This window comes from Artemia franciscana, chromosome 12, assembly GCF_032884065.1.
Source record: "Artemia franciscana chromosome 12, ASM3288406v1, whole genome shotgun sequence".
In the NCBI taxonomy this organism is placed as follows: Eukaryota; Metazoa; Arthropoda; class Branchiopoda; order Anostraca; family Artemiidae; genus Artemia; species Artemia franciscana.
Window position 1 is genome coordinate 17,450,964 of NC_088874.1, and position 202,530 is coordinate 17,653,493.

At 35.3% G+C, this 202,530-nt stretch overlaps 4 protein-coding genes across 9 annotated transcripts in view; 1 reads left to right on the top strand and 3 right to left on the bottom strand.

Moving 5' to 3' along the window:
• The first annotated feature begins 3,359 nt into the window (after positions 1-3,359).
• On the top strand, positions 3,360-59,632 carry LOC136033776 (RNA-binding protein 39-like). 3 transcript variants are annotated; one of them, XM_065714674.1, is made up of 12 exons: positions 3,360-3,428; positions 21,282-21,361; positions 29,214-29,302; positions 36,241-36,564; positions 39,196-39,291; positions 42,928-43,051; positions 46,810-46,902; positions 49,944-50,222; positions 52,892-53,096; positions 55,100-55,253; positions 57,357-57,541; positions 59,409-59,632. In XM_065714674.1, exons 2-12 carry the CDS (start codon positions 21,311-21,313, stop codon positions 59,510-59,512), a joined length of 1,704 nt encoding a protein of 567 aa, XP_065570746.1. In that variant the 5' UTR covers positions 3,360-3,428; positions 21,282-21,310; the 3' UTR covers positions 59,513-59,632. The 3 variants fall into 3 exon arrangements, with proteins under 3 accessions (XP_065570746.1, XP_065570747.1, XP_065570748.1); XM_065714675.1 differs by lacking the exon at positions 46,810-46,902 and adding an exon at positions 47,171-47,263; XM_065714676.1 differs by lacking the exon at positions 3,360-3,428 and adding an exon at positions 28,713-28,772.
• Positions 59,633-63,199: 3,567 nt separating this feature from the next.
• On the bottom strand, positions 63,200-81,026 carry LOC136033777 (G patch domain-containing protein 11-like). Its single transcript, XM_065714677.1, has 2 exons — positions 80,869-81,026; positions 63,200-64,188 (listed from the first exon to the last, which is right to left on the bottom strand). The coding sequence occupies exon 2, from the start codon at positions 64,185-64,187 to the stop codon at positions 63,312-63,314; it is 876 nt and encodes a 291-aa protein (XP_065570749.1). The 5' UTR covers position 64,188; positions 80,869-81,026; the 3' UTR covers positions 63,200-63,311.
• A 20,856-nt stretch (positions 81,027-101,882) lies between these two features.
• Positions 101,883-138,577, bottom strand: LOC136033779 (E3 ubiquitin-protein ligase TRIM71-like). Of its 3 annotated transcripts, none has more exons than XM_065714678.1 (5): positions 138,480-138,575; positions 131,280-131,362; positions 121,729-123,079; positions 120,382-120,591; positions 101,883-111,277 (listed from the first exon to the last, which is right to left on the bottom strand). In XM_065714678.1, the coding sequence occupies exons 3-5, from the start codon at positions 123,076-123,078 to the stop codon at positions 110,564-110,566; spliced, it is 2,274 nt and encodes a 757-aa protein (XP_065570750.1). In that variant the 5' UTR covers position 123,079; positions 131,280-131,362; positions 138,480-138,575; the 3' UTR covers positions 101,883-110,563. The 3 variants fall into 3 exon arrangements, with proteins under 3 accessions (XP_065570750.1, XP_065570752.1, XP_065570751.1); XM_065714680.1 differs by having other exon boundaries at positions 138,390-138,517; XM_065714679.1 differs by lacking the exon at positions 131,280-131,362 and having other exon boundaries at positions 138,480-138,577.
• A 34,616-nt stretch (positions 138,578-173,193) lies between these two features.
• Positions 173,194-202,530, bottom strand: part of LOC136033780 (ubiquitin-conjugating enzyme E2 C-like) — a 50,767-nt gene continuing 21,430 nt past the window's right edge. The window contains exons 2-4 of one of the 2 annotated variants that reach the window (XM_065714681.1): positions 189,040-189,184; positions 186,331-186,477; positions 173,194-173,462 (exon numbers count right to left, since the gene is read on the bottom strand). In XM_065714681.1, the coding sequence (XP_065570753.1) occupies positions 173,307-173,462; positions 186,331-186,477; positions 189,040-189,184 (448 nt within the window). In that variant the 3' untranslated portion in view covers positions 173,194-173,306. Of the gene's footprint in view, positions 173,463-186,330; positions 186,478-189,039; positions 189,185-199,308; positions 199,555-202,530 lie in introns of those variants that run through there. The other variant, XM_065714682.1, reaches the window with a different exon arrangement.

Below are 202,530 nucleotides of genomic sequence, written 5' to 3' on the forward strand. Positions count from 1 at the left end.
GAATACTTCTTGAAGACTCTAATGAATGGCTGACTAAAATTATAATGGCTTTAATAGATTTTTAAGTCTTTCCACGCTGTCTGTAGATATTCAATGTGAAAAAAAGTGCGTTACTATGGCTTTCCTAATAAAATTTTATAATTATGATGGAGTAACATGATGAACAAGTGCGTGCTGTTTGGATTGACGATGAGGACCAGACGGAATGGTTCAAAGTCACCTCAGGCGTTTTTTCTTTCTTTTTAATGGAGACATGATTTATTCACAAAAAATAAAAAACATAAATCCCAGTAACCGGGGTTTGTATTAGCATTCCAAAAAAACTTGCACCCACTTACATCAATTCTTTCGGGTCCCCACTTCACAACAAAACAAAATGTAAAACATGTAAATAATATATTACTACTTGAAAAAATATACAATTCATAAATTTTCAGGCAATAGTGTCTCAACTTTTCTAGGAAACAATTCCAAAAAAAAGGAAAGGTGAGAAGATAGGGGCAGCTGGCGTGAAACCATGACAGCAAAGTGATTGGACACATCATTTACAAGAAAACGCGGAGTATCGATCTTAAAATTCCGCTTTATATTCACAAAAATATAATCAGTAAGCGTCGCACTAGTTACTGTTATCCTTATATAAATATTAATTAGACGGGAACTAACAATGACTCAACATACTATCATAAAAAAACGATAATCTACATCATCCTTATTTAAATTAACATTCAATTCTCCCATAATCACACATGGATAAATTGAAACCGGCAGCTTTTCCAATTGCTCCTCACACAATTCCAAAAAAAAAGAAAGGTGGGAAGATAGGGGTTTATATAAAAATCAGTAAATAAATACTAGACCACATCAACTTTAGTACAAGCACAATGCTCTCAAACACCATTTCACAAAAACAGACAAATCCTCCCTTATATTTACATCCAGGTGTAACCTCACATAAGCACCCGATCCACCATACCTCCGCTGATTCCTATTTCTACTGAAAAAATTATAATCATTGATACTAAGCCGTACTTCGTTTGAAGAATTCGACCACGTCTCAATCAATCCTAAAATTTGAATATGCCTACCATTTTGAACTAACTCAGACAAACCTAAATAAGAGCTTTTTAGCTACAATTAAAAGGAAACATAATCAATTCACTCTTACTTTGAATACTTTGCCCACAAATCAACTCAATAGCAAACACACACTTCTATGACTCAATCCTCCCAGTATTATTCTCATTAACAAACCATTCTCTCCGCCCAACATCTAACCTAGCATAGAAATCAACAGGGTTTCTCTCAAGTAGTTCAATTTTTCCCTAATACCCATAACCACTTTCACTACACTAACATCTTGGCAAACAAAGTGCACTCCTAGACATTGCAATCTCCAAACCGAAAACAATTTCATTTCACAATCAGACAACTATTCCTTATATTCAGATTCCCAAGAACCGTATATATAACCATTATTAGATCACAACCTATTCAGAATTGTTGCCCCAGATCTAAATCATATCACTAATCAATTACAACTAAATTTCACAAAAATAAAAATAACTTATTACTTTCTTTTAACTCCACCAAAAAACATTTTTTTTTTATTTTCAAGTTTTCATATCATTCCCAGCTGCACCGTAGCTACGTATTAATCTTAGCAGTGTACTTAGCTTCGGTACCTCATCAAGGAACAATATATCCAGCAATGCATGTTGGTTATATTTAACACATAAATTGGGTGGGACAGATTTCGTGATCCATGCTTCAAGACCTTGTATTTCACTTGGCCGCAATTTATCTTGGAATGCAAACAAATTCGTACGGGTTTCACGCACAGATAATGGAACATCACCAGTTAAGTAAATGTTCGACTGATTTACCGAAGTTCAATCATGAAACTCCCATTTCAAGTCTGTGTGAAACGACATCTTCAAAAAGGGTTTTCGCATCATTACTATTCTTAGCCGAAACATTTAAAATTAGTATATTCTTATCGGTCTCCTTACTTTCAACTTTCATAAGCATTTGCCTCATAGGTGTTTGACTGGGATGCATTCCGTCCCCAGAAACACATCTGACCAACATTTTAAGAGAATTATTTTGTTAATTATTGTTGAAAGATCCAGTAATCATGTCTTTGGGGAGGTCAAAAGTCCTCAGAGCAATTCGTTTATTGTTTACATCTTATTATATACATATATAAATGTAATGTCTGTCCGTCCGTTACACTGTCTTCTATAAAAAAAACTAAAAAAATAAAGAAGAAAAAAGGTATAAAACTAAAAACAAACTAAAAAGAAAAAAATAAGAACTGAAAAACTAAAAAAAGAAAAATAAACACATTTAAAAAAGAAAAAAACTAAAAAAATGAAAAAAAGAAAAAACCTCAAAGAAAAAAGGAAAAACTACAAAAAAGAAAATAAAATAAAAAGAAAAAAATAAAAAAAGAAAAAACTTAAAAAAAAACTAAAAAAGAAAAGAAAAATGTGAAGTAAATCAAAACCCGCTATGTACATGTACATTGTCAAAAGAGTACATCTCAAGAGCTGATTTGGGTATTAGCTGATTTGGGTATTAAGTTTGAACTTTCATTGAATACTTAAAGTGGAAGAACATATGACCAAAAGACAATATGTGCAGGATGCTAGATCCTGATACCACTATTACTGCTACAATTACTACAAATACTACTATTACTTCACCTACGACTTCTATTCCAAATGCTTGTAAGGCTAAGAGCATTGAGATGAAAATCTCAAGAAAAATATGAACAGACAGGTTATCAAAAGGGCGTTTCCTGTGGTATTCGGACTTATTGTTTATTATGGAAGATTGCTGGTTTTGTTTTCTTGGATGATATTGGAAGAGACATCATCCCTGAGGAAGTTTTTTGGTCAAGTACGGCTTTTTGTAGATTAGTCTCCAACTCATCAGTTGAGCGCCCGCATTCCCAAATAGTGACACCATTACTGAACTCCCTTTTCGATATTTTTGTACCTGAAAGCTCCCTAAAGTAAAAGCTATGTGATACAAATTTGAAGTTCTTTGCCAATAGCTTAGGAAGATATTTTTTCTTTTCTAAGGATTATTTATGGCTACAATTTCGGTGAATATTTATTTTAAAGACAGATTCTTGGATAGAATGTCGCTAGCTCTTGTTTTATTCTTTAAAAAGTTGTATAAAACCCAAAAGCTACTTTTGGTCTCCCACAGTATAGAAAATATCAAAAGAAATGTTTCAATAAAAACTATTACTAATGGGAAGATCATATTTATCTACAAAGAAATCAGTTGAGAAACTTCTTTAGCGAAAAACAAATGAAACCTAGATGGCGATAATGTTGTTGCTTTTTTCTTCATTTTTATCATATAACAGACATTTTGCAAGAAAACAAATAAGATAGTAAGGTTGTTAAAAAGGTAGTTTTATTTTTAATAACCTAATTCAGCCTCATAGCGATAACAAACAGTGTGTTATGTCAACATATAAATATATAGCAAAAGCCTAGGTCAACGTTGATATTACCTGAACAATTGTTTAGGGTCATCAAAATATTGTTGATAGATGCATTCTGACTTTTGCAACATCTTTTCTCTCTTGCAAAACTACTGCAAACTCGCCGTTATGGATTTATTCTGGCCCAAGTATTCTTGTATTCAAATACAACCTATAGAATAGCAATCATTTCTGTTTTTGTCGATTGGATATTTGAAATCACAAATCTGTAATAGTTTTGAAACAAATTTGGGCTATATATTTGCACGTTAGGGGGGTGGGTATAGCATAGCACATATTAAATACATGAATTAACAATTGATGTATCTAGTATATGCCATGCTTAAAAATGTGCAAATATATAATTACCTTGCCAGCAAGATAAGGTGGTAGATCCTCCTGTAGTTCTCACTGGTGGTGAGTGATGTAATTATGTTGGCTTAGCTTCCCAGTCCCTGTTGACTCCAGCTTTGAAGGAGTAGGGAGTCTCAGCTTGGATGGTAAACTTGGATAGGCTATTCTAGAGGGGGACTACTCAAATGGAAAAAAAGCCATGTTGTTCCCTTCTCCAACATCCAGGCAGGTGAAGCTTAAGACTGTGACCTCTTGAATTGTTAGCCAGTGAGGGGGTGAAGATCTGGTTCAGGTGACTGGAATTGAAAATTTTGCTTGCCATGATCACATCTCCTCTATATCTTTGATATGTGAGGGTTGGAAGTCTCAGAGATCCTAGGCAATCCTGGTAAGGGACATTATTTAAGCCACAGACCAGTTTGGTTGCTCTCCTTTGTACACTTTCAAGGGCTCTTGCATCCATTTTATTTTGGGGAAAGGCCAAACTCAAGGTGGGGACAGACAAGGGATTTATAAATTTTTGTAACTACACATGACTTTCTGGTTACAAAAGAGTACTTAACAAGTCCAAGAGCTCAATTAGCTTTTGCAACCTGAGCCTGAGTGTTGCTATCGAATTTGAAATTTTTATCCACAATGATGCCTAGGTCTCTCTCCTCAGCAACTGCTTCCAACTGGTCACACCCTATAGGGTAGGGATGGCAGGGGTTATTGTGCCCTAAGTGCAGTACCTTGCATTTTGTTGCATTGAATTGTAGGGCCCAAGTTGATGACCAGGAGGATAGCCTGTCAAGGTCTAGCTGAATGCAGGCTCTTTCTTCTTCAGTTTTAGCAGGCCCAATGAACTTACAGTCATCAGCATATAATGTTAAAAGGTTGTATAGATAAGTTGTACAGTCATTAATATATATGCTAAACAACGTTGTCCCAGGGATGGTTCCCTGTGGGATGCCACTTATAACCAGGGAAGTGGAGGAGAAAACTAGATTGCCATTATCAGTTTAGATCATGACACATTGAGATCTACCAGTTGGGAATGCTCCAATCCAATCAATCACATCCTCATGCACCTGGTAAGCTTCAGCAACAGGTATGAGTGTGTTGCTATCAAATTTTAAATTTTTATCCACAATGATGCCTAGGTCTCTCTCCTCAGCAACTGCTTCCAACTGGTCACACCCTATAGGGTAGGGATGGCGGGGGTTATTGTGCCCTAAGTGCAGTACCTTGCATTTTGTTGCATTGAATTGTAGGGCCCAAGTTGATGACCAGGAGGATAGCCTGTCAAGGTCTAGCTGAATGCAGGCTCTTTCTTCTTCAGTTTTAGCAGGCCCAATGAACTTACAGTCATCAGCATATAATGTTAAAAGGTTGTATAGATAAGTTGTACAGTCATTAATATATATGCTAAACAACGTTGTCCCAGGGATGGTTCCCTGTGGGATGCCACTTATAACCAGGGAAGTGGAGGAGAAAACTAGATTGCCATTATCAGTTTAGATCATGACACATTGAGATCTACCAGTTGGGAATGCTCCAATCCAATCAATCACATCCTCATGCACCTGGTAAGCTTCAGCAACAGGTATGAGTGTTCAACCTTGTCAAAGACTTTGGCTTGGTTGAGTAAGATAATGTCAACCAGTTTACCCATATCCAAAATTTTAGTTGCATGATCATATGACTGAATAAAGTTGGTGTCAATTGACCTGCCCCTGTGAACTCCATGTTGTCTATTGCTAATAAGTGTATATTCTTCTAAATAATTTATTAGAGCATGGTTAATGATACCTTTCATGATCTTGCAAATGGCTGAGGTTAGACTTATTGGTTGATAATTTCCTAGGTTATCCTTGTCACCTTTCTTAAAAATTGGTATAATATTTGCTGTTCTCCAGTCATTTGGTACTGACTTTTTGGCCGGGGACATGTTAAATATTCTTGCAAGGGGGAGGGAAATGTGAGCAGCAGATTCTATCAAAAGCCAAGGGTGGAGATTATCAGGTCCAGCAGCTTTGTTGGAGTTTAAACTTCTTAGTATTTCAAATACACCTTCTTGAGTAATGATTACAGGAGACATTGGGTTATGTACTGTTACAGGAGGTATGGTTGGGAGTGTAATGTCAGGTGGCTTAGAGTTGAAGTTTGTGCAAAAGCTGGCATTCATGCAATCATCAATTTCTTTTGGGTCAGTAGTACTGGAGCCATCTGATTTTTTAGCCTGTTGGTGCATTGACGGGAAGGGTTGTTGGCTGTAACATAATGCCAGAATTTTTGGGGTTTTTCTTTGACTCATTTGCAATAGATTCTTCATGGTCTTGGATAACTTTTTTTGTCATGTTTCTCAGCTTCTTTTGGAGCATGGTGTATTTGTTGTGATGGTTGTCACACTTGCATTTTAGGTATTTATTCCACACTCTATTTTTCTTTCTGATAATTTTCTTAATATTCCTGGGAAGGTATGGAAGAGTCTTTGGTTTATCTGACCAATTAACCTTTGCATGCTTCCTACATGCACCTAGTAAAGTAGACTTAAAATGATTCCAACTAGATTCAACATCTGGCTCATCTGATAATCCCTCATCCCAATTTATATTAGCTATTTCTTCACAGATCAAAGTGTAATTGGTAAAAGTTCTCTTAAGTTTACCATCATGAATATGGTTAATATTAATGTCATTCATTATGCATATGTGATCACTTGCACCAATAGCTGGAAGGTAACAAGTGGAAGTAATCCTCTCAGGATCATTTGTAATAAGGAAGTCTAGTAATGATGGTTGTTGTGAATGTCTAAATCTAGTTGGTTGCATTATTATCTGAGTTAGGAAGTTGTCAGCACCAACAAACTTCTGGCATATTAAAATCACAATAAAGCACAAGTGATGAATTTAGATTACATAACATCTGTAATAGGTTAGAAACTGCTTGGTTAGATACTAGTTGATTTGGAGCTGATGGGCTACAGTAAAGCACACCAATATTCACAGTTTTGAGTCCAATTAGAAGTCTAACTAATACATGTTCCACCCAAGCATTAGTAGGTTGAGAAATAGAAAAATCAATTTTATCTACCTTAATTCCAAGCCTAGTGTAGATAGTTCTTTGATACATGTTACTATCTAGGTTGCTGAGGAGTAAGTATCCAGGGATTTGAATATGTACATCATCCAATTGGGTCAACGAGTTCTTAGGACACACCTCACAAACACAGAAAACATCTACTTCCTTTAAAGTAACACTTTTAGTTCTGAGAGTTTTGGCACTAAAGAATCAATGTTTGTATATAATATTTGTAGTTGTGTCTGTTTTCTTTGGTCAGCTGGGCTGTTGCTAGTTCTGGCTTTGTAACTCTGATATGCATTTTCGTCCCCCAAGCTAGCAGTGATGTAGTTGGTCTCAGACAAATCAGATGCAACACTTGATGGAGAGACAGAGCTCAAAACCGAAGCCACGGAAACAAGGGTTGAACTTACAGAAGTCTTTCTGGCTGGGCTTGATGCACTATTTACAAGGGATATGGGTAAGTCTAGTGAACCATTGAGAGAGGGGGGGAGGACTCCCTCCCCCTGGGGGATCATGTTTTTTGACATGATGTGCCATCACAGATGACAAGGTTTTTTTCACCAGCTGCTGCAGGCCTCTTTATCTCTTCAACTAGTTCTTTCCTTCTCTGGTGGTCTTCATTGGATGCATCAGCAAAGAAGGAGATACTCCCCCTCCTCGCTCTTTAGGCCCTCAATATATCCATTTTTATTTTGTAATCATTTATAGAAAAAAGGATTGGGTTGGGTCTGTCTAGGGTGCTTGTATTCTTACCATTAGGTAGACATTTCAAGCTAGTAATAGCCCTGACATTAATTGAGAATTCATCTTTCAAGTAAGTTGAGATGAACTGAGCATTGTTGGTTTGCAGAGGAATGTTATAGGCAATCAGATTAAGTTGTCTTCTGTTTCTGTCTTGCTCTTGTCTCACTATTTTGTGGACGTCTGTTTTGAGATGGGTGGTTATAGAATTTTCCACAAGTTTCTGCACATCATCTATGGAAACCTTTTGATTGTATAGCTGTCTCTAGTGTTTCCACCTGAGCCCTCACAGTGTCCAAAGAAGTCTGCATATCAGATCTGAAACCAGCAAACATGTCATGCATTTCACTACAATGGGAGTTGAGTGCTTTTCACTATATTTGGAACATCAGGTCTACTGGAACCTGTTTTACATAATGGACATGTCCAAATACTTCCAAGTCTTTCATTCATTCATTTTGCAGAAAATGTTGTATTTGGCTGTATTTGTTCCTAGACATGTTGCACAGAGCAACACAATAGCGTTCTGTAATTTTAAATACAGATAGTGCTCTATTATTTTAAATACAGATAGTGCTCTATTATCTTAAGCACAGATAGCGCTCTGTTATTTTGAGTACAGGAAAAGAATAGTGCTCTGTAATGGATGTCAATTCACCACTATCATCATCACATAAAAAAAACAGATCCTGAGAGTTCAGCTTCTATGACAAAATACTGCATTGACTAAACAAAAATTCAAGTAATTTATATATTGTTCTTTTCAGTAACTTCTTCTGAAACGACTGGTAATACTTGTGTTTAGATATATGAATTCAGTCCTTAATATTTTTGTTTTTAATATGCTGCACTTAATTTTCAACCACCATAATGGTGAGTTTGTGGTAGTTTTGCAAGAGAGGAAAGATGTTCCTAAAGTCAATTATCTATTAACAATAGTATCATGATCCAAAACAATTGTTCAGGTAATATCAACATTGACCAAAGCCTATTACAGTTTGGACTATATGAAATTCTTAAGCTGGCCCATAGGTTAAATTTAAAGAAGGGCAAAACTTTTGGAATTGATGCTGGACAATGCTATTTAATAGCCTACATCAATCAAAACTAGAGTTGTGGTAGAATATTTCTCTGCCAAACAATTGTTCCTTAGGGAATTGTTTGGACACTTTTTAATAGGCCTATGATGATCCATATTAGGCCTATGCCCTCACTGATTTGTCTTCAATATAATTTGATCTAGCCTATATGTAGATCATTTGGTAAATATTGAGCAGTTTATACTATTGACCTATAAACAAAGTGAACATACCACAAGATGTCATCTTTGTGCTCTTTCTGAATATAATAAGCCTTGAAAGCAATAATTTCTTTGTATGTTTGTTGGCACAAAAAGGGTTAAAGGATATAGATCTATGAGTAGTCCACCACATAAAGACATGTTAAGAAAACAATTCAGTAAAATTATGACAGTTCATATAACTGGCTTACCAATGAAGTGAATATACCATTTGATGCCTTTTTTATGTTCTTTATGAATATAAAAATTGCTTCTACTATAAATTCAAATCTAAGTGGTTTCCGAGCTCTTCAAAATGACAGGTTTTCAAAAAAATTTGACAGTTAGTGGACATCATTTTCAAAAAAATTATGCTACCTTTTCTCAGTCCTAAAATTATTTGTAATAGGGTTAGGTTAGGTTAAAAAGTGCTTAAATTTAAATGTTCAATAGAAGCAATTATTATATTTTTAAAGAACATGAAGAAAGGCATCAAGAGGTATGTTCACTTTATTGGTAAGTCAGTTATATGAACTGTCATAAATTTACCAACAATTCTTTCCTCATAATATGCACAATAATCCTAGTTAATATATTTTGATGGCTTTTTTATGTTGTTTATGAATATAAAAATTGCTTCTACTATAAATTCAAATCGAAGTAGTTTTAGAGCTCTTGAAAATGATAGGTTTTCAAAAAAATTTGACAGTTAGTGAACTTACCACTCAATGCCTTTTTATGTTCTTTATGAATATAATAATTCCTTTTATATAAAAATTCAAGCACTTTTTGAGCTTTAAAAAGTGACAAAAATACTAATAATATATTTTGCTGCAGGAAAACCTTTATCTTCACTTCTTTCCTTGTTTTTCTATTTTTCTAAGAACTTCATAAATTTCTTAGAACCTATATATTAACAAACATACATATACATTAACATTTATATTACATATATATTAACACCCCCCTAGTGTGCAAATTTATATCCAGAATTGCATTTTGAATCTAGATATAACCTTCATTTGCATCACAAATGAACTTTAACCCCACCCCTAAACATATCTAAATCAGGGTATATATTTGCACATCATACAGTTAATACCTAAATGTTGGGCTGGTTCTTTGTAAATGTATAGCAATTCATATTATTGACTTGTCAATAAAGTGAGCATACCACTTGTTCCCTTTTTTTATGCTCTTAACAAATATAATAATTGCATCTATCACAAATTCAAGCACTTTTTGACCTAACCTTATTATAAATAATTTTGACACTGAGAAAATGTGGTGTTATTTTATTTAAAATTGCTGAGAAAACATCATCCCCAAGGGGCACCAGAAGAGCATAGAATTAGAAATTTCTGCACGCTTCTCCTCAAACCTAATCTATTCAATGCCTCCCTCTTTACACCCTCCCAAGAAGTTCCCATTTCCTTTAAATCTTTATTTATGAAATCCTCTCAACCCAGACAAGGACAACATGCTTTCTATGTAACCCCAGACAGTTGGCCAAAAAGGACAATCTTTGGCAATCTGTCATCCTTCATCAGTAGAATGTGGCCTAACCATCTCAAACTTTCTTTCATTATAGCCCTAGAAAGCAGGATTGGACCACATTTTCTGTACAACCTACTGTTTGAAATATGGTCAGTCAGCTGGATACCCAGAACAATCTGTAGGCAATTTCTCTGGAAAACATCTAGTAAATTTCATTTACTTTTCAGATCACCCATGCTTCAGAGCCATATTTGACCATTGTCAGAACTGTAGCTTCCAATATTCTAATCTTGCTTTGTGGACTTATCTTCCTATTCTTCCAAACTTTTTTTTTAACTTTGAAAAAACAACCTGAGCCTTAGCTATTCTACTTTTAACATCTTCACTACTCCCACCATCTTTACTAATAATACTAACAAGGTAAGTGAAGTTGCCAACCTGATCAATCTTTTCATTAACTAACATCATCTTCATTTATTCCTAGCCTTAGTGACTTAGTCTTCTTAACATTAATTTTCAAGCCTTTTCTAGCACCCTGAACTCACAAGACCTCTAAAAATTCATTTATTTTGCTCACACTTTCATCTAATATGCTTAAATCATCAGCATAATCTAAGTCCAGGAGCATTTTTCCTCCCATTTGATTATGTGGTCTCCATTAGCTTTCTCCATGGTCTCCCAAAAGTTTCTCCATTAGCCTTTCCTGTACTCCTTATGATGAAATCCACCAAAATCATCTGTATAAAGGGGGAAAGAACACAACCTTGCATAACTCCTGATTTAATACAAAACCAGTTGCTAATCTCATTTCCTACCTTAATCACAGCAGTATTATTCTCATACATCACATAAATCACTTTAATGTATTTTTCTGGTATTCCATATAAGGACAAGTCCTTTGCTAACACTCTTCTATCAACAGAATCAAAAGTTCACTCATAATTGATCATCATATTATTTATCAAAATACATACATACATACGTACAATTGATAAAACTGAGGACTAAAGGTGTTTGATAAATCAGACACTTCTCAAATATTAACCTAAGAGCAAAAACACATCCTCTACCTTTTCTAAAATTATACTGTTCTTCTCTCAAAACTTTGTCTTGAGCATCTTTCAGTCTAAAAAGTGTTATATTACTAAGTTAAGACCAGACTAATGCCTCAATAATTAAAACACTCACTCTAGTCACCTTTCTTACACAGTGGTTTAATTAAGGCTCTCCTAAAATCATTAAGTACTTCCCCTTTTTCAAAATCATATTTATAATCTTCTGTAGCTTATCCTTAACCTCAGAGCTGCCGTACTTAAGAAACTCATTTATCATACTATCAGCACCTGTACACTTGTTATTTTTTAATCCTTTTAGCACTGTTGCTAATTCTTCCTCTTAAAACAAATCTTCCTTCACATCAAAGGTATCACAAACTTTTTTATTTTCATCTATATCTTTTCCTGCAACTGTATCTTGGTTTAGCACATTCTCAAAATGTTCTGCCCATCTTTCTTTAACTTTTCCTTATCACTAATTGTGGCCCCATTCCTATCTTTAACTAGGACTGGGACCATCTAGCTGCATCTTCCAAATTATCCGCACTTTTATCCATGGCCTCCACTTCACATCTCCTTAGTCCATATTTTAATGCTTTCTCCACTTTCTTTACATTTCTATTGTTTGTATATGGTCTATTACTCAGATAATTCTTGAACAAACCCCTTATACTCTCTATTAAACATAAAGCTTTTTCACTAATATTCCAAGTTGCAGTCTTAGCACTCTTCTCTAAGACACCATCAGCAACTTCACAAATCGTTTTTTTCTAAAATTATTTTGTCCATCTTGCACATTGTCAAATTTAAACTCTAGTTTAGCATACAACTGTTCCTGGAAGTTTTTTGTCAAATTTTCATCCTGGAGTCTATCAACATCATAACTTTCTGGGAGGTAGTTACCCTTCCAAAATTTCAGCTTTAAATTAACTTTAGACACTGCTAGATGGTGATCTTTACTTTTAACATCAAAAACAGCTCTAAATTATTATAAATTGGGCCTAAGGAAATATCTCCTGTGTCTATATGTTTTTTTTTATCTCAATTGCCTCTTTAAAAGATTTTGGTAGGCCATTTATGGTAGATATTAAAGTTGCCTCTTCAAAAAGAGCTAAATGGTCAGGATTTTCATATATATTCTGAGCCAGAGCTGAATCAAAGTTGTCATTTTTATTTTCCAATCTCAGGGACTTTTACATGATTACATGAACATATTTTTAGAACCCTGTCGACTAAAGAAATTACCCCCCCCCTCTTTTTATACAAGGAGGGTGATTTGACAAGAAATGTAGATACCAATCACTATGGGTTGGCTTTCAATATATAGAAAATTGAAGGCTAGGAATATTTTTTATAATTAAAACATCCAAGGAAGGGAGCTTTTTTGAATCTTCCAGTTCTATTGTAAATTGAAGATTCAAATCAAATGTGCTAAAAAATCTTTTAGAGTCCTGACCATGTTCCCAAGCAGCAAGAATATCATCAACAAACCGAAACCAGAGAGTTTGTTTTAAGGGGAAAATATTCCAAGCAGACTGTTCTATGAAATCCATGTAAAAATTTTCCAAAAAAAGAAGACAAAACAGTTCCCATGGGTAGTCCCTTACCTGAAGGAAGAATTTTTCTTGAAACATAAAATATAAAGAGAACTTGTTCCAAAATCATAAAAGCGTCGTTATTGTGTCAATTTCCAAGGTTTACAATCTGACCAAGTAGAATTTTCCTCTAATTTTCTTTGTAAGGCCTGTTCATATTTATGGACATTGCATGAAATTGAATCAAACCTAGATAAGATAGTTTTTCTCTGTTATACTATGATTTTTCAGCCTCTCAACAAGATCTATGGAATTTTTTATATAAGATTTCTGTGTTGTTAGAAGAGACTTGAAAATTGTAGCTAAGAATTATTATACACCTGTAGCTGGAGAGCTATAACATGCTACAATAGGATGTAACAGAGTATCCTTCTGGGTAGAGTATCCTCATGAATTTTGGGTAGACCATAAAATTTTGGGGCTGAACAACCTTTGAAATGCCAGCTAGACTCCACACTGGTAATAATTTCTGATGTATTTACGTGTGTCAGAGCCATTGCAAATTTAGGTTTTGATAGAATACTTAGCTCCTTGGGTGTGAAAACCTTGGAGGATAGATTTTCCAAAGGAGAGCCATGACAAAATCTAGGAAGGAAAATCCGACATACCTTTTGAAATAGACATACCTTTATTGGTAAAATATCCTGAATTCAAATATAACATTTATTTGTGCTGCAAACATACTTATTTAATGCGAATTTGATGTTCATTTTTGTGGCTTTGTGAACATTTCCAACACTCCCCCCTCCCCCTAATCATCCCATATAGTCCTAGGCAATATAGGAGAACTAACATAACCATTGATGAATTCTTTCTAAGAAAAGTTTAGAATAAATATCTTCTTGTCATATTTCTTTCTTTTCCAATTATTATTCATGTTTTAGAATCAATTTTCATTAATAAAATTCTTACCAGCTATATGAAATCAAAATAAAATGGTGCTGCTTTCTTCTGGTTCTTAAGATGCATTACATGAATTTCAAGTAGCAATAAAAATGGTCTGCTGGTTGGCAAAAAGGCTGTCAACAAAAGTTGCTAAAATAGAAAAGTCAAACAACTGGCTTAGTATGATCCTTGGCTTGTGCCTTTAGTTAATCCTTTGCTCTGATGGCTCAGTGTACTTTTTCTTTCAGTAAAATCCAGCTAAATACCTTGCCATGTGGGTATTTATTCTACCATTTTTTGTAATGTCTGAATGCACACAACATGATCAATCAATGCTAACCAGAGGTTAGATTTCTAACCAGAGGGTAGATCCACTAATTAACTAAGTAATTCACTAGTTGGTAAATGTGTCTGATATTATTCAATGTATTATAAGCCCTTCGGGCTGGGACAGATCCAATCATTTTAGAAGTGTTTCTTCTAACTGGTCCAGCAAAGGAACAAAAAAAAAATCATTTGGTTTCCAACTCTAGTCCCCCTAAAACCCAGTATCAGTCTATAAGTCATCTATTCATAAGTCATCATTCTCTATTGTATTTTGTTTTTACCTATTTTTGACTTGTCTATTTCAACCACTATCCATGAATCTCCTAAATACTCACTATTTCACAATATCCTGGTAAAAATTAGACCAATATATTTGAAGTTCAGCCCCCTCATATATATTCCCCCTTTTGAGATATTGCACTAAAATTGTTGTTTCCACTATTTCCTGTATAGAAAGCTTCAATTCACTGCACCAGTTTTCTATCCAAGTGGATTGCTTAAATAAGCATTCTATTTTTATTTTTTGTGTGTATTTTTTATTAGAGTAGGTTGTAAAAGTTCTTTGGCATCTAAATACATTTTCAACTTTGGCAAAATAGTATTTGTTTTGAGTGTTGAACTGTATACAGTATCTGGAAGTATATTATTAGTAAGAAAAACAAAAACAAAAAGCAAATCTATTCTCACACCCAGTAAGTTAATTTTTGAAGCTCCCAGCTACAAAAAAATTATATGACGAGTCCTATATTTCATCACTATCTCTTCACTCAATGAAGAGTTTAACAAATGTCACAATGTTTTGAGTGATTTCTAAAGTGCTAATAGTGCATCCATTTTTTAAAGATTACTTAAATATAATAGATTAAAACATGAGATGTTGGACATTTGTCAAATGTGGTGTTGAATCACTTTCCCATGAATGCTGTAAATTTTGTCCTTTGTCGGTGGTACTTTGTCCTGAATGTGGCTACTGACTTTTGGGCTTGACCCTGGGGCTTGAATAATGACGGTTGGGGGTGGGCTTTTTGACGGGGTTGATAACGCGTTTGGAGATGATGTGGAACTCAACTGCGGTACCCCATTTGAGTTGGTATGCTGATATTGTTCTAGATCTGTGTCATCTGGGGACATTCTCAGGTATTTTCGGTTTCGACGATGTGCTTTCATATCTTGAGTTTGTACGACGCACGATCTTGGCAGTTCGTGTTTGTGCAACACGACAGCTGGTTCCCATGATTTTTTTGGGTCTGTGCTTCCACAGATTGCCCTTGTTTCAGTTCTTGAAGGTCCTTTGAGTGATGATTGTAGTACTTTTGCTGCCTTAGTTGGCACTCCAGGCGACTTTCAACGAATTCACATTTGGGAACTATTTTGGGAGTGAGATACTCAAGGGTACAGGGTATTGTTGATTGCAAGTTCCTACTCATTAATAGCTGGGCAGGAGACGCCATTCCATCTACTGGGGTATTTCTGTACTCAAGAAGGGCATTGCTCATTTCGCTTCTGCAAAATGGGGTCTTCTTTATCTTGTTTTTTTGCTATCCCAACGGCTTTCTCTGCCAATCTGTTTGACTGGGCATGATAGGGACAAGACATTCCATGCTCGAATGACCACCTGTTAGTAAAGTCTTGAAATATAAGGGAGTTGAAATGTGGACCATTGTCTGAAGTAATGATGCAAGGGATCCCATGCCTTGCGAAATGGTCTTTTAGAAGGGATATGACTTGATGGCATGAGGCAGCTGTCCCTATTTGATCAACTTCGAAAAATCGACTGTAATAGTCAACCATAACGAGGAAGTGACTTCCTTCCAGATAGAACATATCTATTCCAACATGTTCCCATGGGTGGTTAGGTATACCATGAGGCTTGAGAGATTCTTTCTGATTGTTCCTTTGATATGCTTGGCATGCTGGGCAATGTTTGATATATTTTTTGATACTTTCAGTCATCCCTGGCCAATAAACGATTGTTCTAGCCCTTTGCTTCGTCTTTTCAATACCGAGACGGGAAGCATGCATGCTGTGCAAGATGTGCAAGATTGGGGATTACTAAGCGATCTCCTTTTAGAATGGTTCCATCAATCACAGTGAGTTCATGCTTGGAGCTGAAGTATTGTGCAATGAGGGAAGGTGTTTGAGCTTTTGTTGATGGCCATCCTGATTTGATTGTGTCTGCAAGACATGCTAGGATAGGGTCTAAGAGTGTTTCTTTCTTCAATTGCAATAGCCTTGCAGGACTGATGGGAATGAGGCTCATGACGGAGTGGACATATGATTCAATTTCTTTTTGTAGACTTTCATCTTGGCTTTGAAGGTATAGGCGGGACAGTGTGTCTGGGACTGGGATCTCTTTACCAGGCCGGAAAATGACTAAGATCATATGGCTGAATCTGGAGCAACATTCTTTGGAGACGAGGAGAAGATTTTTGCATTGGTTGATTAATAAGCGTTTCAAGTGGTTTGTGGTCAGTGACTATGACAAAGCTATGGCTATACAGGTACTGATGGAAGTGACGGATTCCAAAAACGATGGCGTAAAGTTCTTTTTTGATCTGAGAGTATTTCTGCTCTGTTGTATTCAATGAGCAGGAGGAAAACGAAATGATGTTCTCGTTCTGAATAAGGACTACTCCAAGGCCTGATTTGGAAGCATCAACTTGTAGCTCTAGGTTACCAACTGAGGGATTAAAAGGGGATATGGTGCTAATTATTGATTTTTTGATGGTATCGAACGCGTTGTCATGTACTTCTTCCCATACGAACTTCTGCTGTTTTGATAGAGTTCATAGTGGTTCGTTCTGGGATGATAGATTTGGGATGTAACAGGACAGGCAGTTTAGCATCCCTAATAATGTCTGAAGTTCCTCGCGGTTGCGTGGTGGGGGCATTTCCTTCAGTGCGTTAACTTTGTTCTTATCAGGATGGATGCCATCCTTAGAGATCACATGACCAAATTAAGGTATTGATTCGGACTTGAGTATGCATTTTGCTTTGTTCAATTTTACGGTCCATTCACTGGCTCTGGTGAGTGCAGCTCGTGTGTTCACATCAAGTTCAGTTTCGGATTTTCCTGAGATTATGATATCGTCAACTATGACTGAGAATTCGGGTACCCCCTCAAACGCTTCTTCCATTCGCCTCTGGAATTCATCTTGAGCGGAAATCAGGCCAAAGGGCATCCTCCTGAATTTAAATCTCCCGATTGGTGTCGCAAATGTTGTGAGCTCTGATGATTCTTCATCAAGAACTAGAGACAAGTACCCATGCATTGCATCAAGTTTTGTGAAGAGTTTTGCTCCTTCATGCTTTTGAATAGCCTCATTAAAGGTTGGCATAGGATGGTGTGACCTTTTTATAGCTTTATTCAGGTCATGCGGGTCAATACAGATCGGAAGTGACTTGTCTGGTTTCTCGACAATAACAACAGAATTAACCCAGTCTGTAGGGTGAGTGACCTTTTTGATGACACCTAGGCGTTCCATACGCTCTAGTTCTTCCTTGAACCTTGGTAGGACTGCAACAGGGATGCGTTTCGTTGGTTGGACTGTTGGTTGTGCTCCTTCTTTCAGAACAATCTTGCATTCACCTCTCAATTTCCCAATTCCATCAAAGAGATCTGCAAATTCAGTAAACAGGTCGTCTGATGACTCGTTGAGAGTAAAGATGCATTTTATCAGCTGCAACTTACAACTAGCAACAAACCCCAAGATTGGTGTGGGTGCTTCTTCTACTATGAAAAAGGTAAGTAGCTCACTGTTACCATTTCTATGGGAGCAAAAGAGCTGGCAAGTACCAAGTACTGGGATCTTCTGTCCACAGAAACTGGTAAGGATTTGGCGGGTAGGGTGGATCCATGGGGTAGGCTTGATGTTGTTCAGTAGAGATTTTGTGAGGATGTTGGCTTGAGCCCCAGTATCTACCTTGAATCTGATGCTGATTTGTTGGTCGATGTGCAGGACTGAGTAGGGTTGGTCATCTGCATTTTCTATTGACACCTCGTGAATAAAGAGTTCATCATCACTGCACCTCACATCATTTGGGTCTGCTCTGTTTGACTCGATCGCGTTGATAGGTTTCTTTCAACTTCTGCATACTTTTGCGAAATGGTTCATTTTGTTGCACATTTGTGCATGGATGAATAATCCCCACCACACAAATAGCAATCTTGTCTTCTCGCCATGTTGGGTCTGGCAGGTCCTTTGGATTGTTTGTTATACTGGACGAAGTCGATTTCCTGCTTGATTTGTATTTCGTGGTTGGATGTCGCTGCTGTTGACATCGAATTTAGTTGTGCCTGGGTTTCTGTGTGGGCTCAAGCAGTAAGGATTGCTTGGGGAAGAGTTAGTGTTGGTCCCATCTGCAGTAGTTTTTCACGTACCTTTGGTGACTTAACTCCACAGATAAGTCTATTTCGTACCATTTCATCACGGATTGCAGCACTGTACTCGCAATCACGAACCAAAAGTTTTAGATCTGTCACATACTGTTCCACAGTTTCAATGTCGTTCTGATCCCGTTTGTGTAAAACGTAACGTGAGAAGATTGGATTTGCAGATGGACTAAAGTATTCATCGAACTTTTGCGTATACACTGCAATACGGTTTTTTTCAGCCTTGGTGAGAGACCAGGTGCTGAAGATGTCCCGTCCTTTCTCACCAAGCCATATTAGTAAAAATGCACATTGAACAGTCTCTGTCTTTCCACTCAAGGGGTCTACAAACATGAGTGTTGCATGGCTTTTGAATCTATTCCAAGCTTCCTTGAGGTTGTCTGCTTCCCAATTGAGTTCAGGGTATGGGACAGTGGGTTCCATTTTTCTGACACCATGTAGAAATTTCTGTCTCGTCAATTGTTAAGCAGTATATTAGAAACCCAGGTTACAACAATCTGCAAAGTAAAGCATAATATAAGCACAAGCGTAGCGTAGCAAAACATAAGCATATGCACAACATAACAAGCAGGAGGATGTTACACAAAGGGAATTGTTAATTGGCCAAATATCTGTTAAGTACCTTGGGATTATTATTGACGAACTTTATCATTTAAGTGCCATGTAAAAGCTATACGTAGAATATTATCGCGGAATTTATGGATTATCTGTAAACTAAAACATTTATTTCCTTCAAATGTGATATGGTTATTATATTTTTCTCTGATTCATCTATATATTTTGTATTGCTCGTCTGTATGGCTTGGGAAATTCCCCTCAATACTTTGCCCAATCCGCGTACTGCAGAATGATGCCATTAGATCACTTTGTGGAATAGGGAACCGGGATTTGTTCAGGTCAGTGTACAGTATGACAAATATAATGCCTGCAGCTGGATTGCGTGATTTTTATACACTGGTTTTTATGTATAAGTACCATTATGGGTGCGTTCCAGAATGTTTTACAGGAATTTTTCGGGATAGATCTAATATTCATGATCACAGAACTCAAACAAGTGGAAATATTGAGGTTCCTCACCTAGTTTCAAGTAGGACTGCTTTTTCAATTATTTCTAGAGGGGTTAAGCTATGGAGTAAGCTTTTTCCAAGTATCAAAGCATTGCCCATTAATCAATTTAAGACCATGTTGCGTGTGGAGTTTCTTGGTAGGTATACCTTTGAATTAGATTGAGATTGATTGACTTAATATTAGAAATAATTGTTTATTGTTTTTTTTTGCTTTGGGATCATGATGTTATGTTGTTTGATTGTGTATGAATTATTTATGTAATTTTTTTTTCTTGGTAGACGGTTTCACCTTTCTGCTCATTTTACATTAACTCAGTTTTTGTTTTCTCTCTTCTATTTTTTGTTCTTTTTTGCTAGTAACACACCCTCGCAAGCAACGCTTTTGGTGTGCTACTGATTGATTTTGTCTGTGTTATTTCTTTTGGTTAATAAATTAATACTACTTAAAAAAAAGATGCAGCAGTATTACTGACTCCTGGCATGATTTTAAAAATGATACTGCAAATTTCCATTTGGTGCCTCATACAGTGATTAAACTAGGAAAATAGCTTCTTTTTTATAGATGTACAACTGTACAGTGACCATTTTGACATATTGTATTTGAAACAGAAATCACGCTAATTATTGATGAAAAACTGTTGGTAAAAATGACCATCCAGTTGGTAAAATCAGTTTTGGATGTTGAGTTCGTTTCCACTTGCAGGCCTGTAGTGAAACCAAATTCAGGTCTTCTTGTGTAGAAGCTTGGATTGTTTCTTGAAGCATGCCACTGTCAACTTCTGTATCTTCTGAGAAGAATTCTTCCCCATTGTCCCCAAATACCTTAACGCTGCTTTCTACATAAATATTTATTTACCTTAAATTGCAGCTTGGAGTAAGTTAAGGATTTTATTCCTTGCTATGCTCTCTGATGACATTTATAGGAATGATTTCCCTGTTTGGCTACTTCTTACTTCCTAGTTGAGGATTCAGCTACCTCTCAGTTGAACAGAAACCCTTGATGTAGTCACTCTTAGTCAGTTTTGCACTCAAATATGTGAGTTGATTCATTAGATACCCTTTCTTCTGTAAGCTGGTTCTGTAGGTTGTCAACTTTCTGGCTGAAGAAATGGTCTCTTTCTCTTGTGGAACAGTGGTTCTTTGTAAGTTTCCTTAAATGTCATTAGTCATGTAATCATATCGTAAGTCAATGCAAGGGGTGGGCAAAAAGAGCAGGAATGGATTTTTAAATGTAAATTTATGGTCAAGAATCATGGCTCCATGTTTTCTTTGAGGTATTTGCAATAAGGTATTTGCCTTCTGAAAAAATATCAGCAGACTTAGTTTTGGGCCAATTGTTTTGGCAGAACCTTGGTATGGGCTCCATTCTCTGTAGAAAAAAAAAATACTTTCATTAATAAATATAACAATCTATAAGATGTTTATGCTCCTTTTTCTTCCAATCAGTCATTTTGGATGTCTTAGCACCATGTTTTTTGGCCTTTTTTTCTCCAGTTTTATTATTATTTGTATTTTTAAGGTAAAAAAGAAGTTTATCAGCTGAATCACAATGGGTGAAGATTTGGATGTAGATGCAATGCTGGATGCTGCACTGAGAAAGGTAAGTGTGTGCACCTTTCTTTATTTAACATGTAGATAATTCAGGGTACATTTCAGTATGCATGGGCTATTTATCCAATGAGAAAGATTGGTTGGATGAAGGTCAGAGTGACTTTAAACCCCTTGAAAAGCAGGGTTAGCAAAAATAAAATTATTAGTGTTTGATTGGGTGCTTTTCTACTGGCAGTTCACATTAAAGTGTTCAGGGTGAACATGTTGGTTCTTAGTAATCCATTTGTTTTTTTCAGCTAACATATTGCTGATTAGGCAAGATTTGTTATCTATGGAATATTACTTCTGGGAAAATTAGGGTTGGTTGGAAAAGTATCCTTTGTGATACTGAAATGTGTTCTGGGAATTTATTATCTTGTCTGTCTGGTTATCAAAATTAATCTATTACTTTTTGTTATTTCAACTGTCGTTTATTTTTCATTCATTTTGTCATTTTTTTTTTGTTAATTTCTAACATGTAAATTCTCCTGTTTCAAATTGAAATTTTCCTAATAACATTTAGTTGTTTTACAATCACAGTTTATTTTTTCACACCAGTTTTTGTAGCAATCCTTCTGTTATCTTAACTTAAACCAACAAAAATTCCAACTTTATGTAGAAGCTAGAATTGAAAAGCCCAACTGACTTGACTGTAAACTGTTTTCTTAATTCTGTCTAAAAAGGTAGAACAGTTCTTCTTTCTTTTTTAATTACTTGTGATCATGCTCATTGTCAGACATAGACTATTTTTAATTGGTGACCTATTGTTTCCTTAAGTATCTAAAATGTTCCAAGAAGTAGTTTTGTCCTATAATAAATACATTCTGACTGAAAATTAGTGGCATTGTTTGGCCCTCAATATCTATTGGGATTCATTTAAATAGTTAGCAAAAAGTACATGTCAGTATTCCCCCTCCCTCAGACAAGTTGTTAAATATTAAATCACACTTTTCAACAGACATGTCTGTTAAACCTCAGTGCTTCATTGTCATTAGCTTGAATTTCACAGGTACTTAGCTTTTAGGATCTATCTATTATTTTTCTTATAAGAATATTTATTATATGAATTGTTTCATTCTTGGCCCTTATACATACTTCTTATGCAGGGTTGAATTGAGAATGCAACAGCAATACTTGAAGCTCATTGGACTCAGATGCTCGCCAGATCCTGAATTTTACTCCTTTCCTTTAGGTTTTGCTCTGCCCTTCTGGTCATATACATGATGACAATTGCTGCAGACTAGTTTTAAGAACATGGGTCATAAAAAAATGCAAGAGAAATAAGATTCAAAACGTGAATATAAAAATAGTTACAGATAGAAAATTGACAGCTAATATGTGCCAATGCATTGCTGGAGTTTGGTACAAGATTATTATAAAAATTAAAGATCCTTCTATATTTTTACACTTCATTGAGAAAAATAATAAGATTTTTGAGTTGTTTTAAATTAATCTTATGTCACTGTCATGACTTTTATGCTGTTCATAAAACGCATCCAACCTAAATAAACCTTAAACTGTAAAAATTAATTTGGATATTCAAATTGACTGCAATTTGAATAATATAGTTGGTTGTTGAAGTCGACTTAAAAGTTTTGCAATCTATTTCGGTCCTCCTCTTTTTTGGTTTGTTAGAGTAATTACAAATGGAATGTATTCCATGTAGTCACTGCATAGTACAAATACCATCCTTATTTTCTGAGAATTAGAAGCCTGGGCTTAAAATTGGAAAATCTTTTATTTATTATTATTATTAATATTAAGCTTTAAGGATATACCAATAAATTTATTCATTGTATGCTTTCTACTCCAAGGTTGAAATTTTAGTTTTTGTTTTTTAATCAGTTTTATTGGGATGTTTATTGTACTTTTTTTTAGCATCCATAGATCAATTTTTAATATGCATATGGTATCTTAACATTGCAATCAAATTGACACATAGGTATTTTTAATTGGTCTTTAGTCTTGTAAGCCTTGGTTCTTAATGATTGGTATCCTAAAATGTATGATCAAAGCCAGCAAACCGCACATCAGATTGTAGTTTGGTTTATTTAGCTCATTCTTAACAAAACAAGCAAATTTACGTCTCTAAATAGAAGCTCCAAGCACAGAGAAGTAGGTATCTGGGTAGACCTAAACTATATTCAAGACTTGGTCAAATGCTTCTGCATGCTATTGTTGCTCTTGTGTGTCTCCTGGAAGACCCTGGCTGGTTCTTAGTCAGCTAGCCAATATGGGAGAGATTTGGCTTTATTTTACGGTTTTGAGATAATAGGTCAAGGGCTTGGAGACAAAGAGTCAAAATGATTTAGTAAACTTTAACATTAACCAAGGTTTGGTTCAATGTCCCTTCAAAAATTCTATCAGTTGAGTTATCAAATTTGCAGTTCTACTTGGAAGTCTGCATATGTTTGGAGAATGGTTGGAATAAAATTATGAAACAAGCAGCCCTATCTTGCTATTTCTGGATAAATCAAAAGACTTGGTAGCATGCTCTTGTAGGCCTTGCTTTTATCTGACCAATGAAAAATATGCCTTTGAAAAAATAAATATTTGCTAAATATGCACTGAATTTCTAATGGAAGGTTAAAAGGGATTTTAGAAGGGTTGACCTGTAAGTTTCAATTCTTTCAGTTTTTCAAAACAACTAGTAATAAAATTACGCATCCAACTTGGAAAGTAAAACTATTCTAGCAAGGGGATGTGGGTTTGCTAAATATACAGAGAAGTTTAAGACAGGTTAACTCTGAGTTTTGATTTCAAGATGCTTTTTGGCGTCCTCTTTATTTTTCCTTAAATTATCGGTATGACTGCTACACGGTTATTTTGATATGCGTATTTAATTTTTTATTATACTTCTTTTACGCTATTATCCTTGTTTTTACACATCATCAAATCTAAGTTTGATCTTTGAATTATTTGTCAGTTTGCAATATTATTCACTCTCAATTTTGAAAGAGATCCAACAACTCCTAAAGAAGCTGCTGGTTGGAAACTTGCAGTAATAGTAAAACCTGGGTCATTAATCCGGCGTTGACCAAAGAAACAGCTCGACCAAGCACGAAACAGGGAAGAATAAAGTAATAGCCAAGCGATTTTCTCAATTGATTTTTAGAGTAATTTTTTCTATTAATTTCAGTTGATTCGTGTTGGAACAATTTATTTTGTTTATTTATGACCCAGACAGAAAAAAAACACCTAAAGATGGAGTAACGATAAGAACAAAAAAAAATGTATGCCCAATGACAAAAAAAATCGAATATGACCATGTTGAGGCAGTGAATATAAGTTATATCCGAGAGTTTTGTATGCTGTATTTCCAACTTGGAACTTCTTTCAGAAACATAAGACTTATTAACCAAAAATTGGTTTTTGTCCATGATATATCTTTCTTTGATATCAAAGAAAGCTGCAAAATTTTACATAATCTGTTCGTATTACCTGCCTCAAGAACAGAAAAATGACCTGAAGTAAAGAGGACCGAGTGGTCACAAAAAATGGTGCAGAGTTTGACCTGATGACATCTATTTTTGGCTTGCAATAATCTCCAAATAACTAATCTCGATATTTTTATCAACACTGACAAGTGTGCCGATGCAGACTCAAAAGAAGATTGGTAATCGAGGTACCAAGACACCAGATACAATCTACGGGAGGGAAAATGAAATTCTTACAGTTGAGAAAGAAACTCAGAACTATCTTTGGTAGCAAAAAGCCATCAGAAAAAGCAGGAGAAACAGTATAAATCTTTTTGGAAACAACATATTTGGAATAACTAATCAGAAGCAGGTCGTCAGTTTATGCAAGATAAGAAACATCGGCAAAACCAGCAAGGCCAGGAACTTTAGCCAGAACACTGGAAATGCCAATATTAAAAGGGTAGGGGATAAGACCTATCTCTTACTCCCCTTTGTATCTTTATAGTAACACCTGGTGCAACATTAAGTTGAAGAATAGACTTTGAATGACAGAATTTTAGAAGCTTTATACGAGGCTTATTCAATGAGGAATGGTACAAGCCGCTATAGTTAAGAAAAGATCTGTTTATTCACTTCAAAACAGGCTACTTTTCAACACAGTCCCCAGAAATATTTATACACTTTTCCCATCCATGTTCTTTGGTTTGACTTCGAAGCTGATTTTTCATCTGATTTTTAAATTCTTCAATGGCTGGAAATATTTTTCCCGTGAACCCTTTTTAGAAGGGTCTAAACCAAACGAATATGCCAGGCAAGGTCAGAGCTGTAGGAATTACTTGAAACCGTTTTAGCAGTTCCACTTGTGGTGAGCTATAGCTCTACTGAGCTACAGCAACTTGTCTCGTTAATGATTGAATAAACCTCTTAATTGCAACATTAACTTCAAAATTATGAAGAGAATAAAGGAGCTGACTAGACCATTCGGAAGATCTAGGGCATGAAAATAAAAACCATTCTCCTTTGAAGAATCGTCGAGGAGACAAGAAGATAAAATCATGTGCGCATACTGACTACTCACCTCAGACCAGAAGCTAAAATGGCTCTCACTCAAATTTTTATTCCTAGTTAGAAGTTAGAAGGATATACTCTAAAATCTTGCTAATATTGTATGAAACAATAGTTCAGTATGAAGAACATTCGAATAATGATTTACAGTGTTCTAGAACTAACGAAGCTGATTCACACAGAAACTCACAGGTACGCACAAAGTACTGAAACGCATCTGAAAAGAAGTTTACTGTATTGGTTATAGATTATAGAAGCTATAGTTCGTTCAAAATTCAAATTCTACGACTACGAGCTAGGAAGAAGTTGAAAACTTGATGGATCCCAGAACTGTTGCTTTTTCAAATATACTGGTAGAGCTGACAAACAACATCTTATCCCCTGTCCATTACCTTTTCACTCAGCAATCTCAAGCAATTTGATTTAATTTTTTCAAATTATCAAAAAAGAAAAGGCAAAAATAATTGAAAGTCTTAAAGTGACCGCTAAATTTCTGGTGGCATTAGACAATCCAACAAAATTGTAAAAAAAAAAAATACAATAAAAGAGCTACCACTATGATGTTAGCCCCAATTCTCACTGGCTCTATAAGGAGAGGCATCTCTCGATTTATTGCGATTAAAATAATCTTATTGTTTCTCTTTCTTATTCAGAAACTTTCAGAGAAAAATCCAGGTTGAAATTGCTTAAATTATGGCTGTTTTTTTGCGATTTCTTGGCATAGAAATAATATTGTGTAATAATTACCATATTTGAGTTAAAACCTATTGTCAATGCTCCTAAAGAAAATATGTCATATCAAGGATATTGTGAGTAAAACTAACTAAATTGGAGAACAATTAACCTATATAACGATATAAGTTCTGTCAATGATATGTTTTCTTTGTATCTTTCTAGTTTTCAATGGCCTTCAACAATTACAATGGATTTATTTTTGTTCCAATGTCATTTCAGGACTATACGAGCTATTTCCTCTGATTCCTTTTCATGAATTCGAGGCTCATAACACGAAAGTGGGCTCTTTCACCTCTTTTATAATGCGGCTGTGACACTACTTCCTATTTATTTGTCAATGAACTAAAGCAAAACTCTTTGGCATTGTTAAAGCTAAATAAAAGTGTGAAACGAATATGGCACTCTGAATCCAGAGTCCACGCATCCATGAGGAGCATGTAAAAATAATCCAGGAGACTGGTGAATTCTGATAGCGTTTGGTCTTGTTAACTATACTCCAATGTAGTTCATCCACGTAATCTTGATAATGCCCCTACAAAGGGTTGGCAGCATTCACTTCAATTGTAACGAAGTCCGTGGAAGAAGATGGTTATGAATATTATGATCTATGTTAAAAGCTGCAAAACATGTGTAATGATGACATGAATGCTTGAAATATGAACTATGATACTTTTTAGAGGCAATTAAATCAATCTGCAGTTTTTAAACCTTTTAACAACAAGTAAGAAAAACCAAACATATTTAGCTTTGAAAACAAGCAGAAATATTGAATCACATCTAGTCACTTAAAAGAATACCAGATTTGCAAAACAAATTAATAATTTATCAGAATTTAAAGCAAAGAAATAAGTAAAGCCGTGCCAGATAAAAAGCGATTGCTTAAACACAAACAAAATACGGAGAGTATTCGAAAGAATCATTCTAGTTAGGTGAATTCCAGGAATATTTATCATGGTGACTAGTGGTTTACCAGTTGTTTGAGTCACTTTTTATTGTCCAAAAGGGGGGAGGGGCTTAGTAAAGAAGAAATATTCCTGTGTACATGAGTATAAAGGTAAGACGATGTCTTCCTCCAAAGGAGCTTTCTTAAGAAAAGCTTAAAGGCTCTTGACCTGAAGCTACGTCTTATTCCTATTTTCAGCAAACCCCCTCCCTCCCTAGAAAGTCTTCTGATAGTTAAGACTCGGAATTGTGTGCAGATATAATCTGTGATTAATATTGTTATTAATATATTACATATATTATATAATATCGTGGAAATTTGCTAATTTTTTATGTATACTTTTGCTCATTCCTTTAGGCCGATTGTTTTTTTTTTCTTTGTTATTGCCTATTATAGATAATAAGGGGTTTAATTCTAACGGGGGTAGAATTTCTATTAATGGGGTTTAATTTCTAAGTTTACCCCTTCTTTGCTGTTTAAGTTATTCTTATATTAATGTACTTGTTAAACTAAAGTCCAAAAATTATGTTTCTTGAACTTTAGAATCGTTTATACTGCCTCTATTGATAATATAATAAAGGCTACTTTTTAGTTGTTTATCCAAGATTAAAGCTGGGACCGAAATATTAACAATTTCAATGCTCGAATTCTTCCTGAAGGATATATTTTTTAAACGAAAAATCTATTAGAAAGCCTCTCTTTAGGCTATTTCGGTAAACTTCACAGAGCTATGTTTTCGTGTCGAAACATAATGAAAGCTGGAAAAGCTCATAATTGTTCACAGCAATGTCCATAAAAAAAAGAAAACTTGAGATGGATATGAGTTTGAATAGAAAGAATCCAACCAATTTTTTTTCTGACAAGAGAAACCTGGCATAAATTCAACATTTAATGACAGGATAGCTTCTCTTGAACAAGGATTTTTTTTTTTCATTTTTCTGGCCAGTGTTTAATAAAGGCTATTTAAAATATTACACTACAGTTGGTTATACGTCATTGCTCGGCAGAAAAAAAAAATAACGAATGGATGAACTGTAAAGTCTTTGATGTGTGTAAAATTACAACTATATAAACAGCCTTACCAAGCTATATGATATTCTTTTACAGTTAATTGGGTTCTTTTTTTAGTTGCTGCTGTTTTGGTCAATCCTGTCTGCCTCTATTTTTGTCCTTTTTCTAATGTTTATTTCTTATTATAGGTAGCCTATTTTTACTATGTTCAAAAATTCCGAATTACGCCGGAAGGCTACAAACTTTAGGTAAATCTGCTTGTTTGTGTTTATCAGCGATTTGGGGGTTTTCTACCGGCTCGTATGACCTTCTTTAAATAAACTCGAGAAAATTGGTAGCAATGAGTCGAATTACAATTTACTTTTGGCGGGCTCAGTTGATCTAAAACTTGGAAGGAAGAATATGACATTTTAAGGCATGGGCAATATAGAAATATTGAATGAGAAATTCAAAAATGCTTCTTCTAATAATTAACATGGAGATCCTCATAATTCGCAATTTGGCTCATTTATGCCCGCTTTTTGAATCTCATATTGGGTTCTGCGGTTGATCAATTTTCTGCTGTAAGAATTATACTCTACCGTATGTTCATTCTTTTATTCATAGTTGATTTGTTATTCATTTTTTGCCTTCTTTTTCTTCCTTGAATTATCTACTTTCGTCTTTATTGGATGTGCTTTCTACCATAGGATGAGGATTCCCCATATACGAAGTCTGAGAAAATGAGGAATGGAGATTCTGCTCGGAGAGATTCCGATCGCGGGAGATCAACAGATAGGTAAGTGATTTTGTGTTGTATTAAGGTCCTAGTAACAAGATGCACACTGGTCAAGTCTGTATCAATAGTTGACGGGAATAAAATAGAAAGTCGTTTTCATGCTTTTTTTTATAAAATTTTCGAGTCCGTCACTATTAATGCTTAGGGGAAAGAAAATAAGTAAAGCCCAGTCTTCATTGGACTTTTTCACTCGTTGTCCAATTGGCGTCAATACCGATGATCAACCAATAATAGGCTGAACTACCCTATTTGGGCGCTGAATGTGGAAAAAAGGCAAACCTAGACAGTAGGGCCCGACCGATATCATCAGGAGGATATGAGGGGCAGTGTCATTACCGAGAAAGAAATATCGGTTATCGACTGATGTATTCTTTTTATGCGCAACTTGTCCAGAATATGGCACCAGCTTTCCTCTGGTAATTTTGCTTGTTTAGTTATTAGGGATGGACCCACCAGCTAAGTCTCACTGGTGGAGATAGGAGCAGAGATGAGTTAAATTATATTTGTTGTCAATACACACCTGGTGCAGCAATGTTGTAAATGTATGACGACTTCAGGAACCCACGTCTTCTGCCAAAACAATCAAAAAAATACAATAAACCATATGGTTTGTGTTTAATGAATTTTCACTTCCGTGTGTGAAAGATCCAAGATTCAATCGGTTAAAACCATTTGTTTTAAGGTGGGGAGGGGCGGGGGGAGATTCTTATGCGTCGCCGCCGCGTGCCAACACCCTGGAAAATTTACCTATTCACCTTGGAAATTTAGCTTATGTGTCCGCATTTGTCGGCAAATGCGTGGACGATGTTGTCGACACATTCGTTAAATTCCTCCTCCAAATCTTAAAACTCAAGCTGTACCCCTGTATCCAGTTTGCCTAGCATAGATTCGTTAGTAAGAGACCATATCATATGAATATAGAATGAAGTTTTCACATTAATACGTTAATGATAAAAATTCAAATTCCCGGTATTGAAATTTGGATTTAAATAATAAATTTCAGTACACTTCATTCAATCAGATTTTCACGTATTTGTATTTATGTAACTATATCGGCTTCTTTGATTAAATTTTGTCTTATTTGTCACTTCCGCAAATATCTGCCATTTCTTTTGTGTGTTCAGAAGCTACTGGTCAGAAAAGGTAAAGAAAATAAACAATTCTTGCAAATGGCCTAAATATTGAAATCAAAAATGAATTTTGAGGCTGTTCTTTGGTATGTAATAGACCAGGGACAGACATCTAAGTACGAACATGGGCAGAGAATGGGGGGGGGGGGTTAAACTGTAGGTAAAGTTGTTTTTTCCAGAGGGGAATTTATCGGCAAATTGTATCGGTATCCTTACCGGACCCAAAATATCTTTATTGGTCGGGCCCCAATAGATAGTGCACAACTGAATAGCAAAATTTATTTGTTCCATACTCTAGGCTAAACTGGAATTAAAAACCTTTAGTGCCACAAAAATTATACGTGTTTGTATTAGTTGGGACTAAGTCAGTGTGCAGGACATCAATGAAAAGGAAAAGAATGAGGAGAAGAAAAAGTTCATGCAATTATGCTTCACAAATATACTAAAAATATACGTTTTATTTATATATATCTATATAAATATATTTAGCAGATATATTAAAGATACTTTCTTGTACAGTTGAGTCTTTTATCAGTAATTCGATTCAAAACAAAAAAAAAGGTATAAAAGATTTTATAATTGACATTTTAATTGAGTCTATATGAGCTTTGTGGTTTTACAGAGTAGTGGTCGATGACATGGTTTTTCTTCCTTTTTTTGATTTTGACAAAATTCAGTTCTTCTTATCAGTTGTGCAGCTTTTAATTATACAAATGCCAAGACTAGCAATCTTCCCGTTCCTTCAGTTCATCTTGTTACTAGTCCAGGGTCTCCTTCGATTCCGAATTGATAGCTTCGGCATTGTTTAATTGCTGGTCATACTTTTCCAGAATATCACCTAATTCTAGATTTTTCATCTTAACAAGCTGCCTCAGAAATGAGCGCTCCTTTTTGGTGTTAGCTAAAGAGCTTTCCATAGTCTCGAGCTTCCAGGACTATCGTTCTTCTCCTGGAACGTTTGACTTAGAGACTATTTAGCTGAATCTTCCTTTTTGTTTTATTGATTTATTAATTTATTATTGTTTGGAATTTGATAGTAATTATAGGAGGCCGTGTGTTTGAAATTTGAAGTTAGGCTAAAACCTAGCACAGTCCAGGCTAAATTAACGTCGTTAACATAAGAACCCCAATGGCCTTTGTAATTTTTACGCCTAGATATTGAGGCTTTTAGGATTATGGTGTGGGGTAGTGTCGGGCATACTGGTTTATTCTATTTATTTATTTATTAATACATTAAACGGTAAGCAATAATGCTTGTCGCTATAGATACAAAACAAGAAATAAGCTAATTTAGTGACACTTATAAATGTTAGAACAAGAAATAAAAGAAAAAAAATCTCACGAGAAAATATCTTCTGTCTCCGTGTAGGTAGGGATATATAAAAAATTGCTGTGTTACAAAAATCAATCTAAAGTATATGTATTTTTTACGGCCCACCTCTATGGCGAAGATCTCCGTGAATCAAAGAAGATTCATATATGGTACTTCGAAAGGTGTCGTGTTGCACGACACACATTTTTTAAGAGGAGTTAACTTGAAAATTGTGTTGTGTGTTGTTTTTTTTTCTTTTTTATCAACATTAAGGATCAATGTCGTTCAAGGACGATTTTAAGGCATCCAAAATACAGCAAAAAAGTATTGACGCTAAGGGTTTTATTTCTCTCTTCTTTTGCTAGTGAGAAAAGGAAATATAACGCTTGTCATTAAGAAACAGACCTTATCGAAACGTATCTTAAAAACCAAATAGGATACGGGGAAAGTAATCGAATTTGTGGGATTCTGCTATAAGTCTTGGCTTAGTAAAAAACATCATCAAGCATCCAGCCATCGCAAAGAAAATTAAAGGATATCATTGTGTTATCTTTTTATTAGCGTCAAGTTCACACGATGGTTCACTAGAAAACTATAAACAAGCCAACCAGTTTTTAGTATAAGTTAAGTTTCGCTTTATAGTTTTTAAAGCCAAAAGTAGATAAATGATCATATAGTTAGAATTTGCTAGAACATCATTGAAAAGTGTAGAGCCTCATATTTATATAGATTCGCGGGAAGTGTCTAATCTGCAAAATAAAAACACCTTTCTCACAGACTATTCTTTTTTTTGCCATATAGTAAATGGCCAACCTCTTTCTGTTTTATTTATATAGATATAATGCTGAGCAAAGTAAAAGCAGTTTAAACTTAGCACTGAGTAATGTCTCTCCAATTGAAACAAGGTTCAGGTTCGTGTTTCCTGTGGAACATGCGATGTTGCAACAAGCTTACTGTTGTAACTTATACCTAAAGGGCAAGATATTTACATCATTGGATTCATTAGTTTAGGTTTTATCCATTCACCAAGCTTGAATTTTGATATTGTTTAAAGCACGTTTCCATGTGTTAGATTGTGCAAATGTGCAGTGCCATGCTTAATGCTGTTTACCGGTTCCATATTGGTATTTTGCAGAAGATATGAGACGGTATTACCGGAAAACCGATTACCAAGATCAATTTATCGAAATAGTCGGTGACGTAACTTTTATCCCTTCCATTTACTATCAAAATGACTAAGAGCTATTGAGTTTCGTATTTGCACTTTATGCCGAAGATTACAAACATTTAAAAGATTTGAGAAGACATAAGGCAAAGTTTGTTTTTGGATTTAAGTGATAAATTTAATTACCTTTGGATTTTTGATCAGTGACTAAGAGATATTGAGTTTTATATTTGCACTTTACATGAAAGATTGTAAATATTTTAAATTGTATGAGATGACATCATGGAAAAGCCCTGTACCAAGGTTATTTTATGAAAATAGTCGATTTCATTGTTTTTTCGGTTAACATTGGTATTTACTATCAAGGGCCATTGTTGTTTTAATCCAATTTTCATGAGTTTAAGAATAACATTTCATATGGTGATGAAATATGATCGATTAACTGTTTTTGTACTGCGTCATAGAATTGTTTTTATCCTTTTTTTTTTTAGCTAAACATGTAATTCAAGTTATTACTTTCGTCAAAAAGAAAAATTTGAAGCCTTGACATATCCAAAGAATGGTACGGTTATCGTGCTTAAGTTTTTGCCAGTTGCTTCTTGGGTATAGTTTTAAAAATATGTAATGTTTAATATTACTGTAACATCAGTGATTTGGCGAGTTTGGTGCTTCTGGACGTGCTAGGACGATGAAATTGGTAGGCGTATCAGGGAGCTGCACAAATTGACTTGATAAAGTCGTGTTCCCAGATTCGGCCATCTGGAGGGCTAAAGGGATAGGAAAAATTAGAAAAATGAGGTATTTATAACTTGCGAGTGGGTGATCGGATCTTAATGAATTTTGATATTTAGAAGGACATGGTGACTCAGAGCTCTTATTTTAAATCCTGACCGGCATTAAGCCTCTGATTTTCCTTTTAAATCAATCTATTGATTCTTAGAATTTTGTTAGAGCTCATACCAAATGAGCTCTTGGCTCTTAGCTCTTCTTGCCTCGTCACAAGTGCCATATGAGCTCTTAGCTCTTGTTTATTCTACTTTTTACATCTTCTCTGCACCCACCGTCTATACTAATAATACTACCTAGGTAAATCAATTAATTTATTTATTTTAAAAAACATTCTCAGTTACCTAGCTTCGACTCAAAAGCATAGCTTTTGTGAGCCGAAAGACAAAACAAAGAAGAAAAAAAATTAAAAAGCAAACGAACAAGCAGAGAGAGCAAGTAAATACCAAAAAAGGTGAAAATAAAGACGGTAATGTAAAAAACAAAAGTGAACAAACACAATGAATAAATCAAGGAGACACTAAATCAAAATTAATTTGAAAATTAATATGGGAGGGGAAGTTTAATGTGTTGTAAGGATTTATATTTTAAGGGGTGGGAAGCTCTCGAGAAACTGTGGTAAATTTAACTCCATTCATTATTTTATTCAAAAAAATGAAAATGAAGATGGTATTGTAAAAATGAAAGAAGACAAACTAAGTGAATAAATCATAGAGACCATAAATCACAATAATTTTGAAAATTAACATGGGAGGATAATTTCAAAATGTTGTCAGTTTTTATTTTAAGAGACGAGAAGCTCTCGAGATTTTTTAAAGTTTCGGGAAGGGAATTCCAAAGCATGATAAAACTGAAAATGGGGGATTCGCGAGCAAAGCTGGTGTTCCGGCGGGGTTGGAGAAATAGGTTTGAGTGTGGGTGGAGGTGACGTCCAGGATTCACAGAGGAGCAAGGAGTGTAAAAGTACGAGAGGTTATCAGGTAAAACTGTGATGGGCAGTGTGTGCAAGTCTTAGGTTAGCAAGCTTATTCAGATTTGCAACTTCAGTCAATCCATAGTTGTATATAGATCAGAGGTAGGATACCTTCGAGGAAGTCTGAAACTAGCTTTTATGGTTTTATTTCGTGCTATTTCTATGGTTTTAGATTAGAGATGCTTTTATTGCCGCAAACATTGCAACAATAATTAATATACGGTAGGATACATCATTAGCAGAATTTCATAGTGAAGAAGCTATTAGCTTCGTAGAGGACAGCTATTTGACGTAAGGGAACAGAAGTGACATAACTGACGTGTTGCTTGAACGTGAGGCCAGAGTTCAGTAAACGCTAAGGAATTTCATCATCTCTGTCTTGGGAAGTTTTTTATTATTAATAAAAAAAAAAGTTAAGGTCGTATTGGGTTGTCTTGTGATTATTCTGGAAGAGAACGAACGAACTCAGCGAAGATTACAAAGTGTATGAGAGGGTCACCATCCCGTACAAGATCATTAATGAACTGCAGGAACAGAAGTGGACTAAGGACAGACCCTTGGGGCGCGCCTGATAGGACCGGCGATTGGGTTGAATGTGCATTCTCTGGAACAACGCACTGTTTCCTTTGCGATAGATATGACACAAACCAATTATGAGGAAGCCCAAAGATATTGAAATTGTGTTAACAAAGACGATTGTAGACTAAGCGCTCAAGAACTTATGAAATGACTGGTAGGATAGAGATAGGTCGGTAGTTGCTAATTAGACTCTTTTTTCCTTTTTTATGCAGTGGGATTACCTTAGCAGTTTTAAAGATAGATTTGAATATGTCACTTGACAAGGAGAGATTAATAGTATAGGTTAGTAGGGGAGCAAGTACCAGAGCTGTGGCTGTCAGTACATCATTACAGAGGCCCATAGTATCTTCCGACTTAGAATTCTTTAGATTCAAAAGGAGAGAAGAAACTTCCAGTTCGGTGCAAGGAGCAAGGAATAAAGAGTTACGATTTTTCATATCGTGTGTGCTTACAAGGGTGAAGCTTACGTGTGTGCTTACAGGTAATTGAGGTTGTCCACTTGATCGATCTTTTCTATACCCAATATCACCTTTTGACCTTCACTTATTCATAGTCTTAGCAGCTTAGTCTTCTTGATGTTAATCTCAAACCTATTCTTGCTCCTTGAACTGGCAAAACCTCTATAAGTTCATTCATTTTGCTCACACTTTCATCTAGGATGCTTAAACCATCAGCATAATCTATACCACACATAAAACTAGTTTCGGACATTTTCTTAGAGAATGGCATAAACCTTTTTCTAAAAATATGAAGGTTATCTTATTTTCGCGTATTTTTTGGCTATTTTCAACTTATATTTCAATTAATATTTCATGATAAAGACAATTGCAAGCAAATTTCAAAAATGTTGATCGGTAAAGCAAAATGGATGAACAAAGCAAAATTATATAATAGCCAAGAATTACTGTCTTGATTTTGAAGACCATATCCAAAGGACTGCAGAAAAAGAACTTAGCAACAACAATCTTAAAATTAATTCTGTTTTCATTTCAGTCGTGATGCTGACTTAAACCGAAGTCGAGACCGAGATAGAAGCAGAGATCGAGGCAAGAGTAAGGACAAAGATCGTGATCGAGACAGAAGACGGGAAAGTTCTAGAGACAGGAAAAGACGGTCACGAAGCCGAGATCGACGAAGATCTCGATCCCGCGATAAAGTAAAAACGCGTTCAAGAAGTCGTGACCGAAAAAGGCGTTCTAGAAGTCGCGATAGAAAGAGGTCAAGAAGCCGTGACAGAAAACCAATACCAGGAGGTCGAGATAGGAGACGATCCCGAAGTCGTGATCGAAAGCTACGATCTAAAAGCCGAGAAAGAAGGTTTTGTCTTTTACATTCTTACTTTTCCATCAATTAAACGGTGTTAATTTTTCACACTAACATCATGACTCAATTATTATTATCATAAGTGTAAACAAAAGGTAGGATCCCCCTACTCAGATAAAAAAAATGCTTTGCCGTAATGTTTCATTCGTCTCTAATTATTTAGCATATTTAAGCTATTACAGGAATATTTGTGATAATAATAACAACTTACTTAAACCCTCTGTACAAAACATGAATGCACTTAATGGAGTATACAAAAAGGGAAGAAAAAAGCGGAAGAATATAAATCGAATTTCCTTGTCCTCAGGGAATGTGGGGAAATTCCATAATGGACACAAAGAAGACAAGTGTGACAAAAAAATTGTAAAATGAAACACGTATATATTACGTATATATAAAAACCACGCTGTTGGTTTTTATTCTCTGATTTTACATCTCTGATTTTTGCTACTCTCTAAAATCATTTTACCACCAGCTAACCCCCTCCCTCCCCACCACAGAGATGAAGAGAAACTCTTCATCTATTCTTGACTTTCCATCGTTCCCTGGGGTTTCCTGCTAGCAAAGCAAAATGTGAACAAAATCAAAAGAGTAGTCCCATCTGGGATCAAACCAGATCTGCTAGACACTGTATCATAGTTATTTTTGCAACGTATACTATCTCATCTTGGTGCTTATATTTTACAATGATTAACAAATCTAGGACCCCATGCATGGAATTGTTTACCTACGACTTTGAGAAACATTGATAATTTTCTTGAATTTCGGCGGGAATTAAAGCTATTTTGCCTTAATATTTATGGTTTTGATAGTTGAGTGGAGCCAAGATGTTGGTTTTGTTCTAGGCGATACTGGTCAAGTGATTTTAGTTTCTTTTGTTTTGTCTTTTTTGAAGTGTAATTCCGTGTCGATTGAATTGCAGGGTAATTGAATTTTTTTTTCTTTTCTTTTCCTTTTCTTTTCTTCTTCTTTTCGTATTGTTTTTATTTGTATGTGTATTGGAGTTGTAAGCCCAAACAAGCTTTGCTTCGGGCCATTTGCTTGTTTTGTTTTGTTATTTATATTAATAAACCCATCTTTCTCTCTCTCTCAAAAAAAGAAGATTGGTTTGAATACTAAACCAAAGGAATAAAAATGACGAATGCCTCAAGTACAATAAAACAGTTCAGTATATAGGCTATTATCAAACTTAAGCAGGAAGAGTAAAGCTTACGGGTGTTCGATAAAAACTCGTTATAAAATAGATTTATATTTATCGTCAAAATCCTCTATTGCCTCTAAGTATCAAAAAAGTGACTCGCATAAATTCTTGCTAATATGATCGTTTATAGATTTTTGATACTCCTATGATCGAGTCATCGTTGACGTTTAAGACGCCCGCATTCCGAAACGCATGCATGCAGGAAAGACGCCCGCATGCATGCAGGAAAAAACATATTATCCTAAATTTAATAACGAATCCTTCCCTACTCCCTTAGGACAATCAGTCGTTATCTCAATAGTGAAATAACATCAGAAAACCCTTGATGCGTTTAAGCCGATTACAACTTAATTATGTGCAATGGACTCTATCCCCGTTGCCAATAAGACCTATTCAATATATAGAAAAAAAATTTCGTTGATGAATATACAATTATAGCTGAAATTAGCAGATCTGGAAAAAGGGTTTTTTGAATTAAATGAGAACCATTACAGAGTTAGACATGACAAAAGTATTGAAAACAAAATTATTTAACTACCCCTAACAGAAAATTAGCTCAATTCATTTATTTTACTTAATTCACGGACGACTTATTTCGTTCATTGTAGCGTTTCTAATGTGTGAACCATTTTTTTTTGCTCATGTTTTCAAGCTCTGAAAACGTTTTTAAGTTTATTTATTAAATTGGCTTAAAAAAGAAAACGATGCGGGGCTGCTAAATATTAACAGACCTCGTAAATCCTAAAAACTACAAATAAAAACCCTCAGGCTTAGCCACATCCTGCTTGTTGACCTGCCATATTTCATGTTTTTCGGAAACGACTGTTTTGAAAAGGAAGGGAGAAAATAAAATAAATAAAATGTTTTAGCATGGTATCATTACTAAGACCTTGCGGAAATCAGGATTTTAAAAATACAACCATAAAATTTTTAAAAAAGCTCGAACCTAAAATTTCGTTGGATTTCAATATTTACTTCTTTCATATATTGTTTGTGACAGTTCGAGGCAAAATTTTATAAATTCATAAATTAAATTAAAATTTGAGAAATTCACAAAACAAAAGATAGAAAATATAATTAAGTATTAAGTATGTAACTGTACCTAGGGCAACTACTATACATTCTAAGAAAAAAAATCTCAAAAATGGTTTGAAAATGTCATCGTCTAGTTTATTGGGTGAATAAAAGGAATCCTTGTTTTATTAGAATCCAAATTTGATCTCCATGAATTCATTTAGAAAATGTCTATGGTATAGGTTCCCTTTAAATTTTAATAAAGAAGCAATAAAAAAAATAAAGCAAATGATTCTTAAACTAAAACTAGAAATCTATAAAATGACAGTCTGACAGGAATTAAGTCAGAAATGCTGGTTTTCCTTCAATCTTCTTCAGCACTTCTTAGCATAATACTATCTTTTATGCAGGGAAAGACGGAGAACAAAAAGCCGATCAAGGAGTAGAGGAAAATTTGAGGGTTTCGGTCGGACTTCTCGAGCTGCAAGATCCCCTTCACCTACTGGGTATGTCTTCTTTTTTATTTCCCCATTGTCTAGATAACTGACCAGTGTGCAAGTTTTATGTTTCAATTAGTATATATATATATATATATATATATATATATATATATATATATATATATATATATATATATATATATATATATATATATATATATATATATATATATCATGAAAAGAGGAATCACCAATGCAAAAGCACAAACACAAAAAAAAAGAGAGACAGAAGGAGAAAAGGAAGACTGTTTTCCTAAATTAGTGATTAATATAGACCAGCACTTGAATGAGGCCTTAACCCTACTCATCCATACAATCACATAGGTCAAACAGCATAGCCATACACAATCAACCATAATCCATGGACAGGCAGTCATGTCGTCAATAAGTATAAGTCGTCATTTACCAAACAATAGAAAAAATAATATAGACAAATAATTCAGAGGCAACACCCAACACAAGGGCTCATCAGGAGAATACACTGGCCTATATAGGGTTTCGCCACTTTAAATTCTCTACCCAGCACAGTGTTGTGGCTACCACAGAATATCCATGGCATCCCCGTGTCAGGTATCACCCCCAAAATACATGCCTATGAAAGAAAAAAAAAACAGCAAATGTAAAACAACCAAGTAAAACCAAAACAAGCTTATCTTGTTAATATATCCCTCTTTTTAGCAACAATAGGTAAACTAAATATTATAAATTTTACCAAATCACAAATATTAACACATTGCAAAAAACTTGAATAAACTAAACAATTATAGAATTCATCTTTACCATGTGGCTAATTCTTAAGAAAATCCGCTCAATTAGAAACACAATTCAAAATAAATGGCGCTGCGACAACATTTCTCGAACCTCTGAAATTAGTTGAAAATTTCTTTAAGTATTTCTAGATAATTCTTTTGATATTTATTTAGAAGTTCGTTATAATGAAAACTAAATTTTTTAAATTGCCAAGTTAATTTATTTGCAGAAAAACCTCTTGATATCAATTTTTGGCTTAAGATTTTACATCTATTTTTAAAATCAATATAATTACTACAAATCCTTGCATAACGAAGTAACTGTGAGAAAAACGCTGAATATGTGATATTTGAGTGTATATTACTTTCAGGGAATGGGAAACTAATCACTTCAAAATCAAAATCATCCGTTTTATTATACATTTTAAAACTTAATTTATTATTATCACAAATATTAATATTTAAATCTAAGAAATGATCTTCATGACCAGCGCCATGACTAGGCTCAAGAATAAGCTCTGATGGATATATATTTTTAGAAATATAAATGAAATCCTTACAATTTAAAACCAAAATATCATCTAAATATCTTTTATTATTTGACAAAGCATGTTTTAAATTAATTGGATTATTCTTATCCATCATATATTTATATTCTAGTTGATTTAAAAACAAGTCAGCTATAAATGGGCTGGCATTCCCCCCCCATGGGAATTCCCACAATTTGCTTGTACAAATCACCCCCAAATCTTATATAAGTATTGTATAAAACAAATTCTAATAACTCAAAAATCATATCCAAGCTGTAACATCTCAAGTTAACTGTAGTATTAAAGCAATTTGTCCAAATAGCTTTTTTATTATAAATGTCTATTTTTAAGAACCTTTTACTAGATAAGAGGAAAGATTTCTTGATAACAGATTTTTATATAATATATATATATATATATATATATATATATATATATATATATATATATATATATATATATATATATATATATATATATGCACGAAAATGCGTAAAACTACCCAATATTTCCTATTTTCTGATAGTTTTCATTCTGAAATTGACTCTTTTTGAGCTATTTATGGTAAATTAGTGGCTATTGGAACAGGTAAATAGTTTTTTAGTTATAAAACCGGTAGCAATTTGTAATTAATATCAATTTGGTTGACGTTCTTTTTTTTCCAATAAATCGTCATTGTCATACCTGAAGGTTGCAACTGAAGTTTCTAAATTTGAGATATGATTGACAAAAATCGTTTACTAAGCCCTTGTCAAAGCAGGATCATCAGCGTAATGTAGACCAAAAGGGTCAGAATGGGATTGGAAATGCACTGCCCTGCTTAATACCCCTTTAAGCTGCTCAGCAAGAGATTTTTAGCTATTATTTTAGAAGTTAGGGCAAACTGCCAGTGCAGTTGTTGATGATCAAATAATATGGCCTAGAAACTTTGTGAATCTGAAAGATTTAGGAAAAGGGACCTAGCTTTTAATGGAGATTAGGAATTTATTTTGATGCGGCTGGTCTTTTTTAGCTTGACAATGCCTGCACAGAAGGAGAAAATGGGAGGGACCTGTCCCCACCTAAGAGTGATCCAAACGACCCCTTCCTCTATTTGTTGGAGCATTTTGGACAAATCAAATACCCAGCTTTAGATTCTTCCTCCCTTCCCCAGTGGCGGCTCTGGCCTTTCTTGTGCCGAGGGCAAAATCTTAATTAGAGTCCCTCCCTTTCTCCCAAAACTTTTCAGACTAATTTTAGCAAAATTTTCATACATTAAGAAAGTTTCGCCAACTGCACCCTCTACTTTATTTTTAATAAAAACAAAATTTCAAAAATTACAGAATGATTAATCGTTAGATTATTTGTCTGAAATTTCGCACCCCTAAAATTTCTGTGATCGGTGCAAGTGCCTCCTCTGTCCCCCCTAAAACCGCCCTCCCCCATCTTTCCTTTATGTTGATGGGCTTGAAGGATTAGTCTGAATTTTTGTGTTTCTCCTACTATGAGGAAAGATATTTATTGTTTTGCTTCTCAACAGAAAGAAAAAGTTTGTCAGTGTCCCTTAACCCGTTGACATCTTCTTGGAATTATTTTTATTTTATTTTAAGAGTTTCATAGTCATTACCAATTAGTTTTAAAAAGCTGTAAGTATTGCTCGTTCTTCATTAGCTGCTGCAAATCTGTAACTACAAAACATTTAAGTTACGTATGGGTAGGCCTATATCATGTTGGGATGTAATAGCAGGAATAAGGGATTAACAATTTAAATAGAAAAAAAAAGTCTAGTGGACTTGTTTTCACTTTTTTTTTGTCCATACGTGCTGTTTCTGTTTTGGCCAAATATCAAATTAAGAATTAGGAGTGGCCATAGTAAACAATCCAGGAATCTCGTATTCAATAAAAAAAAAAAACAATAAATATCAAAAGTGCTCATCTAGATAGATCCCAATCCATTTTATCAAAGAAAAAAAAATTGCAACAAGCTGAAAATTTATGTCTGTTACAATATCTGCTGTGTAAAGAATTTGATATCTTAGGAATGGAGAACAATTTTACCTCTGATACTGCATTTTGATTCTCAATGTTCTATTCTTGTAATATTAACACTGCATTGTTTTTCCAGGCCAAGACACACTTTTACTAGTTTGTCGGAATTTACCATTACAAATTCAAGGGTTGTAAATTCCTTGAAAGAAACGCTAAAATGACCTTAGCTATGATATAAAAAAAGGTCCAGATTTAAAGCTGACTTAAATAACATTCCCATTGATAAGATACGATGATTTCTAACGGCAAAAAAATATTTTGTCAAGCCTCTAAGCTTTGGGGGAATGTAATAATTAATCAACTTACTGAAATGCCCTTTTCTTTTTTTCTTTTAGACTTCTTGGACCTAACGAGGATTTAACACCAGAGGAAAGAGATATGCGAACAGTTTTGTGTCTACAATTAGCTGCAAGAGTTCGGCCCCGTGACCTCGAGGGCTTCTTTTCCTCCGTTGGAAAGGTATTTCTATATTTTTCTTCCTTTTTCGTCCGCCTTCTGTTTGAATTTTTTAAATGTCGCCATAACCAAAACCAATGAGTATATCTTACCCCCCCCCCCCTACAGAATGGGTGGTTGGACTCTTACGAGTCATGCAGTGGGTTTTTGTATATTTGGTGTATTTGCCCATACTCATTTCACAAAAGATAGAGGGGACATAATTGAAACCAAGAAATGTTGTGGCTGAACTTGCATAAGAATTATTTGTTTTTATTTTATGCACGAAAATAAAGCAATAGACTAAATCTTACCACTGTAGTTAATATCATACTTTTGTCATTTTCTATAACTATAAATAAGAAGTTTGCCACAAACAGCTTTGAAAGTTTGATTTTCCTCTACTGTAAAAGAACAGAGGCGTTAGCTAGATCTATCTTTTCTTTGTTTACTATTAGTTTAAAGTTGTCTAAATTGATAATTCAATTTAGTTTTTTTTTGCGCTATGCACGCAATTGGCCACCTTCTCTCAATGCACTGTCAAGTGAGAGTTTCTTAAACAATCCAGATGTATAAGATATAGTATAAGCATCCAGCACTTAAATTCTTCAGTTTTTAGCTGAAACTAATAAAAAAAAGTTTAAGAAACCCTCGGAAAATATCTGTCGAGTCAAAACAAGCTTACCTAAATCAAGTCGTGCACAAGCTCCCTAATTTGACTAACTCTGCTCCACAACATCGTTTTAATTGCTGCGAGCCAATTCAGCTGACTTCCTGATGCGTCTAAATATTTTGATTTAAATGAAGTTTTTTTTTAATATAATTTATTGATTATATTCAGTTTTTATACTTAAAAGCGCGACGAAATATTACTTTCTCTCTTATAAAGAAACTACGAAGAAATTATGCACAAGTAATAAATTATATAGAAAAATTGGCATTTTGACTTATGAGGAAACTAGGATACAAATAACACAGGAAAAATTTCTAGACACGATCCAGTCTGTTGTGGTGACATCTATCTCTGAGAACCATAGTGAATAATAATAATAATAAAATAAATGTTGTTACAGAAAAAAGTGACAGCAAATATTTTTGCTGTCACTAACTGGCACTTGTTAAATTTAGAATGTTCCATACAATATCAAAAAACGGAGAGAACGAGGAGAAACAGCCCTTTCACCAGTGAAACCTCCGTTCAACCGTCTTTAGTGCAGAATGAAAATACAAATAAAAGTACACAGGACAGTATAGAAAACCAAACCTTAAAACAAACACAAAAACTAAAAGAAAAGACCCTTTTAATGTAGGGATGAAAGGGTAACTGAATAAAAAATAAGATAGTAAATGACATTTCAAACTTTAATTTTATGTTAAGCTTTTTAAAGGCTAATCGCTTACTAACATGGTATTAATAGTGATAAGCTGCTTAGACGCCGAGAGAGATCTAGATTCCGACAGTGTATGGGTAATTTGAGTATTTTTCGTGTTATGAAGATAGCTGTTAGGCTTATAAAAGACAAAATATGGCGTATAAGGGCCTTGAGCAAGTTACTTTGCAGCTGAAGGAAATCTAAAAATTCAATGGAAAGTGCACAAAAGGAATTAACAGCTTAGTTGTTGAATCTGATTAGAATTTTACGTTTTTTCATAACCTTTTGAAAATGGTTTCAAAAAACAGGAAAGAGTTCACGTCTGTAAAAAGGGGAAAATTGCGAAATTAAATATTGAAACGAGACTGTGAGAATGGACCAAGGAAAAATATATTTGAGCTGCCTTAGAGCATGAAGACTCCTGAATTTCTTCATTAAACGAATATAGTGCTTAAAAGATGAGTTTTCATTAAGAAGAATCTCTAAGAGTCCCAACAACATTCTTCTTGCAGAACGATCATTCTTCCCCGGCACTATTTTACCGCAAATAAAATATGCTAGAAGAAGCACACCCTGTCCATCTCTGGTTTCGGCCCTGTTCTCAGAGTGTATGTCCAGGTGAATATGTAATAACAATTTCAGGAAGATGTTGTTTTTAGCAGCACGTAACAGTTATTTTCATCATTAAAGTTTTGTAGCTTCCTACATCTCTTTTCGCCAAGAAACCGGTGAAGATTTGCTATTGATATTCATCTTGCTCTTTCATGTGTGTTCTGGGAGAGAGGGGAATATATTGGGCATATCTAAAGCACTTTCGCTACTTAATTCAATGCTGCGCTCATCCACCTTTCTGGTCTCTCTTTGGGATCAATTTATATTGACGTAATGTATTTCCAACTACCAGGAGAAAAGTCTCCAAATTTGAGTGCCCCTCAAATTTTTGATTTGTGATTAAAATGTAATCACTCTCTATCAGAGTTTCTCCTGTTTTTAAATCAAAATTTAAAACTAATTTGTTATTATCTGATTCTTGGTGGTCACCATTCATTACAACTGCAAACCGAACGCTTAAAAAATTTCTGTCACAAAAATAAAACATAGCAACGACTCTTAAACAATTCTTTAGCTTTTTTTTTTTGGGTAGGTTGCTGGAAATCTGAATGATGAACTAAATCCTTATTTACACGTTGAAGATTTTCTCGGCCATTTTAAGGAAAGTCTCTTGTTTGTTTAATCATATATTTTTTTGGTTTCCAGATTTAACTTTTGCAACTACTAAATATCATCCAGTATACTATTGTTGTCCAAATAACTTGTAATAATATTACTACTAACAACCCCACGAAGCCGTCTGAGCCCAATACAGCTACATAAACTCCTCCATCCCAATCTATTCAAAGCCTCCCTCTTTATACCCTCCCAGGAAGTTCCCATTTCCCATAAATTTTTCCCTACGAAATCCTACCACTCCAGCTGAGGACGACCTGCTTTTCGCTTAACCCTAGACGGTTGGCAAAAAAGTATAATCTTTGACAATCTGTTATCTTTCGTCCGCAGAACGTGCCCTAGCCATCTCAATCTTTCTCTCACTATATACCTCGAAAGCGGGATTGAACTATACTTTTCGCACAGCCTACTAATTGAAATATGGTGAGTCAGTCGGGTACCCAAAACAATCCGTAGGCAATTTCTGTGGAAAACATCTAGCGAATCTTTCTCTGTTTATCGGAGAGCCCACGCTTCAGAAACATACTTGACCGCTGTCATCACTGTCGCTTTCAATATTCTAATCTTGATTCGCAGACTTTTCTTCCTATTCTTTCAAACTTCTTAAAAGTAAAAACCTTGTCAATGTTTTCAGGCCTCGTTTGGTTTTTCTCTTGTTCCTGACTGCATAGCTCTTGCGGCCGCTCATGTTGCTTAATTGCTTAATACTCTATTTAATTCTTATATTTACTAATTTTCGTTCAAAGTCCTCATTAATCCATATTATTTAGGACACAAAATTGCTCACTTATGGTTTAGGCATCTCATTTATTTGCCACAGCCAAACCAACCAAAGTTATTAATCCTACGACAGTCCTTCAAGGTGATCCCCCCTCTACAGTGTTTCAAGAGGAACCTTCCTCGATTCCCTCAAGATGAATGCTTCCATATACCTTTTCAGAAGATGCCGTGGAAGTAACAAAAAGTAAATATGTAGAAAGCAGACGCGTGTTATTTATATGTATCAATATTTTTCCAAAGAAAGTAAAAACTTTGTCATATGTATTCAGGCCTCAGAAGTTTTTTGCTTGTTCCTGACTGCATAGCTCGCGCGGCTGCTCATATTTCTTTTAATTCTAGTCGATTGAACTTTCTAATATTGTATTTATCTTTTGTAATTTTATTTAATTCATGGTTTTGTAGGTCCGCGATGTTCGGTTGATAATGCACAACAAAACGAAGCAGTTCAAAGGGGTGGCCTATGTTGAATTCGTAGAAGAAGAGTCAGTGCCTCTGGTAAGAGCAGTACGATTATGTCTTTGCCGCTGAGAGGCTGACAAATGATTAGTTAGTGTTGAGGCCCGAACGCTTATTTTTCGGCCTCCATTAGAATTAGAGGCACACTAATCACCAGAGTTGTCATTTTTCGGTATTTCCAATTTTTGATAAAATGAATAGCAATGATAACCGCGTTTTCAAGTCGTACTGCCGCTAGAGGGCTGTCGTCTTCTGCGCCATGAATCTTTTCAATTGAATTGTGTGTCTCTAATTCTAATATTTCTAGGTTAGAGATGTTCGCTTGATTATGTGTAACAAGACAAGAAAGTTCAAAGGAATTTGCTACGTAGAATTCGTCGACCCTGACAGTGTCCCTTTGGTAAGGCAGCCGGGTTTTTTCTCATTCTAGAATATCGTAATTGATCAGCAATATTAACAATGCTCCAATCAATCTTCCTTAGTTCTCATTGAATTTTAAAGAAGAAAGGATTCATGCTTTTTCTCTTTTTTTTCTTTTTGTGATTAACTTTCCTGAATGGCATTTGGCTATTTAAGTCGAAAGTTTGTGCCAGTTTTCGGTGTCAAGATATTTATTAAGTTTGTAAATCCGTCTTAAGACTACACTGGCTTTACATGATGTTTAATTACAAAAATAGAAAAACGCAAAAAATGAATTTATCAAATTCTAGGGGAGGGACAATTTTGTCGCTCTTTTTTTAATGTCAGAGTCATTTTTTTGCCAAAATATCTAAGAAGCTGCTTCTCAAACTCTATGGGATAGCATATCTCTTGGGCATGTCTGCGCCCATTAAAAATACTTTCATCAATCCGTGGTCACAAAGAAGCTTTTTTTGAAGCTTTGAAGGAGCTACAAAAGACGGAAGAAAGAACAAGGCGGAGGTGCTTGCCTAAGAGTCTAATTCATGTAATATAGGAAGAAATGCTATTTTGAAATTTGCTGTGCAGTATTATTTAGATTGTGAAATAGGCTTAAAAGATGTCTCAAAAGCATGCAGAGAAATTTCCTAATTTGAAGCAAGTTTAGTACTCTTTAGGATAAGTCGGTGTAATATAATTTTGTGGTTTGGTGAAGGGATTGACCTGAAATTACTTAACACGAAGATATAAGTATGTTTTTCTTTTCTGTGATAGCTAGAGTTATACAGTGCTAGAAAAATCGCATGTTTAGTAAGTAAGGAAGTATGTCGGTACTAGAGCCTTAAGGTCCAAACAGGCGCTACTGATTTCTTGGCCCCTTCAGTTAGGAAGTGCAATGGGGGGCTGGGGGCCAGCCATCCTGTGCTTTCGCACGAATTCGCATCCCCTTCCTGCTTACCTTTACCCAGATTTCTCCAGGCATTTAAAGCTGGGCCGACTCTGGCACCGCTGAGAAGAGTCACGCCGCTATTTCACGTATGTTTCATGAAAATCGCATGTATCACGGGGAGCATAAAGCATATTGAATTAAAATAAAGAAAAATCCAACTTATTTTTTAAGGGAGTGCATGAGAGAACTGCAACTTAACTTTCTTTAACTTTAACTTTCTTTTAAGAGGCTATTTCCCTGTATTTTCTTAGTTTTAAATAAAATATTGAGTTAGTACATAAAAGTGTGTTCCTAAATCGAGGTATAAACTTCATAGTCCAGAAACGCAAGTTTTGGATTTGTTAGTATTTTTTATTCAGCATCATCATTTAAGGTTTGAAAAAAAGAGAAAGAGAAATATCATATTTAAGGGAAAGCGTTCTCGCAAAAGTTAATTTATAAGTCGCTTCCTATTTAAAAGCCTTGCAATGTGTTAATCAGTCGATTTTTTTTTTTCAAATAGAAAATTACTATGAAAAAACACTTAATATGAGGTTTTATTTAAATTCCAATGTATGCACCACCATTCAGCTACTGCTTCTCAAGTGTCACGAGGATCGCATCAACTGACTTTCTGAGGACTCCTGTCGTATCGCAAAACTGGCATCTATGAATGTGCCCGTAAATGGGGTAAAAATAAGATGCTAAAAAAAATTGAATTGAATATATCTGTATAGCTTTATGTAAATGAAAAAAAAAACAAAAAAAAAAAAAAAACAACTGAGGTGTTGAAAAATCCTTAGTGATAAACTCCCTCCGTGGGCACAATTTTGTGGTAATTCAGGAGAAGAAATCCTTCTGGTAGTTGCTTCATTGAGATTAATTTTACATTAAAGTTCGATCTTTGATAAATGTTGGTTTAATTTAAACGAACATTAGTTTAAACGTTTTTTCGTTTAATTCAATATCCATCTACATGACAATGTTATCATAATTTGATCTGTGTATATAAACCAAATTTTTCTCACAAGTTCCCATGATGCCTTAGTGTCACTCTTGTATTTCCTGTTCTTATTTAAAGAAAATGTTCATTCCATTGTCAACTTGTATTTGTTTTCCAGGCTCAACAAGCTATGTTCTGACTGAGACAATTAGTCTCCCATCTTTCTGCTGAGATCAAAAACTAATGTTTTAATTAATTGCTGTTTCGGTAGCTAAAGCACAAAAATTACTCTATTTTCTGATTTTTATATGCAAAAAGGGCACTATTCAGGCTAAGGATAATGAACGGAAGAGTGCTACGTTCTTTATTGGCTTAAAAGCAGTTCCTCTCCCGTTTACGTATAACAGTTCAAAAATACACCTTGATTATATTTATTCAGGTCAAATTTAGCTAAGATACTGGACATGCACAACTTTTCAAACCAGTTCGAACTGTGTTGGAAAGATATTTTTTTAAGATAGCCCCAAAAGTTACATCTTTTTTTTAAATTAGAAATGTCTGTGTGTATTGTTTAACCTTAACTGCTGTTTTTACTTTTTGTATTAATGTTTTGTCTAAAAATTGCCATGGCTTTTCATTTAAATTCATGGCCAGCAGAAGAAGCAGTAGGATTATTTTATTCATTCTCAACAAAAGTTAAATTATTCATGTCTATCGAGTGACTTGCATGCAATACTACCTTGGCTTAATAGTTTCTGAAGCTCTCTAAAAGAGGTATGCGTTGTAATTTTTCTTTTTCTTTTTTTTTAGGCTATTGGACTTTCTGGACAGAAACTTTTGGGTATTCCAATCATTGTACAACCTACTCAAGCGGAGAAAAATCGACAAGGAACTGGAAGTTTACCTATTATAATGCCTGGTTTGGGGCGAACTCAAGTTGGCCCAATGAAGTTGTATGTTGGCTCTCTTCATTTTAATATTACCGAAGAAATGTTGAGAAATATTTTTGAACCGTTTGGAAAAATTGACTCTGTACAATTGGCAATTGATCCAGAGACGGGAAGATCAAAGGGCTATGGCTTTATTACGGTAATTTCTCTTTTTTGCAGGCGGGTCACAGTGGGGTGTCAAGGTTTTACAGGTGGTGTGACTGACAAAAAATGGGTGCTTCCATGGTGGTTGAGCCCTTTTCTTGATGGGTCAATCTTTTATCCTTTTAATGTAAATTTTTGTATTAATATCAGAAAAAACTCAAACTAGACTTCTTTGAGACTCGGATCCTGAGATTTTGCGATATATTGCTCTTTTTTTTAATATGAGAAAGTAGAAGAACTTAACTTCATGTTAGTAACCCTGAACATTTGGGAAGCTTGGCTCATAATGTACTAAAAAGCAGAGGTGTGCTGTAGTAAGTATTTTGGTGGTAAGTTCTAATAAAACAGAATTAGTTTTACCGCCAAGTGACGTTGCTACGTCAATATGGGCTGGTATGGTCTGATTGAAAGTAAGATTCTCTGAAGGAAGTGTCTTCCAAGGAAGTGTCTCAGACAAATGATATTTCCGAGAACTTCTCTAAACAATATGCAAGTGGAAAATATTCACTAGGAAAAAAACAAGAAGCTTTTGTTTATTTAAAAAAAAATTAAAGCCAAATCCAAGAGGCAAGTGAATACTGTATTCTCCCACGTTGCGAAATCCAGTTGGTTACTGTCCAACAATCTTTTTATGTTGTTTTTTAAATAGTCTCATGACTTTCTACTTTTTCTTGAAGGTCACCACCAATTACAATTATTAATAGGAACTCGCTTAAAGATTTATTCTAATGATTGTAGGGTGTTTTTTTAATGCTTATTTTTAGTAGATATGATACTTTATCACTATAAAAGTCGATTTTTTTTTTACTGTAGCACCAAAAATCGCTGTGTAGCATGCAAATTTGGGCAATTTTAGGTGTTTAGGAACTCACCGTGCTGGCAACCGTGCTCGTAGTAGCTGTTTTACAGAGCAGTTCATAAAGACAAAAATACCTTCAATGTGGCTGGTATACCTCCCTGAAGGTGACACTGCTGAAAGATCAAATATAACTGTCCTATGTAATTTACTGGGTTTTGCACTGCAATGACCTCAACTGGAAAACTCTGGCTTAATAAGAGATGATACTCTTTTTTCTTAATGCAAGTTATTAGCCCAAAAAGGGTAGCTTATATATATTTTTTTTTAATTACTTCTTGAAGGATTAAATTTTTATTTTTTGAAATTCTTTAATTCAAAATAATATCATCTGAATAAGAATATTACACTTGCATCCGAAGTGTGTCAGACCATAGATGCAGAATAATAAATTATCTACAGGAGAAATCTTTGTATAATGTTGAGGTAATCTGACTTTAAGTATTTTACCTGACTGACGCATGTATAATCTTTGAATAGTTCACTGTATTGTAATTTAAACAACTATTTTATGGTAGTGAAATTAAAAGTCGTAAGACTATCACAACCATAAAGCAGGATAGTGATCTTAGGCTATAAATTAAAACTCTAAAATTTTCTTCTCTATATTCATCTTCTTCATTTTGCCAGTATAGTTATAAAGGTGTATTTGTTGTAGTAGTTTTTCCCAAAATTTGACATAATTTGACCAGATGCCTTCACAATGACATTTTTACCAATTCCGTGATTTTGCTAGTGCCAATTTGAGCCAATCAGAAATTTTTAACGAATCAGAAAACTGTGAAAAATGTAATTAGCGCAGGATAAAATATCAGTATTAGTAAAATTTCATTTTCAATATGCCTTACTAAATATCACTTATATTGTTTGGTTTCTTGCAATTCTGCTATCTTTTAATATTGTAGTAATAAGCAGCTTAAAAAAGCTGCTTGCAGAATCTGAAGAAGGATAAAAACTGAAAACTTAAAAAATATTTATGTCCACGGTTCTGCATCCAATCCTAACAAGAATAAAAGCTTTTGACACGATAGGTCAACTATTTGTTTCATCAAACTACCATGTTTTTATTTCTCTGATTACAAAAGGCAGATTATAAGATCATCAGAGAACCAAGGCCTAGGCCTCTGGGTGGGGGTCTACATTCTATGGTAAAGGTGAGTGGATAAAAAGACGCTTGGAAGAATATTAACAAATTTGTATATTAGCTAGGTGATGGGGCGGGGTTGGGATTTCCTGCGCATGAAATCTTCCAAGATCTTATTTTTCAGGTGTTCTATTTGTGGCGTAATAAAACTTTCATACCCTTCAAGAGGTATATAATAAGTAAACAGTTTGATAAGAAGACCGGCACTGTTTGTATTTGTACTAATCTAATTTCTTATGCAATGGATTTCCTAGCAGCACCGATGACGAACCTTCCCTTTCTTTGTTACTTTTTGGCTTTCATTCACGCCTCGATGCAAAAAGCAGAAACAAAAGCAGAGTAAATAAGTGAGTCGTGGTTTGATTATTTACAATTTAGCATAGTAAATTAGAGACAATAATAACTATTTTTGAATATTCAATATTCATTTAATTTTTTTGGTTCCATTTCTTGCAAGCTTTTTTTCTTTCTAACTGTCTTCTGTTCAGTTGAATTTTTTGGTGGGGGAGGGGGAGAGGGTAATAGAAGGATATTTTCGGTACAATCTATGATTTTTTTTAAATATATTAGAATGTTTATAAGCCACAACAGAGTCGCCCAGAAATCTATGAGAATACACATGACCAGCTGAAATTTTTCGTATTTATTTTTTCTTTTTTTTTAGTTTTTGCATGTGGAAGATGCAAAACGTGCCATTGAGCAATTGAACGGGTTTGAACTTGCCGGACGACCAATGAAAGTTGGCCATGTTAGTGAAAGACCAGAAGGTATGTACCCAGCAGCCTCTTTGGATAGTGATGATATGGACCGAGCTGGAATTGAGCTGGGAGCTACGGGAAGACTGCATTTAATGGCCAAACTAGCTCAAGGTTGGCATTTTTTTTTTCTAATTTGTATTGTAGCTATTGCTCCTGACTCTCACAGACTGGTTGATTCAACTGGTCGAATCAACTAGTTGATTTGATGAAATATGCTTCTTGAAAACTCCCAACAATAGCTGCTATTGATGTTCTAAACGTGAATAAAACATTGTTCTTGAAAGTTTGATGATCAACTATGCATTCTTGAGGGCGCCATAAAAAAAATCGTAGCGTAGTCTGGATGTTCATCCCTACTACGCTACTGTCATTCACTTTCGATTTTTAGTTGTAGTATATTCTACTATTGGACATTTTTAGCTTAAAGCTTTTTTATGACAAGTTCTATAATTAAATTTTCTTATGACTGGTCTAAGTTCTAAAACCTAAATTTACAGTGCATAGTGTCGATTAAATTGTAAAACGTATTAATGTATTTATTAATAATGTATTAGCAATCCCAAGGCTGCCATTTCTCATTATTCTTCAAAGCCCATTGAATTTAGAATTGAAAAATCTAAGCCCAAGTTCGGTAATAAAAAATTCAAATAATTATTTCATTTGTTTGGTTGTTCTCACCAAGAACCATTGACAGTAAACCAGTAATTGGTCACCAGGTTTAAAAAAAATGAACTCTATCCCGAAACTACAAATTATTGTAATCAACAAGTTATCAAATTTTGTCCTGGGGAAATGATAAAATATACAGTATGCTGCTTATTCTAGAGAGGGATATAATAAACAGCAAACAACACTTTCAAACAAGTTTGAAAGTGTTCAACCCAACCATTTTGTAGAGACTAGCTGGTTTGTGGCTTAATCGTGCCCTTCTTTATGATTATTTCTATTGAGGCAATTATATAAGGGTCTTTTTTTCACTACAGGAAGCACCAGTGGAGGAAATTTTTAAATTATGGCCACAGGCCTCCCGATTTATCCCTCTGCACTTATTGTGGTTGTGGTTTAGGATATCCGTCCTTACTACACTTTGTGTAGTACTGGGTTTAAACTTGTAAAATCAGTATTTCTCTTAAATTGCTCGGACGCTTCTGACGTTGATGAGAGAAAGTAAACACTTATTATGGATGAATAATCTTCATAATTTTTAGCCAACCAATCAAACGTCCCCATATTTTAAGGTAAGTTTAGTTGACCAATCAAATGGTTTTACGGTCCATTCTCGAGCCGTCAAGATACCCCTTATGCTAAATTGAAGTGAAAATAGAAACGCAGATCATATTGCGTATTGCAGAATTAAGTGAATTTTGCGTGTGTCAGAAACGTTTTGAGTTGAAATATGAAAAGTGCATTATGCACCGAACTTTTTTCGATTGGGTGAACACTTAAAATCCAAATGCTTAGTAGTCTAACCGAAGGTTTCTCAATGGGGACTTAGAAACCCATGGTAAAAGGTGAGGAATTCTTGCATAACTTTGAGCTAATAGTTTTTGCAAGAAGGGCGGGGATTGGCTACTTAAGACGTGATTATCAAACTAACGTCAGGAATATGGGGTGTCGGTGTTGATTATATTCTCGTTGGTTATAAATTGATTAAGGTGATCATCTTAAATAACGCAACATTTGACGGGGGAGTTTAAAATCAACGAGTTTTACATATTTTAAATCAGCACAAAAATTTCAAGGCCGGCCAGATTGGATTATGATAGGCTAGACCTAGTTTTGGATAAAGGTGCATTCTTGAGCTTCATTCCCTTATCTTGACAACTTTTCTAGATTATGTCGATCCACCAAGATTTGATCAAAAAATTGGTAACACGATATACACATATTTGTGACATTACAATTGATTAATACCATCTGAGAAAATCCTATTTTCCTTATATGCCTACTACTATTTTTAATCCAATATCTCCCTTCCTCTTTGAAATTTATTAATCCCATTTGTTAGTCAAAGTGTTGCCCTCTACAAAACAAGAAAATTATGGAATTGTCTATGGAGTTGTTAGTTTTGTTTGATTGGGACTTGTTCAAAACACTTGATTATTTCACTATAGGAACTGGTCTTGAGCTACCTCCTGCTGCAGCGACTGCATTGAGCATGAGTATGAACACGAATACCACCAACACTATGGCTCAGTCTGCGGCAGCAGCCGCGCCACCAATTGCCACCCAATGCTTTATGCTGTCGAATATGTTCACGCCTGGGGCGTAAGTATTTTTCTTTATAGTGTTAGAAATTAGTGAGAGGCAAGATGGCCTTACTAGTCATCTATTTATGACCATGTAGGCTGGCTTTGACTTAAAGGAAGTGGTTAGTTTTGTGTATATCCTTAAACATTAGAGTGAGTTAGTTCTTGAAATCAAATTCTAAGTAAAATCGTGTTGCTTACGAGCATCAACTAAAAGAAGTAGAGACCCTGTTAAGCTGGTAAGATCTTGTGTGCTGCCGCTTGATCTAGTCAGAATTAGTACATATAGACTTACTAGATACCAAAAACTCGTTTTCTTTCCTTAAACAAAAGTATCTCAATTATCATTTTATTTATTCACTAGAATTTCTGAGCTTCTTTGGACTCAAGACACAGGTTTTGTTTTAGGTCTTTGCACGCTGAGATTTATCGAGAAATAGTTGTCTATTAGAAAACAAGAAAACTTTGTCGAAATTTCAGGTGCTTTCTAATATCCCAGAACTATTAGCATATTTTTAATTTTTTGTTCGGATCGCAAATTGTCTGATTAAAATTTATTTACTTTCTGTAAAACTAAAGAAGTCACTATGAAGTTCTGAAATATCATTAATATTAAGCCAGGATCTGTAGTAACTAGCTTTTCAATTAAAGAAAAACATGAGGACTGCATTTTTGGTCTCTATCTTCAAACGAAAAGGTATTGTGGTTTAATAAAATTATATGTGTTTAAATAAGACCCTGTTATTCTTTGTCAAACCGAATTTGACGTGCCAAAAAAAAAATTATTTAGGAGTGGAACGGTCCAGGAAATAAAATTTTCAGCTGGGACTTGAGAAAATGAAATGCCATTTTGTCAAATGTCGAAGTTTGACAATGAAATGTTATAATTACTATGAAATGACAGAGTAATCACTTTTGGTCTCTTCTAATTCTAATTATGTTTTATGTTCCCCCTTGTATAGCTTGTCCCCTTGGCTTTGCCTATGGGTATAGATGCCCATAGGACCCAGGACAGGCCTTTGCTCCTCACTACCCTGAAATCCCGAAATAATTTCATATCCCTCCCTTCCGTCAGTAAATCAAAAAATTTGTCCCACCTTTTCCCTGAAGCAAAAAACTGTGTACGTGCCTGTCTTTGGGGGCTCTCGCGCAGAGATATCGCTAGTTCAAATTTTGTCAGAGGTTCAACAGTTGTCTAAATTTTTGTAGAATTATTGTCCAGTAAAGTTGCTGTTAAATTTGTTTAGAATGAAATAAAGAAAAATTATTATCATAGTCAAATAGCAAGGGCCCCAAATAGGAAAGAAGAAGAAAGATCTGCTTTAATACTTTTTGTATCACGGTACTAATCTTTGATTTCAATTTAGCGGCATGTCGGATTAGAGTGTAAAATCCATTCTAGTGGTGTATGAAAATTAAGATTGAAGTGAAACAAGAACAATCTATTGTAAACTTCTGTTCATTTTTGTTATGCTAATTCGTTTGTAGCTGCAAAGAAAAAAGAATAATCAAATAAGTACTTTACAGGTTTTGGTTGATTCTTCTGTAAAAGTTTCGAAAGTAATGGTGTATGTTTGTAATTTATTTGTAGCAAGGGGGTTTAGAGGGAGAAGGTCCCTTTTCCTTTTATTCAATCCCAATAGGAAAGCTCCTGCTAAATAGTAAAATGAAATAAATGTCCTGAACAAGCCGCTTTTTGGCTTCCTGATAGTTATGTAAATGGTTACAATGCCATATTTGTTGTATTTGTGTGATTAAGAGATATTATTATGTAAAAGTGTGATGTAATTGGAAATATTGCGGCTACGAGAAGTAGATAGTCTGGTCATCATGCTGAGAAGCGAATGGGTCGTCACAATATCCCAAAATGTCTAAGAAGGTTTACATTCACTTAAGGAATTTATCTACCCCTCCCCCTCCTCTTCTTCGCCTCTCAGTCTTATTTAAATTAAGTTTTCTCTCTTTCTCGGAACTGTCTTCATATGTTACAGGTGTAAGCTTTATTAAATGTTGCCATAAAAACGACGAACTTTTTTCCGGTTAAATAAACCATAGGCCTAGTCTTTGTGTATCTATATATTATTGAAATATAAAACATTTAATATCGATTTTTTGCTTGTAGTGATGCCAACCCTGATTGGGATCAGGAAATTCGTGATGATGTTATCGAAGAATGTAATAAACATGGTGGCGTTGTCCATATCTTTGTAGATAAAGCTTCGCCTCAAGGCAATGTTTACGTGAAATGTACCAACATCAGTGCTGCAGCAGCCTCTGTCAGTGCTTTACACGGACGATGGTTTGGTGGTAAGTTGTTTTCCTGTCTGTTTCATTCTGATAAGAATACCAATAGATAGATTGATTCCGCAAAGCTTTTGTTTCTTCGAGGTGCATTTCTTCCTTTGAGCGGAAATCCCCATTCTAGTGATGAACAGGCACCAGTTAAAAACTGAAACTAGACTCAATTTCAGAGTGCTTAAGATGTAGAATAGCTGCTGGCCGGCCGCGTGGCCAAATTGAATTCATAAAGTAATTAATAGAAACATCTATAGAGACCTAACAAAGGCTCTAAATGTTTCTTTGGCTGTCTAATGCCTTTGTGACAAAGGAACATTCTCCCAAGAGTCTAAGAGTGGTGCCATCTACTGCCAAACACGTCCTGTTTTGGATTTTGATTGAGCTCGCCATATTTTATGCGTTTAAACTGGGGAAGAGGAATGGTATCCAGTGTCTTTCCTATAATTTGGTAGTTGTTATCATGTGCTTACCACAACAGCTGAAAGTTTTCCTGCACAAAGAAAATCAACTTGAAAACCCAGAGACATGCAATTGTTTCTTTACGCTGAAGAACATTAAAAGAGGAACTGATCAAAGTATAACACAGTAGGCCAGGAATGTGCATTGGTTTCAATATGGCATATTGAGGCCACTCTAAGGTTTAAATTGTAACGATGCCCCTTCCAGCACCTCCACCCTACCACCGCCAACTTCTTAGTAGAAAGTTAGGTAGATTGCAACGTGCCTGAGACGATATCATGCTATATTTTTCGACACCTTATTTGAACTGAAATAATGCAAGGATTTTCAATCTGCGTTCAGAGGGTCAAAGTGGATCCATGTTTGACCTTATTTGAACCGCGATGGTGCAAGGATTTTCAGTCTATATGGCTGGAAGATCAAAATTAACCCATGACTTATTAACCCATGGCTTTTCCAACAACCAGCCTCTCCACCGCCAGTTTTTAGTAAAAAGGCAAATCCCGATAAAGCTGCTGTGAACAAAAGACTGATATTTCTATCGCTAACTACAATTGCAAACCGTAGTATTTTTGAAGAGGAATCATAGGTCTTCGTCATAGCTACTATTACCAGTGATCTCACTTACAGCTTTAATTTTTTTCAAAACATGTTCAATTTTTTTAGTGGAAGGGGGTGGATTTGAAGCCATCACTTTATCCTTGGCAGTAACGTCGACTGGGAGGGGACGTTTTTATGGCAGGAGACTTCCAATTCAGTCCCGGAAATAGCTAAATTATGAATGTCTCTCCGTAAATATCCTGCTTTTCTTTTATTTGCCTATGTTTTTCAAATTTTGGGCCCATGTGAAAATGGCCAGCCCTTGTCCCGTTTGAATTATTTCTCAGTGCCCATAACTATGATTGGGAAGGGTTAGAGAACTTCCAGCCAGAAAAATCACGTCTAATATATAATTGCCACAACTGCGATTTTTTAATGGCTAAACTCTCTTCTACCCCCCCCCCCCCCCCAAAAAAAAAGAATGGATATATATTATGCCATTTGATGAACCACTCTGTATGTACGCTTGTTTCTGTCTTGTTTTTTTTTAAGATTTTTTTTTTTTTTTTAAGCTGTGTAATATGAAAAAATTGTCCGAATGTTTGGTAGACTTTATCAACCAAAAAAAAGTGACTAACCGGTTAAAAAATGCCTTGCATGTTACGGATAGTGACATAAGGAGAGCCAAATTTAAATTAAATTTAAAGAGCTTTTTCTCTGAAGAAATCTTTTTCTCCTGCTTTCCATTAAAAATCTCCAATCTTGCTGAGCCAAATTCTATTTTTTATAAGCCATGAACTGGGGAGGAGGGACAACTTAGCTAAACTAATATTATCTAACAGGTTGTGTTTTCTCATGGCTGATATCTCTTTTTTAGGTCGAGTAATTACAGCTGCTTACGTTCCTGTTATTAACTATCATAGTCTTTTCCCAGATTCGATGGCTGGCGTCACTCCTCTGAAGACAAGACGACAGTATTGAAGTCACTTTTTTTTATAAAGTCGTGTTTTGAATTATCTTTTAGAATATAAGTTAATATACCATCAGTTACACGTGCTTGTTCTCCCTTTTTTTTCAAATACATGGATTTACTTTAGTAAACACTACAAGCATTCAATTTGAACTTGTCTATAGGGATCATTTGGTTTTAAAAGCTGTTAGTCTAAGTCGAGTCTATATTACCTTAAAATTATGCTGAGGATGGAGCTCATTAAGCTTTTATAGCTCCATTAAATATTTAACAAATTAAGGCCTCTCCTAGAAGTTATCGCAGAATAAAAAAAAATAAAAAATTATACGGGAACCTTATCGATAACCGAAGTCTATCTTTGAATATAAAATTTTGCTTTGGTTGTATTTACTTCCCTTTCCAATTAGACATATTGACTTTAGAGCTGGCAGGCACGGACAAGCAACCGTCAAGGGGTCGCTCATCTTAAACTGTTAATATCGTAAAATTACAGGCAAAGCACGTGCTTTTTTGTTTTTTCTTTAAGAATTCTTGGTGACAATTATCTTTCGCCGTTAGTGGAAATACTTCCAGTTTAGAAAAGTACATAGGAACTTATTTCGGAGAAGATACGATGCTGCAGATGAAGCTCATATTCCAGCAACATAAAAAAAACCTACGAAACAGATGAGTTAGACAGGGACCTCCACCCCTCCTGCCTTTCTTGTGTAATGATTGCGTCAGCGTCTGTATATGCAACTTAGAAGTACTAAGCATAGAGTAGCCTATGCCTTTACGATTAGGAGATGAGCTATTCGTCCTTGAAAATTATCACAGAACAAAACAAATTAGGAATCTATTTAGAATGACACCACAAGAAACCTTTTCAGCAGTTTTGCATCATTATCATTTATATCATTATAATTAATATCATTATATAATTATTATAATATTAATATCATTTATAATTGCCTACTGGGCCTGTGTTTGCAGCCATCAAAAAACCAACATTGGCGCTATCTGGGCCAAAACTGATGGCTGGGAATTCACAAAATGGTATAAAAACAGAATGCCGAAAGAGGAGACACGCCGACGACAGAATGAATCAGATGGCGTACAATACTCCGACAATACTTTGAACCAAACTTAACGATGAAGCTTTCCACAAATTCTTCATTATCGTTTCCCAGAAAACTAATGGTACGAAATACTTTTAAAATTCCAACTGATTGGATTTCAAATAAACTGAACTTTGTTGAAACAGTTGTAATCTTTTTTGCAGAATAGTTTAGTTGCTATTATACTGGACTACGGGTGGCCTATTATTATTTTTAGATTTTAGTAAATAGCAGACCATAATTTTTTTTTTTTTTTTTGAAGATTAATGCAAATTTCATAAGCATTCGAAAAATCTAAATTGAATGGATTGTGGAAAGGTCTATTCTTTATTCTGTTAACAGTTTACATGAAACGAAAAAGACTTTCGATGCGAGCATCTCTAGGAATGAAAATAATGCGACATGACTGTGTACCACTGTAATTTTCCTTATTGTTCAAGGTAGGGGTGAGATACTGTCAAGGGATTGTTATTCATGAAAAATGGTAAAATAAATCCTGTACTTTTTATTCCAATTGGATATTACTGCTTAGTTGTGTCTCAAGAATAATTACTATTTTTGTTAAGTGTGAAATATTTAGTATTTGACAACATTTTTTTTTGGGGGGGCTGTTATTGGTTGTGACAAAGAGTATGAGTAAATTACAAAAGTAGAAATTAGTGCTAGTATCAACAAACACACTCAACGTCATCTAGCTTTGGTGATGCTTGGCATTTTTTTCCGTGTAAAAATAAGGATACTTAATTCAGTATGTGCAGTAAACTTAGTGTAGTAATAAGTGTCAAAGTGTAAAGGCTAGATCGTAACATGATTATAAGCACTGTATAAAACTTATCAAAATAATTAGATTAATTTAGAACCATGTCTTGAGTTTCTAGTGCAGGTTTACAGTATCAATTTGTAGTATAAATGCATCTAATAACTATTAAGTGAGACAAACTATAACCCGAAATTTACTAGAAAGATATTGTAATGTTATACAACGGCACTTATCTTGTTTGGCTCCACCCTCTTCTCCCACCTAACATTTCTGTCAATAGTAACAAGAAAAACTATCTAGTGACACTCAGTTTTTTTAGGCCTGTCTTTAGGTAAGTTTCCTCCTTTAAATTTTAACTATTAGCACTGAAAAAAGAAGAAGAAAATAGCATAATATGAGAACCTAGGGCCTATGCTTCTGACTGGAAGGAAGGTACTCAAAGCCTGGGATGCTAGACGAACAGCTGGCAAAGAAAGCTCTTCGGCTATTTCATTATGTGTGTTTAATCACTATGTGAATCCAATTACCAACGCCTAAATGAGTCCTATTTTTACAAAGAATTGGGAGTATGTGGTAGCTTTCATTTCATATCTTACATTTAGTTTTATCTTTGTTTTCCAGTAAAACCCTATTAGCCCTTTCACGCCTGAATTATCAAACAGGGTTGATAGAATTCATACAACGTTTCGAAAAACTTTTTTAAGATTCGAATGAGATAAAACCACAAAAGAAAAAAATTCTTCTTACTTTAGGAATGAAATAGTACTCTGGTGCCATGTGGGACCACCCAGCAGTAATGCTTGACTATTTACTCTACTATTCTACGCAGACGTTTCTTGAGAAAAATAACCCTTTGTCACATTTTGTATGTTTTATACTGTTGTGGGTATTGGTACACTATTGGTAGTGAATCTTCTTTATTTGCAAGTTAGGGTAGTGGCAGCTCTCAGGTCTAACAGCAGATAAAAAGTCTAATCTTCGATTCTCAGAGGCTGAAGCAATTTTATTTTCTTAGAAGTGTCCCTACTCTCTTTTGATGGTCAGGCATCAACGGTCAATCCACAGGGCAAGGGAAACAAACTGGGGCAAATTTAGAAATAACTACTTTCTAGCCTGCTTGCACACTCACTAGCATAGTGGGCTTTCCCAATGCTAAGAGTCGCAATGTAGAAAAGGTTTCAAGCATACCATTTCTTTATCTTGAAGTCAATCCTCTTAGTTCCAGAAGGATATTGTATGAGTCTACTCTACCCAAAACCTATTGTATTCTTTCATTTTAAAGAGTACATAAAGCTGACGATTGCGTCAGGGGCAAGGAATAAATAGCATGAGACTCCTTAGACTATCCACAGTGTGTTTGTTTAGAAATAAGACTGAAAGGTCTCTTATTTTTGCAGTAATTAGGGGTTGCACCAACGCCACTCATGGAGGGTGATTTGCTAAAGAAGGTGTGAACTTTGACACTTCCAAGTCAGTATAAAAATGTCAAATAAGTGTCTGATAAAAAAAAATATACAGGTTAATAAGAAGCTTTTTGGCTTCCCTTGGGTACAGTGGATCACCCTGTAATATGGATTTGTTGATAAAAAAAAGAATATAAATTATGTTTGGTTTTGAACAGAAGTGTCCATCCTGAAATGTTTTTGATTGTTAATTCGAAATTTACTAAACACAGTTTACTCATCATCCATAGACTTCTAAAAGATATAAATGAAATGTAAAAGTTTATATTGGACTGTGAATTTGATATCTTTCACCCTAATTTTCTTGGATCAAGAATGCATATGCTTTTTTGCAAAACTAATTATGTAACCAACTTCTAAGTTCCGTTTGCAATACTATCAACTTGGATCGTTTAAATATTTAAAAAAAATAACAAACTTTTAGGACGATTTCTGAATACGAAAAAAGCATCTCAAATGAATACAACAAAAAAACTGTTCACGAGTGTATTTAGTGGTCTTCTCGCTTACTACCTGGGCAACAACTTTGCAGCTCATTTAGATCCTGGTATTTAACACCACACCAAACACAGTAAGAATAAACAAGTCTCAGATATTGCCTCAATAGTTCAAGTTTTTCTGACACAGAAAGTTCTACTCTTTGAATTTCTTCAGTATATTCTAGCTCATCCTCCTCAAATTCTTCATCTGATTGCAAGAACTTGCGTTTTCTTTGTCGAAGAGGCAAAAACTGTTCATCTTCAATATAATCATCATCAATATCGACACAAGAAGTGCTTCTCCAAAACCATTTCTCTGCAGGATATGTTACATAATGCTCTGTATCTAGTTTCTCACATGCTGCCTGACTCTTAGCTAAATCACTTGCATCAAGTTTAATATTCATTTTTTCACGCTGCTGAGCTCTAAATTCTTCGATGCTTATTTGCGTATCAGCTTTAACCTCACAGCGTGCCTTTTTTATTGCCTCCTTCTGCTCTTTCACACGTCGAACTACTTCATCCCTTCCCAACCCACTTCGACCTGCTTTTATTTCAATTGGAATAGGTTCGACCCTCCCTTCACCTGATTTTCCAAGTCCTGCTCCAGGTTTATACCCCATTTTCTGTAACATAGCAAACCCCTTGCTTTCAGAGCTAATAGCAGTTTCAAGAGCTGTTGTCCTTGCAGTCCTTTCTAACTCTATTTTTGCTTTCTTTGAGAATGTCTCTCTTTGATTTTTTATCATTTCTTTGTGTTTCATCTCAAGAGCAACTTTTCTTCGTCTACTCTGGTCAGTTATCAATCCTGGTCGTAAAGCTTTTGACTCCTCACATTGTTTCAATAAGTCATCAGACATGTAGTCCAATTCCTCTTCAGAAGGCATCCTGAATAAAAACGAAACTTAATGATCAACTAATTTAAAGAGCAGTTAAATCAAATTCAGGTCACCTCACTTAAAATTACCAATCATTGATCAAGAAAATTAAAATAAATGGAACTAAACCAAGGTGAACCATGAAAATAGGGATATTTGTACAGTATTTGATTAGATTTTTTAATCTAATAGCCGAAAGTATCCCATGAATGATAAAAAAAAGGCCTCACTCAGTTGGAATAAATTTCAGTGTCAATTTTTTTTTCTCCGTCTCTCTTACTTACAATAATAATTTCCAACTGACTATTTGAAGTATCATGTCCCATTTTCCCAAACTGTAAGCCAGTAAACCGAAAAACAAGCATAATATGTCTAAACTCAAGCTTAAAAGTTGGCAGGGAGATAATTGGGGGACAGGGGCTGAACCTATTTAGTGACTCAATTAAATATGTTAAAAATGTATGCACACTTTTGATTACCATGGGTGAAACACGGCCATCTTTCTGCTAACAAGCTGGAGACAAAAGAAGCATAGGTATCTGAAAGGCCTGAGGTCTGCTTTTGGTTCTCCATACAGAAGTTATAATCACTTACAACTATATATATATATATATATATATATATATATATATATATATATATATATATATATATATATATATATATATATATATATATATATATATATATATATATATATATATATATATATATATATATATATATATATATATATATATATATATATATATATATATATATATATATATATATATATATATATATATATATATATATATATATATATATATATATATATATATATTCGTTTACCATTTCCAATAGTTTCAAACACAGATGTAGTTTATGATCATATTTGTTGTTATGATTATATAATTTTGTATGTTAATAATAAAAAAAAGAAAGTTTTTTTTTCAACTGAAAGCTTGAAGCAACATTAAAGCTAAAACAAACAGAATTACCCCCCCCCCCCCTGAAAATTTCTTTTGGAGGATTCTGCCTGGAAAATTTTCCTTAGTATACTTTCATTTGAAAAAAGGTCTTTTATTTAGTTTATTATTGTTTTTCAAGTGAAGCAGGAAATCCCTCTATGTGAAAAATTTCGCCCAGAAATCCCCCCCTCACAGAAAATGTCCCCATAGAGTCTTCCTTCTAATGCTAATTCCCCCATTGAGATTTCCCCTCCAGAAAATTCCCCCCCCCCCACGGAAAATCCCCAGAGAATTCAGATCCACTGAAAATTCTCCAGGACATATCTATGTGTAAAAATGAGTCACCAAAGATAAGGTAAGACAATTAAAAGAAATTTCATATATGAATTCTAGCCAATTCTCCCCATGTAAAATTCGTCAGGAAAGTACGAAAAAATGTCTGTATACTTCCCAATAACAAACACTATTTGCAAACAATGGGCCAATTCCACAGCTTCCAGCCCTTTCTCCCAGGCTCTGGGGGGTCATGTCATCCCCAAGATCACAGTAATTGGACCTTCCAACAATGCTGAACAAATGGCTGTCTTAAAATTTTGATTGGACAACAATGGAGAAAAAAAGGGTGATGGAGGGGGGGGGGCTATTTCCCTTCTAATCTTTTCAATCTTCAAAAGGGCGCTAGGAATTTCAATTTTCTTTCAAATTAGCCTTCTCCTGATGTTCAAGGACCATTAGTATGAAACCATCACCTAAGGGAAAAAAAAGTCTAACAGGCACCATGATCTTTCTTCTGGCAAAAAATAGAAAATACCATATTTTAGAAGATGGGTGCTTGAAACATCCACTGTAGGACTCTCTGATATGCTGAATCTAACGGTCGGATTTTCAATAGGATTCTCTGACTTTTGGGGTATGCTTCCCACTTTTTTAAATCCAGAAAATTTTTTCAGGATCATAGATTTTGATGGGTAAAATTAAATTTAATTAATTCTACATATTTGGAATCAGCATTACAAGATAATTCTTTTGATGTATCTTTGTATAACAGATTTTTTTTTAGTGTTGGTTACTATTGGACTGAGTTGCTTGCTACATGCAGTTTGTTAGCACAAACTGTTTGATAAACCTTATTATTAATACAATACAAATTGTCTAACACTCAATTCAGCCTAATTCTATCTTCTATTGGATTTTTGTGAGTTCACCTCAGTTAATGCTGTTAACTCAAGAACAAGCCTATTTCTCCCAAGGATTTTGCACCAATGATATACGGCATTATGATTAAATGATATAACTCAAAAATAATTAAGATTCTACTGGTACTACTACTAACAACTCACCACAGCACCAAGCCACCTGAAGCCACCACAGCTACGCATGCACATCCTCCATCCCAATCTATTCCAAGTCTCCCTTTTTACACCCTCCCAGGAAGTTCCCATTTCCTTTAAATCTTTTTTCATGATGTCCTCCCACCATAGACAAGGATTACCTGCTTTCTGTTTAGCCCTAGATAGTTGGCTGAAAAGGACAATCTTTGGCAATCTGTCATCCTTCATCTGCACAATGTGCCCTGGGCATCTCAACCTTTCTTTCATTATTATCCCTAGAAAGCAGGATTGAACTAGTTTTCATACAAGCTACTGTTTGGAATATGGTCAGTCAGCTGGGTACCCAGGAGAATCCTACCTTTAGTGACTTAGCCTTCTTAACATTAATTTCCACACTTATTCTAGCACTCTGAACTCGAAAAACCTCTAAAAGTTCATTGATTTTGCTCACACTTTCATCCAGGATACTTAAATCATCAGCACAATCAAATTCCAGGAGAGTTTTTCCTCCCCATTGCCTTTCCTGTGCTCCTTAAGACAAAGTCCATCAAAATGATCCATATAAAGGGGGACAGAACACAACCCTGCTTAACTCCTGATTTAATACAAACCAGCTGCTAACCTCGTTTCCTACTTTACCCATACCAGTGTTATTCTCATACATAGCACTAATCACTTTAATGTACTTGTCTGGTATATGTTTCAAGGATAAGACTGTTGCTGAAGCTCCTCTATCAACTGAATTGAGCACTTGCACATAATCCATAAAACTGAGGACCAAATGTGATTGACAACTCGGGCACTTCTTAATTACTAGCCTAAGAGTGAAAATCAACACATCTTCTACCTTTTCTAAAACTGCTCTGTTCTTCTCTTAGAACTTTGTCTACTCATCTCTCAGTCTAAAAAGTATTATATTACCAAGTAATTTGTTACCTACAGAGACCAAACTAATCCCTCAATAATTGCCACACTCACTCTTATCTCCTTTCTTATACAGTGGTTTAATTAAGGTTTTCCTAGAATTGTTAGGTACTTCCCCTTTTTCAAAATCATATTCATAATCTTTGGTGAGTAATTCCAATCCAACCTCAGAGCATCCATATTTAAGAAACTCATTTACCACACTATCAGCACCTTGAGCCTTATTCTTTTTTTATCCTTTTAGTACTGTTGCTAATTCTTCCTCACAATACAAATCTTCCTTCACATCCAAGGTATCAGTACTGTTGTTGCCTTTAATACTGCTACTAAGTCTTCTTCACAAAACAAATCTTCCTTCACATCCAAGGTATAACAAACTTTTACATCTTCCCCTATATACTTTGCTGCAACTCTATCTTGGTTTAGCACATTCTCAAAATGTTCTGCCTATCTTAATCACCTTAATCCCTCTGAGAGCTTTAAGGTCTTCCAGACCTGTAGTGTCTTTAACGCTTTCCTTATCACCAATTGTGGCCCTGTTCCTATCTTTAACTGGGACAAGTCTGGAGTAAATCACACATTTTGCACATATTTCACAAATACCTCAAATGGTGTTTGATACCCACTAAAATTGGTACTAAAGTGTTTTGAGCCAGCTGATTAGAAAGCTAGCACACACAATACAGAAGTTCACAGCAGGGTTGCCAACTACCAACATCTAAAAAGAGTGCAAATCAAGGTAAAAAACAGTGCATTTTACACAAAAAGTGTGCAAATTGGCAACTTGTGTCCCTTGGGTTAAACACACTTCTGACAAAGTTTCCGACTACTGATGTTTAAAGCAAATGAAAACTGACACCCGAAAAGAGTGATTTTCACTCCTCTGTATCCCTTTTGAGGTAAAAAGAGTGCATTTCACACAAAAAGTGTGCAAGTTGGCAACCCTGGTCCCCAATCACAGTAGACAAACTACATATTTCATAAATGGTAGACATTATAAAGCTTGTTGAATATAAAATATGACACTAAATGACAAAATGCCTTCTCAGAACATACCTAACCCCTTCCCAAGATAGAAAAAGTAGCTAAACTAGAATTTTACCACTAATTTTTATATCTGATTAGTTTTATAATAATTTTTTAACTTCAAATCAAAATCCAAAAACCATAGACAAGGTAAGAATCTACCTCTTGCAGCCCTATTAAAGGCTCAAAAAAGAATTTGGCCCACCAGCAATTATTGTATTACAAAAGAGCATAAAAAAGGCATTAAGTGACACATTTACTTTCTTCCTAGCTAAATTACATAAAAGTGTAACTTTATAGCCTATCAGTTTCCTATCCTAGGCTACCTTGTATAAATTTTTGTAAATCTAATTTTATCTGACTGTATTAGATAGGGCCATAATACAACCACAGTAGGATTAATTATCATAGCTAATTTCTATTCTATAATCCTACCATGAAATCTATACTTTCCAAGATAAAAAGAAAACAGCAAAATTCTAGTTAGCTACTTGCTGTTATCTTGGAAAGGGGTTACGTTTGGAAAATAAAAAATTCAATAATGAATCCAAGGCCAAAAACATAATCTGGGAAAGTAGGTTATTGTCAAGCTTTTATGTCAACCCTTTTTTTTATTCCTAAGTCTTAGAAACTTGCCTACTTGATGGGTATATGCCTATTGAAATTTTAACAAAACAACATTTTACTTTAATTTTCAGTGATCACTTTCTTTTTCTCTGGTTTTAGTCCTGAATAATTTAATTCCTGTTATTTGAGAAGAATTTTGAGCTGTGTTAATGAGTTCTTTCTAAATTTAGGAAATGTATTTGCAGATCTTTGAAACCTCATAAAATGGGATTGAGCAATGTTGTAAAGCTAAAAACAATTCTTTTATACTTGATTCAAGCAGAAGATCTGTTTTCAAGGTCTTGTTTTCATAACACAAAGATTTACAAAGGTCATCAAAGGCCACTGCCCTCTAGAGGGAAAAGGAGTAGAGGTAGGTACTTCAAAATACCTTCTCAGGACATATCTAACCCCTTTCCAAGATAGCAAAAAGTAGCTAAACAACAATGTTATCAAGTTCACCACTTTTTATTTCTGATTAGTTTTATAATATTTTTTTTTTTTTTACTTTGCATCAGAATTTAAAATCCATAGACAAGTCAAGAAGTTACCTCTTGCAGCCCCATTAAAGGCTCAGATAAATTTGCCCTTTAAAGGCTCAAATAATTTTTTTATCCTATTATATTACAAAAGAGCAAAAAAGGCATTAAGTGATGCATTTACTTTCTTCCTAGCTAAATTAAATAAAAGAGTAACTTCACCCAAAAAGTGAATAGGCTAAAGGATGGGCTGTTTCCTATCCTATGCTACCTTGTACATTTTTTAAATCTAATTTTATCCTACTGTATTAGATATCAAGGATACACTTGCAACAGGATTAATTATCATAGTTGAACAGTTAATGAAAAGGTGTATTTCCTCCTTTTCTTTATCAAGGCTAGTTTATGTCCTATAACCCAACCAGGAACTCTATACTTTCCAAAATAGAAAAAAAGTAGAATTTGAGTTTAGCTACTTGTTTCTTTCTTGGAAAGGGGTTAGGTTAAAAAAAAATGAGACTTTCAATAATGAATTCAGGGCCAAAAACATACTCTGGGAAGGTAGGCTATTGCCAAGCTTCTATGTCAACCATCTTCTGATTTTTGTAAATTTGCAGTTGGCAAATTTGCCTACTTAATGGGTATTGAAATTTTGACAAAATAATATCTTCCCTTAATTTTCAGTTATTACTTTCTTTTTCTCTGGTTTTAGTTCTGAAGAATGCAATTCTTGTTATTTAAGTAGAATTTTGGGTAAATTTGCTTTGGCCATACAATATAGCTAGGATGAAAGTGAAAATGTTATTTGTTAACTTTTTTATGCTCTTTTATATTTCAACAATTGCCTCTTGGGCTAATTGCATCTTTAGCCCTGAAAAGGGTCCCCAAAGGCATTTCATTTTTGTAACCACACAGAGAAGTTATCAATACTAGTTAAGGTTTTAAAAAGTGATTAAAACATCACTAGTTTATAAATTGGTTGCGCGCCATTGTGGTTGTGTCCTTGTGTCCCACCTGTGAATGTAGATAGATTTATATATGTGTTTCAAACTACGTAAAAATTTCGAATATACACGTTTCCAATTGCCAGCAATTGATCTGAAAATGTTTGACCAGAGTCATCGTTTTGCAATCGAACACGCATATTTGTAGTTAATTTTAATATTTTTACGTGTGGCCATAAATTAGAATTTTTCAGGCAAGCATTCATTTTGTCTGCAGTAGTTAAACTACGTAAAAATTGCGAATATACAACATTCTTGACTTTCCCATTGTCTGTGCATATACAAAGCCGTATGTACTAATAATGACGTCATATGCAAACGCTCTTTTTACAAACAAACAAACATGCATACACACAACTCGTTTTTATATAGATAGATAGATAGATAGATACAATACAAATTAACTGCGTGAAGCTTGCGAGTGTACAGCATTCTTCGCTGTCCAGTTGTCGCTGCATGTAAATGGATTGTCAGGTTTACCGACCCTCGAACATGCAGCGTACAATTGTCCATGGGAAAAACAATCAGTATTAAGATCTATACCACATTTTTCTAATGATTGACCTTGAGCTTTGTTAATGGTGATTGCAAATGCTAATCGAATTGGGAATTGCAATCTTTTAAATTGAAAAGGCAGATCCGTTGGAATCGTGGGAATGCGAGGAATAAGAACAGCCTCACCCTCAAAAGGCCCTGTCAAGATTGTGGCCTCAATTAGGTTTTCCATTGTTTTTTTTACGGCAAGTCGCGTGCCATTGCAAAGCTTTGGTGGGTTGATATTTCTTAAAAGTATTATTTGGTACGCCTATTTTTAGTTGTAGCACGTGTGGTGGAAACCCTGAAAGATCTATGGAATTTAAAAATTCAGATGGATAATTAACCGCTTCATTTGGTTCCAAAACTGTGTCGACTGACTTGTAAAGGACTGCCTGGTCTCGAATCTTGGTCAAAACAATATTGTTGATTTCGTGGACGTCTATATTTTTGGGTGCGAGAATCGCTCTTTCACTTAGCCATTTATTATTTTTATAATTTTTTGGAATATTCGGAAATACTTTTTCAATCAATTCATTTTTGGACGTCACTAAATTACAGAAATCAGCAGGTAGTTGTATACGTCCTGAAATTGAGTCTATGGTATCATAAATGTCTTTTTGTTCCGACGTTAACTTGGAAATGTTATTTTGTACATACGACAATAGATCACTCGTACTGTAACTTTGTTCACGATCCAATTCTACACATGTCGAAACAGCAGCGATACGGTTAGGTTAAGGCATTCCCAAATCCTGAAGAGGTTTGTTTGCCATACGTACGCACAAATCTTCTATAATAACTAAAGTGTAGTTATAAATTTCTGATGTAGAATCAAAAGTCATATCTGACGTCTCTAACTGTTTTCGATGGAGTATATCTTCGGACATTTTTGATTTATATTTTTCCCATAACTCTGTAGGAGCTGATGGAGAGCAAGTTGTTAAAATGATGCCAAACAATGCACGAATTTGACTTGGGGTTGACGTTTCGCACGCGTCATTGATGCAGTTATCCCAGTGTTGTTCATTCTCCAATAAATTCAGAGCTTGGCATGCACTACGGTAAGTGTCATGTCTAGTACCGTTTACAGTTCTCAAATACTCAAAGGATGTCGGACCGGGTACATTCACCAAAAGCAGGCGTAGAAAGAAGCATTCATGTTGATTGGGGTGAACGGTGTAGAGTCTTCCTATCGTGGTATCTTTGAAGATGGTAGGTTGGCCGTCGACTGACTGGCTTCACTATGAAATACATATCGCCGAACCTTTGTTTTTTTTACTAAAATCTGGTAGGCATTAATGACCTTATCCAAGTTAAAATCCCAAACCCAATCATCATCGCTATCATTTTCAGTTTTGATATGTTTTGACTCTCGCTGTCCAGGTGGATCTTCATCTAACTGCACGGTTTTGCGTTCTTTAGCCTCAAGCCTGTTTCCTTGCTGTTCTTTTGATTCCTCGGCACGCTTTCTTTTCTGACTTTCTCTATCAGCAGCAAGTTTTTTGGCATAGACTCTTTGAGCATCTTCATCGGCTTTTGCCATTGTAACTTCATCAGTCATTTTAAACTTAAACATTAATAGATTTCTACGTGAACATATATGTCTTAAATATCTTTAATGACGTCACCGTCATAGCAAAAATGACGACAACTAACTTCATGACGTCAGCCGACACAGAAACATGACGTCACCTGATCCACAGACAGACACACAGACAGACAACTTATTTTTATATATATAGATAGATAGAAGATATATATATGAATTAAAATCAACTTGGTGGACTGTGATGAAAGAGTTGAGAGCCATGACTAATTGGAGAAAAAGCCAAGACAGATAGTTTGAGTGACAGGTGACTCTGGCATAAGTTCTTTTCAGAATTGTATAAAAATGATATCATTTCACTTGTTGATAAGATAGTCTATCATCCATCCATCCTAGGGCAAAACTAAGGTAGTTAGTCAAGGAATATGGGTAATTCAAATAGTCTAGGAGTTTCTATGAGACATTTGAAGGCATTTAGAGATCCTAGATAAAAGGTTTTCAAAGTTTATGACTGACCATGTCCACAGGACTTTGAAGGCAACTGTGATTGTTCTTATTTTTTTTTTTTTTTTTTTTTAGCTTTGCCTACTGGGAAAACCCACTGGAATTGCGATGGGGATAACCAAGAATTTTGGGTTGATTCATGAGGGAGAATCCCTACTGGACTCACTGGCGAACAAGTGACCTAAGCCTAATAGGCCCACCCGCTTAGAGTCCAAGGCGAGCTACCGAATTTTAGGATTGATACATGACCGACATGTTCCCTGGACTTGCAGGCGAACGGAGAGATCTATAGTTTTCCTACTCTTTGGGTAATTGACGGAAGTAACTACGTCTCTCTATTAGACAGACCTAGCCTATACCAATTCAGGGTATATATTTGCACGTTAGTGAGTATATGTGTATGTATGTGTATATGTGTGTATGTGTATATGTATGTGTGTATGTATATGTATGTATATGTATGTATATATATATATATATATATATATATATATATATATGTATATATGTAAGTCCTATAGATAGGTAGGGTAGCTCCATAGGAGGCTTAGGCCAAGTAGGACCTTGTCCCAGTGGGGCCCATAATAGAAACTGGGAAACCCTCCCCTGGGGGTCATAATTTCAGGTGGAGGAGGAAGAAGGCCCCTCAAATGTACACTCAGCAGGGCCAACTGCCGTGTTCACGCGTCAGATGAGTTACAAACCTTCTCCCAGTAATGGGTTAAATTGCATGGTGAAGCAGAACACCATCGTGGGAGGATCCTCTATAGGAGGACAACTGCGGCAGGGCGTAAGATCCAGATTTATGGACAACGGCCTCTGTAAAGGGCTGCCTCGACCCTTTCGGGGTACCTGCAAGACTGGGAAACTTGCGGTCAATTTTTCCCACTTGAGGAGTGGCGCCCCTCGAGGAAATTATAGCCTAGTAAACAACACAGCACTCGTACGGGATTCTGATTATTGGATAATTTTCTGGGCTTGGTTTGTTTTGATGGGCGTTTTCGGGCTGAAAAACTTCTTCCTAGCTAATTTATCTACTATGGGCTGCCTCCCCGTAGTAGCATAATATTTGTAGGCATGAATATATAATGAGTCGGAGGTAATAGGCTTGGGACTGTCTGTGCAGGATTTCGACTCTTGTTGATAGAAGAGCATCGCCAAGTGCTGAAAACCATGTTGTGACCAAGATGGGCCCAGGATTGCACAAAGCCTCCAACTTACTGGAGGTCCCAGGGACTTCTTGCTGTCCGGTTCTAAGCCGGCTTAAGCGCTTCGGTGTAGACTTGAGAAGATATGTTGGTCCCCATCCTGCACTGGTATCCGGGATCACTGCTTTTCTTGAGGCCAAAATAATTTCAAAGATTTAAAGAACATGAAAATTGGAACTTGGAATGTTACGACGTTAAAAAATGACTATCGCATCGACATTTTGACTGACGAATTCAGACGGTTTGAACTGGATTTATTAGGAGTTTCAGAAACTCATATCCCAGGGGTAGGAAGCATGAAATTAGGTGACATAGAATTTGTTTACTCAGGAAGGAAGGATGGGGTACATAGACAGGGAGTAGGGCTCATGATGAATAAGGAAGCTGCTAAGTCTTGTTTAGGATGGGAAGGTATTAATAATAGAATACTAATTGCTCATTTTATGACTAAAAAGTTTAGGGTATCAGTTATAGTAGTATATGCCCCCATTGAACCAACTGATGGAGATACTAGTGACTCAGATGAATTTTACTTACAGTTACAGGAGCAAATAGACAGGGTACCAGGTAGAAATATGGTGTTTTTGCTAGGAGATTTTAATGCCCAGGTTGGTAGAAATAGGGATAGATGGTATCCTAGCCTAGGTAATTTTGGTGTAGGAAAAGAAAACAGTAATGGCTATAGGCTTTTGCAATTTTGTAGGTATAACAACCTAGTTATAACCAATACGGTGTTTGGTCACAAAATGGCCCATAAGTTGACATGGTATTCACGTGATGGTAAGACAGCAAACCTTATTGATTATGTTATTGTAAACAGAAGACTAGCAGGATCAATACAAGATACTAGGGTGTATAGGAGTGCCGTTATTGATGTTAAAAGTAAAGATCACCATCTAGTAGTGTCTAAGGTTAATTTAAAGCTGAAATTTCGGAAGAGTAACTCCCTCCCGGGAAGTTATGATGTTGGTAGACTTCAGGATGAAAATCTGAGAAAAAAATTCCAGGAACAGTTGAGTACTAAACTTGAGGGTTTAAAATTTGACAATGTGGAAGATGGATGGAATAATTTCAGAAAAACAATTTGTGAAGTTGCTGATGGTGTCCTAGGGAAGAGTGCTAAGACAGCAACTAGGAATATTAGTGAAAAAGCTTTAGGTTTAATAGAGAGTAGAAGGGGTTTGTATAAGAATTATCTGAGCGATAGGTCGTATGAAAACAAAAGGAATGTAAAGAAAGTGGAGAAAGCATTAAAATATGAACTAAGGAGATGTGAAATGGAGGCGATGGATAAAATTGCTGAGGATCTGGAAGATGCGGCTAGACGGCATAATAGTAAAATATTATACTGGCATGTTAATAAATTGAAAGGGAGTAGCCGATCCGGACTAGTCCCAGTTAAAGATAGAAATGGGGTCACAATTAGTGATAAGGAAAAAGTTAAAGAAAGATGGGTGGAACATTTTGAGAATGTGCTAAACCGAGATACAGTTGCAGGAAAAGATATAGATGAAAATGAAAAAGTTTGTGATACCTTGGATGTGAAGGAAGATTTGTTTAGTGAGGAAGAATTAGCGACAGTACTAGAAGGATTAAAAAATAATAAGGCCCCAGGTGCTGATAGTATGATTAATGAGTTCCTTAAATATGGTGGCTCTGAGGTTAGGAATAAGCTACTGAAGATTATGAACATGATTTTTGAAAAAGGGGAAGTACCCAATGATTTTAGGAAAACCTTAATTAAACCACTGTATAAGAAAGGTGACAAGAGTGAATGTCGGAATTATCGAGGCATTAGTCTGGTCTCTGTAGGTAGCAAATTACTGAGTAATATGATACTTTTTAGACTGAGACATGCTGTAGACAAAGTTTTAAGGGAAGAACAATGCGGTTTTAGAAAAGGTAGAGGATGTGTCGACCATGTTTTCACTCTTAGGTTAATAATTGAGAAGTCCCTTCGTTGTCAAACACCTTTGGTCCTTAGTTTTATCGATTATGAGCAAGCTTTCGATTCTGTTGATAGAACAGCGTTAACAAAGGTCTTATCGTTATATGGTATACCAGAAAAATACATTAAAGTGATTTGCGCTATGTACGAGAATAATACTGCTGCGGTTAAGGTAGGAAATGAGGTTAGCAACTGGTTTTGTATTAAATCAGGAGTTAAGCAGGGTTGTGTTCTATCCCCCTTTATATGGATCATTTTGATGGACTTCGTCTTAAGGAGCACAGGAAAGGCAATTGGAGACCATGGAATCAAATGGGGAGGAAGAACGCTCCTGGACTTAGATTATGCTGATGATTTAAGCATATTAGATGAAAGTGTGAGCAAAATGAATGAATTTTTAGAGGTTTTACGAGTTCAGGGTGCTAAAATAGGCTTGAAAATTAATGTTAAGAAGACTAAGTCACTAAGGTTAGGAATAAGTGAAGATGAACAGGTGACCTTAGGTAACGAAAAGATTGATCAGGTTGGGAGCTTCAGTTACCTTGGTAGTATTATTAGTAAAGATGGTGGGAGCAGTGAAGATGTTAAAAGTAGAATAGCTAAAGCTCAGGGTGTTTTTTCACAGTTAAAAAAAGTTTGGAAGAATAGAAAGATAAGCCTACAAACCAAGATTAGAATATTGGAAGCTACAGTGATGACAGTGGTCAAATATGGCTCTGAAGCATGGACACTCCGAAAAGCAGATGAAAATTTACTAGATGTTTTCCAGAGAAATTGCCTACGGATTGTTCTGGGTACCCGGCTGACTGACCGTATTTCAAACAGTAGGTTGTACGAAAAGTGTGGTTCAATCCCGCTTTCTGGGGCTATAATGAAAGAAAGGTTGAGATGGCTAGGCCACGTTCTACGGATGAAGGATGACAGATTACCGAAGATTGTCCTTTTTGGCCAACCATCTGGGGCTACACGGAAAGCAGGTCGTCCTTGTCTGGGTTGGGAGGATGTCATAAATAAGGATTTAAAGGAAATGGGAACTTCCTGGGAGGGTGTAAAGAGGGAGGCTTTAAATAGATTAGGTTGGAGGAGGAGCGTGCGTAGCTGTGTTGGCCTCAGGCGGCTTGGTGCTGCAGTGAGTTATTAGTAGTAGTAGTAGTAGTTTATAAATAAGTTGTTCTAGAGTAATACATTCCAAAAATACTTATTTATAACAATTAAAGGTAAAATTCTAGTTTAGTCACTTTTGGCTATCTTGGAAAGGGGTTAGGTTAGGAGAATGAAACTTTCAGGGGTGGGTCTACAGGCTAAAGTATATCCTGGGGAGGTATTTCAAAGTACCCACCTCCACTCCTTCTCTCTCTAGAGGGCCCTGAAAGTTGCCTACATGACAGGTCTACACCTATTAAAATTTTGACAAAACAACATTTTACCTTAATTTTCAATTACCAGTTGTGTTTTCTCTGCCTTTAGTTCTCAAAATGCAATTCCTGTTATTTGAGTAGAATTCTGAGCCATATCAATGTTTTTTTTTCAAAATTTAGGAAATGCATTTGCATATATTTAAAACATTATAAATTGGGATTGAGCCAAGTTATAAAGCTGAAAACAATTTTGTTATACTTCATTCAAGCAGAAGATCAAGGTTTCACTTTTATAAAACACATATTTCTATAGGTCATCAAGGGTCAGGACCCTCTAGAGGGAGAGGGGGTGGAGATAGGTACTTCAAAAGGTCAATGTTGGTATTACTGGAACAATTTTTGGGGTCTGGTCCAAATATTCTTGTATTTATACATATAGAATTGCAATCATTTCTGTTTGATTGATTGGAAATTTGAAATTGCTAACGTTTTAATTTTGTGATTCAAAACTTTCCCATCAACAATAAAGAATATATTCTAATCTATGGTATATACTTACACATTAGGTGAGGGTGGGGGTAAAGTTCATGGTACATTTATGATGGGCTATACAATTTAGCTAGGATCAAAGTGAAAACATCATTTGATGCTTTTTTATGCTCTTTCATAATCCATATTAAATATATATTGATCCCTTTAGGGACTCAAGATTTAACTAGCCCCAGAAGCAATTGTTGAATTATGAAAGAGCCTAAAAAAAGGCAACAAATGACATTTTCAATTTCATCCAAGCTAATTTAGGTCAATGTTGATATTACCTGAACAATTGTTCAGGTAATATGTTGATATTACTTGAATAATTGTTTTGGGTCCTGAAACTATTGTTAATAGATGTATTTTGACTTTTGAACATCTTTTCTCTCTTACAAAACTACTGCAAACTCACCATTATGGAGTTATTCCAGCCAAAATATTCTTGTATTTATACATATAGAATTGCAATCATTTCTGTTTTGATTGATTGGAAATTTGAAATTGCTAACGTTTTAAGACTGAAAATTGCTCTGTGGCTTTTAGAGACCATTTTTTGTCAGGTTAGATTGAGTTTGCAGTAGTTTTGCAAGAGAGAAAAGATGTTCAAAAAGTCAAAATGCATCTATTAACAATAGTTTCATGACCAAAAAAATTGTTCTGGTAATACCAAAATCGACCCTTCAAAATACCTTCCTGTGACATACTTTAGCCTTTAGACCCATCCCTGAAAGTTTCATTTTCCTAACCTAACCCCTTTCTGAGATAGCCAAAAGTCACTAAACTAAAATTTTGCCCAATTAAAGCCTCATTTAGACTGTTGCACCACTGAAATATAAACCATATTTCTACCATTTCAATTTAAGTGTGCATTTTCTAAATGCTGTCAACTAAAAATAGTACTGAATTTTGTGAAACAAAACTTGGCCACCAACAATAAAGAATTTATTTTAATCTAGAGTATATACTTACACATTAGGTGGGGGTAGGAGTAAAGTTCATGGTAAATTTATGATGGGCTATATAATTTAGCTAGGATCAAAGTGAAAACATCATTTGATGCTTTTTTATGCTCTTTCATAATCTATATTAAATATATTTTGATCCCTTTAGGGACTCAAAGATGTAACTAGCCCCAGAAGCAATTGTTGAATCATGAAAGAGAATTAAAAAAGGCAACAAATGACATTTTCAATTTCATCCTAGCTAATTTAGGTCAATGTTGATATTCCCTGAACAATTGTTATGGGTCATGAAACTATTGTTAATAGATGCATTTTGACTTTTTGAACATCTTTTCTCTCTTTTAAAACTACCAAAAACTCACAGTTATGGAGTTATTATATATTTGCACATTAGGGGGGGGGGGAGAGGTAAAGCATAGCATATATTAAATACAGCAATGGTTAGTTTACATATTTAATATATGCTATGCTTTACCCCACTCCCTTAATGTGCACATATATAGCCTAAATTTGTTTCTAAACTATTACAGAATTGTAATTTCAAATATCTGATTAACAAAACCAGAAATGATAGCAATTCTATATGTATAAATACAAGAATATTTGGGCTGGAATAACTCCATGATGGTGAGTTTGAGGTAGTTTTTCATGAGAGAAAAGATGTTCAAAAAGTCAAAATGTATCTATTAACAATAGTTTCATGACCCAAAACAATCATTCAGGTAATGTCAACATTGACCCTAATTTATATAGCCAGCTGCAAGCTTACCAAATTTTGAGCCATATCAATGGGTTTGTTCTAAATTTAGAAAATGTATTTGCAGATCTTTGAATGCTCTTAATTTCAATTTGAGCAAAGTTGTGAAGCTAAAATTTTTTTGGTAAAATTCTAGTTAATTGACTTCTAGCTATCTCAGAAAGGGTTTAGGTTAGGAAAATTAAACTTTCAGGGATGAATCTACAGACTAAAGTATGTCCTGGGAAGGTATTTTGAAGCAACTACCTCTACTCCTTCTCCCTCTAGAGGGTCCTGACCTTTGATGACCTTTAAAAATATGTGTGTTATAAAAGTGAAACCTTGCAAAATAGATCTTCTGCTTAATTGAAGTACAATAAGATTGTTTTCAGTTTCATAACTTTGCTCAATTCCATTTTATAAGATTTTACAGATATGCAAATACATTGCCTAAATTTTGAGAGAAAAAACATTGATATGGCTCAAAATTCTACTCAAATAACAGGAATATCATTTTCAGAACTAAAGGCAGAGAAAAAGCAACTAGTAACTGAAAATTAAAGTAAAATATTGTTCTGTCAAAATTTCAATAGGTATAGTCCTGTCATGTAGGCAAATTTCAGGGCCCTCTAGAGGGAGGAGTGGAGATGGGTACTTTAAAATACCTTCCTGAGACATACTTTAGCTTGTAGACCCATCCCTGGAAGTTTCATTTTCCTAGCTTAAACCCTTTCCGAGATAGCAGGAAGTCAATTAACTAGAATTTTACCATTTTTTTGTACCTCATTTAAGTAGAAGATCAATTTAGCATATATCACTGATCACTAGAGGGAGAAGGATCGGAGATGGGCACTTCAAAATAAATTCCTAGGGCATACTTTAGTCTGTAGATCCATGCCTGAAAGTTTCATTTTCCAAACTTGACCCCTTTCCGAGATAGCGAAAAGAAGCTAAACTAAAATCTTATCAGAAATCATAATCCAGAGTTTTTATCGAAAAAACATGGGAGCAAAGACATTAAAAGCTCTATTTACCCTTTATTAGCTCAAATGCCCAGAATTCCACTAATAAGCTTAAGAAAACTCTACTTCTTTTCTTAGGGTGCGTTTGTTTACTTGACCGATTACTAATCTAATTAATCCAAGCGTTTTTTGAGACACATATGACGTCAGAGGTTAGTCGGATTATCCCCTCAAACGCTCAGCATTACTTGTCCGTGGGCTGGCACTTTATAACCCCCAAATAAAAAGATTATTTGACGATTGTGACGTCAATGCTGTATATTTTTTTAAATGGATAAACATGTGAAATCGTTAAGTCTAGAGAAAAGACAAGGAAACTGTAAATAATAGAAATAATCTTAGCTTTTCAGTGACCCGTAAGTAATATTATGCATATTCCTTAGTATCTAAAGGGTTTCTGGTGTTCTAGGCCTGTCTTGCATAGGCTAAGCTTCATAAGGAGTCAGAAGAAAAGTTTTTTTTGTAATTAAAAAGGTTGATTCTTAGGGAGGCAGCTATCTCATTGGTGAGTTACTCAAATGTTATTATATCAAACAGGCCTAGTTTCTAAACCATCCTATAATTTTTAGTTGAAAAAAATTTAGAATGATTAGGCCAATACATATAGCCTCTTATATAGTCTATATTTGTTGAGATTGCTATTTAAACTGGATTTTTAAGATAAAGTAGGGGTAAAATCTTACTTTAGCTACTTTTGGCTATCTTTGAAAGAGGTTAGGCTAGGAAAATGAAACTTTCAGGGATGTGTCTACAGGCTAAAGTATGTCACAGGAAGGTATTTTGAAATACCTACTTCTACTTCTTTTCCCTCTAAAGGGTCCTGAAATTTTTGGGTGCCTTATTTTTTGGTTATCAGTTTGTTTTTCTCTGGCCTTAGACAACCCCTGTTGATTGAGCAGAACTTTAAGCCATAACACTGTTTTTTTTCTAATTCTAGAAATAATCTTTTATGCCACCTCATTATAGGTTAAATATATGGCTTATATTATTTATTCTCCATGAATTTTTGTTTTATTTGATTTCATTGATGTCAGTTGCTTTCTGTTTAAAATACATTTATTTTTTTACATCAAGCTTCTTCTTTTGTGAAAAAAATTGAACTGTTTTTCTTTTTATATAGGCCTATTGTATAAAATGTAAAGGAATACCTGGCCATTCATTTCACAGATTCAACTGAAAGTATTTGAGGCATCTTACATCAAAATTCATTTGACACATTTTAATGTTTTTTTTTAGATGACTAGGACACCATTAAAGTTTTGCATTTGCTTTGCTAAAAATTGTCTTAAAAAGTGCCAAGTTTAGAGAGTTATGTTAATATTTTTCTTGCTGATGAGTATAATTGTTTTTAAAATTCCTTCTGTTTAAAGCATTTTAGAGAGATTCTGAGCCAAGCATGGGTATATTGTTGTTACAAATGATTTTTCTCAAATGGGCTTTTGGAAAACAAGTAGAACATATAATTTCTCTTTTTTTATTATTTCAAGACCAGAATATCACAAAACTAAGCATTAATATTGCTGATTGTACCTTAAGTAAATACAATCCCTGATGGAGTTTTGTTGATACCTGTTTAAAAATTTATTTTTCTTAATGAAATACATATTGTTTGTGGGACAGCAATGAGCAATTATGACTTGAGTTGTTTTTTTTTTAATATTTTCTTTTTTCCAAATAATTTTTGTTCTCTGGTGACATTTGTGTTCCTTCCTAAGTGGCTGGCACTCTAGGTTGAGAATCCTTTATCCAAAGGGCACAGGTTTAATTTCTGGCATTAGCAGTTTATTTGGTTTGGGACAAAGGTCAGTGATGTAACTCTGTAAGTTCAGCCAGAATTGGCCCAAACTTAACAGGTTACCTAGAGAAATCTGGGGTCAGTAAGTAGGAAGGACATGCAAAAGCATAGGATGACTGGCCCCTAGCTTCCTATTGCACTTCCTGTCTAAAGGATTACCTGGTCCTTTACTAGGCTTCTGACTTAGCCATAGGAGCTTTCTTTTAAACCCATTAAATATAAGTACAAAGGAAGAAATGCCAGTAAGGTGGTCCTTCCTTTTCAATGAATTTTTGATGTACAGACAACAGTGTAGGTCATAAGAATTGGCTGGTGAATGTTTTGCAAGGTTTAAAAATTTAGGGCAATTGCTCAGGTTGGCAACTGAGCACAAAAGTAAAATTTTGTGAATGGTTTTTCTTTGTGAATGTTATATTTATGTCATGTTCAGAATTTTAAAGTTAATCTTCATTGTTTTGTTTTAATTTCCATGGCCCTAGGACTTTAGTGTATTAAAACCTACCTATGTCCATCCAATTTCTTTTAAACAGAGAGGAGTTCTATGTTTCCTAGCTTCATTAAATTTATATGCAATTTTGAGACCAGGGTTATAAAGTAGGTCAAAACTTGCAAGTGGAACTATGATATGACTAATTAATTTGTAAGAAATGTATATCAATTTAAAGATTTAAAAAATTATATAGAAAACAAACAAGACAAATAAATAAAAGTATCCCTTTACAACCATTTAATTAAGTGTAACAAATGTAGATCATCCCTAAGATTGAAATGAACAAAGCTTCAATTATGAATCTGTTTTCTTTAAACAGACTGAAGGGACAAACCTCCAAGCTATGACAAATTCACTCTCACTTTTGATCTTTTTCCTTTTCAATAGGAACTTTCTTCGGATTTTTTCAACCAAGTAAAAACAGCAGGGACATGATCAGGTATAAGTGACCTTCCACTAAGCCTACATACCCAGGGGAAAATTGTGCAGCTATACTAATAATTGGTAAATTTTTTGTTGTTCATATGTTTGATTTACAAATAAAGTGAACATACTCCTTGATGCCTTTTTATATTTTTTATAAACATAATAAGTGCTTCAAGTACAAGTTTTTGAGCTCTTGAAAATGACCAAAGTATACTCAAATAGTTTTTGGGTATAAGAAAGCTTAAAACATTGGTCTCAAACTTACTGTTTCATTATTAATCCATTTTTTACATGTTGTATAATCTATGAGCACTGATTTTCCACAATTAAGTTGGATTAATAAATTTTACAATATTATGCTGTATTTCTTCTTCTTTGATGCCAAATTTTCAATTAAGGTATGTGTTTTTGGTCATTTTTGACAAAATAATGTAATGTTTTTCACTGCCAAAATTTGTTAGGTTAAGTAAGGTCAAAAAGTGCTTAAACTTGAACTAGCAAAATAAGCAATTACTATATTTGTAAAGAACATACAAAAAGGCATCAAGTGGTATATTCACTTTATTTGTAAATCAAAATATGAACAACAAGAAATTCACCTCTAACATGCCTAATTTGCAAACATATAGCCCAAATTATATATTTCCAATGTTTTCTGCCACCTTTTACTTGTTTTTCCAGTTCTTGTTTTGCCACAGTTGCCTCAATTAACAGGTACTAGGGTTGAGGGATAGATTGGCAGAATCAATAGAAAATATGTAATTTCAGCTATAGATTTCCATATTAGGAGGGTTGGGGCTAAAGTAGAGCAGGGCTGCATGTAGAAAGCTATAATTATTATGTAAATTACAAAGAATCATCTTCTTTTAACAGGTTTTCTTCTATAGGTCCTTCTCTTGGCTTATACCACATTAAGCATTATATAACCAAAGAAGAATAAGTAGCAAAAAGCTATATATACATAAGCACATGTTATTTAACAATGACTTCTCTAGTGCTTAACTATGACCCCTTAGTAATATTAACAAGAAACAAGGGTAAAACTGGTGCAAACAGTATTACTGGCTTTCATATAAAGTGAATATACCACTTGATGCCTTCTTTTATGCTCTTTACAAATATAATAATTGCTTCTACTGCAAATTCAGATTTAAGCACTTTTTCACCTCTTGACCTCTTAAAAATGACCTATAAATGGAGTCATTACAAATCTGTAATAGTTTAGAAACAAATTTGGGCTATATATTTGCACATCAGGGGGGTGGGGGTAAAGCATAGCATATATTATATATGTAAACTAACCATTGCTGTTTTTTTTTTTTTTAATGTGTTTGTGCACATCAAATTTTAATGAAAAGAGAAATTACCAGTGCAACAGCACACACATAAAAAAATTCAAGCAATGGTTAGTTTACATATTTAATATATGCTACACTTTACCCCCATCCCCTGACGTGCAAATATATAGCCCAAATTTGTTTCTAAATTATTACAGATTTGTAATGACCCCATATATAGGTCATTTTTAAGAGGTCAAAAAGTGCTTAAATCTGAACTTGCGGTAGAAGCGATTATTATATTTGTAAACAGCATTAAAAAAGGCATCAAGTGGTATATTCACCTTATATGAAAGCCAGTAATACTGTTTGTACCAGTTTTACCCAATGGTAAAACTGGTGCAAACATAAATAGGTAACAGAAAAAGTGAAATTTAGTGTAAATGACAATCAGGAACTGGATACTGGATCAAGGGGGCCAAAAACAGGGCTATATAATTGGAGTTCAAAGAACGTGATGATTTTTTAGTGAAAAGAAAAACACTTCCCTGGCTAATTTAGGACTTTGAATTAATTAGCCTACCAAAATTTTCCTATCCTATGCAATTGAAATAGTTTTCCCTTTTCAGAGCATTAAGACAATTTATCACAATAAAAAATATCCAACACATCTTGAATGGAATGACTTAAAAAGGCAAATGACAACCACAATTTGAAATCTTACAATTAAACTTCTGGCCACACAAATTGTATTAGGCTACCCAGCTCTGAAATAATTGCTGAAGGTGTATTTGCCTGTAAAATTAAAAACAGGCCCAAAGTCCCAGCCTCTTCCTTGTCAGAACTTCACATATCATTAAAACAATAATTACACGTGACCAATGTTGTTATTATTTGCAATTAATCTTGCTGTTTTAACTGACACGTGGCCAGACAAGTATTTGTTGCTATCTTTTAGGGGTTAAACCTCGATTAGTAAAAATCCCATTGGACAAGTAAACAAACGCACATTGCTTTCACGGTGTGTTGCCACACTTAATAAAATTTTACTAAATTTAGCAAAAACGGACCCGAGCTAGTAAATTTAGTAAATCAAGGTCAAATTTTGTAAATTTTTGACTGTCTTTGAAATTAAGTAGGTTTCTTAGTAAATTTGCCAGAAATATGAAAAAAAAATGTTTTATGATTTTTGTACCAAGTTTCTTTCTGTTGGACAAAATTTGAACATTTTTATCTGACTGAATTAATATTTTTTATTCTATGGGTTAATTTTCAGTCCCTTCCGTCTCTTCATCAACATCAGTATATCGCACGAAGCTTTGAAAATCTGACAACCAGCCAATCTCGTTTTTATTGAGGAATCAAATTTGCAGTCAATAGTTTATTTTTAATGACAGTTTTGAATACAGTGATAGATATGTTCAAACCACAAGGGTGCACTGTCAGTTTTTGCTCAAAAGTGGTTAAAAACTGAACAAAGAAGGATGTACAGCACCCACTGGGGTGATAAGTCCTCATGGGGGAGGAAAATCTGACCCATGAAGCATTTTATGTTTTTTCAAATGGGTGGGCAGAAGCCACAAACTATTGAGTCCTCCAGACAAATTTTAACTGATTTTTCTAATGGCTGTTTCCTGCCAATGTAAGTAAAACATACACTAGGCCTGTTATTTTGATGTGCATGGAAAAAGGGTCCTAACATAGGGTATCAAAATAGCCTATAGTGAAGGTGCCACTTGATAAAAGTTTTCTTATTTTCAGATCCTCTGTCGTCATGGCACGTTTGTTTTATGAAATCTGAAAGCGGTTCCCAGTCATATTGAACCTGTTGATTGCAATTATTCTTAGGAATAGGTAGCTCCAAGGGGGGTTTGACCCTTAAAAATGACTTGAATGGTTAGAAAATACTACCTGGAGAGTTTTCTATACATTTTTTTTCAGGTTTGCAATGCTACCTGTTACATGGCTCTTGCAAGGCATGCAGTTTTAAGAAGAAAAAGAAATTATTGACAATAAATAATAAGTTTTTGACTTATTGCACAATAATTCGTATGGGAAACATTTATTATATACTCAAAGAAAAGGTGCCTCACCTGTTAACCTTAGGCTGTTCTGGTCACTCCTTGGCACTGTGCTCTTCTCACGCTTCAAAACTCTTATCTGAAAGCGTGGAAGGCTTTATTAGAGACCTATTCAACTATATTGGTTTTATTACAAAACCGGTCAAGGAGTATGAACAGTTTCAAGAGCTTACACATGTTGCCAAAGACAGGCTGCTGTCCATCAGTGCAACACGATGACTGTCTCTTGAAGCAGCGGTTTACAGGATTTTAGATCAGTCGAGCGCCTTGGTTTTGTTTCCGCGTAACCAATCTAACAACGCTGACACTGATAGTGCTAGTCGAGAGAAGGCACAGTCGATTTACATTTTGTTTTCTGTCTTTCACACTGAAGAAGAACGATGTGCTCAATCTTTAGTTTCAGAGCAGAGCAGTTCGGATTCACAGTATTCTGAATAGCACCAAAACTATATTTACCTCGCTATTGAAGCGCTTTGTGAAGCCCAGTGTGATAGAAAGGACTGCACATGAAGAAGCTTTGGAAACTCTTCCTGGAAGATCAGACATTGCAGAGCATAGGTTTTCCTCTGAGAGAATTGAAGCACGGGCAAAACACTGGGTGTCATTTATTACAGTTGTTTTTTGCTGAAACTTGCAGAATTCTGAAAAAAATTGCAGGTCATATTATGTAGAGCTTTGCAGGCAGATCGCCAAGAGGTTTGACAAAGAAAATGAAACGCTCAAGAACCTCGAGTGCAACAATCCTGTTGTTGCTTTGAGTGGTTCAGTCAGAACACTGATACTACTCATGGTTCGATTACCAAATTGGTTGGGAAATACTGATAAGAAACTAAAGGGAAAGAGACATTCTTGATGTGCAGTGGTCAGAATTAGAGTCTAGGACAGACTTTGCGAAAAATAGACTTGGTGACTGGACATATCGTGTTCCAGGCTCTGCGGTGGAGATGAAGACAACAATTTTAAATTGTCAAAGCTTGCATTATGGTTAGTTTGCAAAACAAGATGCGGTAAAGTGGGCAAATTTTGAAAAAAAAACCGGAAAAGCGTGGGAAAAGCTGAATGAACTGAAATACCGGCTGAACCCTGTTGATAGTGATGTTAATTCAGCATACTACCCAGTAGGTGTATCCACTTTAAGGACTCACTTCGTTGACCTTAAGTGCCATGCAAAGGGAATTAAATACAAAACAGAGATGAGAAGAATATTGTCACCAGACAGAACGCTAGAGGATAATGGAATGTTGTAGTCCTATACAGTTAACATATATCTATATGTTCCTTTTTCAGCAATTCTGGTTGAATATAATTGGCTTAGGATTACTGCCCGCATATTTGATTCTTTACAGGTAGTTATTTATATTCGCTATTATTATTATATGTGATTTCTTTGAGGAAATAGGGATCCAAGCAAAGAAATGCGCAGTGTTGGGCGTTGATTGAGCGAGCAATATGGTTGGCATTCATAATTTTTTATATACACGACTCTGTTAAAAGATGGGAAACCCAGATCTTGTGCTATTTAAATGTATTTGCTAATCCCTTCATCTTTGTATATGAAAAGTTGGATTAGAGATACTGTCATCTTTTTACTATATGCTTCTGCACCAGAAAGTTTACGCCCTACTAAGTTAGGGAGATAAAATTGGAACATTGTACAGCTCTCGTCCACTCGCTGTCTTTCATGAAATAGAGCGGTAGAAAAGATGCTAAGTTCTTATCTTTAACTATCCTCACATTTTGAGCGAGCAAGTATCACTGAACGATTTTACACGGCCGATTTACAGTCCTGAACGGCATGCACGAAGATGAAGCAAATAAGCAATACTTGCGATTTTTGAAGCTGATTCTAAGCAAATTTCAGAAAAACAACTTGGTTTTTCAAAACACTTCAGCTAAAAATTTCATCTTCTACAAGAAGTCAAACTTTTTATCCTCATCTTATTGAGACGAATCTTGCATTAAAACGGCGTCTCAATCAATTTCAGTCTAGAAGCTTGCCTTGATTAAATTTATCTGCCTATCGCTGAAGTTGATTTTGGATTTAAATTCTAAACTACCCTTAACAACTCATCAAAGTCGAGTTTGGGAAAAGACATGATTCTGCAAAGGTGCCATTGCCTTCTGAAAGTCGTGGCTTCCGAGACGCTGCAAAAATTTCTCCATAACCTCACGATCTTAAAAAAATATTAAAGTCTTATCTCCTCAAATTTGTCCGAATGCTGCTGTGAGGCTACGCTTTCAACAGCTGCCACTTTCTCTTCTTGAAGATCGTGACCTTGGTGAACTGGAAAATCAGTGTCGAAACTTGCTTCAGATGGAACGGGTGGAAGTATTCCAAGGCAAGATCCTAGTAAACACAGAATCATTCTGGTTTGGCTTTAGCAACTACAAAGACATGCTGAATTGCAGGTCTTTATTCCACAAGACTCAATAAGCTCTCTTAGTCCTAAGCTTATCGATCATTAACACCTTCGTCAAAAAAGTGTTTTCTGTTATAAATGTTGTCAAGCACAGAATTTGAAACACGATGCATCTGAAATGCTTAATTCTATCATGACTATCTGACTTTGGCAGAAATGCCAGGGAAAGGGCTGCAGGGACCTTGATGCTGCACCCGCTCTGCTGAACAGACTTACGAATGACATGTATAATGACATTAAAAAACAACCGACAAGAATAAAAATGAAGACGAAATTCTCAAGAAAACTTTGGGTGATATGGAAAAAAGATTGCCGTTTCCTAGAAGTTAAATTTATATCTTGTTTTTTTTTTTTTTTGCCTAACTTTGGTAAAGATTTTGAATGCTAGTCAAAGATAAATATCATAGTTGATTAAAAAATGTACAAAGCTGATTCAAAGTTTATTAAAAGGAAAACACAAATAAAATAACAAACGGTTCCGTTAAAGGACCTTGCCATGCCAAAAAAAACTTTTGTCTCATATGTATATCTTTGGCTTCTTGTTCGTGACCATGAAAAAACCTCAGAATATTGCCTTTGGCCAGCAATTTTAAAAATAGTTTCAATTGTAACAGCCAGTCTAATTTCTTATCTTTTACCCAGTTTTTATTGTTGTTCTAATTTATACTCTAAAAGTTCGAAAATATTTCGTTGTCGTAAATAATTCAGTAACTAATCGTAACTCAGTTTGAGAATTTACATCTGATTGAAGCTTAGAATTGCAAATTCACAAAAACATTGCATAAGGAAGAAGAATTTGGCGTCATTTACCTAAATAACATTTTGGAGAGGGGACCTTCAAGGTTTATGCTTCTCTTTTGTTCTTCAAATATTTCTTTTTTGTTCACCATCAGAAAATCCCATCCAATAGTTATCTTTGTCAGTTGTACATTCAACTTCCTCGTTGTGTATAATTTAATCTGTATTGTAAAATCCCCGTCCAGAGTACGTATATCTTTTTTTAGTCGTTTAATCACAACTCCCAGGGTTAATAGGAAATTATTTTGTATACTATTCAAAAAAAAATGTAAACTACCACTTTAGATAATCACAAGTTTTTTTTAGATATATTCTCTAGTTCTCGCTTTTATTTAATTCTCTGGTGTACCAGAGAACTGATAAAAATATCCTTCTTGTCAACCTAGAGAATGAGCGCAGAAAATTTTGACGACAAAAGTGCATGTAAGCTGTTGAAGAATGCTTTCGTGCTTCAGATTTTGGAATTTGGTGCGGAAATCAGTCAAAGAAGCCTGAATTTTGCCAATTCTCAGTTCAAGCTTTATGAAAGGCAAAATGCAAACAAATCGCTTCCATCTGGTAACAATGTATCTGACTTAGTCATTTTTATAATTTTTTTTCTACTCAGGCCTGCACTACCAAATATTTCTAGAGTTTCTAAGCCAAAACTGCTAGAATTTCGATCTCCAACCAAGAAATATGCAGCGAAAATGCATCGATGGTGCACTTTCGCTTTCCTTGCTTCGTAATCTCACGTCAGGTAGTTGGCCCCTCTGTATACCATCACCCACTTTGCGCATAATTTTTGTGAGCTGCACAAAATCCAAAGCGCAACTTACAAAATCCAATGCGCAATCAGCTCAGAAAGCGCAAATGCGTCCCATCTGGCCAAACTAGCCTTACCCCTGGTTCCCACTGCTGTGATTCGCGCAAAATCCTGTGACATGCGACAAATGACACAAATCGTGCGACAAACGACGCAAAACCATCCGTTTTGCTGCAATGTCGGATGTGTTGAATAATTTCAACTCATACGACAAATCGCTCCTTAAATATTCTCCTTAGCATATTTTCGTTTGAAAAATAATTTCAGTTCTAATCATTTTCCGATCACTTCGGAAATTCCCCTTTCGTCGAAATTTTCCCTCAGAAATCCAAGCCTGCTGAAATTTTTCCGAGAAATATCTACACACAAAATTGAGTTGGCAAAGAGAAAATATGACAAATAAAAAGAATTTTGTATAAGAAGCCTGTCCAATCCCCCCAGTGTAGTTTCTCCTAGGATATACCCCCGGAAATTTCCCTCCCCAGAGACAATTCTTCCCAAGAACCCCATCCTAATTTCAAAATAAACCCCCTCCAGTCGTAAAATGCCTTTATACTTCCCAATAACAAATATTATACGTAAAAATTGGGCAGATTTTACAACCTAAAGAACTATCCTCAGGGGCTGTAGGGGACTTGCTATCACCAAAGGCATGGTTTTTGGACCTTCAACAATGCCGAATAGAATGGCTATCTCAAAACCTTGATCGGACGATTGGGGAAAAAGGGGCGTAGGAGGAAGGCTAGTTGCCCTTCAATCTTTTTGGTCACTTGAAAGGAACACTAAAACTTTTAATTTACGTTCGAAAGAGCCCCTCTCCGTATATCTTAGAATCATTTGGTCGACATTATAACCACTGGAAAAAAAAGAAACAAAAATACAAATACGCATCCATGATGTTTCTTTTGGCAGAAAAAAGAAGAAAAAACAGAATTCCACATTTTTAAGAAAGGAGCTTGAAACTTCTACAGTTTGGTTTTCACATTAGTTCAATCTTAAGATTCTCATTAGATTTTTATCACATAAGATTTTAAATTTTATCACATTAGATTCACATTAGATTTTTATTAAGATTCTTTAAATTTTAAGGGCGTTTTCTCCCATTTTCAAAAATCTAAAATTAGTCTTAATGAATCGCAATGATTTGGAATCAGAATAATATGCCAATTCTTTTGATGTATCTATGCATGTCAAAATTCCGTTTTTCAAAGTTTCGGGCACTATTGAGCCGAGTCACTTCTTGCTTATAATTTGTTACCACAAACTGTCTGAAAGTAAATGTTTTCGAAGACCACACTGCCTTTCCATGACGTATAAATAACAATTTTATTGTGAAAATACTCCCAATAAAATTGATCGCTTATTGTTTATCGAACTTACTACTTTCGCATTGGTTTGACCTATTTAATTTTTCATCTTTATTCGCCAAAGTTCAAGAGTCTGCAACAAAATAAGAAAAACATGGGCTTGGCTACTAGAATTCAAGAGCATTGAAACTTTTTTATTACAAGAAACCCAAAACAACCAGGTAGATTCTCCTTAAGATACTTTCATTTAAAAAAGACCAATTTCTAATCGTTTCTCCAATTATTCCAATTATAAAAAGAAAGTAAGACAAAAAAATCGTATTGGAACTCAAATCCCCTCCAGTGTAAAATTTTCCCGTGGAAAGTTCAGCCCTCCCCCAAAATTCCTTCCCATGAAAACTCATCCCAAGCACAATATCCCTTCCCCCAGAAATTGTCTGTATAGTTCCCAATAACAAATACAATTCGTAGATAATGGGCAAATTTTATACCTTAGACCTGTTTTTAGGGCTAAGGAGAGTCATGTTATGTCCAAAGGCATAGTTTTTGGACCTTTCAACAATGCTGAACAAAATGGCTTTCTTAAAATTTGGCATTGGTTCTAGGGTTCAAGAATATACTGTCAACTTACGGCTTACTAGAAATATTCTAAACTTAGAATCGTTTATCTGAGCAGAAGTTTTCACCTGCATTAAAAAAAAAGATCGAAGGTATTCTTCCTTTAGTTCTTAGCGTGCAAAATTCGGAGCAAATTGAAACCGTCGCTGCCCTTTCAATACTATCATAGATTCTAGCAGTTCAAACCTTTTGTTAATACATGGCATTGTGAGGTCGTTTTATGAAAGAAGAAAAAGTTTAGGGAAAAACAGACTTAGTAATCCTCTACCAATTCCAAATATTATACCGCTTCACGGCATATTGAATCACTTGAAAGACGGAAGTTGATGGTCCTTAATCCAAGATTTTAAAAAAACCATTACGAATTTCAATTAATGACTTAAACGATCTTATCCCCCCCCCCTCAATAGCTCTCTCTTCACGCTGAAGTTTCTTAGCACTTTAAAAAGTTTCTTATCATAGGCAGCGCCATAGTGCTGCCTGCGTAAACGGCGATGTGTGCAACAGTGATGTTCTTTTTTTGTTAGACCCGGGCAGTTCGTGAAGAAGTTATCGTAGAGACTTCGAAAGGGGGTCATCCAATTGGGAATTGAAAAGTCAGTCGAAAATGATTGAAGGGCAACCAGCCATCCTCCTACACCCATCATTTCCCCAAACACATCCATTCGAAATTTTGAGATAAATATTTTATTCAACATAGTTGAAAGACCAGGAAATTATGTTTTTAGGGATTGAAATCCCCCACTCCTCACAACAACGGTTGTAAGTTATGTCCTGGAGGCCTATAAGGCTTTTATAGAAAGGGTGGGCGTATAAACTTCGGAGGGGGCTCATTGGAATGGTAATCATAAGTTCTAGAACCCTTTTTAAGATTCAAAGTGATCACAGGGAAGACCCCCCTGCCGCACATGTCATATTTTCCTGAAATACATCGGATAACTGAGATCACATAACAAGACCTTTGGGGTTGGCACAACCCCCTCAGAGTCTAGGGGCAAGGGTGGCTAGTTATGCTTTGGGGGCATATAATTTTCTTTTATGGAAGAAGTGGTCTTGTGAACTTTAAAGGAAGCTCATTTAATTAGAAATGTATAGTTCTAGTTCCCTTTATAGTGTCAAAAGTGATAGGGGACAACTAACCCCCTTCCTCCCTGAAATTCTCTTTTCCCCAAACGCATCCGATCGAAATTGTGATATAGCCGTTTTCTTAACAATAGTTCAAAGAGCATATAGCAATGTCTTCGTAGTGGAAACAACCCCCCGGAGCCAGGGGCAATGGTTGTAAGTTTTGGCCCGGATAATTTAAGCTTTTTGTGGAAAGGATGGTCGCATAAACTTTGGATCGGATTTGGTCGCATAAACTTTGGATTAGAAATCGGAAGTTCTAAAGTTCTTTTTAAAAGCCAAAAGTGAATGGAGGTCAACCATTCTCCCCAAGCATATCCGTCCCCAAAACACATTGGTTCAAAATTTTAAGAGAGCTACTTTGTTCTGCATTGTTGAAAGATCCAGTAATTATGCCTTTGGGGACATCAACCTTCCCACTGTCTTCAAGGAGATTTCGTTTATTGTTTACATATAGTATATCTTAGTGAGAAAGGTATTTATTGTGAACTTCACTTTCCAAAAAGACCAAGGGCATTTAGGTGACCCCTTCAGAGAACATTGAACTAAATAAAAAAGAAAGTATCACTGCTACATTTACTACTACTACTACTACTAGTTCTATTGCAACTACTTGTAAGGCTAACAGAACTGAGATGAAAATTCCAAGAAGTATATGAAGAATCAGTTTATCAAAAGGACATTTCAGCAATGTCATAGCACTGACTAGTTGTATTAAGTTGAAACTTCCAGGACTTGATGAGAGGGATGCTCAATTGACCAAAAGGCATTACGTTAATACTAGTGCTACTTCTAAGACTACTGCTATTACAATTAATACTTCTACTAGTAATACCAATACTACTATTGTGACTACTATTACAACTATGCCTAAGAGTATGAAAGTGAAATTTTCAAGGATTTTCTTCTTTTTTGGGGGGAGGGGGAAGGAGATGGGAACTTAATCATTACGCATATACAGGTTGTCAAAAGGGCGTAACAGCAATATCTTAGCAACAGTTTGGTGGGTGAAGTTGAAACTAACAGGGATTGTTGTGGGGAATGTTGAACTAACCAAAAGAAATATTTGCATCCTAATGCTACTGCTTCTACTCTGGGGAATATCTAAAGCAAAATTTTGGGGGAGGTCCACTGTGAAAAGGGCACCAAAGAGCAAAATCTTGGGAGGAATCCAATGTGATGAAAGTGCCAATTATTGACCAAATTGACAAATTTATTCTAAAAAAGTGAAAAAAACAAGGAATGAGGGTGCCGGAAAAAATCTTGGGTGGGGGCGTTGTCTCCCCCCTGGATCCACCACTGCTTGCACTCATGCTACTTCTGCTACTGCTAAAAAAGCTAAGGCTAATACTGTTAGTTCTACTGCTATTGCTACTGCTACTGTTATTAAAACTGAGAGCATTAAAGTGAAAAATTTGAAATGTATTGAAACTGTATGGAACTAAACTGAATCCTAACATGCCTCCACAAGTTGTCAAGAGGACATATCAGAAATGCTTCAGAAACGGTTGATTGTATTAAGTGAAAACTTTCGGTGTGTGTTGAATAAACCGGAGGTGCTATGCGCATGCTGCTACTATTGCTAGTACGTAAGCTAAGAGTATTAAGATGAAGCTCTTAAGGAATATTTAAGGCGGATGATGAACTAAATCAAAATAAACTATGAGCATGCCAATTTTCAAAAAGGTGACAAAGCGGTATTTAAAGAACAGCATGCATTATAAGTTAGACCTTTAAAGGTAAGTTGTGGCCGATTTTGAGCCAGCCAAAAGGCATTATGGTATGTGCATACTATTAATGCTTCCACTACAGTTACTGTAATTTTAGGGAATGCATAGGGAGACTATCAATTAAGGGAAAAACTATATACATGCAGGTTTTCAAAAGGGCATGTAAACAAAATCATAAGGACATGTAATATAGGGTGTCGCTCTATAATAGCTTGAAATATCATTGAAAATTTTGAAGGAGTTAATTCAATTCATATTTGAAAGTTCTAGGGACCCTTTTAAGCGCAAAAAAAGATTAGAGGGCCTGCAGACCCTCTATCAAGCTCATTCATTTTACAGTAGTTAGGGGGTTTCGGTTTTAAGCGGGGCCCTATATCTTCGAATCCCGATTCTGACACTTTTTTTAAAAACTTCTTCAAGATGCAAGTACTTTACGTAATAGGGGGTGTTTTCTCCAAGATGCAGGCGTTTGCCACGTAATATGGATTTTTTTATTTTATTGTTACGTAATCTCGCATGACTTGTTAGATTTATTTAGGATGATGTAATCTAGAGACCCCCCGTTTGTAACTGAGGACGATACACAAGTGGATGTTACGTAATGGCGACGCACATGTAAGTGTTACGTAATGACAGCGCGTGCGTGGGATGTTACGTAATACTTTACGATATTTTTTCTTCAAGATTTTATTTTCTTTGAGGATTATTTTTCTTCAAGGTGTTTTTTTTTTCTTCAATATTTTTTCTCTTGGAGATTTTCTTTTCTTCGAGACGTCTTTTTAGGGGACCTTTATAACCCAAAGATTTTTTCCGCTTTTGGAATCGAATGTAAGGCCCCAATGGAGCGACGCCTTGGACATCTGAACCAGCAAACTAATCAATCAATCGATAAATCAATTTATTCAACCAATAAATTTTATGACAAAAACACTTCAATATAGACTCCCCCGTAAGGCTCTAAGGCCACGAAACTATTCCTATTATTTTGATTTGGAGAATACTTTCTAGTAGAAATGATTTGCTAAAGCTCTGGACACCGTGTTTCCAATCCGTTCCCCTCGAGAGCGCCCAAGTATTCCAATGCTCTTGATTATTGGTCTATTGGACACACCTGTTTGTTAACATTCTGGGATTCTTCAGAGTTGTTCTTAGCATTTTTAGTAATAGAGTCTTTTACTCTATTAGAACTTGAATGCACTATCAGAGGTGAATATGGTACACCAATATGGTACACCTTCACACACGATCAAAAGTCTATCTTTTCCTCTTTAGTGCACATAATTTTACAGTTACATTAGAGGAAATCTTGAACGAGCATTCCTATGTACATAGGCCACAAGATGCATAAATTGCATTAGTGAAATATATTGAAGATTTATCCTGGAACAAGGAATCTAAAGGACAAAGACTTTTCATGGTAAATACATGTTTTATTGATAAACAAATTTAAAAACATTATTAAAATACATTATTTTTAGGGTACTGGTGGGGATTTCACAGGTGGGAATTTCGCCCCGTCATCATCACGGGCATTTTCTGATATTTTAATGCCCCCCCCCCCAAGATTTTTTTATTGGAACAGAGGGAATATACCATTTCATTATTATATCGTGACTCTCGATGGCAATTCCCAGAATGTGACACTAAATGGCTTGATGGCACCCTCTGGCGTGCATTTTCACACCTAAGGCATTTATTTACAAAAACATCCATTTACACTAGAATCGATCATTTAAACTTCAAACAAAATTCCCAATAGCGTTTCTTCTGAGGACTCCAAGTAACTGACGCCAGCATGGCACAACGTGCCCTCGATGGTACCCTCTGGAATCCGTTATAATCACTTGAGCATTTTCTGAAGTTTGAACATCCCGATAGATATTTTTATTTGAACAATGGGAACATAGCACTTCATTATTATATCATGATACTTTATGGTAATTCCCAGCCTGTGACAATAAATGGCTTGCATAGGGCACCCTCTGGCGTGCATTATCGCAACTAAGGCATTTTCCTACAAAAATATCTGTATACACTAGAATCGGTCAATTAAACTCTGGAGAATTCCCGAAGGCGTTTCTTCTGATGGCTCCTGGCAACTCAAGCCTCTGGTACCCGTCATCATCACTTGAGCGTTTTCTGACGTTTGAATATCTCGATATATACTTTTTATCTGAACAATGGGAACATAGCATTTCATTATTATACCGTAAGACTCTATGGCAATACCCAGCCTGTGACACTCAATGACTGGCATTTTTCGGACATTTTTCAGCAAAAATATCAGAATACTCTAGAATCGATCATTTAAACTTAAAGAAAAATTCTCAATAGCGTTTCTTCTGATGACTCCTGTCAATTCAATCCAGCGTGGCACAACATGGCCCCCCTATGACTCTCTCTGGTACCCGTAATCTGCACTTGAGTGTTTTCTGACTTTTGAATATCCTGATAGATATTTTTTTTTAATTTGAACAATGGGAACATAGCATTTCATTTTTATATCGTGATAATCTATGACAGTTCCTAGCCTGTGACACTCAATGGCTGGCATATGGCGCCTATTAACATTCCTACTTCTGACAGTCCTTGTACACTCACTTCCAGTTCCACTTTCCTCACTTCTGACACCGATTCCACACTTTCGATTCCGTCAGTTCTGGAGCCGCCATTTCTGCATCGGATTCCACTTTTCCAATTCCACTACGACTTCCGTTGGTTCAATGATTTTTTATGCGGTTGGCCCTGTGGTAATCTACGGTTGGTCATTGACATTAGCTAGTTTATTGTACTTTTTAAACAGTACTATTTGTATGTTCAAAGGATAAACACTTATATCTTATTTTTATAAGGTGAGTATGGAATATTTCGATTAAATGTGTGTTAATGATAAGGTTATCAGAAGGCGCCATCGAGGGGCCGCGTTGTGCCACGCTGGCTTTATTTGCCAGGAGTGATCAGAAGAAACACTATTGGGAATTTTCCTTTAAATTTAAATGATTGATTCTAGTATATACGGATATTATTGCAGAAAAATGCCTTAGGTGTAAAAATGCACGCCAAAGGATGACATATGTCAGCCATTAGTGTCACAGGCTGGAAATTGCCAATGAGTATCACGATATAAAAACAAAATGTTATGTTCCTGTTGTTCAATTAAAAAATATCTATAAGGATTGTCAAACGGCAGAAAACCCTCAATTGATGATGATGCGTAGAATAGGGTGCCATCAGGGGGGCAACGTTGTGCCACGCTGGCGTCAATTGCTAGGAGTCATAAGAAGAAACGCTACTGGGAATTTTCCTTTAAGTTTGAATGATCAATTCTAGTGTAAACAGATATTTTTGTAAGAAAACGCCTGAAAAGGCTTTAGGTGTGATAATACACACCAGAGGGTGCCATATGCCAGCCACTGTCACAGGCTAGGAATTGCCGTAGAGTGTCACAATATAATAGTGAAACGGTTTGTTCCCGCTGCTCAAACAAAAAATATCTATCGAAGTATTCAAACGTCAGAAAACGCTTCAGTGATGATGACAGGGGGGGGGGGGAAATAACCCCTCCCCACCTGTATAATATTGATTTCAGTGCCCTAAGAATAATCTGCTTTAATAATTTTGTAAATTTGTGTATTAATAAAACCTGTATGTACAATGAAGTCTTTGTCCTTTAGATTCCTTGTTCCAGGATGAATCTTTAGTATATCTTACTAATGCAGTTTATCCATCTTGTACCGTGTGTACATAGGTATACTGGTTCAAGATTGCCTTTAATATAACCGATAAATTTTGCGTAGCGAAGAGGAAAAGATAGACTTTTGATCATATGTGAAGGAGTACCATATTCTAGTAATGAGAATACTCTTGGTTTTATTTCACATCTCATAGCGTATTAAGTTCCAATAGAGTAAAAGACTTTATTAATAAAAAATGCTAAGAACAATCTAAGGTACTCCCTAATAATACCCTGTAAATCATTGCTTAATATATAGGTGTGTCTAATAGACCAATAATCAGTACCATTTGGATACTTGCAAGTTCTCGAGGGGAATGGATTGGAAGCACGCGATCCGTAGCATTAGCGAATCATTTCCACTTGAAAGTATTTTTCAAATCAAAATAATAGGAACAGTTTGGTGGTCCAGATGTCCAAGGCACCGTTCCATTGGGGAAATCTCTGTTCTTATATTCGATTCCTAAAGCGGACAAAAATCTTTGTATTATAAGTCCCCTGAGGAAAATAGTATCGATGAAAAAGAATCTTAAGACAAAAATCTTGAAGAAAAAAGAAAACGCCTTGAAGAAAAAAAACACCTATTAAAGTATTACGTAACATCCCATGTGTTCGCTCTCATTACGTAACACTCACGTGTGCACCGCCATTACGTAACGCCCACGTATGTTGTCCTTCGTTACTAGCTCGGTTTCCCTACGGACCACTGAGATTTAGTGTGCCACGTGAGGTTACGTCATCCTTAATAACTCTAAAAAGTCACGTAAAATTACATAACGGTCAGTCCTTATTACCTAACCAACGCCCAAATCTTAAACAAAACACACCATATTATTTAACAAGAAAGTTTATATTAAAGAAGTTTTAAAATAAGTGTTGGAAAACTTATTTTGTGAAAAAAGTATTTTAAAATCAATTCTACTTAAACGGCCGTTTTGTTTTAAGAGTCATTCCTTTAAGAGTTAGAACAAGAAGCCAAACTTCTGCGTAGAGCAAAGTATTGAAGAGGAGGCAGCCCTCCTCTTATACGAGAAAATTTCTATTCGTTTCAAGCTATAATGTTGCACTTACTTTCAGCTGATTTTTTTTTATGTAATTTCCTTTCGTTGTTCGAATAACACCAGAAAATCCCTCCCCCACTTCTAGGGAAAATTCACTTCGAGAAAATTTTTTCCATTTCTCCAAAAATTCCTGGAAATGCTTGTATGTTTAAAATTAATCTCACCGAGCAAAGTTCTTTCCTCTGGAACTAAAACGTAAGACAAAGAGAAATAAATTCCTATCAGGATTCAAACCTAAAACAGCACCTCCTTAAAAATGAATAAGTCGTTCATTTTTTATTTACAGACTATGCAAAAAGTAAAGCATACAAATGCCCCTGAAAACTTCATCCGGACAATTCCGACCTCGCTGAAAATTACCCCCAGGAAATTTCTTCCGACAATTCAGCTTGAAAAATTCTTCGTAGTCTAATTTCATCTGAAAAAAGACTTCTTATCAAATTTCTGATCGTTTTGAAATCATGCAGGATATACCCTTCAGTGGAAATTTCCCCCCCGAAAATCACAATTTTTATCAGATAACTGAGGAAATAAAGGGGCATCTGAAGTGGAACAGACCACTCCTTCCTTTTTGGTCACTAAAAAGAGCTCTAAAAATTTGAATATTCGTTCAGATAAGCCGTCTTCCAATCTCCTAAAACCATTGGTTTGACAAGATCATCTCTTGAACAAAAACAAATATACATATTCGTGATCGTTCTTCTTCTTAAAAAAAATTCTAAGCTTGAAACCTTTGTAGTAGGGGTCTCTTGAGACGCTGAACTTAATATTATGATTTTACATTAGGATACATTGACTTTTGGTCCATCCTCCCCCCTTTGAAAATCACGGAAACTTTTCTAAGGATTGTAGCTTTTAATAGGTAACACTAAACTTAATGAATCTTATATATTTAGAATCAGGATACAAAGCAAATTCTTCTGATGCATGTATTGCTATCAAAATTCATTTCTTTAGAGTTTTGTTACTGTTTGTTCGAACCGTTCCATACTTACAGTTCGTTACCACTAACTGTTTGATAATCTTAACAGATGAATAATATAGATTTTTATCAGCAAGGATACTTCTGTTTATGGCAGCATGCAAAACATGAAGAAAAAACAGTTTTTCCTGGGAAACCACTAATTTTTTTTTTACAAACTTTCACTGGCTGTTTTCTGCTCCCTTTCACGATTCCCGTGCTCAGGAATAATTTCAAGTTTGCATCTCTTACCCCTTTGGAACCGCAGACCCCTGATCACGAAAAAAAAAGATGCGAAAGTAGCAGTGTTGGAACGCAGCACAATTTCTCTTACTAGATTTCGGTGGTTAAAAGTCCCAGGATATTATTTTCGTTGACACCTAAAACAACTAAAAACAATTCCTATACCTTTTTTTTATTTTCAACACAAATGAAGATAACATTGACTTGAAAAAGATATATGCAAGACGAGGTAGTCATACAGTTGAAGTTATCCTAAACTTTGCTATGATAACAAAAATCTTGAATACAATCAAAGGAACACAATAGTCTTAAGCTCATAGCATACAAGAATCAAATAAAAGCAGTTACCCAACTAAAAACCCATGACATTAACAGTTAAAAAAAATTTTTAGACAAAAGATGACCGATAAAAATAAAAGTATCGAAGCCTAAAAATTTTAATGACAGCAAGACACTAGCTCTGAAACCTACACCAAAGCTGATGAATAAACAATGTTATGAAGAATTACATCTGCTTTGCACAAATTCTTGAAGAAACTTGATAAAAAAAGAAAGAAAAAGATGCTCGTATTTTTCTTTTCTTCAAAGAACAAAAGCCTTTTATTCGTCGAAATTCATTCATAGAAACTATCTTGGCCAATTTCAAAACCTTGTTCGCCGTTTTGATAATTAAAAATTACGCTAAACCTAAAATTGTACTTTTTAAATCAATTCAACCGTTTTAGGAATGGCAAAACTGACAGTAGACAGCTAAATAGAGAATTAAGTTTGAACACTCTGAATGCATGAGTCCAGCAAACAGGTCATTTTTCAACATGGAGCGAATCTATCAAAACAGAGAAAACAATTCAGGCTTTAGATAATCACATCGCCACTAGCAAACCAACGCTAGAATATACTTATGCACTAGCTAATCGTGTTCACTTATTATAAGTTAGGCGCCTATAGATGTAAAGAAAACTGAACATAAGCGAAATAAAGTAGGAAACTAATAAACTAGAATAAACTAAGCCTTTGTTCATACAGATGACAATGAAATAGTTTTCGTAACAAACTTTCGTAGACACGAAATATTTTTCAAAATACATTGCAAAAAGCAACACGGACTATTTATAACTACAAAAATTTGATTGGGTGCTGTTGCAACATCCGATGAGAGAACAGTAAAATAACTGACGAGATTATAACTACTAGATGCTACAAAAATTAAAACGAAGAATGACACATCTTTACCCCCTGAATTTTATCGTTACATATGGTTCAAAATCCAATGGGTGGAAAAAACCATCAAGTATGTGCCAAGTGCAGCTTCCAAAGGCCGAGGTATTGACAGGAAAGTAAATACGCCTTTCTCAATTTGGTTCCATCAAATTTGCGGCTAAACTGTTCAAAATTAGTACGTGAAAACGAATGCAGAACTATTTTAGAACCATGAGATTGGACATAGGCTGCAAAATTCCGAAAATGAAAACTTAAATATGCCTAATTATATCAAATAGGAGCGATGAACAAAAACATGCAGGTCTTTAGAATCTGTGTGAACCAAGGGTAAGAACTTTTTTTTTAATTCCGCTATGGAGCTCTGATGTTTGCCCTACATGCTCAACTTGAATATGTTCTTTGGTGACAATCAACAAGCTCAGCAACCAGCTTAAATCAATTCCAATTGCACAAATATATTAGCAACAAAAATTCTTCTTAGTAGTGACAAAAATATATACGAAGTCTTAGCTGTTCTTCTTAAAAAGCTGAAAGCGCCCGTTATTTTCGAATATAAGAAACACCAAACAAATATCACAACTACGTCTTTCATAATAACTCTCATCCCCTTCCATAAATCAAATCTAAGTCTTTAGGTATACAGGATTATTTCTTTAAATTCGAAACTAATAACAGTTGCATGAATCCTGTAAAAATAATAATAAAAAAGTGGGAGGGGAAGAACGTGCTTCAGAGAGAGCTGGGATCGGTCCATACACTGAGTCCTGCAACGCTTTTCCTTGCACATTCTTTAATCAATTGCACCCCCAGAAATGAAAGACCGATGAACCCATACCTTCACTCCTGCATCATGCTCCGACCTGACAGGCACTAACTAGAATTCAAAATAAAATAACTTGAGGCCCATTTACCAAGAGGTTTTACTAATACCAAGATTTAACTAGCACTGGTTTGATCCAATCAGATTTCCATTAGAATTTTGATTGGCTCAAATTGGTACTAGCAAAAACACAGTGAACATACTAACATCAAGCTACTAAAAGAATTCTAGTGAAATTCTTTAAAGTATTTTTTCTGGGGACTCCACTTCCTGAAAAGCGTTCAATAGGAAGTGCTGGGCTGCCAGCCTCCTTAGCTTCCCTGGTTGAAAATCCTGTCTTTTTACTTGCCAATTTACGGATTCATAAGAAATAGAACGCAACTTTTTATTCTGACCTGTGCAGATTTTTATCACTATTATCTAAATAATCCAGACATATCTTTTTGTACAGAATGCATAAATATTGGCTTTTAAGATGTTAGAAAATACTTAGAATCTTGACAAAAAAAGAAAAGAAAAATAACACCAAGCGAGCATTGGATTGACAGAATAAAATAAATAAAAACATTAAATTTCGATCAAGAATCGATATTACAAATACACAACTAAAATAGAGGATGGGGAACACCCGATATATACCCGTATATTTTTACATCCTCGACAAAAACAACGAATAGAAACAAAAATACTTTTTGAAGTTTGATTTTACATTACATAAGGAACACCTCTAATTTAGGGCAACGCGTGTTTTCAACGATGCAGTAAAAACGATCTCAATGCTCGACTCTTAGAGTCTAAATAACGCCACAACTATTGATAGTGATAAATATAACAACAAAGGGGAGGTCTTTCCCAAAAGTTAAAATTAACATTTTCTTGTCCTTCATTTTGAAAATCCTAACTTAAGTCATTTCTTCTGACACTAATCCAAGCACTTTCTGTCTATTTTAGTCTCTTGGAAATGATCTTCGAAATACGATTCTAAACAAAGGTAATGATTATAATAACAATTTTAATAATGACTAATAAGAATGACGTAAATATGCTTTTTAAATCATGTTTGTTTTTCCAACCTTTATCACCCTTTATTCCTCATAAAAAAAAATTATTAAAATGTCTAAAACAATTAAAAAACTACTCGATACTATGCCAGAAGAGCGACAATTATTAACAAGAAAAACTTAATCTATGTGGATAATGTAAATAGCTTTGAAAAAAAAAAGCTTATTCCCACTAATTTTGCTATGAATTAGATAACGGGTTGAGTGGATCGCTCAGTTGAAGTGCTTCTTACTACTACTGCTACTAACAACTCACCGTAGTACCAAGCCACCTAAGGCCAAAACGACTACGCACGCTCTTTCTCCATCTAAATCTATTCAAAGCTTCCCTCTTTACATCCTCCTAAGGAGTTCCCATTTCCCTAAATCTTCCTTTATGACATTCTACCGCCCCAACCGCCAACAACCTGTTTTCTATTTAGCCCTTGGAGTTAAGATTTCTTTAACGTAGCTTTTACTATTAGAAGAACTTGTATAGATTATAAAAGAAATTTAGTCATTTATAAATTATTTACTACCAATGTGCAGATGCACTTATAAACCTACTAAAATTTTATTCCGAAGTTTAGCGAACATGTGAGCAGTCTAAACAGATATCAATTGAAAAGGAACGGTAAGCATTAGTAAAAGTATTAAACTAGCCTTTAAAGGATTTACTTAATTCAAAAGCACCATTCTTCCAGTCTCTTTACAACCTTTGGCGTTTAGCGTGACATATTTTCCTGAGTCCCAAGGTTAACTAGTTTCAATTGCAAACTGGTGTCTACTTCATCGATAATTATACCCTAAACTACAGAAAAGTTTTTCAATAGCTATTTTATGGTTCTTGATTTTATAGTATTTGTAAATACCTATTACGATATCCAAAATAACAATTTAGGTGCATAATACATTTTTCAAAAGAAGACGAAGAAATTTATTTCAACTCATTAATTCATTATTAGTATTTTAGTATAAGTTTTACTGAGCAGATCGAAACAAAAGTTCAAATGGAATACCCCAAAAGCATCATGATAATCAAAATTTAAAACCAATTCAAGTGGCTTTCTTTAATTGTTATGGTTAGAATCCCACAGGGATACCAATTGTCAGCTTTAGTCTTACCATCATTTCGATGAAAATGATCAAAATTCATACAACTCATACGTATATCCAAAACTGGCAGTGTGGGGAGGGAGAATATATAAGTAGCAGAACTGTAGTAAATCAATAAAAAACAAGTTTTAACTCAAAATAAACAAAGTAGCATATATGTCTGTATAATCGACTATAACGTCTAAACTGGCTAACCGAGAGGAAAATGCAATAAAAAAGTGGCTCTTCGAAAGCAGTAAGAAAGGGATTCCAATCTACCAAGAAACGTCTACGGTATGGTTGTCCCCTGATGCTTTTAATCTATGCTTGAGAAAAACTTAGAGGAAACTGCTAAAACGAAAATTATTTCCGAAAGAAAGATTTAATATTACAAAACCCTAAACAAAAAGGCTATTGGTACTCAACCCCCCCCCCCCGAAGTACAGGGATGTGCACAAAAACCGTATACTGTAAAAATTCATAATCTTACTACTATTAGAGTTACAAAGACATGATACTTCAATTTCTACTTTTTTCAATCGATAAAAAACGGAAAAAAACAACAACACCGAGGGGGATGCTTTTTTCATGCCTTAAAGACTCTTCTACATCTAGTTTTAATTAAACTAAACAATATATATATATATATATATATATATATATATATATATATATATATATATATATATATATATATATGCATTAATGTAATAGTTACTGAAACAAATACAAACCTTAAAGGTTCGAACAGTAGACATTAGGAAGTATCTGCATTGAGGTAGTTCATATAAATTGACCAAAACGTTAGGTAAACACAGCGAAAAAACACAGCACATAGCAAACGTAAGACGTTACATTATAAAATACACTTTGTACTCCAAGCAAATCTTTTTAGATAGATGGCATTCTTAACTGGTTTGAAACCACAGATACGTCACTGGATTTTTTTTGTGACAAGCACTTCTAAAATGCACGCCGACAACACGACTTTCAAGACCGGGTTAAAATTTAAATCTGAATATGCTTTTTAGCACATAGGATATCTTGATTATAGAAAGAAAAGCTTTAGCACTGTTACGAGCCAAAATACAAATTCTGAGGATCTCAATCCCCAGTTTTAGAAGAAACATCTTTCGAATCGCCCGTTGAAATTTTCCAATTCAAGCAGCATCTAAGTTGAGATTTATCTTTTCCCTTTTAAATTATGGGATAATTTGTCATACGAAGGTGATTTGTAATTTGGCTCATTATAATAAAAGACTTTCATGTCTAAACACTTTCTGGATTTCTCATAAGAAGACATCATCCTTCCAAACAAGAAGATAGCGTCCATTCTTCAATTCTCTAGTCCAATTAACAGAAACAGAGATATCATTTAATAGCCGAACGCCATTATTTCATCATAGTAGATATTGACATTCTAAACTGAACAAACTAAAACAACATCATTCTAGTCTACAACTATTTTCAGTCTACTTTGGACTTCCGTTCAATGTAATGTGTCCTCTTGACATCGATTTTTACTGGTAAAGGAAACATTAGTATCGCATCCAGAATCCAATGTTAGCGCATTACTGTAGGCCATTTTGTTCCTGAGCCCTCAGTAGAGGAAGAACAGCAAATCAAAATATTAATTCAGCAGTTCACAATATCGAACATTTAAAGGCAGCATATAACAAAACAGTAAACAACTAAACGAAATAAAATAAAAAACGAAGACAAACGACAAAACACTTGCTAGAGTCAATGCCGTTTCTAGGGGTGAAGGTTGGGGGGGGGGGGGCAACGGGTCAGGTGTCGCAGCTAGGGGGCTGGAGAATTACCCACTTTGATCAAATTTTTTACATTAATTTGGCTTTTTTGCTTGTTTTTGCCAGATTATATTTGAGGGTTGCTATAATTAATTTTTCCCCAAGCACCACCAGCCCTAGGAACGGCTCTGCCTCGAGTAAGGAATTTTACCCATACTCTTTGTAAGATACCATCACATTTAAAGTTAAACGAAGCTGCAATTAAAAATTTACACGTAATGAAACACATCAAAAGTAAATTCAAATCTAAAGTGCACAAGGAACACAGATTTGTAACGTAGTAGCAGTTGAACATGAAAAATAAAATATACCTGAGATATAATGAGCAATTGACAAGGTTTACCTACTAAGCTACCATTAAATGAAATACGTAGTATTTGTCTGCATTGAAAGAACTGTAATATGAAGGATCTGGAAACACTTTGATCAGCATTGTCACTTCAATAAAAAACTAGGCCATGGTAGTTTCTTTTGGCTCGTCACTGCCCAAGCACATGTAAATACAACGAATCACACAGACACTGACATTATATACTGTTTGACAAGGCCACAATCTCCTAAGGAATTGAGTGGTTCAAATGTCAGATGGATTTGCTTCATAGAAATTAGTACCGGATTGACGATGATATATAGACAACTTTGATCATAATTCGTCAATTATCTGGTTAAAAAGAATAAGCAAATATTTTTTTCCGAACCACTGAATCCTCATAGTTTTTAAGCCTTGTAGTATTACAGAGAGTATCTACAAAAAATTGCAGGATCAATGATGGACATACGATTGAAAGAAGCAGATGAGGTAGACAATTTCGTAGGGGAAAATTAAACAATAAGGATTATTCATTTGTAAAAGTTGAAATTTTAAGGACGAGCGAAGTTAAAAAAAAAGGTAAAGCGAAAGCGAATAAAAAGACGGATTCTTGTCATTTAACCAATAATGCCAAGCAAAAAAAAAAGAAAAGAAAAAAAAAACTAAAAATTCTTCTACAGACAAGTCGACAACACAAAGAGCAAATCCAATATTCTGAATCAATTATGTCACGACTAATTCTATAATGTCACCAGAGAACAGGGTGTAAGGTAAAAAACTTTTCAATATTTTCTATTTGACAGCTACATTGACTGCATCCATCATGCAAGGGATTCAAGTTCAAAAAAGGATGTGTTGATAACTTTAGTGTCAGCCTACAGAAAACATATAGAGGAAGGAAAAAAAATGAGAAGATATTCACAAAATCTGCATTTAATGAGATTTTGTTACTATCTCTTGGAATTTTTTGCACCAAATTATTCTGACCATCTTTTTTTTTAGCAATCATTGAATTCTAGGAGCTGATTAAGAATTAGTCGAATGACAAAGGAGGAAAAATCCTCTCTGTTAATAAAAACTAGCAACTTTGATTAAATAGGACAACCCTATTTTTATATTTTAGGGTGTAACTTAACTGTGGATAAATTATGAAGCAAATCTCAATCTTATTCAATCTTACGCAAATCATAGTCCATCTCAATCGTACTTGCCTAAACAAATATTATACTTTTTATTCTCGAACAGAATGGTAACAAGTTGAGATGGAGGATGCACTTTACGACAAATTAATACAGGATTAAAGGAGAATAAAGAAAATAATTATTTCATGCATTCTATCGTGATTCTAGAATAATTCTGGGACAAGGATCAAGATGAGCTCTAAGAGTTAAAAATGAAAAGACCAAAATATACAGAATCCCTAAACTGATCAACTGGTTTATAACTATATCTTAGACCATTGCAGCCATTTAGGGTAAGATTTGGTCTTCTCCAATTTTGACAGGACGTGGCTTTAAATTATAATCGGAGAAATTTGCTCCATGTCTTCCTTTTACTTCACAACTTTAAGGTTGTCCTTACAAGGTCTAAATAATAAAGTAAGTTATATGTCGATTATCTGTTCCTAGGGTAAGGTGGAGCATTTTTTTTTGTTTTTACTGCGCAGGCGTTCTTATTGTACTACCTAAATTAAACACCAAATAAACAACAAAATTGAGATTATTTCCTTTTTCAAGTAAAGCAAAATTAAAATTAAGCATTGAAAGCGAATTGTTGGCGTGGAAAGCAAAACATTTTACTTCAGGGTAATGTTTATCATTTAATTATTTAAAAATCCTTCTCTTGAATGAATCCCCTACCTTTACTTCCAGATATGGTATCATTGGTTTGAACTATGGAAATTAAGACAAAGAGTTTGAAGTAAAAGAAGTAAATGACTAATAAATAATAAATAAAAGGATAACTTTTTTCTGTCAAAACGAAAAAGTTTCTTCAATAATAAATTTTTACAAGATGTCTCCTTTTTTGGGAATGGGAAAAGGTGGTTCAGTCACCAATTTATGTACCAAACAAGTACAATTTTTCCTTTCAAGAAAATTGTATTTTTCCCCTCTGCAACATCCAAGAAACACTATTGAAACCTGATCTATAGAGAAACTTTTTTTTAAGCATAACAGACCAATATGCAAATGTTATCGAAATATAGGATATTATTTTTCTAAACTTCAGTTTTTACGGTGATTTTCTTATATTTGCAGATTAAACAATACCATCTCGTTTTCAAATTTAGGCAAATGATTCTTTTTCATGATTTCCCCATTTCAGATAAATGTGTTAGAGAATGCTTTATATATCCAATTTTAGGAAGAATCAATAAATGGTGAGTCATTTAAGGGTAAAACTTACCACAAATACCACTCCGGTATATAAAAAAAAAACAAATAACATAGTCAACATGGTTATAAAGAGAGAGGAACAATGAACCCGCATTAACAAGCAAATATAATGAGGTAGATAGTTGCAAGTTTTGAGGTGTTTGCTCAGAATATTTGAATACGATTATTACCGAAGTCAACAACCACGATACCCCCCTCTGGTGTAATACATAGACCAGAGGGCCGATCCATTTGACCAGGCGCAGAGCCATAGAGCCCAAATTTAGACAAAAAGTTTCCATTGGGCAGGAATACTTGTATTCGATGGTTGCGAGAATCAGCTACAATTATATGCCCTTCCGCATCTACGACAACCCCTTGTGGTCGAAGGAATTGTCCGTTTCCTGAGCCCTCGCTACCTAAAAAGCGAGCACTTTGGAAATCACTATTTATTACTAGTAAACGGTGATTATTGAAATCAGTAACAACAATATTTCCTTCATGATTGAAGCATACTCCACGGGGAGAATCAAAGTGTTTCCAGAGTGTACCTTCAAACCCGTATTTGTTTAAAAAAGTGCCATCGCCGGCAAACAGTTGTACTCTATGGTTACGAGTATCAGATACTAAAATGTGACCTTCACTACTAACTGCGATGTCCCATGGGTAGTTAAACTGCCCATTTTTACTCCCCTTCTCTCCAAACTTGAGTAGAAAAGTACCATCGAAAGAAAATATTTGCACTCTATGGTTATCTTTGTCAGTCACGATTATTCTGCCTATTTGATCAACAGCCACACCAGCCGGCCGATCAAATTGCCCAGCACGATTACCAGATGATCCAAACTTATGATGAAAACTTCCGTCCGGATTAAATACCTAAAACAGGAATTTACAAATAGCGTAAGTACAACACTAAAAAGGGTCACCTGGCTACACAATTAACATAACTTCAACAAAAGTTTCACAATAAATAAAAGCGTCTTAGATGGCTCGCGAAGTTTCTTTTTTTTGACAAAAGCGACTTCAATTCCCACAACTGCAGACAGAGAAGGCTACAGATTAACATCACCAAGACCAGCTCAAAGAAGCCCTGAACAATTTAACGCATTTTTTCTAACAATATTTTTTTCTAACTCCACAACCTTTCTGTAAAAACCCAATGATATATCTAAAGAGGCAATGCTCTCAAAGTCATTGTTTCGACATCCCCCAGGACTGGACATGTACAAACCCCGGTGATAACTACATTTTTTCTTGTTAAATGTACTTATTCTTATCTTTTTAAACATTAATTTTCAAAATAAAAATAAACATGCAAATTACATAATCTACGAGGTATCATGAAAGAAACCATTTTGTAGACATGGATGCATAAAGAATTAAGACATTGAGAAATGTTTTACAAGAGTTGTTAATAATAACGGTTTCAGTGCACATCTTCCTTTGTTTTATAAAGTCATATGTCAGTTTAATTTTTGATCAAATACCACTTTTGAAAATTATTCAGCAAAGAGGAAATCATAGATCAACACTTTAGAAAGACCACATAGTAAAGGCATAAATAAACTGAAAGAAGAAAAGAAGCGAAAGTAGCACCCATTCATCGAAAATCTCGGAAGACACTCAGCAGGATCCCACTTCCACTTTCCACGCATGAGCAAATGTTATATTCAAAGAAGTGGTATTATTTATAAAGAAATATTAACAACCTTCTCTCTATTTAAAGAAGTAATATTATTTATAAGTACTTTCTGAGACCACACTGCATAATCATGACTAAACAAAAAAAAGGTAAAGGAGAAACAAGGATAATAATAGCCAGTGAAAAAATAAAAAATAAAAGAGGACATTGCAAATATTTCGATCAAGGCCTCCGCTTGACCATCTTCAGTACAGAAGAATAAAAAAAAATACCAAGGCGTATATATTTGGTTTAAGAGGTATTGTGGAGAATCCAGATTTACTTCGAGGAGAGGTGGTTAAGAACCTTCTTTACCTTACTCCATATTCGTCGAACTAAAAAAAAAAAAAAAAAATCAGGAAACACAATTTCTCAAAAATTGAACAAAAGACCCAGACATGATTATCACAAGGGGTGACAAAGAGAAGAAAATTTGATAAAATTTCATATAATAAAAAGTTACGAATATTTTATCCGACACTCACACTTATAAGCCTATAGATTCAGACCCTACCAACAAGTTCACCCATGAAGTACGAAAACAGCCAGGAATTTTGTAAACTGAAAGACTCATCACACCACAAATGTATAAAATATTTCATCAAGCAAACGCAATTTAGAAACAATAAAGAAATTTTCTCTAGACAGTGAAATTCAATTCAGTGAATATTTCGGCCCTATGTCCAAGGATCGTCTTCAGCACAAAACCAAATATAAATATAGAAATATATATATATACATATATATATATATATATATATATATATATATATATATATATATATATATATATATATATATATATATATATATATATATATATATACATATATATATATATATATATAATATATATATATATATATATATATATATATATATATATATATATATATATATATATATATATATATATATATATATAAACTTTTAAAAAAGCTGTTTTAAAAAGTTTTTTTTTTATTTTTAGTTTTAAAATTCATGTTTTAATGTAAGTTTATGCTGAAGACGCCCCAGTTTATGCCTGCAAGTTTCAGTCTCTCAGCCTTGAGTTTCCGATTTATAGAAAGCCTACAAATAACTATGTATTTGCATTTCTCTTCCAACCACTCTCCTAGCGTAAAAAGAGGAGTAGTGATAACTTTGGTCAATCATGCAATAAGAGTATGCTCAGAAGCTCATATAGTCCCAGAATTGAATTATCTTAAGGATATTTCATTTTGCAATGGATATACCATAATTGCTAGAATCCATCATAGAAAAAATTCAAGAAAAGGCAGAAAAGGATGCATCAACTCCACAATCCCAAACAGATATCATCCCTTTGGTGGGCGATAAGGAACTTTTCACTGTTTACCCTATGTTCCCAAATTGAGTGAAAAACTGAGAAGAATCCTAAAACAACATAACCATTACGTCACTTTTAAAAATTCTAATAAAATACAGTTTTTTCAACAGCGGCAAAAAAAAACCAACCCCATTTTAGGGAGTGGTGTTTATAGGGTTCCCTGTTCTTGCGATTGTTTCTATGTTGGAGGAACCCAGCAACAATTGGGGGAGAGGTTGTCAGAACACAGTTCCTCAATTGACAAAGCTAAGGGGCTACGCCATAGGCATGAGACTGTTGATTCTGCCTTGGCTGACCACGTCTATAGCAATCTACACCATTTCATTTTATTTGATAACACCTCCAGTATTGCCACCGTTTAAGGTCTCACGCAAGTTTTCAGGGAGGCAGTTGAAATAAAAGAAGCACATTCACCAAGGGGTCGCCTTCAATAGAGATACTGGAGAAACCTATCTAAACCCCATTTATAATGAACTCATTGATTCTGATCGTTTTTATATACATCCACAAAATGATATTTGCAACCTAACAGGATCTCTGATAATACCGTGCCTGGTAAGCGATTAGCTTTTAAGAAGGCTCTACATAAATTGTAGGACAGAAATGCCATTCAGTACTGTATTTTTTATTCAGTTACCCTTTCATCATTTTCGTTGCTAAGAGAGGGTCTTTTTATTTTAGTGTTTCTTTTAAGGCTTGGTTTTCATATTATCCGTTGGATTTGTATCGGTATATATATATTTTTTATTGGTCTGCACTGAAGACGGTCAAGCGGAGATCTTGACCGAGGTGTTTGCATTTTCCTCTTTGTTTTTTTTTTGTTTTCACTGGCTGTTATTATCCTCGTTTCTTTCTTCTTTACAGTTTTTCTTTTGTTTTGTCAATATCATTTATAAAGCAGTATTGCCAGCTCTGTCCGTATTTGAAGAAGTATTATCTTCAAAGGGATACTTAGGGGAATACGTACTTTATAAATTATGCAGAGATTTAATTAAAAAGGTTTAACCCAGCATAAGAAAAAAAAAATCCACAGAACCTGTATAAAGAAAGACAACTATGCACCCCAAAAAGCTTGAAAGCTTGTTCTGATTTGGTAAGATCTAAATGAACCACCTTTTTGCTTGTCTAGGCTGAACATCGAATAGAGTGATGAAGCTGGGACTCTTTTCTTGTTTGTTTTATTTTTAGTCTCCTCTTCGTTATTGTTCAATATTTCTAACAGTATCACACCACAATTCATTCGAGTTGATTTTCCCACTAAATCCCCGTGATAATTTTTTCAATTGTAAAAAATATTTTGCGAAAAGAAACAAAAACAAATAAAGTTTTATATATCCAATTGCATTGAAACCGGTTGGCAAAAATTAAGTGGGTTTCAACTTTTTAGAGTATTTCAGGATAAATGTAATGTTCTTTTTTAAGTTTTTCTCTAAGTTTTATTTTGAATATTTTTGTTTTAATCTCTGGTATGCCTATATCCTTAAATATTGTTCTGCACTTCATATTGAAAAAATTTCTTTAAAGAAATCTTATGACTAAAAGGAAAAGGAAACAAAGGGCTATATAAAAATCAAAGACCAGAAATCACATGTACTTGGTTCAAAATATGCAGTGCTGGGTTGGTGCTTAAATACATGTACTTAAGTACAGTTCCAAGTACTTAAATACATTTTTTGTGCACTTATAGGTACTTAAATACCAAGTACATTTTTGTCTTGAACTTCTCTAAAGTCGTCTAGAAATTAGAACAAATTTCTAAACGTTGGGCTTATTATAAATGAAGAACAGGGAATTGCCCAAAAAAGACTAGCAAAGGATCACTTAAGGTCACTACCAAGTTTCACAAGCATCTGAAAGTAAGTGTATGGTGAAGAGAACAAATAATTTTAGTCTTCTGAATTATAGGACACACCAGGCTTCTGAAAATAGGCTTTTGTTTGACAACTATTATCTAATTACCGTGATCTTTCAACAGCCTTAAGTGTCCAGTAATTATGCACAGCTGCATTTAAACTTCAGAAGCACCGTTGCTGACAGTTAGACAGAATTCAGAAAGAGGCGAACTGTAGCGTGGCTTTGAAGCTCAATCACACCAGGGACAAAGCAGATAGTTACTTACATTAGTTGGAGTATTTTCAGCTAATTGCCGTCTTCAAGAAGACTTTATCAATTCGCCCTGTCCAAATGCCAAAGCATATGGAATGCGACAAATCATAGCACAAAAGCTGCCGATAAATTCTGGAAATTACTCGAAGGCGCCCAGTCTTACCTAATGTTACACACTGGAACTCTCTCCATGATACAGTAAAGCGTGTTGCAGACATATCTGATGCGGAAAAGCTATCCAGTGCCTGAGATGAACTGAAACTTCCAAAGATGAAGCCAGTGGAGAGGGATCTGCTTAAGGAGTATGTGCTTATTATAGATCCATTGTACCAAGCCTTAGATTTTTTTTCAAGGCGAAAAAATTTCCAGTACTGTATTGTTTGGAGAGTAAACTAAAAGGACTTCAGAATATCCGTACTCTCAAGCCCACTTTGCCATTAGTAGAGGCCATTTTAGGTGATTTGCATGAACGCTTCTCGCATGTTCTCTCAATGGAATTGAAAGAGAAAGCCTTCAGTGAACTAGTCATGGCTACTTGCTCTCACTCGAGTTTCAAATTATGATGGTGATTCCAGCCTTGCAAGGGCAAAAAAAAACAAAAAACAAATAGTAGATATAGCGACCTCAGAAATGAAAAAAGTGACTATGCTTGTCTCCAGTGATGAGCTGACTGAAAGTGCTGAGAAATTTGGTATAAATGAAACTAATGATTTATTTTCGTTAATGGAAGATGATGACACTGTCATTGATCAAGAAGTAAATATAGACACTAGTCTCAAAGCTGAATTCTTGAAATTTCTTCAAGAAAGAGGAGGACCCTCGATTCTCTGAGACTATCCGAAAGTTGGAAAACTGTTTAAGAAATTTAATACCCCTCTCCCATCATCTGCACCTAAAGCTTTTGCTACTAAAAGTAAAGAAAGATGTCATGACTTCTCACCAAAATAAAGACTTTTTTCATACATCTTTTTTCGAAGCAGTGGGATATTAAACTGTGCTACTGATCATAGTGCTATGACAACTGTTTAGACGAAGTTTTCATGGTTTAAGTTCAATCTTCATATACAGATTCTGGCGCCAGATTCCGGAATCCAGATCAATGAAGATCAGTCATCTGTTGACGGATCTGTCAATCTTTCAAAGAATGATTAGTCTTAATTGGTCCAGACCCCCCCTGGATACGGCCTAGGTGGTACTAGAATGGAGTTCCTTTTCACTTCTCTACTGGAAATAATGGAACAACTAATGTCAGTTTCTCTTCGGACGATCTGAACCTATTCTTTACCATGCAAAAAAAGCCTTCAAGTCATGGACTTCCGTACTTAAGTACAATTTATTTCGAGCACTTAGTACTGACATTTACTTACAATTTTGGTTGAGCACTTGGTACTTATACTTAAATACTTTTTTGGAGTACTTGACCCAACACTGGAAATATGGATCAAATTGCTTGTTGTTGTTTTTTTTTCTGTGACTCAATTTTTGTTTTCCCTGATTTTTAGTTTTTTTTTTTTTTTTACACTAAAGACGTTAGAATCCAGAATAACAACCTATCTCATATTATTGGTCACTGGCGGGAATATGTCCTTCGTTTCTGTTCCTTTTTCAACAATTAAGCTTAACCTGTATAGTCTAACATCTTCTTTAAATTTCAAAAATTAAAGCTGATATTCATGTTGAAGTAAACACAGAGAAACGAAGAAACTATTTGTAAGAAAAAACTTATGACTTGAAAATTGTTCTTCTACTACTTAATATTTCCCACAGAGAACCAACCAGATGGAAGTTAACATTTCACAGTTTTTACTGGCTTAAAATTTTACCCGCAAAGGACCCAATCAGATTCTAGAAAGATGGGGTTATTGGTTTCTGTCTCTAGCATATGCTAAAAGAATAGTGTGATTGGCTCATGAAAATAAGTCACAGATAAAAAAAGAGAAAAAATTCATGTTCATGCCAATAGCTGATAACTGCATTAAAATCAATCTGTCACAACCTTATTATGAAAAATAATAGAAAGTTGCAATGAAAAAACTGGCTAGCAGCTGGAGTCGAACCCATGGCAGCTGTTAACTAGGAGTGTAGTTCTAACCACTAAGCTACGATGACATTTTGTTTGTTTTTATTACAAAAGCAGGTAGAGGTGACAAATTACTAATATTAATAACATAAGATACTACAGTGTTACAGAAAATGTAGTTTTTCGAAAAAATTGATTATATTTTTAAAATGTTTTTTTCCAAGCACAAAAGGCACTGGATGTGGTAATTTCCTTTAAAATGAGCCATTAAACAACTCTCTACGATGCTCCAGTGTCAAGCTAGCTGCGGAAATTATTTTAGCAAAGATTATTTTAGGTTTTGGGAGCAGTCAAAACCGGCTATTTAAGTCTCTTTTTTCTGACTTATTTCCACCATTACTGTTGTGGCTCTCGTATCTAATCAGGCAGTGAATCTATTCGCCCTTCTCGTAAGGGCAAATACTAGGGAAGCATGGTGGCAATATTACCCCTGTAGGCTATGAACAATACTTTTTTCGGCATTTCCGTATTTTCATATGACGAAAATACGTCCTATGAAAATATGGCTTATGAAAATACATCACACACAAAAAACAAGAGCTAAGAGCTTATATGGCACTTGTGACGAGGCGAGAAGAGCTAAGAGCCAAGAGATCATATGGTATGAGCTCTAACAAAATTCTATGAATCAATAGATTGATTTAAAAAGGAAAATAAGAGGCTTAATGCCGGTCAGGATTTAAAATAAGAGCTCTGAGTCACGATGTCCTTCAAAATATCAAAATTCATTAAGATCCGATCACCCACTCGTAAGTTATAAATACCTAATTTTTTCTAATTTTTCCTCTCCCTTTAGCCCCCCAGATGGTCGAATCTGGGAAAACGACTTTATCAAGTCAAATTGTGCAGCTCCCTGACACGCCTACCAATTTCCATCGTCCTAGCACGTCCAGAACCACCAAACTCGCCAAATCACTGAGCCCCTCCCCCCAACTCCCCCAAAGAGAGCGAATCCAGTACGATTCTGTCAATCACGTATCAAGGACATTTGCTTATTCTATCCACCAAGCTTCATCCCGATTCCTCCACTCCAAGTGTTTTTCCAAGATTTCCCCCTCCAACTCCCCCCAATGTCAAAAGATCTGGTCGGGATTTGAAATAAGAGCTCTGGGACATGAATTCCATCTAAAAATCAAATTTCATTAAGATCCGATCATCTATTCGTAAGATAAAAATACCCCAATTTTCATGTTTCGAAGAATTCCGGTTTCCCCCTCCAACTCCCCCCAATGTCACAGGATTTAGTCGGAATTTAGAATTAGAACTTTAAAGCACAAGATCCTTCTAAATATCAAATTTCATTAAGATCTGGTCACCCTTTCGCAAGTTACAAATACCTCAATTTTCAAAATTACACCCCCCCCCCAATTCCACCAAAGAGAGCAGATCCGGTCCGGTTATGTCAGTCACGTATCTTAGATATGTTTCTATTCTTCCCATCCAGTTTCATCCTGATCTCACCGCTTTAATTATTTTCTAAGATTTCCGGTCCCCCCAACTGCCCCTCCCTCAATTACACTTGATGCGGTTGAGATTTAAAATAAGAGATCTGAGTTACGAGGTCCTTCTAAATATGAAGTTTCATGAAGATCCGATCACTCCTTCGTAAGTTAAAAATACGTCATTTTTTCTTATTTTTCAGAATTAACCCCCCCCCCAATAGAGCGGATCCGTTCCAATTATGTAAATCGCGTATGTAAGACTTCTGCTTATTTTTCCCACCAAGTTTCATCCCGATCCCTCCAATCTAAGCGTTTTCCATTATTTTAGGTTCCCCCGCCCCAAAATTCCCCCGATGTCGCCAGATCCGGTCAGGATTTAAAATACAAGCTTTGAGACACGATATCCTTCTAAATATCAAATTTCATTGAGATCCGATCACCCGTTCGTAAGTTAAAAATACCTCGTCTTTTTTCTAATTTTCCAGTTAAAAATACCTCATTTTTTCTAATTTTTCAGAATTACAACCCCCCCCCCAACTACCCCAAAGAGAGCGGATCCGTTCCGATTATATCAATCATGTATCTGGGACTTGTGCTTATTTTTCCCATCAAGTTTCATCCCGATCCCTCCACTCTAAGTGTTTTCCAAGATTTTAGGTTCCCCCCCTCCAACTCCCCCCAATGTCATCAGATCCGGTCGGGATTTAAAATAAGAGCTCTGAGACACAATATCATTCCAAACATCAAATTTCATTAAGATCCCATCACCCACTCATAAGTTAAAAATACTTCATTTTTTCTATTTTTTCCGAATTAACCGGCCCCCACTCTCCCCCCCCCAGATGGTCAAATCGGGAAAACGACTATTTCTAATTTAATCTGGTCCGGTCCCTGATACGCTTGCCAAATTTCATCGTCCTAGCTTACCTGGAAGTGCCTAAAGTAGCAAAACCGGGACCGACTGACAGACCGACAGAATTTGCGATTGCTATATGTCACTTGGTTAATACCAAGTGCCACAAAAAGAGAAGACATTGAATCAAAGTTTTTACCAAAGATGTATAGAAAAGTAATTATTTTCTCTATGGTAAAATTCTCAGACTGAACAAACCATTCACACTACCGATGCTAGAGGTAACCAAATTAAACCACTGATATTTCTCGAAAATTTAGTATACTTACAGTGAATCCCAATGTAAATAATGAAAAGGCATATTTCACGACATTATGGAGGGGTTACAATTATTTCCTCTTTCTAAATAAAACAAAAAATCTTTGATGCCTTGCAAACGTTCATAAAATAACAGGAAGGCTGGAGCTTACTTGTATTCTATTGTTACTTCTGTCTGCAATTATAATATAGCCATCTTTGTCACAGCAAACGCCCCAGGGTCTACACAACTGTCCATCTTGAGTTCCTTCTGAGCCAAATACGATAGAAGGGTCGCTGACAGTTGTGTAGTTCCTACCACTCCTCACAACAACAGAGAATGGACTCCCATGAATATGACGACCTCTCATCAAGACTGATACCTACGAGTATAAAAAGGCAAGGGATTTGAAACTTACAGTGTTGAAGCTTTCTAAAAATTGCCTATGTTTTAGAAAAGAGTGAAAAAAATAATCGAAAATTATGCATATCTCGATGATCATCTGCCACTTTTCAGGTTAAGTAGGATCAAATATGATCCAAAATCGAAAAGGTCGAAGCACAGGATACTTACTGTGAACCATGTGAACACACGAGTAGCAAAAATCTCTTCTTTAATTGAGCCAGAGGACCTTCTGTCCTGGAAAATTGTATTGCCCCCTCCTAAAGATCACATGTATGGACCTATGATCTTAACCAGATATACACAGATGCAATCGTGGAGGTACGAGAAGGGCCAAGGGGGGTAAACGCGCACTTTCATACCATAATTATAGAACATGTATTAGAACAAAACTGTCGTCCCTTCAAAAGTCGTGCAAAAAGAATTATTTTGGACTGAGCGAGGATGCTGAAATTCTGCAAGTACAACAGAGAACTTTGGAAACTTTTGCTTACTAAATAAGTCCTAACAAGGAATATTTAGCCTTCAGCCCCTTTCCTGAATTTTCAAAGATGCCAAATCACAATCAATCTTTTTTCTCTACTTCTAGTCTCAATTTTATTAGAATGCAAACTCTTCAAGTTAAAAATGTCAAGAATTTTAAAATGAAATAGATGCATTACCATTTGGAGAATAAAAATCATCCAATGAGTTTATAGAAAAAGAAAAAAGAGGGATTTTCTTACATTTTGCCGTCCATAGCATAGCTCTAATACCCTTGAATTTCATACAACATTACCTAACATTCTCGTACTTTATTTTCAGTTAATTTGATAAGCTTTTTTCAAGAAAAAAATGGTTAAACCGAATGTAGAAACATTACTGCAACCAAAAGGTAAGTGTGACAGTTTTTTTTTAAACACAAAACCCTGCCAACCAGGTAACCAACTATCAAATCTCCCAGACTAACCAACTGTTTTAAAGGTTGAACAACTACTGTCCCAGTGCGTCTGAATCTACATAATAGCGTAAAAAAAGCATCCAAGACCAAGGGTAGCAAAAGGAATGATTTCGAAGATCGAGGATAGCTACATGTCCAACAAACTAACAAAGGCTTTCTTAAGTGAATGCAACTTACCAGATGCCTTCCTTCAATAACTGGACGATAAGAAACAGAATAAGATCCATTCTGTCTATCTTCAACATCCCCGCGGAAAGTAATACCATTTGGAGCGTCAACAAAGACCATCAGTGGATCATTTCCAACAACTCGAGCATCACCTGTATGATCCATAGCATGTACCATAAATGTTGCTGCATGGTTGCGCAGAGCACGTTTTAGTCCATCACCAACGCCAGTTGTAGCTGGTGCAAATCCAGAGCTATTCACAAAGCCCAAAGATGCAATGGCTTGAATGAGTGTACTATCAGGTGCAACAAATTGAATATTGTCGTCTTCATGTGGTTGCAGACTGTTACGAATTGCCTTTATTTGCTGAAAATCAACAAGAATTCGGTCTTTAGTTTTTATGATGTCAAGATCATTGCCCGTTTCAAAGGCAATACGAATACTTTCAATAATTTGATTGAGTCTTGAATGGGCTAGTCGAAGCTCTTCAAGTTGCAAATGAAGAGACTTCCCCTTCAATTGACGAACCTTTTCAATACGATGAAGTAATTCATGCTCTCTTTCTTCTATGGCATTTTTATAGCGTTGCAAGGTGGAAATTACTTCTGCTGCAATTTTTTGAGACCTCAGTTCAACCCTTTCCGCCATATGCTTGGTTATATCTATACTTTCTTCTATAGCCTTGATACCGGCTTTAGCATCTGATAAAACTTTCATACTTATATTTCTAGATGATTCCACGGCTTCTTTGAGGTAGATAAAGGCATGATTTCTATGGCTAGATATTGTACAATCTTGACAAACAGGTTGATTACATGTTTCACAAAACAGCCTTAGGTGTTCCATCGCATGATTTTCACATGTGCCATATTTTTTACTTGGATATACACTTAGGGCACTGGTACTTTGTACTTCAAATGGTGAAGAGATATTGCCAGACAATCGAGCGATAAAATGATCTTTCGTCAATCGTACTCGTTGGTGAGCTCGCACACAACTGTCACAGAGCAGTTCATTGCAATCTCTACAGCGCGAAGTCGCCATCGCTTCTTCATCGCAATTTGTACAAAAATTCAGACTAACATTGCGAAGTTTTTGACTCATTTCATCTGCGTCCACAGCTTTCAGCACATCACCTAAGAACATATCAATCGGAAAAGTCTCCCCGCTGCCATCAACTCGTACATCTTGCATCCCACAAGAAGGGCAGGTATAATAGCTTCTTGATCCAGCGTGAGCATCCAAACACCTTCGACAGAATGTATGAAGGCAGGGCAGCATGTGTGGGTCCACAAATCGATTCAAGCATAGTGGACAGCTCATTGTGTCTAGTTGTTTTTCTGGATATGCAGCTGCCATTCTGAAATAAGAAAAGGTTTTCAATCACAAGAAATACCGGACAAAATCTATTAGTATTATTTTATTGGTTTTTGCATGCTTGATATAAAACTCTTTTTTGCATGATGACACGCAGAGTCTGGTATATATATATATATATATATATATATATATATATATATATATATATATATATATATATATATATATATATATATATATATATATATATATATATATATATCTTATATCTACATATATAAAAATAAGTTGTCTGTCAAGTGACGTCATGTTTGTCCGCATATGACGTCTGAATTATTTCATCATATACCAATTCAAAAACGAATGTATTCAAGCCGATGTAGCTGAGCTGGTAACGCGTTATGTTCCAGGTTCTAGGTTCGAGAGGTTCCAGGTTCGAACCATTAATACAAAAGAAGAAAAAAACTAAAAAAAGGTAAAAACTACAAAAAAACTAAAAAGCTAAAAAAAAGGTAAAAAACTAAAAACTAAAAAAGAAAAAAAAAATAAAAAAAAGGTAAAAACTACAAAAAAACTAATAAGAAAAAAACAAACTAAAAACTAATAAAAAAAAACTAAAAAAGGCTAAAAAACCAAAAAAAATAAAAAAAGGTAAAAAACTAAAAAAACTTAAAAACTAAAAAAGAAAAAAATTAAAAAAGACTGAAAAATAAAGGAGAAAAAGAAAACTAAAAAAATAAAAATAAACGCCGGGGGCACAGGGGGATATATAAATGACGATGAGGACACAGAGAATGTTCGATTAGCAATCACCATCAACAAAGCTCAAGGGCAATCATTAGAATCATGAGGTATAGATCTGAATACGGATTGTTTTTCCCATGGACAATTATATGTTGGGACTATTTATATGCACAGACAATGGGACAGCGAAGAATGTTGTATATTCGCAAGTTTTACGTAGTTAAAAACATATATATATATATATATATATATATATATATATATATATATATATATATATATATATATATATATATATATATATATATATATATATATATATATATATATATATATATATATATATTCACAGGTGGGACACAGGGACACAACTACAATGGCGCGTGACTAATATGACGCGTAACGACTTACGCACGGGGGGGGGGGCTTGGGGGGCGCGAAGCGCCCCCAACAACTAGGTGTTGGGGTGGCACGAAACGCCACCCCAACAGCTAGTATATATATATATATATATATATATATATATATATATATATATATATATATATATATATATATATATATATATATATATATATATATATATATATATATATATATATATATATATATATATATATATATATATATATGCTTGATAGATCAGTACTGAAAGGTCCAATTTAGTTTTGTGAATCTAACAAAAAAATTAACTGGCCTATTTTTTGCTTATTTAGTGTTGTTTTGTGTATATATATTACCACAATTTAGTACAAACTGTTTTGATATGACCACTGAGTTTTATGGCATCATATCCTTCTGCTGAACTTATTTACATTATTACACAATCAAATATATGCAAAAGGGTATACGTAGAGCCAATTATAGCTCTTTCAAAGTCGGTCATGAGACTTGTAGTTCATGCTTGTCAATACTGTACAAAATCATATCAACAAAACGAGAGTACCATCATATCAACAAAAGAAGAGTAAAACAAAGGAGATAGATATATTCTAAAAGAGCGCTAAAATGCATTTGATTCTATTGACTTGTTGAAGCTGACATATCAAAGAAGTAAATAAATTCGGTCATTACAAGTATTTATGATTGCTGTATAACAGACCTATTAAATAGACTAAGTACAAATTTCACAAATGCTGTTCCATTTCCAAGGGCTGGCTTATAGGAATTTTAGCACTTTTTCATTACAAATCTAAGGTTAATGCTGAAATATTAACGTACCAAATGTAAACACGTCGATTAAAAGTTTCTTAATTGATGGTCATGCTAAATATAGCAGAAACACTGATCATACAAGGATTTTCAATCGGTATGATTGTTCAGCCCTTGCCTCTTTTTACATATATCCCCCACCCCAATATCGCACATAGAAACAGGCCGTACCAATTTCAACTCAAGGTAAATCAGGCATTAGTTAGAGATTCATCCAGAATCATTAGATTTTAACCACTCAAAATCAAATAGATTGCAACGTGACACTCACATGTGAAAGTCAAACCATACCAACATTTGTTTCACAAATTGTGTTTTGATTTCTACATATTAGTATTTGAGGATGTCTCCTCCTATTGCTAATAAATTTGAGGCTAATATTCCAATACAGAGGTCCAAAACTCCAACCTACTTCAACCACAACTGGGGCGACAACATTTCTAAAGTTGGTTAGATAAAAAAAATCAACTAAAGTTATTGACCAATATTAAAACAAAATTAAGAGAAATTATTCCGTATATGAGGGGGGGGGGCTACCCTTTCTCAACCTTCGCTTTTTACGCTAAACTCTTAAAAATCTTTAAAAATACTTCTCATTCAAATTCAACCGCCCTAGTGTTTCAGAAGTCTTTCTTAAAGAATTATGACAAAAAAAATGAGGTTCTAGTGTAAAGAGCAAAGGTTGAAAGAGGGGCAATCCCTCTTATATACGGACTAGCTTTAGTTCGTTTCAAGTTTTAGTGTTGTTCCTTACTTTCAGTTGAAAAAACATGTTTTTTTAAATTTAATTCTTAACCGTTTTTTAGCTCATACCAGGATATCACCTTACCCACCCCACCACCCATGTAAAATTTCCCCGGAAACTTTCCTCCGCACGGACAGTATTCCCCTGTGGACCCCCCCCCCAAAAAAAATCTCCATTTATTCCTCAATTACAAATACTGTATATATATATATATATATATATATATATATATATACAATGGGCAAATTGCAAAACTTGCAGCCCTTTTCCAGGGGCTGCGGAGTCATGTCATCCCACTTTTCTGAAACAAAGGGCAATCTCAAATTTTAGCAGAACATCTTTTGGGAAAAAAGGACTGATGGAGGAGGACTAGGTGGCTTTCAGTCTTTATAGTCAATTAAAGGGAGAACTCAAATTTTTATTCCGTTCCATTAATCCTTCCCTCAATCTTCTAAGACCATTCGTTCGATGCGACCACCCATGGAAAAAAATATCAACAAACAAAAACGCAGCCGTGATCTTTCTTCTAGGAAAAAAATTAATACTTGTTTTTGTATATAAGAGCATCAAACCGCTTCAGAGAGTTCTCTGACATGGTGAATCTGATAGTTTGATTTGAATTGACTTGCTGTGACTTCTTGAGCGTGTTTACCCTCTTTCTTGAAAATCGGGCAAGTTTTCTCAGACTCGCCACTTTTAATGGGTAACATTAAACTTAATGATTTTACAATTTTGGAATACGCATAAAAACCAATTCGTCTGATCTATAAATTGTTATTAAAATTCGTTTTTACATTTTCGGTTGCTATTGGGCCGAGTCGCTCCTTACTTGCAGTTTGTTACCACGAACTGTTTGATTAGCCAAAATTACTGTTAATAATATAGGCTATACAAATACATGCAAACGTAAAATGAACAAACTGAATAAAAAAAATAATAGTTTTAAATATTTTTTTTATTTTTTGTTTTAAATATAAAAATTTTAATTAGTGATAAAATGTTACTAGCTGCTTTTGCTTTATTCCTTATGACTAAGTACATCAAAGTAATTCCATATAAACAGAGAATAGATACAATCCTATTGAACTCTTGACTCAACCAGTATAATTGGGCTTGCTTCCACTCGCGTCAACAGTTATGCAGGGTTTTTAAAAATGTGTGACCTGAACAGGTCACACATCTTAAGGCTCCAGGTGCTGATAGTATGATTAATGAGTTTCTTAAATATGGTGACTCTGAGGTTAGGAATAAGCTACTGAAGATTATGAACATGATTTTTAAAAAGGGGAAGTACCCAATGATTTTAGGGAAACCTTAATCAAACCACTGTATAAGAAAGGTGACAAGAGTGACTGTCGTAATTATCAAGGCATTAGTCTGGTCTCTGTAGGTAGCAAATTACTGAGTAATATGATACTTTTTAGACTGAGAGATGCTGTAGACAAAGTTTTAAGGGAAGAACAATGCGGTTTTAGAAAAGGTAGAGGATGTGTCAACCAAGTTTTCACTCTTAGGTTAATAATTGAGAAGTCCCTTTGTTGTCAAACACCTTTGGTCCTCAGTTTTATCGATTATGAGCAAGCTTTCGATTCTGTTGATAGAAGAGCATTAACAAAGGTCTTATCGTTATATCGTATACCAGAAAAATACATTAAAGTGATTTGTGCTATGTACGAGAATAATACCGCTGCGGTTAAGATAGTAAATGAGGTTAGCAACTGGTTTTGTACTAAATCAGGAGTTAAGCAGGGTTGTGTTCTATCCCCCTTTATATCGATCATTTTGATGGACTTCATCTTAAGGAGCACAGGAAAGGCAATTGGAGACCACGGAATCAAATGGGGAGGAAAAACGCTACTAGACTTAGATTATGCTGATGATTTAAGCATATTAGATGAAAGTGTGAGCAAAATGAATGAAGTTTTAGAGGTTTTGCAAGTTCAGGGTGCTAAAATAGGCTTGAAAATTAATGTTAAGAAGACTAAGTTACTAAGGCTAGGAATAAGTGAAGATGAACAGGTGACATTAGGTAACGAAAAGATTGATCAGGTTGGGAGCTTCAGTTACCTTGGTAGTATTATTAGTAAAGATGGTGGGAGCAGTGAAGATGTTAAAAGTAGAATAGCTAAGGCTCAGGGTGTTTTTTCACAGTTAAAAAAAGTTTGGAAGAATAGAAAGATAAGTCTGCAAACCAAGATTAGAATATTGGAAGCTACAGTGATCAAATATGGTTCTGAAGCATGGGCGCTCCAAAGAGCAGATGAAACTTTACTATATGTTTTCCAAAGAAATTGCCTACGGATTGTTCTGGGTACCCGGCTGACTGACCATATTTCAAACAGTAGGTTGTACGAAAAATGTGGTTCAATCCTGCTTTCTAGGGCTATAATGAAAGAAAGGTTGAGATGGCTAGGCCAAGTTCTACAGATGAAGGATGACAGATTACCGAAGATTGTCCTTTTTGGCCAACCGTCTGGGGCTGGACGGAAAGCAGGTCGTCCTTCTCTGGGTTGGGAGGATGTCATATTAGGTTGGAGGAGCGCGCGTAGCTGTGTTGGCCTCAGGCGGCTTGGTGCTACAGTGAGTTATTAGTAGTAGTAGTAGTAGTAGTACAATAGTGCTGCCTAAGTAAAGAGTGAATTGGGCAAAATGTAGGCTACTATTTATTTTTATTATTCCTGTTTTTCACCAAGGCACTTAGTATGGAAGGACTTGTTGTAGAAACTTTGGAAGGGCTCATTTGATTGGAAATTGAAAGTTCTAATGCCCTTTTGAGTAAAAAGGGATTGGAGTGCAATCAGTCTCCCTCCAAAGCACCTTTTTTCCTCATGTTCATCAGATCAAAATGTCAAGATAGCCAATTTGTTAAGCCCTTGGAGCTAGGGTAGTAAGTTATACAATTTGCCATAGCATTTGTTTTTGGAACACAACATAGCATTTGTTTTTGGAAAAGTCAGTAAGTCTGACCTTTGGTGTTCAAAAAGACCAAGGGTATTCAGTTGAAGGTTTCAGGGAATTAGGCTGAAACTTCCAGGGCTACCAATGTTACTACTACTTTTGTCACTACTTCTACAACTATTACTGTGACTATTGAACTGAAACAAACTACCGATTACATCCAGGTTGTCAAGATATCAAGGCAGGATATCTTAGGTCTGGAAAAGGGCAAAAGTTCCAGGGAAAGTTTATGTTTCTTAAAACTGAATCAAAGGCACTATGTGCATGCTGGTTGTCAATTTGACGTCTCAACAATATCTCAAGAATGACTAAGGGTATTAAGTTGAAACTTTCATGACTACTATTATTACTACTTCTGCTCGTACTACTAAACTAATTCAATAGGGGGTAAGTGTATCCAGGTTGTCTAAATAGCGTAGATACAGTATCTTTGGAGTAGAGTAGGGAATTAATTTTTTTTTTCTGTGAAAATTGAGGACGTGCATCCAGATTATATTACTAGAATTGTTGAATAATTTTGTCCAAAATATGAATAGTAAGCCAAAATCTGGATTTTTATAGAGAAAAACTGAAAGTTTTTAATGGGGAAGTAAACGGACGGATATTTGAATTGTCTTAGGAAATTAAAGAAAGAAATTTTAGAAAATCAGTAATTTGGTTAAGGTTTGGCATTGTTATGAGTATATTATCTTTGTAGAATAGTTGTGTGTAATTTGTTGTTAGTAAAAAATTAACTAGTAGGGAGTAGGCTAGGACTAGGTAGGACAACATATCAAGGAATGGGGGATAGCCCCAGCCCAAAATCTGACATGGCCAGAGGTCAAAAAGGAGTATCAGATAGAAACCAAAGCGAACTGTATTTATTACAGCATTTGACTAAAGGTGGAAGTGGGTCTAATAGTCCAAAGCAAACTGGAAAGGTCCCTGAAGCAGCAAAAGGATATGTGGAAAAGAAGCTCAGTATTCTGCTAAAGGCAAGTGGTATAAAAGAGGGCTATGGTGAGGTGATGAATAGATCACAACCAGGAGGTTCCATAGTGGTTCATGTAAAAAATAAATTGTATGCACAAAAGATTCTTGAGGTGAAAGAAATAAAGTTCAATGAAGATTTGATTGTATTTGAAAAGGGTGACAAAGATACAATGTCTAGAAACAAAATCTCAAAAAGAATAGGAGTGATGTTTATGGATAAAGAAGTTGCAAGCAATGAAGAAACAAAGCAAGAACTACTTGAAAATGAATATGTATCAGATATATGCCTTATGGGCAAACCAAGTGAGGAGAGAAACACTTCTGGTGTGATATTTACTTATAAAGGTGATCAAGAATTTCCAACAAGTATTGGAGTCTGGGTTATCAGAAAACATGTATATCAGTATCTACCATAATAAGTACAGTGCTTTAGATGTCAGAGGTTTGGACACCGTTCTCTAGAATTTAGAGGAAAAGGGAGATGCAGGATTTGTGCAGGAGCTCATAGCAACAAGGACTATACCAGCAGTGGATGCATCAGCACAACAAAATGTGTTAACCGTGGTAAGAACCATACAGCAAACTCAAAAGAATGCCTAATAAGACAAGAAAGAGCTCTTATACTTAAAAAAACAATCCTTGAAAACCTGCTAGTGCATCAAGCAAGACAAAAATTGCTAGCACATAACTGCCACCAAATTTTCAAGGTGAAAGTGTCTTCCCACAGTTAGTGTCTAAGAACTCATTCCGCTCTGACACACAAGAAAATGATACAAATAAACAAGCATTTGCAACCCTTTCAAAAATGGTAGAGAAACAAAATGAATTGATTGCCAAACTAAGTAATATTATTACGAGCCTTAAATAAGTTGAAAGAAATAAAAAAGAAGATGCAAGAAATAAAAGAAGAATCTGAAACTGAAGAGAATAGTAAAAACAAGACTCAGTTGAGGCCATCAAAAATCAAGACTTCAACTCAAAAAGAAAGACAAGTTCACAGTCTCTACCCACCATGCTTCGAAAAAGGAAATCAAGAAGGTCATGAAGATTATTCAGATTCATGCCAACTGTCTCTCTCAATCAAAAAGAATAGAATTAAGAAATGTCCTTGTAAGAGAAAAACCTGATGTAGTGTGTGTTCAGGAAACATTCCACACAGCTGCTGATAAAGCTCATTACCAAGGATACCAGTCATTTAGATGGGACAGAAAATCAGGAAAGATATACTGCAGAGGAAACAAAATTAGTTGCAGATAGATCTCCTGAATTTGGAGTGGTGAAGGTAACAAATACTTAAGGTAGGGCAATTAATGTAGTTAATTATTATAATAATAGAACTGAGAATTTCAGCAAATCTCAGTTTAGAAAGATACTGAAAGAAACAGAACACCCAAAGATAATAATAGGAGATTTTAATCTTCATCACACTCTATGGAATGATAGCCACACTGAAGATGGTAAAGCTAAAGAATTAATAGATATACTGATTGATCCAGAAAAACAGATAGCTCTTGCTACACCAAAAAACCTTGCAACTAGACTAAATAAGACAACTGGGGGAACAACAACACTAGACTTGACTATTATATCTACTGAGCTAGCAACTGACCTGGCTGTCTATTCAAAAAATGATTTTGACTCTGACCACTTCATCATTTTCACTGACATAGAGTTTGGACCACAGCCCTCTGCCTGTGAAACAAGAGAAAAATGGTCATTCTCTGACAAAAGAATTGCTAAATGGAAAGAAGAAATATCAAAACTTAACTTACCCAGCCTAAAAACACTACCTACTGAAGAGACTATTAAAGAAGTCACAGAAAAGATCATAGAAGCTGGGAAAAAACACCTAGCTATAAAAGTTAGCCAAGGAATGAAAAAGAAGGCTTATAACTCTACCCCAGGATGGACAGCCAAATGTGAAGTAATAAGAAGAAGAGACGAGACCTAAGCAGTAAACTGAAGAAAAGTGGGAAGCCTGGAAGAAACATTTCTGTGAGCAGACTAAAAGCGGAGATAAATAAAGTAACAGCCCAGCTCAGACTAACTGTCAAAGAGGAGAGATACAAAGCTTGGACTTGGGTAATTCATGAAAAAATCAGAGGAAATATTCCTGTAAGATGCTTGTTTAGGAATTTTAAGGAATACATAAAAAAAGAAACTTAAGTTTGCAAACCAAAGCTTCTCCAAATGGGTAGACAGCAAGTCTTTGGAGATGCCGAAAAAGCAGAGATCTTGGCTGATCAATTTGAAAATACATCAGAATGAAGCAGAAGACAACAAACTGATAACACCAATAAAGCTACTCCAGACAATCACAAGCACTACAATAACAATGAAAAAGAACCTCTACTTAACTTAAGGGATATCCAAGAGCAATATCTGAGCTAAAGTCAGTTGCAACAGGAAATGACAGAGTCCACAATAATATGTTAAAAGCTCTTCCCATTGAGACCATGCAGATAATTTTAGAACTATTTAAAAGTCCTTAAATGAAGGAGTTGTGCCACAAATATGGAAACATGCTGTCATCCATCAACAACAAAGAGAGATAAAACTCTACAAAAAAAAACTCAAACGAGATGACAGCCAGTAGAGAGGAAAGACTAAAACAACGCGGATATTTCGCCTGTATCCAAACAAGGCGTCCTCAGCACAAGATAAAAAGAAAACTAAACTAAAAACAAATACAAACCACCACCAATAATAATAAATACAATTGTCGCTACTTATCCACGTAGGGAAAAAAGCTATTCGAGTTACTTCATTGAGAAACATCAAAGATCAACTGAGGAAAAATTATGAAAATTGAAACTTAGTTAACTATTCTGTTGCGAAAGAATCCTCTTGTAAGCTAATATTGAAGCAACTCTTTTTGGTCTAGTTTCAATTTTCATAATTTTTCCTCAGTTGATCTTTGATGTTTCTCATTGAAGTAACTCGAATAGCTTCTTTTCCCTGCATGGATAAGTAGCGACAATTGTATTTATTATTATTGGTGGTGGTTTTTATTTGTTTTTAGTTTAGTTTTCTTTTTATCTTGTGCTGAGTACGCCTTGCTTGGATACAGGCGAAATATCCGCGTTGTTTTAGTCTTTCCTCTCTACTGGCCATTGTCTCGTTTGAGGTTTTTTTGTAGAGTTTTATCTCTCTTTGTTGTTTATTGTCATGTCTGGCCAGTTTGGTTTAAGAACTTTCATTTGTCATCCATCCAATCCTAAAACCTGGAAAAGATCCCAAAGACCCTGCTTTTTACAGGCCAATTTCGCTACTATCATGCCTTGCTAAATTACTTGAAAGGGCAATAAAAGCAAAGATTATGAAGACTCTGAAAGGCAATATTCAAACTGAACAATGTGGATTCTATGTAGGATGGAGCACCACTCATACCCTACTAAAGCTTGAGCATCATGTAAAAAAAAGCTTCTTGAAGAAAAGACGCACTTGTTGAATATTTTTGATGCTAAAGCAGCATTTGATAAAGTAAATATTGAAAAGCTTAAGGAAAAAAATCAAGAACTAAGTAGATAGAAGGTACAGTACATGGCTTCAGGAGTGGATAACCAGTAGAGCTTTTTCAATAAGAATAAAAAGGACATTGTCAACTGTAATGAATCCAGAAAGTGGGGTCCCCTAAGGAGGAGTCCTGAGTGCCATGTTATTTGCACTATACATAAGTGATCTCAATGCAGAGAACCTTCAAAGAGCCAAGATATACCTATATACAGATGACTTAGGTGTTACAATTGAAGGCAGACAGAAAGAAGAAATTCAGACATAGGCTCAAAAAGCAGCAAATTTCATAGAGCAGTGGGCAGTTGAGAAAGAAATTTTCCTTTCAGAAGAGAAAACTACAATGATGATGTTCACCAGTGAAAAAAGACAAGCACCAGACCCAGATGTATTCCTGAATGGATTGAACACTAGATGCACAGGGAGTGTTTGCTACCTTTGAGTTCTCCTTGATAGTCAGTTGACCTGGGAAAAACACATAGCAGAACTCATAACAGCTGTAGACAGACGAGCTGTAGGCAAATAGTTATTAATGCAATATGTAACAAAAAGTATGAAGTCCCAAGGGATGTTCTAATCCAGTTTTCTAAAGCAATAATCCTTGGAAAAATTGGTTATCCATCTCTGGTATATGCATCTGCTAAGAAAACAATCCTTGTAAAATTAACTACAAAATGGAATGAGACACTAAGAAGGACAACAAATGCACTAAAATCATCACCAATCCCAGCTGTATGTATTGAAACATCAACAACTTCAATACCCACAAGGAGAAAAATATTTATGGTAAAATATCTATTAAAGAAATGGGGAACCAAACAAGAAGACATTATCAAAAATGAGATACTAATGGACCCATACCTCATGGATTAGAGATTTGACATTTACAACACCCCACATCTAGTCAAACTTCTGAAGGACTTTCCAACAAACATGTCACCTCTCACAATTCCAACTAACAAGACAAAAAGAATTGAGGGACTAGAAAGAAATATTTCATGGAAAATCCACAAAGAAATAGGACAAAAATAAGGAATGTCTGAGCAGTCCCTGCTGCAATTTGCACTGAGTGAACTGGAAAACTACAGAGGCTACAGGAAATTTTTTACAGATGGATCCAAAATGGGAAGTCAAACAAGGTGCAACAAAGTTATGTGTCCTTTAAATTGCCCAGGCGCTACTTTCAATTGAATTTATTAAAGTTAAAGTAAAATTATCTATCACTTATATACATCCAGCCAAAATGGCAATGCCCTGTTCTCCTCTCATTCATCAAAAAAACTTCCACAACTCATTTGGCTATGTGTAACTTCACCCCAGTTGTAAAATCTATGCTTAACATGTCCTACATATGGTCCCTGGAAAATACTCCCCCCCTCAGAAAATACCTCTTGTGGAACATGCCCCCCCTGGAAAATACCCCCCTTCCTCAGGGTAAATACCCACGGTGGAAAATAAGGCTTTATTTAGACAATTTATTATTTTTTTTTCTAGAGGGAAGGAATTTTGGTACTTCTGTATTATACACCCCTCACTCAAGTTTATGCTGAGCAAAAATCGTGGACAAACTGGTTTCTTTGTTAGTTTCTTTTAGCTTAGCACGAGACAAGACAAAGACGAGTGACAGAATAGACAGGAAATATATAATTTTGGCTATATATTTGCACATAAGGGGAGTGGTAAAATGTTTGGACAGTTTAAAGTCAAAAAACGGTTCTTACTTCATAACTTTCCATGGGAGGTATTTTCTGCGGGGGCGGGATATTTTCCAGGGGGTATCTTTTTAATCCTTATTAGTTTTTAATCTTTTTAGTACTGTTGCTAATTCTTCCTCATTAAACAAATCTCCCTTCACATCCAAGGCATCAGAAACTTTTTTGTTTTCATCTATATCTTTTCCTGCAACTGTATCTTGATTTAGCACATTCTCAAAATGTGCCCATCTTTCTTTAACTTTTTCCTTATCACTAATTGTGGCCCCATTTCTATCTTTAACTGGGCCAGTGTAATATTTTACTATTATGCCATCTAGCTGCATCTTCCAGATACTCAGTAATTTTATCCATGACCTCCACTTCACATCTCCTTAGTTCATATTTTAATGCTTTCTCCACTTTCCTTACATTCCTTTTGTTTTCATATGACCTATCACTCGGATAATTCTTATACAAACCCCTTCTACTCTCTAATAAACCTATAGCTTTTTCACTAATATTTCCTAGTTGCAGTCTTAGCACTCTTCCCTAAGACACCATTAGCAACTTCACATTGTTTTTCTAAGCTGCTGCCTATTATTTCTCAGGACTGTTAGGGAGATAGGTTGGGGTAAATCAAAAGACACTACATGCATGCAGTTTTCCAACAGAGTGTATAAACAATATTTCAGAAATGACTTAAATCAGAAAAATCTGAACAATGAGTGTTTGGATAATTGTGAAATTGAGAATTAGTTGAACAAATACCAGAGAAATTTGAAGGTAAACTATTGTATAAATAATCATGACAAATATTAGAAATAGATATTGTATGAAGTTGATCCAAAGAATATATTCCTGAAGTACTATATAAGTATAACTGAAGATCTATGCTCAACATTAAAAAGAATTCTCATTGCTTTATTCTGGAGTATTTGGAGAGATTTAAATACAGATGAAAAAGTAGTTCAAGTCAAGTTCAATTTATTAATATAAGATGCATAACAAATAAAATATACTGGGTCACTACAGAGAGACAGAGCTCATGATAGAAGCCCAAACAGAAATACAATAAAGAAAATATGCATGGACAAAAGAATAATAAATTGATCTTAGAATATTTTTAGGGAAAAAAATAACAAAAGACATGATAGAATACCAATATTTTGAGAAACTTTAAATGATAGTGTTTTAACATGTTTATGAAATGACAAATTTTCATCTAAAGTAACACCAATGTATTCCTACTGATCAACCCCTTCTTAATTCAATACCATTCAACAAAAGAGAGAAGCTATCTGAAATGACTGATCCAGTTCATGAAAACAACATATATTTGCATTTTTTGTCATTAAGAGCAAGTAAATCTGTTGAGTACCAAAAAGATACAGCTTGTAATGTGCATTCAAGATTATGGAAAAGAACTGCTAAGTCCAGGTGAGATGAAAAAATTACAACATCATCAGCAAACCTAATAATTTTACAAAGAGGCAAAATATCCAGTAAATCATTTATACAAAGACAAAATAAAACAGGCCTAAGGACAGAACCCTGAGGTATTCTGTAATTAATCAGAAAAGTATCTGAATGAAGATCATGGGGTTTATCAATACATTCTAGTTGTCTCCCAGAAAGATAAAATGCAAAAAAATAACTGTTTGAGTTGAAAATCTCTAAGACTAAAGTTTTGTAAGAATCAAAGAATGATTTACAGCATCAAACACCTTAGCAACATCAAGGAAGATTGCCAAAGCATGTTGATCACCATCTAATGAATCATTTATATTCAATAAAAGGTCAAGAACTGTCAGTTCAGTTTACTTTCTCTTTATAAATCCATATTGAGGAGTGTGTAATATCTTATTATCAAATAAATATTTTTGTAGTTGACTATTTGCAATTCTGTCCAAAATTTTACTGTAAACTGAAAGCAAAGAAATACCTCTATAATCTGAAAAATCAATTGAATTACCAGCTTTAGGTAGTGCTATAACATTTGCTTTTTTTAATAGCTCAGGAAAAACTTCATGTCTAAGTGACAGAATAAAACATTCACCAATAAAGGGGAAATGTTTGATGCTACCTGTTTAATAATTTTTGCTGAAAATCCAAAATCATCTGCAGAAAAGCTTTGTTTAAGCTTCATAATATTTTTTTTTTATTTCCTGAGGTGCAATCTCAGAAAAAGTAAACATTCTTTCTACATGTTGCTTATTACCAGGAATAATAGGGAAATTCAACTGTGTACTCATAGTTGATGCAAGTCTAGAACCAATATTACTAAAATAATCTCCCAATGCATTTAAAATATCTTTAGGTTTTGAAATATCTTTAGGCAATTATTATACTCATAAATAGCACAAAATAAGGCATTGAGTGGTACATCCACTTTGTTGGTAAGTCAATTATATCAACTGCAATATGTTTACTGTTGTATTAATCTAAATGTGGAAAGTGTTGAGCAGGGAATCAAATGGTAAACTAGGCTATTAGGCTACCCTTTTGCTATTAGAGTACTTATTCACATGAGCCTATAGACAATAATATCAACATTGACTAGCCAGCAAAAGTTTGCTAGTTTTGTTGTTTTTCATACAAATTTGTATTAGATTAGCATATTAAGAAACCACAGATGAGAAATACTTTATAAAAAAGTTGGGTTAAATTCTAGTTCATTGACTTCTTGTTATCTCAGAAAGGGGTTAGATTAGGAAAATGAAACTTTCAGGGATACATCTACATGCTAAAGTACGTCCTGGGAAGGTGTTTTGAAGTAGCCTACCTACCTCTAGTCCTTCTCTCTCTAGAGGGCCCTGACCTTTGATGACCTTGAAAATATGTGTCATAAAAGTGAAATCTTGCAAAATAGATCTTCTACATGAATGAAGTACAACAAAATTGTTTTCAGCTTCACAACAGGAAATGCAAATACATTTCCTAAATTAAAAAAACAAAACAATATTGATATGGCTCAGAATTCTACTCAAATAACAGGAATTGCATTTCCAGAACTAAAGGCAGAGAAAAAGCAACTAGTAGCTGAAAATTAAGGTAAAACATTGTTTTGTCAAAATTTCAATAGGTAATAGACCTGTCATGTAGGCAAATTTCAGGGCTCTCTAGAGGGAGAAGGAGTAGAAGTGGGCACTCTAAAATACCTTCCTGGCATATAATTTAGCCTGTAGACCTATCCCTGAAAGTTTCATTTCCCTAACCTTACCCCTTTCTGAGATAGCAAGAAGTCACTCAACTAAAATTTCACCAAAAGTAGCCTGAAACAACTATTTAACTTTGTATAGCCTAATCACACTGTAATTGCAGTTTTGAAAGAATACTGACTGAGGTGTCAAACTTGTTTTGCTGTCTAATTACTATAGACTGTTATGAGATGTATCTACTTTAATTACAGACTGAGGTTATAGATTGTAGTTACCTTTTGTGGCTTTGTTAAAATACAAATTAGCAATCAAATAAGAGAAGTTTAACCTAGATCAAGCTTAGGCTTTGAGTACCTGCTTTAGCTGTTAAAATTGAGTACATCTGTTTACAGACTGATTAGGCTAGTAAAGCCCACTCACAAATTCTTAGACAAAGTTACACACCATAATGTTATTTTTGTTTCATCTTCAAAGCTAAGACTAGCTATGTTACTCAGGCAGTCAGGATGGTAGATTAGTGAATTACCATTGCTGATGATGTTGAGAAATATTAAGCGTTTTTCCTAAAGCCTCATTCAAAAAGCCTAGTTCCTGGTAGCGAGCGACTCTCCTTATGAACCTTGAGGACACATACTACCTAGCAACATATGTAAATTCAAGGAAAACGCGACACAAGCAACAAACAAGACCGTAACGAGGACTTTTGGGCTGAAGGGGAGGCGTACAAAACTTTAAAGCGCATAAAATTTGTTTAATGCATTTCTGTTCCGTTTTCAGGAATTGAAGAAAAATTTTGATGGGGACTAACCCCTCCCCCCATGGATTCAGCTTTGGAATCAACATTCAGAAAGGTGAAGGACCAATAGTCTTTTCAGACTTCTTAATCTCTTGCTTTTGTCAATGAGAGTAGACGAAAAACCGAAAAGACAAAATATTTTTTTAAGAATGTAAGATATCAGTTCTGGCATAATTTTGTTGGCGTCTAGGACCTACCTACATATTGAGTTTTTGAAAAAACTAAAAAAAAATAACACAAAAATTCCAATAGACAGTGAAGATTTGTTTTTATTTACTAATGGGCAAGTCTATTTCGAAAAAGATTGTTGATATTTTCCAAGGATATAAGCATAATTCGGGTGCATAATAAGAATGCATATTACGGCTTTGAAACTATACGAGTGAGCGAATAACATGGGCTGCATAACAACGAGGCCTACGTAAAGAATACTGTTGGCACAACGTATTATACATTTTTTTTAGACCAGGGCACTTTTTATAGAAGGAGTTGTCGTAAAGACTTCGAAAAGGGATCATTCGGTTGGAAACTAATAGGACTAGCACCTTTTTTAATAGTAAAAAGTGATCATTGGGCATAATATGCCCTCCATATGCCAATAATATGTCATATTATGACCTGTTCCAACGGCCATCATGTCCCCAATTGCCTCTGATCAAAATTTTGAGATAGTCATTCTGTTAAACGTAGTTGAAAGGGCCGGAAATTATGTCTTTGAGGATGAAAACCCACTCCCTCCCCTAAAAACATCGGGGCAGGGGGTTGTATGTTTTGCCCTGAGGGCATATAAGGTTTTTATAGAAAGCATAGTCGTAGAAACTTCAAAAAGGAACCATTCGATAGGAAATTAAGAAGACTTATGCCTTTTTAATAGTCAAAAGTGATTGAAGGGCAAATACCCTTCCCACGTCCATCATTTCCCCAAACATTTCTGATCAAAATTTGAGATAGCCATTTTGTTCGAAGTAGTTGAAAGGTCCGGAAATTATGACTTTAAGGATGAGGGCAAGGGTTCTAAGTCATGCCCTGGGGGCATATATCGTTTTAAGAAAGCACTGTCGTAGAAACTTCAAAAAGGACTCATTCTATTGAAAATTGAAATAGTATTGTCCTTTTTAAGAATCAAAGTGATCGAAAGGCAGCTACGCCCCCAACACACTTCCAATTTTTTCGAAACGTATCTAATGGAAATTTTGAGGTTTTTTTCACTTAAAATAGTCCAAATATCATATTAAAAGGCCTTTGGGATTGTTGGGGACGACAACGATTGTAAGTTATGCCCTGGCGGCATGTAAAAGTCTCATGAAAGGAATGGCTGTAAAAACTTTAAATGAACCTCATTTGGTTGAAAATTGGCAGTTTTAGTTCTTTTATGAGTCAAAAGTGATGGAAAAGAGCTACCCCCCCCCCCATTCGACTGCCTCTTTTCACCAAACAAATCTGATTGAAATTGTGAGATAGTAATTTTGCTCAAAATAGTTCCAAAAATATATAACAATGCCGCTAAGGTTGATTTAAACCTCCCCCCAGTGCCCTGGAGATAGGGTCGTAAGAACTTTAAATGGGGCTCCTTTGAAACCCCCACCCCGACAGTTCGCAGGGCAATGGTTGTAAGTTATGCCCAGGGGGTATATAAGGTTTTTATAGAAAGGGTGGACGTATATACTTCGGAGGTGACTTAATTGATTGATAATCACAGATTATAGCACCGTTTTTAAGAGTGAAAATGATCAGAGAGTAGCTACACCCAACCCCCCTTCAGAGGTCGTATTTTCTCGAAATACATCCAATAGAAATCTTGAGACAGTCATTTTATTCAAAATAGTCCAAATATCATATAACAAGGCTTTTGGGCTGATAAAAACCACCAGAGCCTGGGGGCGAGGGTTGTAAGTAATGCTGCAGGGGCGTTTAAGATTTCTATTTAAGATCTGGTTGTTTTACTTTAGAAGAAGCTCATTTAGTAAAAAATTGAAAATTCTAGTTTTTTCTTAAGAGTAAAAAGTGATGGAGGGCATTTAGCCTCCCTTCCTTCTCCAAAAACCTCTGTTTACGCCAAATGCATCTGACTGAAATTATGAGACAGCGATTTTGTTCAAAACAGTCCATAGAACATATAACAGTACCTCTGATGTTGACAGAACCCCCATTGCCCTGGGGATAGAGTTGTAATCTATGCCATGAGGGTATATAAGGTTCTTATGGAATTAGTGGTCATATAAACTTCAGAAGGGACTTCATTTGGTTTGAAATTGGACGTTATAGTACCCTTTTTTAAGAGTCAAAGTGATTTGAGAGCAACCAGCCCTTCCTCCACAGTCATCATGTCTATTAACGCCTCAAATCAAAATTTGGAGATAGCAATTTTGTTCATCGTAACTGAAGGGCCCGAAAGTTATGTCTGTGAGGAAAATAACCCCCTACAGCTCTCAGGGAAGGATTAGAAGTTATGTCCTTGGGGCATGTAAGGCAATTATAGAAAGGGTGGTGGTATATACTTTGGAGAGAACTCATTGGATTGGTAATCAGAAGTTCTGGTACCCTTTTTAAGAGTCAAAATAATCACAAAGCAGCAACTCCACCCCCTCCCACGCACACATACACGTCGTTTTTTCACGAGAAGAATCCAACAGAAATTTTGAGATATTCCTTTCATTCGAATTAATATTAAAAACTTTTCCCAAAAAACAAGTCTTTCAAAGAAAGTAAAGAGCTCCATTAAGCCAAGAATTAGCTTAAATAAAGTAAATTAATCTTGCAAGTATAAAATTACCACACATCACTACCAATAATATGTGATACTCAAAGCGAACCGAAATTACAATAGCCAAGTCAAACTGAAAACGAGCAAAAAATAACATGATTAGGGCTGATAACCCCCATACCTACTCAAAACCAGAACACAGTTTGCGCTAAACTGAAAAAAACAAGGTAAAAAATGACCGTCGATTGTCAGTTTAATTGATATATATTGATATTTATTCCTAAAAAAATTCGAAAGACACTGTCGTTTAATATCTTTTAAATCATCACCTGGGCTTGGCGTGTTATTCGATAAAGATATATCTTTTGATATCGCTAAAAAAAACTCCCTTAATTGTTTTAAAACATGTTTCCGAAAAGACTTTTTGAAAAGTTTAATGACTTTAACAATTTATGCTAATGGCTGTCAAATGGTTCAAGTCCTGTGCGATTTGCAATCAAATCTGATATTCATTTACGATATCAAACCAATTATATTTTAACTTTCTCTTTGTCTTTTATTTTGCTCACGATAATGATGAGGCATTAAGTCTACAAAACTTGATGTAACTTTCTATGAATCTTCGTCTTGTTTTGGCGTTTTCAAAGTTTTAGAACTCTCAGAAGTTGGAGGTTGATCACTGATATTTACTTTGAGCTGTTTTTCAAGGTAGGGTTCACACCTGTCTACACGTCGAAGGGCAATTTTAAGGAAATATTATTTTTGATCATTGGCAATTGTTTCATTGTCAATAAATTTATAAGTATTATTTTCAAAGTGCTCTTTCGGTGAAAGATCGAGTTAAATTGGGGTTAAGTTGTAAGGTTTAGACATTATTAGAGAATAGTGTTTACAAGTCCTGCGATTATCGGCAGTAATAATGAAAAGAAACTACAGCCCGCTTGAACAAGCCTTTTTCTTTTAAAATCTTTTCCTTTCTTTTTGGAAGCTAGGGCACGTGCGAGTGAACGAGGTTGGTTTAACTGTTGCCAAACACCTTCTGACAGATTATTTTCAAAGTGCTCTTTCGGTGAAAGATCGTGTTAAATTGGGGTTAAGTTATAAGGTTTAGACATTATTAGAGAATAGTGTTTACAAGTCCTGCGATTATCGGCAGTAATAATGCAAAGAAACTACAGCCCGCTTGAACAAGCCTTTTTCTTTTAAAATCTTTTCCTTTCTTTTTGGAAGCTAGGGCACGTGCGAGTGAACGAGGTTGGTTTAACTGTTGCCTAACACCTTCTGACAGATTATTTTCAAAGTGCTCTTTCGGTGAAAGATCGAGTTAAATTGGGGTTAAGTTATAAGGTTTAGACATTATTAGAGAATAGTGTTTACAAGTCCTGCGATTATCGGCAGTAATAATGTAAAGAAACTACAGCCCGCTTGAACAAGCCTTTTTCTTTTAAAATCTTTTCCTTTCTTTTTGGAAGCTAGGGCATGTGCGAGTGAACGAGGTTGGTTTATCTGTTGCCTAACACCTTCTGACAGTTGAACATTACCTTCAGTTAAATTTAAGCAAAGCTCAGATAGGAGATTAATGAATTCATTGTAAATTTTATGTTTGAGTATAGCTTTCCTTAGCCGTGGTTTTGAATTACCTAGGACGGTAAAAAATGTCTCTTTTAATGTAGCTTATTCAGTGTCATTATGACGACCAGGGACCTTTTTAATATTCACGTGTAGATGTAAGGTAATTTCATTGTACTAAATATCCGTAACTCCTCGGGTCTGTTTTGATTAAGATCCAATAGAATGTATCAATAAGGTTTATTGTGGCTTGATTGTATGCCGAGAGTGAAATATTCGGTTCTCCGGTGATATATTTGCTTTTTAAAACTATAAGAAAACTTGAACAACTGAACAACCCTATAGATGAACAACCCTATAGATGATTCATTTACTCTGATGAAAAAGATTGTGGAGAACAAACGTTACTGATATTTTTTCATGATGATATCGAACCGTGAATAATTGTAACTATAATTAAATAATGTAACTATAAATAATTGTAAATAATAGTGTTTACAAGTCCTGCGATTATCGGCAGTAATAATGTAAAGAAACTACAGCCCGCTTGAACAAGCCTTTTTCTTTTAAAATCTTTCCCTTTCTTTTTGGAAGCTAGGGCATGTGCGAGTGAACGAGGTTGGTTTATCTGTTGCCTAACACCTTCTGACAGTTGAACATTACCTTCAGTTAAATTTAAGCAAAGCTCAGATAGTAGATTAATGAATTCATTGTAAATTTTATGTTTGAGTATAGCTTTCCTTAGCCGTGGTTTTGAATTACCTAGGACGGTAAAAAATGTCTCTTTTAATGTAGCTTATTCAGTGTCATTATGACGACCAGGGACCTTTTTAATATTCACGTGTAGATGTAAGGTAATTTCATTGTACTAAATATCCGTAACTCCTCGGGTCTGTTTTGATTAAGATCCAATAGAATGTATCAATAAGGTTTATTGTGGCTTGATTGTATGCCGAGAGTGAAATATTCGGTTCTCCGGTGATATATTTGCTTTTTAAAACTATAAGAAAACTTGAACAACTGAACAACCCTATAGATGAACAACCCTATAGATGATTCATTTACTCTGATGAAAAAGATTGTGGAGAACAAACGTTACTGATATTTTTTCATGATGATATCGAACCGTGAATAATTGTAACATCTCTAGACACCATTCTTCAATGGGTACAGCTAAATCATCATCAATAGACTATGAGTTTGGTCCAATAATATTAAACACGTCAAGACCTCGTATGAATTTTAATTCTGGCGGAATACTCTTCATTTTATCATAGTACTGTTGCCACACCCTATAGCAATACTAGACATTCTTCAAGTTTTCTAAAAATATTTTACAATGATTTTGTATTATTTTTGTTAAAAGTGTTATTTTCCCTGACACTGATGGTTTACAAAGAAATGATCTGAATGGTGATTTAAATTGATACATACTCATTCAATGTCAAAATACAGCTGACCAAACTGACCGAGCACCAGTCTGTTAAAAAAATACTCAATAAATAATTGCTAAGTAAATCAATTGCTAAGTCACCATATTAACGTCAATAAACAATAAATAATCAATAAATAAATGCACTAAATATTTTTAGACATAATTTATATAAGCACTAGTTAACAGCATAAAATAAGCACTTGAATAAATTTACATGGACATTAAATATAACTTTAAAAAGGGTCCCATCCGGAGGGCCAGTTCCCTCCGGAGGACGTGGTGGCCAGATCGGCAGCCGGTAGAAAAGGTGCCTGCTGAGGTGGGCAAGGACTGGCTGTGGGCCACGGGAGTGACCGGAAAATTAACATAAAATAATGTAATTTTAAGCAGTTTTTTAAAAAGGATTCCGCTTTGCGCAATAAAATATATAAATTTAACAAAATAAAAAACACTATAAAAACACACACTGCAAAGTTGAAGACTGATAGAATCCCCCCCCCCAGCTAATGAGCTTTCTGCAGACCAAGACGCTGTCTATACTCTACACATACGTCTCAATCTTTTAACGTCTCAATCAAATATTTTCTGCACAGTTCTTATAAAGAATCATATCGAAATTTTCCTTTACATATTGAGATGGCATCTCTCTGTACAATTTTTTGATATCCTTATTTTGTATTTCCACACAGTATACCTTTAGATCTGCAAGCACACAGTGGGATATCAAGTTGCTCTCCTTCTCGGACTTTAAAAATAACAACTTATTTGGGGCCAGGCGCTTCAATAGCTCCGGGTAAAAGGACTCGTCCCAGTTGGTGTAGTCTATTCGAGAACAAATGTGATGACTATTTTCCAAATAGTCTAATAAATTTTAAGTTTTAAATTTTAACAGGAATGAATCTGTTTCCCCATAATAAAACTTGAACTTGTCCGCTCCCCCGATTCAGCTTACACACATTGTAATAAAATCCAAACATAAGTTGTTTTGAAATTTCTTATATGGCAGTGCCAGCAGCAATGTTTTTATTTAATGGTGCATTTCTTTATTTTCTATGTAAGAGGACCACATGTGAGTCTATGATCGTTAATGATGTGAAATTCCGATCAGCAACGATTTGACAAAATTCTTTTGGATCAGTTACAAAGTTACAACGACCCCTATTGCACAGACTTTCGCATATTTTACCAAAGGCCGAATTTAAAATGAATCTAAAGATTTCTTTTTCGGTCTCCTTTTTGCTTCAAATCGTTTCCTGACAAAGGTGTCAATAAAGATCTACATACATGGCTTCTGATAGAACTGGAGGGTTGTATGAATCTTTTTGACGCCATTAGCATCTATCATGAAAATTTATTTACAACAATATTCAGTTTGGATGAAGGTTGGCAATGAGCTTTTGTTCTGAAGGTGTTCAGTGCATACCCCCATCCTTTACCAAGGATAAATTATAGGGACTCAATGATTCCCAGTCTAATTATTCACGGGAAAACAAAGTCCTTTGCCGAGTCATGAACTTCCACTGGTGTTTCACCATAAATTTTGAAAGCCATCGTTTTGCTCATTCTCCTCAATAGTGTATATGCCTGGGGAATTGGAAGCAGAAGGATTTTCCTTCCATTTTTAATTCCCACTCGGCAAAGGGAATTGACACATTGTCGACGGATAAAGGGAATTCATATCAAGTAAAACCGCATTCAGGTTTTTGACCGGTGCGTTATCGCACCGTTGCAGTTTTCAGGACACGATCTCTATGGAGCAAATATCCTCCCCGCATAGGTACTCAATGATTCCCAGTCTATTTATTCATGGGAAAACAAAGTCCTTTACCGAGTCATGAAGTTCCACTGGTGTTTCACCATAAATTTTGAAACGCACACCGGTGCGTTATCGCACCGGTGAAGTTTTCAGGACACGATCTCTATGGAGCAAATACCCTCCCCGCATGGACCTCTCAACAAAAAAGTGCTTATCAATGTTGGTGATCAGACTTATTTTTTCATTACTGATTCTAAGAATTAAATCTATAACCTGGTAAGGAGTTGAAAAATAATACTCCAAATCCAACCCAAATTCTTCGTAAATTTTATCCGTGTTTTTCCAGACAATAAGCAACAACATCAATATATCACTTGCCAGAAACATTTTACAATAATCCTCCCCATTTTTACACCCTCCCTTAACCCAAATTTTTTATCAAATTCATGATCGGCAGTGATGCATTAACGGTGGTGAAGTGAATAATAAAACGCTTTAATGGCCAGAAATTTTTCCTCAAATAGCCTCGAGTTGTAGTTGTAGTACTCATACGGGTATATGCCCGTACATGTTAATAAGTTATACATTTCTTCATCTAGAAAGTGATGTTTAAGGAGGGAAAAACTATCAAAATTGTCAATTTTTGTACTTGAATGATTTGACTCAAAGACTGGGGAAGAACCTATATAAACCTAAAAAAGAAATTTTTTAAAGTTTGTATTACCATTTTTAATCATTTTCCAATTTAATTCTAAAAGCAGCAATTTCTCAGATAATTTGGGTATTATATTATAAAAAAAGACCATTCTACTCATCCGCCATCTACAACTTCACCTTTCTGCAAACGTACCAATGCTGGTAATATCAATTTCAAATCGTATTTGGAATTGTGCATATAAACCGGAAGAGAATATTGCTATCTTGCATTAAAATTACAAAATTTATGTGCAGCTCCCCAAAGTTATTCCCTACCAATAAAATAGGATTACTTAAGTCATCGTGGCCACGGACTGCCATACCTCCAGTAGCTTCAATAAATTTTTTCTTGAAGTCCCGAAACATATCTTTATTTTTTTGGCTAACTCGTCTTTTGGTGATAAGATCATTGGATAATCTTTATTGTGCAACATTAAAATTGACATATTAGATGTTTAAATAAGTTTAACAATAGCTGCACCTACACAATCTTCCCAAAACAATGTCTCTAATATCTCTACCAATTGTCTCTTTGCCAGCAAGCATAAGAGACTGCAATGGCTTCGTATTCTTTAACATGATTCAAATTTGATTAGTCATACACGTCCAAGACTCTGTCCTCAATGTCTAATACCACCTTTTCGCTCTGCAAAAGCGAATTCTGAGAGCTTTTGAACCAAAAGAAGTCATTGTCACCCGAATTTGTCTCCAAGGACTGATATCCATGGCTTTGCATTGCCTCAAGTGGCGTTTCAATTTTATTTCGGTGTAGAATGTAGACAAACGCATTGGACAATAGTTGCACGTTAACCCCTTTTTATTATACATTGAACCCTCACTTAAAATCCGGCTGATAAGTGGAATTAAAAAGAAATTTCCAATTGAATCAGGGTCTTGGGCAGGCTCGTAGTGAATCCATACCAAGTGTTTCACCAATTCAATGGACAGAGCCCTTACCGAACATTATATCCCTTTTTACATTTAAAATCATCCTCTTGATATTCTGTTTCGTACTGTAACACTGAAACCCCAGTCTTTAAATGTTCATTTATCCTATAAAAAATATCTATCCCCTTAAACGTTACATAACCTTGCCCCTTTAGACATTTGAGATCGACTTTGAGAAACTCTTTCACCTCTCCACCCCCAAAACTGCCAAACTGTCCAAATTTTGTCTTAATAACAACCTGGTTTGCCTTGGGTAGGAGCTCTAAGCACTCTTAGACCGTATTGAAACGAAGCTGTTGTACATTTTTACAACCCTTTACATCTGCATTATGTCTTGTACCCTCCTTCCTCTACCCAATCTCTTAAAACAAATTCTTTTTTAAATTTTGTGACATTTAAATCTAAATTTTCTATACATAAAACAATTCACCTTCTCCCATTTTCATTATGACTTTCTACCCTATTAAAAATACTACCCACCCGCTCTGAAGTACACCCCCAGAATTATGTAAGTCCGATAGAAAAGGCAGCTTCTCTGTTTGTACGTAATGTGAGTAAACATATCCCGTCCTTTCATTATAAAAAGATATTTATTAGCGATGGATAATTTAATGCTGCCCCTATCTCCCATATTCTGAATGTGTTTTCAAGAAGTTCCCAAATCTCGCTGACATAGTAGTGTGTTATGTTAACCGGATCCATATGAATACTACCACTTTTAAGAGTGTTGAAGGGATCTGTAAGTTCATCTCTAAAAACATTAATATTGCGCAAAACGGTAACGGCTAAATAAAAATCAGGCAATACAGGGGGTGACCCGGTGCCACTTTATTCTGGCTCCTCCGTATCACTGTGAAGGGTGGGCGCCTGTCCTTCCAGCACCTTCTCGGCGTCTCTAGGGCGTATTTACACTAACAAATTGTCCAACAATTTAGCATCGAGGCTAAGATATATCACGAAAGTTTATAAATCAAAGTTGGAGGAAAGAACACTAATAGGGCTCAGCCTTACACTACAATCCCCCTCACATTCATTATTTTCGGGGGGGGCGCACATAGATTGTCAAAAAATTTTGTAGGTAGTAACAGGATGGTCGTCTCAAAATAGGTCCGTAATGTAGGTATGTTAACCTAGAAAATAATAAAAGCTTATTTGCTCATTGAAAAATTCTTGATTTCATTCTGTGAAAGAGTTTCTATCAGGCTGAAAGAGAATTTCTAAGAGTTACTCTTCGGTTTCATTGAGACTAAACTACCACCTAAGGGTTTAATGTGCCTCCAAGGGAACCCTTCGGATAAATTGAGACCATATTAACAGTTAAGAATTTAATGAACAGGAATTGTCCCATTAACAGACCCTTCGGGTCCATAGCCCACCGCACTACGAAATATAAATTTCATGACCAGAAACTATGACTATCCCATTAACAGACCCCTCGGATCCATAGCCCGACGCACTACGAAATATAAATTTCATGACCCAAAACTATGACGTAAATGGCCCCCCTTTACGTTCCAGATATTGTAATGCTATAAGGAGTCACATAAAACTTACCAAGATGCTGTTGGTGTCCATAGTCGAGATTTGCTTCATTCTGGTCCCACGCAGGTCCACGAACAAATCCTAAGCTATGCAATCAAAATCCTTTTCGGTTGTGGCCTGAAAAAGGAATAAAATTTTTTTCATTTTCTTGAAGTATTTATGATTTTAAGCAGCAAAAAGAATATTAATATAAAGCTCCTCAATCCCTTTCAGATTTAACGCACCAGGGGGCACTATTAGCCCCGAAAGTAATGGTGTAATTTCATTTTTATGAAAAAAGCTAATGGGTATCCCTTCGAATCCCCTCTTTGAAAAGTTTTCAACACCAGAACGCATTACTTTTTGAAGCATGAACATCTTAGTTATTTCCAGATAGGAATGTCATATTTTTAGGTATTTCCCCAGGGCTCCCTCTAAACTATAGAAGATACTTTAATTTTTTGTGGTTTAGAAGCACAAAACTACGAGGGAAATATATTTTGCTTCATCTTTAAGTTGGAAAAAAAACCTATTGGAGAACAGAACTCAAATATCCTTCTTGGAACGCTTTTCAACAGTAGAATGCATGATCCTCAATACACCTTATTTTCAATACACTGCTAATAGCTAAAACCATGTTGAAAATTCCATTTTCATTAGGACCGAGGAGTCCTATAGCAAATAAAAGTAATGTGTTACTTTTTAAAGATGGGGGGGTAGCATCAATATTCTGCATAATTTCCAATAAAATTTAGTTTTTAGCGAAAAGCTCTTCAAAAAATGAATTACTTTTAGAACCAGCAAAGATCTGGTTCTTTTTCCTTTATCAAGGCGAAATGAATATGCTACTTCAGCATTAATGAGGATGGGGAATGCCATCTCCCTTTCCATTAACACCAAACATGACCCACAGCACTTTCCAGTTATTTCTTCCTCTGTTAGCCTGAATCAGTTTTTTAATCCTAATAAATATCAATTAGATTTTACTTACATTAGGGTTAAGAGCTCCATCTTGCATGGGAGGGCCAAAGAGGCCGCATCGATGCCTTACATGGGGGACCTAAAATATCTAGTAGCTTCACTGTCATATGGTGAGAGTGAGTGGAGATTGGAGAATAGACAATGAGTGGACAATGGAGGGACCTTCAATTTCACCATTTATAGGGACCATCTCCTGACTTAGTAGAACGATTTTTTCGTATCATGTACCTTTGCCCTTTTGGTGGGAGGGGTACACTGGTTTGAATTTTTCTTTAAAAGAAATACATTTCTAGTTTTCCATGAAGCGAAAAATACATCTTCTGTAGTGAAAAATGTAACACACCCCAATCGCACCCCACCACTTCTTTACCGATGCTAGAAAACCAAAGTTTTCACAGCCCACGGGGATAAAAGAAACTGTTTTAAAGAAAAGTAAGGACTTCGATCTACACAAGTATTTTTAATTCCTCAGTTATTTTTTTCTTTTATTCTTGCTATAATATAATTAATAAATGTTTTAAACAATGTCTTTAATTTGTCATGCAAGTAGCTTTAATTGTCATTTAAAGCTTTAATTGTCAGGTTTCCAAATTGTCAAAGAATATTTTGTTGATTCAGATTTGCGCATATCCCCTTATCGTTTTCTTTAATGCATAATTTTCGAAAAGCTTGCTTTTATTGATTTCAAACCACTTTTTCCTTGTTGCACTCATAATCTTGATAATTTCGAATGGTTTACACCCCAATAAATATTTTTAACCAGCATACTTTTCAAAAGGCCCCCTTTAAATTTCAAACCATTTTTTCCGTGCTACACCCCTAAACTTAAAATATTCAGATTTACGCGAATCCCTTTATTAGTTTTTCACCACGATATTATTCAAAAGGCTTCGTTTTATTAATTTAAAACCGCTTTTTTCCTTATTGCACTCCTAAACCTTGATAATTTAGACTTGCGTACACCTCATATCAATTTTTGTCAGGACACTTTTAAAAAGCCTGCACTTTATTATTTTCAGATTACTCTTTTTCGTATTAAACTATAAATTATTCAGATTTATGCGCATCCCAATATTAATTTTTCATCACCATGCTCTTCAAAAGGCTTCCTTTCATTGATTTCAAACCTTAATTTTCCATATTTCACTTCTAAATCTAGATAATTCCGATTTGCGTACATCCCAATGTTAATTTTTTACCTGAATACTTTTTAAAAGCCCTCCTTTTATTAATCTCAGCCTATTGAAAGCTTATCCCTGGAAAATGTCCTCCCCATGGAAAAGTTATCCCCGTGAAAAGTCCACATGGAGAAAATACCGTCTCCTCCAGAAAAAGCGTATGTATAAATTCCAGTAATGAATACTATTTGTAAAGAATTCCGTAACTTTTAGCCTGTCCCCAAAGACCGAGGAAGGGGGGCAGTTTCAAGCCCCTGGGGCAAAGATATTAGAGTTTTCAACTATACAAAACACAATGGCCATCTTCAAACATTGATCGGATCACTTTGGCGAAAAGGGGACGTAGGTGGGCTAAGGTTCCCTCATCACTTTTTGGTTACTTTCAAAGGGCACTAAAACTTTTAATATTTGTTTGAACAAGCCTTCTCCCGATCTTTTAGGACTATTGGATCGATATGACCACTTCTTCAAATAAAACAACAAAAAACGACAACAAACAAACACGCATCCAGAAACAATTCCGGATTTTTGCAGACGACAGCTTGAAGCCTCAGTGTTTTCTAGAACAATGAATCTGATGGTTCAATCTTCATTGATATATCTTGAATTTTTAAGGATACTTCCCTCTTTTTTTAAAATCAAAGAATTTTTTAAGTTTGTAGCTTTGGATGGCCAACATTAAACATTTAGAATAAGAAGCCATATATTTTGTTGTGTTAATTGTTATTAAATTTCTTTTTTTAGAATTTTGGTTACTATTTGGCCGATTCACTCTTTACTTTTAGTTCGTAACTGGGAACTGTTTGATAATCTTAATATATGTATAAAAGTAAAGTAAGATCTGTTGAGGGGAAATTCTTATCGCCGCGAGCCTCTTCAAAACATTATCAAAATATGCTACAAAAAATTAAAAGTTTTGTTACCAGTGAGAGAATGATCTCTTTAAAAAATTCCTGTAAAGCTTTTGGGGGCCCAAGCATTAGTTTTTTTTCGGCCTCATAATCTTGGTGGGGAAATGGGCAAGCACTGTAAAACATAAAATAAAAGGAATTTTCTGTCAGAAGAATGGTGGAAGGTAGTTACCACTTTTTCCATAGCCTAGAGCTGATTTGGACCCAGCCCTCCGTTCTCACCATAAATACATCACTACCTGCTGTGTCTGTAAGCTTTAATTCCCATTTACAGGTTAGAACTTAATATGGATAGACTTTTTCAAAGTTATTTAGCATTAGGCTGTTTAGCACACCAAATTTAACAAATAACTGCAAAGACATAAGGCCAAATTTAGACATAACAAAGGCGTGCCACTACGCTGATAGTACTGACTGCACGCCACGGAAATTTTCCTCAACGCCAGTGCGTCTTTTGTCAGCGAAGCGGCGCCAAAACGTCAGCGTGGCGTTCAAGTATACACTCAAATGGGAAAATCGAGACTTCATGTGTAACTTTGCTAAGGTTAGTAATGAGCGTACGACTTTACACACGTTTTTACGCTAATTTCAAATACGCAAATCGATCTGTTTGCAACTATTGCAAAGATAAAGCAGAATATTAGCTTTCGGACAACAACGTTAGAGATTTTGCTGGATTTGTTCTTACTTGGCATTTTGATTTTTCCTTTTGTTACTCACCTATGGCTGGAAGCTCTTTAGAGATTGTCGTGGAGAGGCACCACTGTCGCTTAATGTGCCAATCGGCTTAAGAAGAACTTAGTATAAGTTAGTTCTTCCTTAAGGGCCCGATGCGTAGTTTTTCCGGGCACAGATATCAGCAGCTCTGTGGGCAAATGACAGCAATAAAAGAGCTATAACCTTTGTGCCAGATTTTCAAAACCAAATGTCAAAGACAAGAAATCGTCTATTGCCATCAGTATTGGTATTGGTATTGGTATTCAGTATTGGTCATCAGTAGTTGGACCATTAATGTTAATTTATTGTTTACTTCAGTTCTTTTACTATTAAAATTTTTATCCTTTTTATATTTTTATTTCCTTACAAAAATTAATTAAATCTTGAATTTTTCCATCATTAAATTATGAAGTTTCTTTATTATTATGAGTTGTTGCCACAGAGCGAATCGAGCTTTAATGTTCCTTCATATGAGGGCAGTCCTATAGCCATGGTAGTGTCGTAACTTTTCACTTTAATTATTATTTAGTTCTTTTGATTTTCCTGCTTAAAATTAGGAGATGATTGAGGATTTCTTATGACCATGATAAAATTCAGTGCCATTTTTGTTAAATGGTACCAAAAGCTGAAAAACTGTGAAGCTGAATTCGGTGCCATTTTCTTTGCCAATCGGCACCAAAAAAGACTACAAAAAAAGATATTGAGAACGAGTATATCGTTCTCAATATCGGAATTTTCCATGCCAGAATTTGTTCAATACATCGGTATCGATATTAAATGTCATGTAACACTAATTGAAGAAGAGTAGAAAATTTTTTACTGTCCATGCTGAATTTAGGAAGAATCGGAAAAGCTGGAATTGGATGGTAAACCGGATTATTTGAAAATATGATCAGCATAAAATTATTATGGCAAAATACATTGACCTATTTATAAATGTAGACATAAATTTTTCAAGGAAGGGGGGCACTAGGATAAGCACTATTTTTGTTCAGGTGTCTAGTCTAAATAGTTCCATAGGCTAGTAAAGGACGGGGCAGGGTTTGGTAAAATTCTAGTTAATTGACTTCTTGCAATCTCAGAAAGGGTTTAGGTTAGGAAAATGAAACTTTCAGGGATGAATCTAAAGACTAAAGTATGTCCTCAGAAGGTATTTTGAAGCAACTATCTCCACTTCTTCTCCCTCTAGAGGGTCCTGACCTTTGATGACCTTTAAAAATATGTGTGTTATAAAAGTGAAGCCTTTCAAAATAGATCTTCTGCTTAATTGAAGTACAACAAAATAGTATTCAGCTTCATAACTTTGCTCATTTCCATTTAAATGGTTTTAAAGATAGGTATGCCAATTCATTTCCTAAATTTTGGAAAAAAAATATTGATATGGCTCAAAATTCTACTCAAATAACAGGAATTGGATTTTCAGAACTAAAGGCAGAGAAACAGCAACTAGCCTAGCCTAGTAACTGAAAATTAATGTAAAATGTTATTTTGTCAAAATTCCAATAGGTCCTGTTTTGTCAAAATTTCATGGCCCTCTAGAGGGAGAAGAACTGAGGTGGGTACTTTAAAATACCTTCCCAGGAAATACTTCAGCCTGTAGACCAATCGCTGAAAGTTTCATTTTCCTAACCTAAACCCTTTCTGAGATAGCAAGAAGTCAATTAACTAGAATTTTACCCAGGGTTTATATTAATGAACTATTCTGGTAGCCATGAAATAATCTTACCTCTATTAGGCTATCAGAATTGCATCCTGAATCCAAATTTAACGTTCATTTGCATCAGAAATGAACTTTACCCCCCCCCTCCTTCTAATGTACAAATACTTACCCTGAATTGGTACATATTGAGATAGAGGCAAATCTCATTTCCAACAAAAATGAACATTAAATTTGGGTTCAAGATGCAAATCTGATTACAGAGGTAAGTTTGTTTCTTGGCTACCTAAATAGTCTGTTAATATAAGCATTACCCAAATGATGGCTGAAGATGAAAACACATAATTTTGTAATGATTTGCATACTGATAACCTACTTTGACACATTTTTGATAAGTAAAGAAAAGGCTGTATCATAGTTTGTTCAAGTAAGTTTCTTGAGGGCACTATTGATGACAAGAGACATGGTAGAGTAGATAGTGTTGCCCTTATCAGGTAAATGTTTAGTTTCATTTCAAATGCTCTAACTAGAAACTATGCTGCAAAGCAGCATAGTTTCTAGTTTAGAGCACTTAGAAATGCTAATTCTAGAAGTGCATCCATTTCTGGTTGACCCTCTTCCTCCATAAGACAAACTAAAAATGTAAAATTGAGCTTGGTAGGTAGCATTCCCTATAGAGCAAAGTGTATTAGTCCATGAGCCCTGTGGGCAGCAGGGCAATGTCTGTATTCTATATTTATTTAATAAACCTTGTTTTAGTTTTTATTTTTTTTATTTTTAGTTTTAGTTTTATTACTCTTTGTTGAATAAATATAGAATACAGACCTTGCCCTGCTGTCTCTAGGGCTCATGGATTAATAGGCTTTGCTCTACAGGCAATGTTACCTGTAAGCAAGTCCACTTTATTTATTTTTAGTCTTGTTGGATAGGGATTTTAGAAAGCTGAAAAATGGATATGCTTCTCTAATAATGACAAAGAAACAATATGCAATCATCAGAATCTTGCTATATCCAGTAGTATGCACTTAACACTTGGAACAAAACTAAACATTTACCCATTATCTTTTACCAAAACCATATTGAATGTCAGTTAATAATGCGTTACTCTCAAAGTGAGTCAAAACAGCATCATTAACAATACTTCCCATGGTTTTGCAAATCACTGAGGTAGCTGAAGACTAATTGGTCTGTAATTTTTGGCAAAATCCTTGTTTCCTTTCTTGAAGATAGGTTTGTTGTGTGCCAGATTTCAATCTTGTCTTTCACTTCTAATCATTTCTTTCACTTGACATACAAAAGATAAAAGCAACAACAACTGATATGTCCTGGGTGGTCTCTTTAAGAAATCCTAAGGAAAATCACATCATCAGATTTGGCATATTAGAGAACATTAATGTAGAGGTTTCAAACTCCTATATACAAAATACAGAATTTTGCATTTTTTGTCAGAAGAAATGTCATGGATGCATGTTTATTTGTTGTTGTTATTTTTTCCCATGGGAATTTGTATCAAACCAGTGATCCTAGACTTTATTGCAGCTTGTTTTTGCACCAAATCAGGATCTGGCTTTTTCTATATGTCTAGACTCAGTTTGTTTGTATATTGATTACAAACTTTACTTATGTTCAAACCAAGCATGGGTTTAACTAGCCTGAGCCAGGTCACAAGTTAACTTACTTTAACCAAGTCAGAGCTTAGTTTGTTTCTTCCATGGATCTTGACTTTGCTGGTTTTTGCACCAAGTTAGCCCATAGCTTGGATTATGCTTATTTTTGCTCAGAGCTGGACCATACATTGTTGTTGCATCTTGTCACCAAAAGTGTACAGCTTGGGTTTAGTTAGTTTTTGCATGGTGTCAGGACTTACTTTGTTCTTAAACTGAGTCAAGATGTGTTGTTTTGGCAGCAAGTCATAGGTTGCCTTATTTTTTTCAGTGTGTCAGTCTTCACACTGTTTGTTTTCACACTGATTCATTACTTAGCCTCTGTTTGTCCTTGCAATGACTAAGCTTTTGCCAAGTCATCTCACTGTAGGAGTTATACAATTATGGGTTATTACTCAGAGAGTTTTTGATGCTTGAAACTCAAGAGTCTTGATTTTTTTGTACATGTTAGCCATTTCTGAAACAAGATACATTTTGAACTGTTAATCTATTTTTATTATCAAATTGAAAAATTAAATACTGTCCAAACTTCTAGGTTTTCTTTATTTCAACAAATTTGAAACAATCAACAGATCATCTACATCAATATTTATTCTTTAAAAATAAATTTCTTTTAGGCATATAGAGAATCATCTGACAGATCATCAATTAAGTTGCTTATTCAAAAGTATGATGTTTTGTAGATAAATCTGTATTTAAAACCCAGGTACCTATAATAAAGAACACTTTAAGCAAAGCAAGCATAAGTGCATCACTGAAATAAGCATTGTGTTAGATGGTTCACCTGCCAGCAGGCAGGGCTTAGCTACAGCCATACTGAGCTTGGCGGCAGTATTCAGGAATCTCCACAATGATCTGTATAGACTTGAGCTTGCAGTAATGTCAGGGTAATTTGTAACCTGACTTGGTTTTCGTGACCTTGATACAACCCTCAAAGGGTAGTCCATGGCAGCTCTATCATCAGGCATGGAGCAAGAGTTTGCTTTGATTAAGTGTCTTTAGTTCCAGCAAAGGATCAAACCATCTTTAGATGACAGGTAATCTAGGTTCATCTGCCTCTTTTATTATTTGCCTGCTTTTCCATGGTGCTTCTGGCTGTTTCCTGCTGAAAACCTGGTTGCCTTCTCTGAGTTTGGGATGTTCTCTAGCATGCTGGTCATGATAAGATTTCTTCCTGGGTTGAGCCATCTCCCTGCTTGCTGGAAATTCAGAAGTATTTACCACTCTCTTTTCCAAGTGCTTTTCCATGTATGGCAGTTTTGAGCAGAGCTGGTGGCTCATGAATATTGTGAGGGGGCAGCTAAATGATTAACTGGGAGATTATGGTATTCCATAATTATGAGGTATGGGTCTAATCCATTTTCACTTGCCTTGGTCATGATGCCCTTGCAAGTCTGGATAGTCTATTCCACTAATCCATTTGACTGGGGTATATTGGGCTCAAAGCTTTTTAGCTTGAATCCCCTTTCTCTGGCAAACTCTTGAATTTTTGGGACAGAAATTGACTATCTTTATCAGACATAATGACCTGGGGTATATCATATGATGACTTTGGTTTTTGGGTATCAGAAACTAACTTGATGGAGATGTTTTTCAACATGATATAAATGAGCTTGATAATTGGGCAAATGCCTAGTTATTGAGCCTCAACACATCTAAATGCCATGTTCTTCATTTTGGAGAAAATAACTTACGTTTTGGGTACACTCTCAATGACCTACCACTTGAGGCTGTTCACAAGGATAGAGATCTGAGTGTCTTGGTTGATGAGAAACTTAAATTGGATTCTCCTGCTGCTATTGATGCTTCATCAGCTAACTAGACCCTAGGAACAATAAAGAGAACTATCAGCAGCTGCTCTCCAGGAGTCATGACAACCCTATATAAAGCTCTTGTTTGACCTAAACCTAAAGTTGGCATGACACTTGCATCCCCTTTTTACAAAAAAAAAACAAGTTCATCCTGGAAGCAGTCTGGAGGCAAGGAACAAAATTGATTAGCAAATTCCAAACAGTCTCCTATTGTGAACATCTTCATCACCTCAAACTGCCAAGCCGAACATATAGGTACAAAATGGGGGATATCCTAACTGCCTTCAAACTTATTTTGACAAACATTGTCCCTGATTTGTTCTTGTTTGCTGCCACCTCTTCTACCAGATGCCACTCAAAGAAACTGTCTAAGATGTCATGCAGACTCCTCCAGAGAAATCAGTTCTTTCAAACAGTTCTTTTCATTATCTGTGGCAGATCATCTGTGCTCTGCTAGGCATTGCATTAATTGCATATAGCTTTTCTGGATCCAGGTGCCTCCCTTTTTTTGCCAATCATGTGGCCAAAGCATGTTATCTCTGATATGCCTAATTTACATTTGCTGAGATTGAACCTCACCCCTTTTGCTGATGCCCTCTTTAAGATGGCAACAAGACATTGATGTTGCTATTCCAGGGTTGAACCAAAACCTAGTAGATCATCTGTGATAACTATAAAGCCAGCAAGACCTTCAAAAACTTCCTCAATACATTTGCATTTCGCCTTTTTCCTTTGCCAGCAAACTACTGATTTGGTTGTGATGAGGAAGGAGCAGCTCTCTTGGAGGTAAGACTGCTGATGGAACTACTGTTTGGTACCCTTATTTTTACAAGGAGGATTAAGGCAGGTTAAACCAAGCAGAAGTTAAACCTGGAGAAAGATAGGTCTCCTTATCTCCAATATGGAAATCTCATAATTTTCTCTGCTAGAGAATACTGGATCTCTGGGGTTTATATATCTAAGGTCATCAGTTGTTGTACAGGGAAACAACTTAAAAAAATATTATTGTATCAACATTTTCAGATGCAGATTCAGATGCTTTGAATTGGACATATTAGGAGTTTAAGGAACTCATATCCCAGGGGTAGGAAACATGAAATTAGGTGATATAGAATTTGTTTACTCAGGCAGGAAGGATGGGGCACATAAACAGGGAGTAGGACTTCTGATGAATAAGGTAGCTCCTAAGTCCTTTTTATGTTGCAAAAGTACTAACAACAGAATGATACTTGCTCGTTTTGTGACTAAAAAGTGCAGAGTATCAGTCATAGTAGTATATGACTCTGTAGAACTGACTGACAGGGATAGTAGTAACTGAGATGAATCTTACTTGCAGTTACAAGAACAAATAGACAGAGTCCCAGGTGTTTTTATTTGGATATTTTAATGCCCAGGTTGGTAGAAATAGGGATAGATGGTATCCAGTCTAGGTAAATTTGGTGTTGCAAAAGAAAACAGTAATGGTACAGACTGCTGCAATCTTGTAGGCATAATAATCTAGTTATAATCGAAACAGAATTTTGTCATACAATGGCTCGTAACATAGTATTCAGCTGATGGTAAGATAGCTAACCTTAGCCTGTTGATTATGTTATGTTAACCAAAGAATGCAGGGTCAATACAAGCTGCCAGGGCATATAGAATTGCTGTTATTGATGTTAAAAGTGAAGCTCACCATCTAGTAGTGTCTAGGGTTAATTCAAAGCTTAAATTTGGGAAGGTTAAGCACCATCTGAGAAGCTATGACATTGGTAGACTCTAGGAAGAGAATTTGAGAGAAGCTTTCCAGGAACAGTTGAATGCTATAAACTGGAGAGCTTAAAATGTGACAATGTGAAAGATGATATGAATAATTTTAGAAAACAATTTGTGAGGTTGCTGATAGTTTTTTAGGGAAGAAAGTTAAGACTGAAGCTAGAAATTTTAGTGAAAAAGCTTGATATTTAATAGAGAAGAGAAGGGGCTTGTAAAAGAATTAGCTGAGTGATAGGTCGTATAAAAACAAAAGGAATGTATAGAAAGTGGAGAAAGCATTAGAATATGAACTAAGGAGGTGTGAATTGGAGGCCATGGATAAAATTTTTGAGGATCTGGAAGATGCAGCTAGTTGGCATAATAGTAAAATATTGTACTGGCATGTTAATAAAGTGAGAGGAAATAGTCAATATAGACTTGTCCCAGTTAAAGATAGGAATGGCGCCACAATTAGTGATAAGGAAAGAGTTGAAGAGAGATGGGCAAGATATTTGAGAATGTGCTAAACTGCAATAGAGTTGTAGGAAAAGATATAGAGGAAAATGAAAAAGTTTGTGGTACCTTGGATGTGAAGGAAGGTTTGTTTTTGTGAGAAAGAATTAGCAACAGTATTAAAGGATTAAAAAATAATAAGGCCCAAGGTGCTAATAGTGTGGTAAATGAGTTTCTTAAATTTTATGGTTAGGCTATGAGGTTAGAAGTACATTGCTGAAGATTATGAATATTATTTTTGAAAAAGTGATTTTAGGAAAATCCTAATTAAACCCCTGTATAAGAAAGGTGATAAAAGTAAATGTGCTAATTATAGAAGCATTAGTCTGTTTTGTATAGGAAAGAGATTGTTTAGTATAATGATACTTTTTAGGCTAGAGATGCTGTAGACAAAGTTTTAAGAGAAGAACTGTGTGGTTTTGTGTTTATTTGTTTTTTTGTTGTTTTTTTCCCAGGGGTGATCGTATCGACCCAGTTGTCCTAGAATGTTGCAAGAGGGCTCATTCTAACGGAAATGAAAAGTTCTAGTGCCCTTTTCAAGTGACCAAAAAAATTGGAGGCACCTAGGCCCCCTCCCACGCTAATTATTTTACCAAAGTCAACGGATCAAAATTCTGAGATAGCCATTTTATTCAGCGTAGTCGAAAAACCTTATAACTATGTCTTTGGGGACGACTTACTCCCCCACAGTCCCCATGGGAGGGGCAACAAGTTACAAACTTTGACCAATGCTTACATATAGTAATGGTTATTGGGAAGTGTACAGGCGTTTTCAGGAGGATTTTTTTTTGGTTGGGGGAGGGGTTGAGAAGAGAAGGATAGGCTGGGGGAACTTTCCATCGATAATTTGTCATGGGGGAAGAAAATCTCCATGAAGGGAGCACAGGATTTACTAGCATTATTTAAAAAAAACAATGAAAAAATAAATATGAAAAAGTTATTTCAGCTGGAATTAAGGAACAGCATTAAAACTTAAAACAAACAGAAATTATTACCCATTTGAGGAGCTCACCTCCTCCTAATACCTCGCTCTTTACGCTAAAGTATTTTTAGTAATTTCAACTATTTATTCTACGGCTTTTGTGATTCTGGGGTCATTCTTAATGAATTGGGACAAAATTTAAGCTTTTGTGTAAAGAGCAAGGATCTGACAAGGGGGCGAACCCCCTCATATATGTAATAAAAATATGAAAATACAAAAGTTCTTTACGTAAGCTAATTTATAAGTTACGTAAATCTTTTACTAATAAAAATATTCGTAAAAAATTAAAAGTTCTAGTTGCCTTTTTAATTAACCAAAAAATCGGAGGGCAACTAGGCTTCCTCGCCCGCTCTTTTTTTCTCAAAATCATTCGATCAAAATTATGAGAAAGCCATTTAGCCAAAAAAAAAAAAAAAAATGCAAGTTTCGTTTTAATTATTCCTCTGCGGAGAGCCAAAATCAAAACATGCATTGATTCAAAAACGTTCAGAAATTAAATAAAAAAAAACAAGTTTTTTTAACTGAAAGTAAGGAGCGACATTAAAACTTAAAACGAACAGAAATTACTTCGTATATGAAAGAGGCTGCTTCCTCATCAACGCCCCGCTCTTTACGCTAAAGTTTGACTCTGTCTCTCAATTCTTCTTTTTAAAACAGTAAAAAACTTTAGCGTAAAGAGCGGGGCGTTGATGAGGAAGCAGCCTCTTTCATATACGAAGTAATTTCTGTTCGTTTTAAGTTTTAATGTCGCTCCTTACTTTCAGTTAAAAAAACTTGTTTTTTTTATTTAATCAGGAGATAAGCAGCATTGTTACTATCCACATTTATATGGATCATTTCAATTGACTTGTACCATTTCAGTGGTAGAACACGGAATCAAATGGGGAGGTAAAACTTTCATGGATTTAGATTATGCTGATGATTTAAGCATCCTAGATTAAAGTATGAGTAAAATGAATAAACGTTTAGAGATTTTGCGAGTTCAGAATGCTAGAATAGGTTTGAAAATTAATGTTAAGAAGACTACATCCATGGTGTCATTGGGTAATGAAAAGATTGATCAGTTGGACAGCTTCACCTACCTTGGTAGTATTATTAGTAAAGATGGAGGGTGCAGTGAAGATGTCAAAATAGAATCCCTCTTTAACTAGCCGAAATACTTTTAAGGTCTAAACAAATTTTAATGTCTTAGATAAATTCCCTGTTGTTCTACAATTCCAAATATTTGCATATAAGGGCTTAAAAGCTTTGCAATGGGGTTCTTTGATTGTTTTTGTAGTTAGGGAGGGAGGGAGATGCCTCAAAGTGCGCATTTTAATGTCTAAACGCCCCTACTCTCATTGACAAAATTATTGCCAAGACATCCAACACCTTCATATAATTACAGAATTAATAGGGAGAGACGACAGAAGTTTCATCTCTCCCTATAGAGAATAGGGAGGGACGGCAGAAGTGTTGAATCAGAAATTGATATGTGATCCCTAAGGCTGTATCCATGATTTTTGTTTGGGGGCTATTTTTGCCGGGGAGGGGAGGGAGTACAAACGAACTTCAAAAACGCAACAAAATTGTGAAATTCATGTTTAATCCCTCTTGATTTGTTGGAGTATTTCTTGTCTAGGCTGTTATTATGAAAGTAAAGAGTAATATTAAAACCAAAAATGAGCAGAATCTATTCCATATAGGAGGGAGACTGCCCCTTCCTCATCCCACCTCTACCTCATGGTTGCAGAAACTTTGGAGGCTGCTTGTTGTATCACAAATTGAGAGTTCTAGCTCCTTTTTTATAAATTGAAAGTGATTGTAGACCAACCAGCCGCGGGGGGGGGGCACCAGCTCCCAATGAAAGGATGTCTTGGGAATTTCCCAAGTAGCAGCTTTCCTAACCTAACAATATCTTTATATACAAGTCTTTAAGTGCTATTGCTATTTTACCTAATTTGCATTTACTTGCAATACATAATCTTAAACTTGCATTTAGGCAAAAGTATTAACTCTTCCTAGCAAAGAGGTTGTGTCTCGTGAAAGAATACTTTCAGGGAATTCCTAGCAAGCTTCCCTAGTCCTTTCTGAGGCTTCACAATTTTTATAGTATCTTCATATATGGTTTTTAAGCTCTTGGAGAATGAGTCCCTCTATCTGGTTTCTCATGTCAAGCCTCATTCGTCTCATAGCTCATGCTCCCACTGACTCGAGCACTGCCCCTATACTGTCCTAGTCTCTGAGAAGTCAATACAAGGTAATTTAGGATTTTCTAATTTGCCATCCCAGAACTACATCCTAGAAATCTAGGAGGGATGTATAATTTTTTATTTCGTGAAATAAAGGGAAAATTTTATGCTCTACAAATCAGATCAACTCTTATCCTCCATTTCTCAAACCTTATGCAGGATTTTCTTCTTCCAAATCTTCATGTCTCTCTGTTACTGGGCCAAAGACCAAAGATATGGGGATGGGGGCTAAAAAAAACAGCGATGTTCCACAACACAGCGACTTTTCTGGTTCATTTGGGTAAGGGTTCATATTAGTGAATAAATTGGGACTTTGGTAGTGGCTAAGTAGGGAAGGCAGTACTTTGAAGAGCTCTGAAACGCTAGGAAAACTGCACTAGGTACATAATTATTTGATGTTGGATAGGCAAAATGAAGACAGCTGCTGTGTTTCAGGAGGTTTAGCTTGCAGTTTCAAGGGAGAAGGATTTAGCACCCTTACAACATACCCTGTCTTGGAAATTGCGTGTGCATGAAAGAGCCTAACCTAATCAGTTTTGTCATTGTGTGCTGTTAATTCAAATAAAATGTATTTCTTTGCTATTTTTCCAATGAAATAACAATTTTGCTTTTTTTTTCAATCGATAAAATCATTCTCAACTTGGATTTTTTTTTTTTTTTTTTTTTTTTTTTTTTTTTTTTTTTTTTTTTTTTTTTTTTTTTTTTTTTTTATAATACAAATCAAGGTTGAATAGCTCAATAGGCTTGTATAGGCTGCATTCAGTAGCCAATTCACTGTTTTTCACGCACAATCAGCTATTTCAAGAAATGTGCAAAAATAATACACTTGCATAATTAAATGTTTAATTCAAAGGACATTTTGTTCTAAACAAGTAAACCAGTAATAAAGCAATGAAACCAGTATGAAGACTCAGTAAAAAAAAGACCCTAATTACAACTAGTTATTATAGACAGGTGGACTCAGGATCTAATGCCTGTGCATGGTTGGCCTACAATCTGGGATACTTTAAACGCTTACTTTGATACTCCAAAATAAATAACTTGCTTGCATTTTCTTCTCTTATGGAGGCCACAACAATGTATACGCCAAGAGACCCTCCCCTTGGCTTATAAATTTTCAACAGTGATTCTGACTGTCGTTTGAGTTTCTTTTATTTTCTTAATTTTGTTTTCCTTCTATTTATAGTGCCTTGGCAATAATTGGTGGTGTTGGATCGTTTGCATTAGCAAAATATGACATTGATAAAAGGAGAAAGGAGGCTATGAAAGTTAGAGAAAGGATAAAGAAATCAAACCAAGGAGAATATACACCAGAGAGAAAGTTCTGAGTAGCTTACAAGCTTTATTAGTTTGACTTACTAAGACTGTTCTTGGTGACAAAATGGCTCTTCCACAATTAAATGCTGCACAAATGCAGCTAGTTCAGGAGCTTGAAATTGAAATGATGAGTGATATGTATAATAGGATGACATCTGCTTGTCAGAAAAAGTGTATTCCTCCTAAATATAAAGATGCTGAGCTTGCCAAAGGTGAAGCAGTCTGTATAGATCGATGTGTAGCTAAATATTTAGATGTTCATGAACGAGTGGGCAAAAAATTAACTACATTATCCATGCAAGATACAGAGGCCATGAAAAATTTGCAAGGAGAAATGCCAAAGTCTTAGCTACTGTAATCAATTGTAGTAAAATAAATGGCTAAATTTCAATTACTATGCTGTTACAGTTTAAGTTTGAGCGAACCCTAGGCCGTATATCCGCTTAACTTTTGGTAAGATACGAGTTGTTTCTGAAAAATGTCCATCACAAGCACAGATGGGCCAAGTTTGCATTTTTGCGTCAATAAATAGAAAAAAAAATATATACACTATGGCTAGTCTGAAAAAAAAAATCAAAATGTCAAAGAGGTAAGTAAAAAATGCCAGACCAATTAAAAGTCACAGGGTTAAAAGGGAATAAACAAAATAAAAACATAAGGATTTCTTTATTCTTGTGACAAAAAATAACAAAACATTATTTAGTAAAAAAAAAAGACTATAAAAAGGAGGCTAAAAATTTGCAGAATAAACATTAAACAACTGTAAGGCAGAAAAAAAGTTGGGGTGGGGTAGGGGATTCACTTATTGAACATTTCAACTGTACACGGAATGAAAATTCTTCTGTATTTTCGGTAGAAGGTTTTATTGGTAAGGAAGTTTTCTGGAGCACAACATTATAAATTGACAGGGGTTCAGAATATACATTTAGGTATTTGAGAACTGGTGTCCTATTATAAAGAAAAGACGCAGTTATTTAAAATTAAAAGGGTCAACTTGAAATTCACTAGAGCTTTTCTAGTAAGTTACATATTGTGTCGATAAGGTGAACAAGATAGTGGATGGGGGATATAGAGCTTAAATTTTCGAATTGGCTGTGGTCACCTTTAATTTCAACCACTCAGCTAAAAAACTTTCGTGTAATTTTGAAAAAATGGAAGTAAGTCTAATGGGACCGACATCATCAATATCTTGCTTGCTATCCTTCTTTTTCAGGTCAATTTTCGTTTCCAACCATTTGGGAACTTAACTGAAGAGGTAATTTCATTAAAAAGTAAGGGCAAAGGTTTTGAAGTACTGACAGCATAGGTTCTAATTAGTTTAACTGGGATTTCTAGAATGTCTGGCAATTTTGGACAGTTCCATATGTTGGAAACAACTTTGGAATTTAGTGTAAAAAAAGCTTTGAAATGACGGGATAGTTGCTGCATTTATTCAATGCTTATTTAACACTGAATAACTTTCATATTTGGATGAGTTGGCTGAGGCAAATTGGTCAGGTGTGTCATTCTAGTGATGGAAACTTTTGAGCAACTCACATGTATTGAAACGAGTATCTAATGATTGTGACAAGGCTAAGATCGGCCTTTTGGCTAAGATCAAAGTGTAGTAAGTGTAGTGCAAGGAATTAGAGATTTTTTGAATACAATGCTGACTAGAAAGTTTTGAAATACAAACAATACGGATAAGCTTCACTAGTTTGCGTATTAGTAATTATAATGTCTTTCTAATCTTGTCTGAATGTTTTTTGTTTATAATTTGCTCGTCGGCAATACAAATAATTCTTTTCTATTGTCACTGCCAATTACTCGCAAAATAGCCGACATTTTACAACCAACACATGGTAGAGTAGTACATCTTGGCGCTTTCTGGGCTGAGTTGAATTTGAAGGCAGTCTCATGTGTTACATAAAGCCAAGATCTGATAAATTACCTTTTTTTTGTAATAAACTCCCTAACTTTAAAGAAAATTTGAAATGAATATATGCTTACCAATTTTGATAACTTGATGAGTTGATTCATGATCTTTGTAATTTCTAATATTTTGTATTCTCCTTTTGTAAAAACAATCCATTTTTTAATCGGGTTGATCTTTTAAATGACAGTTTGTAGTTGATGTATAAGCGTTCCAACCCGATTAGCTAGGTGTGTTTTCATGAGTTTTCCTACAGGGAAAATTTTCCAGGGGTGAACTTCCCAAGATAAATTTTACACGTAGAGAATTCGCCAGAATTCATGTAAGAAGCTTTTTTTTATTTGTCTTACTTTCTCTTTGACGGTTCAGTTTTATATGTGGAGATGTTCTGGGGGAATTTTCAGCAGAGATGGAAATGTCTGTGGGGCAGTTGCATGGGTGGGGAATTTTTTGCAGGGGAAATTTTTCATGAGGAATTTTCTGCTGGAGAAACTTTCAATTGGGGAAAGGTATTTTCTACGGGAGGGAGAATTTCTGGAATTATTTGGAAACAATCAGAAAAAAACAATAAATCTTTAAATGAAAGTAGACTAAGTAGGATTTTCCAGGCGCAATCATCCGCAGGAAACTTTCTGGGGGTGGAGTATTTTACGCGGGAATAAATTTTCGAGGGGCATCTTTCCTGGAGGGGGAGGTTGTATTTTCCAGCATTATTTGAAAAACGATCAGAAATAAAATTATTTTTCGACTGAAAGACAAGGAGGGGGGCTACCCCCTCCTAAATACCTAGGTCTTTACGCTGAATTTTCTCTTTTCTGTCCCAATTCTTTAAGAATGACTCCTAAAACACAAGGCCGTTTAATTAGAATAAGAAGCTTTTTTAAATTATTCAGAAATTTTACCGTTAAGACCTTGTGATTAAGGAGGGACCATATACAGAATATCTCCAATCGTTTTCAATTTTAACGTTACTCTCAACTTTCAGTTTAAAAATAAGACTTGCTTTTTTAGTTTAATCGTATAATAATCCAAACCTAAAACGAACGGGAATTACTATGAATGAATTAATGAAACCCTGTACGGGCATGAAATATTAGTAATCATATCAAACATAAATGGGTCTACTTAAAAGACACTTTTTTTTATGGAGAATATTTTCTAAATTAATTTCTTCAGAAGGCTCTTTTTAATTTTTTTTTCATTACTGAATTAATGGACTGTTCTGATGAATTCGTGGACCTTACAACCTATGTTTTTTTTTGTAAGTAATTTTAGGCTGTTTCTAAGTGAGGCATGTTTTTTCTCTTCTGAAAAAAGAAAACGTTGGTTTAATCTCCAGCTAAGGAACCGCTTCCTGAGCAATCCAAGAGTTTTTTTTTTGTCTTAGTGTCGAGTGGTGTCTTATTCTAGACAATATACTCAAGCAAAAAAAAATCTATCGCTTTCAAATGCAAACTCCATTCTGTAAAGATAGCTCTTAAGAAAAAAAGAAACGAATGACAATTTCTTGTGCTTTTGTGTCTCATTTTTTCTATTATTCTTAGCTTGGAACTTCTTTTTGTTGAGTAGCAAAACACCAACTACAATAAAAGTCATACCCACAAACTATTGGATCCCGAAACTCTCGCCAAAAAGTGTGTACCCGATCAGTACCTGGAATAGAAGAATAGAAATATTTATTAGTCTCTCAGAATTCTGTAGAAGAAAGGGTCAGTCAAATTTGAAGATTGACTAAGAAAATAAATATAATAGCTGGAACGTTGAGACAATCAACCGCAGTGTAAGCCTAGAATTCATTCCGGATTTGTGAGATGGTTTAGGGTCTCCACTCTGTAATAATCTCCTTCCTCCGTCCCTACACCCGGGAGAGAAATTCTGCTTACGGGGCCTCCCAAGGGATCTTTCACCTAGCCAGAATCGTTATTGCAAAAGACGCTTCAGGGTGACCTTGGTGAGTGGCATCCTTCGATCGAATTACAGACTAGTAAAAGACACAGCGTTGCACTGGAATCTAATTGATGGATAAATCTTGTGGTTTTTTTATGGCACTTGGTATTTACCAAGTGACATATAGCGATCGCAAATTCAGTCGGTCTTTCTGTCTGTCGGTCCCGGTTTTGCTAGTTTAGGCACTTCTAGATAAGCTAGGACGATGAAATTTGGCAGGCGTATCAGGGACCAGACCAGACTAAATTTTAAATAATTGTTTCCCCGATTCGACCATCTGGGGGGGGGGAGGAAGTGGTGGACGGTTAATTTGAAAGAATCAGAAAAAATGAGGCATTTTTAACTTACGAACGGCTGATCGAATCTAAATGAGACTTGATATATAGACAGATCTTATGTCTCAGATGCTCTATTTTCAATTTGAATTGGATCCGAGGACATAGGGGGTTGGAAGGGGGAAACAGAAATCTTGGAAAATGCTTAGAGTAGAGAGATAGGGATGAAACCTGATGGGAAGAATAAGCACAAGTTCTACATACGTGATTGACATAATTAGAACGGGTCCGCTCTCTTTGGAGGAGTTGGGGAGGATATCCAGTGCGTTAGTGAGTTCGGTGCTTCTGGACGTGCTAGGACGATGAATATTGGTAGGCGTGTCAGGGACCTGTACAAATTGACTTGATAGAGTCGTTTTCCCCGATTCGACCATCGGGGGGGCTGAAGGGAGAGGAAAAATCAGACAAATGGGGTATTTTTAACTTACGAATGGGTGATCGGATCTTAATGAATTTTTATATGTAGAAGGACCTCGGGTCTCAGAGCTCTTATTTTAAATCCCAACCGGCATTAAGCCTCTGATTTTCCTTTTAAATCAATCTGTTGATTCTTAGAATTTTGCTAGAGCTCATGCCATATGAGCTCTCGGCTCTTAGCTCTTCCGACCTCGTCACAAGTGCCGTATGAGCTCTTGTTTAAAAAAAAGGAAGCAATGAACAAAAACCCTGGCTAGAGCAAAAAGCTTGGGTACAAGCAAATCGAAGATAAACTTTTGGAAGACAAGGTTTTAGAATTTTATCACTCTAATTTTTCAGGGATTGATGATTTACATAGAAAATTAAAAGAAAATGATTATACTGTTTCAAAAGCTAAAATAAAAGAAATATTGCCAAAACAAAATATTTATTCTTTACACCACGCCTTTAATCACACATTTGAAAGAAGACGCGTTACATGGTACTGATGAACAGTGGTAAACCGATCCAAACAGTGTAAAAACAAATTATAATTTTAATTACATTTATACAGTGATTGATCGTTTTAGTAAATATGTTTGGTGTATCCTTGAAAAAATAAAATGGGTAAGGAAATTATATATGCTTTTACAGATTTATTTAAAAATAGAAAACCTAAAAATTTACGAACAGATAAAGGCAAAGAATTTGTTATGAAAAACGTTCAAGTATTTTTAAAAAGTCATGAAATTCCTTGGTTTTTATCTGAAAGTGAATTGGAAGCTCAAATAGTGGAACGATTTAATAGAACTATCAAGAGAAATCGGAAAACATATATTACAACAATACTAAACGTTGGATAGATGTATTACCGTCAGTCGTTGACAATTATAATAATTCATACGATAGATCAATCAAAATGAAACCTTAGAAGCCAGTAGAAAAGAAAATGAAAACAAGGTGTATAAAAATATGTTTCCAGACATAGAACCTCAAACAATGAAACATAAATTTAATGTTGGTGATTTGGTTAGAATCAATAAGAAAAATAGTCCTTTTGATAAAGGCTATCTTCCAAACAATACAACGGAGATTTTTCAGATTGCTACGGTTAAACAAAAAACTCATATTATGTAAGAATTATCCGATAAAATGTTGTTAACAAATACAGTTCAGAACAGGGAAATACTGAGACAAAAGGTTAAACAGAATGTGTTAATACAAGAAGGATTTCATGAATATGCTGAAGAGTTAAATTCTTCACTTGTTGAAAAATTAAAGGAAAATAAGGATAGTTTGAAACGGAGATTTGTAAGATTAGATCAAAAGTTAAGAAACACTTTACCAGCATCGTCATCACAACTTGAAGTTATCGAACCATTACCAGCACCATCACAACGTCAAGATATTGAACCATTAGAAATTCGAATCTCGACCCGGACGCTTTTTTAAAAACTTCGTAAAGACGTAGGTGAATTTTCTTCAAGATGCAGGCGCTTGTTACATAATAGGAGGTGTTTTCTTTGATATTTCTTCGGTTGTTCCATTCCCCGTAGAGGATTCATTGTGTCCAGACACCATAAGACCCTATTAGGACTTTTGTACCAATTTTCCATTAAGTCCTATTGAGACCCAACAACCAATTTTGCTAGATTTTTTGTGAGAATAATTTAGGAACTTTGGTCAGAAAAGATGACTTTTCGCTACTTTTTTCCTCTCAAGAGCTTTCTTGGAATAGTATCCTCTGCAACTTGGTCTTGGTTGAAAAATTTGTTGTTTTTTTTACTAGTTTAGAAAATAACGAAGAAAAGTTCTGTATAGAGAAAAGTGAAGAGTTATATCAAACAGTTCGTTGTAACGAACTGTAACTAAGGAGCAAACCGAGTCAATAGAAACAGAAAATTTAAATAAAGGAATTTGATACCAATAAATCTATATAAAGAATTGGCTTATAATAATGATTTCAAATATATTTATTTCGTTAAGTTTAGTCTTACCCATCAAATGATACGAGCGTGAGAAAATTCGCCTGATTTTCAAAAAAAGGGATAAAGACCCTTTAAAAGTCATAGAATCTTAATGAAAATCACACCATCAGATTGGGCTTATCAGAGAACTTGACTGAAGAGGTTTCAAGTTCCTATCTGCAAAAATGTGTAATTTTATATCTTTTGCCAGAAGAAGGATCACGGATGCGAGTTTTTTCGTTTTTTTGTTTTTTCCCAGGGGTGATCGTATTGACCCGGTGGTACTAGAATATCTGGAGATGGCTCCTTCAAACCTAAATTAAAGTTCTAGTGCCCTTTTTAAGTGAACAAAAAGATTGAAGGGGAAGTACGCACCCTCCCATGCCCCTTTATGTCTCAAAATCGTCCGATCAAAATTTTGAGATAGTTATTTCTTCAGCATAGTTGAAAAGCCAAATAACTTGCTTTTGAATATATAATGACCCCCCCCCCCACAGCCCCTGGGGAGGTCTTTAAGTAACAAAATTTACCCATTGTTTACGTATAGTATCTGTTATTGGGAAGTATATACACATTTTCCGGGTGGGGGGATTTTCTGCTGGTGGGATTTTCCACGGGGTTAATTTTCCGTGGAGAGGTGAGTTTCTAGGATATTAATTTTTCAGGAGTAATTTTACAACGGAGAAATTTGCCCGAATCCCTATACAAAATTCTTCTCCTGTCTTACTTACTCTTTGCTGATTCAATTTTACACTTGGAGATGTTAATGGTAATTGTCTGGGATAAATTTTCACCCGGATTGAATTGTATTGAAAATAAATCCATGGGGAGAAGATATTTTTCCGTGGAGATGTAGCCAGATTTCCTGGTATTATAAAAAAAGGTCATAAATTCAATAGAGAAAAAACAAGTTTTTTCAAATAAAAATAAAAAGCAACATTAAAACTAAAAATCAACAGAAATTGTTACATATTGCGGGGAGTTCCTCCTTCTCGATAACTCTCTTTACGCTAAAGTTTGAATTCTGTCCAACTTATTTTAGAACGACTTCTAAAACACTCGTTTAATCAGAATAATAAGAAGCTTTTTTTAAATACTAAAAAACTTTAGCATGAAGAGGGAGGTGTTTATAAAGAGAGATATTAGAAAGTTTAGCATTAGAATGTTGAAGTCATATTTGATACTTTCAAAAATAAAAGATTGGTCAAATCGTTTGAAACTCACCTAAACCTAAAATAAGTATCTCAAGATACCCTAAACTTTGCTTAAAACCATTTTGAAGATTTCATGCGCCGTATCGCCTAGACTTTTTTGTAAGTAATTTTAGGCTGTAATTTTAGATTGTGTAATTCTTTGTGAAGCATGATTTTTCTCTTCGAACCAGAATTTTGGTTTAACATTCAGCCAAAGAACCATTTCCTGAGTCATCCACTTTTTGTTTTTCTTTCTCTTTTTATAAAATACAATACAGAAAACGAAAAAACTGAGTGGGGTTTTATTCTAGACAATACACTCAAACAAATAAAAATATATCACGTTCAAATGTAAATTCTATTCTACAAAGATAGCTCTTTAGAAAAAAAGAGGAAAAAGTCACAACTTCCTATCTTTTTGTGTCCCATTTTTTCCATTATTCTTAGCTTGAAACTTCTTTTTGTTGAGTAGCAAAACACCAACTATTATAAGAGTCATACCCACAAACCATTGAATTCCAAAACTTTCGCCAAAAAGTGTGTAGCCGATCAATGCCTGAAATAGAAGAATAGAAAGATTTAAGTGTTTCTCAGAATTCTGCAAAAGAAAGGGTCAGTCAAATTCTAAGATTGCCTAAGAAAATAAATAGAATAGTTGGAACGTTGAGACAATCAGCCGCAGTGTAAGCCTGGAACTCTTCCAGTAGTGAGATGGTTTGGGGTCTCCTCTGTGTAATAAGCTACTTCCTCCGTCCCTATCCCCAAAATAGAAACCCTACTAACGCGGCCTCACAATAGACCTTCTATTTGTTTGCCTAGCCAGAATCTTTACTGCAAAAGGCGCTTCAAGGTGGCGTTAAGGAGTTACATCTCTTGAGTGAACTACAGACTAGTAAAAGTGACATAGCGATGGATTGAATTCTGATTGATGGATTAAATAAAAAAAAGACAAGTTTATTTTTACTGAAAGTAAAGATTGACATTAAAACTACTTCCTCCGTCCCTATCCCCAAAATGGAAACCCTACTAACGCGGCCTCACAATAGACCTTCTGTATGTTTGCCTAGCCAGAATCTTTACCGCAAAAGGCGCTTCAAAGTGGCGTTAAGGAGTTACATCTCTTGAGTGAACTACAGACTGGTAAAAGTGACATAGCGATGGATTGAATTCTGATTGATGGATTAAATAAAAAAAAGACAAGTTTATTTTTACTGAAAGTAAAGATTGACATTAAAACTTAAAACGAACAGAAATTATTCCTTATATGAAAGATGCTATCCCCTCCTCGACGTCCCGCTCTTTACGCTAAAGTTTTTTATTGTTTAAAAAAAAGAGTTGTGAGAAAGAGTCAAACGTTAGTGTAAAGAGCGGGGCATTAAAGAGGGGACAGCCCCTTTCAAATACGGAACAACTTCTGTTCGTTTTAATGTCGCTCCTTACTTTCAGTAAAAAATAACTGTTTTTTTTTAATTTAATTCCTGAACGTTTTTGAATTGATGTAGGTTTTAATTTTGGCTCACCGTACATGAATAATCAAAACGAAATAACGTAAACTTGGGTTTATTGAAGGGTATAGCCAAGTGTGGAAAATCATATTGTGACAATGATGGACCCAGAATTACACAAAGCCTGCTTTCAACTAGAGGTCCCAGGTAATTATTGCTATCCTGTTCTAACCTACCACGGTAAAAAATGAAAACTTTGAGATGATTTGACAAATATATGATGTTATTGATTATGATACAACTGTTAAACGACAAAAGCATTAGTAGAATGCTTGCTATCAATCCCTTTGGCAAATCCTAGTTCCCAATCCTGCCGCTTGGGGATTTTTGGTGCTAGTATAGCTAGAGAAAGGTAACGCCATAAGCCCTCCTACGGGGGCCCACTCCCTTCGAATCGCGACCCGGACACCTTTTTTAAAAATTTTCTTTAAGACGTAGGTGTTATTAATTTTCTTCAAGATGCAGTTGCTTGTTACATAATAGGTGGTGTTTTCTTTGAGATTTCTTCGGTTGTTCCATTCCCCGTAGAGGATTCATTGTGTCCAGACACCATAAGACCCTATTAGGACTTTTGTACCAATTTTCCATTAAGTCCGATAGAGACCCAACAACCAATTTTGCTAGATTTTTTGTGAGAATAATTTAGGAACTTTGGTCAGAAAAGATGACTTTTCGCTACTTTTTTCCTCTCAAGAGCTTTCTTGGAATAGTATCCTCTGCAACTTGGTCTTGGTTGAAAAATTTGTTGTTTTTTTACTAGTTTAGAAAATAACGAAGAAAAGTTCTGTATAGAAGAAAAGTGAAGAATTACATCAAACAGTTCGTTGTAACGAACTGGAACTAAGGAGCAAACCAAGTCAATAGAAACAGAAAATCTAAATAAAGGAATTTTGATACCAATAAATCTATATAAAGAATTGGCTTATAATAATGATTTCAAATATATTAGTTTCATTAAGTTTAGTCTTACCCATCAAATGATACGAGCGTGAGAAAATTCGCCTGATTTTCAAAAAAAGGGATAAAGACCCTTTAAAAGTCATACAATCTTAATGAAAATCACACCATCAGATTGAGCTTATCAGAGAACTTGACTGAAGAGGTTTCAAGCTCCTATCTGCAAAAATGTGTAATTTTATATCTTTTGCCAGAAGAAAGATCACGGATGCGAGTTTTTTCGTTTGTTTCTATTTTGTTTTTTCCCAGGGGTGATCGTATCGACCCAGTGGTACTAGAATATCAGGAGATGGCTCCTTCAGGAGCCATCTCCTAATCTCCGCTTGGGGATTTTTAGTGCTAGTGTATCTGTATTGACAGAGTTTTAGTTCCCCACCCTGCCACTAGAGATTCATAGCGCTACTTCCGATGTACAGACGGGAATTTTAGTTCCCCACCCTGTCACTAAGGATTCATAGTGTTAGTGTGGATATAATGACAAGGATTTTACTTCCCAACCTTGTCGCTAGGGACTCATAGCGACAAGGCGTATCGATTTTTTTCCCAGGATCGCGTATCGATCCTGTTTTTTCCCAGGGGTGACCGTATCGACCCAGTGGTACTAGAATATCAGGAGATGGCTCCTTCAGGAGCCATCTCCTAATCTCCGTTTGGGGATTTTTGGTGCTAGTGTATCTGTATTGACAGAGTTTTGGTTCCCCACCCTGCCACTAGAGATTCATAGCGCTACTGCCGATGTACAGACGGGAATTTTAGTTCCCCACCCTGTCACTAAGGATTCATAGTGTTAGTGTGGATATAATGACAGGGATTTTACTTCCCAACCTTGTCGCTAGGGATTCATAGCACTAGTGTTGTTATACTGGGCTGTTTTACAGATTTCCTTTCACTACGGGTGTTTCTCACAAGCTATTTCTTGCATGCAAAAATATCCAAGGCAAGGTCTAGCCTGTATCTGACCTGGTTCTAATTTGAATTGACCTGGTATCTGACCTGGTTACTTATTTTGAATTCAATAAAGTAGTTGTGGGCATCAAGTCATGTCTAATTGTAGAAAAAGCCGAAAGCCAATTCTTTCGGAACACTATTTGCAATAAAAATTCCGTCTTTTGATGATTTTCATTAAGATTACTTGACTTTCAAAGGGGGTAAATAACAAAAATGGAAGTAAAGACAAAACCTAGAATGATTATCGCCTTAAGACAGGACTGCATAAGCCAATTCGGTTGTATCTGAAAAAAATGCTAAAATATGAGTAAAATTGAAAGCTACATTCTTTCAAAAGCATCAGCTGAAATATTCGACACTTTTGGGAGGTATTATAAAGCATGGCCAGTTTTGGGAAACTTCCTAGAAAGATTTTTTGTCATAACTCAAAATAGACATGCAAATTTGAATTTTTTATTCATGTTCTGGACCGATTAGACCCGAAAATATAATAAAAATATGAACCGAATCTTAAAATACGGGAATTACAAGATATAACCAAAAAGTATATGTTAAAGAAGTTGAATTGTATGTCACCTCCCGAACCCCAGAAGGACACAAGAGGGGGGGGGGTATAAAAACTACTTCTTAAAAAGACAAAATCTGAAAAAGAGGGGAGCGCCCCTTGCACAGGGGGCATACTAAAAGTGCAAAATAATTTTGAATACCCCACTGCCTTCCCAGATGATAAATAAAAGTTAAAATAGGGATAAAATCCTTTTAATAGGCAGTGATAAATTTCACAAAATATACTAGATATTTCGATGACGTCTGCAGCTACCTCAGGAGAAAAAACATCCAGGAGAAGGATGTTTTTCTTTCCTTACCATATGTAAAAGGGCTGAGTGAAAAACTTAAAAAAAATTTACAGAATATTAGTTTAAAGGTAGCCTTAAAGAGTAGTAATGCTTTGGGTAGTTTTCTAAATTCTGGGAAAGATCCAACTTCACTGGGGAAGCAAAGTGGGGTCTATCAGATCTCATGTACTTGCGGAAGCCCATATGTGGGACCTACTAACCAATAATTTGGAAATGAGGTTACTACAGCATCAAGACTCTATTTCATCGGCTTTAAAGCAAACTTCTAAACCTGAAGCTCCTTCGGGACATATTTTTGATTTTCCAGACTATATTATTTTGTTCAATAGTGTCTCATTGATTTCTAGGGACCAGGGTTTTAAGCAAGATTTTCAAGAAATTATTGAAATTAAGAAAATTTTATTCAAGAATATGGCATTAAATAGAGACACGGGGGAATCTGGTTTGAACTCTATTTACGGTAATTTAATAAAGTCATAGAGGGAAATTCAATTGATCCAATGAGATTAACCTCTGTCCAAGTGTTAGTTCAATTCATACTAACGAGCCAGATCAAAAGAGGTCAAAGAGACTCGCTTCCGTTTTGCTTTGAAAAGAATAAGATTATTAAACAATACGTAGTTATTTTATTTTGTATATAAATTATTCTTTTTCATTTTTTTAGTTTAGTATTGCTACTGATGACGGTCACTGCATATGTCACCAAAATATCTAGTATCTTTTGTGAAATTTATCACTGTCTATTAAAAGGATTTGATGCCTGTTTGAACTTTCATTAAATTGTGAAGTGTTCATATAACCAGAAAGAAACCTAAAACGCTTGAAAAAAGATAAAAGTATAAACCAAAAAGATCTAATTGAAATAGATCTTAAAAGGAGGAATGACCCAAAATTAAACCGTGAATTAGACTCCGGTGGGAAGAGGGTTCTGCACGAGTAGAATAGTTAGGGTTATGAAAAACTGTCCGTGCACTCAATATTGAACAAAAGGAATCTTGAAAAAGATAAAAAATAAAGAATAAAAAAGCTGAGAATAAAATATAAAACATAAATTAATAATGTTAGAATTACAAAATATCATAGGCAGCGCAAGTGCTGCCTAAATAAAGAACGATGTTGACACAATGTATGATTTATTTTTTTGTTTTTTGTTTTAGACCAGGGCGCTTCGTATAGAAAGAGTTGTCAAAGAAACTTCAAAAAGGGTTTATTCAATTGGAAATTGAGATGGTTAGAGACCTTTTTATTAGTCAAAAGTGATTGGAGGGCAAATAGTCCCCCATCCACGCCCATCACTAACCCAAACACATCCAATCAAACTTTTGAGATAGCTATTATGTTTAACGTAGTTGAAGGTCCATAAATCCTGTCTTTGAGGATGGCAACACCCGTCTCCCAGCCCTCAGGGCAAGGGTTTTGAGTCATGTCCTTGGGGCATATAAGGTTCTTATGGGAAGGGTAGTGGTATAAGCTTTGGAGGGGCTCAATGGTATGGAAATCATAAGTTATAGTTCCTTTTTCAAAGTCAAAGTGATCAGAGGGCAGCTACCCCCCCCCCAAGTCAAATTTTCCCAAAATGCATTCAATATAAATTTTGAGATAGTCATTTTATTCAAAATAGTCAAAAAATCATAAAACAAGGCTTCTAGGGTTGAAACAAACCCCCAGATCCTAGAGGCAGGGGGTTGTAAGGCATGCCCCTGGGGGCATTTAAGATTTTTATGGAAGGGGTGGTTGCATAAGCTTTAGTGAAGGCTTATTTGACTGAAAATTACAAGTTCTGGTTACCATTTAAGAGTAAAAAGTGATTGAGGGCAACTAGCCCCCCCTCCCCAGATATCGCTCATTTCACTAAACGCATATAGTTAAACTGTGAGATAACTTTTTTGTTCAAATAGTCTAAAGAACACACGACAATGCCTTCAGCGTTAACACAACCCTCCAGAGCCCTGGGGCATGGGATGTAAGGTATACCCAGGGACATATAAGGTTCTTATGGAATGGGTGGTTCTATAAGCTTCAGGTCGGGCTCATTTCATTTCATCTTGGAAGTTGAAATTAAACAAGTGTCCTTATTAACAGTTCTAGTCTCCTTTTAAGAGTCTAAAATGAAGGAAGGCAACTAGGTCCTCCTGACTACCTGTGTTGTCACCAAACACATCTGATTGAAATTTTGAGATAATCATTTTGTTCAAAATAGTCTAAAGAGCATAGAAAAATGCCTCCAGGGTTGGCAAAAACCCCCAGAGCCCTGGGACAAGGGTTGTAAGTTATCCCCAGGATTTAATGAAATGGGTGGTCATATAAACTTCAGATGGGGCTCAATTGATTTGAAATTGGAAGCTATATTTGCCCTTATTAAAAGTCAAAAGTGAATTGAGAGCAACCACCCCCACTCCTCAGCACCTATCATCCGCCCAAACACATTCAATTAAAATTTTGAGATAGCGATTTTGCTTAGCGTACGTTAACATTGACGTTACTGTACGGGGTTTGTAACTTTTCCCTCACGGGGTTGGTTTTTTTTCCCAGTGGTGATCGTATCGACCCAATGGTCCTAGAATGTTGCACGAGGGCCAATCCCAACGGAAATTAAAAGTTTTAGTGCCCTTTTTAAGTGACTAAAAAATTGGAGGGCAACTAGCCCCCCTCCCCATTTTTTCCCAAAGCAACCAGATCAAAATTTTGAGGTAGTCATTTTGTTCCGCATAGTCGAAAAATCTAATAAATATGTCTTTGAGGACGACTTAAGCCCCCACAGTCCCGGGGGAAGGGCTGCAAGTTATGAGCTTTGCCCATTGCTTACATATGGTATTGGTTATTGGGAAGTATACAGACATTTTCAGGAGGAATTTTTTCTAGTGGGGAGGGGGCTCAAAGTCGGGGGTTATGTGGGAGGATCTTTCCATGGAGATACTTATCATGGGGGAAGAGAATTTCCATGAAGGAGGCGCTGGATTTTCCAGCATTATTAAAAAAAAAAACAATGAGAAACTAGACAGAAATCAAATCTTTTCTACTGAAAGTACATTAAAACTTAAAACAAACAAAAATTATTACGTATATGAGGGGCTTCGTCCCCTCCTCAATTCCTCGCTCTTTACGCTAAAGTATTTTTCGTAATTTCAAAAGAGCTATTTATTCTAATTAAACGTCCTTTGTGATTCAGGGGTCATTCTTAAAGATTGGAACAAAATTTCGACTTTGGCGTGAAGAGCGAGGTATTGACGAGGGCTCCCTCATATACATAATAAAAATATACGAATATAGAAGTTCGTTACGTAAGTTAATTCATAAGTTACGTATATATATTACTAATAAAAACATACGTAAATAAAATTAAGAGTTCTAGTGGTCTTTTCTAGCAACCAAAAAATGGAGGGCAACTAAACCCCCTCCGCTCCTTTTTTCTCAGAACCGTCCGATCAAAACTTTGAGAAAGTCACAAATTAAAAGCAAAAATTAATATGCAAATTTAGTTTTTATTATTCATGTACGATGAGCCAAAATTAAAGCCTGCATTACTACGAAAACATTCAGAAATTAAATAAATAAAAAAACAGTTTTGTTTTAACTGAAAGTAGGGAGCGACATTAAAACTTAAAACGAATGGAAATTATTCCGTATATGAAAGGGACTGTTCCCTCCTCAACGCCCCGCTCTTTACGCTTAAAGTTTGACTCTTTGTCACAGTTCTACTTTTTAAATTAATTAAAAACTTTAGTGTAAAGAGCGGGCGTTGAGGAGGGGACAGCCCGTTTCATATAGGGAATAATTTCTGTTCGTTTTAAATTTTAATGTCGCTCCTTACTTTCAGTTAAAAAAAAAACTTATTTTACTAAACATTGAAATTACCTTTGTTGTTGAAAGTATTCTACTCTTCTGGTTTATCACTACCATAACAACTATGAAAGACATAATATATATCTTTTAGGTCATTAAATATCCATTATGTGTACCCGTTATCACATCAATTTTCAGAGTACCTATTTAGCCATCTTTCAGTTTGGTGAGCCCAAAGGCTCCTCATCAGTTCCCTAGGCGGTAGATAGGAGAGAGTCCCACATATATATGGGACATCCCTGATTAGTAAAGAAGGACAAATCATAGCTGACCTATTTTTCAGAGGTCTTGAAAATAACTGTAGAATCCTCGTCAGGGATTACGGTTACTGGTGAATAAGGAGGATTTCCCTATAATTTGGACTGAACGTACCCTACCGATGTGTAGATATTGTTTCACAGCTGAGAATTTTTGTCCGTATTTTAAGATTTGGTCTATTTAAGGGAAAGTGTCTATAACCCCCTCTTGGGTTCTTCTGGGGTTTGGGAGGTGAAATACACTTCGACTTCTTTAACATATACTTTTTGGTTATATTTTGTAATTCCTATACTTTAAGATTTTTTTTCGGGCCTAATCGGTCCAGCACATGAAAAAAATTCAACTTCGCTGGTGTATTTGGAGGAATTACAGAAAATCTCTCTAGGAAATTTTCTTAAAATGGCCTTGCTTTATAAGACCTCCTAAAAGTGTCGAATATTTCCACTGGTGCTTTTGAAAGAATGTAAATTCCATTTTTTTCCATATTTTAGCACTTATTTCGAAGAGACCGGACTTGGCTTATATAGATCCGTCTTACGGCCATAGTCATTCTAGGTTTTGACCGTACTTTCATTTTTTTTTCATGGATTGGCACTTTCGGGACTCACACCCCTGAGTTTTCCACACACATGGGACCATTTCCTATATCACTTGCTAAGGATATACAAATATCTTGCCAGAGATCTCAACCTTTAAAGGTCGTTTCGGGGGAGGGGGCTCCGGCACGGCTTCTCCCTTCGACGATCCGATAAGGGAACCTCTTAAAGAAATAGCAGTTTTATTTTTGTGTATTTTTGTAGTTACATCACTTAATATTTTATGTTTCAATTTCAGCTTTTTTTCAACTTTTTTCAGGATTTTTGCGTTTCACCCTTGGTTTTCTAAATATATAGAAAACCAATTTTGGCTACGGCATTCCCAGCAAGTGATGCGCTGGAGGCTCTGGCAACCTCGACGGAAAGTGAAGTAGTCGGCCACCTGCTGAAACATCGAAAATTCCTCGGGGAGGGGGAGTGGTGGAACGTATATTCATTGAAATGTCCGGTGACTCGGGCCTTAATAGTAAACGATTGCGAAAGATATTGCATAGATAATCCATGTGTATTCAAAACCTGGTTAAATGGAAATCTAGAAGATGAGCTCTTCTCCACCCCTTGCAGAAAATTTCAATTCCTTTTTTTCAACTCCGGACCGAGCGATGCCTCTGGTCATGCAGGGGTGGGTATCCACCTCAGTACTAAAGCAGAAAAATCCTTAGTTGAATGGCAGCCAATCTCACCCTGTTTGGCTAAGGCCCATCTTAAAAGTCACCTGTTCAACATCGCTGTCATCTCAGCCTGTGCACCAACCGGATCCGCGAACAAAAGTACAGTTGACGAGTTCTACGATGCTCTAATCTAGTCATTGAGAACAGTCCCAAACCGTAGTCTACTCATTTTAGGAGGTGATCTTAACGACCACGTTGGAAGCCACGAAACAGGCAGCGAAAGAGCTATTGGAAGATTTGGACGGGGTGACAGATGCGACCGCGAAAGGGACTCAAAGAATTTGCCCAGTAACATCTTGTATTTAAAAATACGTTGTTCCAACACAAACCATCCCAGAGGACCACTTAGCACTCTCCAGATGGAAGAGCCCAATTTTAGGTTGATTATTCGCTGATATCCTCCCGATAGTAAAGCTCTATACAGGACTTAAGAGCCTAACGTGGAACCGATAAAGGAGCAAAGAACGGCTTTGTACATATGCTGTCAAAATCTTGCCTGGCCATAAAACTCGCCTCCAGGAAACGAAGGTAACCTCCTCCAAGATACAATGTAGTACGTCTTCAGGATAAAGCCGTCGCAGAATAGTTTCACTTGGAATTATCCAACATTTTGGCAACCTTTCTGTGGACTACGATAACAAACCAAACACCATCAATGTAGAAGACGAGTTGGGGAAGATCAGAGACATCATAAAAAGTGCCTCTAAAAAATTCCTTTACTGGCAAAAACGGAAGCGGAAAATTTTTTGATCGTGTTTTTTGATCAAAATTTTGATCTGGTTGCTTTGGGAAGAATGGGGAGGGGGGCTAGTTGCCCTCCGATTTTTTAGTCACTTAAAAAGGGCACTAAAACTTTTAACTTCCGTTGGGATTGGCCCTCTTGCAACATTCTAGGACCATTGGGTTAATACGATCACCCCTGGGAAAAAAAAACAACAACAAAAACAAATAAACACGTATCCATGATCTTTCTGCTGGCAAAAAATACAAAATTCAATATTTTTGAAGAAAGGAGCTTGAAACCTTTACAGTGGGGTTCTCTGATACGCTGAATCTGATGGCATTATTTTAATTAAAATTCTATGACTTTTAGGGCGCGTTCCCCCCTTTATTCAACAATAAAGCAAATTTTCTCAGACTTGTAGCTGTTGATGGGTAAGTCTAAACTTGATGAAACTTATATATTTAAAATCAGCATTAAAATCAAATTCTTTTGATGTATCTATTGGTATCAAAACTCCGTTTTTCAGAGTTGCGGTTACCATTGAGCCGGGTCGCTCCTTACTACAGTTCGTTACCACGAACTGTAATAAATAACCATGTTATTAATCAAGTACAAGTAAATAACCATGTATTGACCATTTTATTGTTAAGTTTGACTTTTTCTCTCAATTCTACTTTTTAAAACAGTAAAAAACTTTAGTGTAAAGAGCGGGGCGTTGAGGAGGGAACAGCCCCTTTCATCCACGGAGTAACTTCGGTTCGTTTTAAGTTTCAATGTCGCTCCTTACTTTCAGCTGAAAAACTCGTTTTTTATTTAATTTCTGAATGTTTTTGAATTAATACATGTTTGATTTTGGCTCTCCGCACATGACTGATCAAAACGAAATTTGCATATTAATATTTTTTTTTGGGGGGGGGGGAGCTAAATGGCTTTCTCTTAGTTTTGATCCGACGATTTCGAGAAAAATCTCTCCATGGAAAGATCCCCCCACGTAACCCCCGAGCCCCTCCCCACCAGAAGAAATCCAACCCCTGAAAATGCCTGTACACTTCCCAACAATCATTATTGTATGTAAACACTGGTCAAAGTCTGTAACTTGCAGCCCCTTCCCCGGGGACTGCGGGGGAGTAAGTCATCCCCAAAGACATAGTTATTATGTCTTTTGACTATGCTGAACAAATTGGCTATCTCAAAATTTTGATCCGTTTACTTTGGGAAAAAAGAGTGTGGGAGGGGGCCTAGGTACCCTCGTATTTTTTGGTCACTTAAAAGCGGCACTAGAACTTTCAATTTTCGTTAGAATGAGTCTTCTCGCAACATTTTAGGACCAATGGATCGATACTATTACCCCTACGAAAAAACAAATAAAACAAAAACCAAACAAACAGGAGCTTGAAACTTCTACAGTAGGGTTCTCAGATATGCTGAATGCGATGGTGTGATTCTCGTTATGATTATATGACTTTGAGGGAGTGTTCCCCCTATTTTCTAAAATAAGGCAAATTTTCTCAGGCTCGTAACTTTTGATGGGTAAGATTACATTTGATGAAACTTATATATTTAAAATCAGAATAAAAATCCAATTCTTGTCATGTATCTATTAGTATCAAAATTCTTTTTTTAGAGTTTCGTTTACTTTTGAGCCGGGTCGCTCCTTATACTATTGAGTATACCATTGAGCTCCTTATACTATCATCAAAGCGTTTTTTAATAGCACTAATAATAACACATTAGTTATTATGTGTTATTATTAGTGGAGAAGGATCATAATAACATTAGTTTTTATGGAGGAGAAGGACCAGTAAATTTTTCTTTGGAGTGATAGATCCCACCCTTCTGCCTTCTGGTGAAACACTTGATGAAGTGTAGTTTTTAGGGCTGATTATCGTTCTCGACACAGTGTTATAGAAATATTAATATTGAATGCAAAAATGGGTTTGAAGAAGGATAGAAACCTAAAACCAGTATCTGTAAAAGAAGAACTGTGTTATTATTCCAGAGAAGAATGGTTACGCTGTGTACCATACGCTGTGTGTTTTTGGTTTTTATTAGGGGGTGACCGTATCAAACCAGTAGTCATAGATTATTGAAAAAGATTCATTCGAATGTGGCATTAAAGATCCAATACTCTTTTTAAGTAACAAAAGAAATTATGCCTCAGAAAAGTACCAAATTCTTTCAATTCGGCCTATATGACATCAATTACGGTGCGAACAATGCCAAACCCAGGGGAGAAAATCTAAGAACTATTGAAAAGGGCATTTCTTTAGCCTCAGAAGCTTTACTGGTGTGCAATATACTATTTGCCCTTAAGCACAAAAACAGTCCATAAAAATGAATCGTTATTGCAGACTGTTTATTCCGTAAAAGTAACAATTATAGAGTATCGCATAGTTGAACACCATCTTTTAGGGTGATGGCCAACGAATTCCTTTATGGGTAGGGGCTGCTGAAGGCCTTAAAAGAGGCCTTTCAAACCCAAATTTTCAAAATATCTATGAGACGTGCCTTAGACAAGTTGAAGATATTCAAAAGATAACAACTGTAACTCCTGACCTTCCTAAATTATGAAAAATATACGTATGCATGAACAAGGGGTAAAGTTTGCATTATGAGTGCATAGGAAGCTAAACTCCCCTCTTATTGCAGAGAAGATAGTCTATATTGAAAATACAAAATAATTTTGAAAATAAATTATGAAAAAATGAACTTTTTCTTTTGAAGAATTCTGCAAAAATTCAACTTGGATGAAAAGGGTGGAATTTGAGAGGGCGATAACCCTCGTCGTATTTAAGGTAATCCTTTGTATGTTAAAACGAACAGCAATAAGAAAAACATTTTTTTTTCAAATGAAGATAAAAAGCAGCATTAAAACTTAAAAGGGACAGAAATTATTCTGGATACGAGGAGTGTCGCCTCCTCCAACCTCCGCTCTTTCAGCTAAAGTTTTTTCTAAATGCTTTAAGAACGATTAATCGCAACGGTCATTGGAACAGGATAAGAAGCATTTTCCAGTCTATCAGTAACAAAGACAAGCAACCTCTAAAACAAAATATAAAACTCACCGTTGTGGCAAAATTAGCTGCACTGTTCATAGCAGTTACCAAAAAAGTTGTTTCACTTCCCGCTAAAGCTCGGAAGAAAAGCACCATCATAATGCCATTAGTTGATATGGTTAAAATAATGAAAATTCCTTGAAGAATGTAAATAGGCTGAAATTAAACGAGAAGACAAGTTAATGTAAGTAAAAAAAAAAATTTAATACTTCAGTAGCGAAATGGTCTACAGAAATAAAATTATTTTAATTTGAACTCAAATAGACCCAATCTGGCCTTTAACCCTTATTAACTTTGACTCACTTCGCTTGACCAATGTTCGTACCTTTGGCCCTTGCCCCCTTGTCATTTTTTCTGGCATTATCTCCCTGAGAATCTTACTCCCATCCACTCTGAGTTTCTCCCAAAGCATTAAAACACTATTAAAACATCTATTAAGGCTTTTAAACACTATTACTAACACTACTATTACTGACACTATTAAGGCTATTAAAACACTATTCCACGAAACCATAGTTGACTGAAAGATTGCCTAAAGAATTACCAAAGGAAGTTTCAAAAGTGATATTTAAATATCAAATCAAAGGTGCAAAAACTGATACATACACAAGACTGATCAAATTCTGAAAATTTCTATGAAATATAACAAAATCTCTTCAGTGTCCAAAGTGCTTAACAACCTTTTAACTGTTCCTAACAACCAACATCAACTGTTTTTTTTTATTCTAAAATCGCAAGAACAAAAACAATTTTATCCTTGATATTTATCCTTGAAAATTTCCTCGTAAATGTGAGCAGTAAGTTTGACAAATAGCATTTTCAATACCTTAGTCTGCAATAAAAAGGAACGTATCGCCCCGCAGCATCGTCATTTTAGGCTTAGTCTCACTGAAGGGAAATGAGAGATTTATTCCTCTTCGCCATCCCTACCCATTCCTATATTTATCAGAGGGCTCCAGGAGATTTTGTCAGTTTGGGCATTATTGGGTATCAAATTTTCTATTTTTGGCATCAGCCCCCTAGTTTTCATTCAGTGTTAAACAATAATAAAGATGGGCTTATTCGATTTATCTTTTCAAATAACCACCATATTTCATGAGGTTTTTCTTTCAGGGTTTTCATTGAAATTATCAATATGTTTTGCTTAGTGCTTTCGTACAAAGTTTGAAAACTTCGGTTTTATGTCTAATCTAAAATTATTAACAAACCTGTCATCTAAAACGTTAATGCCTCAGAAGTTTGAGTTAACGTTTAAGAAGAAGTATAATACAATGTGCTCTAAATTTGGAAAATAATATTAGACTAATATTGTGACTGCTTTTCTTCAAAAATGATTTGATTTTTTTTTTAGTTTAATTAAAACGTAAGTTACAATAGCAGCTGGAATTTCCCAATGATTTTCTAGCTAAATTTCACGATGATTTTTAAATCTTCTTGAAAACGACGTTCAAGTCAATAAATTGTGGATAGGTCTACTGCATTGGACCCAAGATGACAATATTTATTCCGTAAATTAAATTTAAATTTAAGAAAGCTGACAAAATGGATTCAGCTATGAGATGATCGACCTTTCAGAGCTTTGGAGCCAGGATTTGATTTTTATTTCGGCACAAAAGCAGAACGAAGAGTTTGTGTAGTTTTCATACAATAGATATTTATGATCACTTGTTCTTGTTCTCGTGATTTATCATGTGTTAGCACCAGGATTCGGTGAAGAAGAACAGGTGTTGCATTTCAGACAAGCAAGAATATCCAACATATTTTTAAGTGTCCATATCAGTGTTCTTTTTAGAACGGCTAAATCAATTCGTTATGTCTCTTATTATTTTTTATTGGAACACTTTGAGGGAATTTGAAGAAATTGGAACTAGGAAGCAATCAGATACACGAATGCTCTGGTCCAGGTGCATATTACCAACTGGGCTAATTGTGTATCATCAGATCAAAGAATAAAATTTAATGAGTCTGTTGCTCCTAAATGGTGCAATCATGTATATGCACAACAGTTGGGAATAAGATCAACGTTGTCATACAAATATAGAAAGATTTCAATCATTCGATTGCTTTGCTGAGCAAACCAATCAGACTTCGAACGACAATTTCCCCTAATGATGATTCAACATCGGCATAATCTTAAGCACCACCAAGCTCCGCTGGCTTGAACGCGTATAGTATCGCCCCAGCAACAGCCTCATTAAACAGATAATTCTTGCTAAACCCTTATCAACATGCCGTAAAAGAAAAAGAGGGCAATCAAAAAATTGGTGGTCGCTTATTAAGCACGTTCTGGAGCAAGCTGGAATTTTCCATTAAAGTATGCAGGAGAAGATGCTTTTTTCGGATGCCTGGTAAGGTGGAAATGCCTGGTCCATCTGCAAGTACATGGAAATACAAGTTTGCCGAGCAATATCACAATGGAGATCGCCGGTAGGAATGATAAAAATGACTTTCTGGCGCATGACCAGAAAACATACAAACCTTGCAGGCAAGACATAGCCTCGCTTAATTTTTCCTATGATTTAATATTCATACTTTCTGCTGGTAAGCTGAATAAGAACCCCTTCGTCATTTATTTTAATCGCATTCTAGGGGCAGGGACTAGTTTTTCTCTTCTAGTTAAACTAGTTCTAGTTTTAAACTAGTTAAAAAGACTAGTTTGTCTTTTTAATCAGATCAGACTCCGTTATTTTCAATTTAGTTGAATACAACGAGACTTACCCAACCAGTCGGCTTTGATGAATATACGAGTTCCAAGATGTGAACGTTACATTCTTCACTGAAAGCAACCTTTCCAAAAGCTCCCCCTAAAGCTGCAAACATCCCAGACATTAATGCCATAGACAATACTTTACTTCGGGAAGATCTGGAACGTAAAATTTTCTTAAATAATCGTATAATGTTAAATTAAAAGGTAATAATCATTGACAACAAAATTATAATCAAATGATAAGCAATAGGATTTAAAGACAATCAGTTTTGTATGTTTCTTTATGTGTAGTAATAAAACCGACCCATTTTCCTTCAGCTGATTCTGAATGAATTTTTAGTCCAAGGCATAATCAGACAAGAAATCATAAACCGAACTTGATACCCATATATCTTACAACTTTCTAACAATTTCCAAACCCTGCATTTTTTTTTCTGACCTATGCATCTTCTCATAAGCATATAAAGCATCTTGTCTAGAGGGGGAGGGGCGGCTGATTCTGTTATGGAAGGGTAGGGGCTTATAAATGCTTGCTGAGGTCCTTTGAATATAGGTCTTTAGAAACTCATTATTCTATATTACGCTAAAACTCGGCCTTTAGAATGTTCTATGTTCTACTTTTCTCGCAAAACTAAAATGTAATAGACCCACTATCCTATCCTAATTCCATTTTCCAGAAAACATAACCACTATCAAAGTTATTTGGTACAAATCGCATTGCGCTTAGATAATAGCTTCTTGTTCTAAGAATTCAGTTTAAAAGTCTTAAGTTGGGCAAAATTGGTATAGGGGATACCGGCCCACGTTTAGCCAAAGCTAACAATCTCAATATAAAAGCTAAAAGGGACTTTTGGAGGATTATAAAAGCTCTGACATACAGCAGTGTATGTTTTTAAAATATCTGGCCTTGATTATTACTTTTACCAAAAATATCAGAATAGATCACGTTTTATGGTAATTAAATATGAAATTTTGTTAAATTTTTGTCTGAAGGACTACGCATAATTATGAATACTAAAAAAAAACGGAAACTCACGTTCTATTCTCTTATTATTTGCCTGGCTTTTGGCAGCTTCCAAGGCATGCCATCTTTACCGGTTTTCTTTTAGTATTTTCATTCCAAGGGATAGTGAACTCCCACATTCGGCCACAATACCCGAGGTGGGTTCGACATCCCATACCTTGGTGTCCAAAAGCGAAATATGCTTGTAAAAGCTGTGTAAACAGGATATTTTATGGTTTAAGGCAAGCTCAAAACCAATAGCTTTATTATTTCTGGTGTTGTTTAATCTTGTCAGACCAGTATGTGAACTGACATTCTTTTTTTTTTCTCCTTTTAAATATCATTTAAGATAAAATGCTTAAAAGTATAAGAGAAGAAAAAAGTGGAAAAAAGAAAAAATTAAGAGAATTAAGTGGCTGATGTGGATGTTTTGTATATTCACTATATATATAATAAAAGTGTATCTCTGTCTGTCTCTCTGTCATCATAAAAAATGAATGGTTTGAATGTATTTCATCAAATATTTGTTTTCTTTTGACATTTTACGTTCCGTCTTGAGGTTATTCACGTCTTTCAATAAGGTTTCAGCTACAATCTCATCACACATTTCATCATTGGTATTATTCGATTCATTGATTGTATCTGTTGATAAACTCGCGATGGTGCTAGTTACATTTGCCGGCGCTTTGGTTTTCATCGATTCATCTTTTTATTCTTTTGTTATATTGTCTGCCAATACCCTTTTTATTTAACTTTGGATTTAACTGTCTACCACATTATTTTCACATAGATTGCAGTTTTGGCACATAGAAAAGATATGTATTATGACATTAGTGCAGCAGTAGGCTTTTCCTTTTCCTTTGTTGTCATTTGAATGCTAATACCAGAAAGATTGCTATATGACCTATCACCAGGTAATGTGTTACCCGCTCTGTGAGCAAGAAGTTGACCCTCGTTGTAGACTATTACTTTTAGGCATGCATTCTCTTTGAGTACTATCATGTCTGGAAATGTTGCTCACGCATATCAACCATCAGTAGTGTTAAATTTTTTTGGTAGTCCAAAGGAATATAATTTGTCACTTTCATGAAAACGCAGGCATACATTTCCAATAGTGTTGCCAATAGTACTTGTTTGATAGTTCAAATATTTTTCTTGTTGAGCATTCAACGCTACGATAACTTTATCTTGTACACAAACTTTCTTGGAATATTTCATCTTCACCTTTTAAATAAGATGTAAGTGTTTATCCTTCCAATGTGAAAATAATAGCGACCGAAAACGTACAATAAACTAGCTACTATAGATGGCAGGACATAGTCTAACACGGGAGCAATCGCATAAAAAAATCCATGAAACGGAGGAACTCGGAGCGAAATCGGAATAGTGGAATCAGGGAAACAAGTAGCGGAACCTGAACCGGAAACAGTGGGACAGGAAGTAGAACTGGGGTGGGAGCCATCAGAATCTGAACTGGAACCACTTTAACCGGGAGAAAAAGCGTGGGGGATCAAAACTGGGACTGGTATCTGTCCAGTGTAAACAGTGTGTCTTGGAGAAGGCTCTTAGGCTTTTTCCAATTCGCTCAATGTAAATTATTTCCTCAGAATTCTTTATCTCAATTCGTAGCAATTACCTCCCATAAACTATTGCCTAACAACTATTCTCGATTTCTCCCTTCCGTGGGAATTATTTCCCGGAATAAAAATCGCGTGATCCATAGCTGACGCAGAAAAGGAATAGGAGGGACACTGTCATTAAGATCAAGAAGCCTATTACATAACAACAATGAATACATAATAGATCAATAATCAATAACACTTTCTGGTTGCTAGGGCTTGATAGGATATGGTTGCTCTGGAAGGCTGCTGCAAGATCCAGTTGCCAGAGCTTTGCATAAGTAAACAATTAACTACAACGTAGCACTAGGTGTAAAAATAAATCAATAATAAATAACAGCTCCTAGCTAGCACCCCGTCAGAACTGGTTGCTATGGAGGGCTGTGACTGTAGTGCCTATGCAGTAATTACTTACATACATAAAGACACAATTATTGCTCACTTATAAAGAGTAGTTTAAAAATAACTTTCTGAAAAAGAAGTTTTCAAAGAAAAGTAAAGGCCATGTTAAACTTAAGGTCAGCAAATACAAATACCTGTTAAAATTCATACTCAAAATGACCAGAAATTACTATTAAAGAATAAATGACACCCAAAACGAGCAAAAATTAAATAAACAATCATAGCAAAAAAACAAGTACTAATATAAATGAATAAATAAATCTTAAAGCGAGTAACGCTTAAATTGAGTATGCAAATCAACGTTAAAAAAAAATCAGCTATTGAAGTATAAATGAAACCCCCAAACGAACAGAAATTAAATAAACAATCAATGCAGACAAACTTACAGTAGATACTAATAAATATGAATAAATACGTCTTAAAACGAGTGAAACTTCAATTGGATATGCAAATCAAGCTTGAGACGACCAAAAATAACTACAAGCAAGAGTTTGGGTATCGCCTCCTTTTCTCACTACAAAAGTCTAAAACCAACTGTGTGATTGGCGGTTTACTGAAATCTCTATATATCTTGAGAAGTTTTGAGAAAGTATAAGTAAAATCAAATTGAATATCTGGTATATAATGATATTAGTTGTTGAAAGGTCATCAGTTCAAGATTTTATTTATACTGTAATTTTTATTTTCATTTTCATTACTTTAATAACTGGAAAAAAACATATTTGTAATATAATCCATTTTTAGAGAAGTGCCAATGGCATAGTAGGCTTTAGGTTTTTACAGTTAAGGAAGGGAACAATATCCAAACTCTTTTTTGTAGTAAAACTATATTCGTCTTGAATAATTTTAGAAAAAAAACACAATAAATTAAACTGAATACTTGATGTATAATCATATTAATTGCTTAAAGCTCATCAGTTCAAAATTTTACTGTAATTTTATTTTCAATATTAAGTACAAAAGAAAATATTTGAAACAGAATTTGAAATAAAATTCGTTTTTAGTAAAGCGCAAATGAGACAATAGGTTCTAGACTTTTACAGGGAGAGAAGGAGGCGATACCCAAACTCTTGTATGTAGTGATTTTTGTTCGTTTTAAGCTTGATTTACATATTCAATTTAAGTTTCACTCGTTTTAAGATTTATTTATTCATTTACGTTAATATCTATTGTATGTTTGTTTTCTTTAATTGTTTATTTAATTTCTGTTCGTTTTGGGTTTCATTTATACTTCAATAGCATTTTTTTAAAGCTTGATTTGCATATTTAATTTAAGCATTAATGGCTTTAAGACTTATTTATTCATTTATATTAGTACTTGTTGTATGTTTTTTACTATGATTGTTTATTTAATTTCTGCTCGTTTTGGGTTTCATTTATTCTTTAATAGTAATTTCTGGTCGTTTTGAGTGTGTATCTGCTGATCTTAAGCTTAATGTGGCCTATAATTTTATTTGAAAAACTTCTCTTTAGGAAAGCTTTTTTTAAATTAATTTTGTTGGTTTTAATTACAAAAATTTTCAAGTTTTTAAAAATTTCCTTATTGCAAAATAATTTTTTTTTCAACATCAAATGTTCATCAAAGTTTCAAAACTAGGATCAAGTAACAATATTAAAGCAAAAAATTACAAATTAAGAAAGCATCAAATTGAACAACGTAAAATTGGGCTTGCACTGTAAATCGAAGTTGCCACGCAAATAACTAAATCTAAGTATTAAAGTAAACAACACCTGCTCCCGGGCCATGGGGGGTTTTGTTGACACCAGAAATTTTGTTATCTGACCTTTTAACTATTTTTAACAAAACAGCTATCTCAAAATTTTTATCTGATGCATTTGGGGGAAAAATGGCGTTTTTTTTGGGCTAGTTGCCTTCCGATCTTTTTTAACTCTTATAAAAGTAAACTAGAACTTTCACTTTCCAAACAAGCAAACCCCCTCTGAAGTTTATACGAGCATTCCTTCCATAAGATCCATATACACCCTCAGGGGCATGACTTACAATGCCTGCCCACCGGCCCTGGGGGGTTGTGTCGACACCGGAATTTTTTATTCGACCTTTGAACTACTTTTAAACAATGGCTCTCAAAATTTTTATCGGATGGGTTTGAGGGGAAATGGGCGTAGAAGAGGGGCCCAGTAGCCCTCGGATCTCTTTTGACTCTTAAAAAGTGAAATAGAAATTTAAATTTCCAATCAAACGAGCCCTCTCTGAAGTATATAGAGCATCCCTTCCATAAGAAACTTATGTGGCCCCAGGGCATAACTTACAACGCCTGCCCCCAGGCCGTGGGGGGTTGTGTCGACACCAGAGTTTTTGTTATCTGAGCTTTGAACTATTTTTAACAAAATGACTACCTCTAAATTTTTATATGATAAATTTGGGGAAAACGACGTGGAAGGGATGGGATTAGTTGCCCTTTGATCTCTTTTTACTCTTAAAAAGTGAACTAGAACTTTCATTTTCCAAACAAATAAGCCCTCTCTGAAGTTTATATGAGCATCCCTTGCCATAAGAAGCACATATACCCACAAGGGATAGCTTACAACGCCTGCCCTCTGGCCCTGGGGAGTTGTGTCAGTACAAAAATATTGTGATCTGGCCTTTGAGCTATTTTTAGCAGAATTGCTATCTCAAAATTTTCAGCTGATGCATTTGGGGGAAAAGGGGTGTGGGGGGAGGCTAGCTGCCCTCCGATCACTCTCGACTCTTAAAAGTGAACTAAAACTTTCAATCAAATGAGTCCTCTCTGAAGTTCATAAGAGCATCTTTTCCATGAGAACTATTCATGCCCCCAGGGCATAACACAACGTCTGTCACCGAACCCTGGGGGGTGTCGACACTGGAGTCTTTGTTATCTGACTTTTGAACTGTTTTTAACACATGGCTATCTCAAAATTTTCATCATAAGCATTTGGAGAAAAAACGGTATGGGAGCTAGTTGCACTCCGGTCTCTTTTGATTCTGAAAGTGAACTAGAACTTTAATTTGCAATCGAATGAGCCCTCTCTGAAGTTTATACGAGCATCCCTTTTATAAGAACTATATTTTCCCCTGGGCCATAACTGACAACGCCTGCCCCTGGGGGGTTGTGTCGACCCTGGAATTTTTGTTATATAATCTTTGAATTATTTTTAACAAAATGTTTACCTCAGAATTTTTTTCAGATATATTTACGAAAAAAGAGCGTGGAGGAGGGGGGCTAGTTGCCATTCAATCATTTTTGACTCTTAAAATGGGCACTAGAACGCTCGATTTCCAATCAAATGAGCCCCTTTTGAAGTTTATACGACGACCCCTTCCATGTGGAAGCCTCCGGGAAATAAATAAATAAATAATAAAACATTGGAGCCATATGGCCTTTACTACACGCAACGCTATAGCATTGCCTCTGATAGATAAAAATGAAATTCATATGATCGACTCATTTTTGCCATCGCGAGAAAGCGAGCATCAGAACGTGTCAAAAATGGAGTGGAAAACAAAGAACTGTGCTGTTAGAAGACAAAACCTTTCAACATGGAGGGGAGCCCTCCATTTTCCCGAGGAAAGAGAAGCAAACAAATCTGACTTACTCGGAGGTTGCTACTTACAACGAGGATCAATATATACGAGCCTACCACCTGCCGAGTGGCGGGGCCCGGCTGCAAAATCGGTTACATAGTTTTTTTTTCTCAAACGACATATTGACACTTCTGGCCACTAAAATGATCTAAAAAGGTCACAACCTTAAGGAAAAAAAGGTATTTTTCCAAGGTGGTTGTATTGGACCTATACAGACACCAAGATATCAAGAACAGGCTAACATTGTCTGCATGAGAATCAATATGAACAAGCCTGTCGCGTAGCCATGCTGGGGCCCGGCCTCAAAATGGGCTAATGGGGTTTTCTCTTCTTAAAACTGACATTTGTTGCCACAAGAATGGTCCAAATAGGTCAATACTTAAGAAAGAATTCGTATTTTTCCGAAGGTGGCTGTGTCAAACCGGTGGCGACGTCAAGACATCAAGAAAAGGCTCAAATTACCTGCGGTTAGACAATCGACAATTCCATACATAGAAGCCTGCCACGTACCGAATACAGGGACCCGACGGCTTTGCCACCGGTCTCCTAGTACTATATTCATACGTATGCAACACAACTATACAAGCTTTGGGTAATTCGTGATAGCGAACTACAAGTGAGGAGCGACTTGAGCCAATAGTAACAAAAACTTTTAAAAAAGGGTATTAGAAACAATTCACACATCAAAAGTTAGATCCTTATGTTTATTTAGAACACAAAAAATACTTCAAGTTTAATATTGCCCATAAAAAAACTCCTCAAGTTTAGTATTGCCCGTCAAACAAAATATATTACCATACTCAGGCCGATTCTGAATATACAAACTACATGATTTTTAACTCATTGAAGCCTACAAGCACATGAAAATCTAAAGGCCTTAAAGTGTAAAAATGCGAAATCTGTTAAGATTCTTGAACTGGAAATAATCCAAATGAAAACTCCTGAATATTGAAAAAAAGAGCGCGATTTTTCAAATGGGAAAGGTTTTGTTACAAAAATCCAAAAATCCAAAGGGTTAGAAGGAAGAAAATGAGAAATTTGTTGCGAATCTCGAATAGGGAAGGGTTTTTATTGTAGAGAAAAGAAGTAAGAATTGTGAAAGAGGTATATTCTTGAAATATAAAGGGAAAATTTGTTAAGATGCCTTCAATGTGAAGACTGTGTTGTTAGATGGTGAAAATACCTTTTAAAAAAATTTGGAGTTTCAAAAAAAGGGATTAGTTCTGTAAATTCATAGTCTTTAGAAGTGTGAAAAAATGTGAAATTTGTTATTACTAGTTAAATGAAATTGGACGCGAAAGATAAAATAAATAAATGGCGATGGGACCGTAGTATGTGTATACTACATGTGACAACTATCACGTTGTCACATGGATTCGCTTTTATTAGTATTTAAATAAAATAAGGTTTAAAAAAGGATAAAATTATATTTGAAAGAAAATTGGGCTTAAAATATGAATAAGGGAGGTGTGAAGTGGAGACGTGAATGAGGAGGTGTGAATGAAATTACTGGAGATCTGGGCGATGCAGCCAGACAGCATAATAGTAAAATATTGTAATGACTCGTTAAAAGATTGAGAGGAAACAGACAATCTCAACTCATCCCAGTAAAAACAGAAGCGGAGCCTCGGTTAGTGACAATGAAAGAGTTAAAGGGAGATAAACAAATTGTTTTGAGAATGTGTTAGACCGTGATAAACTTACGGAAAATGATATAGAAAAGAATGACAAAGCTTGCGACACTTTGGAAGCGAGAGAAGACTTACATTGCGAGAAAGAACAAGAGACAGTGCTAAAGAGATTAAAAATAATAAGGCCTTAGGTACTGGCAGCATGAAAAATGATTTTTTGTTTGAACATAGAGACTACTGAATGCAAATATTATGATTTTTCAGTAAGGGAAAGTACCTAACGACTTAGGACCTTAGAGTACCTGACAGTCCGGAGGCTAGAAGACTTCAATATTATATTCTATACTTCAGGGAGCACCCCCCCCCCAATTTTGAAACTTGAAGCCAGTTAGGGTCTCGACCAAAAGAAGCTAGCTTTCTCGAATCTTTTTGGGAGTGTTTTCTTGAAGATAGCTCGAGTTTCCAATCAAATAGGGCACTTTCCAAAGGAAAGTGGGTAAGACTTGGAAGTGGATACACATGTGAAATTGCATCACTTACGTACCTTGTCCAACTATATAAATAGTTTGGGGCAACGAGCTGTAATTAAGGAGCAGGTATTTAAGTTAGGGGAAAGGTATTTAAGCTATAAAATCTGCCAATTCTTTACCCATAGTATTTGTTATTGGGAAGTATGTACCAATTTTCGAATGGGAGAGGCGAATTTACATCTGGTTTCCCACGGGGGATTTTTACATGGGGAGGGAAGTTTTCAGGGGATGAGCTAGTCAGAGAAAATTACAAACTAGGGGAATTTACCCGGATTTCTATGCAATTGTCATTTTTATATGCATTACTCTCTCTTTCTCGTCTCAATTTTACACGTGGAGTTGTTAAGGGTTATTGTCCGGGGTAAATTTTCACCGAGATTGGATTGTTTCCATAGGGAGGGAAGTTTCCAGGGGGTGAGCTAGTCAGATCAGAAAAAAAACAAGTTTTTTTTTTCAATTGAAAGTAAGGAGCAACATTAAAACTTAAAACGAACAGAAATTATTACGCATATGAAGGAGATTTCGCCCTCCTCAATATATCACTCGTTATGCTTAAATTTGAATCTTCTTCCGATTCTTTAAGACCGACTCCTGAAACACAAGGGCCATTTAATTAGAACAATAAGAAGCTTTTTTAAAGGCACTAAAAAATTTGACGTAAAGAGCGAGGTGTTGAGGAGGGGAGAAACCCCTTCCTATATGTAATAATTTCTTTTCGTTAAGTTTAAATGCCTGCGTCTTACTTTAAGTTGAAAAACTTGACTCTTTTTATTTCTCAGGATCTGGTTAAAGTTGGGCCTTGACACTTGCTGATTACAAATCTGAGGGTAATGTTACAATATAGATATCGAAAACCAAGATAAATATCTCCCAAACAGCATATTTATCAGCTTGCTAATTACAAATTTGAGACTAATTTTACGATAAAAACATCCAAGGTCTTAAAAATAAATTAAGCACACATTTTCCAACTGGTAGAAAAGTTTCAATTTGGCCTATGCCCCATCCAGCATCTTTCTCCATAAAAGGGTCAAATATTCATCATTAAAATTCACGATTAGAGTTCGACTTTCCTAACTCAAAACAAAATAAGTACAAATTTCACAAGTCGTGTTTAGTTTCTATCAAACTTTATATCTAAGTGTTCCTGATCTTATTGATTTGAGACTAATATTGCAATACTCTAAAGATTTAAAAATCAAAACAATCTAAGTGTACATTTCACCAATAGAGTTTGGTTCTTCCCAGAGCTAAGGATGTATTTTCAGTACACTATTCTAATGGAGACAATCAATGAGAAACCAACTGAGATGTAAACATTTTCTTTCTGAGTCAATTATGGATAATATCATCAGTAGAAATAAGTTACAACCGAAGTAACTGATAATCAATACTGAAGAAAGCCCAATATAATATAAATGACACTGCAGGCAGTCTATGAATCAAAGGCTGAGACCAGGAGTTTGATCACACGCTGGAAACAAGATAAGTCTAGAGGTTGTTTATAGCTTCTAAAGAGTGATACTACGATTAGTTAACTAAATTCTTTAATGTTGATTAAAAGAAAGAGAGAGAAAAAAAAACGAAAAAAAAATATACAAATTTGACACAAAGAACGGGCACTTAAAAGATATTTGGAAATCGATTTATGTCATAAGAAATATTGCCAAAAACCCTATAGTCAGTTTTGTTTCTCAAGTAAATGCTTCCTATAAGCTGTTGGATCACTCCACAAGGATGCGGCATGGCTATTTAATGGACTATCGTTATTTGGTTCTGCAAAATAAAATGAAAATTGATTAGAAAATAGAACAGACTATTTGAAACACAATGAGAGAGAGAGAGAGAGAGAGAGAGAGAGAGAGAGAGAGAGAGAGAGAGAGAGAGAGAGAGAGAGAGAGAGAGAGAGAGAGAGAGGGAGAGAGAGAGAGAGAGAGAGAGAGAGTAGTTAATTACAAATACCGAACTCAAGTTCCAATCTAAATAGTGTTTTGCATCCCAATCATCCCCAAAAAGAGTTATAATACAGATGAAAATTACGGCATCAAATTGAAAAAGGCTCAGAAGATGATACGTGTTTATTTGTTATATTTTTTATGATTGCAGAAAATCAAGAGAAGCTTCATCTGAACGGATGTTTCAAGTTCTAGGGCTCTTTATAGGCTATAACAGCGATTGCGCCAGAGCAAAATACCAATTTCTCTCGTTTCAAGCTACAAAACGATCATTAGGCCCCAAACTATTGCATATACTTTATATTTAATTTCAAACTTCCATAATTCAACACCCTACTGATAATACAGAAGCTGAGAAATCCTTGATTTTGTAGAAAACGAGAAGTCATTTTGAAAAATGTAGAGCATACACCGAGTTTGATTTTAGGCCACTGCCGCTACGTTCTGAGTTCTAAACATTTAATGAGTCATTCAAAGCTGTTATCAAAACAATTTTAGATGAAAAAATCGAATTTCGAAACTTATTCAAAATTCATAAAATTAATCAAGTTTAATTATATCCTTCAACAGTTACGAGCCTCAGAAAATTTGATCTATTTTTGAAAAAGGGGGGAAACACACCCAAAACTTCAAGTGACCTTATTAAAATCGCACCATAAGATTCAGCACATCAGAGTACCCTAATGAAGAAGTCTCAAGCTCCTATATACAAAAAGTATGAATTTTGATTTTTTTTTTGCCAAAAGCAAGATCACAGATGCGTGTTTTTTTTTCCCATGGGTGATATATCGTACCAGTGATCGTAGAAGATTAAGAAAAGGCTTATTTTTACCGGGAATCAAAAGTTTTACTGCCCCTTTTATGTGACCGACAATATTGGAGGGCAGCTAGGCTCCCTCCCGAGCCCTTTTTTCAGAGTCATCCAATCAAAATTTATAGATAGCCATTTTGTTCAGCGTAGTCGAAAGATCTAATGACTATGCAAGTGAGGGTGACTTGATCCCCTACAGACCCCGAAGGAAGAGATACAAGCTATGAACTTTTTCTGGTGGCGGTGGGGGGAGGGGATATGTAGGAGGATCTTTCCGTGGAGGAGTATATCATGGGGGAAGGGAATTTTCCATCGAGGGGGAGCTGGATTTCCCAGCATTATATAAAAAGCGATCAGTAATTAAATAAAAAACAAGTTTTTTCAACTGAAAGTAAAGAGCAACATCAAAACTTAAAATGAATAGAAATTATTAGCTAAATTAGGGGGGTTTCCCCCTCCTCAATACCTCTCTCTTTACACTGAAGCTTTTTTATAACTTTTAAAAACGCTTATTACTCTAATTAAACAGCCCTTGTGGTTCAGGAGTCATTCTTAAACAATTAGAACAAACAGTCAAACTTTAGCATAAAAACCTGGTGTTGAGGAGGGGGAATTCCCCCTCAAGTACGTAATAATTTCTATTCATTTTAAGTTTTAATATTGCTCCTTAATTTCGGTTGGATATACCTGTTTTTTTGTCATTTAATTATCAATAAAGAACGATTAGTTTTTCGTCCGTGAAGGAAATTTTCCATGGAAGGCGAGATGGATTTGCCGGCATTATTTAAAAAGCAATCAAAAACTAAATAAAACTAGACCTGCGTTGCATGGGCAACGTGAGGTGTTGCGGCAAGCTTTGTTCGGCTTCGTCAGCAACACTTTGGTTTTGATTCCTCGCTTCGTTTAAACGCTGAGATTGTTGATCTGTAAGGATCTTATGTCTCGCAATTGGTATCGGCCTGTTTTTGGCTTCAATGTGTACCTTACTATTGAAGCTGTCAATCCCTTTAAACTTTCAAACTGGTATATCTCATGAAAGAGTTTTTCTACCGAGAAATAGATAATATATACTTTGATCAGCTCATTAAGAGCTATCGACTGCTATCGAAAAAGAATCTATCTGATCTTAGTTCAAAAGTTGACGTTTTTGCCGTAGGCCAAGTTTCAAACGTCATCACTTAGAAAGGAGCAAAGGATGAACTCTAATTTCTTTAGCAATGAGAAAACTTTTAACGTTTAAGAGGTGCATCTGATACCATTTCTCTACCGCAATCCCAAGTGCGAAAAACCGAATGATAAACTCAGCTGAAATCACGCACAGAAACGGGAAGAAAAAATAGATGGCAGCACTTTATTTCTGTAATTTCTTCTATTTATCACTCAAAGAAGATATATTGACTGCGGGGCCGGGTAACTGCCGCATATATTTAACACTTATAGATTTTAGTCCATCTTCAATTTGAAAGCGGTGCCTGCCTGCTAGAACAGAGCTTTCCATTCGAAAGCAGAAACATGGTTTGGTGAAACAAAAGCTTGACTGCACAACACCAGATAGTTCTCTCTCTAATAGGCTATAAAACTCCAAGTCACTTCACGCACTATAGGCTCTGGCTCAAGGACAAGCAAAAACCATCCTTTTTGGCCCCAGGCAAAAGCTCTACGAAGCTTTTCAAAATGCAGTCATATTCAACAACCCGACCTAAGGTCCAGACTTTCCGTAAAAACTGCAGAGGTTAGACCCTTACCACTTCTAGGAATAAGCTGAAATCGGGGTGCTAAAAAAAAAGAGAAAAAAAAAGAAAAAAAAAGACAAAACCAGTGTTGCTCTCGCAACAAAAAAACAAGTTTTTTCGACTGAAAGTTAGGAGTAACATTAAAACTTAAAACGAACAGAAATTATTAGGTATATTAGGTGGTTGCCCCCTCCTCAATACCTCACTCTTAATACTGAAGTTTGTTTTATAGAAATTTTAAAAAAGCTTATTC

Bases quoted from the DNA above. Each gene is read 5' to 3' on its own strand.
- LOC136033776 (XM_065714674.1), top strand. From the start codon at position 21,311: ATGGGTGAAGATTTGGATGTAGATGCAATGCTGGATGCTGCACTGAGA. The intron at 21,362-29,213 runs GTAAGTGTGTGC...TTTCTACCATAG, and splicing joins TGGATGCTGCACTGAGAAAG to GATGAGGATTCCCCATATAC. The intron at 29,303-36,240 runs GTAAGTGATTTT...TTTTCATTTCAG, and splicing joins CGCGGGAGATCAACAGATAG to TCGTGATGCTGACTTAAACC.
- LOC136033777 (XM_065714677.1), bottom strand. From the start codon at position 64,187: ATGCCTTCTGAAGAGGAATTGGACTACATGTCTGATGACTTATTGAAA.
- LOC136033779 (XM_065714679.1), bottom strand. From the start codon at position 123,078: ATGGCAGCTGCATATCCAGAAAAACAACTAGACACAATGAGCTGTCCA. The intron at 120,592-121,728 runs GTAAGTTGCATT...TTATACTCGTAG, and splicing joins TTATTGAAGGAAGGCATCTG to GTATCAGTCTTGATGAGAGG. The intron at 111,278-120,381 runs GTAAGCTCCAGC...TTCCTGTTTTAG, and splicing joins GAAGTAACAATAGAATACAA to GTATTTAATCCGGACGGAAG.